General features: G+C 43.8%; 4 protein-coding genes, 2 long non-coding RNA genes, 2 other non-coding genes and 1 pseudogene across 36 annotated transcripts; 3 read left to right on the top strand and 6 right to left on the bottom strand.

Moving 5' to 3' along the window:
• The first annotated feature begins 28,184 nt into the window (after nt 1-28,184).
• Gm41447 lies at nt 28,185-29,794 on the top strand. The gene is made up of 3 exons (XR_876037.1): nt 28,185-28,447; nt 29,163-29,291; nt 29,545-29,794. It is a non-coding gene; the product is annotated as a predicted gene, 41447 (long non-coding RNA).
• Nucleotides 29,795-38,111: 8,317 nt separating this feature from the next.
• Lmln (leishmanolysin-like (metallopeptidase M8 family)) lies at nt 38,112-103,937 on the bottom strand. 6 transcript variants are annotated; one of them, XR_384560.3, is made up of 18 exons: nt 103,073-103,937; nt 99,399-99,496; nt 98,491-98,521; nt 96,684-96,766; nt 95,809-95,926; nt 91,624-91,802; nt 84,771-84,876; nt 82,694-82,788; nt 77,588-77,705; nt 76,435-76,542; nt 74,445-74,521; nt 68,796-68,906; nt 60,966-61,098; nt 58,634-58,793; nt 55,899-56,029; nt 48,596-48,806; nt 40,957-42,285; nt 38,112-40,766 (listed from the first exon to the last, which is right to left on the bottom strand). XR_384560.3 is itself a non-coding variant. In NM_172823.2 (17 exons), exons 1-17 carry the CDS (start codon nt 103,256-103,258, stop codon nt 42,185-42,187), a joined length of 2,046 nt encoding a protein of 681 aa, NP_766411.1. In that variant the 5' UTR covers nt 103,259-103,286; the 3' UTR covers nt 40,148-42,184. The 6 variants fall into 6 exon arrangements, 2 of the variants coding, with proteins under 2 accessions (XP_030104970.1, NP_766411.1); XR_384561.3 differs by having other exon boundaries at nt 38,112-40,763; XR_384563.3 differs by having other exon boundaries at nt 41,449-42,285.
• Nucleotides 41,784-51,405, top strand: Gm38540. 2 transcript variants are annotated; one of them, XR_876033.2, is made up of 3 exons: nt 41,784-41,876; nt 42,189-42,361; nt 42,939-43,475. It is a non-coding gene; the product is annotated as a predicted gene, 38540 (long non-coding RNA). The 2 variants fall into 2 exon arrangements; XR_003951909.1 differs by lacking the exon at nt 41,784-41,876 and adding an exon at nt 50,828-51,405 and having other exon boundaries at nt 42,271-42,361; nt 42,939-43,170.
• Mir1947 (microRNA 1947) lies at nt 60,362-60,446 on the bottom strand. Its single transcript, NR_035469.1, has one exon. It is a non-coding gene; the product is annotated as a microRNA 1947 (primary transcript).
• A 1,680-nt stretch (nt 103,938-105,617) lies between the features above and the next one.
• On the bottom strand, nt 105,618-109,354 carry Rpl35a (ribosomal protein L35A). 3 transcript variants are annotated; one of them, NM_001130485.1, is made up of 5 exons: nt 109,297-109,354; nt 108,629-108,671; nt 108,265-108,417; nt 106,984-107,128; nt 105,618-105,709 (listed from the first exon to the last, which is right to left on the bottom strand). In NM_001130485.1, the coding sequence occupies exons 2-5, from the start codon at nt 108,637-108,639 to the stop codon at nt 105,686-105,688; spliced, it is 333 nt and encodes a 110-aa protein (NP_001123957.1). In that variant the 5' UTR covers nt 108,640-108,671; nt 109,297-109,354; the 3' UTR covers nt 105,618-105,685. The 3 variants fall into 3 exon arrangements, with proteins under 3 accessions (NP_001123957.1, NP_001123956.1, NP_067313.2); NM_001130484.1 differs by having other exon boundaries at nt 109,252-109,325; NM_021338.3 differs by lacking the exon at nt 109,297-109,354 and adding an exon at nt 109,190-109,293.
• Iqcg (IQ motif containing G) lies at nt 108,662-151,537 on the top strand. Of its 4 annotated transcripts, none has more exons than XM_006522519.4 (11): nt 108,662-109,656; nt 112,113-112,262; nt 115,694-115,955; nt 120,106-120,287; nt 124,915-125,043; nt 130,185-130,266; nt 134,871-135,032; nt 136,718-136,792; nt 145,162-145,293; nt 146,265-146,366; nt 148,744-151,268. In XM_006522519.4, exons 3-11 carry the CDS (start codon nt 115,875-115,877, stop codon nt 148,867-148,869), a joined length of 1,071 nt encoding a protein of 356 aa, XP_006522582.1. In that variant the 5' UTR covers nt 108,662-109,656; nt 112,113-112,262; nt 115,694-115,874; the 3' UTR covers nt 148,870-151,268. The 4 variants fall into 4 exon arrangements, with proteins under 4 accessions (XP_006522582.1, NP_848465.1, XP_011244306.1 ...); NM_178378.3 differs by having other exon boundaries at nt 109,621-109,656; nt 112,113-112,183; nt 148,744-151,537; XM_011246004.3 differs by lacking the exon at nt 108,662-109,656 and adding an exon at nt 109,765-109,850 and having other exon boundaries at nt 112,113-112,183.
• On the bottom strand, nt 149,778-251,724 carry Lrch3 (leucine-rich repeats and calponin homology (CH) domain containing 3). 18 transcript variants are annotated; one of them, NM_001310674.1, is made up of 22 exons: nt 251,404-251,707; nt 215,371-215,515; nt 213,624-213,750; nt 210,402-210,507; nt 206,276-206,412; nt 204,063-204,172; nt 191,834-191,927; nt 189,958-190,078; nt 186,263-186,411; nt 183,903-183,979; nt 179,780-179,831; nt 178,919-179,068; nt 177,326-177,376; nt 175,489-175,542; nt 171,974-172,045; nt 170,811-170,859; nt 169,894-170,001; nt 168,319-168,425; nt 167,166-167,303; nt 160,066-160,143; nt 156,371-156,618; nt 149,778-153,466 (listed from the first exon to the last, which is right to left on the bottom strand). In NM_001310674.1, the coding sequence occupies exons 1-21, from the start codon at nt 251,663-251,665 to the stop codon at nt 156,415-156,417; spliced, it is 2,391 nt and encodes a 796-aa protein (NP_001297603.1). In that variant the 5' UTR covers nt 251,666-251,707; the 3' UTR covers nt 149,778-153,466; nt 156,371-156,414. The 18 variants fall into 18 exon arrangements, 17 of the variants coding, with proteins under 17 accessions (NP_001297603.1, NP_001074724.1, NP_001297601.1 ...); XR_001781866.2 differs by having other exon boundaries at nt 150,167-153,466; nt 153,605-156,618; nt 251,404-251,715; NM_001081255.1 differs by lacking the exon at nt 156,371-156,618.
• On the bottom strand, nt 163,786-163,904 carry n-R5s33. The gene has a single exon (XR_003951977.1). It is a non-coding gene; the product is annotated as a 5S ribosomal RNA (ribosomal RNA).
• Gm6611 (predicted gene 6611) lies at nt 241,121-243,020 on the bottom strand (annotated as a pseudogene).
• Nucleotides 251,725-256,391: the final 4,667 nt, after the last annotated feature.

Below are 256,391 nucleotides of genomic sequence, written 5' to 3'. Positions count from 1 at the left end.
AATTTAAATAGTCTCTGGAGCCTCTTCCCAAGTGATCTAGGGTGTGTCAACTTGACAGAAGGGAAAGAGAACCAGCCTATGTTGTTACCTTATGTTGGTTAACAGCCGATTTGGCTAGGCTCCTCCCAGGGACCTCGGCTTTCACCATCACCTGCTGCCTGTCAGAGGACTGCTAGCTACCCAGCACCCCCTTCTTCCACTCTCTCTCAGTTCCCATGTGTTCTCAGCTGACCTCTCTTTCTTTGTCCTTCTCTGTCCCCCCCTTTCTCTGCTTCTTTTCCAGGAGCCCTTCCCCTCCCCTACAATAAATAAATAAATCAATTAGGTCTGTTGTGATTTCTCAGTGGGACACCTTGGCAGGGGCCCAGCAGGTACACCCTTACTCCTGCCACCACTTTATATCACATTATACTTCATAACACCTTGCCACACCGCCTCAGCTAACAAAATCAGCTGTAAGTATTTGGAGATGGAATTTGACTCATTATTGAGAGGATATTGGAAGTTGCTTAAAAGCTGTATTGATGAAGGGTTCCTGTCTGCCTGCAGGGCTCTCTTGACGTCATACTCCACACAGGAACTTCCCATGAGCACCTTCCCTTGTAGCTTCATATTGCGTCTTCCGTGTCTGTCACTTGGTTTTTTGTTTTTTTGTTTTTTTTGTTTTTTTGTTTTTGAGACAGGGTTTCTCTGTATAGCCCTGGCTGTCCTGGAACTCACTCTGTAGACCAGGCTGGCCTCAAACTCAGAAATCCACCTGCCTCTGCCTCTGCTTCCCGAGTGCTGGGATTAAAGGCGTGCGCCACCAGGCCTGGCCTGTCACTTGTTCTTGTAGGAAATGAAGGGGCGCTGAGACAGTGTCCTAGGTATTCCCACTGCCGTGATAAAAGCCATGACCAAAAGCAACTTTGGGAAAGGGTTTCTTTGGCTTACAGGTCACAGCCCATCTTCACGGTTGCCAAGGCAATAGAAAAGACTGGAGAGGGATGCTTCTTAGTGGTTTTCTCCTATGGCTTGCTCAGCCTGTTTTCTTTAATTGATTTTTTTTTTCCTTTTTGAATGTGTGTTTATGAGTGTTTTGTCTTCATGTATGTGCACCATGCACTTGCCTGGTACCTACAGAGGTCAGTTCCCTTGAGACTGGAGTTATGGCTGTCTGGCTGTAAGCTACCATGTGAATGCTAGGAACTGAGCACAGGTCGCTTGCAAGAGTAACAAGTTTTCTTAACCACTGGACCATCTCTCCAACCCTTAGGTTGGCTTTTGTTTTTTTGGTTTGTTTTTTTTTTAACTGTCCATGACCACCTGCCCAGAGGTTGTGCTGTCCTTAGTGGGCTGGGCCCTTCCACATCAATCCTTAATCAAGAAAATGCCTTACAGATTTGTCTACAAGCAATCTGATGAAGGCATTTTCTCAAATGGGGTTCCTCTTCCCAGGTAATTTTAGCCCGTGTCAAGTAGACATAGAACTAACCAGGACGGCCAGGGTCTCGCTGCACAGTGCAGGCTGGCCTTGGAGTTTCCAAGCTCCCTTCTTGGCTTCCTGAATACTGGGAATACAGGCTTGCATTACCACACCCAGACTTCTCCATATTCTTAGTGAGTCACGCTCTTTTCCTTCCTTCCTTCCTTCCTTCCTTCCTTCCTTCCTTCCTTCCTTCCTTCCTTCCTTCCTTCCTTCCTTCCCTCCCTCCCTCTCTCTCTCTCTTTCTTTCTTTTTTCCCCAGGTTTTCGAGACAGGGTTTCCCTGTATAGCCCTGGCTGTCCTGGAACTCACTCTGTAGACCAGGCTGGCCTCGAACTCAGAAATCCACCTGCCTCTGCCTCCCAAGTGCTGGGATTAAAGGCATTTGCCACCACGCCCGGCTCGAATGAGTCACACTTTTACTGTCCTCCTTGGTTTAGTCCTAGAGATGATCAATATGCACTGTGACTCAGTAAGATGGGGAGAAGAGCCACCGTGGGGAATCTCTCAGTGAGCCATGCTCTGGCTCTGAATTCTTTCTGGAGTGCCTGCCACACACACATGCTTCCTGCAGTTCTGTTTAACTTTGTACAAGCCGTCCCTTTTTGAGAATAGCCTGTGCATGCTATAGTACCTTCAAGGTCATCAGGTTACAGTGCCAATTCCCACAGCCACAGACAGGTTCTGGGGGGGGGGGGGACACTATCCAGGCCGAAATGTTGTCAATCAGGTGTTCTGGGGCATCGATTAGTTGCCCCAACCACTGCACGGCCTCGTTTCAGGGTACTGTGTTGCAACTTCAGCACTCAAGGACGAAGCTCTCATCACTCTCCTTGCCTGGGCCAACAGCCAGGGTTTGAGGCTGTGCCAGGAGAGGGTTTGGGAGCAAGGCAGATTATCCTGGGAGCAGACATCTGATTTTGCACCCCAGGACAGGAATAGACCTACTACTCCCTACTCCCCCGACCTCTGATTTTGAGTAAGGAATTAAAGTCACAGTAAATATGCTTGCACTATGGTTTGTAGTTTAAAATGACATGTTCTTACTCCCAAGAGCCCACTGTCTTATGCATTTACAACAACTCTCTCCAGTTGTTCTTAGGATTCTCGTTTTAACAGATAAGAAAAACAGAAGTTCAGAAATGAATGATTTTTTTCTTTTCTGGCTTGTGTTTGCAGCTCCCTATTAGAGAACAGGTCTAACATGTCTTGGTTTCTCCTGTTCATCTGTATAAAATAACCCTGCCTCCTGTTCATCTGTATATAATAACCCTGCCTCCTGTTCATCTGTATATAATAACCCTGCCTCCTGTTCATCTGTATAAAATAACCCTGCCTCCTGTTCATCTGTATACAATAACCCTGCCTCCTGTTCATCTGTATATAAAACCAACCAACCAAAAAAAGAGCTGTCTTGTTTATTTGTTACTTATTGTATATGGGTGTTTTGATACACGTGTGTCTGTGTTATGTGTATACCTGGTGCCTGAGGAAGTCATAAGAGGCTGCCCGATCCCCTGGAACTGGAGTTACAGACAGTCGTGAGCTGCCATGTAGGTGCTGGGACTCAACCCAAATTCTCTGAAGGAGCAGCCAGTGCTCCTAACCACTGAGCCACCTCTCCAGCCCCTGAGCTGTCTTTAGATTTTAATTTACTTATTTGTTTGTTTGTTTGTTTTATAGACAGAGCCTCTGGTATCCCCAGCTGATCCCAATAATTTTGTTCTAACCTTGAACTGCTTGAGCCTCTTGCCTCCACCTCCCAACTGCTGTGTCACAGGTTTTCACCAGGCACTGAGATCAAATAGCACACACAAGCCAGGGCTCTTGGTGTTTGTTAGGCAAACACTGCCCACCAAGTTTTTTTCTTTTTCTTTTTTTAAAATTTTTTTCAAAGATTTATTTATTTCACTTTTATGTGTACCCTGTATCTGACTTCAGACACACCAGAAGAGGGCGTCAGATCCCATTACAGACGGTTGTGAGCCACCATGTGGTTGCTGGGAATTGAACTCAGAACCTCTGGAAGAGCAGTCAGTGCTCTTAACCACTGAGCCATCTCTCCAGCCCTCCTTTTCTTTTTCCTTTTTTCTTTATTTTTCCCACTACATAGCCCTGACCAGCTTTGAATTTGTGCCTATCCTCCACCTCAGCCTCCCGAGTACTGGATTACAGGTGTGTGGCATTGTGCCTGGTGTGGATGGTGACATTAATACTTGTCACAGAATACCATTCAGCCGGAGAAGCCTGGGTCTCTCACTCAGTCTTGTTTCCTGGTGTAGACAAGTCAATGCTAACAGTGAGCGCTGTGTCTTCTTCAGCTCCAGGGACTGACCTGACTTGGAGCAATGAGGGTATGACAGACAAAGACACATGGACAAAAAACAGGGACAGGGACCAACGGACTTCCTGATAGAGAAATCATAGCACCCTGGAAACTTAGAGTGTTCACTACACATCTGAACAAAAAAGCAGGGTCACTGTTTACAGATGAACAGGAGGCAGGGTTATTATATACAGATGAATGGGAGGCAGGGTTATATACAGATCAACAGGAGGAAGGGTTATTACATACATCTGAACAGGTGACAGGGTTATATACAGATGAATGGGAATCAGGGTTATTAGACACTGATGAGCAAGCAGGCAGACTTAACTAACAGCCGTGGGAGCTGGAGAGCAATCCACAGGCTATAAATGTAGAGGGAGACATAATAGGTATTTTCTGCACACTATCAACATTTACACTCGGGCCAAAGGAAGGCTTTGCCACTGCCCTCTGAGCCTCTCACCCCGCAGGAGGTATGTGGATCTGAAGCGAGGGTCCTTGACACGGCTGTACTCATGTCAAGCAATATACACATCCACTTGGCTTCATTCACTCAGGGATACCTCTGCTCTCACACCTGAAGTTGTTGCCCAATAGTTTAAATGTGACATCATCCTTTGTTTTTGCAAATCCTTCAAGTCTATCTGTGTGGTGATTTGAATATGCTTGGCCCATAGGAAATAGCACTGTTAGGGGTGGGGCCTTGTTGGAGGAAGTTCATCACTGTGAGTGTGGGCAAGCAAAGGCAGCATGAGACAGCACAGGTCACAGGGCAGGGCAGGACCAGTGTGACAGTGAGGTGGTGCCTTGAAGAGAGGAGCCTTAAGTAAACAAATCTCAGATGATAAGTAAGGCTTTGGTTGTGAGGTATGGTTATGAGGTAGCCGGAAAAGGGCTATGCACATGGAAGACAGTGGGAAACCAGCATCAGCTAGAGCTTGAAGAGAACAGCATTGGGGGTACAAATCCCAACACTGGAGCTCCCAGCAGAGGTGTGGCGAGGAGGCTGAGTGGAGGTCCTTGGGGGTCATGGGTTTCTAAGATCCGCCTTCCTCTCTTTGAACAAGAATCACCAGTGAGAATGGGGTTCTATAGTTGTTTTTAAATGACAGTTGAAAAGGTGAGCTCCTCTGGGGAGAGAGGAGGACCTGTTACCACAGACAAACGGCGTTTTCCTCCAATGAGCTCCTGGGCCACCTAGCTCTGCCTAGAGTAGCAGCCGAGGAACAGGAATTTATGTGGATTGGTGTGGGCTTGCTCTGAGGCCATTAGACCATGGTAAGAGTATAGAGCACAAATGTGAACTCCTAGGTCCCAAGCACTTTCCAGCTTCAGCTGTCTGTCTCAATCCTCCCCCAAACTACCTACACTCTAGCCCCTCCTCCAAGTCTGTGTGGGTGCTTCTCTTCTCCAAGGTAAACCAAATACCAAGACTTCTCCCCCAGAGAGGTCTCCTTGACTGACCTCCTGTGTCATCCAGTCAGTTCCATCAGACTGACCCCTATAGATGGGCCTCATTAGTCATCCCCTCCTCCTGATTCACAAAGCCAGTCCCTCACAGTTCCTCACTCCCTACCCTGGCATGCTGTCCTCTTCTTACCAACAAGACTCATGTGGTTTCATGTAGAGAAAATATCATGGGTCTGTATGGATGTGGGGCCTGTTGTCGTGGTTTGAATACTTGGCCCAGGGAGTGGCACTATTTGGAGGTGTGGCCTTGTTGGAACAGGTGTGTCTCTGTGGGCTTGAGCTTTAAGACCTTCATCCTAACTACCTGTAAGTCAGTCTTCTACTAGCAGCCTTCAGATAAAGATGTAGAACTCAGCTCCTCCTGCACCATGCCTGCCTAGATGCTGCCATATTGCTACCTTGATGATAATGGACTGAACCTTTGAACCTGTAAGCCAGCCCCAATTAAATGTCCTTATAAGAGTTGCCTTGAAACCGGGCGTGGTGGCGCATGCCTTTAATCCCAGCATTTGGGAGGCAGAGGCAGGCGGATTTCTGAGTTCAAGGCCAGCCTCGTCTACAGAGTGAGTTCCAGGACAGCCAGGGCTACACAGAAAAACCCTGTCTCGAAAAAACAAAAACAAAACCAACCAAACAAACAAACAAACAAAAGAGTTGCCTTGGTCATGGTGTCTCTTCACAGCAGTAAAATCCTAAGACAGGTGTCCATAATAAATTTGATGGCCTATAGCTTAGGCAGGAAATAGGAGGTGGAACATCCTGTAGGCAGAAAGGATTCTGGGAGAGTGTCAGGCATGGAAGATCACCCAAGACTGACGCATGGTACCTGAGCACAGGTAACCAGCCAGGTGGCAGAATGTAGATTAGAATAATTGGGTTATTTTATGATCTAGTCAGGGAAGGGCCTAGCTATATGGCCAAGGTATTTATAATATATGTTGAGTCTGAGTCTTATTCCTGGGATGGGCGGGGAGGAAGAACCACCTGAGTCAGCAGTTTCACTTCTATGCCTATGCATACAAGATCCTCCCTTCTCCCATTCAGACTCTGGAAAGTTCTCAATTGCTCTTTAATACCCAGTGGTAGCAGCCTCTGTGAGTCATGCTGGCTCTCCCTTGACTCCATTCTCTAGGCCTGTCTTCTAACTGTCCATGTTTATAAGACATTTTGTTTCTTTTTGTTGTGTCCCTTATTGTCCTACCTGTCACCACATCACTCCTGGTATGCTTGGTTCACCGACTAGATTGTGACGTCCAGGAAGATAATGACCTGCCATACACCAATGAAACAGTGTATGTTAAGGCAGGCTGAGGCTGGGTGAGCCCTGACCCCAGATAAGCTGAGGTGACCCCTCATCCCAGGGAACAGCCATGTCCTAGACACATTCCCATCCCTCCACCACACAGACTCCAGCACTTTGAGATCAATGCAGCCTGTAGGAGATGGTTTTCCATCCCGAGTCCTGCGCCCCTGCATCAGTGCTTGGCTGTGTGAATGATCAGGATCGTGTGTGTGTGTGTGTGTGTGTGTGTGTGTGTGGGCATGCATCCCGGAGGCTAACATCGAGCATGCATCCCCGAGGCTAACAGCGCAGTACAGTACGAGGCCTCGTTTCCTAAGCATTTGAGGAGAATCCTTTAATCCTCTTTTAGAGACTGTACATAGATACAGGGTTTTTTTAAAAAAAGAACATGGCTAAGTAAATTTTTGGAAAGTCTGGAAATTATGCGCTGTCTTAGACACGTGTACATTAGCATAGAAGCCTGGTGCTAAAGCTGTTGTTCATGCAGCACAAGGGAATACACTGGAGAGCACTCCTGGGCTGAACAGATGGTTTGAAGGCCAATGATAAGAGCGAAGTTTGCAACACCCCCCACCCCCCACCCCCAGACGCGGTACAAACGCGTGGCCTTCTGTCCAAACACTTCCCCTTCTAGAACCTTAGATTCCTCATTTCAGAGTTGAAAGAATCAAAAGCTCCCATCTAAGGACCCGGCGCACAGCTCAGACTTGAGTGTTCACGGCTCACGTGTGAGGCCCTGGGTTCTACCCTCCTCGCTGATTCTAAGCGGCACGATTGGATCGGTATTTCTTTTTTTTGCGGGGGGGGGGGGGGTTCGAGACAGGGTTTCTCTGTGTAGCCCTGGCTGTCCTGGAACTTACTCTGTAGACCGCTGGCCTTGAACTCAGAAATCTGCCTGCCTCTGCCTCCCAAGTGCTGGGATCAAAGGCGTGTGCCACCTCACCCGGCTGGCTCTGCATTTCTAATGTCTGCCTAATCCCCCTTTTCTGTCCAGCTGGAGCAGATGGTCGGTCCCGGCTTTGGCTCCTTTGCTGGGGCTTTTAGCTTTCAGAATTCCACGAGAAGTGCTTAATGTGGTCTCGCCGCCCGCCACCCCTCCCGCCCAGAGCCAGCTGGACAGAAGCTTGCTCTCCTGTTACACAGAGCTATGCCCTTCCAGTGGTTGGGCAGGAGGCTTCCTGGGCTATGTCAACCCCACAACCTTAGTCTGCTGAAGCTCGATGCTCTTCCCTCTCCTCATCTGCCAGGGGTGAACCCAGAACTCTAACCTCAGCCTTGGGAGGTAGAGCTTGGCAGGGAACTGAAGGCCTGGTGGCTGGAAGGGATGGCTCAGTGGTTAAGACCATGAAGTCCTCTCTCAGAGAACCCGGATTCAGTCCCCAGCACCTAGATGGTGGCTCAGAGCCATCTGTAACTCTAGTTCCAGGGGAGCTGATGCCATTTCTGGGCTCTGCAGGCAACAGGCACTCAAGTGGTGCACATATATTTATGCAAGCAAGCATTCATATGCATAAAATAAAAATAAATAAAACTCTCTCTTTTTTTAAAAAAATATTGTCATTGTTAGGGTTTTACTGCTGTGAAGAGACACCATGACCAAGGCAACTCTTATAAAAGACAACATTTAAATGGGACTGGCTTACAGGTTCAGAGGTTCAGTCCACTATCATCAAGGGGGAAGCATAGCAACATCCAGGCTGGCATGGTACAGGAGGAGCTGAGAGTTCTACATCTCCAAGTGAAGGCTGCTAGTGGAAGACTGGCTTCCAGGCAGTTAGAATGAGGGTCTTAAAGCCCACACCCACAGTGACACTCCTACTCCAACAAGGCCACACCTACTCCAACAGAGCTACACATTCCAATAGTGCCACTCCCGGGGCCAAGCATATACAGACCATAACAAGTACCATATCTCAAATTGTCCAAAGAAACATTGGGTTGTAAAGTAAAATTCTGAGTAAAGGAAACTGGTATGGTGGGGAAGGTTGCTATTATCGGCCAGGACCATGAAAGCCCCAGACACCCACACAGAGAAAAGCAAAGCCCGAAGTCCCAGGGTCCTGGGAGAAGATGCTCCAAGCTCCATTCCTTTAAAGTGTTGCTCTGGTCCGTGGTGGCGCATGCCTTTAATCCCAGCACTTGGGAGGCAGAGGCAGGCAGATTTCTGAGTTTGAGGCCAGCCTGGTCTACAGAGTGAGTTCCAGGACAGTCAGGGCTACACAGAGAAACCCTATCTCAAAAAAAAAAATGTGTAGCTGTGGTGCAGTGAGGTGCCTAATGACAAGAATTCAACCCTTGGGACCCACGTGGTGGATGGAGAGAGCCAACGCCTGAAAGTTGTCCTCTGACCTCTACACACAGGCTATTGCACGTGTGTTCACCCATGCATACACACACATGTGATAAATTAACATAATATAAAGAAAGCACCTCTGCCTCAAGTCAGATTTTCGGATCTGGAGTTCACGTGGATGGGTTGGCTGAGTGGCATTTCCCACTGATAGAGCCTGGGAAGGGGACCCCATGGCTCCACAGTGGCCGCTGCTTAGGACCCACGTGACAAGCAGGAGCTCTCTGCTTTCCTGACCTGAAATATTACAGAGAATCGTTGTGCTCCACGTCCTGCTCACGGCTTCACGGTACTGACAGACTGTGTGTAGACAGAGTGACATGAGGACACCACTGGCCCAAGGGATGGTTGAGGAGGCATGTAGTGAAGATATGAGGGAGAGGACCACCAGAGGTTTCTAAGTCCAGAACAGAGAAACTAGTAGACTAGATATGGCCAGTCAATCGAACAGGGTCACGAGAAAAGAGGGGTTGGGGAGGAAGTAAAAGAAGAGAGAGAGAGGCAAGAGAGACTGTACTGGCTGGTTGTGTGTCAACTTGACACAGCTGGAGTTATCACAGAGAAAGGAGCTTCAGTTGGGGAAATGCCTCCAAGAGATCCAACTGTAAGGCATTTCTCAATTAGTGATCAAGGGGAGATCCCCTTGTGGGTGGTGCCATCTCTGGGCTGGTAGTCTTGGTTCTATAAGAGAGCAGGCTGAGCAAGCCAGGGGAAGCAAGCCAGTAAAGAACATCCCTCCATGGCCTCTGCATCAGCTCCTGCTTCCTGACCTGCCTGAGTTCCAGTCCTGATTTCCTTTGGTGATGAACAGCAGTATGGAAGTGTAAGCTGAATAAACCCTTTCCTCTCCAACTTGCTTTTTGGTCATGATGTTTGTGCAGGAATAGAAACCCTGACTAAGACAGAAACCAAGAGAACCAAGAGCACAAAAGGACGCAAAACTGAAATGGCAGGGTTATGTGGGGATGTGAAGTTGGGGTAGGGAAACCCAAGAGCGAGGAGTTTAGGGAAGGGGGCGGGGTAAGAAGAGCTGAGAGAAGCCTGGATGCCAGCACGGACTCTGGAACAGGCACTCACAATGCAGTGAGAGCCTGGGGGCCAGCATGCTCTTCCATATGCCAATAGGCACCATTTGTCCTGGGCTTCATTCAGACCTAACAAAGATGTGTACAGAACAGCTGGCATAGGAGCCTTGCAGACAGTGGGATCTTTGTTTGTTTATGGTTTTGCTTCCCCCCCCACCCCACCCCACCCCACCAGACAGGGTTTCTCTGTGTAGCCCTGGCTGCCCAGGAACTCACTCTGTAGACCAGGCTGGCCTCAGACTTAGAGATCCACCTGCCTCTGCCTCTTGAGTGCTAGGGTTAAAGGTGTGTGCTAACCATACTCAGCTTCTTCTCTCCGCCCCCCCCCGCCCCCAATCAACAGGTAACTCAATCGCTGAGCACAACAACTAGCATCCTAGTTTGTAAGCCATTCTAAGTTAAATCCTCCGGTAGCAGATCCCTGAACGGATCTACCACCTGAACTGGGGGTCTCAGCTGCCTACATCTTGACCTCCACCTGTCCCCATCCAAAAGCCAATACTCATACTCAGCTCCTTGATAATGTATTTATTTTTTATGTATGGCTGTTTTGCCTACATATATGTCTGTGTACCACACGTGCTCTTTGTACCCAAAAAATCCAGCAGAGGGCATCAGATTCACTGGACCTGGAGTTAAATAGGGTTGTGAGCTACCTTTTCCGTGCTGGGTTTAGAACCAGATTCTCTGTAAGAACAGTGTTCTTAACTGTTGAGCCCCTATCTATTGATTTTTTTTTAAAGTAGGAGAATGTGTTTGTGTCTTCTCATACATTATTGAAAGTTCCCTAAACAGCGGCTGCAGACAGAGGGAGTCATACAAAAATAGATTGCATGGAGATAGCACCGGACGGAGAGGTTTACAGGCTATGGGTGGGTGTGTTTGGTTTTTCCTGCAGCTTCTTTTTTTTTTTTTTTTTTTTTTTCGAGACAGGGTTTCTCTGTATAGCCCTGGCTGTCCTGGAACTCACTCTGTAGACCAGGCTGGCTTCAAACTCAGAAATCCGCCTGTCTCTGCCTCCCAAGTGCTGGAATTAAAGGCGTGCGCCACCACGCCAGGCCTGCAGCTTCATCTTGTGCTGCTGTGCTTGTGAGACACGGCTGGCTGAAGTCTGGCTACCCTGCTCAGAAGTGACCTGACTAAAACAGGAGCAGCTTGGCCTGTCTGCCAGCTCCCTGCCTGCCCTAGGGAAAGGCCGCATCAGGATGCAGGGCTTAGAGGAATGGGCAGGTGCACGGACTCCAGAGGAGGTGTCCCTGTTAAGAGTCCCATCTGCCACTCCTCTGCCACAACAGGGCTCTTCCTTGGGTGAGCAGGGTGGGCAGCCTGGATGCTCTGCGGCCAGCCGGGAGACTCCTGAGAATCCCTGCAGACATGGGAAAGAATGATTCACACAAGGAGGAACCAGGAAACACCCAGAAGCAGGGATGTGACCCCTTCCCTCAGGTGCCCCCAGCCCAAGGCTGTGTCCATATAATTGCACCTGACCACTTCAGAAGGTGGTTGTGGCCTGCGATATGGCTCAGTGGTGATCTGAGCTCATCTCTAGGACCCACGTGGTAGAAGAGAACGGATACCTATGAGTTGTTCTGACTTACACGCAGTGCACACGGGCATGCAAACTCGAATGTGAACACATGATATAGTAAAATGAAGGAGGTGATGAAAGATGACCTGCATCCTCAGTAACAGACTCACAGGCACTCACTGCATAAATATTCGGATTATTAATTTGTTAGAGGGCATGCGTCTTGGTTCCAGAAAACAGGAAGCCCAGACAAAGGGATCTTTTGAGGCTCAGTTCTCACCTCAAGTTCCTTTCCTGACACCTCTCCACCGTGGACGAGGTGGGGACAGGAGGATCAGGAGTCCAAGGTCAGTTCCAGGCTAGTTCTCACTGCATGAGACTCAGCTTCAAAGCTTAGCTGCAGGAAGGGTCAGCAATTCAAATCAACAAAACCCCAAAAGCAGTCAACACAGCAAACACAGACAGGCAGTCAACACAGCAAACACAGACAGGCAGTCAACACAGCAAACACAGACAGGCAGTCAACACAGCAAACACAGACAGGCAGTCAACACAGCAAACACAGACAGGCAGTCAACACAGCAAACACAGACAGGCAGTCAACACAGCAAACACAGACAGGCAGTCAACACAGCAAACACAGACAGGCTTTCTGGCCTCTGTCCTATGAAAGGGCAGAGGGTACCCAGAAGCGTCCTTGTCAACAGCTTTTCTCCAGAGACAATTCCCCAGAAATCTTTTTTTTTTTTTTTTTTTAAATTGGCTGACATTCTCTGGCTGTCAACAAAATTCAGCTAAAATTGGCTGAAGGGAAAAGGGAGAGTCTTTAGAAGTCTCTGTAATGGTGTTATCTCATGGAACTCAAAGGCAGTCACATGACACAGCTGTTGGATGTACCTAGAACAGAACCACAGAGCCACCAGGTTGCTGCCCTGCTTGCCTGAGGGCTCTACTCCCCCCTTACCACCACCACTACCACTGTTGATGAATTTTCCTGAGAGTGATGGCTATGTTCTCAAGTAGTTCAAAGTTATGGCTGTCTAACCTACAATTCCCAATGCCCAGCTTTCCACCCCGTGCCAGTGAGCTCCTTGTGGGCAGGAAAACCTGAAACCAGTGTTCTGTGGCCACCAGAGGCCGTGCAAGCAAAGCATACTTGCTAAGATGGATCTACACAGGGTATCTATCTGTGCTGTCTAAGGAAGCAGAAGATGACCAAGTGTGATCTACCCAAGAGACATGAATCGTGACTGAGCAGGGACAAAACAGAACATCCTTGCTTCTGGGTGATACACACAGACAGAACGAGGGGCTTGAGGGGTAGGGTGGGCAGAGAGCACTCTGCAGTTGGGTACCTGGGGAATGAAGAACAGGATAGTGCCGTATAAAACAGCAAGAGAGGGGAGGGCAGCCCATTCTACCTCCCCAGGACAGAACCTCTAATTGCTCCTTCCTCTTGTTCATTCCAAAGTCCTATATTTCCCATCTGCATGCCTTACTAAACAGAAGTGGGTTTAGGCTTTGTTGTTTACTTATTTATTTAGTGTGTGTGTGTGTGTGTGTGTGTGTGTAGACAGAATAGGTGAATTCATGACCCGGTTCTCAGGGCATCAGGACTACATAGCAAGTGCTTTTACCTGCTGAGCCATCTCTCCAGCCCCCCACTAAGATGTGTTTTTTAAGTGGCTCTTCCCTCTGCGGCAAGAACAACAGGGTGGCACTCAACCTCTGTGACCCTGCCTCCATCTCCACAGCTCTCCTCTATGTGACCTTCCTGCATCCCTATTTAAAAAATGTTTGCCCCAAGGCAATGTTATATTTTTATTAAGGTGTTTCGTATTTACTTACTTACTTGCTGTGTATGTAAGACTGAGTGTGGGAGCTTGTGCTGGGTCCCAAGAACACTTGCAGGAGTCAGATCTTGACTTTCACCCTGTGTGTGAGGAACTCAGGACACCAGGCTTGCTGCATGCATTGTTACCCCCAAGCCACCTCAAGATCATGCTTTACTTGCTGAGCCTCTTGTGGGAGGGGTGCACATGTGTTCATGTGTGTACAAGCACCCACCATGTTTATCTACTGAGCCTTATCCCCAACCCTTTGAGCTCCTTATTAAAAAAAAAAACAAAAAAAAAACAGTGATTATATCAGACTCACTCAGATAATGGAGAAAAATATCATATCTGAAAAACCTTCACCCGAGTCGGGAATACAGCTCAATGGTTTATCTAATGCCGAACCCGTGTGAGACTTTGGGCGCCAGGCACCAAACAGGTTCACAGGTCCCAAGATTAGGGCATGGACGTCTTTTGTCATCATTATCCCTCTCATCTCCCAAGCTGTGTCTGCCAGCTTGGAGACCTCCTTGCCTGCCGCATCCCCAGCGCCAGCACAGAGTGCTGGTCCCACACGAAGCTCAAGGAACATTTGTGAAGTTGACGAGGGAGGAATAGTAAAACAGATCAACTGAAAAGCGTATCCTCTCAGCTTTCGCTTCTTGTTTTCACTCTGGGGTTGTTTTTTTGGTTGCTCTATCTTAAGATCTACAAGGACCAGAAGGACCTCCTCTCTTGTGCAATCTGTTCTCCCAACTGGCCCGGAATTTCAAAAGGAACACAGCCTATCATCTGAGGCTGGGAAGAACTCTAGGCTGCAAGGAAAAAAAAAAAATTAAATGCACCGTCTGTCTGCAACCTACAGTAGCAGCTTTCATAGTTGTTTAAAACAAAACAAAGAACCTTGCACTCTGTGCAGCTGCAGCACTGGCCATGGACCCAAAGGAAGGACCAAGAAGCCAGTGAGGTGTCTGCAGGGTCCTCCATGGCTGCTGGAGGTGGTGTCCCGATGGATGACAAGCTGATGGCTGGAGGTCACTATGGCTGCAGAGGGAGACCCTGTGTAGTAGGAATTTTGATTTCTTTAAAAACCCAGAAATCTTATAGGGATATATGTTTTTGTTTTAATCCTAGGTATCAGATGTGGGACTGCTTTATTTTTATTTTTATTTTTTTTTAATTTATTTATTATATGTAAGTACATTGTAGCTGTCTTCAGACACACCAGAAGAGGGAGTCAGATCTCATTACGGGTGGTTGTGAGCCACCATGTGGTTGCTGGGATTTGAACTCTGGACCTTCGGAAGAGCAGTCGGGTGCTCTAACCCACTGAGCCATCTCACCAGCCCCCGTGGGACTGCTTTAGATGGTCCACGGCTGTAGATTTTATGATCTGCCTCGTGCTCTAACAGGGGCTTTTTTTTTTTTTTTTTTCCATCTGCAAATAGTTTCTGCAAATGTAGGATATGACATTTGGAATTCTGGGAACTCTTGAGAAAGTATCAAAATGCTACAGCCCTGGGGGGCGCGGGGGGGGGGGGCGGGGTTCTTCCTCCTGCTGCTCCTTCTGCTTGTGGTTGCTGGTATCCCGACTACAGAGATCATACTTGCCCACAATCAGCAGGAAGTAGTCTAACAATATTGATGCCCTCTTTCCCCTCTAACATCTCTCTCTCCTACCTAGTGCTTGGGCGGGGGGCTGTTGCAAGGGATAAGGTAGCAAGGGAACCCATAAAGTCGCCATACCCTGACTTCATCCCACCCATTAGCAGCCAGTGGGAAGTGGCAATGCCTATGAAGATGACACCAGCTCTGTCACCAAGATCTGACTGTACAAGTCCAACCCTGCAGGGTCCAAACTGTAGGGCCAGCTGGTGCCCACTTCTGCCCACTGGGCCCAGGCACTGAGAGTGCTATAAAGTTGCTCCCCAGTGAGGTCTGGCCAGTGTATCTATCCACCGTTCCCATCACACAAGCATCTAATCCCAGAAACTGTTGGACAAGTGACTCTTACCCAGGATCCTTCAGCGTGGTGAACAGCAAGCTTACAGGGATGGCTCCCGTCATTAGTCTGTCCCAGTACGTCCCTGGACCCTGGGGTGCAGAGGCCTTTGCTATGATGGAAAGAAGCCACGGAGTCAAATGCTCTTATCCATCCTGTCTGTCTTCACAGTACAAGAACTCTCTCTCTATGCCGTGCCCCCTTCTCTATCTGTCAGATTTAACTAAGACTGAATTATTAAAATGCAGCTGGAAGACATATTACTTTGTATTAAGAATGAATAAATCAAGATGGGCGTGGTGGCACACGCCTTTAATCCCAGCAGAGGAGGCAGAGGCAGGCGGATTTCTGAGTTCGAGGCCAGCCTGGTCTACAGAATGAGTTCCAGGACAGCCAGGGCTATACAGAGAAACCCTGTCTCAAAAAAACCAAAAAAAAAATTAAAAAAAAAGAACGAATAAATCAATAAGCCACAAACATCCCTAACACAGATGGAATGCTGGGGTGGCGGCAGGACAGTTTGGTAATTCCTGCAAGTTAAACTTAGAACTACCATAAGACATAGGCATTCCAGTCTTCATATATACAGTGTCTAAGATAATTTAAAACAGACTGAAGCATGTTTGTATTGTTCACAATAACCAGAAAGCGGAAGAACTCACATGTCCATCAGTAGAGCCAGCGGATGGAGGGATAAAAGTTGCATATATAACGGGATATTATGCAGCTGAGGCAGGAGAAATGCCACAAGTATAAGGCCAGCCTGAGTTACGTAGTGAGACTTTGTGTCAAAAAAATTAAAAACTAGGGGTTGGAAGGGGGCCCAGCAGGTGAAGTGTTTGTTGTTGTACAAGCTTAGGATCTGAGTTTGGATCCCCAGCTCTGTGAAAAAAGCTGGCCATGATGGTTTTTGCCGGTAACCTCAGAGCTGGGGTAGGGGTAGTGTGTGAGGTAGTGTGTGAGGTGGTGTGTGAGGGCTTGTCGCTCATCCAGACCAGCCACAAAGCCAAGCTTCTGATTCAATAGGAGACTCTCACAAATAAGGCAGAGCATGATAGAAGGAAAGCCCCACATTGGCCTCTGACTTCCACATTCGCGCACACACATACACACAACACACACACAACCAAATAACAAGACAGAATGCCCAAGGTCCTCACAACACTCGTTAAGTGAAACAAACCAGACACAAAACAACAGATATTCTGAATATCTAGCATATGCAAGCTCATTGAAACAGAAAGCAGCTTACAGGTCTGCAGGAGCTGCAGGGAGAGGGGAATGAACCGGAGTTCTTGCTGCAGGGTCCAGAGCTGTTGTTTGGATAGTGAGAGGATTATGGGTAGTAGCGATGGTTAACACCATGCTGAATTTAGTCAGTGACCCTGAACTAAAGTCTTAGATATGCCAAGAGTGGCAAACTTTGTTTTGTTTAGAACAATTTTTTTCCAAGTTTTTAGGGATTTACTTTTAATTATACATGTGTGTGTGAGGGGTATGTTTAAGTAAATGTAGGTGTTCTCGGAGGCCAGAGGATCTCCTCAGGCTGGTGTTACAAGATGTTATGACTTCCCCAACATGGGTCCTGGGAACTGAATTCTCGTCCCATGCAAGAGCAGCAAGTACTCTTAACTGCTGAGCCATCTCTCCAGACTCCTATAACAATTTTTTAATAGTTAAATAAATAAATAAATAAATAAATAAATAAATAAATAAATAAATAAAATTATGAGACTATGGAGATGGTTCAGTGGGTGAGGACCTGGATTCAAAACTTCAGCACTGAAAAAAGTTGAGCGTGGCCATGCGTCTAGCACTGTTGGGGCTACAGACAGGACCTGCTGGCTGCCAGCACAGCTCCAGGTTCACTGAGAGCCCTGTCTCAATAAGTTAAGGGGCAGCCACCTGTGGCCTTTACATGCTATGTGCATACACCAAATACACATGCACACATGCCCACTTATAAGCACTCTAAACCTAAATTATGAACATTTGCCAAGGGAGAGGAGTGTTCTGTGAGCAATACTGCCACAGGGTGAAAAGCACAGGCATGCATAGCTAATCCCAAGATTTAGCACCACAGAAAGAGATGTTTAATTATAGGGACCTGGTGGAGGCTTGCTGCACTAAGCCTCTGTAGCCCAATGGGAAGCAGCCAGACTGGTTCTGTTAAATCCGGTGGGGTACCTCGGGAATGGTGTGTCTGTGTTTGTGTGTGTGTGTGTTGTGTGTGTGTGTGTGTGTGCACAGAACTGAGATGGATGCAGGTGAAAGCGGTCCATATTCCCGAGTTTGGGATTTAAGGAGACAAAGCAGAAGGACTAACACTGAGAGATGTTATGTCGCCGACCTGACCTGGGTTCAGGACAGGCAAGCACGGGGTTGACTTGCACTAACGGGATGTTTTAGAGAGAATGGAAAGAAGACCTGAAATACTGAACTGGAGTTACAATTCATGGCTTACAAAAGAGAGCCGCCAAACTATAAACCTTAGTATTTCCAAGAGAAAAGAAGCGCCTTTTATTTTTTAGTACTTTTGGCAATCTGCCTAGTTTAACCTCTCCAGTGCTAGGAGTGTGGCCAGGTGTGCTTGGCTTTCTGGGAGACATTTTGGGGATATATAGAGGGAGGAAAAGAAGACAAAGTGGAACCCGAGAGATGGCACCTCGTCTCGCAGAGGACCAGAGTTCAGTTTCAAGCACTCACAACCATCTGTAACTCCAGCTCCAGGATTTAGGATTTAAGGATCCTACACCTTCTTCCGGTTTCCAATTCACTTGCAACTCATGTGCACAATGTAGGTACATACATATTCAGATAATTAAGAATAAAATCTTGGGGGCAGGTGAGATGGCTCAGCGGGTAAGAGCACTGACTGCTCTTCTGAAGGTCCTGAGTTCAAATCCCAGCAACCACATGGTGGTTCACAACCACCCATAATGGAATCTGAAGCCCTCTTCTGGTGTGTCTGAAGACAGCTACAGTGTACTTACTTATAATAATAAATAAACAAAAATCTTTTAAAAAAAAGAATAAAATCTCTACAAGTGAGTAAAATAACTTAATAAGCTAATATAAAGCAAAAGGTGTCACTGAAGGAGAACAAAGCTTACTCTTGTGCTCTTGGCGATGAGAATTTCTATACATCTATTCTAAGTCATTTAGTAGTAGGTTGTCAGGCTGCTAGATGCACTGACTTCTTAAATTTTAAAAACAATCTGTCTTAGAGCTTCAACTGTTGTGGTAACACATGACCAAAAGCAACTGGGGCGTGGCAGGGGCGGGGCCAGGGCCCGCAGAGGGTCATTTAGCTTGCAGATGAGAAGCCCAGCCAAGAATCTGGAAGCTGGAAATGGAAAAACAAAAAAGAAAGAAAGAAAAAAAAGAAGGAAAGGAAAGGAAAGGAAAGGAAAGGAAAGGAAGAAAGAAAGAAGAGGTCTGGAGGAGCTTACTGGTTTACTCCTCTTGGCTTGCTCAGCCCACTTTCTTACACAACCCAGTACCACCAGCCTAGGGTGGCACTACTGCCCCTTGTGAAGCTGGCCCTGCCATAGCAGTCATCAACCAAGACAATAATAAGCTACAGACTTGCCTATAGGCCAATCTTATGGAGGCATTTTCTTTCTTTTTCTTTTTTTTTCTTTTGTTTTGTTTTGTTTTGTTTTGTTGAGACAGGGTTTCTCTGTGTGTCGTCCTGGCTGTCCTGGAACTCACTCTGTTGACCAGGCTGGCCTCGAACTCAGAAATTCACCTCTCTCTGCCTCCCAAGTGCTGAGATTAAAGTCGTGCGCCACCATGCCCGGCATGGAGGCATTTTCTAAATTAAGATTCTCTTTTCTGGGCTGGAGAGATAGCTCAGTGGTTAAGAGCACTGACTGTTTTTCCTAGAGGTCCTGAGTTCAATTCCCTGAAACCACATATAATAAAGGCATGCGTCACCACACACAGCCTTAGTGTGGGCTGCTTTTGCAGAGTAGTGGAATTCAGTTCCCAGCATCTACATCAGGCAGAGCACAACCACCTGTGACTCCAGCTCCAGGGGATCCGATGCCCTCTTCTGGTCTGTTCAGGCATTACACTCCAGTGCATACACCCATACTCTTACGCACATACACAAAATTAAAAATAAAAATGAAATCTTGTATTGAAAAAGAGCCTTAGGGGCTAAGAGAGATGGATCAGTGGTTAAGAGCACTGGCTGCTCTTCCAGAGGACCTGAATTCAATTCCCAGCACCCACATGGTGACTCACAACCATCTGTAATGGGATCTGATGCCCTCTTCAGGTGTGTCTGAAGACAGCAACAATATACTCATATACATAAAATAAATAACTCTTTTAAAAAAGATTCCTAATAGAGAAGCCGAGGCAGAAGTAACTCCAACAAGCCTGAGTACCTGTAGTCCCAGCAGAGCAAAGACTAAGGCCTTAATACTAACTTAGGCTCATGGTCCCAAGGACACATTTCCTGTTGGGATTCATTGTGCACATAGGGAGAGGGTGTCTTAGATAAGAAAACGTGGGAAAGCTGCCTTTTGTGACTATAGGAAGCATATGCAATGCTTGCAAGGCAGAGCTGATGGCAATGTCCACCCCCCACACCCCCCACCTCCCCACCCCCATCCCCACTTGTACCCACACAGGGGACATGACCAGCATTTTAATTGCTGGGAAACAGTTAACTGGTTCTTGCTTTGCTGTGTGGTCAGGAGTATTTGGGGCCCAAGGAAGGAGCTCTGCCTATCCTAACTCAACCCTGGCTGTCCTGAGAATCGCTAGGTAAGTGCTCAGGACAGTTGCTATCAACACCCTCTGAATTTCCCAGCGGATCAGGGCTTGGTTCCAGCACACTGTCGGTGATGTGGAAGGAACTTCATCCTCTTTAACTACTGCCTTTCCCGTGACTGTGTGACTATGTGGAGCTAGTTCATCATGTCCTGAGGGCTGCTGCAGCCTCACAACCCAGCCCTCAGTCTAAGGAAGTGCTGAGTATCTGCCCTCAAGGTTAAGTACAGCCTTATGCATCTGGCTTAGGTGGGTTTTTGGTTTGTTGTTGTTGTTACTATTTGGTTGGCTTTTTTTTTTTTCTTGTTTTTGCTTTTTTTTTTTTTTTCCCACTAATGGGATCCTGGCTTGTGGGTTATTGGCTAGAACTAGGGAAGTCCAAAAAGACTAGACTAAGGGACAGATCAAATCTAGAGTTTGGGCTTTTATAGCAGACATCTTGAGGCAAAGGTGTCTTGTTCATTTTTCTTCAAATATTCTTTATTTAAAAAAAAACCTAGAGCTTAAGTATTCTTAAAATTTTTAATCTTAAAACACTTTCTGTGTATGTGTGAGTGTCTGCATGTATGTATATATCCCTGGCCTATCAAAGACCAGAAGAAGGGGTCATATATCCTAGAACTGGAGTTATAGATGGTTGTTAGCTACCATGTGGGTGCTGGGAACCAAACCCAGGTGCTCTTAAAAGACTCTGAGAGGAGCCCCTCGCTCAGGCCTCAGGACAATAGCGGACACCCAAGAACTCACAATAGACTAAGCTTGATTCAAACCACATGAGGCTTTGTTCAGGGAAAGCCAGAGCTCTGGGGACTCATATCCCACGCAGGGGTAGAGGAGTTGACCTCGAGAGGAAAGGGGTCTCAGTTTTTATAGGCCCACAGGGGGGAAAGGAGAGGGGGGGCAGTAGGGGATTTCCAGATCTAAACAATGTCTATTCTCAAGAAATGGGTATGGGAGGGGTACAAGGAAAGAGTCTGGTGCAGGTGTAGCAACTCTGGATTGGCCCAGCTGTGGTTGCTGGGGAGATTTTCCGACTCTTTCCCAGCAACCAATATCACAAACACCTGGCAATGGGCTTCATCAGTGGGCACACACATGGGTCAAGGAACGGTCAAAACATTGGCAGACACACGGGTTCAAGGAGTGGCCAGAGCATTGTGCACCTCTGTTTTTCTAAATCAGTGAAGCTAGTTCTGCTAGCAATGAAATCTATTTTGCCAATTTCAGGGCTTCTGTGACCTTTTACATGTGTCAGGATCTTTCACTCTGCAAGAGCCAGGAGAGCACTAACCACTGTGCCATCTCTCCAGATCCATTTCCTTAAACACGTAAGAAATATTTCTTGAGAGCCTGTTCTGTGAGTGACAGGAAGTGCTCTTTCTCAGAGACACTTTCCGACACAACCGTTGGTGAGCCTGGTGAGAAGCCTTTGGTTCTGCCTGCTCTGTCCTCTCCTCTGGACAAAGCCTAGAGAGAACAAAGAGAAGAAACTCTACAGAGGGCCTGGAGAGAGGCTTGGTGCTTAAGAGCTCCGGTTGCTCTTCCAAAGGACCCGAGTTCTGTTCCCAGCACCACATGGTGGCTCATCACCATCTGTAATGGGATCCGATGCCCTTTTCTGGCCCTGAGGGCTCCAGGCATACAGGTGGCGCACAGGCATACATGCACACAAAGCTGTTATATACATGAGAGAGGGAGGGAAGGAGGGAGAGAGGGAGGTGAGGAGGGAGGGAAGGAAGGAGAGACTGATGAGACTCAGAGCTCCCCTAGGCAAAGGGCCCTTGCAGCTCAAGCCCCTCAACACCTGTTCACACTGGCTGGGTAAAAAGCATTACTTCACACAGATTTCATTGGACGGTTGTGTTAGAGTTTGGGGCATTAAAAATACCCCTCCCCCCAATATGTAGTCAACCAACACCAGGAGGATTTTCTGGTTACCTTCTCTGCATTTGCAAACCTAAGTCAAAACAAAAGCTTCCAAGGGAGTTTTCCCTTCCACACCTATCAGCCTCTTTCTCCTAATGTAATTGACTGAATGACTGAGAGTCTGGCAGATCAGGCTGCAAGGCACAGACTCTGGGGTGCAGAGTTTGGCTTACCTTCTTGGGCTGGAGGGGTTGATCACTGGGGAAAGCACTTCTCACCAAGCCTGATGGCCAGAGGTTGATCTTCAGTCTCTACGTGCTAGAGAGAACTGAATCTGCAAGTTGCCCTCTGACCTCCACACATGAGCTATGTGTGCACACAATAGATGATGGATAGATATAAAGATAGACAGTAGATGATAAGTATATAGGTACAAATATAAATGACAGAGAGATAGATAGGCAGAGCTATGACAGATGACTCGGTGCCACTGTACGTAAACACTACTGACTCAGCACCCAGGCAGGACAGAAAGGCAAAGGACATTAAAGGGACAGGAAAAGAGCTGATCGTTTCTGTCTTATGTTTCTTGCTGGCATCTTTGACAGGAGTCCATTACTCACCTCTATTCTTAGCTTGTTGTGGATGCCCTGGGGCTAATTATATTTGATGTTAATTCCGATCTCCTGGGAGTGATTTCGAACAAGGGATGAGCCAGCACTCAGGTGATATCCTGTAAACCTGCTTCCCACCTTAATTTGTAAAATAAAGGAGAGCCGATGATTGGGCAGATAAAAGGGAAGGTAGAGCGTAAGGTGAAGAGAGAGAGAAGGAGAAAATGGAGGAGGGAGAGGATGCAGAGGAGGAGGAGGAGGAGGAAGAAAAGCTGAGCAGAAGCACATGGTCTGGAGAAACTGCAAGTTCTAAGGGAACTAAGATGTGGAAGATGGTGGTGTAGTGGTAGATCTGCCCAATCTAGGCACACAGCAGGTACTCATATTAACTGAGTTGTGTTTTCATTGCCGGGGCACATTTGGGTTGGAGAATTACTGCAACATTATGTTTCGTGCCGGCATCTTTGACAGGAGTCCATGTCCACCTCTCTTCTTAGCTCATTGTGATCTAGTAGCTGGGCTCAGAATTTGTTCCTGTCATCTGTTGATGCAAAACCAAAACCACAGCCCACATCTTAAAGGAAATAAGAGACAATTTATTCTGGAGCCATTTTTAGTGACCATGGTCCTGGGAACACAAACTCCATGTTCCAATGTGGATGTAACTTTATGAAGCTTTTATAAGTTTCCTGAAGAAATAAAATCATAAATCAAGTTTAAAATACATCGATTCCCACTCCCAGTGACATACTTCCTCCAGCAAGGCCACACCTCCTAGTCCTTCTGATTCTTTCAAACAGTTCTATTCTATGTGACTGAGCATTCAAATATATGAGCCTTTAAGGCCCACTGTAGCTGTCCCTCAGCCATGGAAGAACTGGATACCTGAAAGGAAAGCTGGAAATGAAAAAGGACGGTGGAGGGAGGGTGGGGGTGGGGGGGGTGAGAGAAGAATGAAGCCAAGACAAAGATCTCTGATCAAGGCCCAAAGTTTAATTTTCAGCTCTGTGTTTATATAGGGAAAACCCACAGACCCATTCTTTGTTTCAGCTGGATTGAGTTGCAAAGCAAGCTCAGCAGGCGGTCAATTCCTTAAAGCTCTGGAAGGAAACTGCAAATACAGCAAGGCCCAATGACTCCTGCTAAGTCGGAAAACCAACAGGGTTTTGTTTTGTTTTGTTTTGTGTTTTGTGTTTTTTTTTTTTTTTTTTTTTTTTTTTTTTTTTTTTGCCTACTCAACACTGGGGGAAGGGCACAGCCCATTCTCATTCAAACCACCACAGGTAGGTATGCCAGAGAGGATGGTATAGCAAGATGTGAGGAGCTAGTCTATAGGTCTAGATGCTATCTAATTACATTTGGTCTGCTAAGTCAATAGATTCTAAAAGGTTTTTTTATTATTATTATTAATTATCACAAGATGTTAGTTCTGATACAGAGTAGGGCAAGCAATGGCTGTTCTAGAAGCTAAAAATAGTCCACAATTAAATAATTAACCTCTAAACCTGCAAAATTCCAACCTCTCTAAACTACTGAAATTCCAACTGATCCATCAGTCTCTGCAGATGCAGACTCCTTCCAGGAGGTTTTCACTCACAACCATTGCCTTCTACCTGTACCTCTGAATGCAGGGGTTCATTTCCAGCCATGTTGGCCTGGCTAGTGTCTCTATCAACATGACTGCTCCAAGGTATGGTCACCACAGGGGAAGATTTTTATTATAAATATGAGAGAGAGAACAGCCAGATATATCTGAAAGGAACCAGAACAGAGAATGACATAGGCTAAACATGGCCAGCAGACTGGAACTGGCCAGGAGAGAATAGGAGCAGAGCAGAGAGAACAAGAGAGCAAGAAAATGAGGAAGAGAGAGAGAGAGGGAGAGGGAAAGGAGAGGGAGACAGACAGAGAGACAAAGAGATCGAGAGAGATCGGAAGAGAAGGGGGACAGAGAGAGGAAAGGAGAGTATAGCAAAATAGCAGGGTTATGAGGCGGGTGAGTGACTGCCTGAAGCTGCCCATGACCTGGAGAAAGTTAGGGTTGGGGAGGAGGTGAGAAGGGCTGAGCGGCTGGCACAGACTCTGAAATGTGCAGCAGATACTTGTGTGAGGGAGGCTGGAGGCCACCATGAGCTTTGGTATGCCAGTAGGCACCTCATAGAGCTATTTGTTCCTTCTGCCAGAGGGAAGGGAAACAACTTCTTTTGGGAGAAGGGAACCCAATTCACAAGTTCCTGAGAAATGCTGGCTTTTGTCTAACGGCCAGACATCCTCCTATAGTTCAGGTTGATCCTGTTTCTGGATAGTTGGTCTGCCTTTTGAGGTTTGGGAAAACTGGAGTTTCATTTGGATCTAACTGGCAATGCCTTCTGGGATTGTTTCTGTAGGGACATGCATCCAGCCAGATGGCCAGATGCCAAAGGAAGAGACCATTTAGGGAGGAGATGGCTCCTTTAGTAAGATGCCAGCAGCCGTGCACTCAGGCAATATTCATGTACCAGGACCCACATTACTGATGATGGTTGCTCTGGCACTCATTGTCTGCCCAGGGCTCATCTCAGACAAGGAGGCTGCTGCCAATCACTATGACCAAGAGCATACACCATGGGCAAGGACATCACTGATCTTGTCATGAGAGGAATTCACAAGTGTACGGTCTTCAGGGCTTCTCAATTTTCCATAGGTTTGTTCATATACATCCCTCTGGCTACATCCCTCTGTTGATTATGGTAAGATGCTCATGCTGGATTCTAAACAGAACCAGACTCCCAGGTTTCTAAAGCTGTAGCTAGGCTACACCAATTGGAGTATACACCAATTGTGTCTTTGTGATGGACTGAGCCTGCCTGTGACATTACATAGATACCTTCAAACTGACCTCAGTTGCTTTATTGGCCAGATGCCTGCAGGACCACCATTTCTCTTAGGCTTGATGAAGCCCTAACTATTAATGTGATAAGACCCCAGACCAATATGGGTTCTGTTCCTATACCCATCTCATGAGGAAGCCTCCACAAGGGGGTTGGTGTGTGTGTGGTGCTGACTCCAAGCCTAAATCCACAGCAGGCAGGTGGCTCTGCTATGTGCAGATGTCCATGGCCCCTGGGAAGGTGTTCCTGAGTAGGAAGGTAAGTTCCCAGAGAGCAGGGCTCCAAGCATGGGCAGACTGGGCAGGAGAGGCCCTGAGTGGGTAGATGTCTCCCTTGACAGAGCTTGGAACAGACTCTTGGTCAGCAGCTATTGAGGCTGGCTTTCCCTTAACTTGCCCAGGTTGGGACTTCAACACAGCTAAATATAAGGGGGGACTCTCAGTCTATCACCAGCCTCTGTTGGCAGGTCTCAAAGTGACTTCAGGACAGTCCACTACTTTGGCCAAAGATAAAAAAGATATTGGTCAGGAAGACAATGAGAGCCCCCCAGCTTTCTTAGAGAGGATCATAGAGACATTCCGACAGTACACCCCCATGGACCTGGAATTACCAGAAGCGAAAGCAGATAGCTTTTATCACCCAGGTACCACCAGATATTCGGAGAAGGAGGTAAAAATGGTCCTAAAGGTAGAGCACCAATAAATCCTAACACAACAACAGCAGCAACAACAAAAAACCAAAACCAAAGCAAACAAAAAACCTACCAGCTCCCTTGTTGATAATGAGAGCTCAACATTTTGTCTTGCTAAAACCTGAAGATAAAGTCTCTTCATAAAGGTCTTGGGTCCGAGGGGGCAACAGGTCGAGGCCCTTCATGAAGACCTGAGTGAGTACAGAGCCCAGTGTCCTAACCTGACCCTCTGACAATTTGTGAATGACCTCCCGGTGGCAGCAGACACCAAACACAAAATGACTAAAGGAGACCCAGGACCTCTTGGAGGCCCTGGGGAATTTAGACTGTCAAGCAGCCACTAAAAAGGCCCAACTCTGCCAACCACAGGTGACCTATCTAGGTTACATATTAAGAAAAGGTCGGGGCTGGTGAGATGGCTCAGTGGGTAAGAGCACCGACTGCTCTTCCGAAGGTCCAGAGTTCAAATCCCAGCAACCACATGGTGGCTCACAACCACCCGCAACAAGATCTGACTCCCTCTTCTGGAGTGTCTGAAGACAGCTACAGTGTACTTACATATATTAATAATAAAATAAATCTTTAAAAAAAAAAAAAAAAAAAGAAAAGGTCGACAGCCATGGCTGTCGTCGCTGCAGCCGGAGCTGGAGAGCCTCTGTCCCGAGAGGAATTACTCCTGAAAGCCGAGGCAGAGAAAGGAGGAGGAGGAGGAAGAAGAAGAAGAAGAAGAAAGAAGAAAGAAGAAAGAAGAAGAAGAAGAAGACAACAACGATGACGACGACGAAGACGACGAGCTAGACGAGACCCTGTCGGAGAGACTCTGGGGTCTGACGGAGATGTTTCCCAAGAGTGTCCGGTCAGCCGCCGGAGCCACCTTTGACCTCTCGCTCTTCGTGGCTCAGAAGATGTACAGATTTTCCATGGTTCTTCCCGTTGTCTTTGAGACAGAAAAGTTGCAGATGGAGCAACAGCAGCAACTGCAGCAGCGGCAGATACTTTTAGGGCCTAACACAGGGCTGACAGGAGGAATGCCAGGAGCTCTACCTCCACTTCCTGGAAAGATCTAGATTCTTCCTTCGGTATTTGTCCTTGTGGGAGAACTTTGAAATTCATTTATGTTTGAACTGATTGTTTGAACTTTTTATTCTTTTTTTTAACCTTGGCACATTGATCTATTTGAACATAGTGGGAACTTTCTCCGTTTCTCATGGAGAGACCCCAGGTATACCTGTGCCCTACATAATGAAGTCCCTCACTTACTTCTTCCTGTTCTCACTCTGACACTGGAGTACAGCCATGTGGAAGGTTAGCCTACTCTCTAATAAATTGCTCCTAAGGAAGGTCTTACGTGCTCATTGTGGGAAAGAAGTAAGTACCCCTGACCATAAGGACTTTTTTTTAAAATGTCTAGGACATGTAAGCACCGTGGCACTGACAAAATCCATTATACCCGTAGTACAGAAGTCACCAGGAATCCCTGTGTGTGCCAGAGAGAAGGGAGGCTGGCTGTAGCTTTAGCCAGAGGGGGACTGGGCAGAGCAGGCACTCATTTCCTCTGCAGAGTTTGGCTCTTAGACCTGTGTATGTATAAAAAAGAAGTCAGCACTCACTTTTTGTATTTAAATATTAAAAGAACTCGAACTGAAAAAAAAAGAAAAAGAAAAAAAAAAGGTCAGAGGTGGCTCCCCGAGGCCAAGAAAGAAAAAAAAAATCCTTAATTTCTACACCAGCTTTAGGGGGTGCCAGAAATGAATAAGCCCTTCCATTTTTTCATGGATGAGAAATCTGGGATAGCCAAAGGCGTATTGACTCAGACTTGAACCCTGGCGCTGACCTACCTGACAAAGACATTAGACCTGGTTGCCAGAGGCTGGCCCTCCTGTTTGCAGCATCATCACAACCATGGACCTCCTAGTTAAGGATGCTGACAAACTCACTGGGCCAAAGTCTGACCATCACTACACCTCAAGCTATTGAATGGGTATCCAAACAGCCTCCACTTCCAATCAATGGCTCACCAATGCCAGAATGGCTCATTACACTCTCTCCACTTAAATCCTCCTAGGATGACCTTTCAGACCCCAACTGCCCTGAGCCCAGCTACCCGCTGCCTGGTCCAGACCCCAATAGGCCACTACATGACTCATCGGACATTTTGGCCCACATCCATGGGATCAGACCAGATCTTCAGGATACTCCCTTGATAGATGATGAGGTTCACCTATGACAACAGCTTCATCCAAAAAGGACACAGGTATGCAGGAGCAGTGGTAGTATCAGAGGCTGGGACTATATTCATTTGCCACAGCCCATATCTGTGGGGCCATCTACAGAGAGAGGAGCCTCTTGATAGCTGAAAGAGAGACTATCAAAAGAGATTCTTGCCTTCTACAGACATTAAAAGGTCCCCAAAATCATTCATTGTCCCAGTCCAATGCCTCAATATATCATTGAAAATGACAGAGATTTTTTTAAAGGATTTATTTATTTATTTATTTATTTATTTTATATATAACAGTCTCCTGCATGTATGCCTGAAGACCAGAAGAGAGCATCAGACCCCATTAAAGATGGTTGTGAGCCACCATGTGGTTGCTGGGAATTGAACTCAGGACCTCTGGAAGAGCAGTCAGTGGGTGCTCTTAACCACTGAGCCATCTCTCCAGCCCCTGACAAACAGAAAATTTGTTCTCTCTAAGGAGCTTGGTACTCACACTCTGAAAAAGATTCATTGTTCCTCCCACATGGCTATCTGAACGACCTGGTCAGGCATACACATGACAGGATAAGAAATGCCAACTCCAAAATCACTAAAATTATTAAAGACTACAAAGCCACCAATGTAGTGGCCAATTAAAAAAACTCTGACAGCAGGCTCCATAGAAGGAGACCTGAAGCCTAGTAGAAAACTGACTTCATTGAAGTAAAACCAAAAACATTTAAACATAAATATTAACTGGTGTTTATAGATACCTTTTCAGGTTGGACTGAGACACGCCCCACCAAGCATGATATTTCATCCATGGTGATAAAGACTCTCTTAGAGGACATACTGGCAAGGCGTGGGTTTCCCCAGTGGACCAGCTTCTGTGTCCCAGGTAAGTCGGGGACTAGCCAATATTCTAGACATTGATTAGAAACTTTATTGTACATATAGATCCCAGAGTTCAAGACAGGTAGAAAAAAAAATGAACAAAGCCCTAAAAGAGACCTTAACTAAATTGACCTAAGAGACTAGTGATGATGGGGTAACTCTCCTTCCCTTTGCTCTCTACTGGGCACGAAACTCCCCTTATCAGATGGTGACTCACCATGAAATCAAGTTCACCCCCAATTCTTTTTATTATATAGGCAGAGATCATCACTGAATTCAATTGCTAGACCATCTCAAGGTGCCCAATGGACTCATAAACATGTTTGGCCTAAACTTCATGTCCTCTGTGAAACAGGGGTGATAGAGCCTCATTACAAAAGCCCTAATTGCAAGCCCGTTTGCAGTTGAAGACAACCCCGACCAGCAGGAGGAAACTCAGCCTCAGGATTCCCTCCTGTCTACCACTGATGGGGCCCTACCCACACTCCAGGGACACCACGAGGACTGGGTGAGCCAGCTTTATAAAATAAAAAAGGGGAGATATCGGCAGCTATGTTGCCTGCTTCTGTGAGAACCTGCCTGCCAGGCAGAGTCAAGTCTACTGGCAGATTTCCTGGCCTGCTGATGCTTAGAACAGGAGTGGACGGATGTACACGAAGCTCGAGAAGTCAAGGGGCAGAATGTTCTGTTAGTCTTGGAGGAAGCAACAGGGAGGAATAAAGAGGCCTCCAGATGGGTCCAGATATCGAATGTATGCCAGCCATTGTCTCTGCTTCCCATGATTGACTTCATCTCCCATAATGCTGTAAAGTATAAAAAGCCTAAGAGAATTAAACTCAGGCTGCCACAGTGTTGACGGGACAGCACTCCCGATTTCTAACCTTTGTCTCTGAGTCCTCTTTTCCGTCTTTCCTATAAATCATCCTCACTCCCCACACCTCCCCTGCTTAACTTTGTACCGGCCAGACTGGTACACCCCAATACACCTGTCTTTGTCATTTGCTCTGGCCATAAGAAGTCCTACTATTAGGGTCTAAGAATCGCCAAAGAATATACCCCAGACTCAAATAGTAGGCAAAAGCAAAGAGCATTTAAGCAGTTGAATTTCCTGCCTGCAAGGGTCTCCCCATTTGAGAATGGAGACCCCTAGTGGCCCAGTTTCTATTGTCAGTTGGGAGAATTCCAGGGAGGGGTCTATGTCCTTTTACCTTGGTTGGTTAGCTCTCTCTCTAGAGGTCCCGACTGATCCTATAATTGGTTAGGAATCTAGAGACTTTCCAGGCTGCTTATTCACTCTAGCTACCTATTTCCTCTTCAGGCCAGATGACAAGGTGTCCTCCGAGTGGCTGCCCACAGCTGCAGTTCACTGACCATGGGTTCCTGGATCCGGGTTCTCATTTCTGGGGAACAGAAACTTAGTCTTAGTTTCCCAAATTGCCAGTTTGCAGCCTGTCATGGAGTCAGCCTGGCTCTGGCTAACTCCGTCTTCTCACTAGTCTGTAAAGATCCTGGAGTTAGCCAGGTGGTGTCCCACAACTTTAATCCCAGCACACAGGCAGGTGGATCTGAGTTCAAGGCCAGCCTGACCTAATCAGGCATTTTATCTGTTTAAAGTATGCTTTTAAAAGGTAATAGTTGGGTCTGGAGAGATGGCTCAGCCGGTAAGAGTATTGACTGCTCTTCCAAAGGGCCTGAGTTCAATTCCCAGCAACCACATGGTGGCTCACAACCATCTGTAAAGAGATCTGACGCCCTCTTCTGGTATGTCTGAAGACAGCTACAGTGTACTCACATATAATAAATAAATCTTAAAAAAAAAAAAAAGGTAATAGTTTGGGGTTGAAGAGAGGACTTCAAGAGGTCTTAAGTTCAATTTCCAGCAACCACATGGTGGCTCACAACCATCTGTAATGGGATCCGATGCTCTCTTCTGGTGTGTCTGAAGACAGAGACAGTATACTTATATAAAATAAATATGTTAATCTTTAAAATAAGATGACAGATTTAAGTCCCAAAGTTTATTTGCCTTTTGTTACATTATAGTGGCCCACACAACTACATAACACATAATCCTGTCTGTGGAAGAATGCAGAATATTGACAGACAAGTCACCATCATGAGGAGCTGAACAGATAATTCAAAATATACATCTAGTTGGAAAGAATATCAATATTTTCTGGAAGGTGACATTTTATTTTATTTTTATTTATTTATTTTGGTTTTTCGAGACAGGGTTTCTCTGTATAGCCCTGGCTGTCCTGGAACTCACTTTGTAGACCAGGCTGGCCTCAAACTCAAGAGATCCACCTGCCTCTGCCTCCCGAGTGCTGGGATTAAAGGCACTACGCCCGGCTGGAAGGTGACATTTTAAATGAACTTTAAGGACTTAATAGAATTTAACTGTTAGCTTGTGGTGGAAAAATACAGCAGCAGGAAGAAGGCTGTGACCTCTTCAGGAAGATGAAGTAATACCAAAGACATTAGATAGCCAAGGCTAGTCCTCAAAGCTGATACCTTGAAAAAAGATATTTAAGACCCAGTGTCAAAGGATGAAGACTATCTGAGTATGTCCCCCAGCATAATGCAGTGTTGGATACATACCCAGAGAGTTGTGACTATCAATGTTTAAATGTGCACTAAAAGCCAGGGTCATTGGTGCACATCTTTAATCCCAGGATTCAGGAGGCGAAGGCAGGTGGATCTCTGCCAGTTTGAGGCCAGCCTGGTCTACAGAGTGAGTTCCAGATTAAACAACAACAACAAGTGCATTAAAATCCAATAGCCAGGGACACTGCTCCATCAGTAATAATTACTAAAGGGAAATGCTCCCTTCGTGAGCACATCCCTTACGAAGAGAAGATGCGCTTTGGAAGATGCGCTGCTGATTGTGCTGCACCTGGTAAATAGAAGAAAGGGATAAGCGGCAGAGGCTGCGGCAGGAACCCAGCAACTGGCTTCCACCAGGAAAGCCCAAGCTGCAGGGGCTTCTGTCTGCCCAGGTCACCGCCACAACACTCGGGCACAAACCTTGCCAGATGAAGGCTTCTTCCCCGTGACACTGCTGGCACAGCAGCCTTTCTGTCTGGGAAGGTAGCCACCCCTCCCCACGCACACATGATGAAGCACGTACTCCGCATCTTGACACTCCTGTGGTTTGAATCTTGGAATGCTTTCCCATCAATGCGCCCCACAACGTCTGGCATGGCCAGGCTGTGAAATTCTCAGTAGTGGGTCTGCTTTCTGGAATACAGGGCTCCTCCGTCATCCCAACGCAGGACCACCCTGCTCAGCTCTCTGTCTGCGTGCCACAGCTCCGGCACCCGCCCCTGGTTTAAATGTGGCTTCCTGACAACGCTAGCAATGGTCTTTGCTTCTTTTTATTTATTTATTTTAAAAGGCATTCTTGCTGGGCAAGGTGGCTCATGCCTTCAGTCCCAAGCATGGGCAGGCAAACCTCTCAATTGGAGGCCAGTCTGCCTTACACAGTGAGTTCCAGGCGGACAGGGCTACACAGTGAGACCTTGTTTGTCCTTCCTTCTTTTGAGTACATGGCATTGGCAAGGTCTGAGCTGGTCAGGTATCAGCTCTTGAACTTTACCTCTGGTTTGTTTAGAGCCCCCTGGATTTGTCTATAGCTTGCTTGGTCAAAAGGGCAGCGCTCCAGATCAGCACCGTGGAACGGCGCTTTAAATGTTGGGAGTAATTCGTAACAGTTCCCTTCAAAAGGCCTGCTGGCTGCCCCCTGATGATCCTATGTCCTAGGCCTGTTCACTTCAATAAAAGGTGACTGACCATGTTTCAAGAACGTGACTGAGCCATCCGGACAGCTGTGCTGCCTATCTGAGGCAGGAGGATGACAGCCAGAGCAGGAGAGACGTGTGCAGAGCAGATGTGCACGCTGTGCTGGTGGACTGTGTGCTGTGGGGAGGAACACTGCATTAGTGATTGAATCAGGCCCCTACATCCCGACATTTATATTCCTTTCAGCACAAGGAGTTACCCAATTTCTAACCTTTGTTTCTGAGTCTTCTTTTGGTTGTAGTTCCTTTAATTTTTGTATAGGGGTTGCAAATCAGAATTAAAAATAAAACAAAGATCTGGGCATAGTAACTCATAATTCCAATTTTTTTTTTTTTTTTTTTTGAGGCTGAGATAGGAGACTCATCCCAAGTTGGAGGCTGGCCAATGGGGGGGGGGGCTGGGATGTGGGGGGGGGATGGGCTGGGGGTGAGAGGCAGGGGTGGGAGGTGGGAGTTGGAATGAAAAGGAATAAAATAAGGAACTAAACACTCAAGGGAAAGAATAGTAATTGAAGACATCTATATCTAAATTTTCTTTTCTTTCTTTTTTATTTTATTTTTATTTTTGGAGACAGGGATTCTCTGTGTAGCCCTGGCTGTCCTGGAACTTACTCTGTAGACCAGGCTGGCTTCGAACTCAAAGATCTGTCTGCCTCTGCCTCCTGAGTGCTGGGACTAAAGGCATGTGACACCACTCCTGGTTTATGAAAAATTTTTATTCCTAATGAGGAAAACTGAGAGCCAGTAAGATGGCTCAACAGACAAGGACCCTTGTCACCAAGGCTGGCGACTTTAATTTCATCCCCAAGCCCCACTGGGTGGAAGGAAAGAACTGACTCCCAAAAATTGTCCTCTGACATCCATACATACACCATGGCAAGCTCCTACGCGCGCGTGCACGCGCGTGCACACACACACACACACACACACACACACACACACACACACACACACACACACAAAGGAGCCTATCTGAAATAAAAGATGTCTTGAACTTACACACTGCTAGGAAAAACAGACCCAGAGCAGTATGAACACCAATTTCTGGAGTGTGTGTGTGTGTGTGTGTATGGTATTATCTTACAGGGCTGATTGTCTGATTAGAACACCCGAAATTGTAGAGAACTGGAACGCTGTAAACCAGGAGCCAAATTATCTCTGGGTATCTTTAGACATTTACTGCACCTCCTATGTTTGGTCTATGATCTGTGACTATCAGGTAAAAAACCCTTTTCAGAAGAACGAACAAGAGCCCTATCATCAGATAGAATCTGAAGTCTGTAGTGTAGAGGGTTCATATACTCTGCTCTAACCAGCCTACCTGCCATTTCCACCAATGTGAAAACTGCCTTGGTTTACAGCTTCCTTTGTTCTGGTGCTGAACCTTCAGTACTGTTACTGCAGTAGCTCATGGTTCTGGGGAGTCACCTGAATTCCTGTTCCCTGGCCATGGTCACTCATATTTGTCTCCACAATAACTTTTCTTCTTCCCTTTAAGGTAAGAGCTGTGTGTCTTGTGTTAATAGGCACCACACCCAGACATCTCTTTTGCAAAAGCTATGTGCCAAACCTTCACTACCCCTTTGAGCGTATCAGAGGTTTCCATCCTGGAGTCAGGAGCTGGTTCTTTTATATTCTCCTAGTTCTCACTTCACAGTGGAGGCTGAGTGTAGTGTACACTCTGGGTGTGGCTGCTTCTCCGTTCTCAGTCAGCCTGGGTACTTTAGCCTCGTTTCTCTGGAGCCTCTGCCCCAGTTCACTCGCATCTGGAAGGTCTCCAAAGCTCCAAATGCTAAGAGCTCAGTCATCGGCCTTGGCACTTTGGGGAAGTGGTGATGTCATTGATGTGGCTAAAAGGGAACTTGTGGAGACTCCTGTTGTGGAAACTGGATGAGGAGGTTGGAGTCCTGGGAAGGAGCCCATCAGAGGGAAAGCAGCTCACCTGCCTCAGTACAGGGCTGTGGCCTGCAGACACTTCACCTCTGCATCCTCCTCACCAAGACGCTATCCCCAACTGTTATAGAACACTTAACGTAGTCTTTCTCCCTAGCCTTAAATCTGTGAGAAATGCAGAGACTTACATACGGAGTCACAATGCATCACATCTTCATATTGAGAAGACTGAAAACACATGAAATACACAAGTCCCATCTGAACCATTTTTTAAAGTAGGGGTAAATTAATAAAGGCAAACAATTAGAGACTAGAGTTGGATATGCAAGGAACTGAGTTTCCAGGCTAGGAAAGCTCAGGGTGGATCCAGAATTTGCATACTGAACAATCCCTCTATGGGGAACACTAAACACATGTATGAAGTTCTTCCTGACAGTAGCTATGTCCAGCTGTGAACAGCAGAGGTGTGATGGACAGCATCCAACATCAGCCAGACCTTCCCTTGGGTAGGCAGACAGTCGGGAGTTGTTGCCAGCACAGCTGGGCAGCCACACCCACTGCTCTTTGTGGCTACCTACCCGCCTGGGCTTGTAGATCCTCGGCTAAACACATCAGAATCTCCCCACGAACTCCAGTGAGTGTGCGCACATGGGGATCCTCTTACACCATCAAACTTCTGACACATTAGGAGGGACCTACAGTGGGGAGATGGTGAGCTGTCTGGATCCTTTGATTTGAATATGCAATTGCATAAAGCTGTTGAGTTTTTTTAAATCCTTTTATTTATTGTTTAAGGATTTATTTATTTTACATTATGTATGTGAGTACACTGTAGCTGTAGATGGTTGTGAGCCATCATGTGGTTGCTGGGACTTGAATTCAGGACCCACTCTCTCTGGTCAGCCCCACTTACTCTGGCTCAAAGATTTTTAGTTATTATCATATCTAAGTACACTGTAGCATCTTCAGACACACCAGAAGAGGGCATCAGATCTCCTTACGGATGGCTGTGAGACACCATGTGGTTGCTGGGATTTGAACTCAGGACCTTCAGAAGAGCAATCTGTGCTCTTAACCACTGAGCCATCTCTCCAGCCCTCGCTGCTGAGCTTCTAATGTCTGTTGAAACTGAAAACAATGTGGGTTGGTGGCACTGAGTGCGGATATATAGATTGAACCTAAGTTATGAAATATAATCTCATGATATAAAGGCAGAAAATGAGAGATGGCTCAGCTGTTAACTGAGCTTCTTGCTCTTTCTGAGGACCAGAGTTTGGTTACAACTCCGGTCAGGTGGAGCTTCGCCTTTGCAGGATCCAATCTTCTTCTGATCTGCAAGGGTACCATAAACATGTGTATATACCCATAAATAAGCAGTAAAATATAGAGGCAGGAAGCATTTCTACATATATAAAATGAAAAGGGCATTAGCTATCTGGAGAAGACCAAACTTCCTATTTAATGTTTTTAATTTTTTAATTTATTGTGGGGAGGGGGACATGCTATAACATATATGTGGAGGACAGATAACATTCAGGAGTTGGTTCTCCACTCTCACCACCGTATGGTCTTGGGAACTGAACGCAGGATGTCAGGATGGGCAGCAAACCACTGAATCATCTTGCTGGCCCCAGATCACATATTTAAAATACTTGATTTACTCTGCAATGTCTCCCTTTCAGAGACAGGGTGTTACTTTGTTCCCCAGGACTGCCCTGAACTTGAGCCCCTCAAGCACTGAGCTTACAGGATGAGTCACACCTGGCTAAATACTTGTGTACGGTATCCATGAGTGAGTGTGTTCCCATCTGCACACACACATTTGCAGGCCAGAGGTAGATCTCAAGTGTGTGTGTGCGCGCGCGTCTAATAAACCTGCCCCATGGGAGTGCAGGTGGCCCCAGACACCAGAAGGGGCTTTTGATTCTCTGGAACTGGATTGTACCCCCCTACCCCCCCCCTCCCCGCCCCAACTGAGGTGCTGGGTACTGAACCTGGTCCTCTCCAAGGGCAGCAGGCGCTCTTATTTTCTGACTGAACCTGAAGCTCCCCAGTGAGCTAGAGCAGCTGGCTGCCCGCCCTCGAGATCCTCCTGCCGCTGCCTTCCCAACACTGGGGCTACAGGTCTGGGGTGCCACGCCTGACCTTTTACATAGTGCTAGGGTCCACACGCAGGTCCTCCTGCTTGTGTGGTGAGTGTGTGGTGAGTGCTGTATGGGATGAGCCATCTACCAGGTTCCTTATTCTGAAAAACTTAAACCTGAAACTGTAAGAGCTGACTTAAACTCCTTCATTAAAAACCAGCGAACAAACAAATCCCTGGGTTGGGCATGGAGGTGCATGTCTATAATCCCAGCATTGAGAGGTGGAGACAAGAGGATCAGGAGTTCAAGGCCAAATTCGGCTACAGGAGACCCTGTCAAGACAAAGCAAAATTCATGAGAAAGGCTGGGGAAAAAAGAATAAATGTGTAAAAGGGTTCCCTAAGGCAGCTATTCTATACCAAAAGGAGGTATAGACAAGATACCGCATGAGCCTTATTGTTCGCATGCCGAGCAAGTGCTACTAGCTCATAGATACTTGTACTCATTGTTTGTAGTTGCAGGTACCTATATGAAACAGTTAACGTTTTAAAAAGAATCTAAAGATTATAAAGGAATTCCCCAAAAGATCTCTGCTCAATAACTATAATCTGATCAGTTGCACAACGTGCTTGGCTCTATGTCACAGCAGAAAGGCTCCAAGAGCACACTGGGAAGGCAGGTCCATGGGGGTCGGGGGTGGGGAGGATGCTCGCCCATACTCACATATGGGTTAGCAGGCTGTCACTCTCCACAGATGTGGCCACGATGTGGCCTGTAATACCTGCAATAGGCTGGTCACAGAGCAAGGCTGCAGCTGGATCACACTGTTCTGGGGATCCGTCTGGTTTGCTTTGTTCCCCTCACCTCAAGGGTTACGCACGACCTGTATCCATTCTGGATGTAGGACAATTTTTTTCACACGTAAGTAAAACTGTTTTATTTCCCAGTAATAACCTCCTCACCTTTCCCCAGTAGAGTTCATGACTGTCTTTGTTTCTTACCCAGGCTTTATAAAGTTACTGGTTTTAGGTAAAGACAAGCTACAAGTTAGTTTCCATTTTTTATTAAAGTTGTGTTTTTAGAAGGAATACATTACACTTAAAGTTCACCACCATAAATAAAGAACAATTTTAAAATCTATTTTACTTAATGTAAACATAAAAGCATTCCCTCCCATGTCCCAACATAATTTAAAAAGGGAAAAAAATCTTTCCAGTTCAGCGCTGCCCTCAGAAGGAGCAACCTGGATTGAACACAGCACGCCAGTCCTCCTGGGCTGGAGGCAAAAGGCCATGCCAGGGAGAACTAGTGCTCACCATGAAGCCAGCCAGCTGTGAGGCTGTGAGGATGTCCACCTCACGCTGGGACAACTCAGCTGTCTTCAGAGACTGGCTCTCCTCTGTTCACCCAGCTTCTAGGTACATAGCTGGCCAGGCATAGAACACTGTGCAGGCTGGAGACTCCGGGACGCTGAGCAGGGCCAGCTGCAACTTAGGCCTTGCCAAGTGTTAGTCACAGGGCTTTACAGCGTAAAATTTCAGACCACCACCTAGCTGCTTTATACATGGCCACAAATGGTACGTCCCCCCCCTTATTTGGCAGGGTAGGGTAGGATTGAGTCTCATATTCTCTCTCTCTCTCTCTCTCTCTCTCTCTCTCTCTCTCTCTCTCTCTCTCTCTCTCTTTCTCGTGCGTGCGCCCAGGCTGGTCTTAAATCATAATCCTACTGCCTCCATCTCCCAAGTGCTGGGACTACAGGCATGACTACCATGCCTGGCTGAATCTATAAATCCAATATGAAAGAGGATGCTGATAACATTTCGTGAGAAATACTCTGATACACTTACTTATGCATCTTCCTAAAACTATTTACAACCCATACAATTATGATATATCTTTAAATTTCAATAAACTCTAAGCCAACTTAGGCTAAAAACTAATGCTAGGCATAATTTAGAACATTTTTAGAATCCCCATTTGGTCTTAAAAATATAAGAATCCTATAGGAAAAAAGTAAGTATTCCGGGAAGGACGTTCTGCAGTAGAGAATCGGAGGGGTCGACACAGACCACCAAAGGCTGCCCCGCCCCCTCCTGACCCTGCTCAGGGCTCCTCACATGGCTTTGCTTCCTTCCTGTAAATTCTGCAAAAACCTGAGACAATTCACTTGCTATGTTTGACACCTAGGGCCTTAAAACACTTACAATGACGGGTTTGAACTGAACACCGAGGTAGTCAGTTTTTATAAACACTTGGCTTTTCTGATTCAGGAAGAGACTCCAGTCTACTGTCCCCTGACCAGCTGTCCCCGCCTCTCTTTCCTGTCCCACCTCACTCCTATCATGGAGCACCCTGCTTGGTTCTTTCCACGGGCCACTGGTTTTACCCTTGTGACGTGGAAGGGTTAATCTGCGCCAGCACGAAGGCTGTTTCAAATCCCTCAGTTCACAGCGGAACCCTACAGCTGATTCTGCACTGAAATCTCGACTGCAGAAACCATGTCTTGGTTGCTATATTTGAAGTGACGACAATGAGCCTCTAACACTGTCCTACGGGCTGAGTGACCGTCCAAGCCTTGCTAAGTATGCCATGTGGGATCAATGCTAAGCGACAGTGACCTCGCTCTGGCCTCACTGAAGAGGATGAGACAAAAGAGCCTAGCTAGTAACGCTCTGGAGTTCAGTGTCTCTTGACACTGACTGCATGAAGTTTCATGTTTGTGCAGAGCAAACACTGGGACACCACAGTCCAAGCTTAATAAATAAATATATATATATATATATATATATGCATATATATACAAAAATGTCATCTGTAACATTTTCTTCAGAAAGTCATTAGTGCAAATACAATATTAATTAAAAAATAAAGCAAAAATATATCTCAAGTATAAAAAGCACCATGCTTGGAAACACTACTACCTAAACGGCATTACTGCACAACAGTCCAAATGCCGTCAGACCTATCACAGACTCTCAATATACTCCACTGTTATTTTTGGTGAAATTCTTTATACATTTTGTAGGATAATTCATAACCATCATAGGTATGAAGGTTTAATGTGTACTTCTTTTTTCTTTTTAGACAGGTTCCTCTCACTATGTGACCCTGGCTGGTCTGGAACTTGTTTTGTAGACCAGGTTGGTCTTAGACTCAGATATCCACTATCCTGTCTTCCAGATGCTAGGATTAAAGGTGTGTGCCACCATGCCCAGCATATTGTATATTTCTTTAAATACATACTTACTTCTCTCTGACTTTGTACAACTTAAAGAAGGCAGAATGCCGGGCAAAGCACGGTGTCCTGCTCTGCAGATGATGGCCTTTTTAGCTGCAGTTGCCTGAGTTTAAGAGCCTCAGCTTTGCACAGTGATGAATACCTCTAACTTATACTGCATGCAGGTACATATCTCAAATTTCTGCCTTTAAAAAGAAAGTGAGCTTTCCTTATTCTGAGACTGAAGCCCCGCTGCGGTGCCACAGCTGGTTAGGGTCAGTGCTTATAACACAGTGCTCTGCTCCCTCCCACAACTCCTTCTCCTGCCACTCGCCAGTGTTTCATGTGCCAATCCTGGCTTCGACGTGAATGTCCCTATGTAGCTGAGGACGCCCTTGAACTCATGATCCTTCTGCTCTCCTTCCCAAACGTTGGGATTACGGGCCGCCATGTTCCACTGTACTTGAACACGCAGTAACTATCTGCTGAATGGAACAGAGGAAAGAACAGTGTGTCTAAATGTCATGTTTCATTTTCAACTGTTCTATATTTACGTGTGCGTGTGTGCATGTGTGCAGGTCAGAGGACAGCTTTCGGGAGTCAGTCCCCTTCTGCTCCCATATGGTCTCCAGTTATCAAAGTCAGGCCTTTGGGCTTGGTGGCAAGTGCCTTTACCTAATGAGCCATCTCGCTGGTCCACAGGCTGTTTATAACACTACAATAATTGATTATCTTCAGGGAAAAATCCAGGATATCGCTTTTCGTTAAAGAGTGTCAGTGTTAAGGTACTAGAGGGTTGGTAAGCTCTGGTGCAGGAGGATTACTTCACAGAATCCGTGTGGTACAGGAAGTGTCAGACACGGGAGGAAACAGACATGCAAACAGAGGTAATATACAAGCGCTGTAACGGAGTCCAGATGGGCCGGTGGGCAGGCTGGACCCCAAACCTATACTTTGCTGCTAGGAAACAATTCAGATGATCTTGTCTTAACTTGAGTTTTTTTCTTCTTGTCTGTGAAATAACTTTGTGATTTAGCAGGAATTCTCTAACAGCCCAGTCCTCTTGGAAGTGATGACATGCCTGCCCACATCTAAACCTTTAAACTTTACATAGGCCAGAAAGGATCAGTTGGGCTTTGATGGATTCCCGGGTTTTGTAAATATTACCTGAAGCACAATCGCGCGCCCTTCTGTTCGCACGACTTCAACCCCCTGACCATACTTCATGCTCTCCCACGGTTTTCCAAGTTGCTATGAAATTAATGAGGAAAGCAAGTGGACACTCAGCTCACATGGAGAAGGCTGATCAGGCACAGAGGGCTAACGACATACTGACAACAGCTTGGCAAGCCGCCAGGAAAGGCAAACACAGTCAAGTCAACCGCTTTAGTGGCACGGAAGGAGGGATGATTTGAGAGTGTCGTAACCAGACGTTCATTTAAAACAGGTGCAGTGGGGGCGGGAAGTCTGAGATCCTGAGGACCAGTTTCGTACTGTGGAGGATGGGATCTTCAACTCAAACTCTGGACTGGGCTGTCAGCAGCTCTCTGAGTGACCTTGATGCTCACGGACGGGAGATGAATGCAAAAGCTGAGGTATGTGATCGAGGCAAATCCCACCATCCACCGGGCATTAAAGGAGACCTGCCAGGAGATTGCAGGCCCATGAACTATGGAACCTTGGGGTAGTTCCTCTCCACGCTCCAGGTGGCTGTGTGGCTGGTAAGGAGTGACTGCCGTGGAGCAGTCACACTGGGTGGTCCACTCTTCACAGTCCTACTGTGGACAGCACTTCCAAGCCAGAGTGAAGAATGGCACCCCTGTGGGCTGTTGCTCACCCAGGTCCTGTGCTTCGTTCATGGGAACATGACAAAACCGTCGTCTTGAGACTTCACTTTCCACTCCTAGTGCCACACACACAGAAGGAACCCCGCCAGCAGAGGAAACAGATTGCCGAGGAGGAGCCAAAGTGTGACCACCAGGCTAGAAGAGCAGGAACAGAGATCTAGGGCAGAAAACAACACAACAGGCACGGGTTTGCGATTAGACCATCTGGATTAAACACTGAGGGGAGAGCAAAGGTGAGAGGGGATGGAGGCACGGGGCAACTCCTCAGCTTCAGAAGGAGTTGAGGTTTGGGGCTAGCTACATGAGACTGTCTCAAAAAACAAAAGAGGGGGGGGGACACATGCACACACAGAGACAGACACACACATACCATAGAGGGTCACATGCGCACACAGATATGTGCACTCACAGAGAAAAGGAATGAGCATATGCGAGTTCTTGGCACATATCTCAATAGGTGGTCAGTTAAAGCTCTTGTGTGTCACAGACAGACACACATATATCAACAAATGCAAGGAGTCAAGGCATTTCCACTTTTTTTTTGGGGGGGGGGTCAAGACAGGGTTTCTCTGCATAGCCCTAGCTCTCCTGGAACTCACTATGTAGACCAGGCTGGTCTCAAACTCAAGAAATCCGCCTGCCTCTGCCTCCCAAGTGCTGGGATTAAAGGTGTGCGCCACCACGACTGGCTGCATTTCCATGCCTAAGCTCTCCCTGTCTTTGTTATGGACTGTACCAGTCTCAAGATCATGCTAGTGCAGGTTGGGGGCAACTAGGAGGCTACAGTGCTGTGCATATACTCCCGCACAGAAACGGCAGCATGGCCAGTCTCAGAGAAGCCACTGATGTATGAGGAGATGCTGTGCCCAGTATAGTTGGCTTGGCTGACTAGGGGCAGTGAAGGAATGACAAGAACCCACCCACTAAAGAAAGAGCAGTCGCAGCAGATGGACACTGAAAAGCTGGGGTCAAGTGGCCTGTGCACTCTCAGATGGAGTCAACCCAACTACAGATGCAACTGGAACTCAGAGTGTTCATTATGGTGAGCCCGGGGCTGGGGTTACTTAGTATGGGTAGGAAGTCGGCGAGCTGTCACAGGCTGTAAACGTGCTGTAAACATGCGGGAGGAGGAGGCTGCAGTTGCTATTCATACACATCTTTCCCACTTGGACCCTGGAGGAAGGCTCTGCTATCTCCTGAGTGTCACCTATGAAGGCTCTGCCACTCCTAGAGTGGCACTGGGGTCCTGCACACGGCTGTACTCATGACAACAGTACCCATTCACTCACTTAGGGTTTCCTCTGCTCCCTACCAAGAGGGAGCAGGAGAGAGAGAGAGAGAGAGAGAGAGAGAGAGAGAGAGAGAGAGAGAGAGAGAGAGAGAGAATATGAATATGAATGAATGTGTGTGTAAGTGTGTAAGGGCCACCTGACTTAGGTACAGGGGGCTGAGTTGTTTGTGACCACTGCTGCCCAACCTCCTCTCAATAGATCCTGCCTATGCCAAACTCCTAGGGTAGAAACATCAGTTCACAGCCTCGACTCTACCTGGCTTCCTCCTGATTCCTCCATATTCTGCTTCTGTACAAAGATTCTTATCCTTGAACCCAAGGAGACGATTTTCCCTTTATCACAACTCCAACTGCTAAAGGTCTGAACACTGCCGCCCTCCCACATATTGCTTTAACAATGAGATGGTGAGGGCTGGAGAGATGGCTCAGCGGTTAAGAGCACTGACTGCTCTTCCAGTGGTCCTTAGTTCAATTCCCACCAATCACATGGTGGCTCACAACCCTCTGTAATGGAATCTGACTCCCTCTTCTGGTGTGTCTGAAGACAGCTACAGTGCACTTATATACATAAAATAAATAATTCTTTAAAAAAACAAACAATGAGATGGTGATCGTCACTACAGTTAAATCTGGGGCTGGGTGTAAGGATGGGTACCCTCTATTTAGTGTGGCTGTTTCTATTCTCAAGTTAATTTGGGTCACTATTATGTTAATTGGGTAAGACACTCAGGGACCCTGTCCTCACATGGTTCTGATTGGTAAATACAGCCAATGGTCAGGAAGGGCAGGCAGTGTGGGACTTTGCATATTCCCAGGCTAGGACAGAGAGGAGAAGGACAGCCACCATGCAGAGTCGGGACAGGAGAGCCGCCATGCCTGAGGAGAGTGGAGGACAGGGAGGCAGAGCCAACGTGGGAAGGATCTGAGAGTCTGGCCCAGCTGGGCATCACTTTGGGTCCAGAGCAGCAGCCACAATAGAACTTAGGATTTAATAAGTAATAACTTGAAATTATCAGTAGAGGTGGGGTGGGGTGGGGCGGGGCAGGGTGGTGGATTAAACACATGGACTTGGGAAGTGGCCTAGCCACTGAGCTGACTAAGACATATCACATTATAAAGGCTGTGTATGTGTCTTTCATTCGGGAACCCAGAACACTGGTGCAGGTAGCAAGGAACATGTCATCAATGGGATTTATCTTAATTCTACACCAGTACCCTTCTAATTTGAGCCAAAGTGATCCAACAAAATTAATCCTTCCTACGAGCTTCATATTAAACCATTACATTTAGTATAAATTCCATCAAAGGACCTGTGATTGTATATACTCTGCACTGGGAGTGGCACTATTAGAAGGCGTGGCCCTGTTGGAGCAGGTATGTCACTGTGGGCTTGGGCTTTAAGACCCTCATCCTAGCTGCCTGGAAGCCAGTATTCTGCTAGCAGCTTTCAGATGAAGATGTAGAACCCTCCTGCACTATGCCTGCCTGGATGGGGCCATGTTCCCACCTTGATGACAGTGGACTGAACCTCTGAACCTATAAATTAAATGCTGTCCTCGTAAGAGTTGCCTTGGTCATGGTGACTGTTTACAGCAGTAAAAACCCAAACTAAGACAGAAGTTGGTACCAGCGACTGGGGTACTGCTGTGATAGGCCTGACCATGCTTTTGTTTGGAAGAATGTGGATTCTGGGACTATGGATTTGGAAAGCAGTGGAATGCTTTAACTGGGGCTTAATGGGCCATACTAGTAGGAACACGGAAGACTTTGTTGCTGAGAGTGATTTTAACTGTGCAGATCTGGCCCAAGAGGTTTCAGAAGAGAAGAATTTCAATATGTGGCCTAGAGACTGTTTTTGTCGTATTTTGGTGAAGAATGTGGTTGCTTTTGCCCTTGTCTGAAGAGTCTACCTGAGGCTAAGTTAAAGAGATTTATATTAATTGCACTGAAAAAGGAATTCTCAAAAAAGCCCACCAGAGACTTTGTTCTCTGGTTAAGTCTCATGAAGAGTTTTTTGGACAAGCATAGCAAGCTGAGAAAGGAAAAATACAAGATGTCTGGTTCGAGTAATAATAAAGCGACACCAGGAAATAAAATGGAGTTGAAGCCTATATTCAAGGACATAAGAGATCAAGGGAGCCAGGCATAGTGGCGCACGCCTGTAATCCCAGCACTCAGGAGGCAGAGGCAGGCGGATTTCTGAGTTCGAAGCCAGCCTGGTCTACAAAGTGAGCTCCAGGACAGCCAGGGCTACACAGAGAAACCCTGTCTCGAAAAACCAAAAAAAAAAAAGGGGGGGGGGGACCAAGGGAGTGGTGATTGCAGGGCAAGAGCCTACCCAGCTAAACTTACTGTTTGTGTTTGCAGTTGAACAAAGGGATAGTTTGGACTTTTAATCTGGAATGAACTACAGTTCAGAAATAGCATGCTGGGGATCCTCGATCATGAGGCTGGGCAACACAGGATTTTGATCTGGATCTCGAGGAACAGTGGCCATGAAAAACTTTGGTAGGACACACCTTTAATCCCAGGAGACTGAGCCACGTAGATCTCTAAGTTTAAGGCCAGCCTGGAATGGAGCAGGTTCTAGGTGAAGAAATGGTGTCTGTTCACAGTAGTAACCCTAACTGAGACAGGACCTAAGACTGTCAGGCCATTTGACATAATCCATTGTGTTGTTACGAGTGTAACTGCAAACAAGCTGAGTGGAGCTGTGTAGATAGTTTCTGCACAGCAGCTTGAAGCTGCCACTTTAGGGTCTTTGCAGCTAAGATGGCTCCCAGCTACCGCCCGGGAAGCAGTCTCCTCTGGACTCTGATCCTGTGTCCCTTTCCCTTCTGTGATTCTGTCTCGGGCGTCCCCACTGCGACAAGTCCTTGGAATCCTTCTAGGGAGCTAACAAATGAAGATTGATCTGAAGACCCCTACACATGTACAAACCTTCTGCATTCACCATCTGAGTCAGGCTTGCTGACAGGTGCGTAAGCAAGCATTTGAGATGCTGACGTGAGGTTATCACTGTGAGTTCCAGACCAGCCTGTGTTACATAGGCTGACTCTATCTCAAAAGGCCCAGATAAAACCAAACCTTGCTCTCTACTTAAAGGACCCGGGCTTTGGGAAAGACAGGAAGTTAACTTTAGAGTGTATAAACTTTCACCTGTAAGCTGTATAAAGCTGTCTACTCTTTGTTTGTTTCTTTGTTTGAGACAGACCATGTGTCCTAGTTAGAGTTTCCATTGCTGTGAAGAGATACCATGACCAAAGGACAACATTTAATTGGGGCTGGTTCTGAAACTCAAACCATTATCATCATTGCTGGCAGGCATGGTGCTGGAAGAGCTGAGAGTTCTACATCTTGTTCCAAAGACAACAGAAGACTAACTTCCAGGCAACCAGGAAGAGGGTCTCAAAGCCCCCCCCCCATCCAGTGACACACTTCCTCAAACAAGGCCACACCTCCTAATAGTGCCACTCCCTAGGCCAAGCTTATACAAACCACAACACCTTGGAAGCCACTCTCATTTAACTGTCAGTAAAAAAATACGAACATTTGGGGAGAACTGCATAAAATGCTTACTGTTAATATTATGAAACGCTAAGTGTCCTGCGCTAAGGATTCATGAGTTCTGCTATTGATGCTCAGTGCGGACACCTTCACTGAGGCCTTCTGAAGCCAGTCCTTTCCAACCTCCTCCTGGTTCTAAAGAATGCACTGGATGGAGTCACTAAGTCTCACGAGATGAGCAGAAGAATACAGTATCCCTAATCTGAAGACCTGAAATCCAAAATGTTCCTAAGTCCAAACCGTTCTGGGAACAGAGATGACCCCGATTGTGGAAAATTCCTTATCTGACTTGATCAAAACACAGGCACACCAAAACTACTGTAGCAATTACCATCAGGGCATGTGCATAAAGCATAAACAAACGGCAATATATTTTGTGTTTTTAGATTTAGGTCTCATGCCAAAGACAGCTTACGTGTATATACAAATGTTCCAAAATCATAAAACTTCTGAATTCCAAAACAATTCTCTTTCCAGATAGTTCAGTTGGGGGTAATCAGTCAGTCACCCTACAGTATTCTTGGTGAGAGCCTCTTCCTTACAAGCCAATGTCGTTCTCGTCTTGTATGTGAATTTGTGTCTTGTGTACTTTACTTGTTGGTACCATTCCTATTGCGTAGCTTGTGTGTGTGTTCATGTGTGCACATATCTTCAAATGTGTGTATGGGAGAAACTGGTGTTGAGAGTCTTCCTCTACTGTCCTCTACCATATACTTCCTAGACATGGTCTCTCAGGAACTTGAAGCTCACAGGCTGGCTGGCTGACCAGCAAGCCCCCAGGATCTTCCTGACCCCACTGCAAAGGGCTGAGATTATGGGCAAGCACCACTATGCCTAGATTTTCACCAAGGTCCTAGGGATTTGAACTCGGGCACTCGTGCTCCTGAAGGGAGTGTTCTATCCACTGACCAGTCTCCCAGGTCCTTGTTCAGTATCTCACCTGATTATGATAGAACTAAAATATAGTTTCTTTTTGTATTTGATAAGTAAAATTTTGTTCACTTTTAGTTTCAAAATGAGTAAATGTATATTTTAAGGTGTAGTTTGAAAATTAAATTAAATCTCTCCTGCCTCGAGGCAAACATCTACTCAAAATGCATAACATGCCACCCCATTTTTCATTAATATGTTTTGATATATTCAGTGACAAAGGTTCACCCATGCCAGTCATGGTGCTATTATAATTCTAACACTTGGGAGTCTGAAGAGGTTCATGGCCAAGGTCAAGGCTAACCTGGGCTACACTGTCATTTCTAGAAAGAGAAAAAAGATTCAGCAGTGGCGCACACATTAAGAGACTAAACAGAAGGGCATTGCGGCACATATGGGTAATCCCAGCACTTGGGAAGCTGAGGCAGGAAGACCTCTGTGAATCCAAGGACGCCTGGTTTATGTGAATACTAGGGAAGCCTTGGCTACGGAACCAAGGCCTGGATTGTTTACCGGCTTTAAGTTTATAATAACAGCAGGAAGCAGGATTTTCTTAGCCTCAAATCAGAGAAGGGAGTTTAGCCCAGCCCAGGGCCCTGCTAAAGGGCATTTCAATGTCCTGTGAGGGACAGCTCTCTCTTTACTTTCCCTCAGTCCGCCAATCGTGGCGCGTACTCACCCAGAGGAAGGGCTCGAGTCAGGTTGGCAGCTGGAGGGTCTGTTTCTGGTGGACACTGCTCACAGAAGTCCCAGCAGGAAGGGCACAGCAGGTTTCCATTGTGAATCCAGCCGTTCATCTGAATTCGGACTGGGAGCACCTGCCCGGCCCGGCTACACAGATAGGAAGTGTCTTGAACCCAAACCTTTAGACCTTGAGGAGAACAAGAAACCTTCAAATAGGGGAGAAAGGTTAAGTCAGTCAGAGTCTTGGCTGGATATTAAAGTTTACAAGAATGGCGATGGGGAAGAGATGAGCACTGAGAGTTGAGCTCAGATCCCACACACAATGCTGGCTCTCGGAGGTACCCAGGCTCACCCTGGGGCTCACTGACCAGCCAGCCTAGCTCCATCCAGCAAGACTAGCTGAAGCAAGCAAGCTTTGGGTTCAATGACCCTATCTCAAAAAAGAGGTGCAGCAGCTACTGAGGAGTAACACCGAAGTCACCCCTGGGCTTCACACACAGGCGCACACCCCCACATACACGTCTGCACAAATAGGAACACATAGGTGCCTATCACAAATGACTAAAACTGTTTCAAATCAAGCACAGTATGGGACGTGGGCATGCCTTAACTCACATATTATAAGTTGAGGTATTTAGTTTCTAAAAGAATTCCAATTGGTGGTAGTAGGTCTTTTCCTTTTTTCTCCCTCAAGATTTATTTCTGTGTCTCTGTGTGTATGTCTGCATGCCACATGTGTAGGGTTGCCTACAGGGGCCAGAGGGAGGTTTGGGGTCCTGTAGAATTGGAGTTACAGGCAGTTGTGAGCCACCTGACATGGGTGCTGGGCACGAAACTCAGGTCTGCTGGGAGAGTAGAAGGCACAGTTTGAGAGGAGCCACATCCTCTCAAACTGTGAGCTCGGATAAAACTCTACTGCATTAGGTTGCTTCTTATGAGGGATTCAGTCATGACGGCAAGCAAAGTAACTAACCTTTCTATGTTAAACTTCTATGCTGAGGACCAAGTCCAGGGCCTCACAGCCCTCTAAGACTGAGCTATTTCCCCTGTGCCCTGGAGTTACTCTTAACCAACCACTGCAGCTGTGCTGGGCTGAGGTCTACAATACAGGCGCTGTCCTCCAGCAGCTTCTAAGAAAAGAATATTTTATTAAATCTTTGAGAATTTCATACAGGGCACTGTGATCATATTCACCTCCTCACCCATCTCCTCTTGGATCCCCTATCTCTTCTAGTATCTCTAACTGAGGAATAAGAGTGGGATACAAATGTTTTAGTTGTGTCATTCGGGAGGTGGAGACATGAGGTCAGGAGTTCAAGACCAGCCTCAGCTACATGTCGAGTTTGAAGCTGCCTGGGCTGCATGAGATCCTGTAAAAATAAAGAAATGTAACCAACAAACTGTTTGTGATTGAGACATGAAAAATCGAGAAAATAAGCTTAGGATAAACATCAAAAAGTTTCATAGAAGAAGTGTAATTATGTCCTGGAGATAGGACAGGCTTTGGGTGACAATGAGGTAGACATTTATAATCTGGGAAAGAGAATGCACAAAGAAATGAGAAAAATGATGTAAGAGTGGTGTTCATAGGAACGAACATTCTTGGGTAAACTTTGTCTTTACTAATATGGACTTCTCAGAAGCAAGAGAGGACAGATTGGTCGATACACAAGTAGAAGCTGACTTAGTAGTCTCAAGTGAGGCTGGAGAGATGGCTCAGAGGTTACAAGCACTGACTGCTCTTCCAGAGGTCCTGAGTTCAATTCCCAGCAACGACATGGTAGCTCACAAGCACCTGTAATGGGATCTGATGCCCTCTTCTGGCGAGCAGGCATATATTCAGGCAGAACACTATATACATAATAACTCTTTAAAATAAATAAATAAATAAATAAATAAATAAATAAATAAATCTTAAAAAAAAATAGTCTCAAGTGAACTGAATCCGTGTCCAATAGAGGAAAACCTCATATATATACTGCAGATGACAAGGGAGGCCCAGGAATTGCTGGCACTGAGGACCAAGATGCAAGTTGGGATGCAAGTTACAAAGATTAATATTTAATTTATCAAGGGTTGGGTGACAGAAGCCATCTAAGAAAAGGCTATGGCAAGCAAGTGAGCTTCTAGGAGATGGCCCACTGATTTGCATAGCTGTGATAGGTGCACTCTAAAGATTTATTTATTTATTTATTTATTTATTTATTTATTTATTCATTCATCCCAGATTGCTTCTGGCTGCTGATATGCCTTTCCTGCCACTATTACACAGCCCAATGACTCCTGAGCATCAGACCACCTGATTGAGTAAATTTCCTGAAGATCAACATGAAGATAAACTTTCATGAATTAATGTTGTTTAGATGAATTGATGACTTCCTGATTTGATTCATACGATTTTGGGGAAAAAGTTTAAGAAGATGGTCTTAGTTGTTTTGTCAAAAAGATGTAATAAAGTCAGAATCAAGAATAGAATGTGCCCCTTCCTCATAGAATAGTAAATAAAGGCTGCATAATAAGGAACACAGTGAGCTTTCATAAAGTGTACTAAGAAGAGAAACAGACTTGGGACATATTTGTGATCAAGGAAAAACATTCATTCTAGGTCAGGTCAAAGACAAAGCCACAGGTGTGCAACTGTTGCCCTGAACTTATAATGAGCATATAGAATGAAACACTGTTTTGAACTTAATATCAGGACATCCTTCTGTAACTCCCTTTTGTAATACTTTATCTAAGAGGTAATTTTTGTCTAGAAGATATAAAATGCCAGAAAAAAAAAAGAAATAAAATATGGCTTTTGTATATGTCTGTCTGTCTATATGTACATACATACATACATACATGTATAGGTATATGTGTATATATGTAAGTATGCATGAACACTTGTGGAACTGATGAGACAGGTGGTCAGGCCCAGACAAAGTGTCTCTCTGTCTGTGTGTGTCTGTGTATCTGTGTGTATGCCTGACTTTCTTCTTTTCTTTTCTCTCTGGCTCATGAAGAATTAATGAACTCTGAGGCTCTCTCCTGACCAGTGAGGGGCCCCTGAGCCAGGGAGAAAGGAGCTCAAGTAAAGAAATTTCTTTTCTTACTCCCCTGCTGCTGTCAGCAGGAGTTAATTCCCAGAAGCCAGCTGCTTTTGGCCACAGACTACAAAGAGTTAAAGAAGATACAAATCGCAGAAAGAAACTGCCAAAGGCAAAGCAGCTTCGGCCATGGTTGCCAACTCCTTGCCCCCTTTCCCTGCCTCCTAGGTTTACTCTGAGATGCCTGGCTGGACGCCAGCAGTTGAGTCTATTTTGGGAGACTCAATTAATTAGTTAATTAATTGATTTCAAGGCAGAGTCTCACTATGCAGCCTTGGATGGCCTGTAACTTCCTATGTAGATCAGGCTGGTGTCAAACTCACAGCGATCTACCTGCCTTTGCCTAGTGAGTATTTCTGGAGAACTTTAACAACCTGTTTATAAAGGACCTTGGAGCTCTGAGTATACACATAAGACCTGTCTAACATTCAATTATTCTTCAACTATCGAATTGAGAATGAGGAGAAAATGACCAACTCCTAAAAAGGAAAGAAATGACACTGTGGGGGAAAGGAGAACCCAAGGAATTGACACCAACTCCCTAAGCAGGAGATCCCATAAAAAGAAGAGCAGAGGGTACCTAGGGTGTGGGCGTGACCACATGTACTACATGGCTCCTCAGTTACGGTTCATGGCCATGTAAACACTACATGCATGAGAGGAAGGAGAGCTCTCACGTCTGTCAGCGCGTGCGCCCTCCCAGAGGCATCGCTTTGGGTTCCTAGTTTCGCTGGTCCTGATGATGGTGTTTGTTTGATAGAGAAGTAGGACGTAGTATTATAGTTAGTGGTTTGTAATTTAAAAACCTACCACTCTCATAGCCAGGTGTGGTGACGCGTGCCTGTAATCTCAGACTGAAAGGCAGGGGGATTAGGAGGACAAGGTGACTGTTAGCTTCATAGCCAGCATGAGGCTGGCCTGGGCCTGTTTCTTAGGGCCATTTGGTTGGAATACCTTTCTCTATCCTATCACCGTAAGGCAGGGTCTCTTTTGTATAAGATACATTTCCTGAAGGCAGAAATAGATGGTTGCTCCTTTCAATCTAAACTAGTGTTCGTGTCTTTTGATTGGAAAATTGAAGCCATTAGTATTCAGAGTTAAAGTTACGTGTTGATTCTGTCCTTTTGTTGATGTGGCAATACGTGGTTCAATATATGTAAACCTAGAAATGGTATGTATTTCACAAAGGAACTCAAGTACAGATCACATGAACATCTAGAGAGGCACAGAAAATATTCCTTTGTGTTACAGTCCTGAAGAAACTTGGAATAGGAGGAACACCCGTCAGTATAGGAAAGGCTGTCCATGCTGATCCAGCGAGGGAAACCCATGCACGGCCTCTAACCAGGAGCAAGGCAAGGGTGTCCACGGCCTTCATTCTCACTCTACTGGGAGTCCCAACAAGAGCAATAAGGCGAGAAAAACGAATGAGGAGAATCCGAACAAGAAAGGAGGAAGCCGACGTGTCTCTATGTGCAGGTGATACAACTTTATACCTAAAAACTCTACCCGGAAACCCAGAGAACTCACCCACACTCTCAGCCAAGTCTCAGGACCTGAAATTCCACAGAGATCAGCGGCCTTCCTACACACTGGTATAGACATACTGAAAAGAAACCAGGGAAACAATCCGACCGAGGATAGCCTAGAATCCACAAAACCTCAAAATAAACCGAGCCAAGCACGTGAAAGACTTCTCCAATAAAAGTTGAAAAACGAAAGAAAGAAATTGAGGAAGACACTAGGAGATGGGAAGACGCCCTTCCTCCAGGTTGGAAAAATCAGTATTGTGACACGGTCATCCTACCACAAGCAATGTACAGATTCAATGCAGTCCAACCAGAATTCCAGTGGCATTCTTCACAAAGAAAAGTCTTTCTTTCTTTTTTTTTTTTTTTTGGTTTTTCGAGACAGGGTTTCTCTGTGCAGTCCTGGCTGTCCTGGAACTCACTCTGTACACCAGGCTGGTCTCAAACTCAGAAATTCACCTGCCTCTGCCTCCCAAACCCTCTGCTGGGATTAAAGGCGTGTGCCACCACTGCCTGGCCGAAAGAAAAGTCTTAAAATGTACATGGAAGCACAATAGATTCCAGGCAGCCAAAGGACTCCTGAACAAAAAGAACAGAGCTAGAGATATCACCTGACCTGACCTCATGCCACACTACAGAGCTGCAGCATTGCAAACACAAAGACAGGGATCAATAGACTCCAATAGAGAACCTAAATAGCAGGGACGTGTGTGCGTGCATGTACACGCACACACTCATCATCATCCTTAGCTACAGAGTAAATGTGCGGCCAGTCTTGGCTACGTGAGATCCTTCTCCAAAATTCAGATTCAGGTGATGGTAAGAGCAATGACTTTTCCAGAGGACCAGGGTTCAGAGCCCAGCACCCACTTGGTGGCTAACAATCTTCTGCAACTCTAGTTGCTGGGTATCCTCACCCTCTTTTGGCCTCCATGGGCACTGAGCCATGTGGTGCACAGATACAAGCAGACAAAAAAACCCAACGCATAAAGTAAAAGCACCCATACGAATAAAGTAAAAAAAAAAAAAAAAAATTCCTGAAAAAAAAAATCCAGACTCAAATTCCCAGATTCACAGTGTGTGTTGAATCCATGTCCAGGCCCTCCAGCAGTGGTATTTTACACAGCTTTGGGATTTCATTGAGATTAAGCATCCTGGGGTGTAGCTGGCAGCTGTTTTGAGTAAGAAGCTTGATATCTGTTTTACTTTTATGTTAAAAGCAAACAACATGTTGCAGTTCTTTGAAATAATATAATTTATCTTAAAAAATAAAAGCAACAAACAAAAACCCCAGGCATGATAGTGATTGCAAGCGCTTTCAGTCCCAGAGCTGGGGAGATAGACAGGCAGATCCCTGGGGCTCCGGCTCACTGGCAGCCAGCCTACCCTAATGGGGGGGGGGGGGACGACACCCGTGTAGTGAGAGACCTTGTCTCAAAATCAAGGTGGCCAGCTCCCGAGGAAGCACTTGTGAGGCTGACCTAGGCACACCTCACACACGCACAGGCATGCAACAAACACATGCCCTTTAGCTCTGCTCTTGAGGCTAATGTGGCACAAGGGGTGCTTATAGTTCAGTTCCCAGAGCACAGCCTTCTCTAGTGTGCTAAGTAATTTTGTGTCAACTGACACAAGACACAGTCAGTTGGAAGGAGTGATTCTTAATTGAGAACACAACTCTGTAAGATTAGCCTCTAGGCAAGTCTGTCTGGGATGGCATTTTCATTCGGATCACTGAATGATTCGAGAGGGACAAGACACTGTGGGTGGAGTGTGTAAGAAGCCATGCTGACCAGCCATGAGGAACAAGCCCATAAGTACTGTTGTTCCATGGCTTCTGCGTTCTCCTGCCCCCAGCATCCTGCCTGGACTTCCTGCCCTGACTTCCCTCAGTGACAGAGAACCTGAGAGTCACAAGCTGAAATACCCACCCCCGCAGTAGCTTTTGTCATGGTGTTTATCACCGCAGGAGAAATCCTAACTAAGACAGCTGGCACCTGTGAGTGGGGAGAAAACTACATCAGTTGGGTGCCCCCCATTCACAGAATCCCCATGTCTGGATCAGCATCACCATCCAGCGCGCATGTCAGCTGTATCTAAAGATCAAACCCAGGTCCTGGAGCAAGCCAGGTAAACACTGCCTCACGGAGCTGTACCCCCAGCACCCTCATAGACTTTTTGACATAAACCTGCACACAAAGTGAAACTTGTTCAAGGACAAAATTATGTATTTGCCTTATTTCCTTAGGACTTATGTCTAGAAGTAAAAATGAAAGAATCCATTAATATACAACAATTTTGCTTGTATTTATTTATTTTGAGATAGCGATCTACTACACAGCCCTGGCCTGGCCTGGAACTTGCTATGTAAACCAATCAGGCTGGACATAAACTTACAGAGATCCTCCTGCCTCTGCCACTGAGTGCTAGGATTAAACATGAGCACCATCATGCCTGCCTGGTCCAAGTTATGTATATTCCAACAGTTAAAAGCAATGTCAGAGGGATGAAATGACAGTATTTTCACAAACCGCAGCACTCAAACTAACAATTACAAGACTCAAGTAAATGAAAGTAGAGACCAGCAAACCCCCTAGAAAAGCTGTATCAGTTATAATCTCAGACAGGAAGACATTAGGTAAACCTCCTTGCGTGGATGGTGGCTGAGTCCGTGGCTTACCTGGTAGCAGCCGCTCCCCCAGTCTGGGTAGCTGAGCTTCCTCTCGCACTGCTCCATGATGAACGCAGACTTCTGAAGCAGACAGACCGAGTGCGGCCCGTACTGCTCTGCCCCGTAGTTCTTAAACAGCTCTGAAACGACCCAGAGAGTCTCCTCACACACTGACCACTAGCATGGAGACAAGAATGAGGCAATCTTCTCGTGACTAAACGTTGTTCTGCAGATGCAAAGACAGGAGGATTGCCAACTTGAGGCCAGCCTGGGCTACAGGAGACCTGGTCTTTAACTGAGGCTGCATAAAAGCAGGTTTAAAAACCTCAGGTGTTGAGGCAGGCTGTGGCTCACATCTGCAATCCCAGGTCTTGGAGGGCAGAGCAGGAGGATTGCTGCTGAGTTTGAAGCACAGTCTCAGTGGAGGACTGTCTCCCAAAACAAAACACATATGAAAAACATAAATCAAATTTGCTGAATGGAAAATTTCAAGTTTAAAAAGGATCAATGAGACTCCAAACTCAACTGGGTTTTCAGAAGGGAACCACATGAGAGAATTACTTTGCTAGAGATGAGATTAACTGGGCCCTAAGTATCTGGGTCAGCTATACAGAGGACCAGGCACTAAAAATCAGAGGTTAGATTTCAAAACAAGAATCACTTTCTGTGTTGGCCTAAATAAGGTGTCCCCTTCACATGTGGGGCAGGTGAGAGCTGTCCCCTTCACATGCGGGGCAGGTGGAGGTTGGCTATGGAGACAGTGTCTTGCTGTGTAGTTCAGGCTGGACTCAGAACTTCTTCCCGACTCTGCCTCCCACAAACTGAGGTTCTTGTATCTTTAAGTTGTGGTACCTTCTGGAAACCCATACACTAGTCGCAGACTAAGCTCCCAGCTGCAGGAGTGTGGGTGAATGGCCTTTTAGTACTTAGTAGGCAAAAAGACAAAGTCCTTAGATTCTAGTTACAGTGTGTTCGGCTTATAGTCTCTACAAGTTTCACGGCAGTTTTAAACTTAGCTCTTATTTGTGTGTGTACACATGTGTGCACATGTGTGCATGACATGGGGGGTGGCCAAGCATGACATGGGGGATGGCCAAGCTGCATGTGTGCAGGTCAGAGGACAACTCTGAGGGCTTGTTCTCTCCTTCCACTTCTATGTGGGCTCCAGGAATGGAACTCAGGTCAGCGCACTTGGCCAGCACGTGCCTTTTACCTGCTCAATCATACTGCCAGCCTGAGTTCCATGTTTTCAAAATAGTGAGTTCAAGTGGCCCATTTTAAAACAGTATATACAGAAGTACTCGATTTTCTTAAGGTTTTTTTGTTTTGTTTTGTTTTTTTTGTTTTTTCGAGACAGGGTTTCTCTGTGTAGTCCTGGCTGTCCTGGAACTCACTCTGTAGACCAGGCTGGCCTCAAACTCAGAAATCCGCCTGCCTCTGCCTCCCAAGTGCTGGGATTAAAGGTGTGCGCCACCACTGCCCGGCTGATTTTCTTAAGTTTTTTTAAATCATAATTTTATGAGCCATAAGAAAAATGTGAAATAGCAACACTAAATCCTATGGAGCTCCCTTACCTGTGAATTTCAAATCTCCGGAGAGAATAACAAATAGTGTGCAAAGCGGAGCTCAGCAAACCATAATCTAAGCTAAACCCTGAGCCGTGCGCATTTCATGGTCTCTGTAACCTTTCACACTAAAGAGGGCAAAGCACAGTTTCAAAGCTTGAAAGATCTGTATTTTTAGAAAGTGGTGTTGAGCCTAGCTCTAAAGCAATACTGTGATCTGTCCAGCAGATCTTCAGGGGAGATCTGTGTGTTTTTTTCACCTCAGCAAGGCCCTGCCGACGTGCTCCAGTGTTAGTGTTAGGCTGCGGAGCCGGCTGAGTGTGCCAGGCTGTGGCATGAGCCGCAGCTCCCAGCTGTACCCTAGTTACTACTGAGCCCACTGCCCCTTACAAGTATGATCAACAGGCTATTCTAAACAAGAAAGACAAAGAATAAACATCATAGGAGCTTATGGTTTAAACGATCTAATCCGTAATAAAGTAGGAACACAATGGAAAGAGGTGATAACCAAGTTAAAGTTTTTCAAAAAAGAGGGGAAAACTAATTGTTGTTTTTCCTGCTTGCTTAAAAAACTATATATATAAATTTGATGTATATTGGTGTTTTGACTGCACATATGTCTGTAAACCATGCACATACCTGCCTGGTACCTGAAGAGGCCAGAAATGGCTGTCTGATGCCCTGGAGTAAGAGCTTCAAATTGTGAGCTGTGACGTGGGTGCTGGAAATTGAACCTGGGTTTTTTGGAAGAGCAGTCAGTGCTTTTAATCACTGAGCCATCTCTGCTCTGCCTTTTGAGACAGGGTGTCACGGTAGCCATGATGACTTACGAGGTAAGTATTATACAGGCAGAGAAATCAAGTAACAGACAGAAATTAAGTAAAGGAACTGAAAAACTCAAACTCATGTGGCTACGAGGACTGTGCCCTTTGCCACTATTTTATATTGGTAACCGAGAATTGTATGATATAGGCCATGTGGTGATGTCATGCGCCTCTGATCCCTGTACTCAGAGGAGGCAGAGGCAGGTGGATCTCTGGAGTTTGAGACCCGCCTGGTCTACAGATTGAGTTCCAGAATGGCCAGGGCTACACAGAAAATCCCTCTCTAGAAAGAAAATAAACAAACAACAACAAAACTGTATGACGAACTCAACCGTTCATTCACCAGACTACTAACCTGGTTGGTTTTCCAGGATTCTACAGTCGGAGCTGCGCTGGTATTCGCCACTTAAATGCCAGCTGAATTCCTGACTGAAAGGACAATAGTCAGCGATTTCCACAGACCCGCCATAGTAAGGCAGATCCTCCGCAGGTATCCCAGTGAGCTCATCAAAGTACTGCGAACAGATCATGGGAGGGGAGGGGAAGGGAGGGGAGGGGAGGGGAGGGGAGGGGAGGAAGAGTTCTCTGTGAGACTGAAACAAGGCCATGGGCAATTACGGCACCCTGCTACTGCTGCGCACCGTCAAAGCATACTACAGGTTTCTCCATAAACTGCACAGTAAAGACGATGTGACACGCCACACAGGGCATCTTCAGGACACGTGGTAAGATTATTAGTTACCCATTAAGATGGTGAATTTGACTGATTTTAAAGAATAGAGTAGAAAGAGTATAAAGCAAAAGAAAGACTTACAACCAAAACTTAACATTTTCATCTCTTAGCATGAAGCATCAACTTAGAGAATCTTTGGATTGTATTGTGTTAGAATGTTTGATCTAAAATTGCTTGCTGTCTGGGCCAGGTGTGATGGCACACACCTTTAGTCCCAACACCTGGGAGGCAGAGGCAGGTGAACCTCTTGTAAGCTGGAGGCTAGCCTGGTCTATATAGTGAGTTCCAGAACAACAGCCAGGGCTATGCAGAGAGCCGCTATCTAATCGAAACAGAACAGAACAAAACAAAACAAAACATTTGATGTCTGGGTTGCAGATTTGTATTTAATAAAAATAATTAAAGGAATTCTGGCTTGGGATTGGCTCAGACTTTCAAGTTTGGAAATGATGCTAACCATACTTCTGGTATTTTAGACTATGTATTTATGTGAAATGGTATTTATAAAGTCAAAATATTGATAATCCTGGAAAACACTAAAAATGTTCTTTTTCCTGCAGTGAAGATTTAACTATTTAAATGAAATAAAGTAATTCCTCTTCCTTACTAGTACAAATATTTGCTTTTATCTTTAATAAATAGCCAAAGTATGTGTATCAAAAGTAATAAAACAAAACAAACCCCCAAAAGAATCAAACAGAGCTGGGCATGGTGGCACACTCCTTTAGTCCCAGCACTTGGGAGGCAGACAGATGGTCTGTGGTCTGTATCGTGAGGCCCAGGTCAGCCAGGAATACATAGTGAGACTCTGACCCACAAACAAACACCACAGAAAACAGGAAGAAAAAGAGGACTGATATAACAAAAAAAACTAATGCCTAAAATGAAGACATTTTCAATATGAAACACTAGGTGCAATGGACTGTGTTGTAGCCCCCACCCTGCTTTTGGGGAGACTCAAACATGAGGGCTACTAGAACCCAGGAAAAAGTTTGGGGTCACCCAAGCAATACACCAAAATAATAAGCATAGGAAGTGTGTAAGTAACGTTAGGGAAAAGAAACCTTGAAAAAAAAAGCTGTTTATATGAAATAGTCTGAATACTAAAGGAACAAGGAGCCAGGTACATCGTAAAGGTTTCCCACTGTGCCAGCGAGGGGCACTCACTGTAAATCCCAGCATGTGAGAGGCTGAGGCAGGAGGACTGAGAGCTCAGCCTGGGCTACACAGTAACTGTGGAAAAATAAGTCACACTTTCTACTAATACACTGATATTACTCCTGGAAACCCCCGTGCCATGTGATGGGCTCTGATACTCTGTGAGGTCAGGCACACGTCGGAACTTCACGATTGAGCAGGGCATGGAGGGAGAGCTAGCTCAGTGCTCTTAGAGTGTCTGCAGCACTCAGCTAGCTCGTCCTCCACCACCTTGTTCATCTTTCAGATGCCACAAATCTAATTGTCTTTCTTAAAAGCAGAGCATCCGCATCTATAATTAGCAGAATTAGGGTAACTATTTTTTTTCTTCCAAGATTTTGTTTTCTGAATAAATTAGAGAAATTTAAAGAAGGAGACATTAGCAATGATTTGAAGAAACAAAAAGATCCCAGCAGAAGCTGTGGCACTTTCTCTGCAGATAGGAGGACCTGTGTTCGTTCCTCAGCATGCAGACCGGGCACAGGGCAGCGGCCCTCTCATCCCACTGCTGGGAGACGGGACAGCTTGGCTGTTGACTCGAGGCACAGCTAGGTACCCTGTCCCTGCGAAGCAGCAGTTAGCCTTGAGCAAATGAGGGCTCGGCAGGATTTTTTTTTTTCATTTTTCTAACAGAAACATATAGAAACTTACACAAGAAAAAATTTAAAAGATTTGCTTTCTTAATTAAAACAGTGACTACTTTTTTTTTTTTTTTTTTTAAGTCAATTCTTGAAGCTGTGCTGGGACCTCGTGTTACCTGGTACTCGGGTGGTAAGGGGTTAGGAAACCTCTGCAGGTTACACACAGCGACGGCTCTCTGGTCCTGTCTGCAGGTCAGCTGCAGCGGGTTACTTCTGAGTGTGTCACAGTACGGGCTCGGCACCTGCCTCCTGCACACAAGGAAGGCAAGCTGGTTATTTTCTATGTCAACGGCCTCTTGAAGGGTGGTCTGTACATCTTGGTATCACACTTAAAATTAAATATTACAAGTCCTTTACTGAGACTGCCTTTTCAGCTCTAATCCCGAGTTTAACAGTTTATAGTAAATGCCTAATCAGGTTATCAAGATTTTCCCCAGAGCAGAGGGGGTGCTGAGCATAGGCGTGGAAGGTTCATCTAGATGCTGACAACACTACTCCACCATATTAAAGAAAAGCCTATTAACCCTTTTTATAGCTTCGTAAAATCCAGTTCTGTAGATGTGCAGTCTGAATTACTTCGATCATTAAGGGGAGGTGTTTAAAGTATAAACAGTATGAAGTCTCATTTCTACTTCCTGGAAGTATAAACAGTATAAACAGGAGGTTTTTAAAGTATAAACAGTATGAAGTCTCATTTCTACTTCCTGGAAGGCAGAACAGAGTCATTTCCCCTCTTCTTCATTTGAAGCTCACCTGAAGCCCTTAGCTATTAGGACTAACAAAAACAAGAGACGGAAAAGCCACGAGAAGACAGCAGACTAGTTAGGGACTCAGGGTTAGAGACGCAGCGCAGTGGGAACTTCCTCAACACCAAGAAGAAAGCAGCTGACGGCCCTGGGGAGGTGCTTGGCCCTCAGACTAAGCTCTTCCCATAAAAGTGAGGGGAGAGCCAACTCTACAGAGTTGTCTTCTGACAGCCACTCAGGTGCCATGGCATGCACACTTCCCTGCACACAGTGTGGACGCACACAAGAATATACATAGATTCAAAAAACAATTTAATTTTAAATTTAAAATATTGAGAACAATTAGTGTACTAAGAAGCAGGAATTCACAAGGCCACAAAAGGAGTTCACCCTGTCCACCCACAGTGAACCTGGCCACGGTGCTTCCTCAAAGATGATAACACAGGGGAAATGCTTTGAACAAGATGACAAGAAAGCCACAGGTACTGAAGTGGTGGATGCAGGCTGCTGGGGATGAGAGTTACGGGATGAGAGACACAAAGAAGAATCGCCTCTCACCAAATGGTTCAAGGGTCTGGAGAGAGGAGAATATGCCCAGAACAAGCAGGAGATATGCAGAAGGGCAGAGTAGAAGCCAGTGAGAACAGAACAACACAGGACACAGAGGATCAAAATGGACCCAGCCCCGCCTCAAACTTGCTCTGCAGCTGAAGCTGACTGTGAGCGTCTGATCCTCCTGCCTCCATCTCTGCAGTAGTGGGATTACAGGTTTACTTCACACCAAGTTTATGTGGTACTGGGAATCAACCCCAGACTCCATGCATGCTAGGCAAGTACCGCATCAAGTGAGCTGCAAACGCATTTCTCAAATAACGATTGTTAAGGAAGATCAGTAAGAGAAACAACAAACAATCTCTGGAAAGAAACCATGAGAGCGGGTACTTATTACAACATTAGGAGGGCTGGTGAGATGGCTCAACAGATAAGAGCACCCGACTGTTCTTCTGAAGGTCCTGAGTTCAATTCCCAGCAACCACATGGTGGCTCACAACCATCCCTAACAAGATCTGGCGCCCTCTTCTGGAGTGTCTGAAGACAGCTACAGTGTACTTACATATAATAAATAAATAAATCTTTAAAAAAATAAAATAAAAAAAAAAAAAAAAAAAAAAAAAAAAAAACATTAGGACTCAAACAGCGGTTACAGCAGCAGCCCGAGGAACAACCGAAAGGGTTAACAAGTAAGTCAGCCTCATACATACGCATCTGATAACTAAGACAATGAAATCGACCAATCTCTCACAAAATATAAGGTGCCACAATTTATCGACAACTGTATTAAGGAAGCTGAGTTCACAACATTAGAACTCTTAAAAGAGCAATCTCCAGGCCCAGACCGTGTCACTGGGGAAGTCTACTTTACACTTAACAATGGTGCTTGTTCCAGCGCTGCAGGTGGATAAGTAGGAGAGGCTGAGGCAAGAAGATACTGAGTTTGAAGCCAGCCTGGGCCACAGAGGAAAATTGTCAGTGACAGTGGGAGGGAGGGCAGGAAGGGCTGGCTCAGTGACTAAGAGCTTGCTGCTCTTGCACAGGATCCTGGTTCGGTTCCCAGCACCGACACTGGGAAGCTCACGCAGCTCCGGGATATCTGACGCCCTCTTCTGGCCTCCTCAGGAACACACACAAACATGTGCACACACACACACACATACAACTAAAGAAGAAATAAATCTTAAAATAACAAAGAGAAGCAGCAGGGAAGACGGGGTAGGGGTGGGGGAAACCCAGTTCTATATGACCTCTCCCAGAAAGTAAACAGAAGGGGTCTTCTTAGTGCATTCTAACATAAATGAGGTAAAAAACTGTACAGAAAAAAGAAAGGAAAAAATACCCCAGTGTGTAGAGTAAGGAAACCATAAGTGGTTAAGAGAAACCTTCCGTGATAAAGGAGCTGGCCTTCCAGGGAAGCAGTAATGTCTGACGTTTACATGTCTACTAACCATCAAAGCTCATGCAAACATATAACACATATAAATTGCACTTTAAAATACACCAATATCTGAGTGTGATGACAAAAGCCATTATTTAGAGATTGTGACTCATTATTTATTCTGAGAATTTGTTTTTCAAAACACAGGAGATTTTTTTTTTTAGATTTATTTATTTTATGTACATATACTGCAGTTCATCTACAGGACATTTTTTAAAAGAATTATTTATTTATTTATTTTATGTATATGAGTGCACTGTTGCTATCTTCAGACACACCAGAAGAGGGCATCAGATCCCATTACAGATGGTTGTGAGCCACCATGTGGTTGCTGGGATTTGAACTCAGGACCTCTAGAAGAGCAGTCAGTGCTCTTAACCACTGAGCCATCTCTCCATCCCTGACATGTGAGATATAAATAAAACATGATTTAAGTAACATGACAGGGGCTGGAGAGACTGCTCAGTGGTTAACAGCACTGGCTGCTCTTCCAGAGGTCCTGAGTTCAAATCCCAGCACCCACCCAGCAGCTCACACTTGTCTGTAACTCCAGTTTCGGGGCTTCTGACAACCTCACAGACATACGGGCAAGCAAAACACCAATGCACATAAAGTTTAAAAAACAAAAGCAAAAACCATATTAAGTAACATGAAGCACATGCCCTTAGAGCCGTATCTAGTTAAAGGTAAAGTAACTAGAGAGAACAGAAACTATATAGAAATATCCTCATAAACAGACTCAAAACCCAAAACAAAATGCCAATACACCAAACTCAGCAATGCCCAGAAACAACTACATGCAATGACTGGACGGGGTTTCCTCCTGGAATGCAAAGGTGATTTAATATTTGAAAACTAAACAAAATATCCCATCATATTAGCAGGAGGGAAAAAATCATATAATTATATAAATTAAAGCCAAAAAACAGTTGATAAAATTCTGTATTCATGTTCGATTTAAAAGCAAAAAGTAAGAGAGACAGAGACAGACAGGAGAGTTCTCAGGTCACAGAAGACCTTCAAAAACAGAACTCAACAGCTTTGTATGTGATGATGACAGAATGGATGTTTCTTTCCCCCATTCTGTGTTTGCAGACTGGAAAACGCCACAGAACAACAATGATATTCTCCTTAAACACATGCACAGGCGTAATGCAGTGTCTGTCAAGCCATCTTGCAAGCCCCCCCCCTTTCTTTCTTTCTTTTTAAATATAAGACTACTGTAAAATTCACACAGAAAGCAAAGAAGAGAAACAGTAACATTATTTTGAGAAGGAATAAAGAAGGAGGGTTCATTTCAGCCTAATGGTTGTATGATAAACTACAGAGCTTCAGAAACCACCCACTATGGACGTACGCATGGAAGGACAGACACAGGAAAAGAAGCATGGACAGAGAAGATGGGGAAAGACCCGCACAAACAGGAGCTGCAAGGTGGCTCAGAGAGCACTGCTCAGCCTGATGAGCTCTGTGCAAGCCCCAGAACTGGGGTCTGTGATGTAATTACCCTGAGGGCCTCATGCCTGCGAGGCAGACAGTACCACTGGGCTCTTTCCCCGGCCCAAGAGTCATGTTTCTAATGCTAAGGCTAAGAGCTCTTTGCCAAACGCTAGATTCCAAATTCCATATGGTGGAAGGAGAGAGCTCACTCCTGCAGGTTGTCCTCTGGCTTAAACACATGCACTGGCCGGGCAGTGGTGGTGCACGCCTTTAATCCTAGCACTTGGGAGGCAGAGGCAGGCGGATTTCTGGGTTCGAGGCCAGCCTGGTCTACAGAGTGAGTTCCAGGACAGCCAGGACTACACAGAAAAACCCTGTCTTGAAAAACCAAAACCAAACCAAACCAAACCAAACCAAACCAAACCAAACCAAAAAAACCCATGTGCACTGTGGTATGCCAATACACACACACACAGAGACACACACAGACATACAACAGACAAACAGACATACATATGCTCACACTGAGACACACACATACACACATACACACACATACACACAGACACACACTATATGGGAACAACCTGAGAGGGGAAATGGCCATTTTAAATGAATGGTGCTGGAACAATCAATATCTATAAAAAAATTATGACCCTTAACCCAAGTCCTAACTCATACAAAAATTAACTCAAAGTGGGTCCTACACTCAAATATAATTCAAGAGAATAAAACTTTTGAGAAAACATGAGAGGCTGGAGAGATGGCTCAGTGATTAAGAACATTTATTGCTCTTGCAGAGAATCTGGGTTTAAGTCCTACATCCATGTCAGGCAGCTAATAACTGCCTGTAACTCCAGCTCCAAGAGAGCTGACATTTTCTTCTGGCCTTCGAAGACACTTGAACTGACATGCACACACCATCTTTCTAACACCACCACATACGAGTAATTTAAAATATTTTAAAATAAAAAAAAAATACAAGAAAAAAAAATGGAATCTAGCATTTGGCAAAGAGCGCTTAGCCTTAGCATTAGAGACATAACTCTTGGGCTGGGGGGAGAGGCCAGTGGTACTGTCTGCCGAGCAGGGGCCTGTGGGGTAATTAGTGCCACAGACACTAAGAACAGAACCATAGTGAGTTATTAATTGCTTTTTAATCATGAAGAAAAGGACAAATTGATAATCCGGACTCTATTAGCATTATTTGCTCAGACCAAAACAAAACAAAAAAAACCAATGCTGGTGGGCAAGTGGGTAGGTGTATCCCACCAAGCCTGAAGACCTGAGTCAGATCTTCAGGACCCACAGGGTGGGAGGACAGAAGCCATGCCTTGTGGCAGAACCTTCCCCTAATGAATAAAGATTTCAAGGGACCAATCAATGGGTAGTGGATGAAGAAGGTGGGCTGGGAGTTTTAGAGAGGAGATAGAAAAGACAGAAGTAAAAGGAAGGAAGATGGAGAGAGAGAAAGACGATCCAGATTCCATGTGGCTTTAAATAGGCACAGGTATCTATGAATATCTTATAAAGGATGGATAATTAATTACAGGACAATTTGTCTTATCTAGGTGGGCAATTTATATCTATCTCAATTGACCTGATTTCATTGTGTGGAGGTTTTGTGGGGGTGAGAATTTACTGATATAAATCTGATAAACTATAAGCCTCTAGAATTTTGAATTTACCTGGTTATGGGGATTTGTGACAGCTGGATGGGCGGTTGCTACATGGGGCTAGCCATGGAGGCGGCGAGACCACTGGGGCCAGAGAGTAGACCTGTGGGATGGTGCCTTTATTTTTTTAATATTTCCTGCAACAATGCCTGCAAGTTGTCCCTTCAGACACAGATGCATATACAAGAGTGCAACATGTCACTCCCAACATAATATGTTTAAAGAAACATGTTAAGAGCTTGAAACAAGCCGGGTGGTGGTGGCACACACCTTTAATTCCAGCACTTGGGAGGCAGAGGCAGGCGGATTTCTGAGTTCGAGGCCAGCCTGGTCTACAGAGTGAGTCCCAGGACAGCCAGGGATACACAGAGAAACCCTGTTTAAAAAAACAAACAAACAAACAAACAAACAAACAAACCAAAAACAAAAGAAAGCTTGAAACAATAAGCTGAATACTATGAGAAGATATTAACAAACTGTATATGTATCAAGGACCAGTATCTAAAATATATAATCTTTAAAACTCAATAAAAAACCATCTAATTAGAAAATTACCTTAAAATACAGAGGCAATTCACTAAAAAGTATGTAAAGATAGCACATATACACAGAAAGGATGCTCTTCATCACTGGCCATTAAGGGACAGGCACTGAAGGCACAGTGAGATACCATTACATACTATGAGAGTCACAGAAGAAGAAACAGTGGTAACACCAAATGCTGGCAACGACACGGAGAAACTATCACACATTACCTCTAGGAATTTTAAGATTCTGGTTGTTTCTGAGAAAATCAAATCTACAACTAGCACAATAAGCCAACAGCTGCACCTTTGGAAATGAGGGTTTATGCTCACATAAAGCCTTTTGCACAAATGTTTATAGTAGTTTCATTTACAATAGTCCCAAAGTGGAAATGACCAAGATGCCTTCAAAGTATGAATGCTTAAACAAACTGTGGTATATCCATATAATGGAATACTACTTACCCATTAAAAACAAAACAAAACAAAAAAATCACACTAGCATAGCTCTTCATGCTCATAATCTCAGCACTTGGGAGGCTGAGGCAGGAGGACTGCCATGAGTTTAAGGCCACCCTGCTCCCCTTAGTACTAAGGTAGCAAAGGCTATGTAAAATGTAAGACCTTGTCTCAAAAACAAAGTAAAGCAAAACAAACAAAATGATAATATATACAACAATGTGGTTGAATATAAACATCAAGTACAAAATGCAATCACTGTGCCCAAAAAACATTCATTTAATATTTGAAATTTCCACATCTTTATGTATTCTTTGAGATAACAGAAACAGACAATAGATGACGGGATTACAGAGTTTCAGGAGGGCTGTGCTGTGAGGGAAGTGGACATGATTAAATGAGCAACATGAGGGGCCCTTGTAGACTGGTCCCAGTCTGACTGAGCCTATCTCAGTGTCTGGGCGAGGACACTGTAGGACATTTTCAAGATGTTCCCAATCCGGAAATAAATTATAGGGAATCACTGCTTTTACTATTTGCTTATCTCTCTATATATAACTGTTTAATTTATGGTTATAGTTACAGAAACAGCTCTGTAACGCCTCTCTCTTTAAGTGCTCAGTGTGTGTGTGTGTGTGTGTGTGTGTGTGTGTGTGTCAGTGTATGTGTATGTTCGTGTGTGTATGTATATGTGTATAACCATGCCAAACACAATATCCTATACCTAAAAGAGCTCGGCAGATGATTGCCATAAAGACCCAGTATTCATAACCCCAATCTAGAGAATATTTATTTTTCAGGGCTGGGGATTGAACCCAGGACCTTGCACATGCCAGGCAAGCATTCTACTACTGAAGTACATCATCAGTCCAGTTTCTGGATACTAAATCAACATTTGCTCTTATATTTGTGTGTGCGTTCTCTGAAGAAAACAGTAAGAATGAGAGGCCATGCAAAAAGCTTACAAAATATATATGCCTATGAATTATAAGCCCAAAAGTACTCAGAGAGTATTTTCTATACACAGTAGCTGATACTTGATGCTCATGACTAAGAACACAGTCAGAAATGAACGCCACAGAGACACAGTGTGGAAACACATTCGTACCTTTGCCTGTGCTGATCAATCCAGAATTTACAGCTCTTCCTGACAAATTCACAGCCCAGTCCTCGGCCCCAGTCGAGTTTCTCAGCCATGCTGTAATTGGCTTTGTACCAGCTGTGGAGACAGTGCAGAGAGAACACCTTTTACTGACCCTAGCATCTACTAGAGATCTCAGCCATGTACAGAGCAGAGGCCTAAGAGGGGCCCAGGAGGCCCCTGACAGAGCTGCACATTTGTAAGGCCCTTGTCGCAGGGGACTGGGGTAGACGGGTGGATGTTGTTGCTAGGATTGTGAGAAGAAAGGATTCTAAAATCAAGGACAGTCCAGCCAACAAGGACTCATATGTTCCGAGCCATTTTGTCTTTCTTTGTGAAAATTTGTCTGTCAGACAGAGTCAAGTCAGGCCAGGGTCTGCTGGCAGATTTCCTGACCTTATCATTTCACACATGAAATAATAAGAGGGGGGGGGGGAAATACCCTTGAAGCTCAAGGCGAGGGGCCGTGGTCTACAAGTCTTGGAGGGAGATACAGGGAGACATAGGGAGGCCTCCAGATAGATACAGGTACCATGGTCTCTGCTGGCTTGTGACTGTTCCTCACGATGCTGTAAAGTATATAAATCCGAAAAGAAACTCGAGGCTGCCGCAGTGTTGACTGGACAGCACTGGATTTTAACCTTCGTCTCTGAGTCTTCTTTACCGTCTCTCCTAAAATCATCCCCACTACCCTATCAAAGAACTGTTCAACTTCATACCAGGCCGACTGGTATACTCCCAGTCCCTGATCCTTCCCTCTTCCCCTTCACACTGACTAACAAAGGCATCAGACCATATGGTTGACAGTTCCCACTTACACCAGGGAAAAAGGACCCACGTAGGCCCTGGTGTCCAGGTAGCCTAGATTTGGTTCGGCCACATTCTTTCTGAGCAAAAAGAACTGCATTGTCAAAATACCTTTTGCTTCATTTGTGACTGTTCCTTTGTGTGAGATTATTTCTAACAGGGTCACTGCAGCAAGGGGTGGCTTTAATTTGCAGAAGTTCTAGAATTATGCCTACCTATGGGAAAGTACTTTTATATCTAGAGAACACATGTCCATTGTAATTTTCAAAAGTGATAAAAGTTAGAGAGTAGAGGGTGGCTATCACAAGACAATCAAACACTGCAATGCTTTTTAAATGTCCTAATTTCAGGAAAAAAAGGAACACAATGGTTGTGTTTCCTAAAAATTTTGATTAAAGACATGAGTCCATGTTTGTCAGTACTTATTTTAGGGACAAGATCAATTTGCAAAAGTCCCGGAATGCCCATATCATTTTTTCCCTTTAGCAAAACTAAAGCTACTCCCACAATACCAAGTGGAAGCAGAAAAAGGAAATGCAGGCTCTTCCAAAGAGCAGAATCTTAGAAAAGGTAGGAACCAGCACTCACACCAAAGGCCCAGAACTAAACTCCCCGTGCTGCAGAAATTTGGTTTATAGCAAGGTTTAGAAGGTGAGGGGGTCGAAAGGGACACAGAGGTCTTTGTGCTCATAGGACACGTCCTAGGGAAACCTAGTTAAGCACCCAGGGTTGTTCTAATGCTTAACTGAGGTACAGCATCTCAACACATTGTAATTATCAACTAAGGGTTAGAACTTTATATAAAGCCTCACCGGAAGTCTCATGAGAAAAGATTCACTCTTACTTGTTTACAGCACAGCCCTTCACTCTGTTGCTTTGAAAATAAAGAACCTACTAAGTGATCTCACAGCTCAAGAATGCCCTGCAGCACTGTTCCCAGTGCTTACTGGAGAAAGCCCGAGGTCCCCACGTGAGATTAAAGCTTTGCGGGGACACTTCTCTTCTGTGAAACTCATTATCTAAAATATTTTAGTTTATCTGTCTTCCTCACTAGAGTAGAATTTTTGAATTTTTATTTATTTAGTTATATTGTTTGTTTTGTTTGTTTATCTGAGACAGAGTTTCATTGTATTGTTCTGTATGGCCTAAAACTAGACCAGGCTAGCCTCAAATTCACAGGGCTCTGCCTGCCCCTGCCTCACCATGGCTGGGATTGCTAGGTGCACCACACACCACACTTATTTTTATTTGTATGTATCTATGTTAAATGTATGTGGGTAGCCACACAAGCCAGAAGAAGGCATCGGATCCCCTGGAGCTGGATCATTTGCCTTCTACTGACAGTGAATGAGTTCCTGTTAGCTGCATCCTTGCTGGGACTTGGTGGGACTCAGAGTGCTGTGTGTGCAGCCTTCTCATTAGAGCTTTAGTTGGAAGTTTGTCAGTGATGTGTTGTCATGCCCCTCTGGATGGCTCATCTGCCTCCGTATATATTTCTTGAAGAAATACTTTTGATCTCTTAGATCTTTTTAAGTGACGGCTTTCCCCCTATGGTTCTTTTCCTATTAGGCCATTTACTAATCCTCTGCATAGTTTGGATAATGTATAGTAGCCTGATAAATGATCTGCAAATATTTTTCCTCATTCTGTGAGTTATCTTTGTATTTGATAATGTTCTTTAAGGCACACTTTAATTTTGTTTTTTGTTTTTTTGTTTTTATTAAGTCCAAATGTTCCATTTTCTTTTTGGCTGCCAGAGCTTCTGGTGTTAGATTTAAGAACTGCTTCCTAACCCAGTATTATCGAGATTCACATCTGCTGTATTTCAAGTGCTTTATGCTTTCAGTATTAAATTAGGTTTGTTCAACTCTGACCTGGTCCTAGCACTATTTGCTAAAGTGTTTTTTCCCACTAAAGGTCTTGTGTCTCTGCCAATGCCGGAGCTATACTTTGGTCATAGCTTCCTGCCTGTGAGGTATCACATCAACTAAACTGCACACTTGTGTAGAATGAGTGGAAAGGGTTAGGTTAACAGCCCCACGAGATACAGCACCAACCAGGACTGTGTTTGGATCCTAAACAAATCACTTATAAAAGGAGAAAAACAGGATATAATTATACACAAAATATAATAAAATAGAAAGTAGTAAATTTGTTCATGGTTCCTTTTAAAAGTTTACATATTATAGGAACTCATAGTACAATATATAGGAATATTATCTGCAACTTTCAAGATAAGAAAGACAATGTTACAAATAAGAGATGACATGGATGCCTCTAGGATACAGGCATATGAGAGTAATGTCTACATGCACTTTGGGTATATTAGTATATTTCATAATAAAGTACTTAAATGAGTAATATTCCCAAGATGACAGAAGTCCACATAAACTTAAAATATGAATTACTTTCTGGACTGTAACGTTTTTATTTCTAATTTTGCATGCTAATAATGACTTTTCAAAGTGGTGTCAGCTCCCTTGAAGGATGTAAGAAGGCCAGTTTTTCCTTAGTGTTATGCCAGTGGGTAAAGTAGATTAAGAGCTGTAAATGTCTGTCATCCCAAGTACTTGGAAGGCAGAGGCAGGAGGAGCCAGAGTTCAAAGTCAGCCTGGGATAGTGAGCCTTGCCCCCACCCCCAAAACCATAACAACAAGAACAAAAATCCTACAAGGAAAACAAAAAGAAGACTTTAAACTGTCATTTAAAAAATGCCTATGAATTATTTATCTACCTACATACAGTTTCTGCCTTCCCCTCTTCCTCGCAGTTGGATTTATTCTACTCAGTGACATGGAAACCATCATTTATGGATCTCTTCAACACCCTGCCAGTGCCTACAAAGTGACCTGCACCTCACTTCCGCTCCCCACCTGCACCCCACTCCCCCACCTGCTGAACTGCCATCCAGAGAGCTGACTTCCAGCGGCGCTGACTGCTCTCTCTCTCATTAAGCTAATTGGTTCTTGGGTCTCTGGGTCTCACTTACACTGTTAGGAAAACTACCTCAGTCAAATCCTCTCTGATTGAGATCTTTGCCTCTCATTAAACAGAAACAAGAAATTATTACACTCGGCATTATTATTACCACCACTATAATTATTGGGTGGGGGGTTCTATGTTGGGGATAGAACCTCAAATATGCCAGGCAAGTGTTCTACCATTAAAGCCACTGTATCCCACTCCTCTCATTTCTACTGAAACTGCTCTAAGGTCAGCCATGACCTCTATATTTTAAAATCTTTATACTCCTGTGGTAGTTTGAATGAGAATGGTCCCATAGGTTTATATATTTGAATAAATGGTTCCCATTTGGTGACACTATTTGGGAAGGATTAGGAGGTGTGACCTTGTTGGAGGAGGCATGTCACTGGGGGCAGGTCTTAAGGTTTCAAAACAATTCTGTGATTCCCAGTGCTCTCTGCCTCATTTTCGGCTGTGGATTGAGATGTGAAGTCTCAGCTGTCCTTAGCTCCACAATCAGACTTTAAGCTTTTGAACCCTTAAGCCAAAACAAACAGTTTCTTTTCTAAGTTGCCTTGGTTATGATGTTGTATCATAGCAGTGGGAAAGTAATAAAAAGGACTTCTTGACTTTAATTTTTAAATTTAGCCTTAAATTTTTTTTTGAAATTTTATTTTTATATGTATGGGTGCTTTAACTGAGTGTCTCTCTGTGTACAACATGTGTGCCTAGTGCCCAAGAAGGCCAGAAGAGGGTATCAGATAACCCTGAACTGGGGTTGCAAACAGTTGTGAGCTGCCATGTGGTTGCTGGGAACAGAACAAGATTCCTCTGGAGGGCAGCAGTGCTCTTAACTGCTGTGCATCGTTCCAGCACCAAATCTTCACCCTTCACTAACCCCTAGAGAGTTAAGGCAATAATAACCTGTGTGCGCACATGCGTGCATGTGTGTGTGTGTGTGTGTGTGTGTGTCTCGTTTTTGTTTGTTTGTTTTGTTTTGTTTTTTTAATTTCTGAGGTAAAGTCTAGGCTGGATCTCACAATCACCCTGTGTCAGCCTCCGGAGTGCTGGGTTCCAGGCAGGTATCACCATGACTGTTTATTTTCATGGTTTTAACAGTATGTTTATCACTGGTTTCCAAATTTGACGCTATTTTCTAATTTCTTGTGGGTTGTTTTAGAAACAGCAAGAGGCAATAATGCCTCTACTAAAATCACTCTGATTTGTTAAGTAGGAGTTATATAGAGTGTTTTATTTAAATAGAATATTTCACTGTTTTACCAGAAAGAGATCCATTTCGTTAAAGACTAGGACTCCTGGGAATGCTGGGGCTCTCCTTTAATCCCAGCAGGTGGGAGGCAGAGGCAAGAGGTAGGTGGGTCTTTGTGAGTTTAAGGCCAGGCTGGTCTACACTCCAAGTTCCAGGCAGGTAAGGGCTACACAGTGAGATCTTGTTTTAAAACACAAAACAAAACAACAAAAGTCCTAGGAATCTATATATTACTCATTCAATTAAATAATTTAAAATTATCTAGATTAGTTTTCCCTTGATATCAGTGTGGCTTCCTAGTATCTTAGACTTTGTTATAGTATTCTGTTTTTTAAGAACAAACTGTACAAAAGTTAAAGAATCAGTAAGTACATTTTGCTTTAAAATAAAATAACACAGGACAGCCAGGGCTATATGGAGAAACCCTGTCTTGGAAAACCAAAATACAATACAATACAATACAATACAATACAATACAATACAATACAATACAATACAATAATAGCGCCTTCCTGAGCTATGTATTAATACTCATTTCACTTTATAAACAGATCACTTTCCCACAGCCGTCTTACCCAGTGTCCTCCATTAACGCCAGAGTGATCCGAGACAGGACTCTGTTCTGGGTGTGGGAACCAGTCATTGCTTCATTCTGAAAATCACCAGTACATTTTATTAGAAGACAACTCTGACCCCTTTGCATATTTAACATGTTTCGTGAACATGAAAATGATCAAATACAAAAGCCTTAAACTAAATGTCTAGATTGAGGAAGCAGAACCCACTCTCTGCCTCAAGAATCCGTTAGGATTTCCCTTGGTGACTACAATGAGCAGTGCGGGCTTCATGCAGAAAATGAACGTAAGCATCTACGGAGCCAGGAGCCCTCATGCTCCCTAAGCAAAGTCAAGCGAGTGAGTGGTCCAGACAGGCGCTGCTGCGGTTACCTAGAGACAGGAGGGATGCTTACATGGATTTACACAGGAAAAGCTTTCCTGACTCTCAACTTTGTGATCACAAAAACCTATATTAATGCCCAAAACAAGCAGGGCAGAACTAGAGATCAACGGATTAGAGGTCAAGCTCTGTAGAACAGGCTAGCCTCAAACTCACAGACATCCACCTGCCTCAACCTTCTGAGTGCTGGGAGTAAAGGCCTGTGTTACCACTGCCCAGCACTTTCCTGGCACCTTAACATCATCTTAACATCAATGCTGATTTAAGAGAAACAAAGCAGCTAATAAAACTGGTATTCTCGGTTTTTCTACTGGAAAGGACATAACACTTGATTTCTGGCCAATCTATCGCTTCTAAGGAAATCACTTAAGGAAATTCCAGAGACAGAAATTCCAGTGAGAAGAATGAGGACACTTGCTTCATAAACGTTCACCACTGTCACTCTTTAGTGACCTAGAGCAGACACCCACGCTTCCTAAGCTTATGACCTTCAGTCAGGAGCTCGATTTGCTGAAACTATCCAATCAGCCCTCTAAGAAGACACAGGTACACACACACTTCCTGCCCAAAACATTTTACTTCCAGAGTCTTAATTCTACTTCCAGATTATTTTTCCTATACAAATAAATGTGACGTGGGATTAATTTTTGGCTCTATTTCCCTGAAACCTAGTAAATACAGGATGTTACCTGGTAGCCCTACGTAAGGGTTAATGACCTACTAATGCACCGCTGGGCTTGGGATTTCTTTAAATGAACATGAACGCCCATTAGTAAGCCACAGTTGAGAACGTCATTGTGTAAAATGACGACTGAGTGTGTGTCACTTACGGAGTCTGAAAGGTCTATCAGTGGAACCACTGAAAAGGCAATAGCTCCTATTTGGGTCACAGTACTATTAGGGCCAGCGGTCTTGCATGCATGTGTGGCGGGGTTCCCATTCCTACAGCACAGCTGAGGGAGAGGTGCTGCTGACAGCTTCTTGGGTTTAACACAAGAAAAAAGCCTGATTCTGCTGTGCTGGCAGGCTGTGTGTGCTGATATCCCTCTACAGGAACTGTAGAATGTGGGTTCAAGTCCCAGTACTACAAAGCAAAACCATAATTTTTTAGCTGAGCATGGTGGTACACATTTGCAATCCCAGAATTCAGTGGCAGAGACAGAGGCAGGAGAGTTGCTATAAGCTCACAGCCAGCCTTGACTACATAGTAAGACATTATCTTAAAAATAAAAATTATTTATTATTTAAAACATAATGGTTATTAACATGGGCTTCTTCTATTTATATAATACAATATTATGTAGCTTTTAAAACTTAGATCTAACTTGATATGCCATGGCTGGTTGCTATCCATTGAGGTTGATCCTCTTCTGAAGAGAAATGGGGGAGGAGTGGGTGGGAAACTGGGAAGACAGGAGGGATGGGAAACTGCAGTTGGAGTGTAAATAAAATTTAAATAAATAAATAAGTAAATGAACGAAGTTTGGAAGATCCAAGAATGGAGTCTATGCCACTAAAGCTGGTTTCCCTTTCGCATTCCGTGCCGTTTGATTACTCCCTACCATGGTAAAGACAACCACTTTGCAAACGAGCCGAGCCAGAACAGACCTCGAGCAAGCGCTTCTCCCAGTGGTTCAGCTCCGTGCCCATCCCGCCTTGGTTTTCAAGCTCCATGCCCTCGAGGACCGGACAGTTAAAATGCTTCCGAGCTTCTTCCTGAGAAGCAGAAAACACCCACAAGTGCAGAGTAAGACAACAGCCACTCCTCAAAGAATTAGTTTGATGAGACAGAACCTCTTTAATATATGATTTTCAGTATAATGAAATATTCTGATGCTATTGCATTCTTCTTAGAATGTAATAGGAAACTATTATTTCTTTTAATATTTTTCTCTCTGAAGATTTGTTTTAAAAACTATTTATTTGTGTGTGTATTTGCTTGCGTGAACACAGGCGAAAGGGTCCCCAGTCCTGAAGCTGAACTTAAAAGCATTAGTGGGACTCCCAGCTTGTTTGCATGGGTAACAGACTCCGGTCCTGGTGGTGGCATAGGAAACATTCTTGACCACTGAACCATCCTTCACTTTTTGACTTTAAAGGACACCCCGTCCCCCAACAAGATGGGGATTTCTCTACCAAGCCCTGGGTCCTAGAACTCACTCTGTAGACCAGGCTAGCCTCGAACTCAGAAATCCACCTGCCTCTGCCTCTGCCTCCCAAGTGCTGGGATCAAAGATGTGCGCTACCACTATCTGGCCACCTCATATTCTTTGATAATACCCAAAATTTAATCCCAGCACTCAGAAGGCAGGTGAAGGTGGATGTCTGTGAATTTCAAGGCCAGCCTAGTTTACAGAGTGAGTTTCAGGATAGCCAGGGCTACAAAGAGAAAACTGTCTGCCCTTCCAGAGATCCTGAGTTCAATTCCCAGCAATTACATGGTGGCTCACTACATCTATAAATTGAATTTAATGCCCTCTTCTGGCATGCAGACACACATGCAGACAGAGCACCCATAGACATAAAACACATAAATAAATGAAACTTTAAAAAAAAAAAAGTGCCAGGCAGTGGTGGCACACGCCTTTGATCCCAGCACTTGGGAGGCAGAGGCAGGCAGATTTCTGAGTTCAAGGTCAGCCTGGTCTACAGAGTGAGTTCCAGGACAGCCAGGGCTATACAGAGAAACCCTGTCTGGAAAAAAAAAAAAAAAAAAAAAAAAAAAAAAAAGAGAGACATGAAGACATTCAGTAATACTCACAACAACACGCGGTGTTACTAGGAGATACACAGTGTGGCGAACTATCTTGTTATCTCGAACATTCCACAATCTCTCCACTTTCCGAACCACTTTATCACTCCACTGATACAAGCCAAGACTGTAATTATAGAATAAGAAGACAGTTGTTTTGCCAGCTTACAACTTTAAATGTAAAAGTGTTTATAAATATCAATATGAAATTGAAATACTTGAGAGTTACTATATGTCATATCCATGTAATGTACTTCAATTATAGGTATGTACCATGCTCTGGTTCATAATGCTGAGCCTTTTCCCCCCTTGACCTGCTAGAGATCTAGCACAGGAGGCTGTAGATGCTAGGCAAGTACTCTGCTGCTGGACTGTACCCCAGCCTTCACTAGTGTCTTCTGACAAGAGGAAGGAAGGCAGGCAGGCAGGCAGGCAGGCAGGCAGGCAGGCAGGCAGGCAGGCAGAGGAAGGCAGGCAGGCAGGCAGGCAGAGGAAGGCAGGCAGGCAGGCAGGCAGGCAGAGGAAGGCAGGCAGGCAGGCAGGCAGGCAGGCAGGCAGGAAGGCAGAGGAAGGCAGGCAGAGGAAGGCAGGTAGGCAGGCAGGCAGGCAGGCAGGCAGGCAGGCATGCAGGCAAGAAGAAAGGGATGAAGGCAGGGAGGCAGGAAGAGAGGGAGGGAGGGAGGGAGGAAGAAGGAAAAAAGAGAGAACCAAGATAGAGATGACCCAAGCATATAAGGAACCTGAACAAAAAAATACTGCTATATGAGTGAAAAAAATTTCCCTATGCATCAAAACTAGTTATCCATCAAGGAAAAGGTTACATTCTTGTTTCATGTCATCTACAAAATTAAATTCTAGAAAGTTCTCAGGAAAATGGCACAATAAAGGTCTCAGGAAATTCTGGAATGAAATCAATGAGAGCTTGGCCCAGTCAGTCTTTTCAGAGCCCTGGAAGTAAGCAAAGAGCTGCATCAATTCGGGAAGCACTTACTCATGAAAGATGGATATGGTTCATGAAGAGCTGCCAGCTCTGTGGGCTCTCATGCCCTGTCTACAATCTCAAGGCCACGGTGAAAACCAGTAGCCTATGATGGTGGGAGCAAAGGGGATTTTTAAAAATGCAGGACTCAACTAAGCAAGCCAAAGAAACATTGTCTAGATCCAAGGACACAAACAATTGCAAAGCAAAATAATCGAAAAGCTGTGTTACGTGGTTAGTTCTCAGAAGAGGGCTGTGGGGGCTACAGCAACATCAGACAGAAGAGAGGTGGGACAAAGTGCTGTTAGCGACAAGAATATCCAACAACAACGGCAGGCCTAACTGCCTTATAGAAAAATATATAAACCAAAACTAAAATGCCAGGCTAGGGATGCAGCGCAGTTGTATAGTGCCCGAGCTGGGTTTGGTGCCCAGCATCATGTAAACTGGCTGTGGTGGGACACACCCATAATAGAGAATTCAAGGTTATCCTCAGCTACATGTAAGTTTGAGAGTTCGAGGCTAGCCTGGCAGTATTAGGCCCTATCTCAGCACAGAAAACCAGTCCCCTTCATACCGCTTTTATCACATCTGTTTATCTGCATAGAGACAAAGTTCGAAGCAGAGACTGAAGGAATGACCATTCAGAGACTGCCCCACCTGGGGATCCATCCCATAAACAACCACCAAACCCAGACACTATTGTAGATGCCAATAAGAGCCTGCTGACAGGAGCCTGATATAGCTGTTTCCTGCGAGGCTCTGCCAGTGCCTGACTAATACAGAAGTGGGTGCTCACAGCCATCCATTGGACGAAGCACAGGATCCCCAATAAAGGAGCTAGAGAAAGTACCCAAGGTGCTAAAGGGTTTTGCAGCCCCACAGGAAGAACAACATTATGAACCAACCAGTATCCCCAGAGCTCCCTGGGACTAAACCAACAATCAAAGTGGGACTCAGGCCTGTAGCTGCATATGTAGCAGAGGATGGCCTAGTTGGTCATCAATGAGAGGGGAGGCTCTTGGTCTTGCCCAGTATAGGGGAATGCCAGGGCCAGGAAGCAGGAGTTGGTGGGTTGGGAAGCAGGGATTGGGGGGTGGGGTGGATAGGGGATTTTTGGAGGAGAAACTAAGAAAGGGGATAACATCTGAAATGCAAATAAAGAAAATATCTAATAAATAAAATAAAAATGCATGGAGTTAGCCGGGCAGTGGCTGGTGCAGTTCTTTGTGGTGGGGAGGTCATGCCAGCAAGACTGAGCAATTGGTCATATTGCATTATGGAGAGCCAGACTGACTCAGAGGCCTGATGAAAGGACAAAGGGAACTTTAGTTCTGTGTCCTTGTCCAGGAGTCGACTTGGCAAGGCCAGTCGAGGGCTGGAGCCCAGGCCTCAGAGGAGTTCAAGGTTGCCGTTCCTGGGGACTGGACTCTTCCCCCTGGGCAGTGGTTATGCGTCCTTAAGCGGCTGTGTCTGAGGTATCCTGTGCTCTTTGTGAACACTGACTTAGCTCTCTGCTGACCTTGGCCGTTTCCCCCAACAGATAAAACGATAGATTAAATGACAGATATAAATGATGCTGTACTTAATGAACCTGCTTGGCACCAGTCATCAGCTCATGCAGACCTCCAGGTTCCAGCTACTGCTTTTGTTCATATTTATTTATTTATTTATGGAAGACGATGTTTAAACACAGTAAACAATGGCAGCAAGAAAACAAGGTTTTTAGCTCATTAATCAACCAACATTCTGTTTCCCATTCATTATCAAGGGTAATGTTTTTGCTCAGCACTCCCCACAGCCTCTTTTGGTTTTGTCTTTTTTTTTTTTTTAAACAGAGTCTCGTGCAGCACAGGCTCGCCTTAAACTTGCTATGCAGCAGAGGCTGGCCTTAAACTCCTTCATCTATTGCCTCAGCCTGCCAAATTCTGGGATTCAGGTATAAACTAAAACAAACGTTTTTTGTTTTGTTTTTTTCCAAACAGGTTAGAGCCTAACCCAGTTCTTCTTCCTAACAACTGAATGTATTACTCTAGTATCCCCATTTACACTGGACGGTCTCACAGAGCGGTGGCTTCTCCTGAATCCTGCCCTACAGCGCTCTCCCATGCCACAGATTATGCTCATGGAACCATTTATACTTTCCATCCATCAGGACCAGCATGCTTTTCAAAGACAAGACTACCAACCGAAAAGCACAGTCTAGGAAAAACACCCGTTTATACTTTACCATATATGTCTTTGTCCCTGCAGCACCCCTTCGGTTCTCTGAGATGAGGTCTCACGTAGCCCAGCCCTGAACCAAGTAACTAAAGGTGACCTTGAACTTCCGACCTTCCACCTCCACCATCCAAGTGCTGAGATTACAGGTGTGAATCACCACCACTTCCTAGAATTTTGTACTCTGTAATTACTCTAAAATATTATTATTTTACCGGAGAGCTTTGTAATTATATATATATAATTACAAATATATATATATATATATATATATATATGTGTGTGTGTGTGTGTGTGTATGTGTGTGTATAATATATATATATATAACCCTAATATATATACATATATACACACACACACATACACACACACACACACACACACACACACACACACACATATATATATATATGGGTTAATTAAATGTTTTTTTTATTACTTTCATTTATATACCAGTGTGTGCATATGTGTATGTGCACTTATGTGCAGGTACCCAGAAGACCAGAAGAAAGTGTCAGATCCCTGGATCTCAAGTTACAAGTAGTTATGGTAACTAATATGAGTGCTGGTAATAAAACCCAGGTCCTCTGGAAAAGCAGCAGGTGTTCTTAACTGCTGAGCCAATCTATCCAGTCCCAAGTGCTAATTTTTTTAGTTAAAATTGTATATTATTATTAGCTGTATGCATGCATGCATGTATTTATGCATGTATGCCTGCATGTCTGATGCATGTTTGTGTACCATGTGTCATGTTAGGCCTATACAGCATGCACTATGCCTGCTGAGTCATCTTGCCAGCCCCAGATGAACTGTTAATGTTGCCCCATGTCACTATCCCGAGAAAGCAATGGAACACTCAGCACCCAGGAGGACTTCCCTGGCACTGCCCAATCTGTAGCTACTTTACAGCAGTTAGCAGACTGTTCCCTAAAGCAAACCCATGTATCTTTTATCATGGCTAGCATCTGACTCCCATATAAGTGGAATATAGGAATTATTCTGCTTCATGTTATACCTGAGAAGTTCGGCCATGTTTCTGCATACAGCAAAGGTGAGATTTTTTTTCCCCCGGGACTAAGGATTGAATCTATGACCTCATATGCACATGTTCTATGACTGATCTACACCCCAGCCAATAGTGTGATGGTTTCTTGTTTCTGTGTTGGTCTTTTAAAAGTATTATGTAGTTTTTAGTTTTATGAACATACAATTTATTTATTCAACCTAGTCTTTATAGGTTTTGAGGTGGTTTATATTATTTGTCATTAATAATAAAACTGTCATTAGGCGGTGGTAGTGCATTTGTTTAATCCCAGCACTTGGGAGGCAAGGAATGGGTGGATCTCCGAGTTCAAGGTTAGTTAGCCGGATCTACAGAGCAATTCCAGGATATCCAGGGAAACCATGTCTCAAAAAACTCAAAACAACAACAACAGCAGTAGCAATCTCTAGTTTTTTCATGTGCTGTTATACACATGTGTCCTTATTTTAGATACTTAATTTGATATAAGGTCTTGTTGATGGTTCTTGTCCTGTGATTGGTATTCTCTACAAAGTTGATAGAGCTGTTTTCAGTATTTCTCAACATTGCTTATTTTAGGCCTGAACCGCTTGACTACTGCTAACTTAGTGGTTAAAACAATAACAACATCAACAACAAAAAAAAACAAACACAACCAATCCCTGCTTCCCCACTATACTGTGAAGTACAATGAGTTATAACGAGGCAGCAAGAGCCCTGAGTGTCCTGGTCCTCTGAACAAGCCAGCTCTCAAGTCCACTTTGTCTCAGAATCTAGAGTTCCCTTACGGTAGCCACGAAGACACTGTCATACACGGCATGGAAAATGCTGTGGTTCTCAGGTTCCATTCTTACATCCTCTAAAAGAGAAGAACGAGAAAGAAAAGAGCAAATACCTATAGTTGAAGGGCGGGAGGCCATCTGCAGACCTTGAAGTCAGGGGGTTTCCATCTTGATCATGGTAGAATGCAAAAAGACCAGCAGAGAAGCCCTGAAAGAAAGAATTAAAGTGTCCTACAGTAGGATGTGGAGTCTGAGTAGACACAGCACTGTCCACTACCAAGGAGGTGTCACAAGAGCACTACACAGCTCTGCAGAAGTTACCCCATACTTCAACCCAGCAGCAACTAAGTGACTGTATTTACAGCTTAAAACACCATGTGACTTGCTGTAAACATTTAAAAGAATATTTTTACCTTTATTTTTACTAATATGTATGTGTCTGTGTGAATGTCGCCAGGCATGCATGGGTGCTTTCAGAGCCAGAAGAGCATGCTAGATGCCTTGGAGCTGGACTTAGGGGTGGTTGTGATCTGCCCCACAAGCACTCAGGAAATGAATGAAGTCAGAGCCTACGAAAGAGCAACTTGTGTTCTTTGCTGTCAGTCACTTCTCCAAACGACTGATATTTTTTTTTTTAAATTTTGGCGTTGTGTTTTAAAGATTTAGTGTGTGTGTGTGTGTGTGTGTGTGTGTGTTTGTGTGAATACACTGTTGCTGGCTTCAGACACACCAGAAGAGGGCATCATATCCCATTACAAATAATTGTGAGCCACCATGTGGTTGCTAGGAATTGAACTCAGGACCTCTGGAAGAGCAGTCAGTGCTCTTAACTGAGCCATCTCTCCAGTCCTAATTTTGGTTTTTCAAGACAGGATTTCTCTGTGTAGTCCTGGTTGTCTTGGCACTCACTCTGGAGACCAGGCTGGCTTCTAATTTACAGAGGCCTGCCTCTGCCTCCTGAGTGCTGGGACTAAAGGCATGGACTACCACTGCCCAGCTGATATAAATGCTTTTTTTGGTTTTTCGAGAGAGGGTTTCTCTGTGTAGCCCTGGCTGTCCTGGAACTCACTTTGTAGACCAGGCTGGCCTCGAACTCAGAAATCCGCCTGCCTCTGCCTCCCAAGTGCTGGGATTAAAGGAGTGCGCCACCACGCCGGACTATAAATGCTTTTAATACAAGATTTTCTTAAGTATTTTATATATTTTAAATTTGTTTTCAGTTCAGGCTAAATACTACATATATATGTATATCAATGCTATGTTATAATGCTATCTTAAAGCTACCCTATATACTACATCTACTGTGCACTGCAGAGCACAGAGAATTATACTATTTTCTAATTCATCTGTGTGGTTTTAGAAATATTTTGGTACTTTTCCTTGCTGGAGACCTTATTAGGTATCATTCCCAAATGTGGAACAAAAGTTGAGAATATAAAAGCTGTACAATGAATTGCAGGGCCAAGCCCTTGCTATTTCAGTGACCTTTAATTATAAGGTTATTCTCTAAGACACCATGAACAGTAACAAGGAAAGTCTTTGCTAGCTTCTTCACCCACACTTACTAAGTCCTGAAACTGCAACCAGGCAACAGCACTATTGAAAACCATTAACTACTGGATGGTGTTGGGAGCTGGGGAGCAAGGGTGCATAAAAGCTCAAACTGGCATTATGTGCACACACGTCTATCTACATCTCTGAGTGTGCATGCGTGTGCATTTGTGCATTCATCTGTCAGAGACAGTCAGGTGGGCGTGAGGCTAAGTTGCTAGAATGGCTGTCCAGTGTGTATGAAGCCTTGGGTTTAATCCCCAGCTCTGCACACACTCGGTATGATACCACATGCTTGTAATCATGGCAGCAATCCTCCTGCTTTAGTATCTCAAATGCTACAAGTGCAGACCTGAGCCATCACATCTGGCTCCAAGATGCTTTCCTTCCCAAGTTTAATCCCCTTTCCAAAAGTCCTGTTATCAATGGGAATGACTGCTTAGGTGTAAATCATGCTAGATAGCCAAACGCAGCCTGCCCCACCCTGACCATTAACATTTGTATTGACAGAAACACAATTAATCAGGTTTTATCAAACACGAATCTAAGGACTCACATATCATATAGAACATGTATTAAAACAACAGAATATGTAACAAATGAAAGGTCTGAAGGAAAGGACAGAAGTCAGTAGCATACCAGGGCATGAATGATCTCATGCTTCACTGTGGACAGCATCCCGATGAACTCCTGGGGCTGGGTGGAGATCATATTTGGACACAGGTTAGCATATCCTGCTATGGGCCTGTTAAAATAAACATGACATTGTTTTTACTATATTTGAGAAGTATTATAATATTTGTTAACCTATACTTCTCTGAAAAAGACAGCTCAAGGACATTACTTGTTTACTATCAGATACAATTGAATAGCTAATTCTTATTCTTTTTCTTTACTGCCAAGATCCATACTGTTTGCTTTCCAACAGCATGAAAAAGAAATACTTGTTTTTGTTTTTTTGAGGGGTATGGGGGCTTCATTGGGGCCTTTCAAGTGCTCAACGCCCTGAGTAACGACCACTGTCTATCTGGCTGTCTTTCAAAACTGTGGCAAAGGGATGTGTGACAGAATCCAAACTGTTTCCTCTACTGTTGCTTTAACAGTTAACTGTGGAAATACCATAAATCTCACTGCCTACTTATAACAAATATTTGTCCTATTTAAGTAGAAAAATGGTGTTATTTCCTGATAGCATCAGACTTAGGTACTTTGAAAAAGTATATCATTAATGAAAACACTGCCACACAGACAGGTATGGTGGTGTAGTCCTGTAGTCCCAGAACTAGGAGGCCGATGCAGAATTGAAAGTTTGAGGCTATCCTGAGCTACCCAGAAGAGCTCATCTCTAAATACCACACCACAACCACAGTGGCTTCTAGATCAAGTGTGTCCCTGCCAGGCTCCAGCCCTCCCGGGCCCTGCTTCCTCCTTCTCCAAGCCTTGGACTTTCAACAGTCTACGGAAGTAGCCAACCCACCGCCACAGCACAGAACCAGGGCCTCTCAGACCCAAATGCCCTTCCGCTCAGCGGTGTACATCTGCAGCCCCTTCGTATTTTTATTTAAAATAAAAGATAATCTTTTTTATTACTTAAGACCTTTATTGCTATATGTTGAAGTTTGTTGACATTTTTCTTGTCAGGGAGTAGAGAGGAATCAAGTTGTTTCATTACAAATTAAGAATGAAGTTCTTAAAAACCTCAACTTGACTAGATACGAAATTAGTTAAAGACCTTTTTTCTTTTTTTTTTTTTTGGTTTTTTGAGACAAGGTTTCTCTGTATAGCTCTGACTGTCCTGGAACTCACTCTGTAGACCAGGCTGGCCTCGAACTCAGAAATCCGCCTGCCTCTGCCTCCCAAGTGCTAGGATAAAAGGCGTGCACCACCACTGCCCGGCTAAAGACCTTTTTTTCAAAAATTATTTATTATTTTTGATTGTCTGTGTGTCCGTATGTGGGTATTTGCATATGAGTGCAAATACCTATGGAAGTTTCTGTAAACAAGGGTGGTTGCCCCAAAGCACAGGATGTGCCTGATCGAGTGCAGGCGGGAGGTACATGCTTGACCTCCATTGGATGAAGATGGATATACATAGTTTTGTGGGGTTTGCCTTTATAAGCCCATAACTAACATAATTTGTGGCTATTCTCAAGGAATCCCCAGTATGGGCCTGGCAAGTCTTCACTGTCCAGACCAGCATTTAATAATGTTTGTTTCAAATGTGGCTCAAAAATTGTGGTTGTGGTCTTATTCTCAACCAGTGGGATTAACACAAAGTCTCAATGAGTTTCTTGGGCTCATCTAAAACTCCTTCTGTTGCCTAGGCTGGCTTTGAACTTGTGCTCCTCTTGCCTTGGTCCCCTGAATAGCTGGAATCACAGGCCTGTACCACCGGGCCGTGTTTAAAGGGGCTTCTGACAGCAACAGGGCTTTTTGCAGCATGAATTTGCACGCCTTCCACCTCTCTTTCTCTTTCTCTGTCCAGGCTGAGCTCCGGGCCTCACACAAGCTAGACAAGCACTCTACCATAAGCTGCATCAGCCATTCCTCTCCACCCCCATTTTGCTGCGGTTTGCATCCTGCTAAGCTGTATGCTAAACCCAGCATGGTTTACGCCTGGAATTCTAGCACTGGGGAAGCAGAAGCAGGAGGCGCCTTTGTGTTCAAGGTCAGCTTGGAGTCTACATGGTAAGTTTCAGGGCAGCCAGGCCTACATACACACAGGCTAGCCCCAAACTTCCAATCTGCCTGAACCAGCCTCCCAAGCAGCCCACACTGCAAGCACGTACCACTCTCCACCCGCAGAGGGTTCCCCGCCTCTTTATTTGGCTAAAGCCTTAGCAATGCTCGGGCTGCAGCTTTATTTTTACTTCTTCAAAAGAGGTCTTCCTTCCCAAATCAACTGAGTGGCATCCCCTGCCATTCTCGCCTTCTGTTCTTTGCTATAGGCTCCTGTGTAAAATATCTATCACACATAAAACTGCATGCTTACTTGTAGGTATAACTAACCATTATCTGTCTCCTTATACAACTGCTAAGTCCCAGGAGGCAGGTTCACAAGTGTGTTTTGTTCATCTTCTCTGAGGGCAGCATAATTAGGCACTATGGCGGTTGGTCGATTGGTGGTCAGTCCTGGGTATAGATTCACACAATGGAGTTCTTGAGACTCAGAATAACTGGCTAGGCGTCAGACCTACACCTTTGTAATCTCAGCACTTGGGAGTGGGGAGCGGGAGGATAAGGAACTCAAGGCCAGCCTCAGCTATCTAGTGAGTGCATTGCAGGCCAGGCTGGATTACAGACCACTTCTCATGGCTGGGGGCAGAACAGGATACTGTGCCAGGCTTTGATCCACATCATCCTTCCAGAGGAAAGCAAATCCTTCCCCAGGTGTGGTTACATTCATTGGTACAAAGGCCATTTACTCTTTAGCTATTCGTTCCTATCAATGTGAACCAACAGTCAAGCACCACAACCAAGTACGGAGGTGGGTAACAGGGCTGAGACATGCCTTCCTGCCACCGGCCCCTCCTGTCCGACTCCTGTGCTGAATTCTCTCACGGGAAGACAGACAGATGCAGAAGTGCCTTTGGCATCATGAGACACAGAAATGAGGTAAACTAACCTAGATTCAGTCAAGCTGGGGCTTTTCTATCCTTCCCCTCACTCATCTGGGCAAGTCAACTTGATCCTAATATATAAAGTCCAGCACAGCTTTTATAAAAGCAATAAAAGCTCACAGTAAACCGGGCATGGTGACGCACGCCTTTAAGAGGCTGAAGCAGGCAGATTTCTGAGTTCAAGGCCAGCCTGGTCTACAAAGTGAGTTCCAGGACAGCCAGGGCTACACAGAGAAACCCTGTCTCGAAAAACAAAACAAACAAACAAACAAACTCATAGTATAAAATAATTTGCTTAAACAATGTAGAAGCATAAAGAGCTGCAGAGATGGCTCAGCAGTTGCGAGTACTGACTGCTCTTCCAGAGGACTCAGGTTCAATTCCCAACACCCACATGGTAGCTCACAACTATGGCTCAATAACTCTGCAGCCACACAGCCAAGAAGTGGTACACAGACACATGCAGACAAAACACCCATCCACATAATATAAAAATAAACCATTTTGGAAAAGAAATCTGTAAAGAAGATAGTGAAAATGCCCTTGTTCTCCTTCCTGTCTCTTCTAACTTGCAACATCAGAAGCAGCTACTATTGCCAACAATACCACAAATGCTATTTTCAAGCCAGAACAGCTTCCTCTAACGTGGGGCGTTCAGTGCCCAGCCAGACAGTCCTAGAAACCAGGGAGAGCTGGAAATTCTGTCTTTCTGAGGCTTTTCCTGAGAACATTCAAGTACACACAGGCACTTTACTTTTGCAATGTTCTTTCAACACTTTAGGTCAAAATGTGACTTTGTGTGTGTGCAATGCATACAGTTTCGTTCAAACTGAGAACAGGAACTAGGATTCTGCAGCCCTAGCAAGTGAAAGCCTATTTCTCAGCAACATTCCACTGCCTCCGTCTATGAAGTAACTAAATTATCATTCATCGGGCAGCTAAAATATCATATGCCATTGATTCTGACACATCATGTCTAAGGTACAAATTTCAAGTAACTTCTTGGGGGAGAAAAGGAGTACCAGTGAGATCCACAAATCTTCAGAACCAGGTGAGGTTCTACAGTAACAAACCCAACAGTCACTGCAAAAGCTTGTCAACATTCAGCCTGGGGACTCGAGTCAACCTCACCAAATGCATAATCCATCTTCATTCCAACTTGACTGGACTCTTGATTACCGAGGCTATACACACAGTGGGGGTGTGTGTAAGATGTTTCCAGGAAGGCTGAACTGAGTAGGGGAGACCCTCCTTAATGTGGGCAGCACTGTGCAATGGGGTAGGGTCCCGGAGTGAATAAGGAGAATAAACTGAGTGAGAACCATCACATAGCTGCAGGGGAGAACCACTAGATGTCAGGGGTGCTGGGCCACGGACATCTCCTTAAGAACGGATACAGACACAGAGCCAGGCCAGCCGGAGAGAGGCTACCTGTGCTACAGATAGGATCACAGGGCACAGGGTGCATGAGCTGCCGGAGCCCAGATAATGTCATCATAAATGGCCATGTGAAATGTGCCGTTGGAATGGTGTTTGCTCTGTTGGGTTCTAGTTTCGTTTTTGCCAAATTTTTCCTTGCTATGTGTGCTCAGTTTTTTTTTTTTTTTTTTTGGTCAACTTGCTAGAAGCTAGAAATCAACTGGAAACAGGGAAGCTCAATTGAGAAATGCCTGCATCCGAATGGCCTGCAGTCAAGTCTATGGGGCACTTTCTTGATTAATGGTTGATGTGGGAGGTCCCAGCCCGCTGGAGGCAGTGCCGCCCACAAGCAGGTGACTCTGGGTTATATTTCTAAAAGCAAGCTGAATGTGCCATGGACAGTGAGCAGTAAGCAGCGGTCCTCCATGGTTCTGCAGCAGCTCCTGCCTCCAGGTTCCTGCCCTTGAGTTCCCAACGTGGCTTCCTTTGATGCTGGCTGAGACATCAAAGTACAAACCAAATAAACCCTTTCCTCTCCGAGTCAGCAACAGAAAGCAAATAGACACACTGTGACTGGCTTAAGGTAGCTCCTGGGGACCGAGCTCAGATCCTCACACCAGCAGAGAGCACTTTACCAGCTGAGCTATCTCCCCGGCCCCCTCATTCATCTTATATTTTTTACATTATGTGCATATGTGTTTACTGTATGTCTCTGCATGTGGAGAGGGGCCTTGCCTATGCCACAGAGCATGTGTGAACTCAGGTCACCGGGCTAGGTGGCAAATGCCTTTACCTGCTCAGCCACCTTGCTAGCCTCCACTTTCCAGTCTTGGTATGAAAATGTTTATTCTATACCACTGTATACTAAAAAGATATAGCTTAGTCTTTGATTTTTATAAGGTCTCATGGGTAAGAGACTGCCTTGAGTCTCTATGGAAGGCATTCTAAACAGTGGACATTTAAGCAATGCTAGAACCAGTAAGATTATGGGGACTTCTGCAGATCAACTAAGTACACCTTGCCTTGCATTATGCTATATATATCATATCATGCAAGGCATATGATATATACATATATCATATATGATCGGAGTGTTGGAGGACCAGGGGTAAAATATTGTATTTACCCCTTAAAATGCTGTCTCATGCTTGTTACTTCAGCACTTGGGAGGTGGAGGCAGGAGGAGATGAAGAATTCCAGGTTATCCTTAGCTACACAGTGAGTTTGAGGCCAGCCTGAACTACTACCTGAGACCATACCTCAAAAGCAACAACTATGAGGTGATGCATTTATGGATTTATAACAGTCCACTCTCACTGTCTATGTGTCTGGATTTACAATCATCTTGGAGACACACTTCTAGGCACGAGTGTACTTCCAAAGAGGCTTAACTGAGGAAGGAAGGTCTACCCTGAATGGGGGTGTCCCTAGCCTGTGGGGGTGGGTCCTGCACTGCACGTGTCTCTGCTTCCTGACTGCTAGTGCAGTATAACTGGCTCCCTCCTGCTCTAGCGACAGCTAGAACCAACCTCTGTCACACTTCCCCCATCACGACAAAGTGTGCCCAGACGTTAGGAGGAAGAGAAAACCCTTCTTGCCCTGATTTTTAAATTGAGTTTTATTTATCTTTAGATTTATTTTTTTATTGTGTGTGTGTGTGGCCTGCATGAATGTATGTGCACCACATGTGTGCCTGGTGTCTGCAGAGCAGAAGTTATCTGATCTCCTAGAACTGGAGTTAAGGATGGTTGGGAACCGCCGTGTGGGCGCAAGGAACTGAGCCTGTGTTCTTTTTGAGAGCCAGAGCTCCTAACCACGGAGGCATCTCTCCAGGTGCTGTATTTTCTGATTAGATGCAGATGTGCCTGAGTCCGGGTTTGTGCTCAGGTTCCTTTGGAAGTAGAGGATTACACACAGACAGTTGTGAGTCTGCGTGGGGTGGGTTCTGAGGACAGGACTAGAGTCCTTTGGAAAAGCAGGATACGCTCTGAAGGACTAGCCCTTTACCTTACTTTGTTGGGTTCTCTGGCATAGCAGTGGGAGGAAGGAACAATCACTCCACAGTGGCTGACAACTTTTCATAACACAGGCTTACTTCCTAAAACCATCCAGGAAACTGGAAGCATACTTCTGCAATCCCAGCATCCTAGAAGCTGAGGCAGGAGGATTACTAAAAATTCAATGCTGCTGGGCGGCGGCGGCACATGCCTTTAAGCCCAGCACTTGGGAGGCAGAGGCAGGAGGATGTCTGAGTTTGAGGTCAGCCTGGTCTACAGAGTGAGTTCCAGGACAGCCAGGGCTACACAGAGCCCTGTCTCAAAAACAAAAACAAAAACAAAAACCAAGAAAGAAATAAATTCATTTTCTTTCACTTAACATCCTGGAAGCGTTTGAATGGACGGAAATCCCTTTTGCTGAATGTATTTTGGGGGAGGACTCAGAGGAAAGCTCACCTGTCCATTTTTGCCTCCTGCTGACAATAGGCTGCGTAGGAGATGATGTTTTCGTGGCTGCACCTCTCAGTGGCCAGAGCACCCACATAAAGAACGAAGTCTGCGTCCCGCACACCCTCTGGGTCAAGCACACCCACTGCTCCACACGGCCACTTACCCTCTCGGCAGACCCTGCATTGCTGCATACACAAGTGAAGAGAAAAAGCAGACCAGAGCATGGGTCAGCTGAGCGATAGTGTCAAGAGGTCACAGACTGGGGACATGTTACTTAGCTTTCACTTACTCTCCCTACACTCTAACTGACGTCGGGGACTGAGCAGGCAGGAGTTGCAAACCTCTAGTCCCAGGACATGAGAGGCTGAGGCAGGAGGACTCTGAACACATACCAAGCAATGAGGTAAGACTTCTGGCTCATAAACAAAACAAATCAAGGACCACCAATCCCACCCGCTTTCCCCTGTTCTATTCTTAACTCTTTTGAATTTATTTCACTAAAATTTTTACTTGATACAAATGCTCATAAATTTATAAACTCAATGAAAGTAAATGGCTACTATTTATAAAGATCAACAAACTAAGATGCAGGATAAAGAGAAACAGAAATGGTTTTGAGCCCCCAAAACTAGGTGTGCTGGTTTGTTCTAAATGTCCATGTTCTACAACCTAATATGTGAGAAGGGGGCCTCAGATTAGGAATGGTCTAGACCAGGCTGGCCGGTAGGTGTGCCCGTGGGAGTGGTCTTGATTGTTAACTGATGTAGCAGGGCCCAGCCCACTAAGGTTGTACCATCCCTAAGCTGGTAGTCCTGAGCTGGAAAGGAAGCTAAGAAATCAAGCCAAGGCCGGCAGAAAGCAGCACCCTCCATGGTTCATTGGCTATTAACTTTCTTGGTCTGAGGTAATGTGGTACGGAATACCAACCAGGCCTGCCTTGACTTCCCTTAATGATGGACTACAATCTGCCACTGTAAGCTGTAAGAAACCCTTTGCTCCCCAAAGTTACGTCTGGTCAGGTATTTATCACAGTGACAGAAATGAAAGTCAAACACTCAGAGAAGGGGTTTTCCCTCCACGCCCACACCCCTGTGCTGTGCTGGAAATGGAACACACAGTAGGTGGCACTCTACCACTGACCTTATCATATCTATGATTTTTGCAATTTCCTTGGGATATGATTATTTCAAGTCTAATTAATAAAAACTTTTAACCTAATAGGAAGTTATTTCCCATTATAAAGAAAACTTGGGCTGGTAAGAGGGTTTTGCTGGTAGAAGCAAGGCTGCCAGTATGGGCCTGAGTTTAAGCCTTGGAGCCTACCTGGTCAAAGGGGAGAGCTGCCTCTCGAAAGACATCCTCTGACTTCCACACAATGTTGTGGCGGGCACACACAAACGCAATGGATCAATAAGTAATTAAGCATTAAAAAAAAAAAAAAGCCAGTATCTGGGAGCACTTGGGAGACAGAGGCAGGTAAACAGAAGTAAATATGAGGCCAGGCTGGCCCGAATGGCGAGTTCCAGGGCTATGTAGAGACCCTATCTCAAAAAGTAACAAATAAGTCAGTAAATAAATAGATGAATAAATACCAAGGCAAATTCATGGGCCAGCAGGCGTGCTCAGCCGAGAAAGCACTGGCTATGCACCCTGACAACTTGAGAGTCTGACCCCTAGGATTCAGAGTGGAGGGAAACCCAACTCCTGACCATTGTCCTTTGACCTCCAGATGAGGGCGTTGGCATGCACATGCCTGCACTCACAGAAACACATCACAATACTCGAGCACACACACACATGCATAAATAAAATAATAATAATCAATTCAGAATTTTGTTACAAATTTTTAGGCAATACAAAAGAATACAAGCACGAGGTGGTCCCTTCACGATATCACCCTTGCGTACAGTCTAAGATGATTTGTCTGTAGCTGTCCAAGCCCATCTCACTGTGCCTGAAACATTTGTAGAAGGTTCCTAAACAACTATAAGCACCTAGCTCTAGCTGTAAGCCACGAGGGCACTGCTGAGAGGCTCAGCAGGTGAAGGGGCTCACTGCCAGGCTGCCCGCCCAAGTCTTATCCCTAGTACCCACATGGTGGAAGAAAAGAACCTAGCTGGGCGTGGTGGCGCACATTTTTAATCCCAGCACTCGGGAGACAGAGGCAGGCAGATTTCTGAGTTTGAGGCCAGCCTGGTCTACAAAGTGAGTTCCAGGACAGCCAGGGCTATACAGAGAAACCCTGTCTTGAAAAATCAAAAAAAAAAAAGAAAGAAAAGAAAAGAAAAGAACCAGCTACTACAGGTTGTCTCTGGTCTCCATACATGCACCATGGTGCTTGCACATCCACCCCACACCATATAAATAAATGTAGAAAATAATTTTTAAGTAATCAATATCCTGTGATTTTTTTTTTTGGAGTAATGCTTTTGAAGAAAGTGGGGAGGAACCCCCAAATTTCCATTTCATTTATTTCTTTATTGTTTTTACGTGTGTGTCTCTGCGTGTGTGCATACTATGGAGTCCAGAAGAGGTCATTGCAGCCCTGGAGCTGGAATCACAGATAGTTGTGAGCCACTTATGAGGTGGGCTAGGAACCAAACTCCAGTCTTCTACAATAGCAGCAATGTTCTTATCCACTCAGCCACGCACTCACACTCACCACCACCCACCACCACCCCCCCTGCACCCCCCAGCAACTCTTAATGGAAACCGTCAGGAGCTGAAGAGACAATTCAGTAATTAAAAACATCACATGCTGCTCTTGAAGAGGACCCAAGTTCAGTTCTTAGCATCCACGTTAGACTGTGTACATCTGCCTGGAACTGGAGTTCCAGTAGATCTGATATCTCTGGCCTCCATGGGCACCTATACTCATGTGCTCATAAACATACACATACATGCACATTTAAAAAGAGAAATTTTAAAAAGGGAAGAAAACCAGGGATGCCTCAATGGTTAAGAATATTGGCTGATCTTAACAGGACCCAGGTTATGCAATTGCTCTTCCCAGGACCCACAGAGCAGCTCACTACTGTCTGTTAACTCCAGTTACAGGGGATCTGATGCCCTCTTTTGGCCTCTCCCAGGAACTGCACACACATGGTATATATGTATGTATGTATGTATGTGTATATATATATATATATATATATATATATATATATATATATATATATATATATATATATGCTCATGCAGGCAAATTAGCCATACACATAAAATCAAAAAAATAAATAAGAGAAAAAAAATAGCATCTGAACTGACCTAGATTGTTTAGTGTTGATTGCATATTTTTCCAGATCTTCCTCTGTCTAATTTATTTTGCTTTTTGATTCAAGTCTTGCTATGTAACCCAGGCTGAAGCCACACCTGAGTCTCCTCCCTCTGTCTTCCCAGTGCTGGGATTACAGATGTTATCTCACACAGGCTCGATACATAGGGCTTTTGTTTTGGTTTGTTTTGGCATGCGCACATCTGTACTCTTTAGATAAACAGGCTAACTAGACCCACTGACTTCCAACCTTTCTTCTTTCAGTTAAGAGCGTAAGTATCTCTTCAAGTCAGTACACTGATGTATTATTATAGCCTGGCCAGTTGCTAGTATTTTTATGGGATAAAGTTAGAACTTGGATTGAAGCTGACAGTTTATATTTTAGGAGACATTAAACTGCCCTTTTAAAATGCTAAAAGAAGCTGGGCGTGGTGGCATATGTCTTTAATCCCAGCATTTGGGAGGCAGAAACAGGCAGATTTCTGAGTTTGAGGCCAGCCTGGTCTACAGAGTGAGTTCTAGGACAGCCAGGGCTACACAGAGAAACCCTGCCTCAAAAAAAAAAAAAAAAAAAAAAAGCTAAAAGAAATGTTCAGGGGTGGGGGTGAGAGGTGAACTACACTGCTGCAGGAAATCCAGGCACAAATGAGCCAAAGAGCAGATCAAAGAGGCTTGAAAAGCTGTGAAGCTCTGACCCCTACCTGCATCAGCTGTCGGGAGTCACAGCGGCAGGGAATGTAACTCAGCTATAGAGTACTAGCCTGGCATTCAGGAGGCCTGGGATTCACTCCAGAGTACCACAAACAAAGGAAGTACTGTGCCTTCACACTTTTATCTAAAAACTCGTGCTGAGAAAGATTTGGAATGTCTCTTTACCCTCTGGAGTAGAAAGACCGGCTGAGCACAGGCAGTCTTACCTGGAGGTGCTCCTCCGGCACTATAACAGGCCCGCACTTGGTATGCACCGCACACTCTCCAGTACAGTATCTGTGTGGATCGTTTTCCTTCCGTAGGTACTGGTTTGTCGCACATTGTCTTTAGTTTATTCATACATCAAAATTTACAAAAAAGAAAGAGAATAGTTCACAGCAGTTAAAATACAGCCATACACTTGTGGAGGCCTGAAATAGATGTTCCCAGTAAGCATTGGCATACTGCCCCAGGCACCATGGGCCCTAACTTTCTGATCATACACCCCATGTGCTTCACCACCACAATAGAAAAGTAACTAAGACACCCCTATATTGCTCCATTAAGAATGGTTACTCTTTTTTTTTTTTTTTTTTTTTTTTTTTTTGGTTTTTCGAGACAGGGTTTCTCTGTATAGCCCTGGCTGTCCTGGAACTCACTTTGTAGACCAGGCTGGCCTCGAACTCAGAAATCCGCCTGCCTCTGCCTCCCAAGGACTGGGATTAAAGGCATGCGCCACCATGCCCGGCTAAAAGTGGTTACTCTTTAACTAGCCAGGCAGCTCACTAAGGGACTTCAGGTCTATGGGAAGTCCCCTTGACTTGGGTTATCAAATACCTCACAAAGCAAACGGCACAACCAAACTGAGGAGGGAGGAGAAGAAGGGAGGAGGAGGGAGGAGGGGGGAGCTTACAATGGGAAGGCAGAAAATGGGGCCCTTCTGTAGGTGCTTTCTGAATCCTTTTAAGTAGCTTGTAGTTTTGGTTCTAAAACCACACATAATAGACGTCTACTGTAGGTTCCGTGCATTGTCACATTGGTAAGCAGGGAGGTCACAGGGCTAGACGAATGGTGGTAATGATCAATGTCTGATGTCACATACCTGCTAAGTAAGATCCTGCCAGCAGGTCTTCGAACCTGAAATGTTTTCTCTAAATAAGAAATAGCTTGAGGGAAAAGTTTGTTCTAAATAAAAGAGAAAAAAAAAATCTAGTTAGAAGAACAGCCATGGAATACACTGTGTTTACAATCATGGGGGCTGGTGAGATGGCTAAGCAGGTAAGAGCACTGACCTTCCAAAGGTCCTGAGTTCAAATCCCAGCAACGACATGGTAGCTCACAACCACCCATAATGAAATCTGACACCCTCTTCTGGTGTGTCAGAAAATAGCCACAGTGTACTTACTTATAATAATAAATAAGTCTTTGGGCTGGAGTGAGCAGGGAATGGGTGAATGGGGTTGACTGGAGCGAGCAGAGGTCCTAGAAAAATTCAATTCCCAACAACCACATGAAGGCTCACAACCATCTGTACAGCTACAGTGTATTCACGTACATAAAATAAATAAATAAATCATAAAAAGAAAAAATAATCAAACATGGACTACTAATGGCTGTAAGAGCAAGTAAGAAAGCTAGGATTTGGGAATACGGACACCTGTGCATGGTCATATGGCAGCAGGGAGTATCTCTGAGGAATCGATGACGAGTTCTCTAGTGGAGCTTGGGAATAGAGCATTAGGCAGAAACCTCCCCGCTCACCTTACACCCTAGGAAACATAAATCCCAACGATCATGACTGAGAACACTAATGAAGATACACTCCAACTGTCAGTGATTATCTTATGTAGACGCTCACTAAGTTCTGTGGGCCATAGAGACATGTGTGGGACGCCATAGTCTGATGAGGCGGCTCGGCAAAGTAAAGGCATTTGCTGTGTAACCCTCATAATCCTAGCTCCAGCCCAGAAATAATCCTCAACGGAAGGAGAGGTCAAACTCTGAAATTTGGTTCTCTGACCTCCACCTGTGCCTGTGTATGCACAGGCGTGCACCTGTGAGCATGTGCATGCACATGCATGTGAGAACACACACACACACACACACACACACACCCTTCTTGATGAGAAGGAATCTATGTAAAAATTCGGGCTGGTGAGATGGTTTAGTGGAGAAAGGCATGTGCCAATCAAATCTTGACCTCTGCTGGGCAGTGGTGGCGCACTTCTTTAATCCCAGCATTTGGGAGGCAGAGGCAGGTGGAGTCCTGAGTTCGAGGCTAGCCTGGTCTACAAAGTGACCAAAGTGAGTTCCAGGACAACCAGGACTATATGGAGAAATCCTGTCTGGGGGTGGGGGGGGGACAACCCCCCCCAAAACCCAACAAAACAAAACCCTTGACCCCTGCTTAATCTTGGGAAGCCATGATGGAAGGAGAGAACTACTTGTGAAGGTTGGCCTCTGCCCCTGCACATGTGCTCACATCACACACACAGTAGTGATGGTAATAATGCCTCTGCCATGCCATACTGTCACGTCAACTAATCCTTAGGACAAAGAACACTCCCATCCAGAGAATGGCTCTCGCCACGTGTTGCCAAAAATGTCCTTTGTACCCTATCCTTAGCACGCATTGTTCCCCAAAACCTTGACAGACTAAGAAAAAAAAGATGAGAATACTGATTTAATATCAAATTATAAAATGATAACATCAAATACCAATGAAGTTTTACTAAACATATCACAAAACATCTTTATTCAAATGAGAATAAATATATATACCACCAACATCTTTTATTCATTCATTCACAAACCAGCCGCGTATGTGTTTCTTTTTCATAGAAGAATTAGCACATAATGGAATGTGCGTATCTGAAGTGCACAACTGAGGAGTATTTATTATTACATACCTTTACAAGATATCTTTTCTCAGGGAGCAACCTGAAAACATAAGGAGAAAAACATAAGAACTGCCACTCTAAGGGTTGGTGAAATGGCACAGCCTGGCGGTAGGACACACACATGCCGAGCGGGCACAAGGCCCTGGGTTCAGTCTCCACTACCACATAAGAAAAGTACGGCCGCCCTGAGTCAGAGCACTGCCCTATCTGTCAGGGTTGTACCTGTTGAGGGCTCTGAGTCGCTCTAGATGGAGGCACAAGGCTTCCAAAGTCTCCGCTTACCTCGACAGGTGTGGGAGACATCCTGCTGTGCCCAAGCATGGATGGATGGGACTAAGCATGGTCACTCACTAGCTCATTCATTCAGAACGGCCAGGCTGCAGAAGGACATGGACTGCCCTATGAGCAGTGCATCAATGACTTCAGACCCCAGTCTGTGCTCGGGGCTGCTCTCAGACCACATCCTCTAGCTACTCTGTATCTTCTTCATCAGAGTTTATACTTGCCTTGCCTCTGATGTTTCCTTTGAATGCTTACTGACAAGTGTCTTCCAGGTCTGCTATGGCCACAGTCAAGTAAGGCCACACTGGTTCTCTTTAAATTATTCACGATAAGCAGTGTTAGTTACACACCATGGCCTTTGCCCTTTTAGGATGAAAGGCAATCTCAACTGAGTTCTGTGTTAGAGTTACACCAGCCTTCTCTAGTTCCACCTTTGGATATTCTGTTCGTTCGATAACCACGAAAAAAATATCTTTAATACTTAGACGGACACTAGAAAAAAGCGACCAGACTGATGCAGTGAGTGAGTCTGAGGCCAGTCAGGGCAACACAATGAGGTGACAGCCAGCGTGGCCAGCACAGGACGTCGCAAACAAGCAAACAATAAACGCGTGGCAAAGGAACAGCAGACTTACTCTTCAATGCTCTGGTCGTAGATGGTCTTGATTCGTAAATGCCCGTCAGCATCTCTCTTCGTGACATGATTTGTCTTAAGATGGACCTTATTTATGACCTAGAAGAGTGAATGGTCTGAAAAATCTTTTTTAAAAGTGGGTATGACATTTTTCTTTACTCAAGTAAATTTAAATATAATAATGTGTGTTCATTTAACTGCCCAATTGAGACCTAAGTAAAATGAGCTAAATTTTAAGTGTGACACCCCCTAAAAGTCCCTTACCTTATATTCTATGATGTTAGCATTCCTGAACCCCAAATGTCACCCAAGAAAAATGTTATCATCTGAGAGATAAGCATTTTGAACTTTTGACGTGAGTAAATTGTTACAGTGACACAGCTGTCAGAAAGGCTCGGGCTTGGTGAAGGCTTTGCAGTTTGTCATACAGAATCTAGTTTTGCTGACCCCAAGCCTTTAGAAACTGACGAGAGAGGCTGAGTGGGCAGCTCACACCATCAATCCCAGCATTTGGAGTTCAAGGCCAGCCAGAGTTACGCAGGGAAGAGTTAGACTTTGTCTCAAAAGAGAGAAGAAAATGACAGGAGACTGAAAATGTAAGAGTGTGTGAGAGTGTGCTTGTGTGGGTGTGTGTACATGAGTGTGTGTTTGTCAGTGTCTGGTGTGTGAGTGTGTGTTTGTGAGTAGGTGCGTGTGGGCAAACACCATCTACCTTGTTTTTGGAGTCGGGGTCTCTCACGGGCGAGGGGGTTGCCCAGCAGGCTTACCTGTTTGGCCAGTGAGCCCCAGAACCCCTCCTGTCTCCGCTTCTCTACGGCTAGGATTTAAGTATGTACCTTCACACTCGGTCAGTTTTATTTTTTTCATTTTGGTTTTTCAAGACAAGTTTTCTCTGTATAGCCCTCGCTGTCCTGGAATTCACTCTTCTATAGACCAGGCTAGCCCCGAATTCAGAGATTCACCTGCCTCTGCCCTGAATTCTGGGATGACAGGCGTTCACCACCCCCACCTGGCTTTATTATTTTGATTCTGTAACCCGAGTTCTAGGACACCTAACTCAGGCCCTCAGGCTTTAAAGGTGCTTTACCAAAGGAGCTACACAGCCCTAACAGGACCTAAAGTTACCCTTTAAGAAGAACAAAACCTTCTTACAAGAGAATAACCCCCACCCCTTTTTTTTAAGAGACAGGATTTTTCTATGTAGCTCTGGCTGTCCCGGAACTCACTCTGTAGATCAGGCTGGCCTCGAACTCACAGAGATTTGCCTGCTGGGATTAAAAGCGTGCACCAGCACCAGGCTCAGGATGACCAACTTTATGTAACTTATGAAACACAGGGAAAAAAAAAGTTTTAGCTAAATAGTAGGCTATGCATAACTCATTCCTATAACTCTAACAGTGAATAATCGCTTCCTTCATTATTTTTCTTACATTTAATATTTCTGAATATTTATAGAACAAAAATGGGATCACTCATTTTGTAGAAAAATAGCTATGCTGCATGCTATTGATCTACAGTGTGTACTGTCCACTTTCGTCCCCTGGCAGACAGCCTGCCTGCAGTCTTCCTCCTCACAGGCAGGTGACAGCGCCCTCTGTCCACTTTCGTCCCCCGGCAGACAGCCTGCCTGCAGTCTTCCTCCTCATGGGCAGGCGACAGTGCCCTGTGGCTTTGGTTGTGCTCAGCTGCTGCTGTTACTTTACAATGCTGGAGGCTAACCCGGGGCTTTGGGGTCATACGTTCTATCAGTGGACTACAGCCCCACGATGCATTCATTAAGTTGAGCGTATATTGGGTGTCTTCATATGCAAGGCACCGTGGCAGGTACTTGGATACATGTATGACATCTACATTGCCTTGAGGTAATGAAGACGGCTGAGTCCGGTAATTCCTAATAAACTGATTCAAGGTCACAAACAGAAGGCACGAAAGTCAACTTTAGAGGAACAGGTTAAGGAGAGATGTTGTGGAAAAGGGGCTATTTGAGAAAAGTTAAGAGAAACATAGCTTATTCCCTCTCTGACTTACATACGCACTAGACCACATACAGACTGCAGAATCCAGAGCACCAAACTCAGCACTAGCATACAAAAGTGGAACTGCTAGCTTCTAGGAATGGAATGGCAGCGTCATATAGATAATATATATTGTCAAATTTGGAAGAACTATTTAAAACCAGTTCCACTTGAAGCCAAATGTGGTAATCCACCCCTATAATACCAAGACTTGGGAAATGAAGGCAAGTAGAGGCTACAGAGTGAGTTCCATGCCAGCCCGGGCCTCAGGAGACCCTGATTCAGAAAACAAAACGACTAAAGAATACTAGTTGAAGGCACTAGAGGAGAAAAGACACAGCTTGCAAGGTCTGCTTTTGAAATACAGGAACGGTGCCTCTGACTTGTAAGGCCCCCTTTTCCCAGGGGTTTTGTGCAGGAGGCAGAACACAGAGCATTACGGGCTTAATGAGAACACATGTTCAGACCTTACAGTAGCACAAGGTAACGGGGAGAAAGACTGCGAGGGGGAGGCTCACAGTGGCCACTACCTAATGAAAACTTAACAGTTACGAGACCCAGCAGAAGAATGTGATGTGTGCTGAGGGAAGAGAGCAGGGAGCAGAAACCACCTCTTCAGCCCTGAATTGAAGCAACTCCCTTAATGCGACTGTCATGTGCTCACTGGGCTTACAGGGAAATGAGCGTATAATAAGGTGTCGAGGAAGGCTAGCAATAACAGAAAGAACCAAACGAGGGGGAGGGGTGTGTGTGTGTGTGTGTGTTAAAAGAACACCAACAAAACAAAAAGCTCACTGGAGAGGATAAACGATGAGCAGAGCCAGAAGTGATATCATACTTCTACAACCCCAGCACTCTGGAAACTGAGGCAGAAGGATCTCAAATTCCAGGCCAGCCTGAGCTACACAGTAAGTTCAAGGCCAGTCTGAACACTGCAAGGCAAGGCTGAAAGCTACGCGTAGCACAGAAGAGAACCTGGTTCAATGCCAGAATACAGATAAGGCCTCCAGACGAAATGGGAAGAACGCTCTACTGGGGAGGTTTTGGTAGGCAGATCTGAGTGAACCGAGACTACAAGAATTTATAAAGACTGAGAGAGAGTTGAGGTGAAAGGAGGTGCAGACTTTACAGAGCAGAGGGGATGGGATAAAGGCAGCAAAGCCATAACTAACTAGAAAACGAATCCTGAACTTTGGTCTCCTGAGTTTTCTCAGTAGTAGCCTTCCTACCAACAGCTCTGTCTGGTTCTCCCTTCAACTGTTTCTCAAGTCTTCGGATAAGAGGTTCTCGGTGTGGTGCTTAAGTAAGCAGCATCAGTATCTAGGAATCCGAATTGTGGGGATGCATGCCAGAGCTCCTGAGTCAGAAAGTGGGGGGAGCGGGGCGGCAATCTGTTCTAACAAGCGCTTCGATTATTCTGATGCTCGTCCAAGTTTGTGGTACTACTGGCTAAGCGGAACGGGAGGGGACAAGTGCCTAACTCAGCTGCTCTGCAGGCAGCAGGGGCTGACGGCGGGTCCCGCGGGTCCGGCGGGTCCTGCGGGTCGGGCGAGGGCTTTCTCCTGCAGAGCACCTGCAGTCCGCCATCCGGGACGCCACACCCTCCACGTTACTCCAGCCACTCCCTCGCCCGGCCCGTTCGCGCCCCGCTTCGCCCTACCTCAGTGTCCGAAAGGACGTGATGGCGACACGGAGGCGAAGTGCCCAGGGAGACGGGAGCAGCTCCGGCACCGGCCGGGAGCCCGCCCAGCACAAGCAGGACGCCTCGCACCCACAGGCAGCCGCCCCAGCGGCCTCGCGGCCCTGGTCCCGGGCCGCCCGCTCCTCCAGACCCAGCGGCCGCCATCTTCGGGCCGGCGTCGTTACCATGGAGTGCGACGCCTCCTCGCCGCCGCCCGCCCTCGCCGCGGACAGGTGGCGGGCCGTAAGCCGCCTCGCCATTGGCCGGCATTACGCCGGGTCCGGCGGAGGACGAGGGCAGCGGCGACCGCGGCGACGCGCGGAGCTGGCCAATGAGCGCCGCGGGGCAGCCCACGTGAACTGAGCTGTGGGAACCCTGGGCTAGCGGGGATTAGTGCAAAGCGGTCGGGCGTGCGGAGCGGCGCATTCAGAAGCTGCTGCTGCCACTTCATTCCGTAGCAGCTAAGCGCTCGGCCCACAGCTGGTCCTGTGAACCAGACCCTTCAGTCCACTCCAGCACCATCACGTAACTACCAAAGCTATTTGGACAGCCAACTAGGGTTATGGTACATATGTGACAGCTTGTCTACCCACTACACAGGGAAAGTTAGAGAGCCCCGAGCTACAAGGTTGAAGTCTGCGCAAAGGTCACTTGCCATAGCATGTGTAAGTCATTCCTTATACCTTAAAGGAGTCTCAACCTTTCTCTGCTTACCGCAAATACTTAATTCCCAACATTGGCTCAACTTTGTAAACATAACTATTCAGCTTCCAAAGCCCATCCCGCCTCTTTTTTGTTGTTGTTACTGGGTTTCTCTGTGTATCCCTGGCTGTCCTGGAACTCACTCTTGTAGACCAGGTTGGTCTCGAACTCAGAAATTTGCCTGCCTCTGCCTCCCAATTGCTGGGATTAAAGGCGTGTCACCACTGCTGGGCTTCCTAACTACTTTAAAGATGGAATTCTAGAAATTGTTTAAAGCAGCACTTATTGTCCATTCAATTTCAGTTCTCAAAATTGCAAACCCCACCTCAGTTTATGGTGATTTGTCAAGATAGATCTGACACCCTCTTCTGTATCTAAAGACTACAGTGTACTTACATATAAATCTTTTAAAAAAAAAAAATCCCGCCGGGCGTGGCAGTGTACTTACATATAAATCTTTTAAAAAAAAAAATCCCGCCGGGCGTGGTGGCGCACGCCTTTAATCTCAGCACTCGGGAGGCTGAGGTAGGTGGATTTCTGAGTTCAAGGCCAGCCTGGTCTACAGAGTGAGTTCCAGGACAGCCAGGGCTATACAGAGAAACCCTGTCTCGAAGAAAAAAAAAAAAAAAATCCCAGCGGAGTACCTAAGACCCCTGTGCCGCTCCTTTCAGACACCTAACCTTTCCAGTGGTCACTGCTGACCACATAACTGACACACAAGTAGCTTTTGGGGAAAACAATTTAGATTATAATAAATCCAAGACTGACACCCCTAAAAAGTAGTTTCCAATATTAAGTACATAGGAATCTAGTGAGCTAACCTAGTTGCTCTTTATTACTCCTTTGGAGACCACTCACAACCCAGCAAGGAACACTTTTCCAAAAGTACAACTTGCAATGCCAACTTCGCTTTGAACTAACCAACCTTTCTGGGAACTGCCTTGTGCCCTCTGATGCAGTTTTCCCCGCAATAGTTGCAGTACCATCATCTTGGTGGAAAGGACTCAACCATTTTTTGGGGTGTGGGGGTACCTCACTATAGACCAGGCTGGCCTTTAACTCAAGAGATTTGACCACCACTGCCTGGCCATTTCTTTAATAGCTCAGGCTCTGTAGCACAGTCCAGTCTAAATTGGTTAATAAAAGAACTTGTTAGCAACCTAAATATGCCTTATTTCCAGGATATCCTCAAACCTTCATGTGTTTGAGAGCCCTGCATACTTTTGTAAATATGCTATTATCAACCCTGCAGGTACTGAAACCAGCCATTTTCAAGGGCAGTTTTCCAAGGTAGAAATAAAATGCACTAGTCTGACCTTTTCAGGACATACTACTTTCACTTGACCAATCCCAAATCAGTCCCCAACACCACCATGCCATCCTACCCCCGTTTATCCAGACAAGCACCATTCAAATTCTTCCCAAGTCCCTCCTGAGTTCTGGATTTGTATGGGGAACAAGCATGCACTATTACCATGGTGCCTCACCTCACGCCCACAGCATGGCAGTGGTCAGTGTCTCAGTGAGATCCACCTCAGGCCTATGATGACTTGATGCTTCTTTCACTAAAAATCTAGAATGGAAATCACGCTCCTATAGGTTACTCATATAACCCAGCTCTGCTCCAGCATTAATTAACAGAAAACTTTTCCTGAGACAGGCTCTCACTATACAGTCCTGGCTGGCCTGGATGTGAGCATCTGCACTGAAGGTATATGTCACCTCACCCAGGAAAACTTTTTGTCTAATACTATTACATAGAAGTTCCTTGCACTCCAAAACTGCTATACAACTCCAAACACCTTAACAAAGAGAAACTCAATTTAGGACAGATGTGAAAAAAAAATACAAGAGCACAAATCTACTTTTATTTATTTACTCTCCATTAGTTTAAATCCGGGATGGGTACAGCATCTGGGGAAAAAGAAACAGAAACATTAGGTGAATAATAAATATCACATTACCGTATTACTCATCCCAAAATGCACCTGGTGGCTTTATCCTGATAGTAAGGAGGCATTTGCACAGCATCTGACCTTATGTAATACTCATTTTGTACATGGTCATCTACAGTGACACGTACATTCTTGAGATGGAACGGTCTCTCTCTCACTGACTGCCCCACAGATTCTCCCATTTCCCAAGGGCTCAAATTACAGACATGATACTGCTGTGCCTGTCTTTATGTGGCTGCTGGGGGAAAAAAACCTCAGTTTTTCCAACTGAGCCACCTCCCAGCCTCAGGAACCAGCACTTTTCCCCCCTGGTACCCAAGACCAAGGGTCATGAATGCTAACTATAATCAGGACTCCGAACTGACCTATGAACCCTAGCCCCAAATCAAAGCAATCAAAACTAAACAAAAATACTCAAGTGAAATGGCTTAGTGGATACAGGCACTTGCCACCAAGCCTGACCACATGGAGTTTGATTCTTGCAAATGCCACAGCAGAATAGCTGACTCCTACAAATTGCCCTCTGACTTTCATACACTCTTGTGCCATGTATGCCCACATAAATGACAGCCCTAAAATGCAAGTTGTCGAGTGGGGTATGGTGGCGCCCAACATTCCCACCATTAGAGTACACTATAAATGGACCCAAGCGAAAGTATGACAAAAATCTCAACATAGCATGCCCCCGTGGGCCAAAGTCCTGAAACATGGTATGAGCATGCTTCCCATGTACAGGATAAAGTCACTGTCTAGTCTGGCAGGACTGAGATGGTAGACATAACAAACCATAACATGCCCCCCAAACAAGGCACGACATAAGATGAGCTAGGTAGCATTGGCCTGAAATCCCACCTACTTAGAAGGCTGAGGCAGGACTTAAGTTCAAGACCAGCCTTGACAACTTTGTGAGAACCTGCCATAGTCAAATATGAGCCTTGTGTACATAACAAGTTCCAGGACAACCGGGGGCACACCATAAGACTTTGGCACAAAGACACAAATAAATCCTGTCCAAAGTATTTCTCCTCCCAGGTTGCTTTAGTGATAATGAAACTTAAATGCTATTCATTTGCGGGCCACCCTCGCCTGCTTCACCCTGCCAGTTCTGTTTTTTTCCACTTAAGTCAGTCACCAATTCACAGAACTGGTTTATACTCTGGACTTTTACACTCACAAGTCTTGAGGTAGGTAGTAAGTATCAAAAGAGCCATTTATTTTGCTATTGGCACTCACCACACGGATTCTGTGTCCAATGGCCTTTGCAGGAAGGTTGCTTCGGAATTTGGCACGAACCATACCGCTGTTTCCGTGGGCCCGAGTTACCTTTCCCCAGATCACTCTGGTTTTGTTTGGTTTACCTCCAGGAGTCACTGTATTGCTGGTTTTTAAAGACATAAGCGGCATGAGCTCCAACACGGACATAAACATGACACTAACTCAGTTATTTCCTAGGGTCCAGGCTCCCACCTCTACTCTCCACACAGAACACCTTGAGAAATTGGGGGGAACAATATTCATTCAACAATTCATATACATAAAGCCTATTTCCAGGATAGTCAGAAGAATCTGTGTACTAAAACCATTAAGAGTAAATGTGGAAAGACACAGCAATGACACCTACTCAGGATAAAAGCTGAAAACGAGGACCTGAAAGCACAGGCTATCAGAGACTGAGAATGATGGCATGAAGCAAACGACTGAGGTCTCAACCAGGCTGAGCCTCAGCTACAGACCTCACTCAGGTCTGCCTCCTGAATGCTGGGACTAAGGGCATGCAGGACTCACACACATACGCATGCCCTGACAGTGCACACAAGGGCCAATTTCTGTATGGCCTTATGTTCAATTCCCAGTAGGAAAAGAGGGACCAGAGAACCAATATAGAACCCAGCTTAAAACAAGCACACAAGCGCGCGCGCGCGCGCGCGCGCGCGCACGCACACATACACACAAATATCCAGGTCCAGGGAATCTGGCACCCTCACAGCTATACAAACAAGCAAACACCAATGCACATAAAAAATTAACTAATTTTTCAACTAGTTTTTCCAAATGTAACCTCAATTGTTCTAAGTCAGGGTGCAATAGACTGTTTGTTCACAGAGCAGAGCAGAATCACCTAACTCAATATAGATGTGGGAGCAAATAAATTGTACAATAACAAGAACAATCTATTCTAGTAATTGTCATTTTTAGTAACTAAAACAAATCAAGATACATTGAAAAGTACTATATAAACCCTTTCAAAGGAAAATGAAAGGTACTAAGAGCTGTAATCTTTGTTTTTAACCATGTTAGGGACTTAACACAGGGAACTTCTACACTTGTACTACGAACCAATGGTGCCTATATAGTCCATACCACCGACAAAAAGATCCCTCTCTAATTTCCTCTAAGCTCTTCACGTGTCTAGGAAGACTCAACCACACCAATTTCTCACTAACACCCCTACCTTTTCAGTAGAAAAAACGAGATTAGTCAACCAAAAATTAAAAGGCATGGGAGCATACTTACTTTTTTGCCTTATACACATAAGCACATCTCTTGCCTAAGTAGAACTCCGTTTCATCTCGGGCATAAACGCCTTCAATTTTAAGAAGAGCCGTGTGCTCTCTTTGGTTCCGGAGACCTCGCTTGTAGCCAGCAAAAATGGCCTTGCACCACAGCCTAAGACAACGTTAAGAAAGACATGATGACTACCCCGTTACAACTTTTCATGTATCTTTTAGCAAGCCACCATGATTTGCTTTGTAGCAATTCCTACTCCAGCTATCTACAGCAGACCTCTCGTTCCCCTCCCGCATTACACTGAACTTTAGCTTCGCGTTTAATAGAACGAAACAGAAATGGAGAAAACGACTATTGTGAGATCGCGTACCTTCCAGACATACTTGCTGTTAGAAGTCCTGTTCCCAGCAGGCCTGAAAAACAAAACCGAGAGCTCAACCGAGAGTCATGCAGCACGCATCCCACCTGTCACTATTTCCCGGCGCGAGAGATGGCTTCAGTCGGCGTCCCAAGGATGGGGACCTCTTACCTACGCCCTGCCCCCTATAGAGGCAGAGCCTGGCAAAATACTCAGGGCTCCGACAACCAATGACAACGAACGACTCGGAATCGTGGGCAAAGGCCGGGTGGGAAGGCGACTCACCCGAGACTTAACTTCTCAAACCCCAAAAGGAACCCGGAGGCGAGCTCATGCCTCCATCAGTACAGAAAGCAGCTAACACAGGCGAGATCCGGCTCTGTGCGGGGAACCCAGCTCCCAGGGACCACCGCTCCCCGGGCCAGTAAGACCGGGGGAAATGCACCCATTCTCTCCTCCCGAGCCGGAGATCGACCGAGACCAGCGAGCTCTCCTCCCCCGGCCGGGGCCTCCACACCATCAGCCCGTCATCGCCTCCATCCCGCCCTCCATCCTCCTGGAATCCCCAGAAACCTCTGGCGGTCGGGTTCTCCGAGACGCCAGGTTGTCTCGGTGAGGGATGAAACTAAACGCACCCCAGCAATCGGGCCCCAAAGCTCAGCAGCAGGAACCCCCCTCACCTCCACAGGCGCCAAGATGGCGGAAAGAGGAAGGCAAGCCCCGCCGCGCGGCCTTGTGGGACGCACGCCCCGCCCCTCTCCGCGCTTAGGCCGCTCACACTGCGCCAGAAAGCAAAGGTCAGAGACAGAGAGAGAGGCTCGACTCAGCCAAGCCGCGCTCAAGAACTTTAAATTCTTTCCCTCCTGCCCTTTCGTCTTTGTAAGCGGCAACACGTATTATTTAGGAACAAGGAAAGGCAAAATCGTAGTCGACTAAGAAAGAATCAGGGGTCCTACTTAAAAAAAAAAAAGAGCTTGCGCGACGCGTTGCCATAGCTACCGATTAGTTTGGTTCCCGCCTCCAGCTGGGCTGGTAGAGAGGTAAGGAAAAGTTAAGTGTTTTCTCCTCTTCCTAGAATGGAGACTGGGATCCTACCATATAGGAGAGAAAAACCTGGAGCATGAAGGCAGGAGTTTCTCTTGATTTGTTCTTTTATTTTTTCCCATCTTTAATTTAACAAACAGGGTGTGGTAGCCGTTGCCCGTTAACCTCAGCATTTATTCCGGAGACTGAGGTAGGAGGATCACATCACAAATTCGAGGCTAGGCTAAGTTACATAGCAAGGCCCCATCTTAACAGCAACAAACATCCATGAGGCAAACCGCGGTCCCGGTGCTTGCTTGTAACCCCAGTATTCTAGCTGTGCGAGCAGGTGAATAGGACTTAAAAGACCATCCTCTGCTACATAGGGAGTGCCAGTCAGCCTGAGCTACATGAGACCCCATCTGAAAAAAAGGGAGACGATGTGAGGAAGTGAGAGATAGAAGATATCCTTCCATCCTTTCCCTGACTTGTCGGATGCAGATAAATTTTTTAAAATTCATTTATTTATTATATGTAAGTACACTATATCTGTCTTCAGACACTCCAGAAGAGGGAGCTAGATCTCGTTATGGCTCCATGTGGTTGCTGGGATTTGAACTCTGAACCTTCGGAAGAGCAGTCAGGTGCTCTTACCCACTGAGCCATCTCACCAGCCCACAGATAAATTTAATAGACTCAGATTTACAGTTCCTAACTTGTGCATTAATTAAGGCGAACTGATGGATCCATTCATTTAATCAGAGAGTAATTTATTGAATGACTACCACTACCAAGAATGCTGTAGGCTTGTAGGGCACCAGAGTAAACAGACTAAAACGTCTGCCCTCTTGCAGCCTACATGAGGGAGCAAGGATGGCATGTTGGCTCTGGTGTCTGTAATCCTTGCACTTAGAAGGTTGAAGTATGAAGATTGCTCTGTTTTAGGTCAGTAAGAGGTACATTATGTGTACACAGATATCCTGAGCTACAGAGTAAGAAATCTCATCCTTGCTCCCTCACTCCTCGCAAAAAAAAAAAAAAAAAAAAAACAAGACAACAAGCAGATTAGACATGTGGTATGTTAAAAGGTCAAGACTTCCTTTCTTTTCCTTTTTTTTTTTTTTTTTTTTTTTTTTTTTTTTTTTTTTTTTTGGTTTTTCAAGACAGGGTTTCTCTGTATAACCCTGGCTGTCCTGGAACTCACTCTGTAGACCAGGCTGGCCTCAAATTCAGAAATCCGCCTGCCTCTCCCTCCCGAGTGCTGGGATTAAATGCGTGAGCCACCACCGCCCAGCAAGACTTCCTTTTTAAAAACCTGTTTATGTGTGTGCTTTCAGAGGTCGGAAGATGGCCTCAGACTCTAGAGCTAGATTTTACATGCAACTTGTTATTGTTATTGTTGTTGTTTTGTTTTGAGACAGGGACTAGAGAAATGTCTCAATGTTTAAGGGCATACACTGTTTTTAAAGAGGTCTTCAGTTCAGTTCCCAGCATCTACATCAGGGACTCACAATTACCTATAACTTCAGCGCTAGGAAATCTGCTGTATGCACACAGTGCACATAGAGACAAGCAGGCACATACACATTTTTTTTTAAAGCCATTAACAAGAAGGACAAAGTCTCATGTAGCTTAGGCTGGCCCCAAACTCCCTGTATTGAGCCAAGGATGGCCTCTTCTGACACACCAGAAGAGGGTGTCAGATCTCATTACAAATGGTTGTGAGCTACCATATGATTGCTGGAATTTGAACTCAGGACCCTCTGGAAGAGCACTGATTGCTTTTAACCGCTTAGCCATCTTGTCAGCCCAAACTCGATTTCTCTAAGTCAAGTTACAGTAAATTCTGTTCTCTGATAGAGCAGGGCAGAAATATTTAATTTAATATATAAGTGAGAATAATAGAAGAAATTAAAGAATCAAAAATAAATCTGAAGCTGGGCGTTGGTGGCACATGCCTTTAATCGCAGCACTTGGGAGGCAGAGGCAGGCAGGTTTCTGAGTTCAAGGCCAGCCTGGTCTACAAAGTGAGTTCCAGGACAGCCAGGGCTATACAGAGAAACCCTGTCTTGAAAGAAAAAAAAAAAAAAAAGTTCTCTGTTGATTCACAGTCAAACTCAGAGTACAAGTACACACATTAAAATTGTGTTAGATGTCAATTTACCGTAAAAAGAGGCAAAAGACTACCTTGAGTATAACTTCTGGTTTGATGAACCAGTAATGGAGCCAGCCACTTAGTAAGCCTACATCTACCCTGTCTGGAAAACAACAACAACAAAAACAAGCCTGCATCTTATGAGCCTGCTTCCCTAAGCAGGAGGAGACAAGCTATAGATAGCTCTTGGGATTCTGTGGGGTTTTTGTTTGTTTGTTTGTTTTGTTTTGTTTTCTCTCCTACAAAAAGAGCCTGAGAGTAAAGGGAAAAAAATTAGCATTCCCTGGAACTGATATCAATGTTTCTTTTCTACTTTAGGTTCCTTCATTCTTGTGAAATTATAAATCTAGCCCAGAGGGCAAGGAAAGAAACTGAGGAAGAATGGACGAGTATGTTTCAAGTTCCGGTTTGTTTGTCCCTGTACTGTTGCAATTACGCCATTTGTTGAATTCGGTGGATTACTTTTCGGTAACAATGTAACCAACTAATGTAACGCCCTAAAGTATAAACACCTTCCCATTTCAGCGCTGCTGTGGGGTGGGCGCTTGAGGGCGTTTAGCAAGTGACTCTGGTGTGGGATCTGGGCCAGTTAAGCTTTCCCTGTCTGTGGGACAAAATGTCACACAGGAAGCAGTTTGGGGCAGACATGAAAGGTGTTGTCTTGGCTCACACTTGGAGGTGTAGGTGTGGCAGCAAGAGCAGAAGGGACCAGCCACAAGCCAGCCACAGTCAGGAAGCAGAGAGAGAGATGAACACTGGCACTCAGCTTGCTTTCTCTGTTTTATTCAGCCCATGTCAGCTAAGTCTTCCCACTTCAGATAACCTGGTCTGCAAAGCCTTCATAGCCACGGCCACACATTTATTGGTTCCAGATGCAACCAAGTAGACAATGTTAACCAGAAGGTTGAGGTTGGCCAGGGGCAGCCTAAGTGTCCTCATGACAGACAAGGCACTTCCCTGGGAGTGAGCTTTTGAGTGAGATAGAAGCGGCCATGTTATTTACTGCCTGGCTCTGGAAATCACACTTTTTCTCTCACCAGATCCTTGTGGTTTCCCCACTTAGTGTAGGGAAGACAACACCAGGGCATAAGGACCAGAAAGAGTTATGTGGGCCATCTTGGAGTCTGGCTAGCATCTTCTGTCTTTCAGTACTTATGAGGCCCTAGGGATTAATATCTGAATATGGTGCTTTCCAATCAAGTTAATTGTGGCTCAAACTCAAATGCATTAGTATAGGCAAACAGCATGGCTTTACCCACCAGTGCATTGCCTTTGGTTGGTCCTACTGGAGGGTCTTTGGCAGAATCCCATGCAAGCCTCCTGCCTCAATCTTTTTTTTTTTTTTTAAACATCCTTGCCAGCATCTGCTGTCACCTGAATTTTTTATATTACCCTTTCTGTCAGGTGTGAGGTGGAATCTCAAGGTTGTTTTGATTTGCATTTCCCTGATGATTAAGGATGTTGAACATTTTTTCAGGTGCTTCTCAGCCATTTGGTATTCCTCAGTTGAGAATTCTTTGTTTAGCTCTGTACCCTACTTTTTTGGGGGGGTGTTATTTGATTTTCAGGAGTCTAGCTTCTTGAGTTCTTTGTATACATTGGATACTAGTCCCCTATCTGATTTAGGATAGGTAAAGATCCTTTCCCAATCTGTTGGTGGCCTTTTTTGTCTTATTGACGGTGTCTTTTGCCTTGCAGAAGCTTTGAGATTTTATGAGGTCCCATTGATCAATTCTCAATCTTATATCACAAGCCATTGCCATTCTGTTCAGGAATTTTTCCCCTGTACCCATATCTTCTGGACTTTTCCCTACTTTCTCCTCTATAAGTTTCAGTGTCTCTGGTTTTATGTGGAGTTCCTTGAGCCACTTAGACTTGAGCTTTGTACAAGGAGATAAGAATGGGTCAATTTGCATTCTTCAACATGATAACTGCCACTTGTGCCAAGACCATTTGTTGAAAATGCTGTCTTTTTTCCACTGGATGTTTTTAGCTCCCTTGTCAAAGATCAAGTGACCATAGGTGTGTGGGTTCATTTCTGGGTCTTCAATTCTATTCCAATTGATTTACCTATCTGTTACTGTACCATGCAGTTTTTAATCACAATTGCTCTGTATTACAGCTTGAAGTCAGGCATGGTCATTCCACCAGAGGTGTTTTATTGTTGAGAATGGTTTTTGCTATCCTAGGCTTTTTTGTTATTCCAGATGAATTTGCAAAATGCCCCTTTTAACACTGTGAAGAAATGATTTGGGATTTTGATGGAGATTGCATTGAATCTGTAGATTGCATTTGGCAGGATAGCCATTTTTACTATAGTAATCCTGCCAATCCATGAGCATGGGAGATCTTTCCATCTTCTGAGATCTTCTTTGATTTCTTTCTTCAGAGATTCGAAGTTCTTATCATACAGATCTTTCACTTCCTTAGTTGGAGTCACACCAAGGTATTTTATATTATTTGTGACTGTTATGAAGGGTGTTGTTTCTCTAATTTCTTTTTTTTTTGGCCAATATTTTTTTTAAATTAGGTATTTATTTAATTTACATTTCCAATGCTATCCCAACCCTCAGTCTTTTGTAGAGGTTATGTTATATGACATTTTCAGGAGTTGATCTACGTGCTTGGCCTTGGTAGGGGTCAAATGACACGGTTCCTGCCCGTGGGACAGGGCTAGCAGGTATGGGCCTCTACAAGTGTTAATGGCTGCTGTGGATGTAAGGCTTGTTTATATAATAATGTACATATTTTCATTTTCCTCACTTGAGGAATGTCTTCCCTGTTAATGTTAATGACTCCATGATAATGAGAAACAGCATAAGTCCAGGAGCTGAGGCTGTGTCTGTGTCTTAGGGTAAATGGTAAATGCCAGGGCAGCCCTTAAGGCTGTGGGAAAGAACTGTAAAACATGAGTTCGATATATAATTTAATTTCTCAACTGTGTAAATAAAGTATAAGGATGCAATATGAATTGTATAAGGAGCTTTACAGATCTAAAGGAACAGAGGCAGCTGCACTATGAGCCAACTTTTTAGAAAGATTCTAAGGAAGGAGATAAAGAGATTTAGGGAGTGGTGGTTGAAGGAGATCCCACCCAGCTAGGTTTTTTGTTGTTGTTGTTTTTTGTTTTTTTGTGGTATTTTTGCTTGCAAAAGCAGACAGATTCCTGAGTTCAAAGTCAGCCTGGGACAGAGAAAGTTCAGGTCCAGGTCCAGACAAAATAGAAATGGTAATTTCAGGGTGGTGTCCCACCCAGTTAGTTTATTGTCTGTACTTAACAGAAGCAGACAGATCTCTGAATTCTTTTGCAATGTTAAATATATATATATATATATATATATATATATACATACATATACATATATATCTATCTATCCAGGGATCCTGAGTTACTGATTCTTGGGATAATCAGAAGGGAGCCTGGAGTACTGACTGACTGACTGATGTGTAAATAAAACGCTGGGCTTTTGAATGGGCTACCCTGAGAATTTATAAGAATAGCAAGAGAAAGCCGGGCAGTGGTGGCTCACGCCTTTAATCCCAGCACTCGGGAGGCAGAGGCAGGCGGATTTCTGAGTTCGAGGCCAGCCTGGTCTACAAAGTGAATTCCAGGACAGCCAGGGCTACACAGAGAAACCCTGTCTCGAAAAGAAAAAAAAAAAAAAAAGAATAGCAAGAGAGAGCTGCTTGGAGGGCTGTAGTAAGCAGAACATAGACTGCCAGCTTGGACCCACAGTTTGACTTTGAGCTTGTTCTGCCGCTCTCCAACACCCCTTCTCTCAGAAGCCCTCTCCACGCCAAGGCTCGTCCTTGGCAACACGCCTCTCGTGGTTATGAGGGTAAGTAATATTTCCACACTGGCCACCGACTTATTTAATCTTCTTTCCTCTCCGCCTTAGGGAAGAGGTGGAAGTCGTGGAGTCTCCTTCAGAGGTTTTACAACCTGAGGTCACTGTGGTGGTGACAGGAGAGCCTCCTGAAGCTGCAGAAGAAGATCTAGATTACGAAGAAGAGGAAGAGACCTCCCCGGAAGTCATAGAGACGCTGTCCCTTCTAGACGTGCTGAGGGTGTCGGCCGTCATGGAGGACGTCATTGACCAGCTCTCTATTCTCGGCTACATCATTCCGGTTCAGTATGAAAGAAGGCAGAGCCTCACCCAGGTGAGCACACACACCTCAACCCATCTCGTTCTCTTTCCTTTGGGCCTCTCCGTTATTGGACTACCTGGGCCATTCAACTCAGCTTGGAAGCAGCACCTTTACAGCAAATAAAGGGCCATGTCACCGTTCTTTGAGATCTGTGGCCAAATGGAAAAAGTGCCATAGAGCTTACGGTACTTCAGTATGCTGCTGCAGTATGTTGGCTTTGTCCAAAAGGCTCCGAGCTAAGACTTCCCGTGGTGTACACAGATTCTGGACTTCTGGATCAACCAACATCTGGTAACAAAATATTTGGAAAAGTTTGGTCTTTATTGACTGTGTTAGAGTTTTCCCCTTTATCACCTTTCCCTAAACATTTCGGTAAAACAACTGTACATTGTGCATCATAAGCAATCTAGAGCCTATCTTAAATGTAGAGAGCTTTTACGTAGATTGTGGCCAGCATTGCAGCAGCTTTATTTAAGGGCTTGAGCAGCAGCCAGTGATGTCCTGGAACCTATCCTCTGGATCTTACAGGCAGGGCTGCTGTATATATGGAGATCACATGTTAGGTTTTTTGTGCTAAAAGCCAACTGGACAGTAGGGGAAGAGATTCATCTGGACCCTATCAACACTGCCTGTGTCGTGGTAATATTTATTTGGGGGATTTTACCCCACCTTAGATCATTTAGTTCCCAAATAAAAGACATAAAACCTTTGGAAGGGTCCATGATTTGCTAAAGAATGATACAGTGGACTCAATAGTATGTAAACGCAGAGTGTTTTATTCTGCAGAAGTCCAGCATGCTGGGGTCTCCCACTGCCAAATAAGGAGACAACCAAGTGAGCTTACAGGCCTGATTTAAAATCACATTAAGGAATTCCAGAGTAGGTGACCTCTATGTTAGTTTGTTGGTTCCATCTGTACAGATGTGATGGTTTGTATATGCTTGGGCCAGAGAGTGGCGCTATTAGGAGGTGTGGCCTTGTTGGAGTAGGTGTGTCACAGTGGGCGTGGGCTATAATACCCTAGTCCTAACTGCCTGGAAGCCAGTATTCAGCTAGTAGCCTACAGATGAAAATATAGAACTCTCAGCTGCTTCTGCACAATGCCTGCCTGGATGCTGCCATGTTCCTGCCATGATGATAATGGACTGAACCACTGAACCTGTAAGCCAGCCTCAATTAAATGTTGTTCTTTACAAGACTTGCCTAGGTCATGGTGTCTGTTCACAGCAGTAAAACCCTAACTAAGACAACTGACATTCCATTACTAGGGTATTGGAACTAGACACTTACTGGGGAGGTCTGGAAACTGTTGCTGAGGAAGTAGCTGATGAAGTCTGGAAACTGCTGCTGACCCATTGTCCTTGCCTCAGACCAGGTGGTGGGGCAGCTTCTGAGGGCACTTGTCCGTTTCTTGGCAACAGAGATTTAGGTCTAGTCTCCTGAACTGCCAATTTGAAGCCTGTCTTGGAATCAGCCTAGCCTTCTCACCTTTGTATTTATGATAGCTTTAAAGCACTACAGCTGGGCAGATATCAATCCTCTAAGCCATGTTGTCTACTTCTCTGGCAGTAACCCCCAGATATCACTTGGCATGTTCCATCAGCCTGTCCCACAAGCTGTCATTCATGGCCACATGCTCACCATCTGCCTATCCCAGGGCAAGTCCTCCCTTGCTCCTCCTCTCTGCCCTTCCCCTCATGGTCCCAGCCTCAGACATCAAGCCTGGGAACTGAAGCCCCACCTACCTCTCCCTCTCTTCTGCCCAGCTACAGGCTGTAGGCATCTTTACTAAGCAATCATGGATAACTTGGGGGGGGGGCAAGGTTTATACAACAAAAGTTGGTATACGTGAGGATCTGCTCATCTTGGAACAAGACCTTGGGGTACAAAATTTAATATTTGAATACATCAGACTAACCCACTACAGGTTTAATAAAAACTGTTTTTGTTGTTGAATATGTTGCAGCCTACTTTTGTGAATATTTAGAAACCTTACTGTGTCATTATATTTTCTTTTTTTTTTTTTTTTTTTTTGAGACAGGGTTTCTCTGTGTAGTCCTGGCTGTCCTGGAACTCGCTCTGTAGACCAGGCTGGCCTCGAACTCAGAAATCCGCCTGCCTCTGCCTCCCAAGTGCTGGGATTAAAGGCGTGCGCCACCACGCCCGGCTGATAAAAAAGGTGGCTGGAGAGACAGCCGTGGGTGCTGGGAACCGAACTCTTATATTTTTGGTTGTGAGCCTAGCCTTTAACGGCTGAGCCATCTCTCCAGCCCGTCATTATATTTTCAATGTTGACTTCTGGGCATTTTTGAGCTCATGTCTGTAATATTAGCACTGGGAATGCAGAGACAAGATTTCAGTGACTTTGAGGACAGCCTGCTCTACATAGAAAATTCCAGATCAGGCTGGCAAGATGGCTCAGTGAGTTTAAGCGTGCAAGCAGTCTGTAGCTCATGGCCTCTGTCACCTGGCACAAGGTTCATGCCAAGCTTAATGACCTGAGTCTGACTCCTGGGACCCACAGTTGGAGGAATAAAACTTCGTCACAGTTTTATTCTGGTTTATAATAGTGATCTTTCACCTACAAAATTTTCTGGCATAATAGGTAGGAGCCCTCTTCATGATGCCTTTTTCATTATTTTTCATTATACGATTCATTATTATTTGAATTATTTCTTTGTGTGTATACCTGTGTGTGTGCATTCGTGTGCAGGTGCATGAATTCTCTCAGAGGGGAGATCTGAATTTTTATGTACATACGTACTCACCCAGGACATGAAAGCAGAAGGGACCGTACTGAGGGAGAAGGGAGTCTGCCGCTGGGAACCAAGAGTCTAAGAGTAGAAGCAGAATTAAAATATCAAGTTTTCTCTTACATTTCCATGCCCTCTCCTTGTACAATTTCTAAAGTAATAACTTTATTTTGCCAATTGGAAAATGGAGGCATAGAAATATTAAATAATTATCTAAGGTCAAACTTTGGCTAGCAAGCTGCTAGGGTCTGCCTGTCTCTGCCTGCCCAGAACTGGGACCACAGGCTACTCATGCTTAGTAAGAAATAGGGCCAGGGTTCAGATATAGAAGCTGGCTTTACGGTCCCAATATGTAATCACTGTCAACAGCCAAACCATTTCGTCACAGGTCAGATAAAAATCATCATTTGGAAGACACATGCTGTCTTATAGCTTCTTGGTACTTGAATTTTGGTCTGAAAAATATTTTGGCTTTTGCTATATGGCCCTCAAGATCTAAACCACATCACTAAATCTGACACTGCCTTTCACTTTTAGTAAATCCCCCTTTTATCCTGTATGGTTTGTAGGTTGGCTTGTTGTTTAGTCTGGTTTTTTTTTTTTTTTTTTTTTTGGTTTTTTTTTTTTTTTTGGTTTTTCGAGACAGGGTTTCTTTGTATAGCCCCGGCTGACCTGGAATGTAGACCAGGCTGGCCTCGAACTCAGAAATCCACTTGCCTCTGCCTCTTAAGTGCTGGGATTAAAGGCATGCACCACCATGCCCGGCTTGTTTATTCTGTCTTACTGTGTTGCCCAGGCTAGTATCACACTTGAATTCTTTCCTCACCCAGCTCAGCCTCCCTAGGATCTGATACCAAGACTCATGCCACCATGCTCTCTGTGTATTTCAGAGTCGTGTTTGATGAGCATTAAGCAACGATGCTATACAGATGACCGTATTTATGAATATTTATGGATAATACCTGTCTTTATTCTGGAGAGAATTTGGGATGAAAGAAAATGAAAGAGATAGGAGTTAGCTCAGAGTCAACAAGCCCAGCAGAAGGCCCCAAGTTCCATACCTAGTCTAGAAAGAAAACAGTGAAAAATAGAAAAGTGAGAGAAATAAAAGCAAATGGAAAATTTAAAGTGAAGCCAGGAGCTAGAGAGATGGCTTAAAAGCACTGACTGCTTTTCCAGAGGTCCTGAGTTCAATTTCCAGACACCACATGGTGGCTCTCCTGTAATGGGATCAGATGCCCTTGCTGATGTGTCTGAAGAGAGAGAGCAACAGTGTAGTCATGTACATAAAATGAGTACATAAATCTTTAAAGTGAGGCCAGGTGGTGATGGTACACATTATTTAAAACCAGCACTCGAAAAGCCATTGCTTCAGCCCCTAAAACAATGTCTTTAACCTTTATTTTTAGAAAGCCAGCCACGAAGGAGCATCTATGATTACAACCACACCGAAAAAATCTACTTCTTTGTTAACTAAAGAAAAATCCATGATGGCAGAAAACAAACAGAGAGGGCAGGACTTTACCTTTAAAAAACCTACAAAGCAGACCATGATGACTCTGGAGACACTGAAGAAAATTCAGAATGACAGGTAAGGGCGAGGGGGTCTGGGAAGGTAAGGATGTGCAAGGTAAGGATGGTGTTAAGGGGGTTGCCAGCTCTTGGTTTAGTGTTGTGTTGAGTGACCACGGAAACAGGTTCACCTGCAGATCCCTTAGAGGCAGAGTGGTACAGTTTAAAACATGGTGGCTGTATTATGATGGACAGCTCAAGGAGCCTTTGTTTTGGCCTTTCCTCCTACTCCTTCCCTCCCTCTCTTCTCCCTCTCCCCCTTTTTCCTCCCTCTCGTCCCTCTTTTCTTCCCTCCCTTCCTTCCTTCCTCCCTCCCTCTCTTCTTTCTTTCCATTCTTTCTCAGAGTCTCTAGTCTCAGGTGTTCTGGAATTCACTGTACTGTGTAGACCAAGCTGGCCTCAAGCTCCTGGTCCTGGCTCCGCCTCCCGAGGGCTGAGCATACAGATCTGCACCACCGTATCCTATTTTAGCTTCATAACTTCAATATACCAGCTTTTTCTTTTTTGTGGTACTGGAAACTTCTCTCTCTCTCTCTCTCTCTCTCTCTACCTCTCTCCCTCTCTCTCCCTCCCCTTCTCTTTCCATTTTTTTTGAGACAGTGTTTCTCTCAAGACAGGTTTTCCTCTTGTCTGTCCTGGAACTTACCCTCTAGACCAGGAACTCACAGAGATCCACCTTCTAAGTGCTGGAATTAAAGGTGTGTGTCACTATGCCCACCTAGCTCCTGGTTTTCTTAATTAGAAAGGAAGGAAGGAAGGAAGGAAGGAAGGAAGGAAGGAAGGAAAAGAGCCTAATAATTAAAAAGATTTCTCCTGGTTTTCTTAATTAGAAAGGAGGGAGGGAAGGAAGGAAGGAAGGAAGGAAGGAAGGAAGGAAGGAAGGAAGGAAGGAAAAGAGCCTAATAATTAAAAAGATTTTAAATTATGGTGTAATTATTTTTGTTTTTTTGTTTTTTTTTTTTTAAGATTTATTTATTTATTTTACATATGTGAATACATTGTTGCTCTTCTCAGACCCACCAGAAGATGGCATCGGATCCCATTACAGATGGTTGTGAGCCACCATGTGGTTGCTGGGATTTGAACTCAGGACCTCTGGAAGAGCAGTCAGTGCTCTTAACCACTGAGCCATCTCTCCAGCCCCTATGGTGTACTTCTTTTTTTTTTTTTTTTTTTTTTTTTTTTTTTTTTAAAGATTTATTTATTATTATATGTAAGTACACTGTAGCTGTCTTCAGACACACCAGAAGAGGGAGTCAGATCTTGTTACAGATGGTTGTGAGCCACCATGTGGTTGCTGGGATTTGAACTCTGGACCTTCGGAAGAGCAGTCGGGTGCTCTTACCCACTGAGCCATCTCACCAGCCCCTTTTTTTTTTTTTTTTTTTTTTTTTTTTTTTTTTTTTTTTTTATGTGGTGTACTTCTTAAATGCAGAAGTATATAATGAAATGAAAATTTTGTATGGAACTGACAAATGATTATGTATTTTCTTTCTTCTTTCTTTTTTTCTAAAATAAAGTCTCATGTAGCCCAGGCTGTCCTTAGCCTTAGCACATAGCTAAGGGACCTTGAACTATATATCCTCTTGTTTATACCTTACAAGTGCTAGAATTATAGGTATGTGACCATACCTCAGCATGCTTGTTTTTGGGGGGTTTTAAAAATGATTTTATTAGTATATACTAATCTTACATAAAGGATATCATTATGGTGTTTTAATAGATGTATGTAGAATATATTTGATCACATGAATCACATTTATTACCATATCCCGACTCCTCCCATACCTCCTTTTTCCAGCTGTATAACCCACTGGGCAAGAATAAGACCATGATCACAATTTTTAAACCAAATTTGAAGCAAGTTTTATTAACTATTGGCCAGGATGATAGACACTGGCCAGGTCCACAGCCAGGACTTCAAGAATGGCACCAAATTATGTTAGTCAGGTGCTTCTAAAGGCAATACCCACAAGGCTATGCACTTCCTGCCTTTGTCCAACCAGGGACAAGCATTCATCCTGGTGTGCTTCCTGCCTGCGTACTTCCCCTCACATCCCCCCTTCCTGTGACCAGGCACATCCTGTGCAGTTGGGGCAACCAACCTTGTCTACAGAAGTGAGATTACAGTGTGTGGCTTGTATCTTACATGAACAATGCCTCCAGCATCTCAGGAAGTCATCTACCCTTGGGCAGTCGGGGCTTACAGGTCAGAGGCAGTTTTGTATTGTAGATCTCTTAAGCACAGTAATTTAAGCTTAAAACATAGCTTTAGTCTTTACATACCAGCTTCCAGTGCTGCTCTCTCTCTCTCTCTCTCTCTCTCTCTCTCTCTCTCTCTGTGCATGTGTGTGTGTGTGTGTGTGTGTGTGTGTGTGTGCCTGTGTGTGTGTGTGCATGTAGAGGCCTGAGATTGATGTTGAGGGTCTGTTGCAGGATATTGACTACATTGTTTTAAGACCTAAGTAGCCACTGCCTTTCTGACATTACTGTAGCCATTTTTTTTTATGCCTGTAGCTAGCCATCTTACATTGTTATAGAGGACCTTTCTAATGACCAAATTAACCATTAACTGCATATCCTGTTAAATGCTATACTTGGGTGTTCTTGGAAATTCCTCAGACCCTTGCCCTCCTTTAGAGCCAAACACAATAAAGGTCAGTTAGAAGTGCTTTGTATAGTTAGCTACAATACGCTTGGACCAGAACCAACCACAGCAACCCCCTCCCCCCAGCACCTTCCTGCCCCTGTGGATGAGCTTTTATGGTTGTTATGAACCTTTGTGGGGTTTGCCTTTATAAGATGCCCATGGGAAATAGACAGGGACTCAGTCTCAGCTCCTGAATCTGACCTGTGCCCCTGATCACAAGAGGTCCTAAGAGGTGTGTGTTCAATAAACTGTCCCTGCTTGACTGAGATGGGTGACTGAGTGGTTTGTGGGGGTGATTCCTGGACCACTACAACTGTGAACCCCAAGATTGTGAACTAGAAAATAACCCAAGAGCTTTCTGTAAACAAGAGCTAAATAAAGTCAATGATAGGTCAAGAGGTAGAGCAAGCAGCCAGTTGACAGGGAGTGAATATATGGAAACCCAGGAAAGAGGAAGGAGGGTCTTTACGACAACGTGAAGAAGAGAGGGCTTTTTCCTTCTGGGAAGTCAGTGGAGTATGAAGGTCAGCTCAGTGCTTTCTCTGCCTCCCTGAGCTAGCAGGCTTTTACCACGATGTCTGGCTACTGAGTCTTCATTGGTAAATCAAATGACTGGGTTTTTTTTTTTTTTTTTGAGACAGGGTTTCTCTGTGTAGCGCTGGCTGTCCTGGAACTCTATAGCTGGCCTCGAACTCAGAAATCCGCCTGCCTCTGCCTCCCAAGTGCTGGGATTAAAGGCGTGTGCCACCACTGCCAGGTCTGGGATTTTATTTTATTTATTTATTTATTTATTTATTTTTTAAGACTTATTTACTTATTATATGTAAGTACACTGTAGCTGTCTTCAGACACTCCAGAAGAGGGCGCCAGATCTCATTACTGATGGTTGTGAGCCACCATGTGGTTGTTGGATTTGAACTCAGGACCTTCAGAAGAGCAGTCAGTGCTTTTAACCGCTGAGCCATCTCTCCAGCCCCTGGGATTTTTATTTTTAAAACAAAGATTGTGTTCACTCACTCGTCTACTTTATTGAGACAATCTTTCAGTCAAACTAGAAGTTGTGGTTAGCTAGCCAGCTTGCTCCAGAGGGACCCCTCCCTGTACAGCCTTCCTTCCAAGAGTTAGAATACAAGTAGGTCACCACACGCACAACGCATTACATAGGCCCTGGGATCTGAACTCTAGTCTTGCCATTTGTACAGTAAGCCATTGAGCCACCTCCCAAGCCCCTGATTCTTTTTTGAAACAAGGTATCTGTAGCATAGGCTGGCCCCGAAACTGCTATGTAGTCCAGGGTGTCCTTGAACTGTGCTGGTCCCGCAGACTTCCCAACTGCTAGGATTACAGGTTTGGGCCGACATGCCCAGCCCCTTCTAGTGTTTACCTGGTGTGGCTTCTGCAGCTCTTCGTTTGTTTGTTTAGTATAGAATAGAGTTTATTTAGGGCATGGGGAAGGGAGTTAAGAGGGTAGCAGAGGCAGAGAAAGGCAGAGAGGAGAGAGTAGATAAGTAGAGGTCGGCCATGAGCACATGGAGAGAGGGGGGAAGGGAATGGGAGCAAGAGGGCAGGATATAAGAGAGAGGCAAGAGGGTAAGAGATGTTTGTTTGTTTGTTTGTTTGGTTGGTTGGTTTTTGGTTTTTTGAGACAGGGTTTCTCTGTATAGCCCTGGCTGTCCTGGAACTCACTTTGTAGACCAGGCTGGCCTCTAACTCAGAAATCTGCCTGCCTCTGCCTCCTGAGTGCTGGGATTAAAGGTGTGTGCCACCACGCCTGGCTGTTTGTTTTGAGACAGAGTTTCTCTGTGTAGTTTGAATGTTCTAGCACTCACTCTGTAGACCAGGCTGGCCTAGAACTCACAGAGATCCAACTGCCTCTGACTCACCAGTGCTAGGACTAAAGGTGTGCACCACCACCACCCAGCTGGGCTTCTGCAGCTCTTTAAGGAGGTAGGGCAGGATGTCTTACCAGTCTATCTTTTTTTGTTCCCCATGGCAGGCAATATTTCAGTGATGTAATTGCAAATGCCATGATGGAGATGCAAGATTCTGGCTCTTTCACCAGTCTCCTGAAAGCCTTGGGCAAAGAAAGAGACAGCAAAATGAATTTCCATGATGTCATCACAAGGTGAGGGTGGTGATGGACTTGTGTGCTTTGTGATTCTCTTTTTGGATGCTCTCACTGTGTGATGTAGGCAGCTCTCAGAGCTTCTCCTGCCTCACAGTAGCTGATACTTCAGGTCTGCTTTGCAATATTTCTTTTTTCACATGTACACGTGTGTGGTACACAAGTATGTGTATGCATGCTTACATGTGAGGGGACACACATACATGTATAGGTGCATGTATATATGTATGTAGGCCTGAGGTTGACACTGGGAGTCTTTCTTGAGTGTTTCCCAACTTAACTCTGTGAGATAGAATCTCTCAGTTGAACCCAGAGCTCACCTATGCAGCTTGCCCTGGGGACAGCCTATCTCTGCCTTCGAGTGCTGGGATGACAGGTGTGGTACTTATGTAAGTTCTGTCCATCTGAACTCTGGTCCTCACGTTTAGGTGGCAAATACTTTAACCACCGAACAAGCTCCCCAGCTCTTCAAATTTGTGTGTGTGCATTTGTGTGTAAGCGTAGGCATATGTGTGCCACGGTATTCACTGTGGAGGTCTGAGGACAATGGCAGGGGTCGACTCTTGCCTTCTATCTTGATTGAAGGAAACAGGGTCTCTTTGTTTTTTTGTTTCTGTGATGCCTCTGAGGACTCCCTTGTATCTGGCTCTCATCTCACTGTACAATGGGCTACAGGGGGATGCTACTGCACCTGCCTTTATGCTCCGTGTCTCCAAACTCAGGACCACACTTCCTAGTCAGCACTTAACTCACTGAGCAATTTCTCCAGGCCTTGCTTTTTATTTTATGGTGGCATAAAACTTACCAGAAGTCCTAAATTTCCCAAGCACCAAATGTTTACATTCATTCATTTATCACTGGAAGGCAGACTCTAGGGTTCTCAGCTCTTGCATATTCCTGGCTCCGATGGGGCAACTGTTCAGATGTCCTTGGTTACTTGAATCCACACTATATTAAGAATACCATAGCTCAGTTTGGGGTACAGGATTGTAATCTCAGATACTTTGGAAGCTGAATCAGGGGGATGGCAAGTTAGAGGCCAGCATGGGTAAGTTATGAGACGTAAAAAATAGACGAGTCAGTGCTGGGAGGCAGTCAGTGGGAGAGAGACTGTCTGGCACACAGAGGCCTGGGTTCAGCCTCTCGCACTATAACGAGGGTGGATACTGCTTCTCTGCTGGCTGTCCTTCTCAAGACAGACCAGACCGAAATCCCTGGACAGTGTCCTAGGCTGCGGTGTAGCTAGCAGGGAGCACTTTGTAAACACACTATGCTCCAAGCTTGATCCACAGCACTGCAAGCAAACAACACAATAGCAAGCAAGAATCTGGTCGCATGCCACAGGGCATTTTCCTTCTCTGGGATGTTCAGTATGCTCCAAAGATATTCAAGATAGGGCTAGCGAGGCGGCTCAGTGGTAGAACACCTTTTTTAGCATATGTGACAGAAAAGAAATATTCATTCAGGGTGCTGAGGCAGGAGGGATTTTAGTTGGAGTGTAGCCTGGGCTACGTAGTGGTACCTTGTCTCAGATTTAAAAAACAAAACAAAAACAAAGGACTGGAGAGATGGCTCGGTAGTTAAGAACATTGGCTGCTTTTCCAGGGTAGCCAGGTTTGGTTCCAATCAGCTACATGGTGGCTTTCAGCTGTGTATAACTCCAGTTCCAGAGGCCCTGGTTCCTGACCTCTGTCTGTTTCTGCCTTCATACAGTGTACACACATACACTCAAGCATACATACTACATAAAAGATTAAGTAAAAGTAAAAGTAAAGCAAACATGCCTTAGGTCATGGCTGCATGTGAAGTGCTGCTGGCGTGCACTAGCTGCCTGGTAATAACAGCTCCTGTTAGAGATCTAGATCCACCCCTCGCTAGCAGGCCAGGCCTGGGCTTTCTCATCCCATGGCAGATAACTGTACATGCTGCAGATACTGTTAAATATCCTTTATGAGAGGCCATTGTGTTGACCTGAACTCCTATACTAGTTTCCAAAAGGCCAGGCCAGAATGGCTTTATGCCACATAGTTAAGCCAGACTTTAAAAAAGAACAGTTTTCTAAAAGCCAGGAAATTCACAACAGCCAGCCAGAGAGTCCCGGGACTCTCTGTCATAACTGAAAAGGCTGTTCTGTCTAAGGGGGCCCTTTAAGGAAAGTCATTTTGAGATGGCCAGTCTGCCTTTCATTCCTAGTTTCTGCTGGCTTGGCCCATCTCTGCCTTTGCTGAACTCATCTGACTTCCTCTATGTCATAGACACACAGCCTGTGACTCTGCCTCTGTTTCATAGGTGTTCAGCACATCAGGGCGCCTTATAAGTGAGATGATGCCCTTCGTGAATTGGAATAAAAGCCAGTTGGATGTTGAAGCTAGATTTGCTGAAGTTTTATTCTTTGACAATTACAAATGAATTCTGATTGGGCTTCACTTTTTTTAAATTGTTAGATTTTTTTTTTAAAGAGCAATTTTAAGTTTACTAAAATATTGAGAAGACAATCAAGAATTAATGTGTCATGTCTTAGTACCTCTGTGCTGCTGTCATACACACTGGGAAATTTAAAAGGAAAGGGGTAGCTGGGAGGTGGAGGTGCACACCCTTAGTCCCAGCACTCGGGAGGCAGAGGCATGTAGGTCTCTGTGAGTTCGAGGCCAGCCTGGTCAATAGCACAAGTTCCAGGATAGCCAGGGCTACACAGAGAAACCCTGTCTTAAAAATAAAACAGAACAAACAAACAAAAAAACAAACAGAAAACTAAGAAAAGTGTATTTACCCAGTCATGTTCTGTCTTGTTTTTATTCTAATCTGATTTCCTTAGCTTTTAACCCATGTCATTATAAAAATGTTTATGGTACCAGGCATGGCAGCTTATGACTGTGATTCTAGAACTGGCAGGCTGAGCTATGAGGGCTGCCAGGAGTTTTGTCTAGCCTGGGCTACAGAGTAAGTTCCCGGTCAGCCTGGGCTAAAATGAATCCCTGTCCAGGCAGTAGTGGGGCATTTATGCTAACATTGAAGAGCTCTTTTTTCTTTCTTTCTTTTCTTTTTTTTTTTTTCGAGACAGGGTTTCTCTGTGTAGCCCTGGCTGTCCTAGAACTCACTTTGTAGTCCAGGCTGGCCTCGAACTAAGAAATCTGCCTGCCTCTGCCTCCCGAGTGCTGGGATTAAAGGCGTGTGCCACCACTGCCTGGCTTCTTTCTACTTTTTTGTTTTGAGACCAGGTCCCACTAAGTCCCCTGGGCTAACCTTGAAGTTACTGTGTAGCCCAGGGAGCCCTTGGATTTGTAATCTTGTTTCAGTCTCCTGAGGAACTGCAGTTGATTATTCTGGCCCAGGTCTCTAGGCCCTGCTACTGTCTTCTCTTAGGTCAGTGAGTGCAGTCACTGTAGCTATGCCCCTGGCTGCACTGCTTCCTGAGCACAAGGAGCCTGGGCCCAGATAACCAGGTTCCACCAAGCCACAGCTCAGCTCCCTCAGGCCTTATTTTGACTTGTGACTTATCCCTCGTTCTGTCTGTTCTCTGAGTGACTTCCCTCCACACCTCAGCCTGTTTCCCTCTCTGCCTCTGCCTCCTGAGTGCTGGATTAAAGGGGTGTGCCATCGCCACTTGGCTTGTTCCTTTATTTTTAGTGTGACCCTGTTCTCCACTTCCTGTTGTATTGCTATTCCAACTCCAGATGCCTGGTTGACTTTTCCAGGAGTGGGTGCTGGGAAGAACCTAGCAAAAGCCATTAACCGTAAGCAGCAAGGCAGCCCTGCTGCCACAATGGCAGAAGGGACTCAAAAGGGCATCTCAGTTTTAATTTTTTTTTTACAGAAATTTATTTTGTGTGCTGGTGTTTGTTTGTGCACATATGAGTGCATGTGTGTGCACATATGCCAGAGTGCACACGCGGAGGTCAGAGGACAGCCTGTGGTAGTTGGTTCTTTCCTTCACCATGTGGGTCTATGAGATCTAATGCAGGTCAGGCATGGCGGCCAGCACCTTCACCTACCTGCTGGGCCATTCTGCTTGCCCCCACCCTGCCCATTCATCAGACTTTTAATAACGTTTGTTGTGGTTGTTGCTGTTTTTAAAGCAGTATCTCACGAGGTCCAGGCTGACCTTGAACTTGCTTAGTAACCTTATGCTGGTTCCTTGCCTTCCTGCCTCTACACACCAAGTACTAAGATTATAGGGAGGAATGCCAATTCTGGCTTAAGAGCCTGATTTTTTAAATATAGTTTCATTTTGTTTGTTTATTGATTGAGTGATTGTATGGTCGTGTGCACTGGTGTGTGCTATTGTGCGTGTTCAGAGGTCAGAGAACACCTTATGGGAAGCGGTTCTCGCCTTCCACCGCGTAGTTCTGGGGTTTTGAATTAGGTTGTCAGCCTTTGCAGCAAGCACCTTTATCCACTGAGCCATTGTACATGCCCAAGAACCTTTTTGTTTTCTAAAGATTTATTTTCATTATGTTTAAATTACGCTTACATGCATGCGTGGGTTGTGCACCCGCAAAGTCCTGAGGAGGGTGTTGGATCTGTGGGAGCTGGAGTTATAGGCAGCTGTGAGCTGTCCAGCACAGATGCTGGCAGTCAAACTCACCTCCTCTGATCGTGACTCTTGAGCCATCTCTCCTGCCTAGAACCTGCTTTTTTTTTTTTTTTTTTTTAAGAAAAATTTATTTATTTATTTATATTTTTTTGTTTTTTTGAGACAGGGTTTCTCTGTGTAGCCCTAGAAAGATTTATTTATTATATGTAAATACACTGTAGCTGTGTTCAGACACCCCAGAAGAGGGCATCAGATTTCATTATGGATGGTTGTGAGCCACCATGTGGTTGCTGAAATTTGATCTCAGGACCTTTGGAAGAGCAGTCAGTGCTCTTAACCGCTGAGCCATTCTCTAGCCCTAGAACCTGCTTTTTAAATGTCTGGTTGAGCCTAACACTTGAGAAGTCCTGTTCATTTTCCCCCCACTATTCATTCACTGGGATTCATTTACATCCCAGCTGTGCCCCCCCCCAGTTCCCCCACCTGCCCCTCCCCCCAATCCCCCTTGTCTTCTCTGAGAAAGTAGAACCCCTACATATTCCCCCAGTATCCCCTCCCTGCCTCCACTAGGGAACAGCTCCGTTCTTACCGTTCTTACCTCTTCTAGGGAGGAAAAGGGAAGAAAACAGATAAAAACCCTTCAAAAACAGTTACTTGATGTCAAAAGGGAGCGTCAAATGCAAGTACAGGTAAGAATTACCCAGGAGGAGGCCAGCAAAAGCTGCAGAGCTAAGCCTACTCACTCTTTCAGAGTGAGCTACGGAGGCCATTGTGTTGGCTGGGGTGCTGCCTGGGTGCTGGTGCCCGCCTTCAATCCTGGCAGGAGGAGGCAGGAGGATGTCTGAGTCTTAGGCCAGCCAGGGCTACGCGGTGAGATCTTGGGGAAAGAGGGACAGAGGGGGCAAGAGAGGAGAGAGAGAAAAAAGTACGAATGTATCAAGTGAAACTGGGGGCAGCCCGTTGGGGGTCCTGGTCTGCTGTTACCTTCCTAACTGCAGACTCCACACAAGTTTCCTCTCCTGAAAAAATTCTATCATAGTTTTACAATTCTTGATTTTCTAAAGACAACAGAAGTTGGAATCAAGTTTCATTTGTTGTATGTGCCTCAACCTGGCCCACCCCACCCCACCCAGCAGTGCTGGTATGGCTAGATAGAAATGTTACCGGATACGGAACTGAGAGGCATAAATATGCTTGGTCTCCTGTAGCTCAGGCTGGCTTGAACTGACTAAGTAGCCAAGGATGACCCTCTCCTGCACCCACATCCTACGAGCTGGAGACGGGGCATCAGGGGCGTGCGCCCTCACACCCCACGTCAGGACTGTTTGCCGTAAGTGTGACTTCCATTACTTCAGGCCACTGCTTTCCTGTTTTCCTCTTGCCATCCAACCAAAGTGGCAACCCGACACGCCAGAGGAGTGTTTCCTTGCTTCTAATTCTAAATCTCGAAGCTCGGGCTCCCCAAGCCAGGTCCGGTTGTGAGAGCTCCTGCTACCATTGCTTTGGCTCACTTCTTACGGCAGCTACAGGGCCTCATGAGCTGGCCGATTCTTATGTCGCTGGATCACCTCTGGATCCGATGATGTGTTCAGACCATGTCTGACAGCAGAGGCAGAGGCGGCTTTGGGTAGAAAGTTTAGTCTGCCACGAGAACCCACAAATGCCCTGTGTCAGTCTGAGGACCTGGGTCACGGGGAAGTGCCTGGCTCCGTGGACAATCAGGAAGTCAGGCTGCAGTAAGGATGAATCGCTGGCTGGCTTGTGCCATGCCTTGCGGGCTGTATGGCTTGCTGTGAAGATAACGGAAATGGACTCAGTTTATTTGCTGGTATGCTCCAGTCATGATTTTTAGCATCTAAAGCCAGCTAGGATTTTATATCTTACTCTGTGTCTCACACCATCACTAAATGTGACAGCCAGCAGGAAGGAAATTAAACTATTCAGAAGCCTAAGGCAATAGAGTTAAACTCAGATGTCTTTGGCTTTTTTTTCTAAAGATTTATTCATTTTATATGAGTGTACTGTAGCTGTCTTCAGACACACCAGAAGAGAGCATCAGATCTCATTACAGATGGTTGTGAGCCATCTTGTGGTTGCTGGGAATTCAGGACCTCTGGAAGAGCAGCCAGTGAGCACTCTTTTTTTTTTTTTTTTCCCCACAGTCAGTGTTATAAACAATTACTTAATATTACATAATATAATACAAACTTTGTTTGCTATATAACTCTTTCATAGCCTTCCAGTTTTTAAAAAGTGATTTTTGAAATTATGTGTACTCATGTATGTTTGTCTGTGTTTGCATCTATGTCTGAGTGTATGTGGTGCTTTTTTTTTTTTTTTTTTTTTTCCAAGAGACAGGGTTTCTCTGTGTAGCCCTGGCTGAGACCAGGCTGGTCTCGAACTCAGAAATCCTCCTGCCTTTGCCTCCCAAGTGCTGGGATTAAAGGCGTGCCCGGCTTGTGTGTGTGGTTCTTTCTTCCTTTCTTTCTTTCTTTCTTTCTTTCTTTCTTTCTTTCTTTCTTTCTTTCTTTCTTTCTTTCTTCCTTTCTTTCTTTTTTATTACGTATTTTCCTCAATTACATTTCCAATGCTATCCCAAAAGTCCCCCACACCCTCCCCCCCACACTCCCCTACCCACCCATTCCCATTTTTTGGCCCTGATGTTCCCCTGTACTGGGGCATATAAAGTTTGCCTGTCCAATGGGCCTCTCTTTCCAGTGATGGCCGACTAGGCCATCTTTTGATACATATGCAGCTAGAGTCAAGAGCTCCGGGGTACTGGTTAGTTCATAATGTTGCACCTACAGGGTTGCAGGTCTCTTTGTGTGTGTGGTTCTTAAGTACAGAAGATGGGCATTGCATCCCCTGGAGCTAGAGTTACAGTTGGCTATGAACTGTCCACCATGGGTGCTGGGAAACACAGTTAGGGGCCCAGGAAAAACAGGAAGCGCTCTTACCCACCTCACCATCTCTCCAGCTGACTTCTAGACAACTTGATAAAACCAACCAGAATATGGACATCTTGTCCTGTGCTAAAGTCGAGATGCAGATTTTCTTTCAGTTTCTGAAACATATCCAGGTCTTAGCTGCCCAGGGACTCTCACATAAACTTGGGCCCTTTTCCTTTTTTTTTTTTAAAATTTTTTTGTTATTTTACTTTCTTTTTTTAAAAAGATTTTATTTATTTATTTATTTATTTATTTATTTATTTATTTATTTAATGTATATGTAAGTACACTGTAGCTGTCTTCAGACACACCAGAGGAGGGCATCAGATCCCATTACAGATGGTTGTAAGTCACCATGTGGTAGCTGGGATTTGAACTCAGATCAACTGGAAGAGCAGTCAGCGAGCATTCTTAACCACTGAGCCATCTCTCCAGCCCAGCTCTTTCTTTTTTATTGAAAACTTTCTTGCCTTCATTTTTCATGAATTGGCTTACTTATCTTTCAAGTGTCAGGATAAGTAAGTCTCCTCAGATGGCCCTTCTTAGACCCTGTGCTAAGGGAAGTCACTCTTACTGTTTCCCCAGAGCCTCCTGCCTTCTCTACCACACCCTGTTCTCTGTCTACTGCTTAGGTAGGTGTCTGCCAGTGAAGAACTGTCTTTTTTAATCAGTAAGTTTTGAGACTTTAAAATTGTGAGGCACTAGTAACCATCAGAAGTCTATTCTCATGTTCACTGACTCACTGTGGCAGAGTTTTGTCGACTCGACACAGGCTAGAGTCACCTGGGAAGAGAGAACTTCAGTTGGGTTGTTTCCATCAGATTGGCCTGTCAGTCTGTCTGTGGGGCATTTTCTGGATTGATGATTGATGTAAGGCAGCCCAGCCCGCTGTGGGAGATGTCACCCCTGGGTGGTGCTGGGTTGTATAAGAAAGTAGGCTGAGCAAGTCTGTAAGCAGCACCCCTCCATGGCTGCTACTTCAGTTCCTGCAGCCTTGAGTTCCTGCCAAGACTTCCCTCAGTGATGGGCTGTGTGTGACCTTAAACCAGAAAAACCCTTTCTTCCCCAAAGTAGCTTTTGGTCAGTATGTTTTGAAAGAACTTGGATCTGTACCGGATAGACTTTATGGGAGGGATTGGAGTATCTCAGGTTTTGTTATGCTGGGGAGGAGGAGTGTCTTTGAACCAGTCCCTAGTGGGAATGGGGTTGAGGTGGGTGTGGGGGTAGGAGTAGGGGTGGGGTGAGTAGAGTCACTCACTAGCTACTAATATTCTGGTTTTTGGAAGGTGAAACCTAGGCCTTAACTAACTTGGCCAATTTCATACAACTGGTGAGTCTGTGGGAAGTCGGGACTTGGGATCACCTTTGACCATTGCTCTTTCTACTAAAGTGAGACCATAATGGCAAATCTGTGGCAAATACTGACTACCAAAGAAGGTTCTGGAAAGACTCGGTCTGTATTTGCTAGTTTGCCTGCTTGCTTCCTCCCTCCCTCCCTTCCTCTTCTCCTTCCTTCCTTCCTCCCACATTTATTTATTATCCTGCGTGGGAGAACATGTGTGGAGGTCAAAGGAGAACTTGAGGGACCCAGCTCTCTTACTCTATCATGTGGGTTCCAAGGGTCACTCTCAGATCCTAAGACTTGGTGGCAAGTGATCCACTGAGCCATCTGGCCAGCACTCTGCATTGTTTTGAGACAGGGTCTCCTGTAGCCTGGGCTGGCTTTGAGCCGCTAAGGATGTAGCTAAGGATGACCTTGGACTTGATCATCCTGCCTTCCTTTTCCCAAGCTTATGCTTGGCCCTAAGGCTCAATTTTCTTCTCTCTCTCTCTCTTTCTTTCATTTGTTTTTTTGTTTGTTTGTTTTTTCTAGACAAGGTTTCTCTGTGTAGCCCTGGCTGTCCTGGAACTCACTTTGTAGACCAGGCTGGCCTCGAACTCAGAAATCCGCCTGCCTTTGCCTCCCGAGTGCTGGGATTAAAGGCGTGGCCACCACTGCCCGGCTTTCTTTATTTCTTTTAAAGATTCATTTATTATTATATCTAAGTACACTGTAGCTGTCTTCAGAAACACCAGAAGAGGGTGTCAGATTTCATTAAGGATGGTTGTGAGCCACCATGTGGTTGCTGGGATTTGAACTCAGGACCTTCGGAAGAGCAGTCAGTGTTCTTAACCGCTGAGCCATCTCTCCAGCCCTTGATGGCTAATCCTAACACAGCTGAGAAGGGGGAAACCTCAGTTGAGACATTTACTCCATCAGATCAGCCTGTAGGTACGCCTTCAGGAATTCTTGATTTATAAGTTTGATGAATTTTAAGTTCAGAAACCTGGCCTTCTCTCTGCAGAACGGGAATGAATACATTGCTCACCTCAGGGACCAGCTACAAGAGATGAAGGCGAAAACCAACTTGGAGAATCTTTATATGAAAAGAAATGCTGAGCTGCAGATTTCCCAGACCCAGAAGAAATGTAACCGAGCAGAAGAACTCTTGCTGGAGGAGATTGAGGTAACTTGTGCTACATTAGGCTGTCTGGGGATGGAGCTCAGTGACAGATTCTGGTCCAACTTCGAGTATCAAGAAACAGCAGAACAAGCCAGGCGTGGTGGCGCATGCCTTTAATCCCAGCGCTGGGGTGGCAGAGGCAGGCGGATTTCTGAGCTCGAGGCCAGCCTGGTCTACAGAGTGAGTTCCAGGACAGCCAGGGCTACACAGAGAAAAACCAAAAACAAAAAACAAAAAACAAAAAAAAAGAAAGAAAGAAAAAAAGAAAAGAATCAGCAGAACAAAAGAAAAACTCGGGTAGATAGATGATTTGATGATGTCATGTGGGCTGTTACTTTTTTAAAAAGTAATTTATCTTGGACTGGAGAGATGAATCAGCTGTTAAGAGTATGCATTTCGGGCTGGTGAGATGGCTCAGTGGGTAAGAGCACCCGACTGCTCTTCTGAAGGTCCTGAGTTCAAGGCCCAGCAACCACATGGTGGCTCACAACCATCCTTAAGGAGATCTGACTGGTGTATCTGAAGACAGCTGCAGTGTACTTACATATAATAAATAAATATGAAAAAAAAAAGAGTATGCATTTCTCTCAGAGGACCCGAGTTCGGTTCCCAGCACTCCTGTTGGGAGGTTCACAACATCTTGTAACTCCAGTTCCATAATTTAAAATTATGTGTGAATATGCCCACGAAGACAGGAGGCATTGTGTCCCACAGAGCTGGAGTTACAAGATGCTTTTGAGCCACCCACCTGGGTGCTGGGAGCCAAAGTTAAGTCCTCTAACAAGAGCAGCATGCATTCCTAACCGCAGTTTGCTCCCACCTCAGTGAGGTGTCAGCTATGATAATGTGCCAGCAAAACAGAACAAAACAACCAAACCAAAACAACCAAAACACAAACAAACAAACACGAGGAAGAGGGAGATTAAGGTTTTCCCAGAGGTCAAACATGAATAACTAACTGGGGTCTTACATACTTGTGAGTAGAGCCTTTAGTTGCTATGCCTCCTGCTTCCCGGTGGGTGTGCGGGAGAAGCCCGCTGTGAAGCTCCCCTCCCCATGAGCTCTCCAGCCACCCAACCCCTCTGCTTCCCCATGCCCCCCTCTTTCTTCTTCCGGTGGGCCACAGACTCACTTTGTAGTGCAGGACTGGCTTTAAACTGATCCACCTGCCTCAGCTTCCAGAGTTGTGGGGTTCCAGGGGCTCTGACTGAATGGTTTACCACACACACTTTTTTTTTTTTAAGATTTATTTATTTATTATATAAGTACACTGTAGCTGTCTTCAGACACCGCAGAAGAGGGCGTCAGATTCCATTACTGATGGTTGTGAGGCACCATGTGGTTGCTGGGAATTGAACTTAGGACCTCTGGAAGAGCGGTCAGTGCTCTTAACCACTGAGCCATCTCTCCAGCCCTGACCACATGCTTCTTGAATGCTGTAATTTCCTTCTCTGGGCTGAGAATCTTGAAGCTTTGTTTCCAGATGATGGGACTGTGGTGGCTTTTTCTGGGGCCCTTATGTGTATAATGGAGTGCCAGCCCATGGCTCTGTGGTGAGAGTTGAGTGGAGCCACACAATAGCTCTGTCAGGAAGCCTTGGCATTCCTGGGGTCTGGGCTGCACCCATCATCCGGGCACTGTGGATCTCAGCTTTGCCGTGTAGAGAGCTTGGTGTTGGTGTATTACAGAAACTGAGGATGAAAACTGAAGAGGAGAACCGGGTTCACACGGAGATCGAAATGTTTCTTAAAAAACAGCAGCAGGTGAGTCGCCCAGGAGTTTGATTCCTCAATTGTAAGACCCCACTTACAACCCACTTATGGCACTGGAGAGACGGCTCAGAGGTTAAGAGCACCGGCTGCTCTTGCAGGGGATCTGGGTTCAGTTCCCAGCACCCACATGGCAGCTCGCAATTATAACTCCTGGGGGGACTCTTCTGGCCTTCAGGGGCACTGGGTGTACATGGTGCGCATACACACATACAGGCAAACACCATATACATAGAATAAGGTAAAGAGATCTTTAAAAAAAATCCACTTACACATTTCTGAAAAAAAGCAATGCTTTTGTATTTAAGGACAGTGGTGTCTCACGATGTCATCTGGTTGGCCCATAGTTCACTAGGATTCAATATCTCTGCCTCTCAAGTGCTTGGTTAAAGGTAGATGCCACTAAACTTAGCTGCAACTTTAAAAAAATCTTTTTTTTTTAAAGATTTATTTATTTATTATATGTAAGTACACTGTAGCTGTCTTCAGACACTCCAGAAGAGGGAGTCAGATCTTGTTACAGATGGTTGTGAGCCACCATGTGGTTGCTGGGATTTGAACTCCGGACCTTCGGAAGAGCAGTCGGGTGCTCTTACCCATTGAGCCATCTCACCAGCCCTAAAAAAATCTTTTAATGGGCTAAAGAGTTGGCTCAGCAGGCAGAATGTTTGCTGTATAATCATTGGACCTGAGATGGACCTTAAAGCTCACAAAAAACAAAAAACAAAAAACAAAAAACAAAAAACAAAAAAAACCCAGGCTTGGGATTACATGGGTAATCCCAACTTCAACGTGATGGTGGAAAGGTCAGATCTCTGGGGCTTGCCGTCTGGCTGGTGATAGTGAGAGATCTTGTCTCTGAAAACACAGTGAGGTGCTACAGAGACAGCCTAGTGCCTCAGAGCGCTTATTACTCTGCAGAGGACTGGGTGGCTCACTACTGCCTGTAACTTCAGTTCCAGGGAATTGGATACCCTCTTCTTGCCTTCACAGGACTCCTGCACATGGTACACCTGCATACAGTCTCACACACACACACACAACACACACACACACACAGAATAAATAAATGAATAAATTTAAAAGAAGGTAAAACAGCTACACATGAGTGCATCTGCACACACACAGACACATAGGCATTCACATATACAAATCTACTTATACAATACAGAAGAGAGAAGAATAAATATTAAACAAATAAATAAAAGATTAAAAAAAACGGTCCTTTGAGGCAGGTTCTGCTCAGCCTCTCCTCTCTTCTCCTCTCCTCTCCTCTCCTCTCCTCTCCTCTCCTCTCCTCTCCTCTCCTCTCCTCTCCTCTCCTCTCCTCTCCTCTCCTCCCCTCCCCTCCCCTCCCCTCCCCCCTCCTCCCTCCCCTCCCCTTCCCTTCCCTTTTCTTTTTTTTTTCCTTTTGAGGCAATGTCTTACCATGTGCCTTGGATTGGAACTCTCTATGTAAACCAGGCTGGCCTTGAACTCACACAGGTCCACCTGCTTCTGCCTCCTGAGTGCTGGGATTCCAGGCCATCATGCTCAGCCCAAAATCCATTTAGTAAACAAGGAAAAAGCAGCCATACTGTGAGGCCAATGAATGTGCTGCCACAGTCTCTTACAGCTTGCCCATCTGAATGTGTACACAGCTCTAACTTTCAGGAAGATATTTTTTTTTCCTTCAACCTTTTAAATTTTGTTTGTATAAAAAACATTTTGTAGCCGAGCATGGTGGCACACACACCTTTAATCCCAGCACTTGGGAGGCAGAGGCAGGCAGTTTTCTGAGTTCAAGGCCAGCCTGGTCTACAAAGTGAGTTCCAGGACAGCCAGGGCTATACAGAGAAACTCTGTCTCGAAAAAAAACAAAAACCAAAAACCAAACAACAAAAAAACCCATTTTGTTTGTTCTTACATTGCTTCATAGCCATAATGTGAAAATATTTTGATTTTGCCTCTTCCTGTGGTATTGTGGATTGAGCCCAAGGCCCCACCCAGGTCTGCCAGGCAAGCAATCTATTACTGAGCTATGTTCCCAGCCATATATATATATATATTTGCCATTTTTTTAAATTATAAAAATAACATGCTCGGGCTGGAGAGATGGCCCATGGTTAAGAGCACTGACTGTTCTTCCAGAGGTCCTGAGTTCAAATCTCAGCAACCACATGGTGGCTCACAACCATCTGTAATGAGATCTGATGCCCAATTCTGCTGTGTCTGAAGACAGTTACAGTGTACTTACAATAAATAAATAAATAAATAAATAAATAAATAAATAACATGCTCAGTTGAGGAAGGTTTTAGATTATCAATTGCCTTCTCATTTTGTTCATGTTCTTACAGTCTCTTCTCAAAATAACTTAGATCTCTATGCAAGTTAGAACATTTGCTGAGAAGCACTGAGCACATGGGTGTTAGCTAGACAGATTAGGATGCAAGGCGTGCGGGCTGCATCTGGGACACAGGCAAGCTGGCTGCACATGCGGGATTTCCTGTGGGTGCCGTGCGTCCGGTGGTGAGGCTGATAGCTTGCTTGACTAGACCTAGTAGCTGCCTCCCTCCATTTGACGAGGTGGAGGTACCAGGGCTTCCCTCCTGTGATGTGGAGGTGAGAATGCAAAGCCTTGGGGACAGCCTGCTTGGGATGAATTTATTCACTCATCACCAGACACATCCTAACCAGAAGACAACCAGCAGGCACACCAGTCTGAGGACACTGAAGAGCACATGGGGACGGGACATCACTATGCTGTATAAAGAACATCTGTGTTCCACAGGAGAGGGGTGGGTGACTCCCATTTCCAACCCAGGGGACCTGCTTGGTCTGAGAGTAACCAGGCATTAACCTCAGTGATCCCTTAGGACCTGCTGGAACTTAGGGTCCTTATCCTTTCTGCTCCTCTCAAGATGTCCTGGGAAGAGCTAAGCCTTTGACTTTGGGAGTCTCTCCAGCATCCTTGTGAGGCCCTCAGTATCATGCCAGTTGGTGAGAGAGTCGGGTCTTTCTTGTCCAGGTGGTAAATCTGCTCCTTCAGATTCATCCATTATCAACGTCAGCTAGGTAGCACACTGTGGCAACCTGGCAGAGCTAATGGAACAAGCCCTTCCCTGAAGGCTATCCATGCTGGTGGTAGTCAGGAAGCAAAGAGTGAGTGAGCTGGTGGAGAGTGCGAGAAATGTCTCTGTACTTGACCGCATTCCTATGGGGGCCAGGTGTGACCTCCGGGGCATCCTTAAGGTAGGTCCTGACTTCCATGGGAATGGTCCAACCCTGAAAAACCACTTGGTGGCTGACAACGAAGATAAGGTGGTCATGAAGCCAGGAGACCTATGGAGTCTGGAGTGACTTAGACACTGGCTTCTTGAGAGCATTAACTCTGAGTTGACAGTGACTCATGGGGACCCACAGAACAAACCTGTAGCCAGCCCCGGGTCACAGCAGGATTGAGGCAGTCAGATGACAAGTGGAGTCTTTTTTTTTTTTTTTTAAGATTTATTTATTTATTATATGTAAGTACACTGTAGCTGTCTTCAGACACTCCAGAAGAGGGAGTCAGATCCTGTTACAAATGGTTGTGAGCCACCATGTGGTTGCTGGGACCCGAACTTCAGACCTTCGGAAGAGCGGTCGGGTGCTCTTACCCACTGAGCCACCTCACCAGCCCAACAAGTGGAGTCTTAACTTCAGTCACTGCTGCTGTGGGTTTTCGAGTTCTATGGAGCCGAACTGTGGCTACTTCCCAAAGTACTGAGTATATACAGTGGGGAAGACATATTCGGGACAGGTACAAATGTAGGAGCGCCTGGAACTTTCCAACTCCACTGAAAATTAAACCACAGGCTTGCTGTGACCCTGATGACACTGCATAGGTAAGCGCCGCCTTCCAACACCTGACTGAAGCACAGGGCCTTAGATTTGCTGCTTGGTCTGTGCAGAAGCTGCCTGGCCCTTGCACAGTCACGGGGACTGTTGTAACTCCAGCTGCTGCTGCTATTCATAGACTTTGTTGATACACATCTGCAATACAGCTGCTAATCGCTAAACCAATTCGAAAGCTGCTTGCTTTCACCAGCAGGGCCATGTGTGCCTCCTCCTTCCTATACGGGGGCTGCCGATCCTCCAGCTGTCATGTCATGGTCTACAGAGGCATCTGCTTTGACACTCCATATCAGATCTCCTGTTGCATTAATGACACCAGGCTGCTATGCAAGTATGGCAAGTGACTTACAAAGACATCTGTGAATTAGAGCGTGGGATCAGCTTCATTCCTAGTGCCAATTGTGTGTGATTAAAATCCATTTAAATAACACAAATCACACTATCAATTTAAACAGACTTTAACAAAAGGATCATGAGCTATTAATATGGGACAGATTACCAAGAAGGGATAAAGAGAGCTCTGAAGGCTAGCACAGGGCTGACTGCCAGGATCCGAGAAAGGAACCAAGGAGGTGGAAGGAAAGTCTTTCCCATGACTAAGATTCAGGCTCATTAGAGAAAGTGCGTGGTTTCCTGGATGCCAAGAGGTGCTGGGGTTTTGTTTGTTTGTTTGTTGTTGTTTGTTTGTTTTGGATTTTTTTGGATATTGTTCTAATTATGTAGCTCAAGGTGTTCTCTGACTCATCTTGATCCTCCTGCCTCAGCCTCCTGCCTCTTGAGTGCTGGAATTATAGGAGTGTGCACTTAAATGTTTGTCTCCTCCTCCTCCTCCCTTCTGCCCCTTCTCTTCCTCCCTCTCTCCTTTCCTCCTTCTTCAGTCAGATGAATACTCGGTTGTAGAAGGTGGACTTTTTTTATTCATTGAGATTATCTTCCCCTTTAATATGTGGAAGTAAAACAGGGTAGATTTGCTATTGTGTTCTTTACATTCTTGGAGTTAATCTTACCTCGTCATAATGGATATAATGTTGCAGTTGTTAGTTAAATGTTTTGGTCAATGAGTGCCACTGGGTGTCACACAGCTCTAGCAGTGTGACCAGGGAGCCAGAGCACAGTGAGCCTACAGACCTCCTGCCGTGTCCTCTAGCGCCCTCTGCTGACGAAGCTTAGTATTTTGCTAGGTGGCCAAAGGAAACACTTCCAGTCATGCCCAGCCATGCTGAATGAACCTGGAGCTGAGAGGCAGTGACTGGTACCTGACTCAGTGGGATGTTTACCCTGTAGATCACTGGTGAGCACATTTTATCATGTGAAGGAGTTTCTTGTCCAAGTATTCATTTATTTTTGGTGGTGGTGGGAGGACAGCATCTCATAACATAGCCCTGGCTGACCTGGAACTCATCACAGAGACAAAGCTGGCCCCAAACTCAAAGAATTTAGAGTCACCTTCTCAGTGCCAGGATAAAGGTGTGTCGCCACACCCAGCTGAGATGAATTATTTTCATCCATCAATATGATTTTTTGATGATATATTTTTCTCCTCTGTCTATAAAGTAAAATACACTTACTTAAGTTTATTTATTTGACAGTTTGTTTATGTGTATGTGTTTATATCTGCCACATGGAAGCCAGTGGAATATGCCAGAGGGGCTAGAGTTACAGGTGGTTGTGACCGCTCAAACTCAGCAAGACCAGGATAGGCTCCTAACCATTGAGCCATCCCTCCAGTCTCTGTAGAGTTACAGACTGTACTAATCTACCCACTAATGTTGAGTCATCTTTCATTTCCTAAAAGTCTACCTGGGGATGGTACGGTGTTAATAAACCACTAGGGCTGATATACTTTGATTTTTTTTTTTTTTTTTTTTTGGTTTTTCGAGACAGGGTTTCTCTGTATAGCCCTGGCTGTCCTGGAGCTCACTTTGTAGACCAGGCTGGCCTCGAACTCAGAAATACGCCTGCCTCTGCCTCCCGAGTGCTGGGATTAAAGGCGTGCGCCACCACGCCCGGCTATACTTTGATTTTTATATCTCTTTGTTTTCTGGGGCTATTTTTTTTTTTTTTTTTTTTTTGTGTTGCTTCCAAAGTTCACTGGCTTGGCTGCATGGCTTGAAAACAATTCCATTTTACTATGATCCGAAACCCAAAAGAGAAATAGAATAAAACTGTATGTGTTGTTTGAAGTGTAGTAAAATCCAAGCCATCTTGACTGGATATCTCTCTCTCTTGTCTTGATGTGTTTGCAGGAGATGTCATATTTATTTATTTTCTGGAGTGTCATATTTTAAAAGAGAAACATTATCTGCCTAGAATGATATTCAGCTCTTCATTTACCAGATCTTTCAGAGTCATGTTTTGTAACATGTCTTCGTAGGAAAGATTCCATTTTGTTTCAGTTTTTTGGTCTCCTGCTTCTGCCCCCAGCGCTGGGTTACCACATGCTCCACCATACCTAATCTTCTGTATTTTACTATTGAATGCTCCTGGACTTTAGGACTTACATATTTCTGGTTTTCACTAGTAGCTGTTGAGACTTATTTTTGAATTATGTATGTGTCTCTGTGTGGGCATGTGGGCATGTGGGCATGAGTGCAGGTACCCAGGAGGTCAGAGATGGCTTTAGACTCCCGGAGCTGCGGTTACAGGCTGCTGAGCCTGTGTGGACATGGGTGTTGGGAACTGAAACAGGTCCTTTGCAAGAGGACAACAGTGCCATCTCTTGAGCTCAATGGCAACCTTTAAATTTGTTGTTGTTTTGTTTTCTAAGTCAGGGTTTCTCTGTGTAGCCCTGGCTGTCCTGGAACTTGCTCTGTAGGCCAGGCTGGCCTTGAACTTATAGATCTGTCTGCCTCTGCCTTCTGAGTGCTGGGATCATAGGCGTGCGCCACCACTCACCCTGCTGTAACCTTTAAATTTTTTATATAGGGGCTGGAGAGATGGCTCAATGGTTAAGAGCACTGACTGCTCTTCCAGAGGTCCTGAGTTTAATTCCCAGCAACCACATGGTGGCTCACAACCATCTATAATGGGATCTGATGCCCTCTTCTGGTGTCTTCTGGTGTATAGCTACAGTGTACTCATAAATAACAAATAAATAAATCTTAAAAAAAAATAATCGTATGCTGGGCAGTGATGGTGCACGCCTTTGATCCCAGCACTTGGGAGGCAGAGGCAGGTGGATTTCTTAGTTCAAGGCCAGCCTGGTCTACAGAGTGAGTTCCAGGACAGCCAGGAATACATAGAGAAACCCTATCTTAGAAAAAAAAATTCTTTTTTATACATGTCTAGGTTTTACTGTCTCTCTCTTAGGTGTAGAATTAATCATTATGCATATCCTGTTGCTTTTATTAAAACTCTTATTTACTGCCCCCCCCTTTCCAATATCCTGTGTTGAAACCAATTTTATACAATTGTCAGTCCATTAGCCTACCACTATTACACTACACTGTGCTGTGCTGTGTGTGGAGATTGTTGTATCTCTAGCCACTAGTGGAGAGAGCTAGGGGACTAAAGAATTCAAGTAAACTTGAGTGCCAGACTTGAACCTTGGCGATCTGCCTTCAGGGCCCAGGCTCCTCCCAGTAGTCCTGGTGCCTCCTGAGGGACTGTCATGAGAATCACACTTCACTGTTTTTTTTTTTTTTTTTTTCCTTTGTTACACGCCATTTATTTTCCCTTGCAAACGGACATCTTCAAGTAACTTTCATAGACTGAATCTCATCATCTTTCTCTCCTATTTGAAACTTTGGCTGGTATCTTAGATTCATATCTATTTTCACTTAGAAATTTGAAGACTCCTCTCCCCTCAGTCAAGGTATCTTATATCTCAGGCTGGACTAGAATTTGCTATGGGGCTAACATTGGCTTTGAACTCCTGATCCTCCTGCTTCTACTAGAGGTATGGGCAGCCATGTCTAGTTTTATGTGGTGCAGACCATCAAACCCAGGGCTTCATGCATGCCAGGCCAGGATCCCAGCAGAACTATCCCAGCCCACATTTCTATCTTTTTGGATGAGTGTTCAGTATTTGTTGTGCCAGGGAAATGTTAGTGATCTCCCAAAACACACACAGAAGCCAATCTGATGCAACTTACAGCAGGGTCTTTATTCTATTCAAGCTAGCTCGCCTCTCCTAACAGCTACCAGTTGCCATTAGCTTCTCAGCTAGGCGAGGGGCTTCTTGCCCACCTCTATACGCTATCCTGGGATTTTGAGTTTAAAGTGTCTTGTACATGTTGTCATATGCTTTGAGTTTACAGGTGCCTCTCCTCCTTTAAAAATGGAGTGGCTTACACCCAGAAAAGTACACCAACCAGACACAAAGAACACGGCAGCATCTGGGCTGGCCACCCTCGGTTCCTCACCAAGTCTGTTGTGATCAGATCTCTGTAGGAAAATTTGCTTGGTCTAGCTTGCTCTAACTGGCATCCTGCGGTCCTGTTATTTTATATCTGGTGGGAACCATGTCTTAATGTGTTTTTCCAAGTAGAAACTTGAGGAGAAGCTAGAGTTCTGGATGGAGAAATTTGACAAAGACACAGAAGCAAAGCAGAACGAGTTAAATGCTCTCAAGGCTGCCAAGGCCAGTGACCTGGTACACCTGCAAGACCTGGCAAAGATGGTAAGGGGTGGCAGGGTGACTGGGATATGAGTGGGAGTGAGGGAGTCTGGGAAGACAGTTTTAGTCAAAAGCAGAGTAAACCACCAGAGTAAACGTGGTTCTTTACTGATGACAATGACCGAGTGAGTGCGTACGGCATTGGTGCTGGAATGATTCTATTGCAAGCACACTTTTATTTTTTGAGACCGAGTCTTTGTAGTTCAGGTTACCCTGGAACTTACTATGTAGTGATCTTCCTATCTCAGCCTTCCGCATGCTGAGATCACAGAAGTGATCAGGCCAGAGACTTTTCTTAAGTTCTAGGTAGAAATTATTTAAAACTCCTTCAGAGAGATGCTGCATTAAACAAAAGACAATTTTATGATCTTTAAAGACAATTTATATGTTGGTTTCTAAAAATTTGACGTCATCATTGGGTTGATGTTGAAGTTCCTAAATTTCTAGTTTAAAACATGGCTATTTGCATATGTATATCTATTAAAGTTTTAAAAGTATTATGTGGAGGATACCAATGTGTGTGTGTGTGTGAGAGAGAGAGAGAGAGAGAGAGAGAGAGATATTTTTTGTTGTTGTTTTGTTTTTTTGTTTTTTTCAAGCCAGGGTTTCTCTGTATAGCCCTGGCTGTCCTGGAACTCACTTTGTAGACCAGGCTGGCCTGGAACTCAAAAATCCGTCTGTCTCTGCCTTCCAAGTGCTGGGATTAAAGGTGTGCGCCACCACTGCCCGGCTTGAATTGTTTAAATTGAAAAAAAAAAAAGTTGAGGAATATTTATATAATGTGAATACATTATTACAGTGGAAATTAGTGGAAATCCAGCAGGATTTTGTTTGTTTGTTTGAGACATACACTTGCTGTGTGGCGAGATTGAGTTTGAACTTTGGTCAGTCTCCCGTCTCTGTCTAGAGTTACGGGCACGCAGGGCTGGCTGGGCTGTGGCCTGCCCTGCTCCTGTGTCCGTGTCCTTGTGCAGATCCGGGAGTACGAGCAGGTCATTATTGAGGACCGGATAGAAAAGGAGAAGACCCGGAAGAAGCTGGAGCAGGATGACCTGGAGCTGAGGAGCATCGTGAAGGTAGGACACTCAGGCCTGGAGGCAGCGGTGGAGGGTGGGGTCCCGGAGGGTGGGGTCCCGGCACCGGCTGGGGTCCCGCAGCAGGTGGGTGAGGACGTGCTTAGAGTCCACAGTGCAGGGAAACAAGGAAAAGAGCAAGCCTGCCTCCTGGTCTGGGGAGGACGGGAGCAGTGGAAGGAATCCTCTGTCCAGACACTGGATCCGAGGTCACGCCTAACCCAAGGGGAGGCAGCTGTGCAGGCAGGGCATTTCTAAATGCTCTGCACGGCTCGACACCCTGGTGTGAGTCAGCCCTGGCTGTGTGATGCTTTCCAATAGAAGTTGCTTATAAAAAGTGAAAGGGACAAAGCAAGTTAGAAGAAAAAAAAATATATATGTGTGTGTGTGTGTGTGAGAGAGAGAGACAGAGAGAGAGAGAGAGAGAGAGAGAGAGAGAGAGAGAGAGAGAGAGGAGAGAGAGAGAGAGAGAGAGAGAGAGAGAGGAGATTTTTCTCCAGAGCCCTGACTGCCCTGGGACTCACTGTGTTGTCTGCAGTGCCCTTTTCTCCTCAGCCTCCTGGCTATTGGGATTATAGCAATCAAGCCTGTGTGAGCTAGTGAACTACCTCATAAAAGTTTTCTGTGAACTTGCAGATATCAACAATGACAGCATGATCAGGTCCAGATTCTGGAAACTACTTTTAGGATTCATTTTGACTTTGAATTATGACCATGTCTGTGTGTCTGTGTGTGGGTGTGTGCACTTGACCATGTCTGTGTGTCTGTGTGTGGGTGTGTGCACTTGACCATGTCTGTGTGTCTGTGTGTGGGTGTGTGCACTTGACCATGTCTGTGTGTCTGTGTGTGGGTGTGTGCACTTGACCATGTCTGTGTGTCTGTGTGTGCACTTGACCATGTCTGTGTGTCTGTGTGTCTGTGTGTGCACTTGACCATGTCTGTGTGTCTGTGTGTCTGTGTGTGCACTTGACCATGTCTGTGTGTCTGTGTGTGGGTGTGTGCACTTGACCATGTCTGTGTGTCTGTGTGTGGGTGTGTGCACTTGACCATGTCTGTGTGTCTGTGTGTGGGTGTGTGCACTTGAGTCCCGGAGAGGCATCAGCTTCCTTGGAGCTGGAGTTACAGATGGTTGTGAACTTCCAGATGTGCATGTTGGGAAACTTACTCAAGACATCTGCAAGAGCAGTATGTCATCTCTCCAGCCCTGGGAAAACCAGTTTTAAAGCAAACAAATGCAATGCAAATATAGCAGCTGGTTTTTAAAAAAAACCAAACAAACCAAAAAAACCCCAACCAACCACCTCTGCCTGGGCATCGTTCAAGAGCTCTGGCAGGAGCAGATCTGAGATATAGAGTGGGAGGCAGAGTGGGAGGCAAGTTCTGCCTGTGAACTCAACTGCCTAACTGTTGGAATGACAGGTGTACACCGTGACACAAGGCCATGTTCTGCTGTTTTTGATACTGGAGATCAAGCCCACAGCGTTGGTTTTTAGTGTGGTTATTACTCTCAGCCACAACCACAAGTCCAAAATTAGAACTTTAAAGGACTTTTAGGACCAGGTATCGAAACATCTTTGGCTATGCATGGTGGAAGAGCACGCCTTTAATCCTAGGACTTGGGAGGCAGGTGGATCTCTTTGAGTTTGAGGCTAGTCTGGTCTACAGAGGGAGTTCTGGGACAGCCAGGGGTACACAGAGAAACCCTATTTCAAAAAAAGAAAGAAAGAAAAGAAAGAAAAAAACTCAAACCCAAAACCCAAACCAACCAACCAACCAAAAATACAAAGTAAGGGAGACTCACTCACTCACCTTTGATCTTACTATTAGGAAAATCTGGTGTTTAATTAGTAAATGTTGATCAAGCTTCTGTTTTCCATTTGTCAAGATTCAATTTTGAGTGGAGAGCTAACCGTAGACCTTCTGTTCTCAGCAGTGGATCCCTGTGCTCTCAGTAGGCTAGTCTGATTTTATAATCTAGACAAGAACAGTTGCATTAAACTGACAGAGACATTCAAGGAGCTGTCTGAATCCTACCTGCTTAGCAGCTCCTTAAGGATGTGTGATGCACTGTCAACCACTGAGACTTGTTGGTTCGTCCCTGACTGGGCACAGGAGACAGACATTCACTCCTTTTGTGTCCAGTGACTGTGAGGTGTGAGATGTTTACCAAGGGAGCAAGAACTACACAGAGGTTGAGGGTCTTAGTCTGAAGGAAGACTTGGCCTAGCACACTTCACTTTCAGGTAGCTGTACTGACAGCAGCCTGGCCACGTCCATACCCCATGTTCCTGAGACACAAGTGACTGTTGGTTCTCTCCTCTGTAGAAAGATGAGTGCTGTTGAGCACACAGAGATGAATTCCCCTGCTTCTTTCTTCCAGCTCCAGGCCTGGTGGCGAGGGTCAGTGGTCCGGAAGGAAATTGGCAATTTCAAAATGCCCAAGAAAGATAAAGATGACAGCAAAGACTCGAAAGGCAAGGAGAAGGAGAAGAGGAGAAAGAAGTAACCAGTTTCTGCTGAGCCTTCTCAGGCCTCGAGACACTGGGGGTGCTGACCCAGCGCCCACCTCCTGGCTCACAGACCTAGGGAGTTCTCACTGTCTGATACTCTAGTTTTCACACCCCAGTGAGGGCTATCACATGGCTGTAGGACCTCTTCAGACGGGACTGTGGGGAGCCAAGTTGAGTAGCTGTGTGAGCATCCTTCTTCTCGCTCCAGAAAGCAGCTAACTGGCTCATAGTTAAGTCGTAAAAACTCCTGACACATCTGACTCTGACTTTATGCCATATGATTAAAGTGAAAAACTATTATAAGCAAAAGTGAATTCTCACCTAGCATCATGTGCACGCACATGTAGTTAATAAACATTGGCTCTGCCTGTCTTGCAGGGCGACCATTAGTCTAGGGTTGGTGGTGTTGGGGGACAGCACATAAAACACCTCTTACATAAGCAGTTCCAGTGACTTTTCTGGGGACAGATAGGGATGGAAGCATCTGATACAAGATGGAAATGGCATGTAGATACACAGTCCTCCAGGGGTAAAGAATGGGGCACGGGTTCTCCAGAGGCTAGTTTAGAGATACACTTGTCAAAGGAGACACAACTATGTCCATCATCTGGATTTTAAGACGTAAAGAAACCAACCAAACCAACCAACCAACCAACCAACCAACCAACCAACCAGTGTATATGTGGGCCCAGGCTTGGAAACGTGTGCATGCCACAGTGTGCAGGGGGTGGAGTCAGAGGACAGGTTCCAAGAATTGTTTCCTTCTAATGTATCTCTTTGTACTATTTGGGTCTCAGATATCAAACTCAAGTCATTGGACTTGGCAGCAAGCCCCTTTTCCTGCTGAGCCATTTCATTGGCCCTCAACTGTGGTTTTTTTTTTTCCCCTGAGAGAAATGTTACCTTAATGTGTCTCACATATTTCATGAATATAAAATTTAAACTTTTTGATGCAGGGTCTCATGTGGCCCAGGTTGGTTTCAAATTCACTACGTAGTCTAGTGGCCTTGAACCTCATGTTGTGCCTCCTAAGTGCTAGAACTACAGGGGCGAGTGACCATACCTGGTTTATGCAGCGTTGGGAATGGAACTTGGACTCCATGCATGCTAGTAGGCACACTTCTGACTGTACTCCAGCCCCAGCCTGAGTGGAGCCTTCTCATCCACTGCCTACGCAGGCCAGCCTGCTATCTGTACCTCTTTAAGAAAGAGACTGTGAGCCTCAAAGGTTCAGTGAGCCAGATAAATGGCCTTTCCATGACTGGTCTCTGGCAAGAAAACCATGCTTTAGGCTGGAACAATTTAAAGTGTTTATTACATGCTACTGGAGTATATTGGCTTTTAATGTCCACATATAAGATGACATACAGGCAATTTAAAATAACATACACAGTACTGACATATTTATACTTAGAACTTACACAAATATTTACAAACATACAAATATAGGACAATGTTTACAAAAACTTATTAATTACATGTTTATAACACTTCAGAAATAAAATCTGCTGTAAACCATCTCACTGCAATGAAAAAGGCTTCTAAATAACCAAGTTTTCCTTCATTTCTACAACCATCTAAGTACTTAGTTCTTAAAAGTCCATCAGACTCGTCAGCATACCACATTATTAGTCACTGCTGACTAGAGGCAAAGAAACAGCAGGCTCCTTCATTAGTTGCAAGGATGTATTTACAGAGCTGCTGGATTGGAAGCCACCCACTGCTCTGCCTTTTCTAGTCTGTTCTAGGCAGATAGGAAAGTTCCTCTGGAAAGTTCATCAGACCTGCTCATTACAGGGGAATCCTGGTCAGAGTGCCTGGCAGCCTGCAGACTGCTGACATAACATCTCTGCAGGTGGCAGGGCAGAGCCAGGCAGACACTTGGCTCATCTACCTTACCATTGGCAAGGTAGCCATTGCTGGTCAGGGGACTATGACATGGCTAACTTTATCTTTATTTCCCGCTGGGGTCTAGCAAGGTTAAATATCCAAATGAGTTGTCCTTTCCAATTTGGAAACCTGTAAGAAGCCACAGGGCCCAACAGAAGCACTGACCTGCTGTGTGCTGACTCACACTGCGCAACTGTATCCTAACCCTTCAGAGTTGCATTAGTTTGGTAAGTGCATTAAGTAAGGTCTCAGGAAAGCCGCAGTGTTAAAATGTCCTCCTCCTCTTTCTGAGGGAGGGTCTCACTATGGAGCCCTGGCTGTCCTGGAACTCAATATGTGAATAAGATCTGTCTCCTCTGTCACTCAAAAGCTGGGAGTAAAAGCATGTGCCACCCTGCTCGGTAATGTCAACTTTTAGGAACTCTTGTAGCCATTCCAAGTGTTGTATTATGTAATGTCTTCTGGGCCCATTTTCTGTACAATTAAATATGGAATTTAGAAATGATGCTGAGGTTTAATGCTGCCTAGAGGAAGCAAATCTGCGGTCCAGCAGCACAGCTGGTCATAGGCAAGCTCTGGCTGCCACTCTGCGGTCTGCTGGTGAACGGGCTAGGCTCTGAGCTCTGGTTCTACTCTTCTGTGAGGACTACGATGCTCTAGGTTAGACTTACTTTTTCTCGAGAGCTCTAGTCGCCTGAGTTACAGGCATGAGCCACCGTGCCTGGCTGCTGTTACATGCTTTGAAACTTGAATAAAAGTGGCAGCGTTCTAATGAATACTTTTCTGCACGAACAAGGAGAAATATTATTTTGACTAGATATTCAAAATGATTTGGTTCAAAGTCACTTTCAGAGGAAGAATATATATTTTTAATACTTACTTTTATTCATGAGTGTTTTACCTTCATGTATAAATGTAGACCATGCATGTGCCTGGTACCTGCAGAAGCCAGTAGAGTGCAGTGGACCCTTGGGGTTACAAGCAGTTGTGAACCGACTTGTGGGTGTTGGAAACTGAACCCTGACCTGCCAGAGCAGTAAGTGCTCTTACCTACTGAGCCAGCTCTCCAGCCAAAGTCTAATACAGCCCAGTGGGCGGTGGCTTGCATCGCCTGGTGTGGGCTTCAAATCCTGATCCTCCAGCTTCCACTTTTGGGATGTTGGGAATCCCAGGCCACGCGTCTCTCTGAACCTTTTTTCAGGTGATGCTGGGGATGGAACCCTGGTCCAGTCTTAAAGTTACTTTTAGGTGCTGTGCAGGGTAATACTATTCTGAAATGCAAGCCTTGGGAAGAAACCCACAAAAGTTAACAACTATAGGGAAAACCCTATAGAACAAACAGCTTTATGTAATTACTGTATTTGGGTTCTAACTGCAGCAAACACCAAAGATACAACAACTAAAGAGTCCAAACTCTGGGGCAGAGAAGGCTCTGTGCTGTGTTTAAATGAAGGCTCCTCCGCTGTGCTGGAGCCCTTGGACCTTCTGTTCTCTGCTCACAGTGGAGGGTCTTAGGGAGGGGACAGGTGAAAGACAGGAAGCTGTTCTCGGTGCTTTCTTGTAGCTATGGAAACTGGCTGTTACCTGCATGGACTGTAAGAACCGTCTTTCCTTCAGTCCTCTCAGCTTTGTGTTCAGTCCCAGGAGCAGGAGCCGAGTCTGCTGTGCCTGGTCCAGGAGCCTGGGATCAGAACGCAGGGTTCACCAAGGCAAATGCAAACATTGCTGGGCAGTGCATGCTACACTTCAGAGCTTACAACTGTGTGTGGAGTGTGTCTGTTCAGGAAACAGCAGGGTGAGCAAGGAACCACTGTCTAGAAAAAGATGGGGTGGTGGTGGGCAAGCCTGGGGAAGGGCCTGGGTACTGGCCTTAGTTACCTGTTATACTGAGCAGAACCTAGGGCTTCTCCATGGTTTTGCTCTCTTTGACAGAAAAGTCCAAGTCATCATAATACAGCTTTTGATTGAAATGTGGTTGAAAATGCAGTAGGGGTGGTGCCCTCAAACCACAGAACTGTGTGCCTTCAAACAGTGGTCTCCACTGCCTGAGAAAAACAATGTCTGTAGAAATGCAGGTTCTCCGGCCACATCCCAACCTTTGATGCAAATCTGGATTTCACAAATGCTCCAGAGAATGAAGTCCAGTTGTGGAAACCATTGAGCTGTAGACACCTGGGAACTGGCAGAGATAATATGTCTGTCCTCTAAGAGAGCTTACCATCCAACTATGAAAATACTGGCTCTGGCATGGAAAGCGAGCCTGCTCCCTATGAAGAAAGCACAGCCAGCTTAGTCTTCCATGATAGGTCTTCAGTAATCCAAGTTCCACTTAAAAAAACTGTGTCTTCATTAAAAACGAAAAATAGTGGAAACGGGTTTAATCTCCCCTAAAATGGAGAAAAGGAACACAATATTCCTGGCAGGAATCATGAAGACAGTGCTTCTAGGAACACACCGGGCTCGCCCTGAGCAGGCAGTGCCAGCAATCAAGTCTTCCTGCTCCTTGTTTTGGCTGTGCCATCATGGTGCCAACATGCAGGGCCCTGGGAGTCCTCAGACAGCAGAGAGCTGTGGCTGCTGCTGCTGCGGCTGCTGCGGTGGCGGCTGCTTGGGTGGGGCAAGCTCCAGGAGGGCCTGGACTGTCACTGCAACCTGGCCCAACCCTTTCTCTTCTAAAATGTGCAGAGGCAAGCACAATTGCTCCTGAAAGGGGACAATGTGACATAAAACAAACAAACAAAAAGAAAACAGGATGAACATCACAGAACTGAAGAACACAGGTCCTTCCACCCCCACCCCATAATAATCAAGTGAGTTATGGAAAGTCCCTGGTAAACCCACCCTGCTGAAGGAGGCAGACGTAGGCGTGTCTCACACTGGGGTCACTTTATTAACACAATCACAGTCCATACATTTAGAAAAGCAGAACAGGGGACACACATTTACACAACAGAAAAAAACACTGCAGAAAGCCAGACTTACAAAGCAGGTACAAATGTACAAACTGCCCAAGATACAGTGCAGCTCAAGTAGAAGACAGGATTCATGGAGAACACTCTGGGAAGGACACTTAGGCAGCAGGAACACAGCATGGTTTGTCAATGTCTCTGACTGCAGGAGAGGGGAGGGGAGGCCTAAGTCTAAATGAGTTAAAAGTCATATTTAAAAAGAAACTGTGCCGGGTGGTGGTGGCGCATGCCTTTAATCCCAGCACTTGGAAGGAGGCAGAGGCAGGTGGATTTCTGAGTCTGAGGCCAGCCTGGACTACAGAGTGAGTTCCAGGACAGCCAGGGCTACACAGAGAAACCCTGTCTCAGAAAGAAAAGAAAAAAAAAAAAAGAAAGAAAAAAAGAAATTGTGTTTTAGCTGAGTCTGTGTGACCCTAGGACTGAGGAGGTAGAGCCAGATAGGTCTGTGAGTTCAAGGCCAAGCTTAGTAACTGGCCCACAAGAGATGACTACCATTTGGGTAAGAATGTGGAGTGCTAGTGTACAGGTTTGGTTACTCTGAAGAAAAAAGGCAAAAAGAAAAAAAAAACTTTCTGTTTTTAGTTGAGAATGGTCTTGCTGTAGGGCTCAGGCTGGCCTCGGTGTGAGGGTTCCAGGAACACTCCACCACACTCTCTACCACTTCAAACATTACAAAATGAATTGTAGTAAAATTATAGCAAGTATTTTTTTAAGGCAGTTATTGGTAGTTGATGTAATTACATTCTTATTAAATGCTGATTTCGATAAAGTCACAGCAATCTTTTCATTTGCTAATAAGACTAGCAGTTTTGAATACCTCTGCAACTACAGAGTAGCTTTATTTTCGATGAATTTACACTGGGTGGTAGTGGTGCACACCTTTGATCTCAGTTCTCAGGAGGTAGAGGCAGGCAGATACCTGAGTTCTAGGCCAGCCTGGTCTACAGAGAGAGTTCCAGGACAGCCAGGGCTACACAGAGAAACCCTGCCTTGAAAAACCAAAAAAAACCAACCAAACAAAACCCCAAACAGTAACAACAAAAGGAGGAATCTTCGGTCTGCTCTGCATGAGACACGTTCCCCGGGCTGTCCCTATGGTCTGCTCACCAGCACCCAGGCCTGCGCCTGAGCAAGTGGTCATGTGCACAGTGGTCTAGACACCACTCAGAGGTGGCACTTCCACTTGCACATCAACTTTGTGGGTGGATGGTTCCTAGGAACCCACCACTGCCAGGCTAGACCACAAGGTAGCCTCTGAGGGTTTGTTTTTTTTTGTTGTTGTTGTTTTTTTTTTTTTTTTTGGTACTTTTAAAGACAAGGTCCTGCTGTGTAGCCTAGGCTGAACTCCAAGTAATCCTGTTTCAGCATCCTAAATGCTGGGATTATAGGTGTGTATCATCACACCTGGCTTTAAGTCTGACTCTGCGTGTGTATAAAAGGATCAAACTCTACAGAACTGGACAATAATCACAGATCCAGGATGTCTTATAAATAAACTAGCCCACATGCAGACACTCTGGGAGGCACTGCTGGATAGCACTACAGTCTGTCACTGCATAGCGTGAGCGGTGGACAGTAAAGGACAGCTCTCTTCAGATGGAAGTAGATGAGGGTAAGCAGATGGTCAGTGGACTACAGCCGAGCACTGTGTGGCTGTCACCCCCCAAGCTGAGGGCCAGTGGACTACAGCAGGGTACTGCGTTGCTGTTGTCCTCCTGAGCTGAGGGCCAGTGGACTACAGTGGGGTACTGTGTTGCTGTCATCCCCAAGCTGAGGGCCAGCTTTGTTCATGGAGTTTGGAGACAGCATCTGTAAGGACTGCCATCTGACTGCAGCAGTGTCGCTCCCGGCCTGAGTCCAGACACTATTTACTAAGTGTTCTGAGAGCAGACTGCAGCTTCTCTGGGACGCATGGCTCAGATACAACTGTACAGCCTACAACACACAAACTTCACCTATTAAAAATGGGTCACATATGTTAGAAATGATATGAATTCCAAACATCACATTCCAACAGGTCTCCAGCAGGGGATCTGTTTTCAGGAGCACACATGGTAACCATGGCCAGATCTCCTCAGATGCAGCCTCTGTTCAGCCGCTTAGTGTGCACCGTCTAAAATGGATACACTGGGCTCAGAAGAGCAGTCTGGGAAATCTCCAGTATTTTTAAACTAAAAATCCAGAGCAAACTAAAATTGGTATTTTAAGTGTCCCATGCCTTCTAAATGTCCAAACACTGTTAAAATTGAGGGTAGGTTAGGACTTCAGGGCAGGGACCTAAGTGATAAGGTACTCCAAAGTAGAAATGCTACCAGTATTTTCATGATGAGCAGCTGCTGAAAGGCTCAGATAGTCTTTACTTCAAAACTGAAGTTGTTTCACAGTATAAAAGGATGGCCAGAGTCCTCTAAGACTCAGGATTGCTTTAATAAAAACACTGTGACCTTTCCATGTGAGAGACAAGGCTCAGGGCAAGAGGGGAGCCAGGGACTAGAGGGAACACTCCTCTCGGCTAGCTGTCGCTAGTGCTGCGACCCGATGTACTGTCCTGTGGACACAGGCGAGACAATGCACTTGCAATTTCTCAAGTCAGGGTCTGAAACACACGTGTGTCAGCAGTTCTGCATGAGAAACAAACCTTCACCCAGTACAGGAAGGAGCTGGACGGCGCTGGCTGCGTGGTCAGCTGTAGGTGAAGACCCGGTAATAAAGCACACAGAGAATTAACATTAAAGAACAGTAAAATGCCACAAAACCCAGAAGCTGGACAGACAGAGAGACAAAGCTGGATTCTTCCGCACGTGCCCCAAGAGAGAGCAGCGTTTCAACAGTTCTCTTAAGGCTGAGGTTTAGCTGAAGGATGTCGGAAGGAGAACAGAGATTGTCCTGTCCACATGCGAGCAGGAAAGGAAAACAGAAAAACAAAGTCAGTGCAGCGGATCGCAGACGGCAGAGCTCAGAAACCCAGCATTCTCAGTCGGACACCCCCCCCCCGCAGCATCTCATCACAAACAAGACAACGCTGAAGAACAAGGCTGGCTCATCCCCGCACAGCTGAGTTCTGCTGAGCAGCAGGACGAGCTTGCTTACTGAAGGCTAGCTACGGCTCTGGGGAGACGACGGTGGGAGCTGGCTGTGTGTGAGCCTGACAGTGGGAGGGCCTTATCTCAATCCCACTCCTCCTCACCACTGAGGCAAGAGTGGGGACAGAGTGGGGATGCTCATTAGAGTAGGGAATTATGAACCCAGGCAACCCAGATGCTCAAAGACGGAGGCAAGCCTTGCAGTGAGGGAGGGTTACTATGGAGGAGTCAGGTGCACGGACTCCGACCGTCTGATCCAGTCTGTCATCCTTGCATGTAGTTCACTAGGCACACAACAGAATGGAGGGAGTGTCTAAAGTCACCATTAGTGGACTCAATCTGGAAATATTAACATACATAATAATTCTAGGGTATAAGACAATGGACTCAAATACAGGTTTTTTAAAAATGTAAAACACTTAATAAAAGCATAATAATAAAAGTGAATCTCCATAAACTTCCCTATCCAGAGGCTCTCTGAGTTTTCTTATTTTTTAGTGATTCCTTCTCATTCTAAGGGTGCGCGGGAACAGGCCCTAGAGAAACACTACTATTGCCACATCCCAAGCCTGTTTTCCTTCATAACCTGACTCATTTTTGGGTATCGTTTATCTTTCATTTTATTTTTGTTTGAAATAGGGTCTCATATCACCTGTATTGTGTCAAACTCACTATGTAGCTGAAATGACCTTCAACTCTGGATTCTGCCCCACTTTCCCGGTGCAGAGTACAGGCATGCCTCTCCATAGCGCACTCACCGTGCTCGCACAACTCTGTAGTCACACTGAGAAGTTCTGGCCTTCATAGTTACTGTCTACCTGGGCCTGAGTCGGACACACTAAGGTACTAAGTTCTCTGTTTTATAGTCCAGTAAGACTAGAAGGAGGTGAGACCAAGCAAGACTGAGAGCTAGCTTGAAGCTACCACTTTGTGAGTTCCTTATCCTTCACTCTGTCCAGAAAAATGACTAATTTTCGGCAGCAGTAGAAGCAGGACTAGAAGTCATGGAAACTGTAGAGAAGTGGCTGGGAGGTAGAGGAAGGAGAAAGAAGTGGTCTGAGTGGATGTCCACTTCCTCCATGTGGCAGAGGAAATAGAAGCGGGGCTGTGGATACATAGAACCCAGCCTAGCCACCCTGGGGAAAGGTCGGTTTTAAACTGCACCTTTTCTGTCTGTTTCTGCCTTCGAATAGCTCAGCTCAGGTGGAACGCTGGCTGGGCTGTAATGAGCACTCCTCAGCCCCACTTGGAAAATGCTGACTTAAGTCCATAGCCTAAAGCTACTGTTTTTAGAGTTTGCTGACAATGGCAGAACATTCTGGAAGGGCTCCAGGCTACAGCCTTTACATCTGAGACAAGGTGGCTCTGCAGAGCCTGGCAGGCAGCTCTCATGTCTAGGAACGGGGCAGAGGAGGGCTCTCAGCAGGTGCCAGCAGGGGCAGAGGCAGCGGCTGCTGTTTCCTAGGCTCGCCATTCGCTGCGCCAGTGCAAGCCATACTCTGGTTCAGTGCACATGCTGAGCTGACCTAAGACAGGGATACCTCTTTCACTGTGGAGGAAATACTGCCAGCTCCTTAGAAAATGGTAAATGGTCTCAGTGCATGTAAAATGGTTTTATAAGCTTTTATAAAACAGTAATATAAGAATGTCTGACTTTGTCCATAAGAATAAAAAAAGTCACACCTGAGTTTAGAAAAGGGGAACTACAAACCCGTAACAGCAAACAGGAACAGATTGCTGTACCTGGTAAGGCTAAGGAGCGGGTGTGGAATTCATGCTGGCTAATGTGGATGCAAGGCCAGAACTGGCTTTCTTAGTCTGACATGTGTGAAGCTCTTGGCCAGTTAGAACAGGCTGGTGAACTGGGTGAAAAGCATCACTGGGTTAAAAAGGGCTTAACTTGGAGACAACAGGTGCTTCTGGTGGGCCGGGAGCCAGCCCTGGGCTTCTGACAGAGGCCGCCTGTGTTTTGCACTCTGCAGACCGACAAAGCTAAGGCTTGAGGACTGGAGATGGTGGCTCAGCGGCACATAAGACGTGTGCTCAGCAGAGCATCCAGGAGGCACAGCTACCACCTACAGCAAGAACCTGCTACACACCACAGCAAGCTGTTAATTCTTGACACTGGTGCTGAGCATGGTGGTGGGCATGAGTTCCAGCACTGGGGTAGGAGGGACGCTTCCCAGAGTTCCAAGACTAACTTGAGCACACACAGATCTCAGAGTCCATTTCTTCTATCATTGAAAACTGTGCACTCCTCAGAGTAAAGCAGCTTTTAACTGCTCTTCAATGGAGCCTCTGAAAGAGCAGTGTAAACATTTCTTTTCCTATTGACTCTATAAGTAATGTTTAATTATAGTACTATGAAGGCAGGAAACACAATAGAGCCGTCATTCTCAGCCTTCCTAATGCCGTGACTCTTTCATAGTTCCTCACGGTGTGGGGATCCTCCCAACCATCAAGTTACTTTTATTGCTAATCACAAGTGTAATTTTTCTACTTGTACGAACTGTAATATAAATCTCTGTGTTTTCTGATGGCTCCAGGTGGCCCTGTGAAAGGGTCAGTCATCTCCCTGAGGGTCAGGACCCACAGACTGAGAACCACTGCACAGGGCTCCACAGAAGCACTGTCCCCTTAAAACATGCTCATACGTGCAGATGCGCTGGCTTCCAAGACTGCAGCCTAGTGGAAAAGCAGGTGGAAGCTGAATTAAACCTCTAATTTAGTTAGGAGGACTAGCATTTGGACCACCTACCTGTACGGCTATACTACTTATGTATTTTACTTAAGTATCTGGGAAATTTGGGTGAAGTACACACAGGAACTCTGCTATTTTTGTATGATTTTGTGAAGCCTAAAATTATTCAAAATTAATACATGCTTAAAATGTATTAAAAATGTTAAAAAATTGAAGGCAAAAATGAATTCCCAATCTGAAAGGTATCTGTGTGGAAAAGATTGTCAAATACAGCTCTACTTCGGTCAAACAGCTAGTGGGATGCTTAAGGAAATAGGACAATTATTTTTCATTTATTAGTTATAATACAATTATGTAAATCAACGCTTAGCAGTTTCCTTAAGACCCTTGGAAATGTGGGAAGCATGAAAGGATGTTGCTGGAGAGAACACTGACAGTCTTGTAATAACACGTTGTGTTAGTAGTGAGTCAGCAACTACTCCTGGTAAGAACAATTACGCACACGCACACGCACACGTGCACACACACTCACACACACATACACGTTACCTGGGGTACACCGATTTTTCTGCAAGCATCCAGGAAGTTCTCCACATTCCGCCTGCACTTTGCCATCGTTAATTTAGGCTGCAGTGAGACAAGAAAGAAGGAAACCGTTATCAACAAGGGTCAAAGGAACGCAGACTTCAAACTCCTCCTGTAAGCTGCCTCACAGACCAACTGCTAGGCACACTAGGGGCTCGGCAAAAGTTTTCTTAAAAGATCAAACACCGAGTGTCAATCTCAAGAGCCTGGGAACTGTTACGGCCACTCCATTCTTCCAGGAGCACGGCATCCGCCATGAGGACCAACGAGCCACTGTGGCTGCTTTCCAAGAAAATCCTATTTGCAGAAATAGGAGCCGGCTGTGAGAGGAGTTGGCCACCTCCCAATGCCTGTGTTTGCTTTGGTTTAGTAAGATAAGTGATAAGAAGATAGGTTTTTTTTTTCATTCTGAAAAAAGAAAATTGGAGAGGACATCATGAAAATGTATCGTCTAGTGGTTCATTGTTCAAGCATGGCCACAACTAACAGTTTATTTTCTTTTGGTTTATTATTTTTAACCCTGACTGGCTTAGAACTGGATAGACCAGGCTAGAACTGTGTAGACCAGACCAACTTAGAGAGTCACCTGTCTCTGCCTCCTGAGTGCTGGGATTAAAGATGTGTGCTGTTATACCTGGTTCTATTTTAAAATATCATTTTATTATTATTTTATACATGTGAGTGTTTTGTCTGCATGCATACCTGTATATATTGTACATGCAGTGCCTGTAGAATCCAGAGGTGTTGGGTCCTTGTGAACTGGAATTATGGACAGGTGTGAGCTGCCATGTGGGTGCTGGGAATTGAACCTAGTTCTAGTTCTGCAGGAACAGCCAGTGCTCTTAATAGTGACTCTATATTTTGCATTTAACTCATTAGACATTTTGGAAATTAAGAAAGCCTTAACAATGGCTACAGAGCTACTTTACAAGATGAAAAGTCGACACAAGAAATGTCCTTAATTACTAACTAGTGAGTTTACTTTTCTGTAAAGATCTGGAAACACTAGAGATAGAGGCACCTCATATCCTCTCAAAGTTTTGCTTCTCTCCTAGCTGGTTGTCATGGAACATAATGTAAGAAAAGCAGGAATTTGATATTCTAAAATGATGTTCAAGTATCAGGTATAGAAGCCAGATGTTTGCAGGGACTGTGACCTACAGATTTTTTTAAATTAGTAAGTACATGGACACTTGAACCATCTCTAGAAACAAAAGACTTCACTTGTAAAATCTGAGTTTTCTGCAAACATGAAACATAATAAGCAAGGAAAGAGGGCACTGTAGCCCTGACCAGGCAAAGGCAGGCAGGGCAAGGCTCAGCTTCGCCACAGACAATGAAAAGGCAACCAGTGGGAGGGAAGGAAATGAACATTTATCCCCAGTTCGGGTGGAACAACCTGCAAAGGATCTTGAAAAGACAACAGGAACTTAGTGTACAGGGAGGGCACTGGCCCTGGGCAGCTTCTCCCGCTGTCACAGACACCATGACCAAAAGCATGATGGGAAGGAAAGAAAGGGTTTACTTCATTTTACACTTTGGGGTCTATCATCAGGGACGCCAGGCAGGAGAGCTCAAGGAGGGCAGGGACCTAAAAGCAGGACCGAAGTAGAGGCCGAGGAAGGATTATGTTTATACTGGCTGGCTCTCCATTCATGGCTTGCTCAGCTTGCCTTCTGTCCTTGCTAATGCCAGATTCTTAACTTTAGTCAAAAGGCAGGGAAAGATGAAACATAAACTGTACAGCCACGATTTCCTGAGATGGTACAGAACAGCCCGGGCTTCTCTAGTCACAATGGGCTCTAAGGCTGCCCCTGATTATGCCGGGAGGTGCACATAGACACAGGGAACCACGGCCTCTTTAGCTCCAGAGAAAGGTAAGCTGGACTGAGAGGCAAAGGGGAAAGCTCTAGGAGGAGCTACTGGGCAAAGGGACCCAAATAAAGAGTGTGTAGGGTTAGATATGCCAGGAACCCCAGAATGTGGTATGGCAGGAGACAGAGTTCAAGGCCAGCCTAGCTTAAAGGGGACAAAAAAAACTAGCTGGGTATAGCAGTACACACTTTTAATCCCAGAACTTAAGAGATGAAGGCAGGTGGATTTCCGTATTGGTCTACAAAGTTCTAGGCCTGCCAGAACTATACAATAAGACTCTGCCTCAAACAAAACAAAACAAAAACAACAACAAACCCCCCACAAAACAACAACAACAACAACAAAACCCAATCCAACAAAAAACCTCCCAAATCCAACAAGACAAATTGCTTCACTTTGGCATATCCATCCATTCATCTCTCCACATGCCTTACAAGTTTGGAAACACAAGCAAGTATCATACACATTACTTCCAGCGGAGTAGGTAAGACTGGTCAGGGCCCTGGTCTGAGTTTAGTAGAGAGGGTTGAGCAGGAGCAACCATGAGCACTGTGTTTTACAAAAGAGGGAAACCAGTTTTTGAAATATTGATATTTATGAGGGGCAGACTGACAAACCAGGCTATGGGAAGACAAATGCCTGTTTCTATGTAAAAGCAAGGGTTAAAGGTTAAGGTTAATGCTGCTAATTAGCAGTTCAAATGCAATTTACTATGGTTTATATGAAAATGGAGACTGAGGACAGGAGACCTGTGGGGAGAGGGGAGAGGGGAGAGGGGAGAGGGGAGAGGGGAGAGGGGAGAGGGGAGAGGGGAGAGGAGAGAGAGAGAGGAGAGAGAGAGGGGAGAGGGGAGAGGGGAGAGGAGAGAGGGGAGAGGAGAGAGGGGAGAGAGAGAGAGGAGAGAGAGGGGAGAGAGGAGAGAGGGGAGAGGAGAGAGGGGAGAGGGGAGAGGAGAGAGGAGAGAGAGAGAGAGGAGAGAGGAGAGAGAGAGGAGAGAGGGGAGAGGGGAGAGGAGAGAGAGAGAGAGGAGAGAGAGAGGAGAGGGGAGAGAGGGGAGAGGAGAGAGGGGAGAGGAGAGAGGAGAGAAAGAGAGAGGAGAGAGGAGAGAGAGAGGAGAGAGGAGAGAGGGGAGAGGGGAGAGGAGAGAGGAGGAGGAAGAGAGAGAGAGAGAGAGAAGAGGAGAGAGGAGGAGGAAGAGAGAGAGAGAGAGAGGACTCGCTCAGTACACATTGCTATCACATGAGAACCAGCAGAAGCAACTGGAAACATACAAGTGTGGGGTAGAACGGGAGATTTCCTGAGATATTCCCCACAGGACACATTTCTAATTGATGAGGGAAGAGGAGAGACTGTCTCCCCAGTCCCCCCTCTCCCTCAGCATTTACTACATTCCAGGAATGCAGGCCAGTGTTTCACAACTGGGATACAACCTCCTGTTATATGCTGATACAACTTGTGTATCCATTCTTCAGTTTAGCTAGTGCATGGAAGCCCTGTTGTCCAAGAAGCCCACACACCCCACACTTTCCACCTCTTGTGGGAACATCAATAGAAGGGCTCGTTCATCAGCGGGACACAGGCCGTAGTCTCCCATCACTCACTCCTCCATCTTAAGTAGCAAAGCTTACAGGAATCCACTATCGCCAAAAGTTTTCCCAGAATTTCAAATGGCATGATATATGATTTTTGGCAGAAAAGTCTAGTCTCTTTTATTTCTATAATATAGAGTCTACACTGAATTTGAAAAGATCAAGAGATAAAAAATTAAATATTTAAAATGATTCAAACTTTTTTTTTTTTGGTCCAAAAAGCCTACAGCACCCGGTATTCCCAGGCGGTCTCCCATCCAAGTACTAACCAGGCCTGACCTTGCTTAGCTTCCGAGATCAGACGAGATCAGGCACGTTCAGGGTGGTATGGCCGTAGACCAAACTTTTTTTCAGGCAGTGAAAACTTTATCATTTTTTAAAGCAGGGTGTCACATAGCACAGGCTGACTTCAAACTTGATATATATATATCCATCTAGGATGCCCTTGAGCTCCTGATCTTCCTGTTTCAAACTCTTAAGTGCTTGGATTACAGGTGTGACCTAGCATGACCAGCTTAAAGATATACATGTGTATGCATACATACATACATACATACATATATACTACTATATATATTTTACTATCTATATATTTTACTACTATCGTGTGTATTCACATGGCGTGGGGGCGTGGGGGTATATGTGCTGTGGCACTCTGTGGAGTTGGTTCGTCCCTTCCCCTGTGTGTGGGTTCCAGAAATCAACCTTGTATGGCAAACTCTACCTTTTGCACCTTCTCACTCGCCCAACACTTTATATTTGTTTGCTGTGCCTTTTTATGTTTGTTTTTGATACAAGGTCTCGCTATGCAGCCTTGGCTGGTCCAAGCTTGAACTCATAGATTTACCTGCCTTTGACTCACAAGTGCTAGAATTAAAGGTGTTAACTATAAAAACAACTTGTATTCTCCTGCTCTGCTGACCTAGGCCTCGTCCTGGAAGCTTCTAGTCTCCATACAATCTAATCTAGGCCTAGAAAGTTTTCAGCTTGAGGCTTGCTGCTGAATAAACTCACTCCTTAGTTCTTTCTGAGCTTTGGCTGGCTGGTTCAACTCAGTTCTTCTGGCTTCTCTCAGCAGCTCCTGAATTGCTCTTCTTGGCTTCAAAGTAACTCAGGCAATATGCGCTACTCTTCTGGCTCCTTCTCATTCTCTGGCTCCTTCTGTCTTCACCTGAGTCTAATTTGGTCTCTCTCTGCAACTTCCATAAAACTGTCTTCTCCTTTTCTTCTCTTTCTCTGCACTGTTCTCTGTTTTCACTCTCTGAGTGTTGGGCATATCCAATCCTGTCAAATCTTTCTCTGATTGATTTCTTATCTGCCACTCAATTAGTCACCACTCTCAAACATGAGTGCTTCCCTCTACAAACTAACTTTACCTTCATTGTTTAGGATTAAAGATATATGCTAAGGCTGAGCCACACCACAACAAGAAACAGTTTTTCAGTAAATAACATAGTCTTGGAGTTCAGTGTGATCACACCACTCTTGGCTCAAAAATTTTATTTTTTAAAATTTGCTTTCATTAAAATTTTATTTAGAAGTATGGGGCTGGAATGATAGGTTTGGTTCATAGCACCCATAAGCTGGCTCACAGCCACCTCTAACTTCAGTTCCAGGGAATCCAATGCTCTCTTTTGGGTTCCATGGGCTCTTGTGATGCACATAAAATCATTCATGTGCGTGCACATACGTGTACACACACAATTTAAAAACTTTTTTCTTAAAATATAAGGAAACCCTTTAAAATCATCCCTAAAGCCTTAATAAGCATGTATAATAGAGCAAACTCAATTTGAGACTATTAATGAACGGCTGCAGAGATGGCTCAGAGGATAAGAGTGGATGCTGCTCTTGCAGAGGACCACAGTTCAGTTCCCAGCACCAACATAGCTCACAACTACCTGTAAGTCCAGCTCCAGGAGATCTGACACCCTCTTCTAGACTCAGTCAGGACAGAACTCATATGTACAGATCCACATTCAAATGACACATACACATAATTTTAAAAATCTGCCGGGCGTGGTGGTGCACGCCTTTAATCCCAGCACTTGGGAGGCAGAGGAAGGCGGATTTCTGAGTTCGAGGCCAGCCTGGTCTACAAAGTGAGTTCCAGGACAGCCATAGCTATACAGAGAAACCCTGTCTCGAAAAACCAAAAAAAAAAAAAAAAAAAAAAAAAAAAAAAATCCTAGAAAAAGGAAGAACAATAATGTTCATAGGGCCTGATCCCACTTCTGAGAGGTAGTGAATTCCCCAGTTAGTAAGGCTGAGTAGCTATCTTAGCATAGCTTAATTCCTCCACTGAGAAGCAAAGAAGAAAATCCTAGGTAGTCCAACGATGGAAGAACTGTTCCTAACCCTCCTGGCGGGGCTGCCTGACTGCCTACATTGTGATGATGGATTTCTTTCCTGTGGGCCTTGTGTTCTAACCCTTCCTAGTATTATACCACTGTTTTGTTTTCTTTCTTATTTTTTGGATTTATTTATTTATTTTATGTGTTTGCTTTGCTTGCTTGTATACACTTGTGTGCCTGGTACCCACGGAAGTCAGAAGAAGGCATCAGGTCCCCAGGAACTGGAATTACAGATGTTTGTGAGCCATCATGTAGGTACTGGGAACCCCGCCCAGTTCTTCCTCAAGAGCCATGTGTTTAACCTCTTGAGCCTTCTCCAGCCACTGTTCTCCAGTCCACTGTATTGTAAAGGTGAATCTAAACTTTCTTCAAAATACATGATATTGGAATAAAACCTGATATTTAAAATGTCTGGTTCATAAGTGACTGGACTTTCAAGGAAAATGCCTCTTAGTGATACATTTCCTGATCCCATAAATGAACTCAAAGACATCTGACAGGATTCTGCCAACAGAACAGCCAGGCTGTAGACATAAGTCATAAGCCTGGCTCCAGCCTAGAGCCAGGGGTCAGGTCAGCAAATTGTTATCCATAAATGGATAGAAAAGTACAAAGAGCCCTTTCTGCACGATTAGTCTCCACCACATCCAACTGTAAACAGGTTGTGAGGCTTGGTGGTAAGATTCTTTATTGGCTGAGCCATCTTGTTGGCCCTTCCTAGTGAAGTTCTAACAGTGTGCATTGCATTGCTATGTCTACTGAATGATCAACAAACATTTTCAAAAGCTATTTACTATTTACACTATTTACACTAGTACAAACCTCTAACTGCTTGACTTGTTTTAAGGCCTCTAAAACATGGCCTGAGACTTATCCACACACTCACCCCGAGTGTCATCTATGCTCAACAGCTGAACAATTCCTTAAGTTGCTAACTGGCCAATTCCTGCCCATATTTTGTAACTGAATTAGTACAACTTCTCTAGAAGGCTGATTTGAATTCTCTAGGTAGTTAATTGGTTCCCTTTGGTATTTCCATAGCCCACTTCATATATATGTCCTACAATATTCCATACATGCTGTAGCTTATTGTTCATGTGTCTGCTTTTTCTCTAGTCAAAGTGACAAGAGGCAGGCGGGGACTGGGCCCTTGGTATCTGCTTTGCTAGCTTCCAGCACAATGACTCCACTGAGCTGAAACACATCTAATGAATAATAGCCAAAGCTGCCGGGGACTACAACTTACCACGGCTGGGGATGGGACATGAATGCTTGGGACAGATCGAGGCCGAACATGATTGGCCAAGTGGCAAAGTACAACACCGTCAGTTAGAGCTGCTCCAAGGTCACAGGGCAAAGAGACTTTCAACCGGTACTCAATGTGCTGTAAGGACAGGAGATGCCATGCATTAATGGAAGAGTGGTTATCATATAGGATATAAAAATGGCCAGAAACTCAGACAGAAAGCTGGGCATGATGACATTTGATGCAGGAGGATTACACATGCCTGCCATCTCAACACTCAGGGCGCTTGCGCAGCAGAAGAATCACAGCAAGGCTGAGGTCAGTCTGGGTGCACAGTGAGCTCCAGGCTGGGCAGGGCTATAAAGACCTTGTCTCAAAACCAAACCAAACCAAACTCCAGAAAAGGAAAGAAGTTAAGATCTTACAGTCTCCATTTTCCTCCTGACTCAGGTCAGTAACTTCAGAGTCAGAAGGTATGCATTAGAGCCAGATCACAATGGCACAAAAGCACAAGAGAAATGACTATACATTTATGATTTGGGAAACCACTAAGTCTTGGTATGGTGGTGTGTGCCTGTAATACCAGACTAGAGAGGCACAGGGAGAAAGACAGTTCAAGGTCAGCCTGAGTTACATAGGGAGAACTTGTCTTAACAAACAAAAACATAAACCCCAACTGGATTCTTGTTCAATTCCAAAATAAAGTAGCCAATCCCTCAACATGCAAACGGCTTCAGCATGTGTGCATGCCCATAAGTGCTCTCTTTTTAAAAAGGGGCTCGCTATGTAGCAAAGTCTGGTCTTAAACTGGTGACCCTGTTACCTCAGGCAGCTGAGTAGTTACATTCATGGACCACCATGCCTGGCATGGACACATTGTAACTACTCTTCTGAGAGTGCCTCTTAACACAATGAAAAACAGAAATAGAAACAAAGGTTATAATGTGAACTTTTAGAATTATTCATCTGATTTTCTCAATAAAAAGTTGAAAGGCGGTTCCTCAGTAGTGAAATTTCTTTTGCACTTGTATAGTGCAGCATAGAGGGGACGTGACTGACTTTACGGCAATGGTGGCCAAGTGGGCATGTGACCAAAGGGATATGGACTATAGCAACGGCACCGCAAAGTACAGGGCAGAGAGAATGCACACACTTTTCGTAGCTGATCTATTAATTTCAGCTCTTCTTCTCTCTGTCTTGTTATAGCATCTGTAGGATCAGTTGCAGGTGCAGATGACAGGAGAAGCGGGGATGCACGACCTGGAAAACATGAGACAGAGAGGTCAATGGCCAGAGCTAGGAAATATCTTTGTCTGGCAAGTTTCCTGCCAATACAGCATTTCCTACTTTTGCTGATCTTGTAGACAGAAGACTCAGGTTTGGCGCCTTTAATCCCAGCACTCGGGAGGTAGAGGCAGGCGGATCTCTGAGTTGGAGGCCAGCCTGGTCTACACTGAGTTCTAGGACAACCAGGGCTACACAGAGAAACCTTGTCTTGACAAACCAAAAAGACCCACATGGTGGCTCACAAACATCTGTAACTCCAGTTCCAGGGTTCCAATGCCTTGTACTGACCCCCTCAGCATATGGTAGGTAGATATACACACATGCATGCAAAACACCCATATACATAAAGTAAAATCATAAAGGTTTCCTTTTTTAAAAAGTATCATTATTATATAACAGGTCTAGTGAGTAAATTGAAAGGGGTAATGGGCTGGACAGGAAACTAAAGGACCAGTTGAAATTTTCAAATATAAAATTATAATGGCAAAACAGTATTAACATTTTAGTTTGAATTATATCCATTTACAAATATTTTTATTGACAGATACCACATATATGGTAAATTACAGAGTTCTAAATACAGGCCAATAAATGATCTCACAAAATGAAATGGCTCAGTGCTTTAAGTCAATTTTTAACCTCAAAGCCTCTTACATATTCTCTGCCCACTGAACCCGAAGGGTACCGATATCTTTACCTTAAATACCAGATATTTATTTTGTCCATTTTTGAGACATTTCTATAAATTAAACAATATTGTATGTATTCTTTGTGTGTGGCTTCTTTTGATCAACATTATAGATGTATCAGTACTGTACATTCTAGATAGCCAGTATTTAGTATGTAGAGTTTTCATTACTTTCAAGACATTCACTATATAGATACATCACTGTTCATCCTTTTACTTGTGAACATTAAATCTGGCACGTTATAAAAACTGTTGCTATGAATGTTTTTGTACCTATCTTTTGTCTAACACACATGCATATTTCTCACAGTGCAATTGCTGGTAACAGGTATACAAAAGTTCAATAGTTTATCGATACAGAGAGATCTGAGAAAGGATTCGTAATGAGAGAAGAATGTTCTCTAAGAGAACTTTACTTGTATAATCAGCTTGTGATTTTGGCTTTTGGACAGGATCTTGAAATGTAGCTTGGGCTAGCCTTAAAAATCAGTTCTGCCTCAGCCTCCTAAATGTAGAGATTATAGGTATGTATCATGCATAGTTGAAACACTATAAAATGTTTTATATAGTACTAAGAAAGTTTTTAATCCAAACAAAAAGTCTGGTTTAATGTTAGCGAGGTCACAGACACCTGCAGAGTTAGTATTTTTACCAAGATGGTAGCTAGGTGTACAGCTGAAAGCACGTGAGTGTTCACGGCACTGTACAAAGCCACCCCGACTCTGCCACGCCTCTAACGTTGCCACCACTCACCTTTATTAGCTTCTGCCCTGACAGCAGCTCGGAAAAGGAAGCTTTCAGGGCGCTGGGGCTGATTTCTCTGGGTAGCAGCAGGAAAGGAATACGCAGGGGAATGATGGACTACACCAGCATGGAAAAGCAAGAGGATGTTAAGGAGATGGAGCAAATCAAAGAGGATGTAGACAAATGTCACAGAAAATCAAATCAAACATGGCAATGGTGTAAAAGATGATGAGTCTACTCGTTAATGAAAAGCGTATGTAAACAGTAAAGCTGCTTGTTTAGTTTTTAAATTGTTATTTTTAGTATATCAATAAATGCATACTGAAAGTTAATATACTGAACTTAGTCTTTTGCGAACCTATATACTTGCTAATTCTTAGTCGTGTTTTCTTATCAAATGGCCAACTAGTAAAACCAGAAATTCTGGTGTAGAGGGGCTGGGGTATAGCTCAGTTGGGAGAGTGCTTGGCTAGCACTCATCAAGTCCTGGTTTGGTTAGTTTGTTCCACGGCACTACTGAACCAGGCATTACCGGTAGGACAGCCAACACTCTGGAGCTGGAGCCAGAATTGGGAACTTCAGAGTATTTCTTATCTTTATTCCCAGTTACAGGCCAGCCTGGGCCACATGAGACTTTCATCTCTGTTTCTGTCTCTGTCTCTCTTACACACACACACACACACACACACACACACACACACACACACACACACTACACACAGAAACAAATTCTAGTAAAAAGTAACTGTGCTAAGCCTGGTGACTGGCACCTGCTGTAACCCCAGGATTTGGAAGAATGAGTCAGGAGAACCATTAGTTCTGGCTAGCCTGGGCTACATACCAAGACCCTGTTTTTCTCTCTCACCCCCCAAAACAAACAAACAAACAAAACCAAATATCATATACATCACCTTTGTTTCTATTACCTGTCTCTGTCATAGGAAAGCTTGAGGTGACATCAACTCTGTTTTCGCTCTGTGGAGAAACAGGCATATCAGCAGTTACTACTCAAGAAAGGGCACTTCCATATTTTAGTAACGTAGTGGATATAAAAAAGCCATGCAATTTGCCTTCAAACTAAGTCTAGAAATGAAAGTTTAGTGAAAATGACTGATTTTGTACTTTTTCTTAAAAAGACAGATTTTTTTGCTTATTTATATAATACATTCTTTAAAGATCTAACTAGTCTCTCCAAACATTGTGAAAAAGGATAACTCTAAGGCGAAAACAATTACTGAGAAATTTATACTGGAAGAGAAACCTCCCTCCTCCTCTTCCTCCTTTCAGATTCTGAGACAGGGTTTCTTTGTGTAGCCCTGGCTGGATTCAAACTCACAGAGCTCCTCCTTCCTTTGCCTCCTGAGTGCTGGGATTAAAGGTGTGCACTAATTCCAATTCAAGTCTGTTTTTCCTGTAAGGAATCCAGTTGCACATGACTCTTACAGATGCCAAAGAGCCCACATGAAGCTTGGCCAACAGTTCAGGGATGGCTCTGAAGGCCACTAAGGAGACCCCATACAAGTGCTACATCGAGGAGCACATGCATGTAATCATAGTGCTTCCCTGTGTCCTCAGCATTCAAGTCTAGACTTTGATGGTTGGAAGAGACAGGTTTGGGTCTGTGGAAGAATGTGCACAGGGTGGAAACATGTGGATTCCCCTGCTGTGGGCGGGGCCCTGTCATGGCTGATCATCTCTTCATCGACTACCTCATCAGCAGGAAGAGAAGGCATTCCAGCTACCAGAGCATCTAGCCTGGAAGGAGGTGTGCCACAGATACACAGGAGCCTGCTCTCATGTCCCAAACTCAGGCAGGTGTGGAAGGGAGGCACATTTTCTTGAAACCATTGTAACATGCCTCATCAAACGTGAAGTTCCCCTTGCAACATTCGCTATGCATGGAGGGGCAACTGTTGGAATGGTGGTGACACCAGTACTAACACACACTTCCATGACTTTAGGTGTGTTCCATGTGACTCGAGGCCACCTTGCCTGCTGTTATACCAATCTACTGAAAATTGAAGGCCCCCTTGCAGAACCCCTGGACTCCCCCCAGCATTTTCAGATTCATTAATGCAACAAGAGATACCTTGAGAGGTGTGAAGGCAGAAGAATGAGGCCGGGTAGCCACGCAGCTCACTCCATCCAACCCTGACAGTGACTACATTTCAAACAAGGAGAGAGGAAACAAAGGGCAGCACTTGAATTAGCCAATGGGAGGCAGGCAGAGCTAAGCAGTAAAACAAAACAAAACAAAACAAAACAACCAAAAAAAAAAAAAAACGGGCAGAGGGAGGGTCATCAACAAACTTAGGAAGTTTACTAAGATACTAACAGGGCTGGGGGGGAAGAGACAGGGACCACCTGCATCATGCAGTCACTGACACCACAGGACCTTTCCACCAATATTATTCAGAATACTCTTAAGCCTCAGGCCACACTACTCTAGAGGCAGAGGCACTATTCTAGTTCTATAGCTGCTAATGAGACAACAGAAAATAAATGACAAGTGGATGTCTCAGAACTCACATTTCCCCCCATATACAGTCATCTTGTAATAAAAAGAGGTATTTCTTAATAAGAATGATTTCAGATGGAAATGAAACTTAAGACATCCATGACTTTAGCAAAATAGCTTTGAAACGAATTTGCCTTCTATTGTTCTGTGAAAAGGGAAATAGATAGAGTCAGAGGATTCATCTTTAACCAAGCATGGCTGGCATAAGCCAAAATATTTTTCAATGTTAATCCAAGTTATATTGGGAGGGGTCGGTCATGAGGATTCAGCTTAACACTATAGAGATGACCCAGCATTTCGCAATAAAATTCCAAATGACCAGAATTTCAAAGAGGGTATTTTACTTTTATTTGATTCATTTATCTTAAGCCAACCCTTCATGTGTATGATGCGTATGTGTGGGAACATTTGTGTATGGAGGAGTGTGGGTGCAATAGTACAGATGCATGGATGGAGTCAGAGGACAGCCTTAGCTGTGGTCCTCAGTTCCACCTTGTTTAGACAGGGTCTCTGTCCTCAGCTGCTGTAGACTTGAGTTACAAAGAGCTTGTCCATATCACTCTCACTATAGGAACACAGATGCACTACTGTTTCCGGCATTACGTAGGTTCTAGGGATTCAAATTCAGGTCCTTACTCTTGCATAGCAGATGCTTTATTCACTGAGTTTTTCAAGTAGGCTAGGCTAGATAGCCAGCTATACACAGCCCCCAGTACTAGAATTACAAGCCTGTGCCACCATAGCTGACTTTTTAAAGTGGGTGCTGGAATCAGAGACAGGTCTTTAATCATGGAAAGCATGATTATGACACATCTCTTCATGATCACCGTGCCTCCCCCACTCTCTTTCTCTATAATGACTTATGGGTGTTTTGTCTCAATGTATGTGTGTCTTCCATATGCACCATGTATGTGCCTGCTGCCTGCTGCCTGCTGGAGGGGTCAGGGGAAGGCGTCACACGCCCTGGCAGTAGTCACATATAGGTGTGAGCCACCACGTGGGTGCTGGGTACGAATCCAAGTCTTCTGCAAGAGCAGTAAGTGCTCCCCTGCTGAGTCATTTCTCAGCCCCAGAAAAGCCATTTTCAAGATGTGATGCATAAGCAGATCCTTGATGAACGGCCACAAACCAGTCCAGGAGCAGAGCAGTCCATGCAGAGAATAGCATTTACAGAGCTCTGAGGACAGGGATGTTCAGATTTGAAAAGCCAAAAAAGAAAAAAGAAAAAACAGTGAGCCTAGAGATAAGGATGGAGGTAGAGCAGTCAGAGCACACGAAGGCTTCGGTCAGGATCTATTTTAAAAATTTAGATTTTAAGGGCAGCATGAAATAAGCCCTTTGAAGAACAGTTCTGAGATCAGAGACATGATTTAAAACATGACTTAAAAATTTAAGTTTTTTTCTTCACCTCAATCCCCAGATAGAGTGGGTGACCTTGAATTCCGAATTCTCCTAACTCTACTGCCCAGAGTTTGTAGAGTGTTGGCTGGATATTCCTTATCATACAAAGAAATGTGGATTCTGCTTTAATTTTGCTATTTATTTGGGTGTTTGGGCCTTGCTACATAGTCTAAGCTTGCCTTCAACTAGGTTTTGTAGTGCAGGATGGCCTTGAACTTGAGGCAACCTCTTGCTCATGCTCACCTCCTCAGTGCTGGGATACAGGAGCGCATTACAACACCCAAAGATTTGATTTTCAAGGCCACCTAATTCAGGAAACCAGGCCTGAGCACCAACAGCCAAAATAAAAGATTTCGTGTTTTTGACAACTGCTACTTCAGATTTTATGCTAAGGGTATTTTGCTATTGTTGTTTTTCCAAATGCTACTTTTCTTTGACAAAAACTTCTAGACACTTATTCTATGTGTTATTAAATTTCATCTTTGGTTTCCTATCATCCCTTCAGTTTTAGCATGGCAGGCAATCCAGCATGGGTATTTACTACAGGCCTTGAATTAGATTCAAAGACAGACCAGGACTTACCAGCTTATGACCTTTGACAAGCCACATATGGGTAAGACACCTGCCTCACTAAACCATAGTTTTTAAGATTGCTGTGAGAACTGAGCAAGATAACCAACCGGCATCAGAAACCATGGCATTTCCTACATAAATGAAGCTTTCACTCCTCGTGGCAGTGAAATTCTGCTAATACCTCAGAGGCTGGTCCTCATGGTCACTTTAAGACTGCCCAGTTAATATGTGCTTTGTCCATCTTAGTGGGAAGGAAGGCAGTAGAATGCACAGAATCCTGAGCCCAGTGCAGGTTATATTGTAGGAGCCTCTAAAGCACTGTTGCTCTCAGCACATGTGAAGGCAGTGTCTAACACTTAAGGCAGAAGTGACTACCGACAACACTTTTGCATAAAAAAAAAAAAAAAAAAAGAAAGTAGCATAAAACATGATGGGAAAAGTAATTTTATAAATGGTTGAATTCTCTTCCAAGAATGATTAAATTTAAATAAAGCCCTTCATGGTCTTTGGGTTCCCAACTGTCAGGAGGCAGCACTGCAGGCCATGATCTTCTGAGGTAAAGGTGACCATGGAAGAACTTCAACTGTGAGAACCTGAACTTCACTTTTGTAAGTGAAGTCTTTGTCACTACTTCTGCAACCAGTGGCAGCATGCATGTGTGACAAGCCAGTGTCTGTGTGTGACGCAGCTTGTATTTGCAAGGGGTGGGAGAACATTCTGTAAAAATGAAAACAACAGAAACCAAATACATGATAAAATAGGTTGTCACATATAATTAGTGTCATGGAGTGTGGGACTCCATTTAACATACAGGAGTGACTCATGAGCCAAATTAATGATTAACTGAAAATTAGAAAAGACATTTAAAAAACTAATTATTACATATATCTCATCACAGATAAGGCCAGAAGGGTTCTCAATGCATTAGACAGATGTAAGAGTCAAACTCTAGAAGCCTGCCTAGATTGTAGTTACAGAGAGAGCGGTCTGGTTATTTATAGAGAATTTAGTTATGGTGCCTGCCCATCTTGTTTTATGGTATTTACATCAATTCTGAGTAAAGCACAACAGTTACTCTACAAACATGTAAACTCTATTCTGCATTCTCTTACCACTAGCAAGGCACTGTCATCAGTGTGCTGGGACCTTCTGGATGGGAAGGAACACTAGGAAGGTGAAGAAAATAAGCAATGTCAAAAAGAAGCAGTGTACACAAGTGACGCACTCCACGGGACACACACAGGAGAGCATCGCATGAAGGACACACCCCAGGATGCTGACACACAGGACCACATGCACCCATCAGTCAGACGGGTGGTTCTGAGTACTGACTTCCTCCTATGTACCTTCTAAAGCTCAGGCTCAGAGGAGAAAGCGCTGAGAGGTGCTGATGCAGCTGTAGCATCAATAACCTGTGCTCATTGTGTAGACCAATGACAAAAGTCAACCTGAGAGGAATGAAGTCTGGTGGAGCCATCTTTTCACTGCCTTTCTCAGAGTCTGTTAGCATATAGCACTTGGGAATTGGGTGGAGGAGGGGCAGGATATATATATCACCTTATATAGCACACTTGAGTTCTGGATGAGCTCAAACATGAAACAACATCTCAAAAAAATGTTGGAGTTAAGAAAAATACATAAATCTCATCAAGCTTTGGTTGTTAAAAATTGCATAGTTATCACTGTGAAGAAAGACAAGTGAGAATGCAGGAGGGATGCTTCAGGGCGCGTGCCCTCATACTCAGTACTTACACACAAGCAACTCACCAGGGCTAAAAGAAGCTGTGCTGCAGAAACGTGATTCAGATCCATCCATCCATCCATCCATCCATCCATCCATCCACCCACCCACCCACCCACCCATTCATTGTGTGTGCATGTGTGTGTGTGTGCAGAGGACAACTTGTGGGAGTCATCTTCCACCAAGTGGAGTCTGAAGAATTAAACTCAAATTGGTCATCAGGTTTGGCAGAAAAAGCCAGGACACGATGATCCATCTTGCCCCAGTTACATTAAGCTTTCAAATAATGTACTTAAATAGTCAAATAAAGCAATAATCAAAAATTGAGATTACAGGTAGTGAAAGTAAGAAAAACTGGTCAATATGAAAGTCAACTACACTAAAATAACATTCATTTAGTAATTTTCATTTTAGCAGACTAAAATAGGCACATAAAGGTTAAACAGTTATGCCAGGCAGTGGTGGCGCGCAAATTTAATCCCAGCACTCAGGAGGCAGAGGCAGGTGGATTTCTGAGTTCGAGGCCAGCCTGGTCTACAAAGTGAATTCCAGGACAGCCAGGGCTACACAGAGAAACCCTGTCTCAAACAAAACAAAACAAAACAAAACAAAACAAAACAAAACAAAACAATTAAACAGTTTAAGCAATTAATTGTAATATTTATTTGTAATGACACTGTACCGACTGATCTAGAACTAACATACATGAGTTGTAACAAGGAAATCATCACCGAGGCTGATAGGCTACAGTTTCTCTGGTTGAGCACCAAAACCATCTACCATCTAAGGATGACTCAAGCTGCAGACCAGGGAGGGGATGGAATAATCTCTAGATTATGCACAAGCTTAACCTATATATTCTCATAACCTCCGTCCTTATTATCCTGTACCTTATTTTCCTTCATATGTAGAATTTAATGGGGTGAGGTAGAGAATTTTAGGGAGCAGGTTGGTTTGAGATGGGGGGGGGTCCTCTCTATATAGCTCAGGCTATCCCAGAATTCACTATGTAGCTTAGGTTGGCCTTGAACTCTTTAGCCTATTGCCTTCCAAGTGATGGGATAATGGGCATATGTCCACTACGCCAGCCAAAAATCAGGTTTTGATCATTTAAACATTTGATCACTGAAAACATGATAACCACATGGCAGACATTTTATTTCCATTGCAAAATAACAAGTCCCAAGAAAAAGTAATTAATGACATACCTCGCCATTCCCAGGGGGCTGCTGTCTCTGTGGGTTGTGTGATGCTTTCTGCTAGACTCCCAAAAAGAGGAAGGAAATTAGAACCTCAACACTGGAACTTACACACTCCATTTCATTAAATGGATCACATCAATGTATTTTCTATATTTACTAGTTAAGGAGATTATGCTCTTGCCTTAAACATCTTAGCTTAAATGAAGAACTGCAACGAGCTATACTATCATACTTCTATGAGCATTAATAGAAAACATTAAAACCTACACATACACCTTGAGAATACCACGTGACTACCCTCTCAGGAACTCATTCAGACCATTGTCACATCACATTCAATATTCAAAAGCAAATTTGTAATTTCTTTTTTTTCTTTTCTTTGGTTTTTCAAGACAGGGTTTCTCTCTGTAGCCCTGATGGTCCTAGAACCATGTTGGCCTCAAACTCAAAAGATTTGTCTGCCCCTGTCTTCTGAGTGCTAGGATTAAAGACATGCACTACCACCTGGTTATAATTTCTTAATTACAAGCCATTTCCCCCAATTTATTAATTCTGTTATTCTGACAAATAAACGTTTGTACACAACTAGTATTTTGAAATTTCTTTACTTTTGTTGGGGGTGGGAGGCTCCCAAGTGCTGGGAATAGAGGCATGTGCCACCATGCCTGGTTTTTCTTTTTCTTTTTTGAGACAGTATCTCAGGTAGCATGGATGACCTCGAGCTTCTGACTCCTGCCTCCATCTCCCAGTGCTAGGACACTTGGTTTAAGCAGTGCTAGGGTGGAATCTAGGGCTCATGCTTGCTAGGGGAGCACTGTCTACTTCCCTAGCCCAGCTACATATCCAGGGCCCGCACTGTTATCTTACACACATGATCTCAAGTGATTTTTCTCATTCTATAAGAGAAACAAATACCACAAGCAGAGAAAACTGGGAGTCCAGGATATGAGACATTAAACGGTAAGAAACGTAGCTGAGATTTACACTGTCCTCTGACTTTGGCTCCTCATTGCTTTCACAGACCTAAACTGGACTCTCATTAAAACCTTGCTTTGGGTTCATCTATTTATTTCTTTTACTTTGTTTTTAAATTTCTCTTCAATGATTTATTCACTGCTCAGTACCCATTAATTTAGAAATTTCCCCATATACTTAGATTACAAATGGCATAGCACCTGCCATGGTAATATTACAATTATTGATTGATATGTTTAGTATCATACACAACGGGGGGGTGGGGGGGGGAGACAGCTCAATACAGCACACAGTAACACATGTAGACACAAACTCAGATGCTTCTGAGTCTCCTTGGCATCACTGCCAACTAAACTTAGAGGTCCTGCCTCCACTTTTGTACCAGTCTAATTACTGTGATTCTATCTATTCCACTTTCCCCTCTTGCTTCTTTCCAGACTGCTCTACAATGCATAGATGGGTTTTCAGTAGGATCTTTCTTCCCATGGTTTTCTCCTAGCTTATGCCAACTTCAATTCAAACTCCCTTTAATTAATGCAATAATAACAGAAAGTCTTGGCAAAATGAATAAACATTTCTTCTCCTAACTTCAAGAGTATCCATCAATGATGGTAAAGGATTTACTTTGACAAAGTCTAGGACAGCATCTCTCTGAATCTGCTTGGTCCTTATTTTCTCCTCCTCGTACTGCAGGGCAGCAAGCTGTGCCTCTCTCCGAGTGCACTCAATAGACTGCTCTCTCCTCTGATGAAGCTCCAAGTCTGAATGTGAAAGCTGCAAGAGAGGTCTCATTTTAGACATGTAAGGGGGACAAGGGATGTCATGTCAGTAACCCGCATCAACATAAAGAACACTGCTACCTCAAGTCTACTCTGCAGTGGTAACACTCTACTGTTAACCTTTCTCCCTCACGATGTTCTTGCATGTACAAAAGCAGGGTCTATCATGAACACAAGCTTTAGGAACTGAGAAGACAAATCCCAAGATTTATAGATATCTGACAATTAATGCCAGTTCAAGTATTATAAAAGAAAGCCTGGCTGACAAGAAAGTTCAGCCAGTAAAGGTGCTTGCTACCCAAACCCAATACCTGAGTTCAATCCCAGGAACCCACACAGTGGAAGAGGAGAACCAACTCCTTCAAGTTGTCCTCTTACCTCTAACATGCATGCTGTGGAGTATGCATGTATACACACACAGCCAAAAAGAATTAAAAAAAAAAAAAGCCATCCTAGCTTAGCAAAATCAACATTGAAAGAACAAAGGTAAATTTAATAACTAAATTGGGTGGTGGTGGTGCACACCTTTAATCTCAGCACTTGGGAGGCAGAGGGCTGGTTTACAAAGCAAGTTCCAGGACAGTCAGGGCTACACAGAGAAATTGTCTCCAACCCCTCAACCCACCAAACACCTCAAAACAAACAAACAAACAAACAAATACCAAAAAACCCGAATGAAAAAACAAAAACAAAAACCCAACCTTACCTGATTGTGACTTGGTGGCATTGATAACACCAAAGATGGCTCAACTGGAACCCTGGCCCCACAAAGAAAAGTAAGAACTCAGTGACAAGGTAAGGAGGGATAAGGAAAATACGTAAAATTTCCATTTTTAACAGAAGTTTCTGTCATAAAGGGAAGCTGTTAGGTCTACATTGAAAGAGGAATTGCATTTTGTAAATATAAGCCCTAGAACTTACATTAAATCCCAGGCCTACCTGAGTCCCCAGCTCGCATGTCATGTGATGGGTCACTGATGGCTAGTTAACAACTGCATGGAAGCACTACTGAGGACAGCTGGCTGAGAGCATTTCCGATATCACGTCTCTTTACGACCTGCATAGCCATGACCCACATCCGTACCATGACCAAAGCAGGAGACTAAACTGAGATCCTCTGACAGACACAGCCATTTTACTCAGCAGGAACCTGGGCTGCGGCAAACCTAGGCAAACCTGGGCACTGCGCTCGTAAGTAACAGAGTAACGCACCTATTGATTTTTGTTCTACAGGTAGAGGTAAGGCACTGCATAATGCTTAACAGACCCAAGCCAGCACCACTACTCTCAGTTTTACAGTTTGCTATTTATCTTCTGCCTCAAGCAAGGAGACATGTTTCAAGACTCTGTAAGTCATGTGTGTCTGTAACTAAAGATGCCTCACAGCCAGGCGTGGTGGCACACGTCTTTAATCCAGCACTTGGGAGGTAGAAGCAGGTGGATTTCTGAGTTCGAGGCCAGCCTGGTCTACAGAGTGAGCTCCAGGACAGCCAGGGCTACACAGAGAAACCCTGTCTCGAAAAACCAAAAAGATGCCTCACTGAAATCAGGATGCTAGTAGGAAAATAGAAGTAAACTTTCAAGCTCTTATACTCTCAACACCTAATACTATAACACCAAGTAGTTTTTTCTTTCTAGTACTAGAAGTCAAACTCAGAGGCTCAAAGTCTTTAAAACTTGGCATTTCGGACTACTTCCCCCTGAATGTGTCTGTCTTTTCTCTGGTAGGACACATACTATCAAATGCTAAGGGCACACATTTCAAGTCTTTGCTGAAGTCTCTGTGTCAGCTGGTGTTTATGTCAACTTCACACAGGTAGAGTCACTTGGGAAGAAGCCTGAACTGGCTTGAACTGGTTGGGAGGAACGCCCACACCAGATTTGCCTACAGGTACCTACCCTCACATGGCATTTTCTGAGTGTTTGGAGTGGGAGTGCTCAGCCCACTGTGGGTGCTGCCACTTCTGGGCAGGTGTTTCTGGAGTACAGACGAAAGCAGCCTGAGCCACTCCTCCATGGCCTATGTTCCAGTCCCTACTTCCAGGTCCCTGCCTGATTTCCTGCCCTGGTTTATTACCTCAGTGACAGATTTAAAAACTAAGGTTAAATAATTCCTTTCCTCCTCAAGTTGCTGGTGACGGTGGTGTTTTATTTACCACAGCAACAGAAACCTTAACTAAAACAGACTTCATTTTATGGAAAACATCTCAAAAAAGGTTTGGTTTCTTCTTAAATATTATTTTTATTCAAAATTGGGATTTTCTCTTAAACATTCGATTTTATGAACGTGTGTGCACCCCTGTATGGAAATCAGAGGACAGCTTGTAGGGCTAAGTTCTCTTCTCCATCATGTGGCTTGCAAGAACTGATCTGAAGTTGTCAGGTACGGTGGCAAGTGCATTTACCTGCTGAGCCATCTTGTCAGCCCGGAACCTCTCCCTTTGATACACTTGTGAAATCAAGGTTTTTCATTTATAAAACAAAGCTCATGTCATTTTTTTTTTTTTTTTTTTGAGAACACCCTCTGGGACAAGCAGAAACAAACACTGATTGAGTTCTTACCATGTGCTAGTTCACACCCACTGACTGTACTATGCATCTCCCACACTGTGAAGGCGCCTCACAACAACCTACCAATGAAGAGGCCCTACAGTCCTCAGTTGAGGAGTACGAGATAGAAACAAAGTTACTTTCCAAAGGTGACATAGTTAATAAATTGTAGAGTTAGGTGTGAATCTTGTTGGATTTTATGTTCTCAACTACCATGCAATCTATGAGAACTGAAGGGACTTCAGGTACCGTGCTGGTGCTGCATAAGCCACTACTTTTTTGTTTTGTTTTTTGTTTTTTTTTTTTCCGAGACAGGGTTTCTCTGATTAGCTCTAGCTATCCTGGAACTCACTCTGTAGACCAGGCTGGCCTCGAACTCAGAAATCCGCCTGCCTCTGTCTCCCAAGTGCTGGGATTAAAGGAGTGTGCCACCACGCTTGGCATAAGCCACTACTTTTACAACTTCGAAAAATGAGCCCTTTGCGTCTGGATGGTAGCTGCACGTGCTGAGCCTGCACTAGAACCCACTTTCCTGGTGAGCAGTTGGAGCTCTTCCTACTCTGTCATGGCCACTCAGCAGACACGCAGAGAGGGGAGGTACTCTGGGGCTAGAAGGGGAGCAGCACACACCCCGATGAAGCACGCACCTGCGATGTCAACAACTGAGCTGTGAGAAGTTAAGGATGGAGACTGAAGGAAGGAAGCACGGTGTGTGTGAGAGCCAGTGTAGGTGACCGCGTGGTGCTCGTGGGCCACCGCAGCCCTGTCCCTCCTTCATGCCCATGAGCTTTTGACTTAGGGCTGCCTCTCAGCAACAGCATCACCCACATTCACGTAAGGCATTCTTTAAGAGTGTCTCTCATGGCAGAGGTGGCCAGCCTCTAGCACCTATAGTGATGCTGGGAACTGATTCCCATAAGGAATTGATACATTTTCAAACAGCCTCGAAGGAGGGGAGCTGAATCTTGTTGAGGAACATTGGTCTACTTTATGCCTTTAAAGTTTTTGTATTATGATGACTGATTCTGGGGCATTGGCTCTCAGTCTTCTCCAACGGCCATAATGACCCTTTCAGTCCTTCAAGGCAGGTGTGTGGCCAGACCCTGCCCTACAGAAAAAAAAAAAAAAAGCCCAAGATCAAGCCATAAAATGCCCCCAATCCCAGGGTACCCTAGAAAGCTCTGCTGCCAAGGAACCCTAAATAAAGCCTGCCTCCTGCCCAGATTTTTTGCTGCTTCTCTCCCAAGCAGAGGAAGGCACCCTCTCTCCTATAAATCTGTGTGCGAGTTTTGTTGTAAGGTATGACTTTGGTATTCCTTGGCTCTCAACTATCAGGATACCTTTCCCCTTAGAGCTGTAACACTTACAGTATCTATACAACTACATTTTTCTTTTTACCTTTTTTAAAAATATGTTTTCACTATGTTTTTTTTTAAAGATTTATTTTATTTAAGTACACTGTAGCTATCTTCAGACACCCCAGAAGGGGGAATCAGATCTCATTACAGATGGTTGTGAGCCACCGTGTGGTTGCTGGGAATTGAACTTAGGATCTCTGGAAGAGCAGTCAGTGCTCTTAACTGTTGAGCCAACTCTAGCCCCATAAGTACATTTTCTTTATTCCAGCTACTTCATTCATAGTTCCTGGGACAACATTAGCATGCTATTTGGTATAAAGACCTATGGATGAATGATAGATGCTACATAGTAAATTTCCTATGATTTAAGAACAGACATATCTCTGAGTTCAAGGCCAGCCTGGTCTACACAGTGAGTTTCAAGACAGCCAGGGCTACATAGAGGAACCATGACTTAAAAAACAAATAAACAAAAAAACCCCAGATATATCAAATCTACTAATTTTTTTTTAAAGATTTCATTCACAAAGATCAAAGACAAAAAAATTAACTACTGTGATGCAGTTTATAGCAGAATCATTTTGGAATTCTACAATGAAAACAGCATTGAGCTGGTTTAGAGGAAGGGAGACCTTAAGCATGGTGGAAAGACTGTCTATGTAGAAGGAAGAAGTAAATACAGGGTTTCTGAAAATCTTTCCATTTTCTATGCTTGAATAAACACTGGATTTGGAACCAAGTAATTTCACTCTTTTTAAAGATGGTGTTAGAACAAAGGCAGACTGATCTAGTTTAAAATAGCCTTTAAGGTTCACATAAGCCAAATATCTTCATTATATTTGGATTTGCACAAAATAAAATCAATTCACTTATTACTAAGTTTGAAGAAAGAAAGAATTAAGCTGAATTGCTTTTTCAAACCTGTTTTGATGTGAGTATCTTTTCATGTCTTCTGTTTTTTGAAACTCTCTAACGGCTATTGGCTTTACTGGTGAAACCTAGACCCCCCCAAAAAAAAGAAAGAAAAAGAAAAGAAAAAGTAGTCAGTAATTAACATGCATAATATATTAAAATGCAGCAATTACATATTCAACTAGTTTAACATTTAGGAAATTATACATTAAAAATGACTTTGGTAGGCTTTTCCTCTGTGAGCTTAGTGTTTCAGAGCACCCAGGCTAGCAGGTGTGATGGTGGCTGTAACTCAGGCTCAGGAAGCTGAGGCAAAGAATGACGTGTTTGAGCACAGCCTGAGTGACATAGCAAGACTCTTATCTCAAAACACAAAACAAAACAAGGGCTGGTGAGGTGGGCCAGCGTGTAAACACCGATGTGTAAAAACGCACTTTCTGTGCAAACCCCACAACCTGAGTTTGATCTCCAGAGCCTAAAAAAAAAATGCTGAATGAAAAAAAACAATTCCACAAAATTGTCTTCAGACCTCCATGTTGTACACACTGTGGTATGTGTGCTGATGTAAACACACACACACACACACACACACACACACACACACACAAAACACAACTGTAAGTGGTATTACCTAGGCTTTGATAAATAAGAATATGCACAATCTATAACTGTGTGTTTTGCTTACAAGGTTCTCATCTCACTGTAGTATATAAATTAGTGATTAAGCAGAGTGATATTTTCAGAATAAGAAGGACTTTTGAGACCGGGGAGGTGGTGGGCACTCGGGAGGCAGAGGCAGGCAGATCTCTGTGAGGCCAGCCTAGTCTACAGAGTGAGTTGTAGGACTGCCAGGGCTCTGTAGAGAGACCCTGTCTCAAAAAAACCAACAAAAAGGATCCTCAGAAACCATCTACTTACAGGCCTAACTGCACCTGCTGAGGTACTTCATCAGCGTCAACTTCACAGGTTGTTAACTTAAACTAACCCCTTCGCTATACTTCCACAAACACTCAATTTTTGAAAGATATATGACACAAAAATACCAAGAGTCTTATTCCATAGAACCACATGGCTACCACACACACGAGGTAGTTAGGAGTTTAGAAACACTGCAAGGAGCCTCTACAATGTGAAGGGAAGAAGTGACTCCAACAGGTCTCAGGAGGCAGTAAGCAGCATCTGCAGAGACACCTCACTTAGACAACCTAAAGCATTTTAAAGTCATTAAAGAAAAAGAGGGGGGGGTATAGGGGACTTTGGGGATAGTATTTGAAATGTAAATGAAGAAAGTATCTAATAAAAAAGAAAGAAAAAGAGGACAGAAGAAGAAAAGGGATTTCTCTAAAGAGTATTATGCAGTATTATTAGTCTAAATTTTATTAGAAAGAAACTCTTGGCTCCAGCAGAGAGACTGACAGCTTAAACCACAAGGCAGTTTTGTCAATCATTGGTCTATCATTATCTCTTGGCTACAGGGTTTGATTTTATCTGATTTTAGAAACAAGTATCTTCTGAACTGCAACAAACCCCACTGTGTTCAACAGGAACCAAAGGCTTCTTTTAAGGAAGGCTATTACTCCACACCACCCTCCACTTGAAGCAGCTGATCCCTGATTTCTAAAAGTTAAATACATCGTTTTCCAAAAAGGCCCCTAGTGTTTCTCAAACAACCCCTGCTCAGGGCCTGGGACAAACTCCAGACATCAACACAACACTAAAATGAAACCATTTTACTATGCTGACTAGATAGATTGAAGAATGCTATTCTACTTGAGACCTTTGAGGAATTGGCAGAGACTCTACAGTGGCCTGAATGCTTACTTGTTTTTTAGGCAATTCAATGCTTCATTATAAGAGACACCAAGAATTTTAATAGCAAACAGTTTATATTCTGTTAACTCAGGATAAAAGCACCAGCATAATTAAACTTATAATATTCTATGGGTAAGTCGAATGTTTCCTCAAAAGTCAACTTTGGTTTAATTATCTATCATATTAAGGCTTATAATTAGCAATAATAAAAAAGCAAAAGAGTTAAGCAAAAAAGACCAACCAGAAAGCAAAACTACCTAGCAACGAGAAGTATCCTATCCCGTGTACTTCCTTCAGAGGCCTGAGGTCACGCTCAGATCTCCTTTCACTGTCTCTTCAAAAGAATGAAATCTGCCCGCTTATCTGAGGAATAAAACTGGAATCATTTTTGAGACTACTCTCTGACTTTTCCAAATTAAATCTGAAAACTCCAGGGATAAAACAATAAGGGAAAAATGAAACAATTAGGCCCAAACCAATAAATCACTGATAGGACAAGGATCTCTACCATCACCAACTGTTCTCAGTCTAGAAAGGGTAAAAGGGTACACTGCTACCTCATGTGAGATTCTCCGTTGTTCAATATATGCCATAAACTGTGAGCTGAGACTGTTCGTGTCCAGGCTTTTGGGTTGTTTCACGTCGTTTTCTTCTTCTTCTGTAGTACAGCTGTCAATGTAGTCAATCTGATCCAGATCATGCTCCACTGTACACAGCACACACACACACACACACACACACACACACACACACACACACACACACACAGAGAGAGAGAGAGAGAGAGAGAGAGAGAGAGAGAGAGAGAGAGATTCAAAATTAAACAGCTAATAAAAACATTTGCTTAAATTGCATTCTCCTGGAGCTGGAGAGATGGCTCAGTGGTTGAGAGCACTGACTGCTCTTTCAGAGGACCTGAGTTCAATTCTCAGCAACCACGTGGTGGCTCACAACCATCTGTAATGGGACCTGATGCCCTCTTCTGCTGCTGTGTCTGAAGACAGCTACAGTGTACTCATATACATAAGATAAATATTAAAAGAAATTACATTTTCCCTTTCTCTTGTGTCTGTTCTGTATGCAGAAAGAATGATGTTTCAATGTCTTTATTATTTAGTCTATGGCTCATCACAAAAATCATCTCTTGTAAAACCTTAGTCCAAATATACTAAAGAATACAACAACAAGGGTAAGTAAGGGTAAGCCACTGAAGTATACACCCTTGGCATTTATTTTCTCTGGATGGCTCTGGTGTTTTAAGCAGGATAGCCTGAGTCTGAGACAGAGAAGATGGTTGCTCTTCTCTGTGTCATGTGTGCGAAGAATGATGGCTGTACCATCTTCTCATGAGTTTGTGTTTCAGAAAATGTAAGTTAACTCAAAGGGAAGTGGAAGACAACAAAAAAGACCCAGGAGAAGAAGAAACTGGAGTTGGAGAAAAAGAAACTTATTGACTGTTTCCCTTCCTGTGGCTCAAACTAAAAAAAAAAAAGAGAACAAAGATTTCCCTATTTAGAAAATTACTTGCTAGAGGTCAGTATGTTAGATATTCTGAAGCAATTTGTAGTGAAAGGGAATCATCTGAGGAATTTTCTCTTCTCAAGATTCTTTATAAAAAACTCAATTACTGACTGGAAAATATATAACTTGTTAAACAAAATGTCTATTCCACTAAAAAAGATACTGTAGAGGAAAGGGAGGCAACTAAAGATATGGCCATGTAATTGTTGCATCTGGCAAGCTTCTGGCTAGCCGTCCTTCTTAAGCGGAAGCTAAGGACTTCAACAGCTAGGTAAAATGGAGCTCTAGGAAAGACCTCGCTGTGAAGACGTTTCCCAAGCATGCACTGACCCTCAACCACTGCTTTATGCTGTTCCCCTGTGCCAGGACACTGAATTGAACTGAACTGCAGCTATTAACTTGAAATTTGTGCTACAAGTCTATTAAGATCAAACATTTTTCCATCTAAAATATAGTTTATATATTAAGACTATTTCTTAAGAAAGTACCATCAGGTTTTCATACTATCCAGATCAGCACAGTCAAAATTTGATGAAGATTTTGTAGTTATAGTTCAGTTCAGAAAAGCCACATTTCATCTTTTAAACTTTGTATGTGGGGTTTATCTGTGCTGTGTGCATGTATGCAAGTGTGCGTGTGATGACAGGTGCATGTGTGTCCATGTGGAGGGGAGAGGCTGATGTCAGGTGTTTTCACTGTTAGCCACTTTAGTTTTAGTTTAGCTAATGATCTTTTTTTTTTCCCTTTTACATTTTTTTACAGGGGGGCGCATATGCATGCCATACAGGTGGAGGTCATATTTATTATTTAGGGGGCACATATGTCATGACATACACGTGGAGATGAGAGCATGTATGCTATGCAGCAGAACAGATGTCACATTTCTTATGGAGGCAGGGGCATGTATGCCATGGCACATGTGTAGATGTCAGGGGGAATCTGCAGCAACTGCTTTTTTCCTTCCGTCATGTGAGTTTCAGGGATGAAATTCAAGTCAGAAAAACTGTTACAGCATCTTCACCCAATGAGCCACCTCACTTGTCCATAACTTTATTTTTTGAAACAGAAGTTTTTCATGGACTCCGGAGCTCAAGACTTTGGTTAAAGTGGGTGCCAGCAAGCATCAGGGACCTGCCAGTCTCTGCCCACCAAGCGCTAGGACTGCAGATGTGTGCTGCCAGGCCTGCCGTTTATGAGGATGCTTGGGATAAAACGCTGCCCCCATTTTATCTCAGCAAGCATTTGATCTACTGACGCAATCCCCCCAGCTTCCAGAGGCTGCATCTCAGCTACTCAGTACCCACATGGGGTAGTGGACACAGACCTGAGTCTTCAATGAAATGTGCTACAGATAACTCACGTAAGAACAAAACCTAAAATACAACTACTAAAATATGAATGGAATGTAAGTGAAGGAATAAAGAAGAACGTAAGCCAGAGAGGACAAAATCACAACTGTAACTGACATCGTTAGAAATGGAAGCGCTTCCAAAAACATATGCATTTCTACAAAATCTATGTAATTTCTCCCTCAGCACTGGCCCTCAAAATGCCAACATGTGGCTTTAAAACTCAAATTAAAAGAATATAGAGTACAATTCTAAAACCTGTTTCAGCAGTACATTGAAGCAGACAGAACTCTATTAATTTAAAACTACTAAGTTCTAAGTGTTAGAATAAGATTCAGAAGCCCCAGAGAACACTACAGGAAACACTACGCTATGCAGGAAGACGGGCATGCTGGCAGGCACCTGTGGCCCCAGCTGCTCAGGAGGCTGATGTAAGGTTACTAGAATCCAGGAGTTTGAGGTCAGCCTGGATATTGGGGTGAAAACTCAGTTTTAAACAGTGTTAGCTAACTGACTGAGCAGGCAAAAACACTTGCTGCCATGCCTGATGACCTGAATTTGATCCCTGTGACCTGCAAGGTGGAAAGAGAGAGCAAGTTGTCCCTACCCTCACCACACCTGTGGTGGCACACCCCTTGATAATAAATAGATAACTATTTCAAAAAGCTAAAAATAAATACAAGCAAACACAATTGATTGCTAAAAGAGCTCAAGAAATCTCTTTAAAATGGAAAATCTTAAAAAGAGACAATGTTACTTCAGAAGACTGTAGTAAGATCAAGATGAACAAAGATCTATTCTTCCTAAAGTTTCCCCTCAAATAAACATGAAAGAGAAATTATAAATTGAAAATACAGAGAAAGTGAATTTTATCTGAATGGTAAACTTTTTTTTGGTCATATATAAACAGAAGTCTTCAGAAGGGTGAAGGATCTACAGAGAAGCAAACTAAAGAGTGGGTGTGACAAAGACCACTTCAAAAACGGTAAGGAGACCAGCAACTTCCTACTTCTGTCGCCATGCCTTTCCAGTCTACTGCCAGTCTACTGATGGTGGTCTACTGCCGAGCTCTCCTCATCAGGAGGGACAGGATCCCTCTAGAACCCTAAGCCACAATAAACTCCCTTAAATCAAAACAAAAAAGTTCAGGTGGGAGCTGGGCTGTGTTGTAAAGTCCTTGTCTCTGGCCCACACGGCCCTGGGTTCAATTCTCAGCACCACAAAACCAGGTGTGGTGGGATACAACTGTACCCCCAGGGCTGGGAGAAGACTGGCCATCCTTGGCTACATAAGGGGTTTGAGGGCAGCCAGGGTTATAGGGAGAGCCTGTTATATAACAAGGCACACATGAAGGCTTTAAATGTCATCAGAATCGTGTGTACCTCCACCATTTGTGACCGCCACACTGCTGCGATTCTCCTGGTACTGGCTTTCTCTCCGCAGTCTTTGCTCTTTGGTAATCTCTGCCACTCGAAGAGGCAGATCCGAAAATTCATCTGTAGGCTTAAAAAGCAGAAACATTAAAAACCATCATTTCCAATTTTAGATAACATACAGTACAGGAATATAAACTGTAATCTACATAGGAGAAGAAAAAGCAAAAGTTTTAGAAATTAATAGAGAATATTGTATAATTCTATGAACACAATTAATGCAACTGAAATATGTACTTTAAATAGGCAAACCTTACCACAATTAACAAAAATAGAAGGATATTCAGAACTGTAAGCAAATATATACATAGGTTTAAAATATCTATGTATATATACACACATTGCAATATTCAAAAAGATAGTCACCAATACATACTATACTGGCTAGTTTTATGTCAACTTTTCACAGCTGGAGTTATCATAGAGAAAGGAGCTTCAGTTGAAGAAATGCCTCCATGAGATCCAACTGTAAGGCATTTTCTCAGTTAGTGATCAAGGAGGAAAGGCCCCTTGTGGGTGGGACCATCTCTGGGCTGGCAGTCTTGGGTTCCATAAGAGAGCAGGCTGAGCAAGCCAGGGGAGGCAAGCCAGTAAAGAACATCCCTCCATGGCCTCTGCATCAGCTCCTGCTTCCTGACCTGCTTGAGTTCCAGTCCTGACTTCCTTGGTGATCAACAGCAATGTGGAAGTGGAAGCTGAATAAACCCTTTCCTCCCCAACTTGCTTCTTGGTCATGATGTTTGTGCAGGCATAGAAACTCTGACTAAGACACATACATACATACATGCATACATACATATATAGCTAACTACAAATTTCAAGTTTTGATCTAATTTTGTTTTGACTTACTATTTATTTAATTTATTTACTTATTTAGGTTTGACAGGGTCTCACTATGTAGCTCTGGTTGGCCTGGACTTATATAGTCCTGGTTAGCCTTGAACTCACAGAGATCCACCTGCCACTGCCTCCTGACACTGAGATTGAAGGCATTCAAGGCACTGTGCTACTCACCAGGCTTCTGTCTGGAATCTCAATGACACAGTGTTATAAAATGGCTGTTATCAGCACCTCTAGCAAACGTGTAGTCCTTTAATTGGTAGTTAAAATATATCCTAGTAATTTTACAAAGCAATGGATTTCATTGGAAACTCTAATAGAATTAATTAATCAAAACAAGAACCCATGCAATTTGTGGCATGTGAATGAACTCACTGAGCTGTGCCACCTTCTGTGGGGCTCCAGCCAGTGCCTGCTGGAGAGGACTCCACTTTTGAGCTGTCACTTAAAGCTCAGGTTCCCCTTCCTCACCCATCAGTGTCCAGTCCTGCGCACTTTCCCAGCCTCCAGCACACCCATTCTATCACCATCTCCGCCGCAGACCACCCTGGCCCTCACATGGATGTCAGGGCTTCTCATGGGGTTGAGACAGTTGCTATGCAGTGCAAGCTGTTCTGGAACTTACTGCATAGGCCAGGCTATCTTCAAACCATGGTCCTCCTGCCTCAGCCTCCTGAGAGCTAGCTAGGGTTATAGAAATGTGTTACCACAGCCACTAGGCTTCAGCTTTAACCACCTCACTTCCTACTCAGCTTTCCAGAATATCTGTGCATAAGACTGGGTAACAAATCTGAAAGAGGATACATGGCAAAAGGTGCTTTTAAAAGAAACAGTGTAGAATTCCCAGGTGGTAGGACTATGTAGGGTTTTTGCTCTTTGACATTTCTCTATTTTACCTAATAAATTGAATTCCAATTTAGATATTCCCCTTAATTTAATTTATTTTTCAAAATCAGGATTTTTAACACATGAACAGAACACTTACCTCATTCCCTGACCATCTCTTATCACCACTATCCACACTATTGAAGCCTGAATCCAGGGCTCCGTAAGGACGGCCTGAGTACAGTTCTTCATGGCTGTCCAAAATAAGTGTTACATGTTACTATGAGGTTTTATATTTTTCAAAGTAGCATTTGAAATTAACCAGTTATAATTTTATTAACCAACACGCTCATGACACTTGGCCACATAAATATTTGAGCTAAGTGAGCATTCTCTGAACTTTTAAAGAAGAAAATCCCAAATAGGAACAAAGTAAACAGAATAGTACGAGGCCCCAAACTCAGTATCCAGTTTGAAAAGTACCACTGCTCAACTTTGTTTTCACTGCACTCAGTTTTAATGCCATCTTACCAAGCAGTGGATTTCTCCTAACAGCCTCTCATACTTGGTGCCAGCACACTTTGTCGCCATGGGTTCATCTCCCTCCCTCCCTCCCTTCTAGCTGTTTTCTTTCTCCCTTTCTGCTTTTCAGCACAGGTCTTCCACTGCCCTCTCTTTCCATTTCCTTAAGATCTCTTCCTCCACTCTCATGATCCTCTTTCACACACAATGATGCTAGCTTTCACACACATGCAAATGCAGGTCGGTCCTCACACAAACATCATCCTTATCTGGCTTTGGCAGTAGTGAAATCCTGACTTCCCCGGGTAAGTTTGGCAGTGTTCTTTCTCTGCCAATGGACAGCACTGGTGCTAGCTACTCTTTAAATTTTGTGCTGTTTTGAGATAGGGTTCACTATCTCACCTTGGATGTCCTGGAACTCATAATGTAGACAAAGATGAGCCAGAACTCACAAAGATCCATGTGCTGCTGCCCCTGAGTACTGGATTAAATTTGTGTGCCAACACACCTGGCTTGTTTTTATCTTTAATAATATTCTTCCAAATAAAATTTACATATATTTAAATATTAGGAGTATAATCTTAACAAAATACTGTATCTTTGTAATTCTATCACAACAGAAGACATTTCTATTTGCCAGAACTGTTCTCATACACTTCTATGTAGTTAATTCTGGTCACCTTGTTATTGTTGTTAGGGTAAACGACTGCTCTGAGGTGTTTAGGTCTTAAATGGGTACGGAAACTTGAGTAACAGTTACTAAGGAACATATAACCATCAAAGAATCTCAGATCTTTTACTAAGCATCAGCAGTGCAAGATGCCACATCCTGACTCATGGAAGACCCTGAGACAGGCCAAACCGACTGTCAGAAGCAGTCAGCTGTCTGCTGGGTCTTGTGGTAGAAAAGAGAACTGGCTTAGCTGGGGGCAGGGAGTGCGGGGAAATGGAATTGTCGTGCATGCTGGCTGTGCCAGTGGCTAATGAGTAGCTAGTTCCCCAAACTCACAGAACTACCCACTCCACCTGGTAGAGGTTACTGTTTGTCTGAAAGCTCTGCTCCTGCACTTCTGTAAACAGTGCCTGAGCACCCTGGCTGCTCTACAGCCTCACTTTTGCTATGTCACTTTTCTTCAACTGTGGCTCTGTATGGATATCTAGTCTTAATTTGCATTCCTGTGATCAATAACAATATTGAGTACTTTGTTGTGTATGTACTGACCATATAAATCTCTTTCTGAAGAGTCCTTTCAAGCTCATTTCTCATTGGGTTTTTTTATTACTAAGTTGCAGGTATTAGTTGTACATCTGGATGCAGGTTGCTTTACAAATAGTTTCCCAGGCCATGGCTGCTAACATTTTCTTCTGATGGATAGCTTCTCCCAGGTTTGATGAAGTCTAACTTATTCTTTCTTTTATAGCTGCCATTGTCTCTGTGATCCGCAGTGTGTGTGTGTGTTCCTCAATCACTCCCCACTTTATTTTCCAGCACTGTCTTGCATTGCACCTGGAGCTCAGAGTTGGCTAGACTGGCTGGCCAGTAAGTTCTAGGAATCTGCCCGTCTCTGCCTCCCCAGTGCAAGGATTACAGATGTGAATCGCCATGCCCAGGCTTTTAGGTGGGTGCTGGGGATCTAAACTCAAGTCCTTAAGCTTTCAATTGAGCGGTCTCCCAGCCCCAGAGGTACACTTTCAGGAGTTTTATACCTTTACTTATTGTTTCTTTTTAAACATACTTTTAAAGTTGAGCTTAATTAGAAATCTAAAAAAATAGCAAATCAAATTAAAAAAATTAGTGCATCAGTATTTTACCTAATAAAATCTTCCTAGGTAGAAAAGCAACTTTAAATTGTAAATTTAAAATAAATGGTGTTTTTTTTTTTTTTTTTTGTGGTAGTTGTTTTTTTAAAACAGGGTTTTATTCTGTCCAAATTGGCCTCGAATTTTTGATCCTCCTGTTTCCATCTCTCAAGTGCTAAGGTTACAGGCATGTCCAGCTAACATCTTCTGTATAACTATCTTCTGATAGTGACTTTGATACTCCATATTACTTTGGTTCATGAACATAATTTTTATGAGTTATAAAGTCATGTCACAGTGTAACAGAACATAAAAGGACAACTGGACACTATCACTTAACCTCTGTAAAACAGTCGGGACCTTTCTGTTCACTTGTTAAACATAACAGACCTGCATGTGAAGGCAAGGCAGCTTTCAAGGCTTGCCACTTTCTATACTGATACAGGGGAGTTCAGGTGGGCAGTACTCAGTTCCCTATTAGACAGCTGTCCCTGCACTATGTCTAATAAACCTTTTTTCTTTTCTTCCTTTTTTTGAGACAGAGTTTCTCTGTGTAGTACTGGCTGTCCTGGGACTCTCTCTGTAGACCAGGCTAGCCTAGAACTCAGATCTGCCTGCCTCTGCCTTCTGAGCACTGGGATTAATGTTGTGTGATAATACCACCAGCTTAAATTTATTTCCTTAACGACAAATGAAAGGTACTACTTTATAGACAATAATATAAAGATCTATCTGTCCAAAGTGTGAAAAGATATACATGAAAAACAGATTTATCTTTTGGCATTTTTTTTCCTACCTGCCCCCACAGAGATCATTTAACTTAAAAGCAGAAACAAAACAAAAAGTAAAAAAACTTCTCAGCATAATTATAAATTTACTTTTCTAAAGAAAAATTTCTCTAACTTTATATTTAATAATTCACATTACACTAAAGTTGGTAAAGTAGTATAATGAATAAGATTTTTTTGGATAATATTCCTAAGATTTGTCTGAAAGCCCAGACCTTAAGGTATCCTGTGCGTTTCAACACAGCAAACTCAGGCCAAGGTGACCAAGTGTAAGAGCTACCTAGTGAAGTACATAAGCCATACTAGAAAGATTCTTTTGGGAAGCAGGTTACATAGCTTAATGGTAGAGAATGTGCCTGGCAGATGCATTACTGTAGTTTGTTTTTTTATCTAGTATATCCTCCTACATCCCCGTTCAGGGCAGGAACTGAAGTGGAGACAGACCATGGAGGAGTGAACGCTCCGTGCTGGCTTGCCCCCATCCTTTGCTCAGTTTGCTTTGCACACGGCTGAGGACCGCCTGCTCAGAAGTGTACTATCCATTTGTCTGGAGACTCTTACATCAGTCAGTAATCAAGAAAATTCCCCACAGACTTGCCTACAGGCAAATTCTATTATGGCGGCATTATTTTCTCATTACAGTTCCCTGTTCCCAAATGACTTTATAGTTTGTGTCAAGTATGACAAAAACTAAGCAGCACACACTCATTGGTTTAATCCCCAGTACCACAAGTAAGTAAATAATCTCTTTCTACAGCTGCCGGAAAAAATATGTATGTTCCATATTTACCAAATGCTTCTTTGTAACACACACAAATACATCCTGGAAGTTAGGTAGACGCCTGCCATCATTGTTTTTACCCATAAACGGCAGCCTCCTTAACTGTCTCTAAAGGTCTCCAAATGCACAGGGAGCCTCTACAGCACGGTGCCGCCGCGGTGTAGAGCTCAGTGCGTTGTGATGAAGCCTCCTAGGCTTGCGGTTCAAGACAGCCTCCTTGTTACTGAAACTAAGTCTTAGCGTCTTCCTTGATAGATAGCGCCCACTGATATCGCAGAGCTGCGTGAACACAAACTGAGACATTAGCACCTACGGACTGGACAGAGCCGTGTACAAAGCATCAAGTAAGGGGTCATGGCGGTAAGGATTTGGTCTTAGGAGAGCACTGTCTGTTAAGTCACTACATCCGTTGTTTCAACTGAGCATGTGGATCAATCCTTTACTGAAGGTCACACAATGTTTTAGAATGTTAAGAATATTAAGTATGGGGGCTGTAGAGATGGCTCAGCGGATAAGAACACTAACTGCTCTTCAGAAGGTCCTGAGTTCAAATCCCAGCAAACACATGATGGCTCACTACCACCTGTAATGAGATCTGATGCCCTCTTTTGCTGCATCTGAAGACAACTACAGTGTATTTATTTATAATAATAAATAAATCTTTGGGTCAGAGAGAGCAGGGACTGAATGAGCGGGGTTGACCAGAGCAAGCAGAGGTCCTAAATACAATTCCCAACAACCACATGAAGACTCACAACCATCTGTACAGCTATAGTGTACTCATTGCTATACATAAAATAAATGAATAAATCTTTAAAAAAAAAAAAAAGAACATTAAGTATAGCTTCCACTTTGGGCCGGTGCCCTGAGCAGACCTTGAGTGAGAACTCCCCAATCAGTCCCACAACACCCAGAGGAAGATCCACTCAGGATCACAGGATCAGAGGTGCCCTGAGCAGACCTTGGGCACAAACTCTACAGCCAGTCCTACAACACTCAGAAAAAGCTCCACTCCCAGGCTCTCTAATATGTCCAGGTCCACAGGATCCCAGGAGCTTGGTCACACCAGGATCTCAGGGTCCCAGAGGCAGCTTGACTCCCAGGAGCTTGGACACACCCAGGACCTCAGGATTACAGGATCCCAGAATCAGAGGATCACAGAGACAGCTGAACTCTGAGAAGTTCTGACACAACCAGGATCACAGGAAGGACAGGCTCCAGTCAGATATATCGAGGGCAGGTTGCACTAGAGATAATCAGATGGTGGGAGGCAAGCATAAGAACATAAGCAACAGAAACCAAGGTAACTTGGTATCATCAGAACCCAGTACTCCCACCACAGCAAGTCCTGGTTACACCATCACACCAGAAAAGCAAGATTCGAATCTAAAATCACTTCTCATGATGGTGCTAGAGGACTTAAGAAGGACGTAAATAACTCCCTTAAAGAAATACAGACGCCTGGCGTGGTGGCGCACGCCTTTAATCCCAGCACTCGGGAGGCAGAGACAGGCAGATTTCTGAGTTCGAGGCCAGCCTGGTCTACATAGTGAGTTCCAGGACAGCCAGGGCTACACAGAGAAACCCTGTCACGAAAAAAACCAAAAAATAAAAAAAAAAAAAAAAAAATAAATAAATACACACACACACGTGTGTGTGCCTGGGGATACATAAAATCTTCTCTCAAAACAAAACACCTAGGGGGCTGGCGAGATGGCTCAGTGGTTAAGAGTGCCGCCTGTTCTTCCGAGGGTCCCGAGTTCAAATCCCAGCAACCACATGGTCCTCACAACCATCCGTAACGAAATCTGATGCCCTCTTCTGGAGTATCTGAGGACAGCTACAGTGTACTTACATATAATAAATAAATCTTAAAAAAAAAAAAACTTCAAAAGTTAAGCAAATACTTAGTATAATTTAAAAAAAAAAAAAAAGAAATACAGGAGAACACAGGTAAATGGCTAGAAGCATTTAAAGAGGAAACATAAAAATCCCTTAAATAATTACAGGAAAACACAATCAAACAGGTGAAGGAAATGAACAAAACCACCCAAGATCTAAAAATGGAAATAGAAACAATAAAGAAATCACAAAGGAAAGACAACCCTGGAGTTAGAAAACCTGGGAAAGAGATCAGGAGTCAGAGATGCAAGCATCGCCACCAGAATACAAGAGATAAGAGAGAGAATCTCAGGTGTAGAAGGTTCCATAGACAACATTGACACAACAGTCAAAGAAAAATGCAAAAAGCAAAAAGCTCCTAACCCAAAACATCCAGGAAATTAAAAACACAATGAGAAGACAAAGATTCCCAACTCAAAGGGCCAGTTAATATCTTCAACAAAATTATAGACGAAAACTTCCCTAACTTAAAGAAAGAGATGCCCATGAACAGACAAGAAGCCTACATAACTCCAAATAGACTGGAGCATCAAAGAATTTTCTCCTGTCACATAATAATCAAAACACCAAGTGCACTAAACAAAGAAAGAATATAAAAGCAGTAAGGGAAAAGGGTCAAATAACATATAAAGGTAGACCTATCAGAATTACACCGGACTTCTCACCAGAGACTATGAAAGCTAGAAGATCCTGGGCAGATATCATACAGACACTAAGAGAACATAAATGCCAGCCCAGGCTACTATATACCCAGTAAAACTCTCAATTACCATAGATGGAGAAACCAAGATATTCCATGACAAAACCAAATTTACATAATATCTTTCCATAAATCCAGCCCTACAAAGGATAACAGATGGAAAACACCAACAAAAGGTGGGAAACTACACCCTAGAAAAAGCTAGAAAGTAATCTTTCAACAAACCCAAAAGAAGATAGCCACACAAACATAATTCCACCTCTAACAACAAAAACAAGAGGAAGTAACACTCACTTTTCTTTAATATCTCTTAACATCAATGGACTCAATTCCCCCCAAAAGACATAGACTAACAGACTGGATACATAAACGGGACCCAGTATTTTGCTGCATACAGGAAACACACCTCAGTGACAAAGACAGACACTACCTCAGAGTAAAAGTCTGGAAAACAATTTTCCAAGCAAATGGTCCCAAGAAACATGCTGGAGTAGCAATTCTAATATCGAATAAAATCAACTTCCAACCAAAAGTTATCAAAAAGGATAAGGAAGGACACTTCATACTCATCAAAGGAAAAATCTACCAAGAAGAACTCTCAATTCTGAACATCTATGTTCCAAATGCAGGGGACCCACATTACTAAAGCTCAAAGTACAAATCACACCCCACATAATAATAGTGAGAGACTTTAACACCCCACTCTCAGCAATGGACAGATCATGGAAACAGAAACTAAACAGAAACACAGTGAAACTAACAGAAGTTATGAACCAAATGGATCTAATAGATATTTATAGAACATTTCATCCTAAAGCAAAAGAATATACCTTCTTCTCAGCACCTCACGGTACCTTCTCCAAAATTGACCACATAATTGGTCACAAAACAGGCCTCAACAAATACAAGAAGACTGAAATAATCCCATGCACTCTATCAGATCACCATGGACTAAGGCTGGTCTTAAATACTAACAAAAACAACGGAAAGCACACATACACATGGAAGCTCTACTCAATGACAACTGGTCAAGGAAGAAATAAAAAAAGAAATTAAAGGCTTTTTAGAATTTATTGAAAATGAAGACACATCATAGCAAAACTATGGGACACAATGAAAGCAGTGGTAGGAGGAAAACTCATAGCTCTAAGTGCCTCTAAAAAGAAACTGGAGAGAGCTTACACTACCAGTGTGACAGCACACCTGAAAGCTCTAGAACAAAAAGAAGCAAATACATCCAAGAGGAGTAGACCAGGAAATAATCAAACCAAATAGAAACAAAGAGAACTATACAAAGAATCAACAAAACCAGGAGCTGGTTCTGTGAGAAAATCAACAAGATAGATAAACCCTTAGCCAGACTGAGACCACATCCAAATTAACAAAATCAGAAATGAAAAGGGAGACATACCAACGAAGTATATCTTAAAATAACTATTCTGTTTGTTGAATTTCAACAGTTGAAAACATTAAAATCATGTTCTACAAAAAAAAAAAAGAAAGAAAAAAGGAATATTAAGTATGAATAAAGGACGGTCCCTTGCTTTTAAAAGATCAGGGTTTATTGAACAAAATTAATTCAGTGGGTGGAGTTAGAGAGGTAGGTCTTTCTGTTTTGATTCCAGAGGCTCATGCTGCAGTCTAGGGTTGACCTTGAACTCATGACCCTCCTGGGTGCTAAGATTATAAATACTCTATCAGTACGAGCTGGATGGATTTTTCTTACCAGTGGCTTAGTGTTTCCAGTGGCTTAGTGTTTCCTTAGTTTGGGTTTGTACTCACCTCAACAGAGATAAATATGTTTAGTCAATAACATAAAGTTGCTTAAAATTATCTTATCAAAAACCAGGCCTCAGCTAGGCAGTGGTAGGGCACACCCTTAATGCCAGCGCTCTGGAGGCAGAAGCAAGAGGATCTCTGAGTTTGATGCCAGCCTGGTTTACAGAGTGAGTTCCAGGACAGCAAGGGTCACACAGAGAAACCCTGTCTTGAGTCTCTATATCTCACTAATGACAACCACAGTGCCACTAAACAAAGCAAAGGTGATGAGTGCAACTCACCAAGTGAGATGGGAACACTTGTATCTGGAAATTAGTAAAAATTTGTAATTTTTATAAATTCATTTCTGGGAGTTTCTGTGGGTACTGGATTTTGTGGTAGTATTCTTTTTTTTTTTTTAATTAAACATAAATTTTTATTGGCACATACTATTTCACATATTGATGCACTTTATAAAGACATTTTCATACAATTAATTATATCATGTACTTTGGCCACTACCCCCATGCCTTTTAGTAGTTAAAGACAGGGTCTTGTTCGGTATCAGGCTCAGGATCCTTCTGCCTGTGTCCAAATGCAGGGATTAAGGTAAGTACTATATGCTAAACTTGTAGGTCATTTAAAAAAATTATACACAAACATTAAGATGGTTAAATCTGGCTAGGCAAGATGGTGCATACTGTTAATTCCAGCACTCAAGAGACAAATGCAGGTAGATTTGAATTTAAGGTTGGCTTGGTCTACATAGCAAGTTCCAGGCCAGCCACGGTTATATAGTGAGATGCTGTCTCAAAAAAACAAAATCAGGGGCTGGAGAGATGGATCAGCAGTTAAGAGCACTGACTACTCTTCTATAGGTCCTAAGTTTAATTCTCAGCAACCACACGGTGGCTCACAACCACCTGTATATGGGATCTGATGCCCTCTTCTGGTGTGTCTGTAGATAACTACACTGCACATACATAAAATAAATAAACCTTCAAAAAAAAAGCAAACAAATAAACAAAATAAGAAAACAGGATCAAAGATGTATAACTCTAAGAACTGAAATCTAAGCATGTGTTGTTTGTCCTGCATGTTCCAAGAGTTAAGGGACTCTGTAGGAGGCCTGGATTCTATCTAGCTCAATCGATCCTAGCCCGATTAACATGCCTAATACTTAACATAGATTTTTATGGTCACTTAAGGAACTTTCAGATTTAGGATATTTGATATCTAGAACTATAATGCTAGAGTAATACGCGATACAAAGATTATACTGAAAATGGAAGCTCAGAGAGATTAAACAGCTTAGTACCCTAAGAAGACAGAAACTCAAAACCAAGAGTCTCTGACTCCATGCCTACTCGTTGAATGAATAGTCAATAACTATAACACAATTTTATTAATCTGTTCCTCTGAAAGAAAAATAGGAAGATACAAGTCATTCCCTGGTACTTGAAAAGTGAAATGAAATATTACATATAAAGTCTCCCTTCAGTATTCACAAGGGACTAGTTCCAGGATTCTTCAGATACCCAAATCCAGGGAGACTGAAATGATGCCATGTAAGATATCAAAGCATTTCTACAAAGTCTATGGACATCATCTATGTATTTTTGTTGTTGCTGCTAAGAAAGGGTCTTATGTAGCCTAGGTTGGCCTTGAGCTCCCTGTGTTGCTGAGAATAATCTTCCCATGTGCTAGGATTACAAGAACGTACTACCCTACCCAGCAGGGTTTGTTTGAGAAAAGATTATCTATGTGTGTAAATTCCTGGGTTCAAGACATCCTCCTGCTTAAGCCTTCTGATGAGGTAAAGGGGATGAAATATAGACACATGTCACCAACACTGATGACTCTGCCTATGTACATTATCGTCTCTAAATCATTCATATTGCCTAATATAATATGCAGGGCATGGAATGACTTGCTATGCTGCATTGTTTAGCAAATAATGATGAGAAAAAAGTGTAAATGTTTATTTTAGCACAGGTGCATCTCCCCCCCCCCCCCCCGAATACTTTCCATCCATACTTGATTGACTCCATGGAAACAAAGGGTCAGCTATATAGACATATATGTAACAAATTAAAATTTCTAGTATGTCTGAAACAACAGTTTGCCTCTGAAAAAAAATAGAAAAATCTAGAAATCAGCCTAATTATTATGACTGACATAACCAGAGAGTATGACGGAGACTGCAACGCATCACTTCTATCACTTCTAACTCCTTTGGAGAGAAATAACATCTTTATGCTATTTAGGTTTGCCATTTACTTGGAAACCTGAAAGGACATTTTTTCCCATTAATTCAAGCCTTTATCTGTTAGCAAATATAGACTCAAGTCTTTTGCCATGTAATTTAACTAATATTTTATGTATTTAAAATATTGTACATACTACAGTATTTACAAAAATAAGTTAGAATTAAGGAACAGGTCACAGAGAAATAGGTCCTGCAAATAGTAACTTAGCTCTCAATCAAAGCGCATCATTCATTACTGTCTCTTCAGGCGGATCTTCAAACACACCCCTGCATCCACCATCACTAGCCAGCTCACACTCAAACCTCAACAGCAGCAGTAGCAATTCCATGCTCCTACTCTGCTATTTCAGGAGAGAGAAGCTTTCCTTCCAAGGACCACCAACTTCAACAGAAAATCAATTGTGTATATTCGAAAGAAAAGCCAACTTTGATTTGTTGTTAAGTCTTGTTAGAGTACCACATAAAATACCTTTAATGAAAACTTAAAATAGGAAAATCAAGGCTTTCATTCACACTTAACAAACATTTATTTCCATACCAAAAGCAATGAACTGAGTTAGGAGAAAAAGTTACCAGAGAGAGAAAACATGGTGAAATGAAAACTCTTTAGTATTCTTCACTGCCAGCATCCTCCTCCTCCAAGCGGCCTACGCATGGCACAAGACCGCACTCAACCTCTGCCAACTGCCCACAGCTCACCTGCCACACCCTTAGCATCCTTTCCCTGTGCCAGTCCTCCTAGAGATGAACACTGAACTGAGGGTGTTCTTGGAAGGTACGCTTAGTGTGACTGTCGGTCTCTCTGCTGCATTAGCCTATGTTTAAGCAACTAGGTTAGAGGTGTTGTTCAAATATCCTTCAGTGTCCAAGTCTTCAATCTAATAGTCAGACTAAGCACCCTGGAATGTCATTACAAAGATCTCCCTGATGATTTTACGTGGAGGAAAGCAGAAATCTTTTATTTTAATAATTTCTAATAAAGCCTTAAAGTTATATTAAATTGTCTTTTCTGAACATGAGACATATTTAATATACCATACCAATGCCTGGCTATATCTGCTTTTAGAAACCACACAGTCATTTGTTGATCTATTTTAGTCTAGAAAATTGCAAAGCAAGTTCATCTGAACTGTGGTCTCAGCAAAATCTGAGAGGCTCCAAACCAAGGCCTGGGAAGTTCTCTCCTGAGTGAAGTCAGGACCATCACAGCATCTTTACTGGGATAGCTATCTCAACTTCTGGAAGACTTTTCAATTGAATTTCTACACTTAAGACTGTTCCACACAGTTGGGAGTGCCAAGTAAACAGATAATCTTACTCAGCATGTGCTATGTCACTAAGGGAGTCGTAGACTAGAAGATCCTGAAGTACTGTCATCATGCAGCAAAGCCAACCCCTCTTCACTTATAAAGGGAGATGAAGCAAAGGTCCAGGTGACCTACTGTAAGTCAGAAATCTCTTCAGTGGCAGAGCTAAGGTTAGCGTTCAAGCCATTCAAACCACTCAACTTCAACTGGGGGCCTGCCAGGGATAGTGGCAATATTTGGCTCTCTGGAAACATTTCAGTGAGTTATTGGTTTCTAGGAGGTAGAGGTCAGGGTGCTACTAACTATCCACGAAATAGGGAACATCAGGGCCAGGATGCTGACCACACACAAACAGGAAAACAGCCTCTCCTGAGAAAGAGCTGCCTGGGCTACAATGTTAATAGTGAGCAGTTGCAAGAGACTGACTTTGACTACACTTGGTGGGATCTATATAACCAATTCATATTTGATATAAGCATTCTGAGGCCAGGCAATTTAAGAATAAAATTTATTTGATTTTTTTCCTGTGCTGTACTATGACACAAAAATAAAACATACTTACCAGGATCCAAATCCCAAGGGCCTCCGTTCATAATCTGGCAGATCTGGAGCAATCTTACAAGCTTGTATGTTCAGGTATTTAAATATGTGGATTTTGCCTTTTATACATATCTAAATAAAATGACAAATGCAGCCAAATTACTATTCATCCGAAATACAGGTGTTCTTTTGAAAAATATTGCTATTATCTTACGTGTATGGGTGTTTTGCTAGCATGCATGTCTGTGTACCATGTGCATGCCTGGTGCCCACAGAGGCCAGAAGAGAATATTAGATCCCCTTGAACTAGAGTTCCAAACAGTTGTAAGCAGCTCTTTGGATGCTGGGTCACTAGTGGGACTAGGTCCCCTGGAAAAACAGTCAGTGTTCTTAACTGATGAATCACCTCTCCAGCCCCCGAGATGTGTTCTCTCTCTCTCTCCCTCTCCCTCCCTCTCTATCATAGTTAGCTTTTGGAATAACATAACTTGGATTTTTAAGACATTTCTATTAAACACACACTGATTAGTTGTACACAGCCAGGACTTTAAAGATTTCTCTCTAGGTATTAATCATGTACAATTACATTTTACATGCTGATCTCTGTAGGAAAGAACTAGCAATGATAAAATGGTGAAATTTAAATATATACAATTTTTGATGTATCCTGTCTCATGAGTCAAACAAATTCTTTAGGCTGATGAAATGCTTTATAATTTTGCAACTAAAATGTGTATGTGTTAAAAGCTTAGTTGTCAGCCGTCTTCTAAGCAGTGACTGGCTCAAGTGGGCTCAAATGTAATCAATGAATGATGCAGGATGACTTACTTCATGGCTGTATGTTCCGTCAGGATCCTGCGCTTGGCTGCAGGAAGACAGCACTGGGCAGCCTCTGAAGGGGGTATCTAGTCCCTGAAGCTCTCATGCCTATCTCTGTTCTGTGGCTGCTGTGAGGTGAGCTGCCTCCTCTAACATATGCTCTTGTTGCCATGGTACCATGGCTCTCCACTGGTCCTTAGCAATGGAGCCCAATGGCTGAAACCTCTGAAACCAGGAGCCTTACTTACTTCTTTGAACTTACTTTCTCTCAAGTATTTAGTCATTGATTAACAACTGACTAATACGAAACCTTTGTGTAGCTATGAAGTACTTTTACAGACTTGATAATGACCATCATAAGCCTACACAGTGAGGGTTCCCTGGAACCCATATAAAGGCAGAGAACCTCTGAATTCCACATGTCAGAGCACATGTGCACAAATTTGATGGAAAAAATAACTTTTAAGAATGTTCAAAGTGAAAGTTATGGGACTGGCAAATATTTTATGGCTTACAGGATCTAATCTGCCTCAGAGTTACTAGTTTTATTTCAGTTACTCACAGACAAGTGAGCCACCTGGTTAACTGGGGACTCAGCACTACAGGAAAGAGGGAGCACAGAAACCAGGGCAACACGAATGCATGGATAACTTTCAGTTGGGAAGGCTGTGGTCTATGCCATTTATGTTCCCCAATTCAAGCTTTAATAGGAGAAAAATACAAAAAAATGAACTCAAATCTTATTAGAAAACTAGCTTCTTTATTGTTGTTGTTTTGCTTTTGTTATTGTTGTTTTCCAAGCCAGAGTTTCTGTACAGCCCTGGTTGTCCTGGAACTAGAAATCTACTTGCTCTGCCTCCAAGCGCCACCACCACCTGGCCAGAAAACAAACTTTTGAGAAATTCAACTTAAAGTGCTTAAGGACTGGGGAGAAAGAGAAATCACAGTCAGCGAAGTGGCTGGCTTGTGCGAGCACGAGGACCTGTGCTTGGGTCTTTGGGACCCACAGATACGCAGCAGACACTGGGGAGGTAGACTCGGGAGGATCTCAGGCTTGCTGGCTGCTCAGGCTAGCTGAGTCGCCGAACTCTAAGTTCAGTGAGAGATCAGTGAGAGTGCAGTGGTCTTGGAGTGCCGTCTCCAAAAGCAAACAAACAAGAGTGAGGCAGAGGAAGACACCTATCGGCAACCTTTGGTGCACTTAGAAACAAACACACACGCAGACGCACCGAAGTAATGAAAGGAAAATGCTTTTGGAAACATCAAAATCTCTCTTCCATCCCTGTATTAAGGGAGTGTGTGGTGGTGGCAGCAGCAGTGGTATTGGTGAATGGCAAGACAGACACAGTGCATACACAGAGAATTTCCTTTAACTTTCCAGCAGAAGTTGCCTTCGCAGACTTTATCCATACTTACCTGTGCAGGAGGCGACTGAAGCGGGTTGTTGTCCAAGGTGATCACCTGGAGGTGCCGGAGGTTCCGGTAACAAACAGGGATCACTGTGATTTTATTGCACGAGAAGTCGAGCCGTATCAAAGGCACCTCTGCCAGCTCTGCATGGAGGTACAGTGGAAGGAACAATCACTGATATTGTAGAACAAGTTTTTACACATGATTCCAGTTAAATGTGGTGAATATGAAAAATCATTTACCTTTATTCTTAGGAATTAACAACGTATTAAATAAAATCTGATTGCTTAGAGACAGGAATACTACCCAAAACCAAGCAGTTTGACTCTTTCCCTGTTCCCAGGATTACTTAGCTCTCAGAAAAAGAAAGAACAAGTGAGTACATAGGAACAGAAGGAAGCTTGAAAAACCATACGATATGCAGTCACTAAAACAGAATTTTTTTCTAAAAACTCATACAATAGCAAGCATTTTATAATGGTAGAAACTGAAATTCTGAATGCATTTCAGAATTAAAATAATTCAAGAAATGTTTGAATTATTTTACTCTAGAGTAACACAAAATGGTTCAGAAAGGAATAATAAGAAAAAATCAAAGAATCCAAGATTTAGTCACAACATTCAGTTTTAAAAATGAAACACAAAAACCAGAAAAGCAATTATCAAAAAGAGGGAGGGGGGCCAGCAAGATGACTCAGTAAGCAGGCGTGGTGGCACATGGGAGGACTTGGGAACACTTGGGAGGCAGAAGCAGGTGGATCCCTGAGTTTGATACCAGCCCTGTTTTCACAGAGAGCTCTAGGACAGCCAGGGCTACACAGGGAGCACAGGGAGACTTGCCTTCTTCAAAGGAAAAAAGGACTCAGTAGATAAAAACTCAGCAGAAAAAAGGTGCTTGCTGCGGAGTCTGAAGGGGTTAACCCTTAAATCTACACAGAAGAAGGAAGAAACAAAGTTGTTGTCTTACCACCTACTGCATGGTGGCACGTGCACACAGACCCAAATAAGTAAACAAACAAACAAACAAACAAACGAATGAATGTAAGATGGGGGAGAGGCAAAACAATGATGTCAAGACCACAGTCTGAAGAGGCCTTATGTAACCAGCATGCAGAGTTAGCCCACATTACAGTAGTTAGTGAGCAGGAAAAGAGGCAAGCTCTTCAAGTCTTCCATGAAATGACTGGCCATACTTTCAGCTACCAGGTCTCAATTCCAAGTCAGCTAGGTGTAGCACCTGTGAACACACTCAGGAGGCTAAGGCAGGAGAACTGCCAGAAGCCTGGACTATTACAGTGTGAGTCCCAGGCTAGCCACAACTATATAGCAAGACTATGCCTCCAACCCTCCACATACACACCCAAACATTTTCCTTCCCAAACCACCATTTAAAAACAGTCAAGAGATACTAGAGGACATAGCCAACAAACCTAATAAAAGTGCTCCTGCCCACTGAAAACTAAATATTGGAAATGGGTGGGAGTGGAGATAGCATGAGGAAAAGAAATATTAATAATTACTCTGAGCTTTTAAATATTTTTCAGTGATGTTTACTAAAAATTAATTAAAAATGAGAATGGTTATGGAACAAAAGATACATCACTAACTAAAAAAGCAATGTCATAGATTACTAGTTAATGTTCAAATTAACTTCCTGCCATCTCAGGCTAGTTAACATGCTGATTACAAACCATGCAATTAAACATCTAAAACTGTAATTCATAATTAAAACGGTTTATAATAGAGATAAATTAGATAATTATTACAATGTACTTGTCATCAAAACCTCCATGTTACCAGGCATGGTGACACTAACCAGCACTCATAAGGCAGAAGCTGGAGTGATGTGAAACTGAGGCTAGCCTAGGCTACACTATCAGGGGAAAAAAAACCCAAACACACACATACAAAAGCCCAAACTTCAATATTTTCATCAATATTTCACCCTATGCCATGAGCAAACCTTGAGGATGGTGACTAGGCCCTGATTAAAGGCATAGCCCTAGAGAGGGTGTTGGGCCTGGCACTGTAAGTGGGTTGGTGGGTGTAATCCCAGCCACTCAGGAGTTGAGACATGAGACTGAAAATTTCAGGATAGCCAAAGCAAGGTGAACTGTTTCAAATGCAAATAAAATAAGAAAAAGTGGGATGGGAGCGCAGCTTAGCAATAGCAACCTGCCTACTGTGCACGAGGCCCCTGTTCAGTTTTCAGTCCCTAGGCTACACTCCACTGAAACTTGAATATTGGGAGCGAGGTAGGAAGGAGGGTGGAGGAGACAGAGAAATGAAAGTGTGGGATTATTAAGACAATGGTCATCATTCCTGCTTTCCCATCCTGAGTTGGTGGTAAATACCGAGAGGCAATGGAGGAAAGGCCTGCAGGCAATCGGGTGGGTGTGAAGGTGACCAGACAAGTTCTGTGACAGCATGGGGGCGCCAGCTTGAGTGATGGTGTGTGTACAGAGGGGAACTGAGAAAAGCCTGTTCTAATGTGTCAGACATAGGTTACAACTAATCATTTCACTCCATCAAACTGGAATAAATGGTTGGCTTTTTGTTTGTTTGTTTGGTTTGGTTTGGTTTTAGAGCTTTATTGTAGAAAGGCAGGGAGAAAGGAGAGAAGGTAGAAAGAGGGAGAGGCCGGCCATGGCTATGTGGAGTGGAGAGAAGGGGGAAGGGAAAGAGAGGAGGGCTAGAGAGTAAGAAAGGTGAGAGCTAAAGAGAGACAAACAATTGGATTTTGCAGTAAAAGCAAAAGCATCATTATTTAACATTTATTATAAACTCTGTCATGGCTCATCGAACCTAGAGCTTTGTTATGGAGATGCTGCTGTTGTGTTTCCTTCTTTGTTTACTTCGGACACGGTCTCTCTAGTTAAGCAGGCCTCACACTCACTCCAGCTCACCCTGCCATTGCTAAGGTACAGCCTATGCCATCATACAAGACTCTTCCTTAGGCTTAAATACACATTCTGAAATGGTCATCAATTATTTTCTAGAATTTGCTTTGAATTAATCTAGAGGATTAGGAGGACACACAGACACACACACAGACACACACACACCTATTTTTTATGGTGATTTTTATTTTGTTTTTGGAAATTTTCTTATATAAACGAACTGTCACATGCCTGTCACATGCGACCACAATGATCGGCTCCTGGTGATTCTTACACATGGAAGCTCATTTATGTAAGAAATTTTACATTACTAAACTATATTAATATAGTTTGCATTTAATTAAAATGGTTCTCATTTTCATTTTCAGTCTTTCCTTTGTGAACACTTGATGCATTACAATTTGTCTAATCATTCTGCTACTCAAATCCACACGACGGACAGCCTGTCCTCGCCTGCAGACTCGCTTCAGTTGTTACTGTGAACCGCCTTCACTCGCTTCAGCAGACTGAACGTTTCCAGTGAGGGATAAATTACATTCAACTCCAACTCCACCAATCCTACTTAATTTCCACAGCGCATTTATAAAGCGGACCAACACATCACACCAGATACCCCTTCATCAAGCACACTACACTTCTCCCCACTTTGTGCCTGGTTAAATTCACACGACACTGCCACGAAGGATCAACTGCATAGCTCAGGAGTCAAGACGATGGAAAATGGAATCACTGAGCAAGGGCTACCAAAAATTTTCTCTCGAGGTTTTGTTGTTTTGCTGGTGTTGAGGATTGAACCTCCAGTCTTGACTGCTAGCCAAGCGCTGCACCAATGAAGTACATGGCCTCTCCCTCTTTTGTCTTTGTCTGTCTCCCTCTTGTCTCTCTCTGAAGACAGGCAGGGTCTTGATGTGTTGCCCATGCTGGCCTAAGACTCATGACTGCCCTCTCTGTAACTCTGACCTTCAGACAGGTTTACTCGGCAGGCCTGTATGGTGATCCTCCTGCCTTGCTTAATCTCTTGAGTAGCTGGGATAACAGGCCCATGCCAGGAGCCCAGATCTTCATAGTTTTCTAGAGTGCATAATCGAGTAGATGGTGCTAGCTAAATAAGTCATTAGAGCTTAAGCACTGGCTCTAACTTGTGCATAGTTTTGGCTTCTGCCCATCAGTCTGTGAGGCCTTTAAAATAAAAAAACAAATACCAACAGAACAATTATTTCATAGTTTCTTACCTTCAGGCAAGCGTAGAAGATGATTTCTTCTTACATTGAAGTCTCTCAAGGCTTCCAGATTACCAATTTGGGAAGGCACAGTTTGAATTTCATTGCAGCTTACATCCTATTTCAAAGAGTACAAAAGCAAGATCATTTTAATCATAAACTTACCTGCTTTAAACTATTACAAAATGAAATTAGGTAATTTTCTTGGTATATATGCATGTGTGTGTATATGAAATCATCTTGTACCTGAAAATAACTCAGTTTTATTTTAATTTATAGGCCTTTTAATTCATTCTATATATTTTATATAGGCTTATAAAATTTTTTGAAATTAAAATTATATGGCTTAAGATATTAGTAGAAAGCCTAGAATACTAGATCAAATAAAAATGTTGGTAAAAGGTAAAGCAGAAAAAGTATATTTTATGTTATACTATTCTAATTAAAATTAAAAAAATGATTAAAAATTATTACATAGAAAAGCTGCCATTTTTCAAAGTGCCAGTTAGATTGTTCAAAAATATAAAATTAAAGTGTAAGGAATGACTCTATTTTTATCCAACTGCATGTAAAGGGAAATACTAAATCATACACAACTCAAAAGCTATGGAAAAGCAGGCTGGTAGTATCCAGTTAGTCTGAGTCTAATACACAGGGTCCAGAGGCCTGCTGGTGCTTGCTTAAGAGCTTGATCTCAATAGGCCTGAAAGAATGACTAGCTACAGCTTCCAAGATGAAAACTGCAAACATCCCATGGTTCTGAGACGGCCAGAATGATTTACAAGCTATGCGCATGTGCAGCAGAAGGTAGCTCACGCTGTAATTGGATAGTTAGATGCCCCCCCCCCCCCGACACACACACACACACACACACACACACACACACACACACACGAGAAAGCAAAGAGCACTACTTACAAAGCCAGGCTGCTCACCATGCAGCTGCGTCAGCCTTACACAGCCTTAAGGCTTTGATTACATTTATTATTTATTTGTGGGTGAGAGGAAGTAGGGGGTATTGCTGAGTGTGGAGATCAGAGGACAGTTTGTGGGGTTTGGCTCTTCTCTACCACCTGGCCTCAGGGTCATCTGGCTTGGCTGCAAACACTATTACTTGTTGACCCATTTTGCTGGCCCCAAACATTATTTTATCTTTTTCAAAAGAGAAAAGAATATAATTTTCATCTTTCCTATTCATTAATGACAAGTAGGATCAAAAATTGGACTTTGAAGTCCAGTGCTCTAAGCATCAAATTTAAAACGGGCAGTAAAAGAAGTTGAAGAGGCACAGCACGTGGGTCTGTGGCTAGAATTTTAGTACTTGATGTTTTATCTCTCAGAAAATACCCGTGTCAATAGAAAGACATTTACTCTCACCAGAAATGGGGGTGGGAAGGAAAGAGAGAAGGATGTGGTAAGACTACCATCACGGAAGCCAGAGTCCCCTTCCTCTGTCAAAAGTCCCCTGAATACTGCAGGCATCAACTGGCACCTTTTCAAAAAAACTAACAGGAGTTTCTCAAACGTGTATCTGTCTGCTGAGAACTTAGGATTCTGTAAGTAGTTACAAAATTTAATTGATTTGATGCTAAAAATTTTGGAAATTAAGGCAGGAAGACTGAGTTCAAGGGCAATGCAGGCTATAAAGTATATTTTTTTCAAAAAATAAGAATATGATCAAACTATATGATGAAAAATTTTAAATAAAATAAATATAATAAATAAAATAAAATAAAATGGAAAAATAAAGAAAAGAACTTAGAGTGTAAGTTATACTTACTTCGTGTTAACAAACCAAGTTCTAAAGAATGCCCCCAAAACATACATTTTGGGTTTTATTTCCAAAGTCTAGCTAGCACAAAAATAGTAGCCTAAAATCCCAACTCTAGATTTAACGTCTGTGAATTTTTAACATATAACCTGTTATATTTAAAGTCCTCCTACCAAAGTAATCTAATTTGTCTAGCTAGATTTATACCTTTAAAAAATAAGATTTATTTTATGTATATGAGTACAATGTAGCTGTCAGACACTCCAGGAAAAGGCATTGGATCCCATTACAGATGGCTGTGAGCCACCATGTGGTTGCTGGGAATTGAACTCAGGACCTTTAAAAGAGCAGTCAGTGCTCTTAACCTCTGAGCCATTGCTACAGCCCTATATCTTTCTTTTTCTGTTTACAACCATCTTTATTAATAAACTGTATTTCTAAATCTCAATGGACACAGTTGCATTTGATCATTTCAAGTAATTCGAAACAGACTTTAGTTCAAGGAGGCTGATTTCCAATCCTATGGTGACACAGCCTCTGGCAAATTATGTCATATGAGTACTAGTTTCCATAGTTATAAAATGCAGACAATATTAGTCCAGCTTATAACATAATTGTGGGGATATAAACAGTTTAACTCCTAAACTAACTTAAAACATAAACAGTTAAGAGATGGTTTCTTGGGCAGGGCAGTTAGTGGGGCATATCTTTAAGCCTAGCACTTGGGAGGCAGAGGAAAGCAGATCTCTGTGAGTTCAAGGCCAGCCTAGTTTACAGAGCAAAGTTTCAGGACAGCAAAAGCTACACAGAACAATCCTGTCTTGAAACAAACAAACAAACATGGTTTCTTGTATACTGACAAGTATACAATAGTAGAAGAAATTTAATAGTATCTTAGGATATATGTAATAGCAAATTATAGTTGGCTACATATTCCAAAGATATGGCAAGAAAACAAACATACCAAAAAAAAATCAAAGAGTAACTTTTGGAATGTCCATTCATTTATGAAGGCTAATAAATATCATAAAAATATTGATATAAAAATTTGAAAACTCAGGCAGGCAGTGGTGGTGCATACGTTTAATCCCAGCACTTGGGAGGCAGATTTCTGAGTTTGAGACCAGCCTGGTCCACAGAGTGAGTTCCAGGACAGCCTGGGCTACACAGAAATACCCTATCTCGAAAAACCAAAAAGGAAAAAAAAATTGAAAACTCAACTACATTATTAGCTTATGTCTCAAAAGTTTAGTAATATAGAAATCATTTAATACTGGATAGAAAATAACCAAGGACATTTCCCCATTTTGTGTGATATTAAGACTTGTACATTGAAGTCTTTCTTAATTAAATTGTCAAGCCAACGCTATAAAATTACTTTAAAAACAACCTTAATATTTGATTTTTATTCTATAGAAGACTACAGACATGTTGGACAATCAAAAAATGAAATGTTAACTTACAAGTTCTGTCAAATGTCTGAGATGTCCAATTTCTTCAGGAAGCGAGACCAATTTGTTATTGCTAGCGATTAAGACTTTCAGTGGTAAGTTACACAAGTGGACTGGCAATGTTGACAGTTGATTCCGACTAAGTGAGTAAGTAGAGACAGAGCGGTCAGATACCACTGAAGAAAAATATCTCCATGTTTCATTTTAGATACAAAACTAAGTCTTACAAAGAATAATAAACAGGATACTAGATTTGAGTTCTGTCAGTTGAATCAATTCCCTGACTAAATTTAGACAGATAACAGGAATCTTTGTTTATATATATAAAAAAAAAAAACACGAGAATCACATATATAAAATATTCAAGCACATTTCTTTTAGAATAGAAAGAAATTAAGTTTACCATGTAAATTTTTTTATTGATTTTATGTATAGGAGTACACTGCCGCTGTCTTCAGACACCATAATCGGGCATCAGATCCCATTACAGATGGTTGTAAGCCACCATGTGGGTGCTGGGAATTGAACTAAGAACCCATGGAAGAGCAGTCAGTGCTCCTAACTGCTGAGCCATCTCTCCAGCCTTACCATGTAAATTTAACCCCATAATAATTCTTTCAGAGCCATGTCTGCCCATTTTCAAGATCTTTTTTGTTGATTAACATATTTCATGGACCTTTAAAAAATTTATAATCCAATAATAATCTACTGCTATATGTTTATTAAGAAAAATACTTAACATTTACATAAAATTTCTCTAGTGTTATTTTTAATGAGATTTTAAAAACTTAGAACTAAATATAAGGAGTGAATTTTATGCTTTAAGGTTTTATTTTTATTTTTTAATTGTCTACATGTGTGTCAGAGTGGGTTTATGGGTGTTGAGTGCAGCACCCAAAGCAGCCAGAAGAGGGCGTCAAATTCCCCTGGAGCTGCAATTACAGGCAGTTGTGAGCTGTCTGACAGGGATGCTAGGAACTGGACTCAAGCTCCCTGAAAAAGCAGCATACGCTTTCAATGATTTGTCACCCCACCAGCCCCAGGGATAGATTGTTTTTAAGGCATATAAACTGGGTACCAAACTATTTCCATGGTCCAATGAGATGGCTCAGTGGGTAAAGGTACTTTCTATGTAAATATGGCAACCTGAATTCAATCCCTGGAACCCATACAAAAGTAGAAGTAGAGAACTGATTCCACAACACAAGGTTGTCCTCTGCCTCTGTGCATGCATTACAGCACACGAACACACAAAGTAACAATGTAGTGTGTGTGTGTTGCTGGGAACTGAACCAGTGTCTTTTTTTTTTTTTTTTTGGTTTTTCGAGACAGGGTTTCTCTGTGTAACCCTGGCTGTCCTAGAACTCACTCTGTAGACCAGGCTGGCCTTGATCTCAGAAATCTGCCTGCCTCTGCCTCCCAAGTGCTGGGATTAAAGGCGTGCACCGCCATGCCTGGCTGAACCAGTGTCTTGTGCATACCAGGCTAATGCTCCACCAGCTAAGCTGTATCCCAGGCCATCAGACCTAGTATTTACTTGATAAAGTAAATAACTTACAGCTAGTAGAGCCTATTAATTATGCAAAGCTAAAAATAAACAGAGAAACAAGAGAGACTTGGGAGAAAAGTTACTATATCCTAAGAACATATCAGAAACTGCTGATGTGAACAGAGAAGTATCTGCAAATATTTTAGTGACTGAGAGGAGAAAATTAAAGGTCATATAAAACCAGTTTTCCCAAAAGAATAGCATTCTTACCTAATATTTAGGAATGTCAGAGCTTGTAAGTTTAGAACAGCCTCTGGGATATACCGAATACAATTCTGGTATAGGTTAAGACTTTCCAGGGAAACAAAGTGACATGCTTCCATAGGGATTTCTGAGAGGCGATTTCGTGACAGGTCTGAAAGAAAATATAAAAGCTTAAAACCATCCTTTGAAACTTGTTTTACTGAAATTAGTTAGTATGCTTCATAATTACTTGATTTCTCCAGAATTCCTAGTGGAAACTGGTTCAATATAAGCATTGAAACATTTATTAACTGGCAGAGTAACCCATTAAACACATACCTTTAAACAGCTGCTAGAAAATGTTTCCTTTTCACTTTCCACACATACAAAAAATAAAATTGTTATTCTTTGTGAGTAATACACATTCTAAGACACTGGCCACTCATTTTATCAAAGCTGCATCACTAAGTTCCAAATGTCATCAGATACAAAGATACCCATCTTCCTATGCATGTATGAGAGAGAAGGGGGGACGGGGAGAGAGAAGGCCATGATGTGTTCATAGGGGTGAGAGAACAGCTCTCCGTCCACTGAAGGAGCCAGAGATCAGGATGTCAGGGCTGGCCAGCAAGTAACTTTTTACCAACTGAACCATGCCCAACTCTCTACTAAAGAAAGTTACCGTTCTTTGTTAAAACACACCCAGGAGCCTTTTTTGGTCCCAATGACACAATGTGAGCCTCAATAAAAATAGTAGTTAAGGGGCTAGAGAAATGGCTCACTAGTTAAGAATTCTTGCTGCTTTTCTAAAGGACCACCAGAGTTTGGTTCCTAGAACCCACAGTGGGCAGATCAAAACTGCCTGTAACTCTAGCTCTAGGGGATATGATGCTCTCTTCTGGTCTCTGTAGGCTGGTGTGTGCACATGCACACACACACTAAAAAAAAACCAAAAACCAAAACCAAAACCAAACTTATTTTTTTGTTTTTCAAAACAGAGTGCAAGATCACCTCCCACTTTAATTTTTTTTAAAAATTTTCAAAAGAGTTAATAAATCCATTATGCACATTAATTCATGATTTTAAAATGATATATGCCCCAAAGAGACAGAGAACCAATTCATTAGCTTATGAACTGATTAAAAGAATCAACCATTTACTTTGCTTTTTCTCTGTGAAGATATCACTGAGTAACCTAGAGATTCTAACCAGAGGTAAATGAGGAAATGAAAATAGCCTAGTTACAGGTAAAAACAAAAACAAAAACAAACCAACCAACCAGGGTATCAGTATTTTAAAACTCCCAATGAATTAATGAATATAGAACATAAGCGACTATCAATTTTAAGAATAATTTGGTTGTTGCTTACGTGTGTGTGTGTGTGTGTGTGTGTGTGTGTGTGTGTGTGTATGTGGTTTCCTGGGGACTGAATTCAGGTTGCCAGGATGGGCAGCAGGGCCTCTGCCCTGCAGAGCACCTTACTGGATCCCAGTGGCTATCTTTATAAAAGGTCAGAACATCAGGGCACAAATCTGTAATCCTAGCACTCAGGAGCTTGAGACAGATTTTGAGTTTGAGGCTAGCCTTGGGCTACATCCAGAGATCCTATCTCGAGACAACAACAACAAAACAGGAGTGAAGGAGCCAGCTGAGATGGCTTGCTCACATACTCAACAGCCTGAGTTCGCTCCCTGATGCCATAGAGGAGGGAAAGAACTGAAATGTACCCACGTGTGCCATGGCATCCATATGCCTGCTCGCTCTGATTCTGATACCCCGGCCCACTCTCCCTGCCTGCCTGCCCCTCAACTAATTATAACACACCCACACCCACACCCACACACACACACACACACACACACGGAAAGAGAGAGGAGGGAAATGAACAAAGGCAATCAGAAATTGTGTCTCTTACTAAAGAAAACAAACAAACAAACAAACAAACCTAAGGCTGCATTTGCTCTAGCTTCTAGCTCACCTGTCCACTCAGGAATGCAGAGAGCCACCCTCCCATATCCATCTAGTCAGCCAAACACACCTCAGATCTGTGTGCCTCACACCATTTTTCTCTCTTCTGTTCTCTGGGGAAAAGGACAACACTCAAGAGTCTGTGGTGGGAATCCTGGTGAGAAGCCCTGACTAGGAAGAGCAGTGGGTGGAGGACGTGGAGAACCCACCCATGCATGCCTGCATAGCCTGCGTAGCTGCAAGGGTCGGAAGCTGGGGACTGAAGAGCAGTGGATGGAGGACGTGGAGAACCCACCCATGCATGCCTGCCTAGCCTGCGTAGCTGCAAGGGTCGGAAGCTGCCATTTGGGCAGGGGTGGGCGCACTGCTTTCTCAATAATCCCTACATGTTACTTTACTACTTTCTTACCCAAGCGTATGACAGAGAGGGAGGGAGACACTGGGGGGGGGGGGGGATAGAAAGAGAGAAGAGGGGAGGAGGGAAAGGGAGGGAGAGGAGGAGGGAGAGAGGGAGTGAGGAAGGGAAAGAAGGCGTACATGCCGAGCATAGGTGTGAAGCTCAGAGGACGACTGGCTGGAGCTGGCTCTCTCTGGCCTCATAGGCTCTGGGAAGCGAACTCGGGGTGTGAGGCTTGGCACCTCGTGCCCCTGCTCACTAGACCATCTTACTGCCCTCCAGCAATTTCAATCCTTGTTCCAAACTGGAAAGGTCCCCTGCATTGTACCCTCATGAGTGGCGCCTCCACTTGCTTTCTTTGCATATTTCTCTGTTCAACAGACTCTTCTATAAAATCTAAGTCACAACTATGAGTATTTCTATAAAAATCCTCTGTATAAATGATCATACTTCCTCTCATTTCAAAATTCTTTTATGCTATAATTAGAAGCATGCTACTCTGTTTCCTGAGACTGACTTGTTTGTCTGTCCCAGTCATTGGCTCTACTTCTACAGCTAGCTTACTCCAGTCTCCTCATTCACATTCTTGTCCCATGTTCTGAGTTTAGCAAGCGATTTTTCTTGTTTTTTGTTTGTTTGTTTGTTTTTGTTTGTTTGTTTGTTTGTTTTTTGAGACAGGGTCTCTCTGTATAGTCCTGGCTGTCCTGGAACTCACTTTGTAGACCAGGCTGGCCTCGAACTCAGAAATCCGCCTGCCTCTGCCTCCCAAGTGCTGGGATTAAAGGCGTGGCTACCACACCACACCCGGTGTGGTTTTTCTTTCTCAGTTGATGGGTTTCCTCATCCTCAAAGCTCAAGTCACTCCGAAAGGGTGCACTGAGTGATATTCACACGGAATAGTAGAAGCAATGCTGCCATTAAGATGAGCTCCAGGACAGCCAGGGCTATGCAGAGAAACCCTGTCTCGAAAAACCAAAAAAAAAAAAAAAAAAAAAAAAAAAGAGATTTCCTTCTGTGAGCTCAAAGGTCGAGATCATCATGCAAAAGCCTCTGACTCTCACTTCTCAGGGCCACTACATCAGGGAATCCTATGCTCACCAAGGAAGTCTCCTGCTTGCCTACCAAGTGGCTGTAATTTAAGAAAGAGACCACCATCTTGCCAACGCACCTCCTAAATGCACATATTGTCTTGTGAATGTAAAATGCAATTGTGCAAAGGCAAGTTTCACATAAAAATGATCTCGAGGCGAGGGAATATAGACCCTCTTCTTCCCAAAGAATTACAACATAAAATTATAAATAATTTGATATATTTAAGGATAAACACTTCACATACATATTGTGAATGTCTTTAGTACAAAGTACAATAATTACTTTATCAGCTACAATTTAATTCAATTTTAAAAGCTGGAAGAATAAAAGGAATTATTAATGTCAATTATAAAATGCTTCAATATGGGGCTGGAGACATGTCTCAGCAGTTAAGAGCACTGGCTATTTTTCCAGAAGACTTGGGTTTGATTCCCAGTACCCACATGGTGGCTCATAACCATCTATAACTCCAGTCCCGGGGGATCTGACTCCCTCATCTTGTCTTTGAGAGCAACATGCACTCACATGATACACAAACATACATGCAGACACAACACCCATTTACACAAGTAAATAAAACAAAATGATTGCTTCAATATTAAGTTTGATGCAGTAATCTTTGTTTGGGTAACAAAGTGAAGTTGGAGACAGCTTACAAAACTGAATTTTTATTTATGCACTAGTCTTGCTTTTTGATGAAGGCTAACCTTGAATACAGCATTCTGCCTTAGTATCTCTAGTGCTGTGATTGTAGATGTATACCACATTTGGTGTGGTGGTTTGAATATACTTGGCCCATAAGGACTGGTAATGTTGGGAGGTATGGTCTTGTTAGAGGAAGTGTATCATTTGTAGGGGTGGGCTCTGAGGCTCCACGCAGTATGGAAGGGTCAGTTTCCCCTGGCTGCAGTCAAATCAAGATGCAGAACTCTCAGCTCCTCCTGCACCATGCCTGCCTGATGGCAAGGACCTCCTACTCCTCCTCCTGCCTCTGCCTCCCTAGTTAGCTAAAGGTATGCATTTGCTGCACCAGGCTCCTGGGTATTCTTAACCTACTATCTCGGTTTCCAGGTCCTTTGCATTTCTCTTTGTGTTTTAAAATGAACTTGCTAAATCTTAAAGAAAGAACACTTTTTGAGAGCTTTTCCAAATCACATCAATTCCAACAATGTGGAAAGACAGAACATCCTTACAACACTGAGCTTTTCGGTCTAAAAGCACAGCTTATCTCCCCAGAAAAGACACGCTTTAACAAAAGTCTCATAATTTGTCTTAGAGATTTTACAAAAGAGATATATTCCCAGATTCTACTATTTCATGAGTGACATATTTCTAACCACTTGTTACACAGAGAAGTAAAATAATTGTCCTATGTTGATCTCGTATCTGAAAGCCCTAGTAAACTTTTAGTTCAAAACTCGTCTGCTGATCCCTTTAGACTGTTTCCATGGCGCTATGAATAATGGAGCCTTTGTTTCTTCCTCTGTGCTTCTTGTGTATTTACGCAACTTCCTCACCCTGTTTGTTAGAACATCAAGTATAATGCTGAATAAAAGAAATAATATCCTTTTTGTTACTAATTTCAACTGTTTTCTTTGTTGACTCTGTATGAAATTAAGAAAACTTTCTAAATTTGCTAAGACTTTTATTGGTAATAGGTGTTAAATGTATTAATAATTTTTATTCCTCTGTTGAGATAATCATGATCATATGATTTTATATTTTATCAGATTAATATGGAATTTTCCTTTTTTTTTTTTTTTTGGCAAAGATAGATTCATTAAGAAAATGTGAGAAAGAACTCCCGAGAGTAGAAGGAAACCCGAGATAGGAAGTTTCAATTTTGACTTTTATTATGCCATTATTTTATTCCTTTTGTGAAGAATTAATTCTTACCCTCATAAATCTTTCATTCTATTAATGTAGATGAGACCAGTTTTCTAATGTTAAAGACATTTTATAATAACCTTGAAGTACAGTGTGATGGTTAATACTCACTGTCAACTGGGTTAGATTTTTTTGCTCAGATTTCCTTATGATTCAGCAAAAATGGCCAAACATATAAATATTTCATGAGTCTGAAAAGACTTCTACACCAGACCTAAGGTTCCAGTTAAGTCTATATGTCACTTTTACTTATTTGATAATATTCACTCAATACTTGTCATATTTTTACTAGTTTTTTCCTATCAATTGCTAGCAGAGAGGGCATATTATATTCTTTTACTATTGTTATTACCTGGTCTCCCCTCCCCACATTGTCTCCCCTCCCCCCCAACCCCTGCCCCCTTCTCTGAGGCCCAGACTAGTCTTGGGCTCACTCTATAACTACGTCCCAAGTGCTGGGGTTACAGGTGTGTACCATACTCGGCTTATCTTACAGGACTTTCAAAAAAGCATGGTTTATATTTAATAGCATTACTCATTATGGTTGGATAGTCAAAAGGGTCACATGGCAGGTACAACTTCATTGTCTTTGAATTACCTATGCTTTCTTCCTTTTTACTATTAGTTTGTTTGTTTGTTTTTTTAATGTTCAAAGTGGAGGTGCATCTTGATCCTTGGCTAATAGTTATGATTTTATCAAAAATTCAAATTAAGGAAAGAAAGATAAATAATAAATTGTAATTGATACAGAACATTTTCATGTATAGAAAATGCTGTGATTCTGTATGTCAAGTCAATGCTTGAAAACTGCCCATTTCACCACAAGGGAAAAAGATTTCTCAGCTTTTACACTGTTTTATTTCTAGTTTTACTCAGGCTGGCCAGGAACCTCAGATTCTTGAATGCAGGGATTACAAGCACAAAAGATGCCTATTTCTTAATTACAGAGGGTTACTTTTACACAGAAACACTGCTAAAATGTTATATATTTTCTAATGTGATGTATTTCTAGTAGTTCCTGTCTTAGAGTACCATTTATTTTCTTTTTTCTTCCCCACACAACCCCCCAGCCCCAGCATCCCATCCCCACCCCAGACAGCTCTGTGTAACCCTGGCTATCCTTGTAGACCAGGCTGGCATTAAACTCTGAGATTCTCCTGTCTCTGTTGTCTACGTGCTGGGATTAAAGGCATGTGCAACCACTGCCTGGCATGCATGATGCTTTTATTTATGTACTTGCTTTAGTCGGAATTCTGAAGCCGTTCCCTTTTTTTTTTTAAAGATTTATTTATTATTATGTCTAAGTACACTGTAGCTGTCTTCAGATGCACCAGAAGAGGGCGTCAGATCTCATTACAGATGGTTGTGGGCCACTATGTGGTTGCTGGGATTTGAACTCAGAACCTTCGGAAGATCAGTTGGTGTTCTTAACCACTGAGCCATCTCTCCAGCCCCTGAAACCGCTCTGGATGGCTTTTTTTTTTACCCAAACCTAATCCTACCAGCAATTGTCAGTTTCTTGGTGCAATGTATGATGAATCCTTTAATCTCATCCCCTCTATCGCTGCTTCGTGGGCCTATTCTGAGTCAAGCTAAATGACTCATGGAGAACTTCTTCACATAGAATAAAACACAGGGCTGGTGAGATGGCTCGGCAGGTAAGAGCACTGACTGCTCTTCCAGAGGTCCTGAGTTCAATTCCCAGCAACTACATGGTGGCTCACAACCATCCGTAATGAGATCTAATGCCCTCTTCTAGTGTGTCTGAAGACAGCTACAGTGTACCCATCACATAAATAAAATTAATAAATAAATCTTTAAAAAACAATAAAACACAAAGATGAAAGCGTATGTTTGACTTTAAAAAAAAAAAGGAAAGAAAGAAGGAAAGAGAAAAGAAATACCAAGCTTTCCCCAAATCATAGATCATCATTGTTTTGATCACTGGCCACTCCAAAGAACTAATAGTATATTCACTATTTTTGCTTTTACGAAAGAAAAAAAACCCATAAACTACAAAGATTTACATTAAAATGTTTCAGATACTCCCCTATCTTTCAGCAAAGTTTAGTGACAGGAGAGGCTACTGCATCCTTGTGTGGCTAGAGCACGCTCCTCAACTGCACACATATGCAATACTATGGCACGGGCCTCTGAGGCTCCATCTCACTGTCAATGTAACCAATCATCTGCTGTTTTCCTGACTGCAAGCCCAACTGAGACTGCCAAGTACTATAAAAGCCACCATCTGGATCATAAACAACTTTGCAATTAAGCTATCAAGTTACCTCTGTGTATCACATCCTCAGTCTTGGTCTTCCAAATGCATTTTTGTCTAATGATAGTGCGTAAGCCACCGACTACACCAATCTTTGGCACGGCCTTTAGATATTTTATTTAGCTGAACAAGGCAGAAAAAGGCCTATTTAGGCCTGATACAAATACAAGAACATTTTTGGACTAGGAAAAGATGAAACTCTCAATTAATTAAAAGAAATATTTCTATTCCTCTCCAGGATCTAGCTGGAAAAGTGTAGTCTCCATTTTTTTTTTTTTTTTAAATCAGGGAAACTTGTTTTGTGACAGATAAAGAGCATTACAGAAAGCCACAACTAATCAAAATACTGAATTGTGGAGCCAAATTAAACTGATACATCTACAAGACAGCTCCTGTGGCTCAGGAATAATCATGAAAGAGAAGACAGAAAGATTCTAAGAGCCAGAGGAACAGGAGGTTTATTGTGAAATTGGGTCTCCTAGAAATGGCAGAAGCTACACCTATACAGTATTTACAACATGGCTACCTAAACATGACCTGAATATGGACAACACTGATAGACAGCTAACATGGACAAGCCAAAGCTCAAGAGTCCTCAACCATACAAAAAACTAGAGGCAACTGTGGTGATTTGAATATGCTTGGCCCACGGGAAGTGGCACTACTAGGGGGTGTGGCCTTGTTGAGGGAAGTGTCTCCTCATAGCTGCCTTTAGATCAAGATGTAGAACTCTTGGCTCCTCCAGCACCAAGTCTGCCTGCAAATTGCCATGCTTCCTACCATGATGATAATGGACTGAACCTCTGAAACTGTAAGCTAGCCCAGTCAAATTGTTTTCTTTATAAAAGTTGCCTTGGTCATGGTATCTCTTCATATCAATTAAACCCTAAACCCTAAGACAGTAACTAAAGAAAGCCGGGAAAAGGAGACCATCATAGGAAAACCACTAGACACAAATTATGGTGAGCCTGTCCCAACAAGATACATCTTTACCACAGCTCCTGCATCTATGGCTCAGGGAACAACTCTGAAGGTAGGAAAGAAAGTTGTAAGAGCCAGAATACTTCTTAAGAATTCTGTGTAAAACACCTCTCCTAGAAATGGCTGCATAAACAAGAACAGAACAATGGTATTGATAAATAAGTTAACATGCAACAGGTAAATTTTCATGGGGTCCTACCCATAGACAAAGAACTACATGCTCTCCCTCGTATGCAACACTGCCTATACTGGATATATGTAAAGAGGTGTAAGTGTGGGTATAACTAAGAGAGTTATATTAGGTGGTGAGAAACGATGGAATGCAGGCAAAAGGACCCATGAATCATGAAAAAAAGCTATAAAGCTATTTTTTTCTCCTTCCAACTCACAGTTGTTTCACTGTAGATATGTGAGCTCATCTTCCTGTGTACTAAACTGTGTAGCAAGAACCACTCCTGCCTTCCAAAGTCTGCAATGTGCTAATCAGTTAAGCCAGTGATTATAAAAGTTGGGCTTCCCTTTTTATTCTACTAACAGTGCAGTAGGAATCAGACGTGACTAGTAATAAATACATTTGTCACATGGCCCACTTAGAAAAAGTGACTTCTTAAAAATTTGTTTTGAGGGAAGGGTCTTCAAATATATTTTTCATACTAGCATACAATTAATTTTTATTATAATTACCCTCCCCTACTCCTGGGGGAGGCATTCTGTAATTGAATTTTTCCTGGTTTTCTTCAATTTAAAACTATATAAAGTCATTCTGCTAAAGTGTTATTTTATTTAGTTTTTTTTGTTTGTTTGTTTGCCTTTGAGACACGGTCTTACTATGTTTCCCTGGCTGGTCTGCAACTCACTATGTAGACTGGGCTGGCTCTGAACTTGAAGAGTGCTGGTTTTAAAGGCATATACCACCACACCTGGCGATTTTAAACTACTGTACTGTAATACATTAAAAAAAAAAAGTGGTCTTAAAATTGTTTAAAAAGAAAGAAGTAGGGCTGGTGAGATGGCTCAGTGGGTAAGAGCACCCGACTGCTCTTCCTCGAAGGTCAGGAGTTCAAATCCCAGCAACCACATGGTGGCTCACAACCATCGTAATGAGATCTGACTCCCTCTTCTGGAGTGTCTGAGGACAGCTACAGTGTACTTACATATAATAATAAATAAATCTTAAAAAAAAAAAAAAAGAAAGAAGTATGTGACAAAAAGCTGGGCTCCAAAGTTCAAGGTCATTCTTTAATTTTTCTCTAACTTTTGAATACTGCTGATGACAAGTTGCTTACAGAGCGTGTATCAGCACCTGCCTCACAAGACTGTGCACTCTCTCCTTTCCCACTCAGTCCACGATGTGTAGCAGAGGATGTCCTTGAACTTTGACCCCTCCTGCCACTAGTTCCTGAGACTACAGGCTGCACATCCATAGAAAGCTGTGTGTCTATTTTTTTCTACTTTTAGCTGTTTATGACTTTAGGAACTAAGACCTACTTTCTGAGGGCAAGCCTGGAGCCTAATGAACTCAGAAACCCTATGAGACCAGCAAGCACTCTTAACTGTTGAGCCATCTCTTTAGCCTCTAACCTTGTTTTCTTATGATAGGGTTTCTCACTGGGACCTGGGGCTCATGATGAACTAGGTGGCTAGGCTGGCGGCCATTGAGCCCTAGGGATATTCCGGTCAGTCCTGGCCTCCCCAACACTTGGATGAGATCACAGCTGGAACCACTGCACTCAAGTTTGTACGTTCATTCTAAGGACTGAACGCAAGCCCTCACACATGGGTCAGATGTGATAGCTAATGCTGGTTTTCAATCTAACAGGACCTAGAATCACCTAGGAGTCAAGCCTCTGGGCGTGCCTGGGAGGGACTAACTCACAGCTCAACCAATGTGGGAAGAGCAGCCGGGACTGTACGAAAACAACATTCACAGCTGTCTTCCCAACTTTGAGCAGCTGACCCTTGTCACCATGACTTCTGTCTTGATGGACTGTACCCTAGAACTGTGGATCAAAATAAAGCCAGCCTGCCTGCCTCCCTTCCTCCCTCCCTCCCTTCCTCCTTTCCTCTCTTCCTCCCTACCTCCCTCCCTGTCTCCCTCCTTTCTTCCCTCCCTTCCTTCTTCCCTTCTTCTCTCCCTCCCTTCCTCCCTCCCTTCCTCCCTCCCTTCCTCTCTTCCTCCCTCCCTCCCTCCCTCCCTGTCTCCCTCCTTTCTTCCCTCCCTTCCTTCTTCCCTTCCTCTCTCCCTCCCTCCCTTCTCTCCTTCCTTCCTCCCTCCCTTCCTTCTGCTGCTTTAGTCAGGGGATTCCATCCAGCACCAGAAGGAAAGAAAGGCAGCAGGGTGCCCAGCAAGCGCTCTGCCAAGGCACTTGGCTCCCAGACCCCGCCCACATGGCGCTTTCCCTCTAGCTGACTGTTTCACTTTTCTATTTCTGTTTGAGACTGTGAAGATTGTAAGTTACAGAAAAATTATGACTGATATAATACTGCTTACTTCAAATAAGACAGTAAAGAAAAGCAGAAAAAAACATTTAAAACACTAGCTTCCAACTTAAATCTTGTAAAGGAAAATAATTAATTACACGTGTTTCAGTAGTTTTCTAACATTTAGCTTAAGAAGTTATTTATTCTCAGAGTAGCCAGTAATTTTGTCTGTTTTCTTTCTTTTTTCAATTTTGCCCTTTGATGCAATCACCGTTTCTGACCATTCCTGAGTTGCTTGAAGCAACATTTTTTTTTTTTACAGACTAGTGTCTGCTTTTCATATTGAAGGTGCCTGAGATCACTCTATCTTCCCATCAGGTCAAATGACTCTCTTTTACCCCATTCTCTTACTCATTCTCCTGAAAGATATCAGAGCATTCATGGTAGCATCTGTAAAAAGGCACTACTTATGTGGTAAAGTATAATCCTTGAACGACTCAATCCCAGTACTTTCAATGCAAACTTAGCTTCTCCATGTCCACAGAGATCATCTTGAATTCATTCAACTGTCCAGAGTTCAGACTTCTAGCTATTCTCTCAGGGCAAGTGCTTAAGGCACAACGGAAGCAGGAATCCAGAGAAACACTGCAAACCTCTCATTTGGGCAGTGTGCACTGCCCTTACACAAATGACTCCAGTAAGGCAGCTATTAGAAGGTTTGCTCAGGTCAGTGTACTCATTTCTGCCGAATTCGTAAGGGCTAACCCTCCCCAGATAGTCAGTCCTAAATACCAGAGATCCTTAAATGTGGGGACCTGCTCTCTCATAGTAATACTGAACTCTGAGCTCTTGAGTCATGACAGCCTTGTACACCAATATTCACATCAACATTATTCACGACAGTCAGAAAGTGTACACAACCCAAATGACTGAGGGGATGAGTGAGAAAATGAAACGTGCTGCCTGGATGCAACAGGATTCTTTTTCAGCCTCTTTAAAAAAAATATGTATGTGTGTGTATATATATGTATGTATGTATGTATGTATATATATATTAATTTTAAAGACTGGATCTTGCTACATATACATAGCTCTGGCTGGCCTGGAACCTGAAAGGAATGTAATCCTGATTCATGGTACATCATAGATACACAAAACTAAGTGAAGCGGGCCTGATGACAAACGACAGACACTGGCTCTGTTTGCACGGGTCCCTAAGAACAGTCCAAGGCAGGGTCACAGAGACCTTTGGTACAATGGTTACTGGAAACTGGGGCAGAAGGGGAAGGGAATCAAGAGTATTTGTTTGATGGATAAAATTGTATCACTTTAGGATGACAAAATTCTGGGGATAGACATAGAGGTGATAACTTGTATAACAATGTATACTTAAAACTAGTTAATGATAATGAATGTAGCTAGGCATATTTTACAATAATAAAAATATCAAATGTGTCAATCAAAGTAGAAATGTAATCTGCTTCATTTTAAGGTCACTCCGGCTCCAGAGGGATCCCAGGCTTCCAAGGACATTAAAAAGCTTTTAAATTCCAGGTTTTTCTAATAATCATTATCTTATGCTTCAGCAATAAACTAAAAACTCAAAGCTGAACTTTAATCTCAAAATTTTGTCTGTGCAACACAAACTGACATTTTTTTCCTTCCTAATCCCATTTCTCTTCACCAAGGAAAAATATATTTTAATATTTTATTCAACTCAGCTCTACAACTATGATAGTAAGATTTACTTCTCAAAATCTCAGTAAGCAGGCCAGGAAAATCTAGGTTCATTCCAGTCCAAACACAATGTTTTCAGCAGAATGGTATTCACTGAGAAATGCTAGCTCTCAAAAGTCTTGTGTTCTTTAATAACTGCTTCAGGCCATCCCACATAGTGACATCATCCTTACCGAATAAAGCCCATTATGCAACACTACATACCATATCATCACTTTCTATGTGAACATTCACTACTGCGGATATAAGAGAGCCTGAGATTATGACAGTCTCTATATTAGATATTTTTTTCAATACTGAGCAACATAAGAATAGGGATAGACAAACTAAAAACCAAACAAACAAACCAACCCACCTTTTAAAATACACAGACCAATATTAAATCAAGTAAAAATTCTCATGATGGTCAAGTACCTAACGCACCATAGCAAAGTAGCATGACCGCTAAGAGAGCGCTGCCCGCGGTCCTGCAGCCGAATGTCAACAGAGGAATACAGAGCTGTCCTTGTTGAATGAAGGTAATGACGACTGTCAGACTTCTGAAACCTTCTCTTTACATTTGCCACAATGTGGAAATACTCTATGCTTACATATTTCATTTTTGTTTTCAACCACTATGCCATTCCTATGAAAATTTTAAAGTAGAAAATAATAAAATATTCTCATTTCACAAATATTATTAACCCAGAAAAGTTAAAAAAAAAAACAACCACAGTACTTTCTAAAGCATTTCACTCGTCATACCACATTTATTCAACTTGTGAATCACTGTTTAAATTTGTGTTTACTTACAATCCTGCACTAGTTACATTTGCAATTGTAAATATTAGTGCCTTCTGCTTCGGGAGCATAGGACACATAGACTTTTCCTTATTTCTTCTGCTTAATACAATGAAAGTCTTGAGATGCTGTACAGAAAACAGACTGAAGACTGAAAGGTTGAATGCAGGGGCCTCAGGGCTCCACAGACAGAAGCAGCAAGGTCCCTGTGTTTGTTTGTGCTGCTTTGTTCTGTATCCATATTCCCGGTTCGGAGCTTAAGTCCCCCAAGCTGGCACCCCAGCAACACCAAGTCACAGCAACAAGAAAAAGAAAACAAGAGGGTGGGGCAGCTGCTAGATGATTGTGAAAATGCTTGAATGAACCATCAGAAACTCCCTGAACACACGGAAAACAGAAAGCCTACCAGAGCAATGGAAACCATCCAAAAGAAATGAGATTAAAAACAAATGGAAACTACAGTTGAAAACTAAAGCAACTGAAAACAAGCACCCTGAATGGAAGGGTCAACACCAGATGGAGGGTAGAGAAGAGGTAGGGTCAGAGGGGTGGCTTAGTGGTTAGAGTGCTTGCTGCTCTAGGAGAGGACCTAGGGTCAGTTCCCAGCAGCCAAGACAAGCGGTTCACAACGAACGACCTGGAACTCCAGCTCCAGAGGGTTTGCAGGCTTCCAGCCTCAAAGGGAACCTGCACTCCTGTGCACAGACAGACAGACAGACAGATACACACAATTAAAAATAAATCTTTACAACAGGCAATGAAATGAAATGAAATGAAATGAAATGCAGAACACTAGAAATTCTCCATTTAGAATGACAGAAAATGGGGAAAAGAGAGAGAGAGCTCTGACACTGAGTCCTTGCACGTCCTTAGGGTTCTGTGAGGAAGGGAGGGTAGGCCTAGAAAATCCTTATTGGAAGTAATAAATGTAGAGATGAGACACACTAACCAAAGCACCCATTTTAAAAAGAAGAAAAATGATATTAAGATATGTCATATCAAGCTGTGCGGGCGTGGTGGCCACGCCTTTAATCCCAGTACTCAGGAGGCAGAGGCAGAGGCAGGCGGAGCTCTGTGAATTTGAGGCCAGCCTAGAGTAAGTTTCAGGACAGCCTGGGCTGATACATAGAGAATTCCTGTATCCCCTCCAAAAAAGAACATATGTCATATCTGGACTTCTGAAAGCTGAAGATAAAGAAAAAAAATCTTGAAAACAATGAGAAAGAACAAAAATGACAGTAAATACCACACTATGAACCACAGTGAACAGAGAAAGTAGAGCATCTTTTAAGATGCGGAAAGAAAACAATACTCACCCAGAATTGTATCTAGAAAAACACCCTTCAGGAATGGAAGAGAGAAACCAAGAGGTCTTCAGACAAGACAAGCTAAGAGAACTTGTGGTCAGCAGAGCTAATCTAAAAGGATAACTAAAAGCAGTGCTCTAGACAGAGAGAAAGCACTACAAGAACAAACAGTAAAACAGAAAGACAGACTCCAGAGTGTATCAGCTTGCCAGGGCTGTGGTTTCAACAACCAGAATTTATTTTCTCTTGGCTCTACCTTTAAAAGCCAGGAATGGTAGCACATACCAGTGATCTCAGCACTCAGGAGGTGGAGGCAGGAGGATGGAGTTCAAGGTCATCTTCCAAGAAGTAGCAAACTAGAGGCCAGCCTAAGCCACACGAAGCTGTCTCAACAACAGGCAGGGCTGGGGTGCAGCCCAGATAGTACAGTGTTTGCCTTGCATGCATGTTCAAATCCCATACACTCTGGAGGCAAAGGCAAGAGGATCAGAAGTTGAGAGAAATACACAAACTACACATCAGGTTGGAAGCCAGGCTGGGCTATAGGAGACACTGTTTTAATATCAGTTAGAAGGTTTGGGGACTTGTTTCTTGTTTTGCTGTCATACTGCTATCTTTTCAGAGTTTCTTTTGTTATAAATCCCTGTCCTTGGTGTCACAGATATTCTTCTAATACAGACTTTCAGTCTATGTCACCCAAACTAAGAGCCCAGGACAGTTCTCTGAGATAAATTTAGTTGTAGTTCTGTGTCTAATTTTTCATTTCTCTACATAAATTTCCTTATAACATTTTTTCATAGCCTAGTTTTATAAACATGCACCAAAATTTTATCCGCCCACATACATTTCTCAGCACCCCACTCACAGGATTCGTGGAAAGTACAGCTGTGAAAAAGAAAGAAGGCTGTTTTCAAGCATGGTTGATTTTCTGAGTGAATGAACACAGACTCATAATGTCCCAAAGCAGGTGACCTATGAACTGAGTGTGTGAGCACATGCCCACAGTGACAATAATCTAAACTGCAAGCATGAAATTATGAAACTAGATACTTCAACTGGTAGGAAGCCTAAAAATAACCAAAAGAAAGAATTTCCCTACAACTTTAAAGAGAGAATCCTCAGGGCCAGAGAGATGAGAGTGGGTAAAAGCACGTACCACGAGGCTGGAGGACCTGAGTTCAATCCCCAGGACCGACATGGTAGAAGAAGAAAACTGATCTTACACACACACACACACACACACACACACTTACTTTATCCTCATTTCCTCAAAAAAAAAAAACAAGGTAAAATAAAAAATATCATTTAGGAGGCAATTAAATTATTAATAAGAAAAATAAATGTCACCAGGCAGTGGTGGTGCACGCCTTTAATCCCAGCACTTGGGAGGCAGAGGCAGGTGGATTTCTGAGTTCGAGGCCAGCCTAGTCTACAGAGTGAGTTCCAGGACAGCCAAGGTACACAGAGAAACCCTGTCTCGAAAAAACCAAAACCAACCAACCAAACAACCAAACAACCAACCAACCAACCAAACAAACAACAACAAAAGGAAAGACAGAGAAAAAGAAAGAGAAAAAGAAAAAATACCTTCAACAAAGCACTCTGGGAGAACAATACCACTTAGCAGCAATAGCTCAGTAGAAGAACAAGTGCCTAGCATATACTAGAACTTGGATTCTAGCAATATAAAAAGAAAGAAAAGGTAGGAGGCAGAGGCAGGAGGATGGCTACAAGTTTGAGGTCCACCTGGATTCCACAGTGAGTTTCAGGACACACACCAGACTCTATTTCAAAAAACACAAACTGAAAGAAAGAAGAAAGTACCAAGCACATAAAAATAATGGCATCTTTGTTACTCTATTCCGTAAGGCTGTAATCTCCAAGTATAAAACCTCTTTATCAAGCAGACGCTGCACAGAGGAGAAGGCTACTTGAGGTTAATGTTACTGAAAGTCGAACTTAAACTCTTTGAACTCAAAGTCAAAACAAAAATATTCTAATTCTTGTATACAAATCACTATTCTATACATGATTTTTCAAATATATAGTCAAAGCTGTAGTTTAAGCTTTGTAATTCCAGCACTGGGAAAGCAAGACAGGAAAATCATGAGTTCCAGGTCAGTCTGGGCTACACGGCAAGTGTCATGCCAGTATGGGACACACAATGAGACCCTGCTTAAAAACTATCAATAAGTATAGGGAATGGTGATGCGTGCATGAAGCTCCAATACCCAAGAGACAGAGGTATGAGAATCAAGAGTTTGAGGTTAATCTAAACTACATGAGACCCAGTTTCAATAGTAATGAACATGATGATGCCAAAAACCAACTATGTACCTCCATAATGCTAGACAAAACCAGGGACTGTGTAAGGGATACTATCCAATAAGATACTGTGATGGTCAGCTTGACCAGATTGAGAGATAACTAGAAAACCTGCTAACATCAAAGTGTTATCTGTCAGGCTATTTGCACTCGAGACAGCAAATTATAGGAAGAGACCAACTAAGGTCAAATGCCTTGTCCAATGGCATGGGAGCTTGGGAAGAACATATAAGACAGAGGAAGTCACTTTGGTAGGCCAGTTCAATTTTTCTTGAGTGGGTACAAACTTCTGCTGCCGCCATTGCTTTGAGAGGGGACATCAGACTCCAGCTTCTTTAGCCTTTGAACTGAATTCATACCAGTGACTCCTCAGGGAGCTTCCAGCTTCTTAAAACTGAGTAACTACTGCTTTCCCTTGCTCTCAAGATTGCAGATGGCCACGGTGGAGTCTCCAACCTCTAATTGTGTAAGCCAGTGTAATGAATCCCCTGTATAATTACATATGCATTCAACTGGTCCTCTTCCTCTAGAGAACCTTGACTAACACAGATCCTATCATTACTTCATCTTTCTTCACAGATGCTCTTACTAAGTATAACTTAAGATGTATAGGGATTATAGGTTAAGTATCTATGTTATGCTTATATGCTACTATGTCACCAGGCTAGATTTCCCTTTGCATTTTGAGACAATATGGTTTGAGTATGGTGCTTGTAGTAGGTCCATGTGTTAGAAACCTGGTCCTGAACTCTCAGTGGACCATGGTGGAGACTGTTGGAGCTGGGACTTGCTGCAAGGTAAGGATCATAAAAAGCACTGCCTTCCAGAGGTATTAAAGTACCTCTTGTGGGACTCCAGTTAGTTCCATTCAGAGAAAACTATTATAAAATGTAGTATTAGCCCTTCTCTGCTCCATCTTCCTGTCTTGTCATGTGACCTCTTCTGAATGTGCCTCTGTAATGCCATGACCAGAGAGCAAAGCAGAATAACATACTCTCAAACCCTAAAATTATGAGCTAAATAAACCTTTTTCTTTATACACTATTCTACCTGAGATACTTTATGCAGCAATGGAAAACGGACTAGTAAAGATAGGAAGGTTAAAACAATTATATTGGCAAGAAAATGGGGCCTGCTGCCTGAGTCTTACTCATGCTCCCTTTCCTAATTTCCATGTTCCCAAAAGTTTTATTCTTCTTGTTTGTTTGTTTTAGATTGGGTCTTACATAGTCAAGGCTGGGCTTGAACTTGCTAAACAGCTAAGGATAACCTTGAACTCATCCTCCTGCCTGTTCCTCTCAAGTGCTGAGATTACAGGCATACACCACCACATCTAGCCCCTCCCCAATTCTGTGTGTGTGTGTTTGCATGTGTCCTAGCTTTTATACATGTAACAAAGCTTTTTGTCCACTGTTCTCATGTTATGATCACTACTTGACCTAGTGTGGCTGCCTACTCCTGCAGATACAGGTAAATGATTATACCTGTTATGGCCCATACGCTTGAATCACTGCCTACACTTGGCAGGCTTGCTTCCCCTACAGTGTTCCTGAAAGACATAGAAGATGTAGGCCAAGAACAAAACCTTCTCTATGTTTATCTTCCTCACATGGCCTCTAAATGAGACACTGTTGTCCTTAATGAGCCTTGGTTCCTTTTAGTGAACAAAAGGATAATGTCATTTGGAGCCCCAATTTATATCATCTCACATGGCAACTGCAGCCAGAAAGGATGACATTAAGGACAACTTTAATTATTTCATATGGAAGAGCAGCAGACTTTCAAAGTCATGAAAAATTATCCTCCATTATTTTAAAATTTTAAGCTTTAAAAGTCATCTAAATTTTAATGTAATAAAGCCTTAGAAATTCTTTCTCAGAGATGGTTCGTGTCCATTCCTGTCCATCTTCCGCACCTCAAACCTCCAGGATGCTTGTTTCACAAGTAGCTTTAAAAGGCTCCACCTCAGGTTGAGACAGACTCTCCAGAGGCTGCCTTCTAGGGCTGTGCATTGCTTTAAAACTGACATTGGTGATTCTAAGCACACTCAACTCAGAGAACCAAATGGCTACAGATTTTCACTTGCTACAACTCACAGCTGTAAGCCTGCTTACACAGTGAACCCATGATAGCCTGGCTACAGTGTGAGGTAAGCTAAAGTTAATGAAACTAATTAGATAACTAAACTGGCTAGAATCTACAAATTTATTATATGGAAGTAAGAAAAGAAAAGAAAGAATATGCTTATAATCTAGCTAGCATTTAGGAGGAGAAGGAAGGTTAGAAATTCGAAGGCATCTAAGGCCTTGAGGCCAGCCTGGGCTATATAAAATCCTATCTCAAAAAAACAAAAAAAACAAAAAAACAAAAAAAAAAAAAAACAAAAAAAACAAATAACAAAAAACCACCATATTATCAGAATCCTCTTAAACTAAATGAAACTCGTGCAATTATTATCAAATTATATGTGCCAGATAAACATAGAAATCCTTCATTATTTTGTAAGGACCTTACAACTGTGCCAGGCTCAGAAACCGTTACATGGCTACTGGCTTATTTGGGGTATAACTACTTACCTATGACCTCACTTAAAGGTCTGGGTGTCTGTCTGTTCTACACCAAAGGCAAGCAGAGTCATTAGTAGTGTTCTCAAGGATGTTCTGATTAAACGTTACTCTAAACTTAGTAACAAAGAAGTCAGCCTTTAGTCCTAGCACTTAAGAGGCAGAGCCAGGCACAGGAGATCTCTGTGAGCTCTAGGCCAGCCTGCTCTACAGAGTGAGTTCCAGAACAACCAGAGTTACATACACAGAAAAACTATGTCTTGGGGAAGAAATTAAAGGAGGCTGGGGGGGGGGGCAGGGGGCGGGGGGCGGGGGGCGGGGGGCGGGGAGGACAACGACCAGCAGCCGCCGCCACCACCATCATTATTTCCAAAGCTAAGAACCATCTCATTTTCTCATTCAAAAATTTGTTTTTTAAGGGATGGATATACTTCCTAGGAAACTCCAACTCATCAAATATGAATCATAAAGAAACAGATTTTGAACAGATTAATAAAGAGTAAAGAGAATGACTCAGTAACAAAAAGTCTCTCATCAAATAAAAGGCTGGCACCTGATCATTTCACTGCATTTAACATAGCTGATCTGGGGCTAAGGAGATGGCTCAGCGGTTAACAGCGGGTACTGCCTGCTCTTCTGAGAGCAGAGTTTGGCTCCCAGCACCCAGGGCAGGGCCTCACAACTACCTTACTCCAGCTCCAGGGAATTCCAATACTTCTGAACTCTATAGGCACTTGCACTTATGTACACATATGGTCCCCACACAACTACAAATACATCTTTAAAGAATATTGATGTCAGGTGTGGCAGCACATGCCTTTAATCCCAGCACTTGGGAAGCAGATGTGGGCAGATCTCACTAGCCTGATCTTCATAGCAAATTCTAGGCTAGCCTAGGCTATATAGTGACACCTTGTCTCAAAGAACAAAACACAAAAAGTCCTTCTCAACCTCTTTCCACAGATTGAAGAGGAATGAATAGTTCTAAGCTCATTTTACAAGGCCAAGATTATGTTATCAAAGCCATATAAAGGTGTAAGAAAACAAAAGCACAGGATAATAATATTCTTGATTGATATAAGTGCAAAAACCTCAACAAAACACTATCTGAATTCAACAACACATTCAAATGGTCACTCACACCATCAAGTGAGGTTTACACCTAGAATTCAGGAACGGTTCAAACAATTTACAACTAGCCAGGAAAAAGTTATACATCAAAACCTGTAAAATACTGATGAAGGGAATTGAAGACGAATACACACACAGATATAGTCCACATTCATGGCTTAAAGGAATCACTACTATTATTAAAATGTCCATACCAATTAAAGGTGCTCTTAGATTCATGAAATCCCTGGTAAAAATGACATTTTCTTTTTTTTTTTAAATGACAATTTTTACAGAAATAATCCTATAATTAGTTGGACATGGTAGCACTTCTATATAGTCTCAACTAATTTGTATGTAGGTCTCCTGATCCCAGCCTAGGCAATATAACAAGGCTCTGTCTTTATAAACAAAACCAAACAAACCTCCTTAGGTTCAATCTCTACCATCAGAGAAAACAGCCCTAAAATATTTATGCAACCACAATGACCTCATAGAGCCAAAACAGTTGTAGGCCAAAGAACAAAGCCAGAGGCACCATACTGCCTAATTTCCAAACCTGGCAGGGTGTAGCAGTCAAAAGAGAATGTCAATAGCATGAAAATATACCTCAAATGGAAACAAATGGAGCCCAGAAATAAACCCACATAGTTTGGGGCAAAGACTCTTGAGGACACTACCAAGAAACACCATGAGGAAAGAGCAGTCCTTTAGTAAATGGTCCTAGGAAAACTGGATATCCACATGCAGAAGATTGAAACCAGGGCTGGAGAGACGGCTCAGGAGTTGAGAGTACTTGCTGCTCCTACAAAGGATCAGAGTTCAGTTCCCAGCACCCACATGGCAGCTCACGACTGTCTCTAACTCCAGTTCCAGAAGATCAGATGACCTCTTCTGACCACCCTGGGCACCACATAGTCAAAACATGCACACACATAAAATAATACCAAAAAATGAAATTGGACTCTTACACCATGTTTAAAAAAAAATCAACTCAAAATGGGATTAAAAGCCTAAATGTTAAGACCTGTAAGTATAAAACAACTAGAATTTGACAGGGAAAGCTGGCTGTGGCTTCCCAGACCTCCACACTGTCAATCCCAGCAGAGCAGGTGGATCTTAGTCAGCTGGAGTACAGCCTGGTCTGCGTCGTGAGCTCCAGGACGGCCAGGGCTACATAATGAGACCCTGTCTCAGAAGAACAAAAAACCCCAAAAGATAAAAACAAAAACTACAGAGGAAGGACTCCACGACGTTTGTCTTAAATGTTTTTGGAATTGACCCTAACAGAAAAAGTAACAAAAGGCAGAGTAAGCAAATGATCCCAAATGCATACAGAATTCAAACAATTCAGGTAATAACTCTAACTCAGTACCAAGAAAATGACCTGATTAAGAATGGACAAAGCCGGACAGTGGTGGCATAGGCCTTTAATCCCAGCACTTGGGAGGCAGAGGCAGGCGGATTTCTGAGTTCGAGGCCAGCCTGGTCTACAGAGTGAGCTCCAGGAATGGACAGACAGCTGGCAAGATGGCTTGTCTGCCAAAAGCTGTTGCTACTAAGCCTGACACCGAGTTCAATCCTTGGGGCCCACATGGTGCTCCTGCCGACTGTCCAGGGCTCTACATACACACATGCAGCATGTACACTGTGGCCCTTGTACACAAACAAAAATTAATAAAATGTAATAAAGTTAAATGGGCAAGAATTCTTCACAGAGAAACCCTGTCTTGGAAAAACTAAACCAAACCAACCAATCAACCAAGCAAGCAAGCAAGCAAGCAAGCAAGCAACTACTTTATGGTCCAGCCATCATACTGCTATGGGTTGGACAAGCCTGATTCCAGTGTTTCAGAAGTGCGCTCTGACCTCGAGCCATACAACCCTTCCTGAGTCCCTTTCACTTCTGTGGAACCAGCGCCCTGATTTTTTAAGGCAAAACCATCCTTGATTTTCTTTATAACTTCAATGCTTATGTAGTGTCTGCTTTTGAATTTAAAAAAAAATACATTTGTGCTACATATACTGTGTCGAAGTTCATGTGTTCCACATTATTTCTATGGCTTATCCATGTAATAGGACATAGCTGCAGCTCATTCATTTTCACTGCTAGGAAGTCACATGAACAGATGTAGCACAACTGATTCATCTGTTACTGATGAGCACCTGAGTTATCAGCTATGAAGAGTCATCAACACTTACACGGTGTACACATGCATCATATACATGGCTTCCATAAACACAAGGTTATCTGGGATATGCACTTCTTTGAAGTGTGTATATAGAGTAGGCTTTCTTGAGCACAGAGCATATGCACTTTTTACTGTGCTCGATAATGCCAAACTTGCTTCCAGTCAGTGTACCAACTCCCACTCCCACTCCCACAGCCGTGCATGGGCTTCCCCGCTCTTCACAGGCTTTGTGCTACACGGTGGTCTCAGCTCTTTAAGTGGTGCTCGAGAATCTTTCCTGTTTTCCATCCCTTTGCTCGCTGATGGAATTCCTCTTGGATAAAGTATTAGCTCAAATGCTTCCTCCGTTTTCTTACTGGTTTTCTTTTTATTTACAGAAATCCTACATATGTTCTTCATACCATCTGTATTTGTTGGAAATAAGCCTTCCTTCATATTGTGGCTTCTCTTTATCATGTGCAAACCATTCTCTAAAATGTGTTTTCAGGGAGTCCTAGTGTGGAGCAACAGGACGAGGGCGGAACTTAGGAGCGCAGGAGGCGGAGCCCGGGCGTGGGCCAGCAGTCTGAGGAGCGATGCTTGTTGCTGGCCCACTTTGCTCTTCCAAAGACTGCATTGCCTTTCCTGAAGACCAGCTACATCAAATGGCACACCATGTGAATATGATGAGTCGTCCTATGAAGGAACAGAGCCATCTGCAATACAACCGCTGTTTGGAAACATCATCTTCTTACTGAACTTGGCTGTCTGCTACATGCTCCCTGTGGAGTGGAACATCCACAAACATTTTAAAGCTCCTGGCACTACTGACTTTGGATCGGTGGGCAGTATTTGGATCAATAGCAATATTGTTGCCAATGGAAAAACCCAGAGAGAGACACACACACATGTACCCCAGGTGCTGAGGACTGAACACATGGACTCACATATCATACATGGGTAATCTCTCCCATTTACCACCGGGATTCAGGTTTTTCAGTCACCTCTCCAGCATACACATTAAGCATTTGAAAATAGAAACTACTGATATTGGATGATAGCAAGGTTCAGAAGACCTTCCAGAGGATTTCTAGGATCTTCTGTCCTCAAGGAATCCATTACAGACTTCTACTTGCAGAAAAAGCAAGAATGGCTGATTAGGAAAAAACATACTCCCAAGGGGAGGAGTTGGGCAGGAGGAAAGAGATTAAGATGGAAAACCACTCTGCCATAAAGGACCTGGGCTCTTCTGGCTCACAGCCACCCATCATGGCTCATCTTAATGGGTCCCTGGGTGCAGCTTGGATCCTTACACTTACTGGCAAGTACTTGGCCAACTGAGCCATTCCCCCAGCTCTGTGTTGTCTTTTCTATACATCCTCAAGCTGCTATAGACAAAGAGAAGTGAGACGATTTCTCGCCCTAAATCTGGGCCAAACTATGACAATACTGCTTCCTTTTCCAGCGTCAGTCTCAGTCTGTGACAGGGGTCAGCAGTGGACCTGCCTGGCTTCCCATTTACACTAATGCAGAGTAGCTTCAATGACAAGTGGCCCCATGGACATCAATACATTTCTCCATTGCTCCCACTCTACAGCTCAGTTGGACACTGCTCAACTGAGCTGCACATATGTTCTCCCTCTACAACTCAAGATACAGGAGTGGATGCTCTCTGCAACATTCTAACTCCACTGCAGAGGCCCAGAACAGAGTAACGATCACTGGTGTGCACAATGTATCTAAGGCTTAAACTGGTGAGTCACACCCTCAACACCTGCTTCTCAGGTCACCTCACAAACCAGGCTTTATTAGTATGCCATAAAAGATACAGGAGACACCAGATCTCGTGAAATGTTTAAATAACTTTAAGCTTTATTAAGTAAAAATTGCATAAACACAGCCATAAGATAATGAATAGAAAAGTTAAATACAAAGTATCACATGTAAAATAGATTATTATATAACTGGCGGTTTCAACCGTAAATACTAAATCCCCAATTTTCCACAGTGGGAATATTAATCTAATGAGAAAAAAAATCTCAATTTCATCTTAATATATACCAAAACATTTTAAGAAAAAAATTTAAATTGAATCGAACTTTAAAAAAAAAAAATAACAATTCAATACAGCAATAGATGGGTTTGTAGTCAATGAGACCTGAGATAGAGATGGACTTTTGCCATTATGGTTACTTCAAGTCAACTTCCCAAACTAAGGCAGGTCTGGGAAAGGATGAGTCTTTAAGTGACCATGGTGCTTTCCTTACTAGTCCTGGAGCCCAGTCAGTAGTCTGGCTGCAGTTCCACATCCTGTCCAGGTCCAGCAGAGTACGGTGGTGCAGAACAGCACCGGTCTGTGCACCTCATTTCCATTTCTCATACGATTTTCAAACTTTAAAAAAATTATAACAAAACAAAAACACCACCACTATCCCCTGCTTCAATTTAACAGCATACAAGTCCAGCATTAGAGATGCCAGTGAAGAGCTTTGGCCTCTTCCTGCTCATGTCCCTCCTGGCACTGTGATGAGCCTTCATTTCAGAAATAGACACTTCAAACAAGGACTGGAGGGTGGGAAATGACAATGGCCAAGGTTTGCAAGTGAGTTCACGAAAACAATCAGTGAAATGGGGTCAAGAAGACAAAAACAAAACCAAAAAACAGACAAAAGCAACAAAAAACAAAAACAAACAACAAAACCAAAAAACACGTGGTCTCCTGTGGGTTGGGCAGCAGCAGTTTCTAAGCTTGCAATAGTTGCATGCATCCTAGAGATGGCATTAGGGCATCAGTCCTACATCCCACGTGAGGACTATATTGAAGAGAGTGGGCTTCATCCAGTGAGACAGCTCAGTACCTGTTTTATATCTCTTTAACTCATCCTCCCTGAGGCATATTAGAAACAGGGATAGAAAAGAACAGGGATGGGAACCATAGAAACCAGGTGGATGTTGTTACAGTAACTGACTGTGCAGGATTTCCCAGACCATCCTCTTCCTGAAGGTGGGCATGTGTTGCTGAGAAAAGGTCACAGGCTGGTCCCTAGCGATGTAATCTGCATATTTACAGGTAAACATTCCACAGTCACTCCCATTCAGTTGCAGAGGAATCTCCTCTGATGTCATACTGTACTGCTTCCACTCCAAAGGGTCCAGCTCAATGTTCCTGCGTGTCTTGCTCTCATTTTGTAAATATTGGAAGATGGTCTCACAGATAGACTTCCCTGTCTGTCCCATGGAATCGAGGTATACAATACTTCGTTTTCTTAAATCGATTACCACCAGGCTCCAATGTACCCTCTGGTGAATAGGTAGCAAGATGAGTTCCTTTTCAAAGAGACTGATGCCTCGAGTCCATCTTTTCACGGAACTGTAACCGCTATGCTTTAGCTTGGCGTAAAAGAAAGCGCTAAAGACATGCAGAGCCGGGTAGCCTTGGTTTTCATTTCTCTCAACCAGAAGGTTCATGTAGAAATTGATGACCTCATCATTGAGCCACTGACCGTTCTCCAGGGTCTGGATGTCTCCTCTGCTGATTTGCAACTTGAATCTGGAACTTAGGATTTCTTCTTGGGGTCCTGGACCCAGTGCATTCTCAATTTCCTTCTCCATGTCCTCTGTAATATCAAGGATTTGATCCATTTCTCTGCCCCTTTCTTGGTCTGTGAGAAGCTTTTTCTCTGCCGCAAGTACTGCCACCTTGTTGGGGAGTAAGCTATTGCCTCTGTCCAGGATGATCTGAGCCCATGTTCTCGGTAAATCAGGCTCCAAGCTGTCCCCCCTTCTTCCTTCACCCTTTACACAACCTTTCTTCTCTGTAACACATTTCTCCTCAGAACAGCACTTCTCTCTCTCCTCTGGTGAAAGATATTCTTTTAGAGCAACAACAGTAGATGGTTCTCGATCGCTCTGAGTTGTTTCTGATCCATGACTGCCTCCTGACTCGCCCACTTTGATCTTCCAGGTTTTTGTAAGGACTGGCTGAGGCCTGTGTGGGTCTGACCTCACATCTTGGTCGCACTGAAGGTATTGAAGCAACCTTCCGTACTTTTCCTTTTGGGGGCTTTGTTCGTTTTCCTCCATGGCAGAATAGAGCTGCTTGCGACCCTTGCCACCATCAGCAGGCTTCCTCCCAGTTACAGCCTGCTCTGGAGGACCTTCAGTCAACTCTAGGTGTTTTAGTTGTTTTGGAGTCTCTCCCTGGGGTTTCCGTATCTGACCCTTGCTAGGCTGTTCTCTTGGGAGCTCTAGGTCTTGAGGCTCCTGAGGGGTCTTCTTCTGAGCCTTGCCGGGCTCTTTAAATACCACCCCTGTTCCATCCTGGCATTTCCTTTTTGGACCTTGTCCCAAAGCTTCAGACTCTATCTCTGTCCCACTTTCATGCTGGTATGTACGTTTTTGCCCTTTTCCTGAAGCTTCAGGCTTCATCTCCAACCCAGGCGGTTTAGGTTGCCACATGGACAACTGCTTGGACGGCCGAGGGTGTTGACTCCGGTATAGTAGTGCTTTTCTAACTTCCAAGAGAAAGCAACCTTATGCCTGGCTCCGGGTGGGTACTCTTGGGTCGTTCACCCTGATGTCCGAAGAATCACTTCTTCCAGTAGATGGTTGGTCCAAGGTCGCGAACCTATGAGGCTCCTTTATAAACAGTTGACTTTGCAGGTCAGGGTCAGTCAAAGAATGGAGATAATTAAGCAGACCAATTGGTGAATAGTCAGAGCTTGGCAGTTCACCAGGGGTCCGCTCTGGAAAACTCGGAGGAGTTCTAAGGATACTTCATCAGAAGTATCCTTCTTGGGTGCTGTAACCAGCTAAACAGCAAAAATTTCAAAATCGGACTAAAAGTCCTAGTTAATCACTAGTAAGACACCAGGCCTAAACCTAGCAGCTAACACATCGGAGGCAACCTCACGAATGATGTTGAACTCAGAGAGTTGCCCCTAGACACAGCCTTCAAGGTTCCATAGCTGGTTGTGATGTCACCTGAAAGGACGCTAACAACGTTTTTTGGGGGTGGAAGCCCTCCCCAACTTCAACTTGGTCCAGGGTTTCAAAGCACTCCTTTGCCCGAGTGGCAAGTTTGAATGTATTGATATATATCACAGTTCTTCGGCACAACACAGGGTTACTTACCTAAATGCTCTCAGCATAGTTCAGCTGGTCCTGACTAGTACGTTTGTCTTTTAGGAAGCTGTCCCATCATGGTAATTAAAGAAATTTAAGTGCCCTTCAAAATATCTTCTCACACATAATATGCTTGCTAATTATAAAGAATAAACAGAATTTTACAGTTATAAAACCTAGTAGGTAGTGTTGTGTGACAAAATTTGTATCTACTCTGCATAAGGAGCCCAGGACAGACCAAAGTGCCCATACCACCAAAGTCCTACTTGGTGAACCAATAAGTTTTATTGGGGTTACTTATAGGAATATGGGTGAGAGGTTACTTACAGGAGCAGAAATGACTCAAAGACAGCTGCATCGCCAAAGCCTACCCAGCGTAGGTGACAGCTCACAAAAGCTGGGAGCCTGGAGGAACTGCACGGCATGTAGATGGATCAAAGGGCTGGAGAATGTCCATTCCAGGTGCCTCAGTTGGTCTAAACTTCTTGCAGACAGCTGGTATGAGGGTGGCTCTTTTGAGAGTCTTCTTTGCATCTCAGCTTCCTTTCATCTGAGAGGGACTCTCACTTTTATTGATCTCTGGCAGGGAAGGAGCCTAGTGAATCTGATCATTTTGAGATCTTTTGTTGCCTTCCTGCCTGAGGGGCTTCCTTTCAGACCGAATGAAGGGTGGAATGGTTCAGTGGTTCAATATTGGAGGAAACTTGGGAAACTGGTACCGATTTACCAAGGATCAATCCCAAAGAGAATAAATAAAATCTCACCATTGTCAATAGGATCCATTGAGAAAGATACATCACTACTTCAGTTACAATCCTACCAATAACACAAGCCCTGAACTGCTCCCTAGAAAACAGTAGGAAGAATTCAACTGTAGCTGTAGTTACAGAGGTGGGTGTTTTCTGTGGGTCCTGGAATCTGAACTCCAGCCACCATGATTAAACAGCAAGCACTTTACCACTTATCAGTGAGTACATATCATGTGAGTTCCTTTGTGATTGGGTTACCTCACTCAGGATGATGCCCTCCAGGTCCATCCATTTGCCTATGAATTTCATAAATTCATTCTTTTTAATAGCTGAGTAGTACTCCATTGTGTAAATGTACCACATTTTCTGTGTCCATTCCTCTGTTGAGGGGTATCTGGGCTCTTTCCAGCTTCTGGCTATTATAAATAAGGCTGCTATGAACATAGTGGAGCATGTGTGCTTCTTACCAGTTGGGACATCTTCTGGATATATGCCCAGGAGAGGTATTGCGGGATCCTCCGGTAGTACTATGTCCAATTTTCTGAGGAACCACCAGACTGATTTCCAGAGTGGTTGTACAAGCTTGCAATTCCACCAACAATGGAGGAGTGTTCCTCTTTCTCCACATCCTCGGCAGCATCTGCTGTCACCTGAATTTTTGATCTTAGCCATTCTGACTGGTGTGAGGTGGAATCTCAGGGTTGTTTTGATTTGCATTTCCCTGATGATTAAGGATGCTGAATATTTTTTCAGGTGCTTCTCAGCCATTCCTCAGGTGCAAATTCTTTGTTTGGCTCTGAGCCCCATTTTTTAATGGGGTTATTTGATTTTCTGGAGTCCACCTTCTTGAGTTCTTTATATATATTGGATATTAGTCCCCTATCTGATTTAGGACAGGTAAAGATCGTTTCCCAATTTGTTGGTGGCCTTTTTGTCTTATTGACGGTATCTTTTGCCTTATAGAAGCTTTGCAATTTTATGAGGCTGTGAGGATCTTATAACTGAGTCCAGCTTTGCTGTCACCGTCCCTTTGTCTTTGCCCTCGCCTAAGCCTTTACCTAACAGCTTTGCCTCACTCATTGCTGGCTTGCTACTTTTATGAATATAATAAAACTGTGAAAGTAAGTGTGATTTATAATATAAACAGTAAGAAAGAATCCCCGTTTCGTTCATTATGCCTCCATATCACTGCCAAAACACACTTTTCTAGAATGATGAAGAGTTCTATTTTAATTTTTGAATTTGATGATTTAAAAAATTCTGAGCCAGGCAGTAGTGGCACTTGGAAGGCAGAGGCAAGCAGATCTCCAAGTTCAAGGTCAGCCTGGTCTACAGAATGAGTTCTAGGACAGCCAGGGTAACAAAAGAGAAGCTGTGTCTCGGAACACCCCCCTCCCCTCAAAAAAGTTTAATTCAAGTCTGTCCACTGTGCTGTCCAATATGACACATATATCTACTGAAAGCATCTGAAATATGGTTAGGCCATCTCAAGAATCAACCATCTGGAGAGATGGCTCAGTGGGCAAGAACGCTGACTGCATTTCCGAAGGTCCTGAGTTCAAATCCCAGCAACGACATGGTGGCTCACAACCATCTATAATGGAATCCAATGCCCTCTTCTGGTGTGTCTGAAGATAGCTACAGTGTATTTACACAATAAATAAATCTTTAAAAAAGAAAAAAAAAAGAATCAATTATCCATCCATCCTAAATATAAAATGCAGTATCCTACACAAGTACTCGAATTTTTTTTTGAAGATTTTATTTTATTTTATGTGTATAAGTGTTTTACCTACATGTATATTTGGGTATCACATGTAGACCTGATGCCCATGGAAGTCAGAAGAGTATGTCAGATCTCCTCTAACTGGAATTACGGATGACTGTGAGCCACAATGTGTACACTGAGAACCAAACACACAAATCCTCTATAAGAGCAACAAGTGCTCTAACCAGTAAGCCAACTCTGCAGCTCAGATTTTAAAATGTACATTTATTCTGTGTATATGCATGTGTATGTATGAGTGTGTGTGAGTGTGCATATGTGGAAGTCAGAAGACAACCTGCTGGAGTCAGTTCTTTCTTCCCATGACATAGGTATGTATATATATGAGAGAGAGAGAGAGAGAGAGAGAGAGAGAACGTTTCTCTGTGTTGGTCACTGTTGTTTGATACAAGATTCAAATTCCTATGCTCAAGTAATTTCCCACCTTAGCTTCTTGAGTAGCTGGAAGTACAGGCACACACCCAGCTTCCTTGCTTGCTTCCTTCCTTCCTTTGACGCTGAAACAGGGTCTCACTAGTTATCTTAAGCTGGCCCCAAACTCCCTATCCTCAGCCTTTTAAGTGCTAGTATTACATGCATGTGTTTCTAGATCTAAAAAAAAATATATTTTAAAAATTTTAATAGCATTTATGGCTACTATCACATTGAAAAGCAAACTTCTGGAAAAATTTATGAGTATACACATATCATGATTGATTTAAAAAAAACCCAACACATTATTTCCACTTAAGACCAGACACTCTAATATATATTTCTAAGACTTACAAAACCATCATTTTGTGGATTACAGATTGCATTCCTAACACATTAAATGGCATTTTAGCTGTCCCCATTCTTCTTGTACAGGAAATAAATATTCACTTCTTATAGTCTCAATTCTCATGACTTTGATGATTCTGCATTATGTTGACATAGCTGTTACATCTCCATTTATTTTCTAGATGTGTGCAGTCTAACTCCCCATCCAGCCCACAACCATGTGCTTTCTCCCAATTCTGAGGCCTTGGTTTTTTGTTTTCTGACTTTCATTCAAAAGACATGTTTTACAATTTCAACTGGGACTCCCATTTGCTGTCTGTGAAATGCCATCTCTCTGTCATCTCACTCTCTCCTCTGAGGCACATCATTTGAACTGAGAAAGCGTCTCCCCTACAAAGTAACTCAGATGATTACTACAGCTCCTCCAAGCTTCAGAAGTCTATGAACTCTGTAACAGGCCTAGGTAATGAATTCTGCTTGCTTTTCCCTCAGGCTGATTCTTCCTCCTTTTTAAAATGGCAGAAAAGACTCACTTTTCTATTCCTGAAGAAGGAATCTGGATGTCTGAACTTTCACTATCATTTTCTTGAATTTATTCTCGAGCCCAGATTTCACTCTAAAGCTCCAGGTCTCTATTTCTCTTGGCTGCACATCATTAACTAACAGTGCTAACAGTCATAATACCAATGAAGATACTGACAAACCAAAGAAACCTTAGGTTTCAAACTTGTATGACTCATGGTCAAAAACACAGCTTTAGAGTAATGTGTGTATGACTACTGTTGAGACAGGGTCTCACTATCTAGCCTTGAATTTCCTAAATAGCTTAGGCTCCCTCAACTTCTTGATCCTCTTGCCTCAGCTTTCTAAAAGCTAGGATTATAAGCACATACCAGCATGTCAGGCTATACATGAATTTGAATCCTAGTTCTGTTGCTTTCTGGATGTGAAGTCCTGACCAAACTATATCATCTCCTGAGTCTCAGTTTTCTGATGTGTGGAGTCAGAGAAAAATAAATTAGCACTTACAACTCACATAACTGTTGTATATTTGCAAGGTATCTTAGCACAATGCCTGAGCCATGAGCATGCCCTATTCAGAGCAGGATTTATATAACCTCTTGGGGTGGTTCGACAGGAAAACTGAAGTACTGTTATGAGATAAAAGAGGATTGGATAATGGTCCTGACAGATGAGAACCCTAGACTCTTGGACCTTCTTGTATGCTGTCTACCACTGCCCAGAATGGCTTTCCTTCTCAGTTCTGCCAGCCAAAGACCAAGTTGCATCTTTCCTGCTCCAAGAATTCTTCTGTAATTTCTTCTAAAATCTTGTCCACAGGATCAAGTCACCTACTCAAAAATAAACATTTCTCTTTCTTAAAAAGAAAACAGAACAATAACAACAACAAAAAAACCCAAAAGCTTATTTTTGTCCCTTAGTGTCTAAAATTCCCTGTGCTTAATCCCTACTACCACAAAACAAAACAAACACCAAAAAACAAAAAACAAAAAACAGAAACAAAAAACCTACTCCCCAACACTCAACACCCAGCAGGGTCTCACTATGCAGTTCCTGGAACTGACTATGTGGACCAGTCCTTCTCAAACTCACAGAGATCTGCCTGCCTGCCAGCCTCCTGAAAGCTAGGATTAAAGGCATGCGCTATCATGCCTGGCCATATCTACCTTTTTAAACAAACAGAAAAACAAAACCTAAAAAAAAAACTAAAGAATTTTCTGACAAACTTCAATTATGTCCCGCTGTGAACAGTATGGGTGGTAAGTGCTGTTTCTTAAGGTGTAAATTCTTAGAAAGCAGCTGCTTTCTACCAAGATGCTGAACACTTAAAGAATAATCTGTGAGCCAACTCTGATACAATTTACTTGTTTTAAAAATTTATAGTATATACTCTTCGCAAAATACTTAAACTACTGTAAGTCTGAATTCAGGATGCAGAGATGGTTCAGTGGTTAAGCGTATATACACCGCTCTTGCAAGAGGACCAGCTGGCTCAGTCACCACTGAGCCCCTCTTCTGATCAGCCTCCTTAGCATCTGCATTCATATGCACATACCTACACTACAGACACACACACACACACACACACACACACACACACATTTGAAGAGTAACTAGATTCATCAGGTACCTGCAAAAAAAGAAGACTGAGTTTTGGAGTTATGTCAAATAGGCTCCAATCCTAAAGAACAACTTCTGCCTTTGGTTACAGGCCTTTGAGCACATTATTAAACATTTCTAAGCTTCCCTTTCACTATCTGCATCACGAAGGAAAATGATGCCTCATTACACACAGAGAAGCTGTTTGACAGAGTGGAGAGAGCTAGGTAAAAGTCTACCAGTAGTAGGAGTATCTTTGAGTTACTTTTCCTATGAAAGTGGGTTTAATCATATTTAATCCATATGTTATGTATATTTAACAAGGCAATATATCTTAAACATCTAAGGATGGAAAACAAATAGTGAACAGTCAATAAATGATGTCACTGGCATTAAATTGCCTTTTTAAAACTATTTTTGTTCTAATTACTAAGAGCTGTTGAAGTTAAAAATGAATCTGGCTTAACAGGTTAAAGAATACTTTGTGATCTTTTTAATCTCTCCTTTTCTAGTACACTTTTGACCAGATAAAGTGTCAAACAAGAACAACAACAACAAAACCTTTGATTTAATATAGTAACTAGAACATTAAAGTATGAGTAATAATATACATTAAAAAAAAAAAAAAAAAAAAAAGCTTGGGGCTGGAGAGATGGCTCAGCAGTTAAGAGCACTGACTGCTCTTCTAGGGGTCCTGAGTTCAATTTCCAGCAACCACATGGTGGCTCACAACCATCTGTAATGGGATCTGTAATGCCCTCTTCTGGTGTGTCTGAAGACAGCTACAAGGCACTCATATACATAAAATAAAACAAACAATAAGAAAACCTTTTCTTTAAATTAAATATTATTCTTAATAAATGTCTGGTTTTGTCAATAAAACGTTTTCTTTCTTGATGGCTCAAACTTTTGCTCCTAGAATTATTCAAGAACAGATGAGATAATAAGTTAGATAGACTCCTATAATCACCCTTTTCTTTACCTTCAGGCTTAGAGCAGCAATACTGAAATGACTCACCTCAATATGAAAACCGCCCTGCCAGACAGTCAGCCCTCCCGTGAGCAGAATCAAGAAGGCAGGGAGGGGTAGGAATGACAAGTTTACATGATGTCACCAATACACATAAAAAATTCAAGTAACTCTTCATGTTTACCTTAGCAAGTCTGACTTCAGTGCCAAGTGAAAAAAATTCAGATCATATTGAAAATAAAGGCTACCACTAATAAGCTTTAGTAAGCAGAGGAAAAGTTTCTTTGGAAATAATAGTTTCTAGGGATAATTTAATGTCTTTGTTTTATTTTTTAAAAAATAATATTTAGTGCAGTGGTGTGTGTGTGTGTGTGTGTATGTGTGCGCATGTGCGCGTGTGTGCGCAATGTAAGGCAGAAGACAAGTTGCAAGAGTCAGTTCTCTCCTTCCAGTATGTAGGTTCTTCGGATCAAACTTGGGTTGTCTGTCGGGTCTGGCAGCAGCATGTGCCTTTTTACCCACTGAGCAATCTTACCAGCTCTATTTATTTTTTCAACATTAGTGAAATATGTAATAATTACCAATCTTTGATGACTACACAAGCCTAAGAAAAAGTATTAACTCTCACATTTTAAAATCAAGCAGAATGAGGATGAAACAATGTATATGACATAAACACAAAACATTTAAACTACTTCTGAGGGGACCCCTCCCCTTATGTAAAACAAAAGGACTCAATTCTTAATCTACTCCCGGAGGAAGCTATATTTAAAACACAAGAGGAACACATTATATAGTATGTTGAATACCTCAGTTACCATACATTGTTTCCCACAACTAAGGAAACCAAATAATACTTAATCCCCATTCTCTTTCCTGTCTTAAACAATATAAGGCGCAGAAATGTTTTTAAAGGGAAAAGCAAATATAGATGTGGTAGACAATATCCTACTTCTTTTCATGTTTTCTTAGGCGGCGGTAAGAATGGAAGACGAAAGTCCTGAGCACCTAAAGATGGCCTATTTTTACAAGTACTTTTCGGTAAATCAGACGGAGGCGGAGAAATAAGCTGTTCCCAGTGTTAGAGTCCACATTACACACACATACTCGCACACACTAGGGAAAACGCCAGAGCGGACCTGGATCCTTTGACAATGCAGCACCCAGCGTCACCCATACTACGATGGAAGAACGTGCTTGCCACGCTCCAACTCTTAGCAAAGTCAATTCGGCATCCCAAATGCAAAGTGGTCTGCAGACACCGGGGCGAGGCAAAAAGTCTACGGGGCGGGCACTGATGCCGAGATTTCTGAGAGCGATTCAAGAAAGATCACCCGTCAACTGCCTCTCGCCGGCAGCGGAGATGCTGCTGCGCGCTGCCGCACCCCAGGCTCCGGGTCTGGCCAGGCCGGGAGGGTGCGCGGTACCGCCAGCGGTCCCCGTTACCCGGGGAGCCTCGGGCCGGTCGCCACACACCCCCTGCCCCCCACTCCACGGGTCCCGGGTAGCAGGGATGCCCGCGCCCCGCTCACCGGCCCGGGTGGTGTCCGTCAGGTCATGGTTGGCCGCTCCCCGGGGAAACTCCCTCAGTTTCCGGCCGCTCAGGCTCAGCACCCCGGTGACCGCCGCCTCTTCCAGGGCTCGGTCGACCGAGCGGCTCCAAGAGCCCGGGCCAGGACCAGGGCCCAACCCAGGGCTCGGCCCACAGGTCGCACCGGAGAGGTTTCCCCCGGACGCCACAGGGCCAGAGTACTCCGCAGCCGCTACCACAGCCACCAAGCCCGCGGCCGCCATTTCCCAGCCGACAACTCTCCGGCCCGGCTCTGCGCATGCGCCACGCGATCCGCTGGGTGGGCGGGGAAAGGGGCTCGCGGACCGGGGACAGCTCTCCCGGACGCGCTGGGCGCAACAAGCCGCCTGCCCCGCCCACAAGCAGGTTTTCCAGGGAAACCGAACCGACTTCGCAGAGCTGGAGCAGCCCGGTACCCTGGGCTCCCTAAAAGGCCACTACAAAAACCAAAACCCGTCCTTAACAGCGCTCCAACTCTCAGTGGTGGATTACATTAAACGGCAAAGATTCCTTAGCCCTGTTGCTGCCAGAAACTTGGGCACTTAGAGGGGACTCCCTGAGATAAGCCCAAAATTGTCTCTCAGCTTGTCACCATACCGCCAGATGATCTGAACTGGAATTTGTGGATATACTATTAGTTCTTGAACGGGAAAACAAACATACCGTGTGAGCAGATTCGGCTACAAAGTCCCTAATTCTTGTTGAAATTGTTATGTATTTTAGATTTGTTGTTGTTGTTTTGTTTGTTTGTTTTTTGTTTTTCGAGACAGGGTTTCTCTGTATAGCTCTGGCTGTCCTGGAACTCACTTTGTAGACCAGGCTGGCTTCGAACTCTTTTTATGAAAGAGCTCTTAATGAAACCAAACGTCTTAAATACTGTGGCTGTTTGCGCAGATTTTATCACTAGCTAGAGCAGAACGAATAATATTTACATCTAACATTGAAATCTGGCTATGTAATAAATGTTGGGATTAAATTTAGAACCGAAAGACCAAAACCGGAAACCATTCAAGTAATGAAAACTACCACTCACATTTAAATAAAACCCCACCCTCCCAGTCCTGCAGTCTCTTATTTTTCCAAATCTGTTTTAAATTCAAGCCATTCCTAATATGTGATGCAAATATCACTCACCAAATTTACTTTGCTGTACAGAATTCGAGGGCCTGTCAGATAAAGTCTCTTTTCTAAAGAATTAGCTAATTTTATTTTGGAACCCAAGGAGGCCAGTTACAATAAGAAAACAGCAATTGGGCTGAGTAGAGTGCACGGCAAAGCAGTCCCTCTAGAGCAAGAACGAGTGAGGTGGGTCGGGCAGTGGTGGCACACGCCTTTAATTCCAGCACATGGGAGGCAGAGGCAGGTGGATTTCTGAGTTCGAGGACAGCCTGGTCTACAGAGTGAGTTCCAGGACAGCCAGGGCTACACAGAGAAACCCTGTCTTGAAAACAAAACCCCACCCCACCCCCAAAAAAAAGAACGAGTGAGGTTTTTGAATAAAACCTGAAGTTACAAAATAGGATGACAGAGAGCAAAATTCCAAGTATGATTTTGATGCATGTGAGCACATTAAGACACAGATGAGAAAAATCTATCACAGAGCACAAAAGAAAATATGAGGTGTGAGAAGCTGCTCATCACTCAAAGCCCAACTTCAGGGAAGCCCCCAAAAAGCACTTTCCTGAGTTCAAGAAATTGTAAAAATGTTTCAGTAATAAAGTTGATTAGTAACAGTTGCTCCAAGACCTGCTCTATCAGCCCTTTTGTCTTGTTTTGTTTGAGATAAGAGTCCCAATGTTGCCCAAGCTGACTTTGACCTTCCAACCCCTGAGAACACAAAACAAGTAATAGTTGATGCCATGTCTGGCTCTCAGCAATTTGACATTCTAGTTTCTTTTGCAACAAGTCCCACAATAAATTATTAATGTCTACTAATGAGCCCCTTCATGGTAATGGGTAGTCTTTGTCAAGTAATGTATACCCAATATATGTATTTTCTGATCTTTCTGAACATTTCTAATTCTTTGAAAGATACTAAGCTAGCCAGGAGCATGTTGTAATCCTAGTACTTGAGAGGTTGAGGCAGGATGATACAGGCCAGCCTAGATACAAAGGGATACCTGTCTTTAAAAAAAAAAAAAAAAAAAAAAAAAAAAGATTAAGTTGGGCTGGCAAGATGGTCATGGGGGAAAAATCTTACCATACAAACTCAACAACCTAAGTTCAATCCACTGAGCCCGTGGTAAATGGGGAGAACTGACTACTCCCTACCCTCCGTGCCCACTCAAGACATTACACCCACAAGCACACTATATAATTTTACCTGAATTGCCAGATGTACCTTTTCAAAAGCACTAATGTCCTATTACTTTATATTTGCATCAATTCCCACAAGTTCTTAGCCATATGGCCTCTTTTCCTATTGACATGAACACTCCACTACAATCTCAGCATGGTATTCCTAGTCCTGAACTGTCCAGATGTGTAAACTGCAACTAGTCTGTTTGACTTGATTTGAAGCCATTAGTGAATTAAACTCGATGCTATACACACCTCTCATATCCCAGGGAGATATGGGAGGCCTGAGCATATGAACAAAAAGCAAGTGTGGGAATCAAGATAAGTAGATAGGTTATATATTAACAACAGAGAGAAAAGTAAGGGGGAAACTGGAGGTTTTCAGAACACGGGATGAAGTCTGTAGATATCTGAAGGCCAAAATAAGTTGATTAAGAGGTTTGTGGTGGGCTGGAGAGATGGTTCAGCGGTTAAGAGCACTAACTGCTCTTCCAGAGGTCCTGAGTTCAATTTCCAGCAACCACATGGCAGCTCACAGCCATCTGTAATAGAATCTGATTCCCTCTTCTGGTGTGCATGAAAACAGAGCACTCATGTACACTAAATAGTTTTTTAAAAGGGGGGAGCATGTGGATAGGGGTAGAAATGAAGATGCTACACATACTATTATGTGAGAAAATGCCTTTTAAAAATGGGGGGAGGACTGACTGGGAAGATGGCTCAGTGGGTAGAGTTCCTTGCTATATAAGCATGAAAACCTGAGTTCAAATCTCCAGCACTCAGCTAAGAAAGTCAGGTGTGGCCACATCTGTGCTGTAACTCTAAGGCTGTGGAGAGGGAACACAGGAGATCACTGAGGGCTGCTATCTGCCAGCCTGGCTCCAGGTTTTGAGAGAGACTCTTCAGAGAATGATGGAGCAGGACCCTTGGCATCTTCACCTGGCCTCTGAGCACACACAGGCATACACCATACACATATGAAAAGATGATTTTAAACTTATTTGAAGATGGGGAGTGTGCAGGAAACTAGAGCAAGTACAGGGAGCTAAGTCAGTCTCTGAGTGCTAGTGAGGTCCTGTCTCAACTAAGCAACTAATGAATGAAAGAATGAATGAAACTGGATATATGCCTGTGTTCCCAGCTACTCAAGGCAGGGCATTATTTGAGCAGAGGAATTTAAACCCTGTATCAGACAACAGTGAGCAATACAGTAAGATGTTATCCACATATATTATATATGTGTAAAACCATATGCATATACATACACTATATAAAATTAAATCTCTAGATAGGGCTAGATAAGTGGTTCAACAATTAAGAGCACTGGCTGTCCTGAGTTCAATTCCCAGCACTGGCAAGGTGGCCCACAACCATCTGTAATGAGATCTGATGCCTTCCTTTGTCATGCAGGTATTTACCCCTTCAGAGCACTCATACAATAAAATACATAAATGAAGTAGCAGTAAAATTCAATCTGAGCTGCCGTCGGCTCACTGGTTAGAACTTCTTGCACCCCCGTGGTGGTTCACAACTCTAGTTCCAGAGCTTGTGATGCCCTCTGTGACCCTGGCAAGCAGCAGGCACACATATGGTACATAACCTATTTACTCAGACAACATACACACTGGTCTAAAAAAAAGTTTTCAAAACCTGTCATAAAATGACAGATCGAGGAGAAATTCTTGAGATGTGTGAAGACTTGAGTTGGGTTTTCAACTATGAAATAAATGCAAAATGTGTAAAATTCTCACCTTCTTCCCTCCATCTTTTTTTAAGTCTGAGACAGTATTTGTGCAGCCCATACTATCTTCCTAGCTTGCCTTTCCTGCCTCTGCTTCCTGAGTGCTAAGATCACAGGAATGCACTCAAACCCAGCTCCTCGATCTTCATAAAGTCGGTACCATACTACAAGTTATCAGCAATGCAGTCATTGTGAAGGGTTCATAACTTTAGTGAAGAACTAAAGAGTACTAAAAGGTTACTGAGCACAAGGGACATAGAAAACCACCTTATTCAACTACTGTTCTGCAATAAGAGACTGAACAAAAGGGCAGTAGAGGCTCTTCAGTCTCAGGCATTGTCAGACTCCTCTTCTTCCTGTTTATTTTATAGGCAAAAACTTAACTAATTCAGTACCAAAGCAAGTTTCGCTTCAATGTGTGTGTGGGTGCACACATGGGCACATGTGGAAGTCAGAAGATAGAGTGCTTTCTGGAGTCTGTTCTTTGCTCCCATTGCATTGATTCAGGGGATCAAATTTTGGTCATCAGACTTGGTGGTAAGCACCTTTGTTCATTGAGTTAATAGATATTACTAGCCATACACGTATATGCACACTAGGTAAATAGCTCCCTATTCATCTTTAGTATTTCACACACACACACCACATAGTATATCTCATCTGAGAATATTTAGAAGTCTACAATTTCCAAGCAAATCTTTACATCTTTTAGTGGTCTACAGTATCCAAAACTCTTCTCATAAATGCTTGGTTGGGGTTTACTTACGTATCCACTTTGAAAAGTGTAGAAGGGGCTGGAGAGCTGGCTAAGAGTGCTCACTGCTCTTCAAGAGGAAACAGGTTCCATGGCCACCACTTACATCAAGCTGCTCACAGCACCTCTAACTCCAGGTCTAGGGGACTTAACACCC

Source organism: Mus musculus, chromosome 16, assembly GCF_000001635.26.
Source record: "Mus musculus strain C57BL/6J chromosome 16, GRCm38.p6 C57BL/6J".
Lineage (NCBI taxonomy): Eukaryota > Metazoa > Chordata > Mammalia > Rodentia > Muridae > Mus > Mus musculus.
Note: the sequence above shows the minus strand (reverse complement) of the source record. Positions and strands in the feature narration are given on the sequence as shown.

Excerpts from the sequence above, each read along its gene's own strand:
- Lmln (NM_172823.2), bottom strand. The coding sequence starts at position 103,258 with ATGGCGGCCGCTGGGTCTGGAGGAGCGGGCGGCCCGGGACCAGGGCCG. Across the intron at positions 77,706-82,693 it reads CTCCCGCCCTTCAACTATAG|TCTTGGCTTGTATCAGTGGA; the intron begins GTATTTGCTCTT and ends CTATAATTACAG. Across the intron at positions 61,099-68,795 it reads ATTGATCAGCACAGGCAAAG|GAGGCAGGTGCCGAGCCCGT; the intron begins GTACGAATGTGT and ends CCTTGTGTGCAG.
- Rpl35a (NM_001130485.1), bottom strand. Across the intron at positions 107,129-108,264 it reads TATGTGTATAAGGCAAAAAA|CAATACAGTGACTCCTGGAG; the intron begins GTAAGTATGCTC and ends TTTAAAAACCAG. Across the intron at positions 105,710-106,983 it reads TTGGACACAGAATCCGTGTG|ATGCTGTACCCATCCCGGAT; the intron begins GTGAGTGCCAAT and ends CTTTTTCCCCAG.
- Iqcg (NM_178378.3), top strand. Across the intron at positions 115,956-120,105 it reads GAAGGCAGAGCCTCACCCAG|AAAGCCAGCCACGAAGGAGC; the intron begins GTGAGCACACAC and ends CTTTATTTTTAG. Across the intron at positions 145,294-146,264 it reads TGCAAGACCTGGCAAAGATG|ATCCGGGAGTACGAGCAGGT; the intron begins GTAAGGGGTGGC and ends GTCCTTGTGCAG.
- Lrch3 (XM_006522524.4), bottom strand. The coding sequence starts at position 251,665 with ATGGCGGCCGCGGGCTTGGTGGCTGTGGTAGCGGCTGCGGAGTACTCT. Across the intron at positions 167,304-168,318 it reads TAATAGATCAGCTACGAAAA|CACATTGAGTACCGGTTGAA; the intron begins GTGTGTGCATTC and ends CTGTCCTTACAG. Across the intron at positions 160,144-167,165 it reads ATGTCCCATCCCCAGCCGTG|CCTAAATTAACGATGGCAAA; the intron begins GTAAGTTGTAGT and ends GTCTCACTGCAG.